This window comes from Antechinus flavipes, chromosome 6 (genome assembly GCF_016432865.1).
Source record: "Antechinus flavipes isolate AdamAnt ecotype Samford, QLD, Australia chromosome 6, AdamAnt_v2, whole genome shotgun sequence".
In the NCBI taxonomy this organism is placed as follows: domain Eukaryota; kingdom Metazoa; phylum Chordata; class Mammalia; order Dasyuromorphia; family Dasyuridae; genus Antechinus; species Antechinus flavipes.
The window spans coordinates 180266708-180503323 of record NC_067403.1 but is presented as its reverse complement, the minus strand read 5'-3'; the positions used below and the strand labels follow the sequence as shown (position 1 = coordinate 180503323).

The following is a 236616-nucleotide window of genomic DNA, read 5'->3' as shown; positions in this document are numbered from 1 at the left end:
CCTTATTACATATTAGTACAGCAAAACAATCATTTACTCTTCCCTAAAGGATTGGTCATCCCACTCTCCATGGTGATTTTTTTTGTCTCTTCTTCAAGCCTCCCACAAGACCCCCTTCATTCCCCACTTCCCCATAGCTGAAGAGCTCACCTCATACTTCACCAAAAAGATTGAGATCAGAGTTTCATCTTCTCACATCACTCAGATTTTTTCTTCTACTCTTCTTTCAACCTTGACTTGCAGGAAAGAGTTGGTCCTCTTACTTGACAAAGCAAAGCCCTCTACACGCACTCTTGATTTTAACCTTTCCTTCTTTTTAATAAGATGCTCTCATGATTACCCTACTCTCTGGCTGATCTTCACCCCTTCACAAATTCTAAGATTTAGACACTGGCCTATTGACAATTTCTCACACATGACACTTTCCTATTCCTATGCCTTTGCATTGTGTTCTCATGTTTGTAATATTCTGCTCCTTCTGCCTCTTAATTTCCCTTCAAATTTCAATTCAAATCCCACATGAAGCCTTTTTCAGACAACTCCCTTTCCTTCCTCCCCAAATTCAAGTATTTCCCCTATGAAGCCAGGGTATCACCTTTCAGTTACCCTGTTAATATCTTGTATGTGTTTTTCACATTCCTCCCCTCCTCTTAAAACATAAGATTCTGAGAACAAATGCTGTTGTTTATATTCCCAGCACGTAGAACAGTGGGGGGCACATAGTAATTGCTTAACAAATGCTTGTTGACTGACTGAATGGATTTCAGGTGTGGAAGGAAGGAACTTAATTTTCCTACTCTCATCCCCTTGATGCTATCTCCTCAAAAGTGTCAATGACAGCTTAGAATATAAGCAAATGAGTGTTGGTGATGTGTGCTTGACTAATATGCTTGAGAAGAGTCCTCAGGCCCTTAGCAACCTTCTGTTGTTAGGCTAGTTCCTTCCCAGAGTTCAAGTATTGAGGAGTCATCCTAAGAAATGAATGTTTCCAGCCTTGCTAGCTTCCTTGTGAGTTACTGGAAGAGATGCCATTTGAGTCAATTATTAGAGGATGAGTAGAATTGAACAGGCAACGAAGGGGAGGGAAAATATTCTAGTTATAGAGAATGGGATGAACAAAGGCTTGGACTTGAAAGAAAATAAACGTGCATTTTGTGGGGAGAAGGTATGTTGGTATACAATATGCAAAAGGGCAACGTGTCTGTTTCATTTGTTCTTTCATTCAACAAATGTATTGAACATTCACACCATGTAAGACACCATTTGTTTCTTTGTCAATGAAGTCAGAATGAAAGAAATTTGGCCGCTTTTATTTTCTTTTTTAAAAAATATGGTACATGTTTACTTGGTGACGATAGCATACTCTAATAGTGTAAGAGATGTATGCAAAACAAAGTGACTTTTGCTTCTTTTCTTTTGGTGAGATTGAACATCTCATGGGGTCAGTCAATGGATGCAGGAGAGGGAATCCAGCAGTAACTTTATAGTTGATGGGCAAAAAAAATCAAAACCAAAAACCAACTGCTTTGGAAGTGCTTTGAATCATGCTCGCCAGAATGACTTTCAAGCTCTTTTGAAGATTCTCTTGGCTTCCACACCTTGGTATGTATAGGTCTGAAAGTTAATAACATGGAAATGACTCTTGTTAAAATTTAGATTTTAACAACTAAGGGGAAGTGAATGAGGGGGGATCAATCCTGATCAAAATTTTTAAAAATAAAGTAATAGCAAATACTCTTCCTATTTGGTGGTAGAAGCTCATATAGAAAAGAGAGATATTCATTTCTTAGATTTACTTTTTATACTCATTCATTTTATGTACATATATTCAATTTGCATCATTGTAATAAATATCTGCATTCCAAAGTACCTTGATAAAGAAAGTAAAAAAGAAACAAGCACTTATTAAGCACCTACCATATGGCAGGCAACATGCTAGGCACTTTATAATTATTGTCTTGTTTGAGGTAGGTGCTAGTATTAGACCCGTTTCATGGCTGAGGAAACTGAATCAGGCAGACGTTAAGAGATTTGCCCAGTGTTATACAATTAGTAGGTACTGATTCCAAGGAATGAACAAGGTTTCAACAGGAATTCATTAACTCATGCTTATTATATGTGAAGTCATCATCTCAATTGAATACTGGATGACTTCAAGCATCTTTGTCTTTGTCAGGATGGCCATCTTTCGATGAGCTCAGATCACATTAATTAAGGGTTCTAAAGAATTGTCATGGCTGAAATATTCATCCCTTTGCAATCAACTCTAAAATCAACCTCCCTGACTCAAGCTGGTTGATCCTCAAATGATTAGAGCAGAGTCATTGCCATATGCAAAGACTTTTCACAGTTGGCAGAACCTGCCTGAGCTTGGCCCTCACTGACAGGGCCCTCAAGAGCACAGGGTTCCTGGACCTTCTCTGAGGTATCAGAGAAGATTTTTTTTTTACCATGTAATCATAAATAATGATAACACGATTCAGTAGGCATATGCTTCAAGATTTTCTAGTTGTTAAGACTTCTTTATTCTTTCTAGAATATCCTATGATTTTAAAATAAACTTACCTGGACTAGTTCATCCCCAACAATTTCTCTGACAGCGTTCAGTTCATTTCCATTATCCACGCGTTTGAATCTGCCAACAAGCTTGTTTCCTTCCAAGTTCCAAGATCCCTGCACATAAAACAAAATGCATTTGGGACATTTTAGAAAACAGCAAACTTTGCTTATTCCAAAAATTAAGACAGCCACTTATTTCCCCTACCCATAGATTGTCATTATGAGATTAATCAATTAATCAACAAGGATTTATTAAGTACATGTTATGTGCTAAACTTTGGAAATACAAGTACAAAGAATAAAATAATTCCTATTCCCACAACCAATATATGCATATGTATGTATATACATACAAACCTATATTAATTCACACATGTGTGTATATATATTATACATACTATAATGCATATATGTACATACACATATGCATCAGTACAAATAAGTTGATAAATACAAATAAATACAAAGTAAATAGATGAAAAGTAGATGGAAAGAGGATACTAGAAACAGGGGGAATCTGGAAATGCTTTGTGCAGAAGATGGTGGCTGAGCTAAGCCTTTAATAATAATAATAATAATAATAACTAACATTTATATAGTGTTTTAAGGTTTGCAAAGCACTTACAAATACTATCTTATTTGATTCCTCTAACAACCCTGAGAAGAAGGTGGTATTATTGTTATTCCCATTATATATAGATGAGGAAACACAGAATCACACAATTAGTTAAGTGTCTGAATCCAGATTTGAACTCAGGTCTTATTGATGCCAGGTCCATGGCTCTCGTCAGTGTACCACTCAGCTAAAAAAAGAGAGGGACTTTATAAGCAGAAGTAAGGAGGGAATGCATTCCTTTTATTTAGTTGAGAGGTATGCACGTGCAAAGTAGAGTGTTCTGGGTAAGGAATAGCAAGAAGATCAGTTTACTGCATCACAGAGCATGGGAAAGGGAACAATACTTAAGGACGGTGGAAAAAATAGATGGAGGCCAAAGTGTATGAGGCTTTAGAAACTAGACAGAGGAGTTTCTATTTTATTCCTGCTTCAGCCACTTAGCATCATCATTGATACTAGTTTTTCACTGCCAATGTTCATATTTATATTACAGTAATTTTCTTTCCCAAGTAAAATAATGGAATGGCAAGGTGAATTTCCTGGAAAATGAAAACAGAATTCTTTTCACGTATTCCTGTGAGATAAACAGTGGCATGTCCTGGAAAGAACACTGAACTGAAAATCAGGAGACCTGGGTTTGAATCTCTAAGGACACTGCTCTGTGTCCTTAGATGTGCCCCTTTCCTGCTCAATAAAATAAGGTCAACCTTCATGATTTTGCCAAGTATAGAAGTCTAGGCTTCAAATAAAAGCTGTAAGGTTCCTGACAAGATGCAAGTTGATGCTTCCCCCTAAGTTTCTCAATTCTTTAATGGGTGGGAGTCTCTGAATGGCATAATTTGATGGTGTTTCCAAGAGAAGACATCCAAGAGGCAAATTAACCAAAAGAGAATACTCAAAATAGAAACAGTCATTATGAGGAATTTTTTTTTTTTAAATGCAATCAGCAGCAAAGAATAAAGTTCCACAGTACTAGTTGTTTGTTAATTACAAACAAATATTTGACTTGATAGAGACAAACTTGAATTCTCCTCCAAATGAGGGTGGTTATACCTTGATAGTTATAACAAAAAGGGGAACAAAGAAATGGGATTCCTTGTAGCAGAGGGTGAGTCTTCTAAGTGCTGCTGCTTGTCAGGGTACATGTTGTATTCCCTCAGTAGAATGCATGCGGTTTGAGGGTAGGGTTTGACATTTTTCTCTGTATCTCTGGTGCTTTACGTAGTACCTGGCACACAGTAGGCACTCAACAAATGTGCATTGAATTGAAGGAGATAAGTGTTAATTTAGTGGGTTTCAAAAGTAATTAAATTCCAAAAGATCATTGAGGGCAACATGACCACGAATCCCAAGATGGCTAGAGGATAGGAAAAGTATTACTAAATTAGAGTATATTTTAGGAACAAATGACCTTGGCTTCCATCCTTTTTGTATCATAAATCTCCTGTTTTCTTAAAATACAATGGAGTCAAAATAAATGCTTGTTAATTGAAACAAGTTAAAATTTAAAAACAGTGAATGAAAGGAGAGTAATTCATAATAGGCCTGGATAGGTTGGAGCCGATTGTGAAGAATTTTAAAAGGAAAATAGAAGAGTTTATGGGAATTAGTTTTATGTGGTATAGAAAAAAGGGTGTGTTTTCAGGAACAAACTACTTACATTGAGTTCTGTTCCATCAGCCAGGCTGTATGAAAAGTTGACTCCAAATTCAAACTCAATATCTACAGTTCGGAATGTGCTGGATTCATGGACAGTCATCTTATTTCCTGTTTGGGTAATTGTTATCTTCAAGTTGTCATGGGCTGCAAGCTTTCTTTTGACCATGTTGATGCCTGTGAAATAAAAAACATGACAGCTTTCAAATGAAAGTTCCTTAGATCTTCATCCTGTCAGACTTTCTTTGTGAGGTAAGACATTTAACAGGAGAATAAACACAATAATTTCTAAGAAGCCTCATATGGTACCTCATTGTGTATGAGTGTGTGTGTGTAAAGAGAGAGAGAGAAAGAAAGAGAGAGAGAGAGAGAGAAAACGGGAACAGACTACAGAGACCATAGAGACAGACATAGAGAGAGACAGACAGACAGAAAGGCAGGCAGGCAGGCAGAGACACAGATAAGAGGAGGGAAGGAAAGGAAAGGGTAAGAGAAAGGGGAAGAGGGAGAAACAGAGAGACAGAGACAGAGAAAGATAGAGAGAGGGGGAGAGGAGAGAAATGTGATCTAGGAGTGGATACTTGGCTGTTCAACTATCTTTTCTGTCCTCCACCAGGTTCTGATAGGCTCAATTATTTATAGCTGGAAAGAATCTCAGAAGCCATCAAATCCAGCCTCTTCATTTTACCAACAAAGAAACTAAGGCACACAAAAATCAAGGGCTTGCCCAAGGTCACAACTAAAAAGTTATAAAGGCAGAATTTGAGTCCTCTTCCTAACTTTAAAAGCAGTACTCATCTATTCAATAATGTGAAATTAATTCACTTCTAGCAGGCACCAGACTAAGTACTTCACAAATATCTTATTTGATATTCACAACAATTCTGAGAGGTAGGTACTGTTATTATCCTCATTTTACAGATTTAAAAAAAAAAAAAACAATTGAGTTAGGGAGAGAGGTAGAAACTTGACCAAAGTCACACAGTTACTAAATGTTTGAAGCCATTTCTGAACTCAGTTTTTCCCAACTTCAGATTCAGCACTCCTTTCACTGAGCCACCAGATGTGTTCAAAGAACACAGAGAATAGTGTGATTTGTCTGCTTGTACAGATTATATGGTGATATGATACATGGAGACAAAGCTCGTAATTAACACGTAAAACAATTAACAGAATAATCCAAGAAGTTTTCATTCCCTGATCCCCCTTCTAGGTGAGAGAACATTTCATTCTTCCTAATATAAGACTGATTGAATTGCGTCTCATTCCTTGAATGAGATACATTATTAGGACAAAGCTTCTGAACAGGGTGCTGATATCTGGGTGCTGAGCCTCATGGCTCATTCTTGCTCCCTCGCTGATCCTGGATCACCAAACCCAAGTTCCATTACTCTGGTGCCCTATCTGAAGGATCACCTTTGCCCTTAAACAATGGAATGGCACCTGCCAGTCTTTTTGTTGTTTTACCATTCTTACTTTTCCCACTTGATACATCCTTCATCAGATAGTCCTCTGAGTTGCCCTCCAAGCAACACAATCAATTCTTTTTGCCTCAGGTGAAAATAATTCCTAGTAATGGCTCTGCTCTAATGTGTTTTTACTCCCCTCTCTCCTTTTTCTTCATCAACAATAGAATCCCCCCCCCCCAAAAAAAAAAATCACAGGTTTGTAGAGATAACTAAAAATCCAATCAGTAAGAAATTAGAGGAGAGACTTCCCTTTCAACCTGTTTCCTCTTTGTAAACTGCACAGGCTGGATGAAATAATCTTTAAGATCCTTTGCAGTTTTAAAATAATGATCATTTCCTCTCTCTTTTCTTTTTTCCTTTTCCCTTTTCTTCCTGCTTTCTTTCCATCCCTCCTTCTCTTTCCATCCTTCCTGCCTCTCTGATTTCTTCCTGACAGTATTTTCTTCTCCTGCCAACTGTTACCATAATCTACTAATACTTGTTTCTTTTTTTTTTTTCCTTTCTTTTTTTGGTGAGACAAGTTAAGTGACTTGCCAAGGGTCACACAGCTAGGGACTGTTAAGTGTCTGAGGTCAAATTTGAACTCAGGTCCTGCTGACTGCAGGGCTGGTGCTCTATCCATCGCGCCACCTAGCTGCCCCTTACTACCACCTGTCTCTAAATAATTGATGGAATTTGGTAAATGAGACAGGAAGGGTTGGGACTAGCAGCAGTTCTGAAAATAAATAACTAGCCAGCAAAACCTACCCTTCTGAAGAAATCAGCAGAGAATTATAAAGATTAAAGCTTGACACCATCTTCAGGTGACTTGGAAACAAATAATAAATAGCACAAGAAAACCCAGAAGAATGAATAGCATGAACAGGCTGAATATCTCACAGATTTCTAGAAAATTCATCTGACCCTCCTAGGTTGGGAAAGGATTTGCTGCTAAAAAATATACTTACCCATTTTTTCCATGAACTGGTCATAGTTCTCATTGCGGTCCACCTTCCAAGTCCCGTCAAATGCCATGTTTCTAAGGGTTCTTTCCTTCCTTGACCAGAAATACAAGATTGGGTTTCAAGGAGCATTTATTCTTTTGCTTATCTGGGAATCAATTTGTACAATGATGTGGCTGTCTAAAGTTCACTGAACTACATCAAAGATAAGCTTTGGGGTGGTGCCTTCTTTTAACATATCCCCCAAAATGGTCTCCTGAAACTTCACTCATTTGCAACACAGGAGAATATATATTTCTAATAGAAAACCAGAGATCTATTTATTTCAGAAATTCACATGTTTGGAGAATATATTATAAGTGTGTGTGTGTGTGTGTGTGTGTGTGTGTGTGTGTGTGTGTACTGGTTTCTAGAACCACTTCCTCTTTTTCTACAGCCTCCAATCCAAAATGAGACTGATAATATCCAAGCCTTATTGGAATAATCTTTTCTGATTGCTTGGGGACAAATGCTTTGGTTTTTGAGATACTTTGGGAGAAACCAGAGTGTTTTATCATTGGATTTGGAAACAAGAAAACTTGGGTTGCACTCCTATCTCAGGCATTTGTTAACTGCGTCATCCTGAGCAAGTGTCTCAACCTATTTGGCCCTGCTTCTTCCTCTGTAAAATGGGTGGGTTGGTATAAATTTTCTTTATCTCTAAATCTATGCTCCTGTGCTTCATTGAGGCAAGTATCTGAGGGAAGGACACTGACATTTTTATTCCCCATACATGAAATTAATGTTAGTGATGGTTCCCTTGGAGATGGAAGTGGTCAGAGTGAACATTCCCTCATCAAATTTGTGTGAGGCTTTGGTCAACCAAAGTTAGAACCAAAGGAATAACTTGAAGGAGGTCTTTGGTCTGGTACTGAATCACACATACTATGATGGATGGAGGCTTGTGCCTCCAACTGGGTGTGGAGACCCCAAGAGGCATTGTTCTTTATTGTACCCAATGATGCCCCAGGCCTTACTGGTTCTGGGCTTCCAGAGAATGGTTGTCTTGGCAAAACATCATGGTAATGGAAAGAACGTGCTTGGAGTCAGAGATCCTGGGTTCAAATGTGACTTCTGACAGTTATTGCCTCTGTGACCATGCATAAACATGGACCATAACATATAACCATAAACATAAAACATACACTTATGTGTACGCATGTGTTTCTGGTAATTTGGTGTGGCACTGGGTCAGAGCTCACAGTGATATTTCCAAATAAAATCCTAATTGAAAAAAAAATCCTCTTTACAACTCAGTTTCCTCATCTGTAAAACAAAAGATTTGGACAAGATGGCCCTGATAACTCAAAATCAATGATCCTATGAGCTCAGGTCAGTCATTTAACTACTTAGAGTCTGATTTTCTTCATCTGTAAAATAAAAGGGTTCCTGCCCATTCTAAAGAGGAAGATCCTCTTTGGGTTACAAAATAATGTCTTGTATAAGAGGTATATTTTTCTGCCTTCCGCTGTAGCCAAGCAAGGTTAGAACTTTGTGTGGGAATTCAGTATAAATCGGATAAACTTGAAAAGGAGAAGGTCATTGGCCTTTCCATTCTTTATGTCCCTCCCCAAGGTAATTAACTTGTAAAACAAGTCTTTACTGACAGAGGATTGTATACTCAGCAGTCCCAGAAAAGGCAAAGATCTTTGCATTTACTAAATGCAGTCATTTGCTCTAATGTATTTCTACTGGGTGGTGATCAGGACTTTATTGTGCCAACATGTCACTCGGGCAAAGGTTTTAGGGATGGTATATCACCATGGCATCCCTGCATCCTGACAAGGCCTCTAGAGAAGGGCAAAAGGAGCAGATTATCTATGGGCCAATGGAGCATGATTTTGGGGTTGGGTTTCAAAAGCTGGATAGCAATTCATGATTTGGAAAAGCTTCGTTAATTTGAGGCATTTGGGTCAAATGTCTTTATTTTGAAGGGAATTCCCTAAGTTTGGAGCTTCCCTTCTATCAAGCTTGCTTCTATACCTTCATGGATTTGCAATTTCACTGGTTTAGACATTCCTTTCTTCTGGTACATTTTGCAATTCCATCCTGTAAGCCTTCTCATCCCCTGTGATTCTTGTCTATGTCTTTTCTTAAATATTCTATAGATATCGTGTACTCTAGAGGAAATAGCATCAATCTTGGCATTATGAGTAACCTAGGAGTAAATATGGCACTGTCCCTTAGAAGCCATACTTACCCTCTTTGAAAAATTGTTTAATTGGCAAAAGAAGGGTCCTGGAATCATAGATTTAGAATATCTAGAGCTCTGGAGGTCATTGAAACCAATTGCTTCACTCTATGAGTGACTTACCTAGAGTCACAAAGCTAGAAAGTGTCTAAAATGGGATTTGTACTTAAATCTTGCAGAGTTGAAACCCAAGGCCCTATTCATTATGCCATACCATCTCTTTTTCTTCTAAACAGCAATTAAGAAGTCCTATTTGTGGCCAGTAATATTATTCACAAGTCTCGGTTCCTTCTGGACTTTGGTGTGCTGACAAAATAGTTAAAGGAAGCTGGACTTGGAATAAGTAGATTGATTTGATTCTTGACTCTGAGAAGCTATGCAGTATAATAGTAAGGTGGTAACCCAGAGTTAGAAAGAACAGGGCTTAACTCCCACTTCAGATACTTAAAAATTTATGACCCTGGACAAGTCACTTTTCTAAGCTTCAGTTCCTTCATTAGTAAATATGAGGGGCTCAGATGTGATGATCTCCAAGATGCCTTCCAACTCTAATTCTATGACTCTTATTTTATAAATTTAGCAACTGAGTCTGAGTCACTTATCTCAGGTCACATAACTAATAAGCTTCAAAATCAGGATCCAAATTTTGGTCCCTTGACTTTGACTTAGGCACTCTATCCACCTTACCAAGCAGTTGATAATGTCTGTAATACATGCTTCACAAAGTTGCTGTATGTGTCATTTGAAACAATACACATGAAGTACTTTGCAGCCTCGAAAAGCTTTACAAAATGCCAGCTGTGAGTAAAGAATGGCTCTATCCAATATCATGAAAGGCTTCCTCCAGGCTTTTTAATGTTTTGTGGAGATCAGAACAACTCGTGGACCTCTGTGAAGGGACAGAGCTCTGAGTACCTGGGCTGAAATCTCTCCTTAACTATTTATTGCCTTTGTAACTTTGGATAAGTCACTATGTCCTAAGGCCTCAGTGCCTCATTTGTGAAATTAGGGGGTTGTACTTGATAGCCCTTTTCCATTCGGGATCTAGAATCCTCTGTTCTCTCAGTCTTGATATGTATGTAACCAGGGGCTCCAGCTCATTTGCATAAGGTGCTCCTCACTGATGGACACTGATAGCTCAGTGGTCCAGGACAGCATGAAGGATGGAATTGGTGAGATGTTGGAAGAAGAAAGATCCTTATTCTTCTGGCTTCCAGATTCAAGAGAGAAGGAATGAGCTTTGAGATTCTCCTTAGGGAGGGGTCTCTGAAGGAGAGAAAGACTGGTAAGAAGCCAACACGCAGAGGAGCTCAGGAATGGAGCATCAAGTAATCAATCTCCAACAAGGAGGACAGTTTCATGCAAATGCGCTTGAGTTCCTGCTTACAGAAAATTTTTAAAAATTTCCTTTTCCGAACATACATGTTTTTATTTATTTATTTTTTTTGGTACTATTTTGACCAAACACAGAAGTTCATTAAGTGCCTACGATGTGCCTGGCGTAGAGTCAGACTTTGGGGATGCAGAAACCACATTGAACCATCAATTCTTCTAGGGATCTTATATTCTCCTAGAGCAATATGGGTGGTAGATATGACAAATATACAGATAATTATGATCCAATGTAGAAAGTGATAGAGAAGGAGATCTGAACCAGGTATATTAGGAAGATTTGAGGGAGAACAAAACACTCTCATCTGGGAGGAGAAGATCTGGAAAGGCTTCACAGAGGAGGTGACTCCCGATCTGAGCTTTAAATCTTCATTTAAGGATTCTGGAAGGCTGAAGTGAGAAGGGAGTATATTTGATCATCCATGCCAATTCACAGAAGCAATTTGGGGAACAATTAGCATTTGGCTGAATTATTAAATACAGGAAAAGAAAGTTTAATATGTTGTAAGATTGGAAAGGTAGGCTGGGGCCTATGATGGAGAGCTTCAAACGTTAGGCCAGTTTGTATTTTTATCTAAAGGTCAATATGAGTCAATGTAATGGAGTAGATAAAACTGGTCTCAAAGTTTGTCTGTCAAAAGTCAGCCAATAAGCATTTATTGTGGGCCAATTACTGTTGTAAGCATTAATGATACAAAGAAAGCAAAAACTCTGTCCCTAACTTCAAGGAGCTCACATTTTCATGGGGGAGACCAGTAAGACTTGGGATAAGGTCTTATACATACCCCTTACATACCTGGGCTATTTTATTTAAACTCTTAATGCTCTAGACATCCCCCAGAGAAGGGAATGATCTTGTAGTATGGAACAGGAAGGATCCTGAATTGGGAGAGGTGGTTGCAAAATAGGGAGATGGTCTTTATTTTCCAGAAACTGAAGCACAAAGTGATGAGAAAAGGGTGAATGGCTTTCTGATCTTTCCTCTTTTCCCATGACTATTAGAGTTTAATTCAGATTTTCTGTCTGTGGAAGAAATCTGGAGAACTTGGAAATTTCTAACCGACTCCATCATCTCAGAATACTTAATTCAGAGATTCTTTATAGACTCATTCTGTGACCTCCATTTGTCTCTACGCTTTATCTTTTGGACTTTGAATGGGTAGCTGTTCTCAATGCCCCTCCCTGCCTGGCGTATCTTTAGCATTATCAATTTAGAACTGAGGGGAACTGGTCCAATGACTTCCTGTATAGGAGAGATTAGGGTAGTTGAAATAACTTTCACAAAGTAGAAAGTGTTCTTTTCACTATTCCACAATAGTAATATGCAGATTAATGACAATAGCTTCTTCATAATCTGACTCATGATTTTTTATTTTATTTTATTTAATAATAACTTTATATTGACAGAATCCATGCCAGGGTAATTTTTTTTTTTTTTACAACATTATCCCTTGCACTCATTTCTGTTCCGATTTTTCCCCTCCCTCCTTCCACCCCCTCCCCTAGATGGCAAGCAATCCTATATATGTTAGATATGTTGCAGTATATCCTAGATACAATATATGTTTGCAGAACCGAACAGTTCTCTTGTTGCACAGGGAGAATTGGATTCAGAAGGTAAAAATAACCCAGGAAGAAAAACAAAGATGCAGATAGTTCACATTCGTTTCCCAGTGTTCTTTCTTTGGGTGTAGCTGCTTCTGTCCATCATTTATCAACTGAAACTCAGTTAGGTCTCTTTGTCAAAGAAATCCACTTCCATCAGAACACATCCTCATACAATATCATTGTCGAAGTGTATAATGATCTCCTGGTTCTGCTCATTTCACTTAGCATCAGTTCATGTATGTCTTGCCAGTCCTCTCTGTATTCATCCTGCTGGTCATTCCTTACAGAACAATAATATTCCATAACATTCATATACCACAATTTACTCAGCCATTCTCCAATTGATGGGCATCCATTCATTTTCCAGCTTCTAGCCACTACAAACAGGGCTGGCACAAACATTTTGGCACATACAGGTCCCTTTCCTTTCTTTAGTATCTCTTTGGGATATAAGCCCAGTAGTAGCACTACTGGATCAAAGGGTATGCACAATTTGATAACTTTTTGGGCATAATTCCAGATTGCTCTCCAGAATGGTTGGATTCATTCACAATTCCACCAACAATGCATCAGTGTCCCCGTTTTCCCACATCTCCTCCAACATTCATCATTATTTTTTCTTGTCATCTTAGCCAACCTGACAGGTGTGTAGTGGTATCTCAGAGTTGACTCATGATTTATGTTGCAGTAATGGATGGGATAGGGGCAAACACAAACATTTTGCAAATGATAACTAGACTGGACCAGCCTTTAATCTGTGAATGGCCGGAGCCAAACAGAGCAGGCTAGAGACAGAAGGGTCAGAAGTCAAATAGAATTTATTTCAAAGTGTGAGAAATGGCTTGTTGTAAAGATCAAATGAGATATTTGTAAGGTGATTAGCACAGTGTCTGACATGTAGCAGGCACTATCTTCTTGATGCACAGTCTCACGGGCCTAAACTAGTCACTTCCCTACAGATCTGTAGCTTCAGGCTTCAACCCCTGAGTGGTCCCATTGGCTTCAATGAGGGTTGGACTCAGCCTGGGCTTCTGGGGCACTGAGGTTGTCCTGGCTTTGTTCTGATTGCCCTGTTCTTTCTCCTGCTGATAAGTCTCAAGTAGCCTCAAATGGCTTTGACTTCAGGATCTTTCTTCTTACATAGAACTTTCTGGGATGGAGGAGCTCAGGGCATTTTTCCCTTAGTTCTGTTTCTTTTCACAATTCTTCTTCAAAGTTAATAGGTGTTCCTTGGCTTATAATAACAGCTAGCATTTATAATGTGCCTATTCTGTGCTAGGTACAACCACAACCAGGTCCCTGGGATCCTCTGTTGTAGATCTCCTGCCTTATTGAAACTGAATCATTAACAGCTTTGAATCTTTGAATCTGGTCATCTAAACAGTTCTGAATCCATCAGACTACATCATCATTAAATTTGTACCTGCATCTTCTCTGCAAAAATAGCTTGAGATATTCTTATAAACATTGTTTTGTAAAATCTAAGTAAGCTTTCCAAGTAAGTTATATTCCTAATACCCTTCTCATTTACTAATTCAGTAATCCTGCCAAAAGAGCTGTTAGCTGGCACAGTAGATGGAGTGCTGGGCCTGGAGTCAGGAAGACTCATCTTCCTGAGTTCAGATTTAACTTCACCAGACACTTACTAGCTGCGTGACCTTAAGCAAATCATTTAACTCCATTTGCCTCATTTTCCTCCTCTATAAAATGAGCTGGAGAAGGACATGGCAAACCACTCCAGTATCTTTGCCAAGAAAACCCTAAATGGTATCCAAAGAGTTGGACATAACTAAACAAAATGTGCCAGGCATTTTGCTGAGCACATGGGGATACAAAAGAAGGTAAAATTCAATAACTGACCTCAAGAAACTCAAGATATGCTCATAGCCTAGCACTCCTATTCAATTTCAAAAGCAATAATTTTATCTAACTGAATATTAATCTACTAAACATTAAATGTAAAGGAATTGCCGGATATCAACTTATCCTAAGGCCTTTTTATCTGAGCTCACCAAGTGCAAAATGAAAAGATAAGAATAGCTCCTATTCATTTAGTGCTTAAGGGCTGCACATAATATCACATCGCTTTTGCTCATTTTATTCTCACCCAGAATTCCCTCCAGGAAATCTCCAAAGATAACTTGCTTATAGCTTATGCCTAAGCTTTTGTAGAGGAAGGTAAGAGGCTCCCCAGATCCCATAAAGTCAATCATATCTGGTTACAAGGTACCACATGAAGTATAGCATTTAGGACAATCATCTCATTTGCTCCTTGCCTTTCTTTGCTAATGGGGTTTACTGTTGCTTTTTCACAGGAGAAACTAACCTGCCCACTTGACATCAACCAACTCAACCCAGCTGCCATGGAAATGTGCTGATGCATTTTGCAACTGTCAGAGACTTGCAGACTCAGCTCAGAAGTAGTTAACTTGAAAGTTCTGTGGCTAGGTTCAGAGTTGGCCCAGAGACAGAAAGGTGCAGTATTCACTGAAGAGATAATTCCCTCTTACAAGTGACCTTTGAAAGCCAGGCCAAGTTCCTCAGTTGAATGGGTCATTTCAGATTACATTTGCTCCCAAGTAGTCTCTCTGCTCTATACAGTAGAGGACTGATATCCTTCTATTAGAAAAATGACCTGGGGTCTTAAACTCAAATATAATAGTTTCTCCAATAACCTGGACTGGAAGAAGATCGATTAATATTTTCAAAAGGGATTGAACACGATGGTAACCCTTTTTTTTAGGATTTTGTATCTTATTGTTTGGAAGTAAAATAATATCTCTGGCAGGCAGTTGTGGGTTGGTTCTATCCCATTTGAGTCTATAAAAAGGAGGCAGTCACTGAGTCCAGCCCTTGTGCTCTTTTCTGATCTGAGATCCCAAGATCCCAAGAGACCAGATGAGATGCATTCATAAAGACTTCCCTTGACTCCCAGGAACTATTAATGAGTGTCTTGGAGAAACCCACATGGAATTTGAATATTGCCTTTACCCATGAGATCTGAGAAGAGTGTTCCTGGTGTCCAAGTATTGTGATTCAAATTTCTAGGGACAGAAGGAAAGCTTCTAGAGAGAAGTCATACCTACTCTTGAAGAGGGAGGACAGTCCTATTAACCATCATTCTACCCAGAAAGGCAGACTTCCATGAGCAGAGCCCATCTTTTGGAAGATGGAAGGAGGAGGTGGCAACCAAGCAGAATCTTAATCAAAGACAAAGATGAGAAAGGTGTGCAATTCAGGGATACAGGATGACTTTTACATCAGGTGTTGCCTAGCAAGTGGTTTGCTGTGAAGAGGGCATAGGACATGTGGTGGGGGAGCTAAATGATGGAAGTATGGTCCATGAGAAGAGTTTTGGAATAGGAATCAGAAAATTGGATTTCAAATTCTGGGTGTCTTTTACTATTTGGATGATTTTGATCAAGTTGCATAACCACTTTGAGTACCTTCATTTCCTCATGTATAAAATGAGGAAGTTGGGGTGGATGATCTCAGGGATCCCTTCCAGTTCTAAATCTAAGAGTCCACAATCCTATCAGATAAGTGTTGGAAAGACATGTAAATGGATACAGCTTGTAGAGTCTCTTATCCAAGTCTGAGAAGACTCGTTTAGCTTTTTATCAAAAATAAATTATTAACAAACTGAATTGTCTAATTATGCCATCATTGATAGGAGATTATTAATCTACCTACTAAGCTGTGCCAAAGAAATATGTTCCAAAGATTACACAGGGATCCCTGGACTACAAGAAATACATTTCAATCATAAAAGGGTACTCAGTATCTTTCTGTATGGGGTGAAAAACCCCAGATTCACAAAGTCCCAGCTTGGGGATTGGAAGGGACATTTCATTCAACCCTCTGGTTTTATAGAGGAGAAAACAGTCCAAGAGGTCTAGAATCACACAGAGCCAAGAACAAACTCATGTTCTCTCTCACTCCATCAAGTCTAGTTTTGTGAATGACAAAATTAGTCTCTCTCTGAAAGTAGAGAACAGGGACTATTCTGGTGAAGGCCATCCGTGGAACAATTAATATGTTTTTTTAATCCCTATGGATATCTTCACAGGGTATATCTTTAAGATGTGAAATTAATAGGTTGAAAAATAAGGTCCATTAGGATCTCAGGGAATGTTTCTAAGACTCTATCCTTTGGTTCATGGGAGACAATTGAGTTTCAGATGAATAGAGAGACAGTGATACTCTAAAATTAGAATCCCCAATCTCTGCTCCAAGACTGTTCTTCTATTCCAGTCTCGTGGTTCAAATCTCAGCAGCAGATAAGGTCAGAGACCACAGGGTGAGTTCCGGGCTGAGTCCCCTTGATCTCTACCCTCATTGGGAGATATTTCTTCCCTTACTTAGCTCCATTAGAGGCCCCTTGGCTCTGTCTCCTGCTGCTGAATGTGCCACAAACCTGGAATACTTTCAATCTGATAAAGCTGCCAGTTCAATTCAATCAGCACAGTCAATAACCTCCAGGAAATCTTAACCTTGTCGATTTTTTTTTTTTACCCTCCTGGGCAGCCTTCTCTAATGGTCACCAAGATAATCTCTACATCTGGTGAGTTTCACCTGCCCAAAGCATACTGTAAGGAGGGCTCTACTACAGGGAGAGGACAGGGTTCTAATCATCCCATCCTTCTTTCCCATATTTGCTGGATTTTTCCTTCAGCTCAACTATGATGTGAGATACAGACCATCTCATCTTATCTCAACTTGACATTCTACCTAATTAGTTTAGGTTCAGTGTTTGGATGAAATGAGGCACTAAGAAATCATTAAACATTTAAAAATCGAGGTTTACTTTGCCCTAGCACAGGAAGGACATGCAACAAAGATACAGTAACAGGTTCTCTGGACATGGCCCTCCTCATCTCTATTTGGATAGTAGGGAATAAGGGTATGGTGACTTATTTGGTCTTAGGCATTCACCAAGTCTCAGAATGCCCAGAGCGCATGGCAGTGGCTTTTTATGCTCCCTAAACACCTAGGAAATTGTGCCAGGGAAACTAGTCAGAACAGCTTTGTTTTCTTTTAGGTAAAGCCTCTCCAGATTGTGGGTGGGAAAAAAAGTTGCATCAGGGGCCTGGAAAGTTGCTTTGCTGATCTTATCACAAGATTTCACCATAACTGCTGTCTCCAAAGTTACCAATGATTTCTTAATTGCCAAATTGAATGCCTTTTTCTCAATTCTTGTCTTTGATCTCTCTGAAGTCTATCACACTGTTTATCACCCTCTCCTTAATACTCTCTAGTCTCTAGGTTTTCTTGACACCACCTTCTCCTTGTTCTCTTCTTACCTGTCTGACCTCTTCTCCTGAGTCTCTTTTGGTGGTATTTCTTCCAGGATATGCCTGCTAATATTGGGTATCCCATAGGGCTCTGTCCTAGGTCCTCTTCTCTTTTCCCTCCACACTATTTCATTTGGGGATCTCATCAGTTTTTATTAAATTGCCATCTCTACATTGATGATTTTCAAATCTATTTATGCAACCTTAATTTCTCTGATGACCTCCATCACTAACTGCCAATCTTGAGCTGGATGTCTCATAGGTATTTTAAACTTGACTCATTATTTTTTTCCTCAAAACCCTCACCTCTCCCTATCTTTTCTATTATTACTTCTATTTACTTTTATTATTCCTATCCATTGCAATTCAATCCTGAATTTTGTCTTGCCATTGGGCTTTGATGACTTTAGAAGAGAGTGTGAAGCTAACAACTTAGTGCAACTCTTTCTCATTTGAATCCAATTCATTCATGAGTAAGACATCACTCCATAATGTCATTAGTTCTTTTCAAAACAAAGAAAGAAGAACAACTGTATGACTACTAAGACCATCAGGATTCTGAAGCAACACATCTTTTTTCTCCATCAGGATTGGAAGCATGTGGTTACTACTTAGTCCCTTCCAGATGGATATTCTTTTCTAGGTTTCTCGTCTCCTATGCTTGTACCTCAAAGACTCTACCTGGTGCCAATCTTTTCATCAGGAATGCTTGAAAGACCTCTATTAAAGGTTAATCCCCTTTCTCCTCCCCCTCACCCCCAATAGGATTATCCTTAGTTACCTAAAGTTGCAATTTAGTTACCTAAACTCCTTTTTCTTTATAGCCAATCTGTCACCAATTTGTATTGATTCTATTTTTGTCTCTTAAATTCTCCCTTCTATTTGCTGAAATTGCTACTTCACTGGTGCAGGCCCCCATCATCTCATGACTAGATTATTGTAGTAGCTTTCTGCTTGGTTTCTCTGCCAAATCTTTATTCTAGGTTATCTTTCACTAAGCTGTCAGATTGCTCTTCCTAAGGCTCAGGTCTGACCAGGTCACCTCCACCATTCCTCCATTCAATAAACTTCTGCAGTTTCCTTTTATTTCAAGATCACCTATGAAACTGTCTTACATTCAAAGGCCTTCATAATCTCCTTGCCAACATACTCCAGTAGCACTGGACTCTCACATAACACATTCAATCTCCTGGCTTCAGGCATTTCCACTGACTAGCTATTGTGCCTGGAGTGGTCTTCATCCTCATCTTTTATCCTAGTTTCCTTCAAATTCCAGCTAAAATCCCATCCTCTGTAGAAGTCTTTCCCAATCCTCCATAATACTATTGTCTTTCCTCTATTGATTATTGAGCAGGGACTGACTTTTACTATTTTTTTGTATTCCTGAAGCTTCTATCCATTTTTTTCTTATTGGAAGAGAGGCTTCATAGTGTTGGGAAAACCTAGACCCTACCCTAGCTAAAGGTTGTCAGATGATCATAGAATCATAGGTTTGGGTTGGGAAGGAACATGGGAAGTCACATGGGCCAACTCCATATTTTAGAGATGAGAAATTGAAGCCAAGAGAATGATTAAATGATTAGCCCCATGGATAAATAAACCAGTGAGTGACTGAGATAGTTCCATCCCAATCTTCCAGACTCCAAGAGCAGCATTCTGTCTACTCTGTTAGATTGTCTCTAGTGGTAAAGAAAAGCCAGACTTAGAAACAAAGGTAGAGTCAGGGAGAGCAGCAAAGAAGCTGATACAGATCGGAATTATGTACCTTTTTCTCTATCACTTTCTTAACCCTACACAGTTAACAAAATCATATATCCAACTTTAATTTGTAGTTTGCTGATTTCTGAGGGTAAATGCTCACGCTAAAAAATTAACAACAGACTCTTGGTATGATCTGGCTCCAGCACACCTATAATTATAGCTCAGCAGATCAGGATCCATAATGAAAATAGGTACCAACCTTTTTCTCATCCCAACCTGCTCTGCATCTAGGTTTAATGTGGGTGGCTATTAGCAAAGAGAAAATACTTTAGAGATGATGGGTTGGTCTAATGCCTTCTCTCTTTCCTTTTTTAGCCCACAATCTAGCAGATTCAGCTTGCCTTTTTTCAACTACTGTCAACATTTGTTTTTTCACATAGGTCAATCACCTCCAGGAATGGGCTGGAACTGATGGGAAGGATGAGTATAGAAGTTGATGGCTCTTGAATATGCTGAAGTCTTTCCAGATAAGAGAAACAATCCACCCACACGATTATGATCATACTTCTGCCATCAGATTAAAAAATGCAATCTAAACAAACTCTCTTTAGTTCTAAGTTTACCCAACTATTTATTCATTTTCAAACAAAGCCTTAGAGCCTCTTAGCTGGACTGGCTGGATAATAACCCCTTACCTGGCCTCCCTGTTTGAGTGTCTTCCTCCTTCTAATAATCCATCCTCCAGTTTTGAGTCTTTCCCCCTGCCTCTTAAAAAGCTGAAAAATTGATTTTCCTAAAACACAAATTTATTATTCAGTTGTGCCTGGCTTCATTACTCATTTGGAGTGTTCTTGGTAAATATACTGAAGTGATCTGCCCTTTCCTTCTCCAGCTCATTTTATAGATGGGGAAACTGAGGCAAACAGGGTTAAGTGACTTGGCCAGGTTCAAGAGCAAACGTCTGAGACAAGATTTGAACTCAGGTTTTCTTGATTCTATGCCTGGTACTCTATATACTGCTATTTTTGTTTGTGCTATTTCCTTAGTCAAAACTCTTCTGTGGCTCTCTATAGCATTTGGGGAAAAAAAATATCTCTAGCTTTTCACTTAAAGACCTCCACAGAGATCAGTTAAGAATTATTAAACTCAAAAACATTCTAGTCAGCAGAAAATGAACATCTTAGATTACAAAGTAGATAGCCTTACTCAAATGGGGTTTTTTTTGGGGGGGAAATACCCTGAAAAAATATAATATTATGGAACTAACAAAACTATTAATTCCCTTTTTTATTAAAGCTTTTTATTTACAAAACATATGCATGGATAATTTTTCAACAATGACCCTTGCAAAACCTTCTGTTCCAAATTTTCCCCTCCTCCCCACACCCTCCCCTAGATGGCAGGTAGACCAATACATGTTAAATATGTTAAAATATATGCTAAATCCAATATATGTATACATATTCATATAGTTATCTTACTGCACAAGAAAAATTGGATCAAGAAGGGGAAGAAAAAAACCAGAGGAAGAAAACAAAATGCAAGCAAACAACAACAGAAAGAGTGAAAATGCTATGTTGTAGTTCACACTCAGTTCTCACAGCACTCTCTCTAGATAGAGACAATTCCCTTCATTCCTGAACAATTGGAACTGGTTTGAATCATCTCATTGTTGGAGAGAGCACATACATCAGAATTGATCATGGTATAGTCTTGTTGTTGCCGTGAATAATGATCTCCTGGTCCTGCTCATTTCTCTCAGCATCAGTTCATGTAAGTCTCTCCAGGCCTTTCTGAAATCATCCTGCTAGTTGTTTCTTACAGAACAATAATATTCTTTTTTTTTTGTTTTGTTTTTTTTGTTTTTTTTTTTAATTTTTATTTAATAATTACTTTATATTGACACTCGTTTCTGTTCCGATTTTTTTTCCCTCCCTCCCTCCACCCCCTCCCCTAGATGGCATGCAGTCCTTTATATAGAACAATAATATTCCATAACATTCATAAACCATAAATTTATTCAGCCATTCTCCAACTGATGGGCATCCACTTATTTTCCAGTTTCTTGACACTATGAAAAGGGCCACCACAAACATTTTTGCACATTTTGCACCCTCCTTAAGATCTTTTTGGGATATAAACCCAATAGAAACACTGCTGGGTCAAAGGGTATGCACAGTTTGATAACTTTTTGAGCATAGTTCCAAATTGCTCTCCAGAATGGTTGGATCTGTTCACAGTTCCACCAACAATGTATCATTGTCCCAATTTTCCCACATCCCCTCCAACATTCATCATTATCTTTTCTTTTTACCCTAGCCAATCTAACAGGTGTGTAGTGGTATCTCAGAGTTGTCTTAATTTGCATTTCTCTGATCGATAGTGATTTGGAGCACCTTTTCATATGACTAGAAATAGTTTCAATTTCTTCATCTGAAAATTGTCTATTCATATCCTTTGACATTTATCAATTGGAGAATTACTTAATTTCTTGTAAATTTGAGTTCAATTCTCTATATAATGAGGCCTTTATCAGAATATTTGAATGTAAAAATGTTTTTCCAGTTTATTGCTTCCATTATAATCTTGTCTGCATTAGTTTTTTGTATAAAAACTTTTTAAGTTAATATAATCAAAATTGTCTATTTTGTGATCGATAACGATCTCTAGTTCTTCTTGGGTCATAAATTTCTTCCTCCTCCACAGATCTGAGAGATAAACTATCCTATGTTCTTCTAATTTAAAACTTATTAATTCAATGGAGAAATAAGATGAAATAGATTCTAGCTATTCCAATAACACAAGAAATAGAAGAAAAGTGAAAAGATTGAAAAATGAAAGAGACAATGAGTTACTAAATTGACCTGGAAAACAGGATGAGTATAGACAATTTAAGAATCATTAAATTCCTTTACAATCAAGATTAAAAACAAACAAACAGATTGGCAGGAAAAACAGTGAGTAATTTTAATTGTGAATGTGAATGGGATGAACTCTTTCATAAAACAAAAGTAGCAGACTGGATTAAAAACCTACAAGTTTACAAGAAACACATTTAAAGCAGAGTAATACATACAGAGCAATCTGGAAATCTTCAAAGAAAACCACTTAGATCTATTAAAAGAAGAGGATAAAGTAGGAAGAGAAAGAATTAGTCAACTCTTGGATGAAAATCCAAAGTGACAATAACCCAGGAATGTCATAATCAAAATCCAGAGTTTCAAGGTCAAAAGGGGAAAAAAAAAAGCTGTTAAATAGTCATATAAGATTCAAGTATCAAGGAATAACTCTCATAGGTTTAAGGGCATCAGTCCTTTGCTCTTCAGTGACACCTAATGGTTACAATAACATGTTCAGTCATTCAGTTGTGTCCAATTGTGACCCAGTGGACCAATTGTGAATGGAATTTACTTGGAAAAGATACTGGAGTGGTTTGCCATTTCCTTCTACAATACAATAATATGCCATAGGCAAAATTAATGGATGAATGATGAACCAATTTTTTTTTGGTAAAAAATAATAATCCAACAGGGGAAAAGTAATCTGTCATAGAATGGAGAACTTTCAAGCATTGCTGATGAAAATAATAGAACTGGGTAGTCTTTGAGGCACCAATATAGGAAATAAGAGAAAGTTAGAAAGAAATATGTATCTGGAAGAGCATTAATAACCAATGCTTCCATCCTATTGGGGAAAGAGACAAGTGTTGCTTCAGATTCCAGTGTTTTAGGGTTCATATTGTTGTTGTTCATTGTTCATTTTGAAGAGAACCAATGACATCATGGCATGATGTCTTGACTGGTGAATTGGATTTAAATGAAGCAGAGTTGAACTAAATTTTTAGCCTCAGTTTTTCTTCCAGATTCATTGAAGTCCGGTGGCCATAAAAAAGTCAGGACAATTGGCAAGGGTCAGGATGCAGTGGATGATCTTGGTATCTTAGATTTCCAACCAGTCTCTGCTCCAATGCCTATGTTAGTCTCTTTCATAGCTGTTGGAACATGTTCTCATCCATCCATTCTCCCTGGGGGAAGTCTTAGCATGCTTGAGTAGACACTCTTCCCCAACTTGCTGACAGATTTGTGTTACCTTCAACTTGGTTTAACCCATCTGCCAACATAGTTTTACTGAGTGTGTGGCTGCTATGCATATTACAGCTTCTTGGAACCACAGGTGAGAATTGGGTAAATCAAGTGGACCCAAAAGGTGGATAAGTAGCCCTGAAAAGGGCTTGGCAAGCACTCACATTAGAGATGCTAGATCTTCCTAAACATTTGATACACAAAGTTAAGAAGGATATAAAAATTCATATAGGATTAAACATAACATACCACATTAGTAAGGAAAACAATATAAGCCATAAAATTATAGTAACAGATTCAGGAAAATATTTTGACAAAAGACAATACCCATTTATGTAACTAACCAGAGTAAATGGACTTTTCTTTAATAAGATAGACATCAAATATCTGAAATGAAGCATTAGTATTATCTGAGCAATAAAGAGACACTAGAAACCTTTCCAATAAGATTAGGGGGAAAGCAAGGAGGTACATTATTATCACCATTATTTGATACAGCCCCAGAAAAGTAGCTATTCCAATAAGACAAGATAAAGAAATTGAAGGAATATGCATAGCAAAGAAGGAACAACATTATTACTTTTTGTAAACGGTATGATGATTTATTTAGGGAACAAATCAGAAGAGATAGAAAACAAAATGCTCTTCAACTACACTACTACAGTGTATAAAGTTTCTGAGAGTCCACCTTACAAAGTCACCTCAATTCTACTTCAAAATGCTCTTTATAGAAATTATGGAAGGCAAATAATTGGTGAAATATTAATAGATTATGCTGTTATATAATAAAAGGAAAAACAGTGCTGAAATTAATTTATAGACTTAATGCTATAATAATAAAATTATTAAAATGTTACCTGATGCTCAGCTAGGGTGGTATAAACCTACAATTCCTGCTTTTGGGGTAGGCCAAGCTAATTTAACAAAAATGACAATACTACCTAAATTAATCTACTTATTTAGTGCCATACCAATCTAACTGCCAAGAAATTACTTCACGGAGCTAATAAAAATAATAACAAAATTCATCTGGAAGAACAAAAGGTCAAGAATTTCAAGGAAATTAATGGGAAAAATGCAAATGAAGATGGCCTAACTGTCCCAGACCTAAAACTATATTATAAAGCAGAGGTCATCAAAACCATTTGGTACTGAATAAGAAATAGAGTTATTGATCAGTGGAATAGATTAGGTTCACAGGACAAAATACTCAATCAGTATAATATTCTAGTGTTTGACAAACCCAAAGACCCCAGCTTTTGGGATAAGAATTCATTATTTGACAAAGACTGCTGGGAAATTTAGAAATAAGTATAGCAGAAACTAGGCATTGACCAACACCTAATACCTTATACTAAGATAAGGTCTAAATGGGTTCATAATTTAGATATAAAGAGTGATATTATAAGCTTAGTTAACCTCTCAGATATATGGTAAAGAAAGGAACTTGTGGCCAAAAAAGAATTGAAGTTCACTATTGAACACCAAATTGATAATTTAGATTATATTAAGTTAAAAAGTTTTTGAACTAACAAAATGATTGCAGTAAAGATAAGAAGGGAAGCAACAAACTGGGAAAATGTTTTTTACATTCAAAAGTTCTGATAATAGGTCTCATTTCTAAAATATATAGAGAATTGACTCAAATTTATAAGAAATCAAGCCATTTTTCCAATTGATAAAGGGTGAAAGAATATGAACAAACAATTTTCAGATGAAAAAATTAAAACTATTTCTAGTCATATGAAAAGGTGCTCTAAATCATTATGGATCAGAGAAATGCAACTTAAGACAACTTTGAATGCCATTACATACCTCTTAGAATGACTAAGATGATAGGAAAAGATAGTGATGAATGTTGGAGGAGATATGGGAAAACTGGACACATACATTATTGGTGGAGTTGTGAACTGATCTAACCATTCTGGAGAGAATTTGGACCTATGTCCAAAGGGCTGTCAAACTGTGCATACCCTTTGAAACAGCAGTATTTCAATTGGGCTTATATCCCAAAGAGATCTTAAGGAGGGTAAGGGACCTACATATGCAAAAATTTTTGTGGTTAAAAAAAAATATTTTTTTTTGTGGTAGCCCTTTTTGTAGTGGCAAGGAATTGGTAACTGAATGGATGCCCATCAGTTGGAGAATGGCTAAATAAGTTATGCTATGTGAATGTTATAGAATAATGTTGTTCTATATATTGTATCTAGGATATACTGCAACATATCTAACATATATAGGACTGCTTGCCATCTAGGGGAGGGGGTGGAGGGAGAGAGGAGAAAAATCAGAACAGAAGCGAGTGCAAGGGATAATGTAAAAAAATTACCCTGGCATGGATTCTGTCAATATAAAGTTATTATAAAATAAAATAAAATAGAATTCAAAAAAAAAAAAAAGAATAATGTTGTTCTATAAGATATCAGCAGGATGATTTCAGAGAAGCCTGGAGAGATTTACATGAACTGATGCTGAGTCAAATGAGCAGGACCAGGAGATCATTATGTACTTCAACAACAATACTATATGATGATCAATTCTGATGGACAATGAGATGGTTCAGGCCAGTTCCAATGGCTTGTAATAGAGAGCCATCTGCATCCAAAGAGAGGATTGTAGGAACTGAGTGTAGATCACAATATAGTATTTTTACTCTTTTTATTGTTGTTTTCTTGCATTTTGTTTTCTTTCTCATATTTTTCCTTTGTGATCTGATTTTTCTTATGCAGCATGATAATTATGGAAATATGTATAGAAGAATTACACATGTTTAACATATATTGGATTACTTGATGTGTTGGGGGTGGGGGAAGGGAGGGGAAAATTTGGAACTCAAGGTTTTGCAAGGGTTAATGTTGAAAATTATCCATGCATATATTTTGAAAATAAAAAGCTTTAATTAAAAAAAGTATAAACCCACGCAAAGTGGGTGTGATAGGGAGACTGAGTCACAAAAAGAGACCATTTTATAGAGTCAGACAAAATAATAACAGAATTAATACAAAGGGGCAAAAGACCAGAGATTTCAAGTAAAATAAGGCTTCCAATAAAGTAGGAATGAAGAGGGGCTGGCAGCAGTAGATGTCAAAGTTTATTACCAAAAAAAAAAAAAAAAAAAAAAAAAAAGATCAAAACCATTTGATAACTTTTAAAAGCCACAAAAGCTTTTCAGTGGAACTGATCAGATAAAAAGAATAGGTACAGAAGCCAGCTGCACTCAAATATTGTAACTAAAATTTTGACTTAGTCCAACCATTATGGAAAGTTATTTGAAATTTTGCAAATTATTAAAATGTCCATCACTTTTGATATAGAAATTTGCCCTGTTAAGCATGTAGCTCAAAGAGGTTGATGATAAAAACAAGGCCACATCATATAAGTTGTATCTGCATTTTTTTTTTTTTTTTGGTTATAGTAACAAAAGAGATGTCCATTTCTTAAGGAATGGCTAAACAAGTTGTGGTATATTAATCGAGTAGCTTATTACTGAATTGTAAGAAACAAGAAATGATGAATAAAGGAAAAGGTGAACTGATACAAAGTAAATTCAGCAGAACTAAGACAACACATGATATCCACAATGAACAAAATAGAATAAAAATAAATAACAACAAAACAGTCAAAATGGAATGCTGTGAAATTTAAATGACCAATCATGGATGACTTAAAGGAAAGTCATGGAATTGCCCCTTCCCTCCTCCCTTGTAAATTCACCCCATCTAGAGTGGTAATAACAATATTCAGATTAGGGGATAAAGAGGGTCAAATAGAGTCTAACTAATCCATTCTAGAGAGTCAAAGGGAATGGATATTGGCCTTGGTCCAAGTCTCAATCCAAGAACGAGGTTAGAAATATGAGTCAACAGAAGTAAACATAGAAGACTGCTGGACTGATTGCTTAAAATGCAGGTTTGGCCATACTTCTCTACTACTTAGTATATTCCATTGGTCCCTTATCTCCTCCAGAATTTTATATAAGTACTTATATTTAGCATTTAAAGTGCCTTGCAACTTTACCCCATCTTCTCTATCCACCTTTATTATACATTATATACTTCTTTTCCCACATATTTCAAGCCAGTCAAAAACCTGCTGTTTCTTACATGATACTCTATGTCCGTATGTTTTTATGACCTTTCATGCCTAGAATTCATTGATATATATATTATTATTATGTAATTAATGCAATTATATATCATAAATATAATGCAATAGAATTATTAATATATGATCACAATGTAATAATTATAATATTTATCTTTATTGTTTTATTCCAGAATCTCTAGTTTCTTGCAAGAGTCTGCTCAAATATCTCCTTTGACATGAAGCCTTGGATTTCTCCCAGCTGCTAGCACAAATTTTCCCCCAGTTCCCCTGCTTCTATTATATATGCCACTATTTATATGTACTTGTTTTCCTCTTTTCACTAGATTATAAAACTAAGATTAATTCAGTTCCCATATATGTCCATATCTCCTTTCTTTCCTGATTCTTCCCTTTGTGATTATCTTTCATCTTCTTTGTATGCTACATTCATTTAGCCTATTGGAACATGAATGAAGTTCTTGGGGTAAGGGATATTTTTGACTTTTTTAATATTCCCAGCACTTCACAGGATGCCCAGCTAAGAGCTTAATAAATGTTTTTGACTGGATGACTTTTGTCTTGATATTCCCAAAACCTAATATAGTGACTAGTAAATAGTAGGAACTTAATGTTTGTCAATTAAAGGAGAATTGAGAGACTGTCACTTATCCTCTCTGGGACTCAATTTTCTCATCCATAAAACAACGCTTAAATTCTTTCTAAGGTAACTGCTAGGATTTATTTTTCAGTCTGTTTTAGCTGATATTTTCTAAGGATTTTCTTTTCTTTTCTTTTCTTTTATTTCTTTTTCTTTTATTTATATGTGTTCCCACATTTTGCTCAATCATTCTCCAGTTGACAGATATTCACTTTGTTTCCTGTTTTGGGCTACCACAAGAACTATTGCTATTAATATTTGGGCATGTTTAGGCCATTTTATTTTTGGTATCCTTGAAGTATATATTCTGGGTCAAAATGTACAAACAATTTACAAAATTTTTTTGAATAACTTCAAATTGCTTTCTAAAGGAGTTTCTTTGCCTGTGTTCTCAAAGCCCTAACAGCAATGACAACTTTGAGCATTTATCATCTCTGCCAATATAATAGAGGAGGTAAAGCTCTAAAGTTGTCTTAATTTTCATCCTTTAATGATTTGTTTTTTTTTTTTGCTTTAAAAAGAATGTATTTATTTATTTAAAACAAATACAAAACAGAACAAGAAACTTAAATACAAAATAAAAGAGGAAAAAAATAGAAAAAAATTCTTTTTCATGTGCACAGCAGAACATGAGGATCCAAAATATGAAACAATACATTTCTATTTCAAGAAAGCATATATAATAAATATTAACATTGTATTCTGAACTGTCCAGTTTTTCTTCCCTTTCTTATAGGGTATCCTTTTCCTCTGCTGTGTACTTTTTAACTTTATTCTTTTTTTTTCCTTCCCACCCCTCGCCCCAAAGCAGGCTACAGTTAAGTGCAAATGGATCACTTTTTCATGATTTTTGACAATTCTCCCCTCCTCTTCTCTTACTTCCTTCTTTTCTTTCATCTTCCTCTTGCTCTCCTTCTCTCTCTGCCACTCCTCTGAGTGGGCATATATATTTGTTATATATCTGGGTATTATATTTTTTGGCCATTTAAAAATATATCTTAGATATTTGTTGCAAAAATGTCTGCTTTGTTTTGTTTTTGCAACAACTATTTATTTGTGCAACGGCCCTGCAAGAAGCGTTAGGCAAATGGTCATACCTGATTAAGGTTCTAGTACCCTCTAGTGGGCAATCTTATCTCTTCAACAGTAATATTTTTTTTTCTTTATTTTTTTGAACTGGAAAACCATCGTGGACTTAAAGTAGAATAAAAGGACAGAAAAAGAACTTGAAGATCACAGGATGCTGAGATTTAGAACTAATCGAGACTTAGAAGTTTCTTTACAAATGAAGAAACCAAAGTCCAGGATATTCCATGACAAAGGTAAAATTTGTACTCAGGTCCTAAGGGCAGTGCATTATGGTAACTTTTTCATGACCTGGTCCTTGGCCCAGACTGCAAGAGCAATACAGCTAAGATTCAAGTTTCCAATTTGAACCTACCCTTTGGCATAATTGGTAGTATCCAAATGTTTGCTTCTTGAGGCTTATTATATGAAGGGCCCAATCAAGTCTCTTAAACATTTAGAGTATTAGTTCTATGAAATGGATATACTTCATAGTGGCATTGAGTGAACAGAACTTTTTATATCTTAAAATACTAAAGGAACATGAATGATCATTGCTGTTTCCTGTAGCATCATTAAGTCAGAGCATATTCAATTAAATCAACCAAGTTGATCGACTCATCTTTCTAAAATGTCTTCCAAGTAAATATAATTTGAGTTTTGATTGTCCAAATATGAAAAGACTTTGATATCCTGCAAGTGCACATGTATGTGTATGTTGCAAAACATTGTATGTTAAAACTAATTGATAGAGATTGGGTGACAAAAGAGTACTGGCCCTAATTGAAAGTGAAAATATATTTATCAAATGCATGACAATCACTACATTTTCATCTGACATCAAGAGAAGAATGTTTAGTTTGAAGCCACAAGACCTTGGAATGAAGACACAGTAGAGATAATAAAGCATTGATTCTAGGAGACAGGAAGAGCTGAGTTCAATTTTTGCCTCAGACTCATAACTCTGGGATGGACCATAAGGAATTCACATAACCTCTCTCAGTCTTATTTCTGCTTCCAAAAAATAGGGAGGAGAATATCACCTATCTTCTCGGATTGTTGTGAGAATCAACCAAGACAATATATGGAAAGTCTTTGCAAACATTTATATGTTATATGTTAACTATTATAATCATTAGTCATTGCTTGAATTTGTGCAGGTTTCTTGGTCTCTTGGTCTTTTATGAAATGGGTTCTTTGAACTAGATGATTTCTCAGGCTCCTTTGAATTTGAAAGCTTATAATAATGCCAGTTATCTGGAACAGAGAGAATCTGAAGGAGTTAACAGCCATTTCCCCTTCCCCACGACCAGCCAGTTCCAGGCATCATAATGATCACACAAAAGTGAAATTTTAATTGTTCCTCATCCTTTTTTATTTTTCAAAGAATGAAAAACAGTACAAAGAATACAATGAGGAGGTAAGTGGCAAGTGAACAGTATGGACTCCCATGGAAAACCCCCGTAGGGGTTTTTTCTTTCACCAGTTGGTTGGAGAACAGTCCAACTCAACAGGGCCTTACATTTAAGTTTGTCATATAAGAAAATTGTCTGAAACAGGGAGTAGGGGATGAGAGAAGGTGTGGGAAAAGATATTAACATTCAAAAAACCTTTCAAACTATTTGAAAGTTAAACATAATATACACAGTACCCTTCCCTCCCACATCCTAGTACAAAAATAGTGTCCAGAAACTATATATTTGTTCCAATACTTTGAAAAAGTATAAGAATACAAAGAAATACTAACAGTGGCTAGTGATGCTTCATTGTGATTTTTAAAAAATTAAACTATTATGTAATTTATTTTTAAAAAGTATTTACACTTTCAGCTACATTCATTAAAACATGTATACACAGGCTTTTGGTAGGTGTAGGAAGGGAGAGGGTGAGCTCAATGCTATCTTCCTTTCTTTATATGGCAGAGCAAAAGGAGTGTGGGAAGGTGCTTACTTAATACAAGCCAAAAATTTAACAGCTTAGGATGTGATTTTGACTTCCAAGTGTATGATTCCAAAGAGCCACAATCTAGTTTGTATAAGGGAAAAAACAAATGTCTCTGCATAGTGGGATGTTGCACAGGCCTCCCTGACTTATCGGTCTTTGACCCCAGGGGATGATGAGGTTGATGACTCAGCAACCCATTTCCAGGCTCGTCCTAAGTTCTATATCAGGAAAGGTCTCATGGAACCTCATAGCATGCACTTAACAAATGCCTGGGAGCAGTGATGGGAGCAGAGAGAATATTATCTGTCCTAGATTCTACTGAAAGTCATCAAAGTTAGGAACAGATAAGTCTCCAGAGGTGTCCTTTGTTCACCAGAAAGTGCTCTCTTTTTCCTTCTCTCCCTGTACCCATTCAAAGCACTTGACCAATTGCAGAAGAGGATAGCCATCCCATTGCTTCAGCATCCTATTTCAGCCATGCAGGAAAAAAAAAAGCCAACCGCAGCATTGCTGGCAAATATTACAGTAATTCGTATATCACTAGCAAGAGCAGAAAGGAGGGGAGTGTGTTAAAAGTGGAAAAATCAAATCTTGTGAAAAGCACTGAGCTGTGAACAAAGAGACAAGTCCAAGGCCTCCAGCTCCTGCACTATACACTTCAAGTGAGCAGTGGAAAGTTATGGCAATTTCCTACTCTCCCTCCCACCTACCCATGCCTACCCTTGCTCAGATATTTTTGGTACTTGCTTTTGTTTTACTTCTAAGGGGAGATCACCGGTGGTGACCACATCACCATTATCCTTAAGAATTAAAAAAAAAAATTCATCCTTACCAAATATCTATAATGGAAATATGGAAAAGGTATTTTCATCTTTGCAAAGACTAGACAGTTCAAAGGGATATAAGAAAATCTGCATTAGACCAATGTTCTATATCCAGTTTTGGGGAGAAATATGGCAAATGCTTTTCCATGCTGCTGAATTCAAAGACATCAAGTGTATGGGTTCCCAAGAATCCTTAATTCCATTTACAAAATCTCTTAGTTCCCTCAGGCACAAAGAGATTCAATGATCTGCACAAATCCTCAACAAGAAAGAAAATACCAGTTCTATGAAAATACTAAAAGTCTGTGGAAAAATCTTATGAAAATGCCAGGCCATTTTACCAGAGAGTAACAACATATTACTCTCAGCTTTTGCATCTGTTATTCTTGCTACCACATAACAAAAACTACTTAGAATGTGTGCTTTATTTCATTTTTTAGGAAAAACATTGAGGTCACAGGTAAAAGGTGCAACAGAAAACCTGGACAAGAATTGTAGTTGAAAAGGCAGAAGAGGTTGTGGCCCCATAGGATAGCAAAAACACACATGATGATGAAATCACAGAGCTTTAAGGATCAAAGTAGTCAAAACTAAAAATGACCTTTTGTTGTCTATATAGGGAAGAGAATAGGAAATAGGCATTTGTCTTAGCAGCTAAAATTTGTGCCCGTTTCTACACAGATTGCATGAGTCTGCTATTGGATGCTGTTCAAAGGGTCAACTTAGGTAAGGTCAACACAAAGTTGGCTGTGTGTTTAGGGGTGAATTTTGGGTTCTAATATCCCCTCAATTATAAACAAGTTAAGATCTACTTCACAGCGGGAGTTTGTCTGCATAGAGGAAATCAGAGCTCCTTAATGTGATGAAGTATGGTGGAGTGTGCTGGCCATAGAATCAATAAGACCTGGGTTAGAATTCTGCCTCAGACATCCACTGTGACCCTGAGTAAAACTCAAACTTTCTGGGTCTCAGTTTCCTTATCTGTAAAGTGAGGGGTTGGGCTGAATAATCTCTGAAGTACTTTCCAGCTCTAATTTTAGGATACTAACTAGCCAGCTAGATGTCCCTATTTTGAACAACAATCGAGAACATTAACTTTAAAATTTGCTTGGCACATAAACTACTTCAATGGAAAGGAGTCAGGGGAGTCTTTCAACTTCTGCATGAATTGTGGTCTCCAACGGATAAACCTCAGTTGGAAGAGTATTTTTCCTAACCTCTGGGACTCAAAAGTGGGAAAACAGCATTAGAAAATCTCTGAATACAAGCTAAATGTATCTTCATTTCACTAATAATCCACAAAACATCTTTTAAAAAATCATTTTTTGTTTAGATGAAAAGAGTCTAAACCAATGAAAAATGACAATAACTCAAGTTATGGAAAAGGGTATCAATACAGATTCTGAAGGCTATAGGGGTATGTGAAAGCTAGGGTATGTGATGTGGCTTTTCCCCTAAATTCATGTGATATTTAAAGGATGCCAGAGTCTATCTAGTCCAGCTCTATCATTTTATAGTGGAGCAAACTGAGATTCAGTATCCAAGGTCAGAGATGATGCCCACTTTGGGGAGATGAGCTAGCAGACCTAAGTAACTAGTTTGAATGGTAATCTGAATCATTTACAAGTTCTGTCTTGAAGGAACAAGGGTCACAATTCTTATCTCTACAAAATGCCATAAAGATCAACCACTGTACGTCAGTAGTAAATCCTCTGGTAAGTAGCTGGGAGTTTATCAGAGTATTTTATACCCCGACACAGAACCAACTATGATTATTAAGGGGGTACTTAAGAAAATATTGGCTTTTGCCAAAATCATGAGGAATTTGTATCTATACATCACATATGCATAAGATCATGTTACCTGAAGTATTTCAAAAACTAAATTTCATCTTGAACTTTATGTAGATACCTATATGAAATAGCCATGAGCCATGTTTGTGGGAAAGAGTGTTTGTGTACTATATTATTATTGATGCTGGTGTGGCAAGGTAGGCTGCTAAGGGCCAGATGTAAAGTCAGAAAGAGTTCTGCCTCTGACACATGCTGGTTGTGTGACTTTGGACAAGTCATTTAACTTTGAAGCAGTCCCAGGAAATTGCCTAAGAGTGTCAGTTATAGATGAATTAGCAATCTACTTTAGGAGAAAGAAGTTCTACACTAGAAATTCTCAGGTCTGGACAAAAAGCAACCAAACAAAAAACACTCTTCTAAGCTTTTCTGACTAAGGGTGATGGGAACTATGGAAAAAGACATTGATATGGTTGGTTGGGGAACTCCAGGCCTCCTCCTTTCTACTTTCCAACTTTGCTTCATTCTGCATGCCTGCTTTACTAAGGCACACTTGGGCTCATTTAAAAGCAGCTTGATGGCACACACATAGAATGGGAACTGTCTATAATCCTACCAAGGAAGTTTATTTATACATACAAAGTTCTGTGGGAGAAAGATGGCCGCCAAGTAACATGTCTGAAGAAATAAGGAGAAGTGCATCATTTCTATGAGGGTAGGGTTGGGCCAATCTGAGCCCCTGGAGCAATTTCCCTATGTTCACTGAACCATAGACTAAAGCAACTTACTTCCACATAACTCAGGGTTTTGTTTATGGCTAGGAGATTCCAAGGTCCCCTCTGCTATTTCCCTTTGACCCTCAATAGCATCACGTTATGAGTAGCCAAAAGAGATCATGATGACCTTTTGATACTTATCAAAGTACAAGGATTGTTGTGTTCTCTTAGCTGCATTAATGATTAAAGTCTTGTCTTAAAGAAACCTTCTGGGATTCCTCAGTGAAAGTAGGAAGGAATAGTTGCTTTTCTTCCTTACCCACAGTTGCCCTTTACTCAGGACAATGTTGGATTCCTTTTATCTTGAATTCATCGTTTCATTTTGAAACTTAAGTTACTGAAATGAATTTTTAAAAGAAGCAATCTGTAAGAATATTTTTAAAGAAGGAAGGTGATTTTTGCAGTCCCTAGTGGAAGGGAGGAACTTCCTGAAGCTTATCTAAATATTTTTCTCTCAGACATCTACAATGCAATCTTTCTCATCACAAAACTGACTAGACTGTGACACTGGATAAGTCACCTGCTCCATACTTCAATTTTCTTATCTGTAAAATGCAAGGGCTGATTGTACTTAATGCCCTCTATGGTCCCTAACTCTGGATCTATGGACTCAGATTCGAATTCCTCTTCTGATGCTTACTACCTGTGTGACCTCAGAAAAGTTACTTACTTAGCCTCCCTGGGTCCCACTTATCCTATCTGTAAAATGCGAAGTATCTGAGGTCCCTTTATTCTCTAGAATTATAGTCCTATGGACCTAGTAAAAATCTTGCCTTTGATGTGTACTACTTGTGTGATCTTGGACAAGTCATTTAGATTTGGGGGCCCGTGACCTTATCTTTAAAAGGAGAGGGTTGGATTAGATAACCTCTGAGATCCCACCCAGCTCTAACAAAAGGATCATTATGTGTCTTCTGTGCTCACCCCCACTATAAATTACATGTACGTCACACATTTCCCAATACTGTAGAATTCTGAAAGTTGTTGAGTCGACACGATTGTGATCTGCGAAGGCATCGGTGATAAACATGCCTTCCAAATCCCCACAGGCCAGCCCTGTCCAAAGTCAGGCTCGGACAACAGCCTTCTCTCCTCTGTATTCTCAAACACTGAGGAATGGACTGTTGATCCTGGCTCCCCTAGGAAGAGGGAGAAGCTGCCAAGCATTCTTGAAGAACTGGTCATTCAGCCACAGCAAAAACAACCAGGGACACAGATGGACAAGGCCAGGGCCAAAAGTTTCCCGGAGCCTCCCCAGACCTCCCTCAGCAGAACCTGAGCACTGAGAGCAGTTTTCTGCCAACTGTGGCTACGGTGGGCAAAGCGGGCCGCCTCACTTCAGTGGTATAAAGACATATCCAGACGATATACACCAGTCCCCTAAAAACACGTCACACTATGCCCTTCAAAGTTGTGCAAAAATAAAACCAAACGTTAAAAAAAATACAGCAGTGGCAAAACATATACCCAACTCATACAGTGTCTATGAAAACTACGTATCACAAAATAGGACATCTTCTGTGTAAACGTAAACTCTGCGTGCTCAGTCTGTCAAAGGCCCCTCAGTTCAGCTTGGGTTGGCTGCTCTCCCCATTGATCAGGTTCTTCTCCTGCTGCTCGGCCAGGGCCTGCCATTTCTGTCTGTTCTTTCTACAGCCATCTAGCAGAGGGAAGCAGGCCTCTGAGACGTGTACCAGGGCCTAAGGAGAGAAGGAGAAATCAGATGTTGGAAGGAGGCGGCCAGAGAAGAAAGCTCTTGCCCCCAAGCCTTGGTTCAGAGGCTGCAGCCCCTACTCAGTGATTTGTGAAAAGAACTCATGAGGAACTCATCAGAAGTTAAGTGGATACATACGAACATCATCGAGCTTGGAAAAGCCTGGGAAGCAGCCTGCATTGAGAACGGGGAATTGGGCTTTGAGTCAGGAAGACCTGAGATGCTGCTTATTAGCTGTATGACCCTGGACAAGAATTTACTTGTCTGTACTGATTTGTCAAATGAGGGTACTCGATATCCTCGAAGGTTCTTTTAGCTAAAATTTTATGATTCTGGGACAAAAAAACCTCTTTATTGATAAAAACATGAAGAATGCCCCTGTTTCTCCCTCTATCTCTCTCTCCCTCTACCCCGTCTCTGTCTTTTCCCCTTCTCACTCTTTCACTCCCTTTTTCCCTTTCTCTCTCTCCCTCCCCATCTCTTCCTTCCTCCCTCCTTTCTCTGTCTGTCTCTTTCTCTCCCCCCTCTATCTGTCCCTCTGTCTCTCTCTGCCACTTTCTCTCCCTCTTTCTTTCTCTCTCTCATATGCATGCATGCATATAGACATTACACACACATACACATACGGTATATTTACATATACACATGTGTACACACCCACCCATCCACACAATACACACACACACACTGATCCTGCTAAAGAAATGATATCTCTGTTCTGTATAGGTGCTACTCTGGGAAGCTCATTGTCCAGCTGATCCCAGAGAGATCTCAGGGAAATAGGGGCCTGTAATTCCAGAATGGGGGATATTCTGTGCTTCATGACTGGTGCTGCTTGAGTTGGAGGTGAGAAAACTTGCTTGAGAACCATAAGAAAAAGTGAGCTATTCTAGCGACAGAGTAGCCTGGCCCAAGTTGCATTTAGGGAGGAAGTATGAATTGAGGAAGATTTTGGTGGTTGTAGGTAGGACTTGTAGAAGGAAGAGAGAAGAGATGGAGGGAGAAGCGGGGAAAGAGAAAAAAATACAGAGAAGCTTGAGAAAGGAGGGGAGGGTAAAAAAAAAGGAGAGAAGAGAGAAAAATGGGGAAGGAGGAAGAGATAAGAGAAGGAAAGAGAGAGGGAGAAAGGGGGAAAGGAGAGGAGAGGAGGAGGGAGCGTGTGAGTGTGTGAGTATGTGAGTATGTGTGTGTGTGTGTGTGTGTGTGTGTGTGTGTGTGTGTGTGTGTATGAATACCAATTATGGAAGTCCCTGGATATGCAGAAGCATTAGGCAGGAGAGAAGCAATCCCCTCATCCTTTTCTCTTATATAAAACAGATCAGCTGCAATAGTGGACTTCAGAAGCTTCCTCATTTCTGCTTTGCAAAGAGAATGTCTGGGTCCAGGGAAGGACACCAGATGCATGCAGGTGGAGGAACATGGGATCACAGATTTAGAGGCAGAAGAAATCTTGGAAGTCATGAAATACAACTGCTTCATTTTACAGATAAAGAAATTGAGGGGGCAGCTAGGTGGCACAGTGGGTAGAGCACCACCTAAAATCAAGAGGATCTGAGTTCAAATCTGACCTCAGATACTTAACACTTCCTAGCTGTGTGACCCTGGGCAAGTCATTTAACCCCAATTGCCTCAGGGAAAAAAAAAGAAAAAAGAAATTGAGGACTTTGAGCAGAGAAGTGATTTGTCACACACTTAATAAGTATTTAAGGCAGAATTAGAACCCAGGGCCTTCCATCTGTAAGTTCCCTCCCTTACCCACTATATATCATGCTGACATAGCTTCTGACCAGTAGCTATTTGCAAGACTCAAAAGCTCTAGCCTGGCACCCAATGCTGGAAGATCAGATCAGAAGAAACAACTAAGTTAAAGTTGGCCCAGGAGGTTGAATTAGAACCCAGGGCTCCAAAAGCAGTGCTTTTTCTATTACTGTGTATTTTTTTTTAACAATGAAACTTCCATAGTAAGAATTCACTGCCTTCTTTAGTTCATGGCTACAGTGACTATGATGATCAGTAACTCCCTTCTCCCCTTTTATTATATTTTCTTTTGCCTTTTTTCTTTCACCAAAGAATTAAAAAAATAGGTAAATGGGAATACTATAGATTGAATACCACCTTCCCATGATACTCATTGATTCATGGCATGGGGAAATTTTCTGGGACCCTGCCTATCAGGCATGAGGATGGAAATTAGAAAGGGAAAAGGTACGAACAAACGCCAGGGGGAGCTGTGTGGATGCAATAGAACTGAGAGTATTGGGGAGAGGGGAACTGAAGATGTTGGGATGTCTTTGAGCAAACTTCTGCCGGAGAGCTTAGCAGCACAGGGGCAGAGAGAAAGGCTGAGAAGGAGGAAAGAAGAGGAACTCTGCTTCTTACTGCTTTCTGGCTTTGGGCTAGGTACCTGGCTTGTTCTTCAGAGCCTTATCTTCTGCAGTAATATGGGGTCAGGGAGGAAAGGAGGATTTGGGAGGGATTAGTGGAAACAACACTAAATGAATTCTAAAGGGTTCTTCCAATGTGGGAAACTTTGGTTGTTTTGACTTTCGCCGCATTATGCCCCTTTCTCTTCTCTGTGTGCTGGCTTCTTTATCAAACACTAATAGTCATGACTGGAAAAGGCCATTGGCCTGAGAAAGACAAGGGATTGGATCCTAGTCTTAGACAAGTTATTTAACCTCTTCACTTTGTTTTCCCTGTTTTTAAAGCGAGGCAGTCAGTTTAACTGTTGTGGGACATTTGGGAGATGTCCATCTTTCTCCTTGGCCCTCCATCTCCTTATCAAATAGAGTTGAGCCAGATAGTCTAAGATCACCCCGACAGCTTTAGATTTTTATGGTCAATTAAGAATTATAATTATAGGAAATATATCTTTCTTAATATGTACACAGAGAAGTTATTTCATTTGTTTCAAAGATACCCTATTTATAACACACTTAACCCAAGAATTACTAAAATGAGTATCTTAGAATAAAAAGACACATTTGTGCATATACATTTTTATGTGTTCACATGTACACCCAACAAGCACATTCATGCTCATATATGAACATAATATACATGTGTAAATATATATATATCCATTCTGTTTTTTACTAATTTCTACTTTTGCATGTATGTATGTGCATGTGCACTTGTGCACATGTGTATATATGGTTCAGGGAGTTTAACACTAGGAGGTCCTACATGGAAGACCAAAAACAGTTGATTCCCCGGAACCTTCTGATTAACAGTGATGGGAAATGGATGTGTGTGTGTGTGCATATGTGTATATGTACACACTATCAAAATTAACAGCAGTAATGAGTAAAAGGCAAGTAAGCCTGTCTCATGACTGGATTAATTCAGCATAAAAGGGAGTATATAGTCTTAGTACTAGAAATAAACAGCAGTGATGAGTAAAAAGCAAGTAAGCTTGTCTCATGACCAGATAAAAGGGAATATATAATCTTAGTCCAAGAAATTAACTTCTAATTCTAATTTCCAACCTAACTTAAGTATGTCCAGCTGTGAGATGGTATGAAAAGCTTACTGGATTTGGGACCAGTAGTTGAATCCCAGACCTTACATACTTGAAAATGTAGTAGTAATTCTCACTTTACATTTGGGTGTCTAGAGTCCAATAATGTGCCTGACGAATTACTCAAAATTAGCCACACTTAGAATTCTTTATGCACTGTGCACCATTGAACATTGCATTAACAAATTGTTACTCTGGGGAAATCACTTGACTTCTCAAAGCCTCAGCTTTCCTACTATAAAATGGGATTGATGATACTTGCACCTCATAGAGCTAAAGATCTGGTTTTAAATCCCAGCAGCAGCAGCAGCCCCATTATATCACCATCATCATCATCAGCAGCAGCAGCATCCATCACCATCATCACTACCACCATCATTACCACCCCCTCATTATCTTCTCCTCATCCCTCATCATCACCATCATCATCATGGCCAATATTCATAAAGCATTTGAAGGTTTTCAAAATGCTTGGCGCATATCACCATTTTACTGGATCCTATTTGATGAATAGATGTTGTTCTAGTGGTCAACTGGTTAAACCACTAGTGAGCAAAATCAGCCTGGGTCCGAACCAGCATAGGCCCATGGACAAAGTCTGAAAGTCCTCATGGAGGCCCAGGGGAAGCAGTGAAAGCTGAGCTCAGTTTCTTGTCCAACCCATGGGGTGGGTGAGAGATGTGGCCACATTCTAGAGATAAAAGATTGGCTGGCTGGGAATTAGGAAGAAAAAGATGAAAAGGTAGAGTTCTAGCCTCCTTCAAGAAATGAAGGAAAAAGGGAACTGGGCTTCTCAAGAACTAATGATGTCTCTATGAAACCAACTTCTGTCCAGTGATGAGGGCCTGGATCACATAGATGCAGGATAATGGCTACAGAATGAGATTAAAGGGTAATTAAGGTGGGGTAACTAGAAGTGATAACTGAGTGATATTTAGGGAGGAACAACATCCCACAATCTTCATGAGGATAGCAGGGAAGGCATGTGGGGCCCAAGGAAAAGCTGGAAGAAGGCTATGTTGAAGTTGAGCCCCATGGCTACATGGGAAGTCACTCAATGTATTAAGTCCCCTCAGTGTCACTATCTCTCTGAGGCATGTGGTAGAGAGGTGAGAGCCAGAAAAAGTCTTGGGATTAAAATCTGATTCTAGGCATACCAACTCAAGCCTTCCCAATTTCAGTTTCCTCATCGATAAAATGGGAAGGAAAGAAGTACTTATGAAGCATCTATGAGCCAGCTATTGTGTTAAGTGCTTTACAAATGGAAGCTCATTTGAGCCTCAAAACTGCTCTGGAAGGTAGGTGCTATTATGACCTTCACTTTACAGATGAAACTGTGACAAAGGTGAAATGATTTACCCAAGTTCACACAACTAGTAAGTGCCTAAAGTAGGATGTGAACTTAGATATCCCCTAATTTTGGGTCTAATACTCCATTATGCCACCTAGCTGCCTCAGGTTAATGAATAAGTTAACAATCTCAGTCCTAGTCAGCATTTTTAATGTGAGGGATAGTGTGTCTTAGTGGACAGAGTTCCGGATCATGAAAATGTGGGTTTTAATTCTGCTTCTGACACCTCCTGGGAGGGTAACTCAGGATAAATCACTTAGCTTGTCTAGTTCTCCATTTTCATATCTGTAAAATGGGTAGTTAGTTCTATTAACTGTAGCACTGACCTCACAGATGTTTAAATGAGCTTTATACAACATGTATATGTACACTCATATATGCATATACACGTAAATATATAGCACTATTTTGATTTTAAAATATAATTTGTCAGGCATGATAATAATATCAACAATTATCACAATATAAAGTATTAGTGCAATATATTATAATATTATATAACAATAAATAATTATCATAATGCAATATTAAGTAATAATAATTAAATACAATAAGAATTGTTCTGCTTTTTTATGAATACCTCATAGAGTTGCAAGCATATGGCATCTATGAATCCAACTTGCATACTTGGGATTTTATTTTTCTTCTCTCTGTTCATCAGATCCTGAAAACAAACCAAGACAAATCTGCCTTTATTTAAAGACAGTGTAAGAGGAGGGATTAAAGAAGTTGAACAGGCTATCTGAGCAGAGCTGCCCCCAACCAAACAAGCTCTAGCCTTCTTTTCTGTTTAATCCCACAAAGAACTGCCTGTGTTCTGTATCTGACAATAGGCATGATAATGAATGGAAAACATTTATTAAGCACTTACTGTATGTTAAGTGCTGGATACAAATGCAAAATGCAAGATGGTCCCTGCCCCCAAATTGTTTACATTCGAATGGAGGAAAAATGATGATGAAAATTAGATTTTCTTGGTCTAATTCCAAAAGGATACAGATCAAGGACAGCTTGGGACCCTTTGATCCATCTGAGGCCTCCCTACTTACTGTGGGCTCGATGTTCAACTCCTTTCGCTCTCTGTCTCCTTGGTCAAAAAATTCTGCAGCTACCAGCTCTGCTATCTGAAATAGACACCAGAGATCTCAAAGAGACTTATTGGGCTAGAATTTGTTTAAAAAAAATCTTTCAACATTCAATCCATTTGAGTTTCTCAATCGCAATGATAAAATGCCAGCTAAGCAGTAATGAGCAAAAACAAAACAAAACAAAACAAAATCTAATTATTTATCAAGAAAAGCAATGTGGCCTTGTGGATAGAGCACTGGATTTGGAATAAGGAATATATTCATTAAAATCCTGTCGCAAGTGATTTGGGACTAAGCTCAAAAAGTTATCAAACTGTGCATACCCTTTGATCCAGCAGTGTTACTATTGGGCTTATATCTCAAAGAGATCTTAAAGAAGGGAAAGGGGCCTGTATGTGCCAAAATGTTTGTGGCAGCCCTGTATGTAGTGGCCAGAAACTGGAAGCTGAGTGGATGCCCATCAATTGGAGAATGGCTGAATAAATTATGATATATGAATATTATGGAATATTATTGTTCTGTAAGAAATGACCAACAGGATGATTTCAGAAAGGCCTGAAGAGACTTACACGAACTGATGCTGAGTGAAATGAGCAGGACCAGGAGATCATTATATACTTCAACAACAACACTATATGATGACCATTTCTGATGGACCTGGCCATCCTCAGCAATGAGATGAACCAAATCAGTTCCAGTAGAGCAGTAATGAACTGAACCAGCTACACCCAGCGAAAGAACTCTGGGAGATGACTAAGAACCATTACATAGAATTCCCAATCCCTATATTTTTGCCTGCCTGCATTTTGGATATCCTTCACAGGCTACTTGTACACTATTTCAAAGTCTGATTCTTTTTGTACAGCAAAATAACTGTATGGACATGTATACATATATTGTATTTTGACTTATACTTTAACATATTTAACATGTATTGGTCAATTTGCCACCTGGGGCAGAAGGTAGGGGGAAGGAGAGAAAAAATTGGAACAAAAGGTTTTGCAAATATCAATGTTGAAAAATTACCCATGCATATATCTTGTAAATTAAAAGCTATATAATAAAAATAAAAATAAAATAAAATCCTGTCTCAGGTATTTGCTAGCTCTGTGACTCTGGTCAAGTTCACTTAACCACTCTGTGCCTCAGTTTCCTTATCTGTAAAATGCGAGTGATAATAGTGCCCACCAGGCTTGTTATGAGGACAAAGTTAAGGGTTAGCTATGCATCAAAGCAGCCACAATAGTGTGGAAATGAGTGAGCTTCCCCAACCAATCAGAAGGTGAGGAGCTATGTATGCTGAACACCTGAGAGCAGTGGGACATGGGTTTCTTTACTTCCGTAGGGCTGTATGGGATAGGTCAGAGTAGTAACATGACCTCAAGTCTCCACAGAGAAACAACCTTAAGTAAATGTAAATAGCAAAAGAAGTTTTCCATGGAAAAACTTGATTGTCACTTTGGCTTATGCTGGCATTTTGCCTTCTTTGTTCTGTTTTGGCCTGAGGTTGGGGTGGGGATTCGCAGTGTTGCTCTGTCCTGCGGCTGCCCAGGACAACTGACCTCTAGCGAATATATTCCTCCTTCCCCCCTGCAATTAACTTAATCAACCCTAATAAAACCTATTAATAATCAAGCTTGTATGAGACCCTTTTTCTTTGGTAGGTCAGTACTCTCCCAGAGGATACACCAGCCTTCAATTGTCATAAATATGGCAGAACAGATCTGCCCCCTTACATCTGGTGTAGTGGACAGAAGGGTCAACCTCCTTACACAGGCTTTCCATGAAATTTATTATTAGGTGGCACAGGAATTTTAAGCTGGGGAATATGGTGCACGGCCAACGATTCTTTGTAAATATCATTAAAAATAGCCAGCCAGATCTTCCACACAGACCTCAGCCAGCTCTGAAATAGAATGTATTGTTAGGATGGCTGTCTAATCCATCAAGTTTATACAAATCTGTGACATACCCGCTGTTGAACAGGCCACGGCTTGGTTATTGCAGAGAGATCACAGGCCGTCATCAGCATTGCTCTAGAGGGGGCAGAAAGACAAACACCAAACTCCTTTTGGTTACTCTTCGAGGAAGGTGGCGTTCCCCAAAGCCCTTCTCTGGCCCCTCATCAGAGAGGACTCTGCTGGCAAAGTGCAGGCCCTGCTCATGCTGGAAAGGCCTTTTGTGACATTGGAGTCAGAGTCAGAGGACCGGGTTTCAATCCCTACAATTGCTTATTTTCTGAAGGACCCTGGGCATGGCACAGCTTGGGAAGACACTGATTTAGTTTCCTCAGCTATAAAATGAGACTCAATAATCTCTGAGTTCCTCTCCAGCTTTCAAGCTATAATCCTATGATTTTATGCACAGATCCTGCATGGACTTTTATTTGATGACCAGTATAGCTAAGGTTAAGGAGGCTCATGGTTGCATTGGCCATAACTTAATGAATTTTTCAACCCCAGCAATGGTTAAAGACTCTCCCAAGTCATTGAAGGATTCTGATCTTTACCTAGGGAAGGCAACACCTTCACAATATGTCTTCCTCTATTTCAATTCCTTGGGAATTTATGATTTTTTCAATGTAGGTATATTTTCCATTGAAACACACTGTCTCATGAACTCTTGGAGATTAAGACAGTAAAGATTTGGAAGCCAGCTTTCTGGGGATGGCCTTTTAAAATTTATCCAGGGTGGTATGTGATAGCTGACCAGGGTTCTTACTGTATTGGGAGGAAGCTACTAAGTATAACTTTTGAGAGTCCAAGGTGCCTCCATTAGGATTTAGGGGAAGAAAGTAGACCTACCATAGACTAGGATTTAGTATGATGTTTGGTACCTAGGAGGTGCTTAGTAAACACTGACTGACTGACTGACAGTTACAAATACCAAGAGAATTCAGCCTGAGAGGGCGTGCAGAGGGTAGTGGCTCAAATGCTGCATTTAAAGTTAAGAAGACCTGGGTTCAAACTTTGTCTCAGACACTAAGTGTGAATGCTGTAGCCAGACAAGGAAGGTCACATTCTACTGAATCAAAGGTCAGTCTCTTCCCTCGACTTTTCTCCTCCCCCTAAAATAACAGATGTAAAGGGTTAAGTAGTACAATGGCTAGCACATTGACTTTGGAGAGAATCAGAACAACCTGAGGTTGGATCCTGCCTTAGATATTTCCTAACTATGTGATCCTGGGGCAGTCAACTACCCTCTATGGGCCTTTCCTCACTAAAAAAAAATTTGATCCTGGATTTAATGGCCTCCAAAATTCAGTTAGCACTTTATGTATCAAACTTTAAGATGGTGAAGTATTTTAATGAATAAAATCTTTTACATATCTTTGTTTAGTAAAGCAATAATAAGAGTGATGTCCATATGACCTTATTGGCTACTGGATTGTTGTTGTTTTGGTCAATGGTCTGACTCAGTGCTTATCTATCAAGAAAAGAAAAGACTTTTCAGTACTAAACTAAAATGAAGTGGTGGCTTCTTCAGCCTAGTATAGAGGGATAAAGCCACTCTGCTTATTAGTGATGATATAATCATCAGAGAATGGTTCCTGGAGGACTGATTTCTCAATTTTCACTTGAGGTCTGTCTGGCTCTTGACAAAACAAACAACATGCTAGAAAATTTCTTGTACAATATTCTCTCTTGACAAAGAGAGCGATAGAGATAGAGATTGATAGAGAAATAGAGAGACAGAGAGAATATTGTACATAATATAAAAGTGCCTTTAAAATTTGAAGAATTAGTGTCTTAGGCCTTTGTATGCTGAAGTTTAGTTGTATATACAACTGAAATTCTTTTCTCTGTCTCTTTGTATCTAAAATTTTAGAACAAAAATTTCAGCATTTATACACAGACACACATATATATAATATACATATTTTTAGCATATTGTTTGTCTTGTCAATTCAAGCTCCTTTAGATGGGAAATTTCAGTATTTATAAGATATTATAAGCATATATACCCATATGTGTATATATTTTTTGGCACATTCTCTGCCTTGTTAGAATTTTAGCTCCTTGAGGAGAGGGTCTGTCTTTTTGTCTTTCTTTGTATCTTCATGCTTAGCATAGAGCCTATCTTAAACTAAATGGTTAATAAATATTTTCTGAGTGACTGACTGACTGATTTTCTAGTCTCCCAGTTTGCAACCTCAGCATTATTCACATTTATTTCAACAACACAATGGAGACATGGTTATCTAGCCTCTGCTTGTAGAACTCTGGCAGGCCAAATTTTCCTATCTCCTAATCCCCATAAATATATAGTAATTTGGGAAAGATCTAATTATTAGGAAGTTTTCTTTATTTCTTTATTAATTTATTCATTCATTTCTTAAATTTATTTAATTATTTATGAAATACACCATTCTGTCTCTTACTATCTGAAATTTTAGATGGGAATTTTCAGGATTTCCTTTCCTAAGAAGGAGACATGGAACAGGCAGGCACAGGGCACTATTTTTTTTACATTTTAAAAGCACTTCCTGAATGAAAAGGCAAGTGTGTTGATGGGGGCTCTTGAAGCTCTCTTACAGACCTATTGGTTCCAGCTTTTGATTTCTGAATAGGTTGGAGGGCTGTACTTACTGTGCTGCACTAGCCATCACATCAGTGATGTGAGATGGCAGTTACTAATTGTAGGGACAAACTCATACCTTCAAGAATGCTACAATGACTTACAAAAATAACTCCTTGTGCTGAGGATCTTCAAAGTTGAATTGTTTCTTTCTTATAAGTTCAAAAAATTCTCCTCTTCTCCTACAAAATAAAAGAACATATTTCATTGGTCTCAGAGTCTCAGCCTAAACTCTTTGCTCAGAAAGATTTATTTAATGAAATAAATAAAATTTGATAAATTAAATAAAATAAAATTTAATAAAATGGTAAAAACTGGTCATTTCATGTTCTTGAAGTTAGGTGCAATTAATCTGTCATTAAGTATGACTCTTAAGCTAGGGAGATGACTAGAGACATGAAAACATGAATATTTTCAAGGAAAATGTTTCCCAAGGGGAAATACCTTCATAGGGTCATTGGCTCACATATCAGAGCAGTAAACAATTTCTAAACACATACAGGCCTCTCTTGAGCCACCCAAGACAGCATCTCCAGATCCTGTCACACACCTAGATTTACAGGACTATAGATTTGGTACTGAAAGGAATCTCAGAGCCTGCCCAGTCCACATGCTTCACTTTTCACATGAGGAATCAAAATCCAAGATCAGGCAACTGGCAAGAGGCAGGATTCAATTTCAGGTTCTCCAACAGGGAGTTTCCGCTACCCCTAGCATCCTAGAATTAAAATAATAAGTAAAATCTTATATAATTAAGAACCCAAATGGGTAATTTCTAACATTTATGTCTTATTGCCAGCTGAGGAAAGTGTACATTTTATTTATATGTCTAAATGCCAGGATTCAATAAGCGCTAATTCAATAGGTAGACTATAGACTAGAAAGAATGAACCGTCTCCAGTCAGAGGCCCAGGGTGCAAATTCCAATTCTCCTTCGTATTGCCTGTGTGACCATGAATAAGATCTTTCATCTCTTTGGGCCTCAGTTTTCTCTTCAGTTAAAATGAAAAGTTTATGTAAAATAATCTTTAATGTCTATTTCCTTATGATCCTTAAGGTATCTTTCTGCTCTAAATACCATGAGCCTAAGAGAGAGGGATCAAAGTGGGAAACAATGGTGTGGGGCAATTTTATGCAGAGGGAGTAGTTTTATTGCTAAGTTGTAATTTATATAAAATACTCTACATGGTATTTTCTTAATAAATCAGAATACCCAATTAACCAGAAGACTCTCTTCTCCAGGGTTTTAGATAAATAGGAATGTTTTCTGAGTAACCACAGATGTATTTCAAGTTCTACAGTTGGTGGTTGCTTTCTAGCAGGAAACATGGACAGCTGCCATAAAGCAATGTCTTGATTCACATGAATATTACTGTTCTCTAGAAATGATCAGCAGACTGACTTCAAAAAGGCCTGGAGAGATTTACAGGAACTGATGCTAAGTGAAGTGTGTAGAACCATGAGAACATTGTACACATCAACAAGAAGATTATGTGATGATCAACTGTGATGGACTTGGCGCTTTTCAACGCCACATAATCTTTTCAACAACGAGATGATTTAGGCCAATTCTAAGAGATTTGTGATGGAGAGAGCCAACTGCATCCAGAGAAAGAGGATTTTGGAACTGAATGTAGATGAAAGCATTTTTCACCTTTTTATTGTTGCTGTTTGCTTGCTTGTTTTTTTTTTCCCTTTCTCATTTTTTTCTCTTTTTGATCTGATTTTTCTTGTACAGCATGATTAATGTGAAAATATATTTAGAAGAATTGTACAAGTTTAACCTATATCAGATTGCTTGCTGTCTAAGGGAGGGGAGAAGTGGGGAGGAAAGGAGAAAAATTTAGAACACAAGGTTTTGCAAAAATGAATATTGGAAACTATTTTTGTATATATTTTGAAAAAAAAAAGCTATTAATATAAAAAAAATGAAACAGAGGATAAACGAGACCCATGATTTCACAGCACAGGAAATCCCAAGATGAGAACACTCCTTTTGCCATTGCCCTTCTTTGTATCCTTGAGAATTAGAGAGCTGCACCCTACTGAGAGGGTGAGGCTCAAAGTCATAGCCACAAGTGCCAGAAGTTGTACTTGAACCTAGATGTCCTGATCTCAAAACTTACTCTCTATCCACTACATGAGGCTTCCTATTTTATAAGAAATAACAGAATAAAACACCTTTTTTTATTTCCTAAAGAAACAAATGCTAAGACAATTCTCTGTAATGGGCAGCTAGGTGGTGCTGATGTGGCCAGAACACTGGGCTTGTAATTAGAAAGACTCATCTTCATGACTCAAATCTGGCCTCAGACACTAGCTGTGTGACATTGGGCAAGTCATTTCACTCTTTTGCCTTAGTTTTCTCATCTGTAAAATGAACTGGAGAAGGAAATGACAAACCACTCTCGTATCTTTGCCAAGAAAATCTCAAATGGGTTCATGAATAGTCGGATGTGACTGAAAAAAGAATAAATAACAAATTCCCACTAAACACTATATAAACTAAAAAGCCACACTCTTCCCTTCCCAGAGACACAAGTCTATAGCTTTAAAGTCAAATACTTCTGGAATTTCAGTCTTTCATGATCATCAGAGACAAGTATGAGGGTGATAGACAAAACTCATATGTCATCACAGCCCCTCATTTTTTCTAGCAGTTTCCACTGTTTTCTCTTCCCAACATTTCCCAGGGCTTATGACCAGAAGCCACTGTTTTTCAGATGGTTTTGAAAGACAGTTTTAATAAATAGTAAAATCTTCAGATTTTGAGAAAAATCCCCTGATTCCAAGCTTGGGACTCTTTGTGTTGTACACATAAAAAAGAAACTGTCTATTTATTTTATTCTTAGGTATGAATGTGTAACACTCGATAGCTACAGAGACTGCATTGGGGATTAGACCTGTGGTTCATGGGTATAAGGAAATTACAGAATAGAATACCTCCTCTACCAATGCAGGGCAGCATCTCTATAACTAATTCTAGGGAGCTGGTAAGGTATACTAAGAGTTAAGTTACTTGCCCAGATTTGTATAGCCAGTATAGGCCAGAGGCCAAGCATGAATTCTGCTCTCTAGGTTCTATGCCATGCTGCTTCTCTAATATCTGAAATACATGAGAATATGCTATCATTTTTAGTTTTAAATAAAGCCAAAGAAAGAATATTGTTTTCCTAAATTACATAATTCTGTATATTATTAAATCCTAAGATTCTCTGTTCTGTTCAACAAATTCCCAAGATGATATTCTAAATAATTTACCTAGTTCCAAATGTTCCCAAAAGAATACTGTTAGTCCCAAAGTAGTCTCTTTTCACTTACTTGATATACAGTGCCAAGTCAGTAGCTAAAATTGCCTGCTTGATCATTTTCAGCGTGGCCTTGTATTCATCAATGGACAGGCCACTGAGAATCTGGTTGCCCTTGACAAAGAGAAACACAGCGTTAAGATCTGGAGTCATAGTGAAAGAACATTAATATCTGTCAGCCAGTCAATTAACTGGCATTTATTGATTACTACCTAAAGCACAGTGTATGTTCTTAATCCATAAATCTGGTAATTGCAGTGAGGCCCAAAGAATGGGGAATGTGTCCCAAGGCTTGGAGCAAAAAAGGTTTCCTGCTTTGATTGGGTAAACACCTATGATTCTAAGAGTAGAGGGACTTGATGGGATCTGGGGACCAACTACAGGGACTGTGCTGTGAGGTCTGTAGAGCAAATAGGTTTAGGATTAAAAAAGGCCACTGACATGCTACACTTATGGCATGGGCCTCTAGATGTCTGGCAGAGGCAGGGAAATGAGCTACCTGGAGATTTTGGGGATGTATCAGCAGCTTGTAAGTTCTTCAGGTTTTTGGCCAGAAAGAACATAGCCTGCCAGTATAGGCCTGATAAACTGTTATCTATCATCTTGTTCACGGAGTGGACTAGCTAATTTCAGAGGGCTCTCCATAGTGTGGTTTAGAAGACAAGGCACTGGATTTGGAGTCAGAAAGCCCTAAGTCAAATCCTGTACAGACACTTAAAAATTCTGTGACTCTAGACATGCCAGTTAGCATCTCAGATCCAGTTTCCTGCTCTGCAAAATGAGGGGATTGAATTCTGACCTTTCAGAAACTCTAAAACACTGATTCTATAGTCATTAGGATGACTGCAGAAAGAGAAACACTGACAGACATTTTGTTGGATATTCCCTTTTTAAGGACTCTGCTCTAAGGTCCTGAGCGCAAGACTGGAGACTGTTTCTGGAAATGCCATTTTAAAAAGGACCTCAGCTATGTTTTAGCTCACTTTACCTCAATTCTCTATGGCAGGGATCCTCAAACTTTTTAAGTAGGGGGCCAGTTCACTGTCCCTCAGACTGTTGGAGGGCTGGACTACAGTAAAAACAAAAACTTTGTTTTGTGGGCTTTTAAATAAAGAAACTTCATAGCCCTGGGTGAGGGGGTTAAATGTCCTCAGCTGCCCACAGGCCGTAGTTTGAGGACCCCTGCTCTATGGCATTCTTTTCTTTTCTTATACTATTGCCCATCCTCTCCCCCAGTTTTACAGTTCCACTTTATAGGTGTCTTCCTTCCATTAGAATTGTAAGCTTCTTGAGGACAGGAACTGTCTTACTTGCTTGTATTTGTATTTCTAACAAGTAACATAGTCCCTGGCATGTATGTATAATGCTCACTCATTTTATATTCTGTGTATCTATCCACATATCTCTCCACTTCTCTAACCACATTACCCTGTTAACACATTCTTCTCTCTCCAAATCTCTATGTTCATCCTCCTCTTCCTCCTTTTCTCTTATCCTCGTCCACTTTTTCTTTTTCCTTTTCCTCTTTATTCTCCTCCTTTCCTCTTCCTCCTCTTCTTCCTCCTCTTTCTTTTTTTCCCTTCCCCTTTTCCTCCTCCTCCTCCTCCTTCTGTCTCTCCCCCTCCCTCCAGGTTAAAGAGAAGTTGAAATCTGCATGGATGAAAGAGGAATCCACACTGATGAAATCAAGGGCTCTTGAAATATAATTTTCACTGCTAAAACTCTGATGGAAGTTTTTGACCTAAAATAATTAAAAAGCTATTCTCAGTTTCAAGAAGACATGAGATTCTTTCAGTGTTACATAGTAGTCAATGATCCTCATTAAGTCTCCTTACTTCTCAGTGACCTCAGGTAGCTCTCTATAAAAAGTCAGAATGACTTCATATTAACATTGGCAAGGGAATGCCCTACGTGAGGGAAATCCATGGCTCAGCTAGGGAAAAAAATGCTTCTGTTGGATCTGTGATCTCATTGATGTTGGCACTGCCACTATTAATACTAATTGCAACCCATTCTGTGTGACTCTGGTCCATGGTTGTGTGAGGTACAATACCTAATGCACTGAGTGTCATCCTTTAATTGTCTTGACATTGGGTGCATATCATGGAGGCTGTCTTTATGTAGGCTGCCTAGAGGTGCTTTCTTGAGGGACTGGTTCACTTTTTTCCCCTAGTCTCATACACACATTTCTGATTATATCCATTAGAATGGAATACACAGGTTCTATAGAATTGAACTCTTATTAAAAGATGACAAATTTAGGAAAATGACACTTCATTTTTGCTAGCATTAAACAATCAATCAACAAGTATTCATTCCTCATTTCTAGATGCTGGGCACTATAAATGCTGTTCCAAAATAAACAAGTAGCCAGTGGGCAAAAGACCCCTTCTTTTTGCTCTTCCTCACTATCTCCATGTCCAGTATAAATACTGAATATTCTCACAGAACCAAATAGCTGGTGCTATGGTGGAACTGGAGAGTGGAGGAAGACTTGCAGAAATTAGACCAAACTGCCTCTATGGACCATGATGGGAGTTCCTAGGTGGGTTCTTTGCTTTATAACATCAATTTATAGAATCAAAAATTTATATGTAGAAAGGGATCTCCAAGGTATGAAGAACAACCCCCTGTTTGTAAAAGATGAGACCCAGGTAACAGGCCACAAATCACACAAGTAATAAATAACAAGGCTGGCATTTGAACTGAGGTCCTCAGACTCTTTCTGGGGCAACCTATTGCCTCTACAGGTCATGAACCATTTAAGGAGACAGCAGGGAGTAAGGATGGAGGGAAGGGATACACTCTATTCTATGCTTTTCTTAGGGTAGAAATAGAGATTGTATCCATGATTTCATTGACATAGGGAACTTCCAGACAAAAGTTAAGAAAACTCTCTCCACCAGTACAGATCTGGACCTTCTCTGCAATGTAGACTCTTAAAAGAGTGACCTAAAGCATTAAGAGATTAAGTGACTTGCCCACAGTCACCTGGCTGGCAAATGTCAGCTAAAGAGGAAGACTTGCACCAAAGACTTCCTGACTTTTAGGCCAGCTCTCTATCCACCATACACTGCTTTCTATTCTTATCCTAAAATGACAATAAACTCCCTGTCCTCTTTTCTTTAATAATTAACTTCAATCTATAGCCAAAAAAGGGATAAAGCTTTTTAATGGGTAGGAATTGTAACTGTTTTATTTTTCAAGACATCATCTTTGTCTAGAAAGGAACAAACAGTTTAATGGACAGCAGACTGCCAAGAGCAAAGCTGGGGCTGTTAAATAAGCACAGTTCAGAGGACCCAGGATTCCGAGCTAGGAGTCACTATCACTAAGTCTATCCCTACTTTGTTGGGGGTGTTCACTATATGAGATGGTCCAGATGACAATTTCAGCTTGGGCCCTGTTTAAGCAAGTTTGGGAGCACCCAGAAGTCAGCCACACTGAGGAACTTTCAAACAACTTGAATTTTCCTTCCTTACCCAAAAAGGAATAAAGTCTGCTTAAGAATTTATGATGCTGGGAATCGATCCAAAATCTAAAAATAAGACTCTAACAACCAAGTTTTTTTTTTTTTTAATCATGCAACTACAAGTTAGATACTTACTGGGCTGTTAAGGATCATGAGACATTGGTCGAAATGATGGTGTTCCATTATGGAGTGGCAGTAAAGCTGAGCAAGAGGGTGTTCGCTTCTGTGTCGTGTTCCAGTGGATGAAGGAAGAGAAAGGTCATTTAGTCAGTCAAGTAGTATTTTTCTACTGCTTACTCTACACCACACACTGTTCTAGGTAGGCACTGGGGATACAACAATAATGAAACATTGATAAAACATGTAGTCACCTAAGAGACACCTGTGTTCCTCTGAAGAGAGATGACTTGCCTGTTTTTTCAAGCCCTTCTCTCTCATTTTTGTGGGGGAGGAAAAGAGAGGGAGCCTGCCTGACTGAATAAACCAAATGATTACATCTGACAAGGGGAAGAGTGCAAGGCTGACCCAACTGGGTCAACTACTTTGTTAAGATTAACCATTTGATTGGTTTCTGCTGTGATTAAAAATAGCACATATATGAAGAATTCCCCATGGCATGACAAGCAGGGGGCAAAGAACAGTGAAAACCTCTATAAATCAAAGCTAAAGAACAAATTATGAAAAAATGAGACTAGCAGAGTTGTAAAGGGCTTCCAAAGCCAGTTAGTCTAGCCCATCTTTGGACAAGGATCCCCTCTCTGATGATCCCCCCAAAGGAGTCTCCTGGCTTCTTCCTGGTATCTTAAAGATCTCTACCTCTCACATGAAGACCATGCTCAGGAACAAGATCACAGATCTGAGGCCTTATAATCCAACTCCTTCATTTTACAGATGAGAAAATTGAGACACAAACTGGTTAAATGACTTGCCCAAGATCCTACAATAAGTGCCTAAAGCTGGTTTTGAATCGAGGTCTTTCCTGACTCTAAGTTCAGAGTTCTGTCCTTTATTCACATGCCTCTCAAAAAGTTATTTATTCTAATGCCTTTATTTTATAGATAAGGAAACTGAGTCCCAGAAGGGATATATAAAATGAAGAGACTGAACCCAATGGCTCCTAAGGTCCCTTCAGAACCTTATCTACATCAATACCTTATGTGATTAATTTTCCCTGTGAATTAGTCCTTTTCTGTGTAGATCTAGATAGCTAAATTAAAAGAGAGAATAGAAGCTGGAGAGTAGGGATCCTCTGCTGCCACATTTGACTCATGAAGAGAAGGTGTAGTTCCATTGGGACACGTGTGACTGAAGGCAGCACACATGCTGATGGAGTTATAGATATGATCAAGAACTCAAGGATGAACATTAAATTCAATTTTATATAACGTTACAGGAAATGAAGGATAATCTAAATAAGTGATTTTTAAGAAGATACAACTTTCCAGGGGAAGGATCCACCAACTAACTGGCACTCTTTCAATTGCTCAGAATGCTTGACTCGGGAAAACTTGGGTTCAAATCTTCCTCGGCCATTTAGTAGCTCTGTGGCCTTTGACAGATAAAATGCTTTGTGCCTCAGTTTCCACATATGTAAAATGAAGAGACTGAACCCAATGGCCCCTAAGGTCCCTTCAGAATCTTATCTACATCAATACCTTATGTGATTAATTTTCCCTGTGAATTAGCCCTTTTCTGTGTAGATCTAGATAGCTAAATTAAGAGAGAGTAGAAGCTGGAGAGGGTAGACTTGGCTTGATGTTTAAAACAAACTAATAAACGTTCTAATCATTGATACTAATCCAAAGTGAAATACCTCAGCAGGCAATGAGGTTCCCATCACTAAAATTATTCAAGTAGAAAATGAATCACCACTTACTAGAAACGGATTATGTGAGCGTGTGTATGTTTATATGTGTGTGGGTGTATGTGTATGCATGTATGTGTGTATTCATTCCTGTTTAAGTATGGATTGGAATAGATATATTCTGAGGTTCTTCCTGTTTTAAACTTCAAAAATTTCTATTCTATAAGAGAGGACTGGTGTTATTACCCCCATTTCAAAGATGGGGTAACCAAGGCTCTGAAAAGGGAAATGACTTGTCCAAATTCTCACAACTAGTAAATAAAAGAACAAGGCTTCAACTTAGATCTTCTGGCTATAATTCTAGGAATTCTATAATAATGATGCTGACGGTGACACAGTAAGCCTTTATTTAGAACTTTTAAGATTTTCAAAGTGCTTTACAAATACTATCTCATTTAATCCTCATAACAACTCTGGGAGGTGAATGCTATTATTATCTCCATTTTACAGATGAAGAAACTGAGGTAGAGGGAAGGTAGGTGATGTAGTCCAGGGTCACACAACCACTAAGTGTCTGAGGCTGATTTGAACTTGGGTCTTCTTGATTCTAAGTCTAGTAATCTATTGACTGTGACACCAAGCTGTCTCAGTTCTTCTACCTTAGGATTTAGGACTTTCCTGTAGAAGCATTTTGTAGCTTGGAGGAGCTACATCATAAATCATATATAATCATATAAATCATAAATCCTATGATTTATAAATGACATGCTAACTAAATAACATCAAACAGGAGGCTTATATGCCCATTCCTTTCAGGCCTGAGAAGTGAATCCCCAGCAAAAAGCTTGTTTCTTCTTTAAAAAGAAGAAAGATTTCTAAAATTCTCTCTCTGTGTCTCTGCCTATCTCTGAATCTGTCTCTTTCTGTGTTTGTTGCATAAATCAGTGGGAAGAGACTTTAGAGACTATTTGCTCTAACTTTACAACTGAAATGGGTTAGCCCTCCTTTCCAGCACACCTATCAAGTGTCCAGGATGTCGATTTAAAGATGTCCAGTAAGGGGAGATTTCTCTGTCTCTCAAGGCAGGACACTCTACTTTGGGACAGCTCTTATTAATGAAAAGCTTTTCCCAAGCTGATACTTGTATTTATAACTCCCTCACTTCCCTCCTGGTCTTGCCCTCTAGGGTGAAGCAGAAGCCATCTAATCTCTCCTTCAAATGACAATTATTCAAATATTTAAAAATGGCTATCTGTCCCTGAGTCTTCTCATCTACAGGTCAATCCGCCTTTATTTCTTCACCTGCTTCTCATCTGGCATAAACTAGAGACCTCCAGCATCCTGGATACGATGCCAAGTCACTGTCAACTTTATAAAAATCCTTCCTACAACAGAATTGAACCCATTATTCTCCACACATGTGGTCAGTATACTGGGTTTTAGTATTCATGTTAAGAGCCATGTTTCCATTTTTAAAATTTGACAGATTTAATCCAAAAAACATTCAGAGAGTTTTCATTATATATGGAATCTTGGATTAGGGCTGAGACACAAGGATGATGTACAAAACCTCAGGGAGAGGGAAATCATCTAAATCTGTCCTGGAGCTCTAGGCCTAGAATCAGGAAGAGTTGATTTCAAATCCAGTCTCTGACACACATTAGTGATGTGGTCCTGGTTAAACCATTTAATCTCTGTCTGCCTCAACCTCCTCAACTGTAAAATGGGGATTATAACTGCACTTTCCTCCCAGCATTGTTGTGATGAAAAAAAAAAAGAGGCAAATTTTATAAAGTACCTAAGACAGTACCTGAGACATAGTAGATGCTTAAAAAATACTTGACTTTCTTCTTTCCTTCTCAAAACAATCACCACCCAGCCAAAAACAAAAAATGGGTAAGTTAGATCTTCCCAGGGAGTTGAGAAACAGAAAAGGCAAAGGATGGATGAGGAATAGGGAATTTGTTGGAGGTGGATTGGGTTTCAGCACCTCAAGCTAGCATCCAACTGGGACTTTTTACAAGTCATACTCAGGGCTGTTTCTCATTAAGCAAAATCCAGTCTGTATGACATGACAAATGAATGTAAATTATGCTTGGAACCTTTTCTTACCTTCTAAAAATACTGATTTATGAGGCAAATCAGAGGCTGAGAAGTACTGTGAATTTCCTCTTTACAAAAATACTTAGTATAAGGATGTGCTCTTGCAGCCTGAGACTTTTCTTCCTCTTTACTCAGAGCATGTGGGATAAATCTGATCTCTAGGAATGAAATTTCACCTCCTTCACCCCCACCCCCACCCTCACCCCAGTGAGATCCAAACATAATGGTCCCCTTTCTTAGTCTCAGTTTTATTTTAGCAGGTTTATTCATAGACATTATGAAATACATCAGGGGCTAGGTGGAATTCTGATCAATTCATGATCAACTAACTTCAGAGAACTGAGGATAAAAATGATTTCCCTCTCTCTGAGCAGGAAAAAACCATAGATTTAGGAATGGAAGGGCCATTAAGTCATTGAGTGCAATAATCTAATTTTATAGATGAGGAAAGAGAAGACTATTGAAGTTTTCAGGCAACATCCCAGCTTAGGTCCTTTAACTCTAAAATCCAGCACTCCTTCCTCTATTCTATATTGCTTTTATTATGGATTATAGATCTTGAATGATCAAGCTAGGCCAATAGGTCAATTTGTTTCATTTAACTATATTGCTTCTGAAGGCCAGGATGTGGAGAGAAGAGTTATTGAAAGTAATAGTGGTATTAAAGAGTGTCAATTCAACATCAATATTAGGGAAAAAAGAAATTGGAGCAAAATTAAAAATTCCATTTGTATAAGACCTGAATGCTAAAGGTCACATCATAAAAAAAAAAGAGAGAGAGAGAAGAAAATTAACTAGACCTGGACAGAGAAAGATCTTAACCAAACAAGAGATGGGGAAGTCATAAAAGAAAAAACAGAGAGGACTGATTACACAGAACTGAAAGGCTTTTTGAACTGACAAAATCAATGCACCTAGGATAATAAGAGAAGCTGTTGACTAGGAAAAATCTTTGCATGAAATATCACTGATAAAGAAGTCTGAGGTCCACAATACATTGAGAATTACCAAATAGAGTGAACACAATATAGCACAAATATATAAAGCCAAGAGTCATGCCCCACTAGACAAATGGTTAAAAAGTATGAATAGTTTTCAAAAGAAGAATTGGAAAGAATTGGAACCCATTAAAAGATAATTGTGAGGTTTTGTTTTGCACCAAGAAAACAGACAAAGATGATGACATATGGGAAGAGCCAATACAAGAGAGGCTAAAGAAACATAGGTACACTAATACACCACTAGTAGGCAGCTGGAATCAAGTGGGAAGGAAGGTGGCCTATGAGAACCATATTTCATAGTATACTACAAAATGGTAATCATTAAAACAATTTGGTACTGTTTTCTTAAAAGAGAAGTCAACCAGTACAACAAATTAGGTAGACAGCATAGAGAATCAAATGAACACATAAATATAATTTTAACAAACCCAAAGAGCCCACTTACTAGGGTAAAGACTCAATATTTGACAAAAAACTGCTGGGAAAACTTGAGAATAGTTTGATAAAAATTAGGTATAGGCCAACATCTCCTTTCATATAACAAAATAAATGCTAAGTGGATACAAGACATAGAAAAGGATATCTTAAGAAAATTAAAAGAAGGAAGAAATCACATTTCATATCTATGGATGGGGAAGAATTCATGAGCAAACAAATGATAGAAAGGATCACAGAGACAAATTGGATAATTTTATTATATAATTAAATTATTTTGCACAAATTAAACTTTATGCAGTTGAAATTCCAAAGAAAACAGGTGACAGGGAAAATAAATCTTTTTAGTCATTTTGTCTCATAAAGATCTTACATTCTAAAATATGAGGAACTTGATTCAAATTCATAAATCTAAGAACCACTCTTCAATAGGTAAATGATCAAAAGATATAAATAAGCAGTTTTCAAAAGACGAAGTCTAAGGTAATACCAAGGCATTAATAACCATAAGAAAAAAATCCTCCAAATCATTAAGAACAGAAATACAAAATAAAGTGTCTACCCCACACTTGTTAACTTGCATAGATGATAAAGGAGGGAAATGAAAGTGAGCTCAGTGCAGTGAATAGTAAATAGAAGGTGCTTCATAAACGTTAACTGGTTGACTGACTGTTGGAAGGGGGTATAATAAAAATCATTTTATAACTATACCTAAAAAATGTACCTCAACAGCACATTATATTTGACCTAAATCACTACTAGGCCTACATCCTAAATAGATGAAAAAAAGAGGAAAAACCAAAAACCAAAAAAAAAAAAAAACATTTATAGCATCTCCTTTTTGTAGTAGTCAAAAAGTGGAAAGGAAATTTTGATGGGGTAGGGAAGCACCAATTGAGAAAGGGCTAAAAAAGCATGGTTTCTGAATGAAATGGAATATTATTGTGCCAAAAGAAAAATGAAGTGGATAAGTTCAGATTACAATGGGAAAAACTCTTATGAATAACAGAATGATTTCCATGATGACAAGAAGATTGTAAAGAAAATCATCTTTCAAACATGTTAGAACTCTAATCGAGCATTGATAAACCATGATTCCAAAGGACTAAAGATGAAACAGTCCACTCATATCCTCCTGTCATCAAGGTGATGATGAACTTGAAATGTAGAATAAGACTCATATTTTTCAGCACGATCAACTTGACTTTGTTTTGCTGAACTATGTATATTTATTATGAGGATTTTTCTTTCTTTCTTTTTAACAAATTGTTCTGGGAGAGAGGCAGTGAGAAGAACATATAATAAATGCTTATGAAAATAAATAAACTTTTATTTAAAGCAGCAAAGGCCTATCTACATCTTGCTGTCTGTCCTCCTGCCAAATCTTTACAATGCAGCTCTGTTTCTTTTCCCATTCCAATATGTCTTTTATTTGTGTTCTCTAAGAACACTGCTTTGACTACAAGTTTTTCTTCTCCCTCTATGTAAATCTCCATAGTTGTGCTTGGAAGCCTAAATCCATGCAGGTCCACTCTTTCTTAGCTTCTTCTTCCCCTTCACTAAGCTTCCACCATATCCCACTGAATTCTTTTTCCATTGTGGCAGACTCCCCTTTATTCTACTTCTCACCTCCAAGAGAGATACCATTTTTATAGAGCTTTATGAAGCCCTATGAGGCAAGTGGTGGAATTATTATTCCCATTTTATAGTTGAGAAAACTGTGATTCAGAGAGATTAAAAGGAATTGTCCAGATTCACATTGTTACATGTCAGAAGTAGGATTCAAACTCAGGTCTTTTCTTTACCCTGCAAGAAAAACATTTTTTCTTTGTTCCAGGGTACTTCCCATTCTCTTTCCTAACTCCCATAGCAGTTATAAATATAATAATTCTGCACTTTAGTGTGTGTATGTGTGTGTGTGTGTGTGTGTGTGTAGCAAGATTCAAACTCAGTTCTTTTTTTTTTTTTTTTTGATTGCAAGAAAGACACTTTTCTTTTGATCCAGGACACTTTTCATTTTCTTTCCTAACTCTTACAGTAATAATTTGATGTGTGTGGGGGGGGGGGGGGGAGAGGAGGAGAAAGGAAGAGAGAAAGAGAAAAAGAGAGAGAGACTTATTACTTAAACACACATGCACACATTCTTGGTCAGTTCTTGTCATATACACTAATTCCATCTAGCACACCAGAAGTGCCCACTTAGGTGGGTAGGACCTCCAAATCAGGAAGTCCTGGGTTCAAATCCCCACTTTGACACTTACTAGCTGTATGACTCTGGGAAAGTCACTTGGCTCTTATAAAGTCTAGTTTTATCCTCTGCCAAACAGGGATGATAAGATCAAAAGGAAAAGCAAAAACAAAACCAAAATCACTAGCTCATTAAAAACAACAACAACAACAACAACAACAAAGTTTGAAGGTTTGCTGATCATCACAACAATCTGAGAGGGTGGTATTATTATTCCCATTTTACAGATGAGAAAACTGTAGCTCAAATGAGTTAAGTGATTTGCCCTTAATCATGTAACTATCCAGGAAGATAAGGCAGGGTGAGAAGCCAGAGTTTCTGGACTCTAAGACTTCCCACTTTATGTATGAAATAATATATAGAAAAGGTTTTGCAAACCTTAAAGTTGTATACAAAGGTCAGCTGTTCTCATCATCATCTTTGTCCCTTTTGCTGCTTTATTCCTAGACTTTTTGGGAGGGGCCATAGCCCACCTTGCACAGTATAGATTCAAGAGACCTCCAGCCTCTAATGGAGGGAGACAGAGTGGGGCTAGATCTGTGAACGAACTAGTTTAGCCAACTCCTTGGAGAACAAATTGCTTCTCGACAATGCAGTTCAGCAGATTCTCTGAATCTTAAAGAGTTTTAGAGAGTTGACTAGAGCAGATGTTTCCCAAGTCAAAGTGTAGCTTTGACCATATTAAAATGTAATAGGAAAATGTTTAACAAAATAATTTTTAAAAAATACAAGATAGTGTTATATTGGGATTTCCTAAGTCAATATGAGGTCCATTATGTGAATTTGGCCTAGGACACTGAGAGATTAAGTGATTTTCCAAGGATCACACAGTCTGTATATATGGGAAATGGGGTTTGAACCAGGTTGTTCTAGTTCTGAGTCTGGTTCTCATCCATTATGTCAAAAAGCCTCTTATTCTAACCTAAAATATTAAGACAGAGGTTGAGAATAACCAGAGCCTCCTAACTACACAAAAAGCTGGAGTCTAAGTGACATGGAAACTTTTCTTTGGTGTCAGAAGGACCTTGTTAACTTTTTCCCACTGGAAAATCATCCTTCATCCTTTTGCTCACAGGTTCTGCTTCTTAAAAATCAAAACCCCTTAAAATCAAGGTAATCTCTTACAAACTATCTCTTCCCACCATTGCAGGAAAAAAATGGGCAAAAGACTACCTCCAATATGTGTCCCTGTTAAGAAGAAAACCTCCCTAAACTCAAACTCTACTTTATGATGGATAATATTTTGTTTTCTCTATCAAGTCTGATGAAAAATGCACTAGAACGCTCAATATTTATTGAATGGCTTACACAATAATACCATAAAGCAATGATCTTTGAAATACTTAAGAACTCTGATAATACACTGACCAAGTGTGACTCTAATGGAATGGAAATGAAGCATACTAACCATCTCCTTACAGAGAGCTGATGGAACCAAGGGTATGGAATTGAGGCAGACAGTTTTGAACCTGGTCAATGTGGGAATTTGCTTTGCCTATTTTTTTTTTAATGGGGTTAAAGAGTAGGTGGGACAAAACGATTTTTGTCAATAAAAGAAAGTCAAATTTAAAAATATTTATTGAGAATATCTGACACTAAATTTTGACTCCTTAGTATTGTAAGCAGATCAGGTAAGAGACTAAAAATGGGCCAGCTCTAACCATGTCATTCTCCCATTCAAGGATCTTTGGTGGATTCCCATTGTCCTTAGGACCAAATAAATTTTTTTTTTATTTTAGAAAGCAAAGCCCTTCAGTCTAACTCTAGAATTTTCTACATTTAGTTCACATCCCACTATTCTTCCAGATTCTCATTCAATTGCTGGTCTCCGTGACTTTGTACAGGCTGTCTAGAATACCTGAAGTGCTCTCTTCCTCCTCTTCCTCTCCATCTCTGCCTCTTAGAATCTTTAATTTCTTTAAAGATACACTTAGCATAATCAGGAGAGCATTGTCACAGTAATAGCAAGATTGTGTGATGATCAACTATGAAAAACTTAGCAATGATTCAAGACAATTCCAGTAGACTGGGGATGGAAAATGCCATCTGCAACCAGAGAAAGAATTATGGAAACAATGCAAATCAAGGTATGGTATTTTCACTTTTTTTCCTTGTGGATTTCCCTTTTTGTTCTGATTTTTCTTGTACAACATGACTAATATGGAAATAAGTTTAAAATGATTGTAAATGTATAACTTATAACAGATTGCTTGCTGTCTTGGGAAGGAAAAAATAGGGAGAGAAGGAGAAAAATTAAGGACTCAAAATCTTACAAAATTGAATGTTGAAAAGTATATGTAATTGGAAAAATAAAATACTATTAAATGAGAAAAATAAAAAAAATAAAAAGAATGGGAAAAAAAGATATGCTAAGGTATCTCCCATGACAAGAATTTCTAAGTTCCTCAGTAGCAGGTAGAATTTTTGAGGGCAGGACCATCTTCATTCATTTCTTTTTATCTACAATGCCTCGCACAAAGTAAGTGCTAAAAAAAAAAAGTTAACTGAAATGAATTTCTAAAGTTTGAATTCTGTTTCTATACACTTAATCCTTATGTTAACCCTTTTTTTTATAAGTTCCTAGAAAGTTCTATTTTATTTAAAAAATACATAGATTGTAGGTTGTTTTTCACCCATTTTTTCTCTGTTTTTGAAGAGGACCAATGGCATCACGACATGATATTTTGGCTTTTGTATGAATTGGATGTGAGGCAGAGTTGCACAAGTTATCAACATCACTTTCTTTATGAGAGTCATCAAAGTCTAGTGGCAAGGCAAAAGTCAAGATGAACAGTGATGGATGCAGTCGATGACCTTGGTATCTTTGGTGTCTGACCAAGCCCTAAGCACTCCACAGTGTCTGCTTCAGCCACCTTCACAGTCAGTGGAACCCAATGGAACCAACTAGAACCAAATGTTCTCATCTGCCCATTCAGCTGAGGGAAGTCTTCACATGCTTGGGGGTAGACATCCCCTTACTCACTGACAGGTCGGAAACTTGTCATTTATCCTCAATCTGATTTAGTCTGTCTACCAAAATAGTTTTACTGGGGTGTGGCTGCTGCTCATGCTATATCTTCTTAAAGTTACAAATGAGAGCTTTTTCCTAAAAGTCTATTCATATATAGGAGATCCTGATCTTAGTATTATTCCTTTATCACCAAGTTAAGTCAATAAATATTTTTAAAGTGCCTACTATGTGCCAGCCACTGTGCTAAGCATAACAGACGCAAGCTCTCAAGGAGCTCATGATCTACTTGGGTGGGGGAGACAATATGCAAACAATTATGCATAAGCCAGATAAAATACAGAAAAAGTTGAAGATGAAATTACAAAGAAGGCACTAGCATTAAGAGGGTTGGGAAAGGCTTGTAGAAGATGGAATTGGAATTGAGATTGCCAGGAAAGCCAGGGAAAAAGAAGAGAGGGAAAAGGAAAGGAGGAGAAAGAGGGGAAGGGGGAAAATAAGGGAGAGGGAGAAAGGAAGGACAGGGAAGAGAAAGAGGGAAGGGAGAGGAGATAGGGAAAGAAACAGGGAGAGGGAGAAAGGGGAAAGAAGAAAGAAAAGAGGGGGAGCAGAGAGGGAGTGCCAGCCCATTCCAGGCATAGCAAACATGCCCATACAAGCACCTACTATGTGTCAGGCACTGTCACTATTTTATCTTCACAATAAGCCTGGGAAGTAAGTGCAATTTTCATCCCTATTTTACAATTGAAGAAACTGAGGCAGTCAGTGGTTAAGTGACTTGCCCAAGATCATCCAACTAGTTAAATATTAGAGGAAAGATTGAATTAAAGTCTTCTTAACTCTAGGCCCAGGGCTCAGTCCATTGTACACCCAGTTGCCCTCATGTACACCAAAAAGAGAACCATCCCTGGAAAATTTTGCGTCCCTCCCCCTCATCCCATGACTTGTCTAACCACAAGGATTTAGAAAGACGAAGGAAATCCCTGGAAATGCTCGAGGATTTAAAAAAAGGAAAGAAAGGTCACGGCAGAGCTAAAACTGCCTGCTTTCCAGTGGACATGGATCCAGGATTCTGCATTATTGTCTTTTTTCCCAGGACATTTTCTGAAGTGGAGATGACGTCTAACCAGATGTTTTCTGAGACATGTATTTTTAAATAAACAGAGCCAAAAAAAAAATAATTGAATGATGCTAGTCTATGGCCAATTGAATGATCTTTGGCAATGGCAGGCTGGGGAGTTAAACTGATAATCCCATGTTTAATACTATTGAATCCTTTTGGGTGAGGAATGCCCCTCTTTCTGTTAGATCTTAGTGTCTGGTAAGGGTTCACATATATTTGTCAGGCTGATAAAAGTAAGGATAGCAGTGACCCCAAAGAATATGCTTTTGTTCTACAGATCTATCATCTCACATATGCCCGATGCCTACCACGCACACACTTTTTAGGTACCTCCTCCTAGTTTCTTTGTTACTAAATGTGATAACATAGATCCTCAATTAAACCCAAGGAAGCACCTGGAGCCAAGAAGGCATCAGAAGGCAGCTTGGACAAAACAACAGACTCTTAGGCAGCTAAATCTCAATCTTTACCATTTTTTAATAGTGTGATGCTTTTTATTATGACTAGGTCAGGCCAGGACACTGTTTATAATTTATTTAGATATTGAAACATTTATTTATTTAGACATGTATAAAACTGTTTAGGTAACGAGGCTGGATCTACAGTGATAGCTGTCATTTCCTTAAGATAGCAATTTTATATAATCACATTTGTCTGTCTAAATAAAACTGCTCTAAAATATAAAATTTGATCACTAAAATTTAGATTTTTTTAAAAAAAAATTAGAGCTAACACAAAACCAACATGTTATTGATCTCAGTTCAAGTATTCAAAATAAACATTGGTAGTGAAGGATAAAGAGGACTGATTTCTCATTTGCCCATGAAAGCACTCCTTTTGCAGGCACTAGTGGGTTATACTCATAAGAATACTTCTGAATCTGTTCCAGGTGAGAATGTCATTTTCTCTTGATTTGTCTTAAAGCTATGGTAAAACAACACTATCAAATGATCATAAAACATTTTGAAGTTCACTTAGCCCTTTTCATTAAGCACTGTATTTGAGCCTCACTACAATCTTAATAGGAAGAGATTATTTATATTTTATAAATGAAGAAACCAAGGTTCAAAGTAGGTTGCCTATGGCCAGAGGACAGTTTCTAGGAGAGTGAGGTAGGATTTGAATCTAGTTTTTTCTAAGTTTCTAACCTAACATTCAATCTATTAAGAGGCACACTGTTTCTTAGATAACTTGTTAGTTATTTCAAGAGGGGAAAAACATAGATCTAATAATGGTTCCATTTAATTGGGCAGGAAAAACAGCTTGACATAAAGTTAGCATTTGTTAAATGTTGACTATATGCCAAGCAGAGTGCTAAGTAAGCACTCTCAAAAAACACACGCTCAAAAAAAGCAATTTCTGCCCTCTAGGAGCTTACTTATTTTCAAAGGGTGGGAAGAGAATATATGGATCACAGTGCTGGACTTGGATTCCAATCTTCCTCTGAAAGTGCCTCACTGTGTGACCTTAGGCAAATCATTAAACTTCTGAGACTCAGTTTCCTCATGTAAAATGGGGATAGCAATAGCACCTACTGAATTAGTCAATATGACAAAAAAGGAGATATATTTTGGAGATATGGGGAAATTGAGGCACTAATGCACTGTTGGTGGTACTGTGAACTGATCCAATCAATCTGAAGAACAATTTGGAACTATGCCCAAAGGGTAACCAAACTGTGTGTACCCTTTGATACCACTACTAGGTCTGCATCTCAAATAGATCATAAAAAGGGAAAAGGAGTCATATGTGCAAAAATATATTTATATATAGCAGCCCTTTTTGTGGTGGCAAAATATTGGAAATTGAGGGGATGCCTATCAATTGGAGAATGGCTAAACAAGCTGTGGCATATGAATGTAATGGAATGTTATTGTGCAACAAGAAATGCTGACTGGGTAGATTTTATTTTATTTTTATTTTTAAAAAATTTTTATTTAATAATTACTTTATATTGACAGAATCCATGCCAGGGTAATTTTTTTTTTTTACAACATTATCCCTTGCACTCGTTTCTATTCCGATTTTTTTCCCCTCCCTCCCTCCACCCCCTCCCCTAGATGGCAAGCAGTCCTTTATATGTTGGATATGTTGCAGTATATCCTAGATACAAAATATGTTTGCAGAACCGAACAGTTCTCTTGTTGCATAGGGAGAATTGGATTCAGAAGGTATAAATAACCCGGGAAGAAAAACAAAAATGCAGATAGTTCACATTCGTTTCTGACTGGGTAGGTTTTAGAAAAACCTGGAAAGACTTGTATAAATTGAGGCAAAACGAAATGAGTAGAACAGAAAAACATTGTATATAGTATCAGCAACATTGTAAAATGATCATCTATGAGAAACTCTTCTCAGCCACACAGTGATCCAAGACAAGTATAAAAGATTCATAAAGGAAAATACAATCTATATCCAGATAAAAAAAATGGTGGGCTCAGAATGTAGATCAAAGCATTTTTTTATTTACTTTATTCTTTCTTGTGTTGTTTTTTTTCCTTTTAATCTGTTTCTTTTTTCACAAGTGTGACTAATATGGAATCACATTTTACATGACAGCACATATGTAAACTGTATCAAATTGCCTACCATTTTTGGAAGCAGAGAAGGAAACAAATTTGGAATTCAAAATCTTGTAAAAATAAAAAATGAACTAAAAGTCTTGACATGCAACTAGGGAAAAAATAAAATACTATTTAAAAACAAACAGAAACAATAATACCTACTGCATAGAGCTGTTCAGAGGATCAGAGGAGCTAACAAATGGAGAGTATTTCACAAATGTTACATTAAAGTCATACATAGATTAGATAATGCTAATATTATTTTCCCTAATATTACTTTATTGTTAATAGCAGTGGGACAAAGCAATCAACAGGCATTTATTAAGTTTGTACTTTGTAGACATTTCATTTGATATCAAAAGGATGTATATCCCCATATAAAACAATCCTTAGGAAAGTCAGCTAACTTTGCTCAGCCTCAGTCTTCTCATATGTAAAATGGAAATACCACTAGCTCTGGTATCTACTTGACAGGATTGTTCTTGGGATTAAATTAAACAATAAATTATTATTAAATCAATACATTAAAAATTAATAATAAAATAATTAATAAAATAATAAAGTAACAAAAATCAATAAATAATATGACATTAATAGATTAAAATTAAACAAATTAATTAATCAAATCAAATGAGGTAATTAAAGTTCCTCACAAGCTTTAGAGGACCATAAAAACATCAGTTATGATCACCTTATTCTTCTCTATTTGATAGGGTTATTATTATCATTACTATTCCCAAATAATATAATAATTATAATAAACAATACATATAGCATATTAAGGTTTCCAAGGCACTTTACCCATATTATCCCTCTTGATCTCACAATTACCCAGTAAGAAAAGTACCATTCACATTTTACATATTAAAAAAAAATAAGATTCTGTAGAAAGGGTAACTTGTCCATTATTACACAGATAGTAGAGATAGGATTTGAATCCAAGACTTTTTGACTCCAAGGCTAGCACTCTATTATAACCTGCTGCCTTATTAGATCGAAGCCTTAGGTTCTGATCACAGCTGTGCCCCAGGACACTCTGGGCCTCAATTCCTTCATTTGAAAGGAAATTGGACTCCATGGTTTTCAAATGATGCCAAGGATGGAAAAATCTTGATATTTCATGTAAAACAAGTTAGATTGAAGACAAGGATGGTATTTTTATTCACTGTATCCCCAAGCACAGTGCCTGGCACATAGTAGGGGCTTAATAAATTGTTTATAGGATGGATGAAAACAAATATCAAATATTTTCTATGACTTTAAAAAAAAGAAGGTCCAGAGATAGCTAGGTGATACAGTGGATAGAGCACCAGCCCTCAAGTCAGGAGGACCTGAGTTCAAATCTGGTCTCAGACACTTAATATTTCCTAGTTGTGTGACCCTGGGCAAGTCACTTAAACCCAATTGCCTCGGGGGAAAAAAAAGAAGAGCCCTCTATCATTTGACCCTAAAGCATCAGGTCTGCCCTCTGCCCTCTGCCCTCTGAAAACTTGCTTACCTTTGTATATAAGAGTTGTTTACTCCTCTATGATCCAAATCATGACTCAGAGCAGCGATGAGCAGGGCCAAGATCTCCAGATCGGTCAGTTGGTTCTTTGAATATAAGAAGACACCACAGAGGAAACAACATGAATGCTGGCACATTGGGCAGAGAATCTTATCGGATCTCATTGAGTTTTGTGAGTAGGTGTAGATACATTTTTGAAAACCTGAGCCCCAAATCTGAGCTACATGCCTCTCGTTTTGGCTCCTGGGCACCTCAATATAGCTGGAACATCATAAAACATACTTCAGGCTGAAATGAACTGGACACAACTCAGTTACATGGACAGCTTAGATTACAAATGGCCTTTATTGAAAATTATTAACTAAAATCCCTAGGAATATCTGTCTAGTTCCTTCCAAACACCATGATGTTGGCATTTTAGCAATCAGCCTGGCTTCTACCAACTAGTTGCAGGTGAGACATATCTAAAACACTTGAAATTACTGGGCTTTGTCTCCCTGCTCAGACACCCTGCCTCCAAACCTCACAGTAGTAAGACAATAGACTCATTTGAACATTACTTGAACAAGTCATTAATGGGGAAGAAAATCTGATTACCAAAAAGGATAACATGAAGGAAAACAATATAGTTTTATGTAATCTTTTTTTTTTTTTTAAGATTTTCTTCTATTAGGAAGGATGATGGAGAACTGATGATCTTCTCTTCGATTCTTTTCAGAGCTCTTAACTAGCATGAAAGAGATTTTACACAATAAAAATATCATCATAAACTCTTGGATTTAAAGCTAGAGGAGATCGCATATGTTCTCTATTTACAGGAGAGGGAAATCCAAATTTTAGCTTTTGGAATTTTACCCTCCCCCCTTAATAAACCTTGAATAGCTTAAAAATGCCCCAAGTCATTTGGAACATTTTGTAAAACTTTGGCTAGAAGCTAGAAAAGGAAAACTATCGCTGAGACATTTTATTCCAGTGTTTTGAAAACAATCTCTCTGGTAAAATCTAGTGAAAAAAAAAGTGAAAAGTAGAAGCCTATGAAACCAGAAATAGGGAATAACTTTTTAGACTTTTAACAAAACATATGCACATATATGCATACACACATATGTACATAAATATGTACATGAATATATGGAATAGACACATGTTATATATGAATATATATGTATATATGTGTGTGTGTATGTATATATTTTTTCCATATAAAATCTATTTAGACGTATCTGGTATAGCTCTTAAAAAAAGCTAAACTCTTGCACGACATAAGGAGTAGTTGGGCTACTCAATTCCTGTGACGTTAGACCCAAGGACCATTTAGGTTTCAGCCTGGGAAGTAACTAGTCTGGAAACACCTCTGCTATTTATTCTTTTTTTTTTTTAAATAACTTTTTATTGACAGTCTGCTATTTATTTTTGTAAAGTTTTCTGATCAGCCATCATCTGCCCCTTTGACTAATCAGCATGATTTTTAACCTCTTTCTATTCAATAATATTTATAATGTTCAATTTGTTTTTAATCCAAAAGGATTAAAACAAGTTTTCTATAGGAAATCAACAAGATATCATCTTTGGGAATCAAAGACTAATAGAATTTAGAGCTCAAAAGGATTTTTGTGAACACAGGTAATGAGGTCCCTGTATGTGACATGTTGCACATTATAAAATGCCATGCCTGGGCATAAGTGAGTGATACTATCAGTGCGGCATGACATATTATCTCCTGAATGGTGGTAGGGACACCTGCTCTTCTCTGGGTTGGCTTACTCCCTTGCACCCTCACTCTGATAGGTCTAGATTCCCAGAGATAGAATACTACCATATGGTTATACTAAAACTCCCCCAGATGGTTACAATCAAACTCTCATAGAGTCCCCAGGATAATCCCATTGAGAATACCATTGGGAAATCTACTCCCCCTCTTCTCCCCACTCTAACTCTTGAGCTCCATGCATGGATTTCCCATGAATACAACCAGTCACTTAAATCTATCTACCTGGTATATGATACTTATACAACAGTCACTCACAATACTGACAACTCTATTTTTTAACTTTTTGATCCTAGGCATTTCTATCTTGCCCAGCATGGAGGTGCAGCTGCTACTCATGGACCAAGCTCATGGCTCGATGACAGCAAAGCTTTGACTTGCTCTGTTTCTGATCCGGGCCAGTCTAATTGTCCTTTCACAGACTGGTGGCTCCCTGCAACAAAATATTCATCTGGAACAGCAGCAGTATCTTAAATCTTTTAATGGTTGATTCAAATCTCCTCCTTTATACAGAGATACTTTTACATTTGTTCTGTATGTGAGAGCCTTAAAGAGAAACAATGTCCTTTATGTAGAGAAGAGACCTTGGAAGTTATTCAGTCTAACCCTCTCACTTTACAGATGAGGAAACTAAGGCACACATTTATTTCTTTATAGATTTTTTTAAAGAGCCTGAATAATACAGTGATCATTATCATTTCCTTAAGATAACTATTCTTTGTAACAATATCTATCTATATAAATTGTCTACAATACAAAATTTGACTTTAAAACTTAAGCCTTTTAATCAAAGCTGTGATAAAATCAACAAGTAGTTTGTTTTCAATTCAGAAACTCATCCAGGATCACACAGTTCTTAAATGGCAGAACCAATATTTGATCATCTCCCAGCACTCTCATTTTATAGTAGAAGACACTGAAGCTCAGAAAGAGAAGGGACTTGTCAAAAGTTACACACTTTCTTGGTAATGGTACTAGGGCAGGGTCCCTGACCCCATGTAGGTTGAGAAAAAAGGAAGGGAAATATGAAACTTTTTCTTATTTACACCATTAAAGCTGTTCTCTCTTGCCAAGGAGATAGAGTGCTGACCTTGGAGTCAGGAAGACATGTATTCAAATCTGACTTCAGACACTTACTAGCTATGTGACCCTGGATAAGTCACTTAATCCTATTTTCCTCAGTTTCCTCATCTGCAAAATGAGTTGGAGCAGGAAATGGAAAATCACTTCAGTATGTCTGCCAAGAAAACCCCAAATGGGGTCACAAAAAGTCAGACAAGACTGAAAACAACTAAATAGCAACAATAGTCAGTTATCATACTGCAGAATATACATGATAAGGTTACAAGTTAAAAGTTCCCTTTTTGAAAGATCGTTTACATGATGTATAGACTTAATTGGCCTGTGATCTGCACTTTGGGAGAGCATACCTAAATGAAAGGGATGAAATCAGAGAATGTAGAAATAAAGATAATCTTTACAGAACAAAAGGACAGCTATAATGAGATTAAATGCTGCTGTTTTGTTCTTCCTTCAACAATAATGAGAACTTAAGAGAATCACAGCACCTCAAGTTTGAAAGGGATCTCTATGGTACCTAGTCCAACCTGCATATAAAAAATAATCATTTTTATAACATACTCAAATGTGCATAACAAACATCTGTTTAAAGATGTCCATGGAATGGGAGGCTATCACCTCCAATTCCGGTTTTGCAGAGCTCTAATTTTTAGGGCACGTAGGTGCTACAGTGGATCTATTATAGCCCTTTGCTTGGAGTCAGTAAGAGCCGAGGGCAAATCCAGTCTCAGCCACTTACTAACTGGGTGATCCTGAACAAGTCACTTACTTTGCTTCAGTTAATTCTGTCATAAAATTAGGTGGAGGCAGAAACAGCAAACTTCTAGAGTATCTTTGCTAGGAAAACTCCAAATGGGTCCTAAAGAATCATACATGACTTAAATGACTGAACAACAACTGTTAAGGGGTTTTCCAGACATCAAATGTATATTTTTCTCTCAAAACATCCCTGTTCTGGAGCAAGTCTGATATCTCCTTCCAATGTCAATCTTTCAAGTCCCCGAAGAAGGTGATCACATTCCCCAAGTCTTCTCCAAACTAAGCAGTTTCTTCAACTGATCCTCCTAAGGCATGACTTTGAGAGCTTTTTAATCTTGGAATATAAAATGAACTAAATTAAATAAACCATATTTTCAGTGTTGGTTTTAAAAGCAAGGCAGAAGTATGAACTTGAACAATGAAAGAAAGGAGTGGGCACCTACCTGAATTCTACCCGACTTTAATGCAGCAAACATGCACTGGGCCGTGTTAAAGGCATGCCGCCAATTGTGGTAGGCTACGTTCTTTCGATAATTCTTTTTGATGCTTAGGATCCACCTGCAAAGAACCTTGAAAGCAAACAGTATAATTTAGTTCCATGTACAATTTGAATTCCGATTGCTTCATTCTGTCTGACTCTCTTTTTGTGTCTTTCTGAGTCTATCTTTTTTTCTCCTTCCCTGCAGCCTACTTCCTTCGAGATATATATGTGACCATGTAATCTTGTACAAATAATAAAAGCACATTCAGAAGCCCTCAGCAATATCCAAGAAGAGGGTAAGCCATCAAAGCTCTATCCACCTTATTCATTTGATACCACTGGGGAGGTGTTTATATGTAGAATTTGGAAAAGAGCTCGTCAGGAGGATAATGCTAGGTAGAATGTTACTGCCACTATGGGGTTCAAAATTGTCCAGTCAACAGTTACAGAAACAAAAGCAGAATTCTGAGCCAATAGCACTTTATTAAAAGGTTTATGGCCCCATCTAATGAAGTGACCTCAGATATTCCTCATGATCAGACATATCCCTGTCTCCAGGACTTTAGTTTTATATTGCTTGATACTCAGAGACACAGAAAAGGCAAAGTAAAATAGAGTCTCACTAGATGATAGACTTTGCTCTTGACCCTCCTGAAGGGCCAGAAATGATGCATCAGCATCAGTCATAGGTTGGGCAGGCCAAGGATCTGCTGCTTAAGTAGTCATAAGATGGGCACATCCTCATGTTGGGCAAGAGAGGGTAGTCTGGAGGTACAAAATAAATTGAGGGACATCCTATCCATTCTGGGTTTGGTTATGGTGATTAAAGATTAAAGATTAAGAGGTAGGAGATCTAGTGTCCTGCCAGTCTCTCACATTGACTGTGGTCCTACAGGCCAAAAGATTGAGATTAAGTCTAATCATCATTCTCATGTCCAGGCAAGTAAACTTTATAACAGATTATTGAATGTAGGTTTATAGTTTAAAGTTTGGGGTCTATTTGTTATAAAAAAGAATCTGTCTTATTTAATTATAGATGTAAAATATGTAATAGTTGGCTAGATTGACTGAATATATATATTAATAGATAAGTATAATAATAATTACTACCCCTATAAAAATCTCATTAAATTGAATAATAAAACAGGGATACATAAATCATTACTCTCACCACCACCATGGGTTCTAGGTCTCTGTCTGTCTTTCTTTGCTCTCAAGCTGCTGCTAATGATGTGGTGTCATGGACAAAGCAGTCCTCTTACTCCCTGGGTAAACTCGAGCAAGTCTGTCTCTAGTTTTCCTTAGTTTCCTAGGATTTTAGATTTAGAGCAAGGTAGGCATTCAGTGGCAGAGTAAGTGACTTAACTTAGGTTACACAGTAGAACAGTCAGGATCTGATAATCTAGTTCAACTCCATTTGTTTTTAAAAAAGGGAAACTAAGATGTGCAAATATGTTTTGTCCAAGATCACATGGGTAAACAGAGGAAGAGCCAAGACTTGAAAAGGCTCTCTAATTCCAAATTCATTGCTCTTTCTCTTGAATTCTATTTCTTCCACATGGTAAGGAGATTGGAGCTAATGATCTCTGGCCAAAGTTGAAACTCAATATTTTTGTGAAACATTGTACTGTATACATCCATCAGAGTTATTACCAGTTTACAATGAAAAGATTTTATTCTTGTGCAAAATAAACTCTCAAAGACTCTATTTAAAAATCATTTTTGAAGATGGAAAATAAAATCTGTTCAAAGTCTCATAACTTGGGTCTATTTCAACCCTTACATGGTGTTCTCTATAAAATTTCCAGAGTTACTGAGCTCAATCTTGGTTATTCTGTTAATGGTGCCTTCAAAGGCTTGTTTGTTTCTTTGGATTGATGTGATGTCATATTCTCTGTGAAGTGAGGATATAAAGAGTGTTCCTTTTTATGTGTCAGGTGCTCCAAAGACCCAGGACACATACTGCTACACTGTGGGATGTGAAAAGACAAACCTTCCAGAGTTTCAAGGAAAAAAGCTATTCCTTGGACAATGTTCAACCCAGTGAAGATGATGACAGAAGGAGGCCCATGGGGCCGCTCTCCCTCTATCTATGGCATGGGAAGCCAGATGTTTCTTATGGTCCAAGATTCCCAATTCCCAATAGGTCCCATTGGCATCATTCCCCCTTTGAAATCATTTCATCACCTCTGCTAATGAGAGAACAAACAATAAGACCACACTGGCTCTTGATCCTTTAAAGACTGGAAGATTGAAGATGCAGACTCTGGGAGTACTTTCCAAACCTACCCTATGAAGATGGTTTTTGTAGTAGGTTAGATCCTCAATCAGAGATTCTTAACATTGTGTGTGTGTGTGTGTGTGTGTGTCCCAGACATCTTGGATATTCTGGTGAAGTCCATGAACCACTTTCCAGAATGTTTTTAAATATATGAAATAAAATATGTAAGATTGCAATCTATTTTGAAGTGTATGGGTCAAAATATTAAAAAAAAATCATACACCACAAGCTAAGAATCCCTCTATATTGAGTATCACTTTATGTGTTAGATTGTTAATTCCATTTTCCAGAAGAAAGCATTCCTGGAAGAAAAGAGATCTTTATGGATAAGAAAGGTTAAGATATATTTTCTTGAGAGGACTTTAAGCTGAGGCTGGGAACTTTGTTTGAAGGGTTTGAAAAGGAAAAAAATAGCCTAGTACAGCACACTGTGTGATGTTCTAGAAATTTCTTGTTCCAAAAGAAAGAAGCACAGGAAATAAATTCAATGACCTAGAGACTGATTTATGGACTCAAACATTTACAGCAATCTGCAACTACCTTGAAGTACATGTGATATTGGAGAGTGCTCAAAATGACATTTAGAAGCCAAAGGTCTATCAGACTTCTTTCTTTTCTTTCCATGACAGAATTTTTGGCCACGGCAACCAAAGAAATAAAAATGCAAAATGATCTTCAGTCCTGTCTGGCCCCCTTCTGCTTTTACAATGATGATATCAGAGCAGGGGAACTGGCAGGTGCTAAGAATCCCATAGTGAGAAAGTAGTATGACTTAGAATCAGGAAGACTTGGGGTTCCCACATCTGTATGAAAAACAAGGGGAGCAAACTAGATTGCCTCGGTCCCATGAAGCTCTAGATCTATGATCCAATAAACTATAGCCCTTGATGTGAGCTCTTCAGTCATACTAAGGGATGAACTAAAATTATCAATGTTGATATTTTCATTATGAGTGAAACTATAATATGAAAGAAGCTACAGTTCTTTTTCTGTAAACATGCAAAGAAAGGAGGTGATGGAGTTGCTTTGATCCAAGTCATCAAGACTTTCATGGACCAATAGTGATTTTGCTTTGAAGTATTCATGATGGATGAAGGCAAAGAGATTCTCACAACTCCAGGAGATAGAGTTATTATTATCTCCATTTTACAGTTGAGAAAACTGAGACAAACAGAAGCTAAGAGACTTGTCCAAAGTCACACAGTTAATAAGTCTGACTTTAGGTTCCCTAGATGTAGGCATTGTATTAAGCTTTGGAAGTACCAAAACCCAAATGAAAACAAACAAAAACCCCTTAAGAGTAGGGATATCCAAGGAAGGGAGTTTTATTTTGGGGAGGTGGAACCAAGAGAGAATGTTGTCATGGCTACTCAGAGCATCAAAGAGATAAGGCTGATCAACTGGGAGGTCAGAAGCAGAATGAAGCATTCATGAAAAAATATAAGAAGTGGCTTAAGGAGAAAAGAAAGAAGGAAAAAGACGTGTAAAAACCAAGGGGAATGATATCCTGGATCAGCAGGTTGAAATTTAGAAGAACATTAGATTAGAAAGCAGAATTACAGGGTCATTTCAGGCAAACATTGGGGAGGGGAAAAGTCTTCAGGGTTACAAGACTTTTTTTTCTTTACTACTAATGTAAAAGAAAGGCAGATTTTGGAAATAGACGAGGCTAAAAGGATGGAATCTAAGGAAAAGATTTTGATTTCTGAACCATAGTGAGAAATATGAGAATGATGGATTCTTGGATGGAGATGGATTGGGAACATATTTAACAAAGGCCAGCAAATTTAATATACTTAACAAAGGACAGTAAAAATTGGTTAAGTTGAATACTCACAGATCCAAGCTGAAATTGGAGATAATTGTTGAAAATAGCTTGCATACATTCACAAAATCAAATATCGTACAGAATATGATCCTGATGAAGACATCATTATCCTTACATTCATCTGAGTTTCACAACTCATTGTATCCCTAACTCCATTCTTCCCCCAAAATCCTATCAGTTCATTGAGTTTTATTATTTCAACCTCTACAATATTTCTCATAAATTTAACCTTTTCTCTACTTACATAGTCACCATGTTAGTGCAGGCTCCCATCACCTCTCATCTGGACAATTAACTAACTCCTAATTACTCTTCATGATTGTCTGTAAGCCAAACCTATTCATCCTTCACTCAAGTGCCCTACTCAATAAATTCCAATTTAGACAAATCAGGTATCCCATTACCTCTCAGATTCAATAAAAACTGGCATTTAAAGCCTCCATGCAGAATTCATGATAAAGAGGACAAAATATAACCATCATTGACTGTGTGCCCTAGGGAGAAGAACAGATTTCAAAGGGTTCAAAGAAAAAAGAGGTAGGATTCAATGATTTAATATTTTTCAGGGTTGGCTCAAGAGGCATAAAAACTCTGATGGGCACAGAAATGGTTTGGATAAGGAGGAAAGAAAGGGAGAATGTTATAAAAAGAGAGAGACTGATATAGCTAACCATCAGGCAGCTCAGATTTTTTAAAAAGATATATGTTTGGAAGGTAGAAAGAGGTCAGGTAATAGAAGATGGATGGCATGGCCCTGGAGGAATAATGACAGAAGAGGAAAAGCTGGAGTGAGCTGATGGCAATGAGGCAAATTTTAAAATAACAACAACAACAATAACATTAGAGTAAGGGAAAAGGGAAAAACAGATAAAAGCTGTGGTTCAAGGTAATAAAAAATAATAATGGAGATGAGTCTAATAAAAAAAGGCTCTCCTATAAGTTATTGAGATGTTGGCATGTTATACAGAATGAAAGAGATGATATCCAGTCACTAAGCATTTATTAAGCACCTATTGTATGTCAATAGATCCCTTTACTCTGTTCTGGTCAAACAATATCTGGGGTATTGTAGAAGGGCACGGAGGGGTGGGGCCAACATTATAACTGTCTTCAAAAATGTGAAGGGGTGGACTGGTTCTCTTTGGTTCTAGAGGGTTGAACCAGGAACTAAAAGTAGGAGTTATTTAGAAGTGGGTTTACGACTGACATCAGAGGAAAAAAAACAAAAACATTTTTTTCTAACAATAGGCAACCCAAAATTATGATAGTAACAATAATTCCTAGCATTTATGCAAGGCAGCTAGGTGTATAGTAGATAAAGAACTAGGCTTGGAATCAGGAAGACATCTTCCTGAGTTCAGATCTAGTCTCAGATACTTACTGTGTGACTTAGGTAATTCATTTAACCCTGTTTGTCTCAGTTTCCTCATCTGTAAAATGAGTTGAAGGAAATGACAAACCATTCCAGTATCTCTGCTGAGAAAACTCTATATGAAGTTAATGAAGAGTCGGACATGACTGAAATGACTGAGCAGCAGTCACATCTTAAGTGAATCCAAGAGCTCTTCCTTCAGTAGGACGATTGTAGGGTGGCTTTTTGAAGATATGGTAGCCAGAGGAACAAGAGAAGACACTAAATACCCAAGATTCTATATGTGAATAGAGAAAATGGGAAAGAATTAATTCTGCTTGTTTTGGTTCAGTTGATGGAAAGCTGTGGAGATAGGAAGGTAAGAAAGAAGACTTGAGGGAGTCTAAGGACCAAGCAGAAGAACTGAGGCTTGAAAAACAAAGTTAGTGGTAAATCTTAAGTTCTGGGGTAGGATCAAGCTAAATTTTAGAATCTAATGAATGAGATAAGTTATTGCTATTCTACTATGTTAATAACCAATTATTAAGTTGGAATCTAGGCTTTTCTTCTTAATTTTCTCACCAAGAACCAGCTCCAATTAAAGTCTGAAGGACTTATCCCTCAAGTAATATGTTCTTCAATCCTGAGTAGGATTCCACCCAACTAGGAGAATTAAATTCTGTTTAGATTATAAACAGAATCCAGTTTGGGGCAAGTCCTTATCCTAGAAAGAAGCCCCTGTCCTTTACCTCTACCTCCACTAGAGTTTAAGGTGACCCAGTTCATGGAAGAGAAAACCAACCAGAGTGGTCTAAGTGAGATGGATTTTCCCATCCAGATTGCTGGAGACTCCTGAGTTTCATGATCAAAGCATTTTCTCAGCAAGAGGAGCTGAGGCTTTTTAGCCCGTCTCCTCATTAAATTTCTACCAATCATAGCTGATTTTCATTTGTCAAAGGAATTCCCTTCCAGAAAGGTTATTTAAAGCTTTCAGGGTCTACACTGGGCATCTTTATTTACTGAGGGAAACCAGTAACCATCAATTTATTTATTGCTGCTTATTAACAAATTGATTATTGATTATCCTGAAACCCTTAAGTCTTGGGATTTTCATTTGTTTTACTTTGTAATGATATTGGTAACAGTGTGAGGAATAGTCCAGAACAGAGAGACAGAAGAAAAACCAAGTTGGCAGGATAGAAAATAGCACAGAACAATAGTTCAGACTAGAAATGATGAGGGCAAAAGATATTTAGGTGCTTATATAAATAGGAAAAAAAGGTCAATGAATTTGATATTATGGAGAAAAACTGAATTAAAGGAGAAGCCAGAATGACAATCGATTCCAAAACACATTGAAAATTGTCCAGACACAAAAGTGTGAAATGATTTTTATAGGAATTAGGAAAATATGATTCTAGGGATCACACAGATTGAGAGCTGAGAAGGGTCTTGACATTGAACTAATTCTAACTCTTCATTTTGCAGATGAGAAAACTGAGGCTTGGATGAGTAACATGATTTACCTTTGTTCATATAGCTTGTCAGTAGCAGAGTCAAGATTTGAACTCAGGACTTCTGATACCTAATATGGCACTCTTTCCACTATATCCCTTTGCCTCTGGTATATGTTGTAATGTTAAGAAGTGAAATGAATGTTTTGGATAAATAAATATATAAATTAAGCACCGTGAACGCCTTCCCTCTGCTCCTCATAGTGGTGAAGCCCTTTCCAGAATTCCAATATTAGAAATGACCTTATATATTATCTGGTCTAGATATGGCTGATGAAACAAGGCTTAGATAGTTTAAATAAGTAAAAATCCAGCAATTATTTAGGAGAACAAAGACCAGAACCTGAGTTTTCTAGCACTTGGTCTAATTCTAGCTCTTCCTCTGTCACAGAATCAATGATCCATCTCAAAATGAAGTATAAAGACATTTCTCCTCAACTATACAATATCTCATGATGGCCAGAGGTTATGATCCTGGACTCTCAAAAGGTCAAACTTAGAGGGCCAAGCTCTGGCTCATTCTACCAAACTGCAAAGCCAAGAGTCCAGGGCTAGGGATGGACTATGTCCCCATGGGAAGGTTATCATCTGCTTGCAATGCATCAAAGTTTTTGGTTATAACAACTCACAAATACCATCCACTGAGTCAGGGAAAGGTTGCAACCTGAATCCGAGAAGAGAATGCACACATTGATGGACTTTACAGATGCTTAAATCATGTAGGATGAGGTTAGAACCTCATGAGACAATATTAAAAATGTTTTAAACCACTGGCATTTTGGAAGTGATTAATAGGTATGGAATGATCTGAAGGAATAGTTCTGGATGGACTTAAATTAATAAGCTTATACAATGCAAATAATCTACCATGATTGAAGAGGATCAGTGATGAAGCATTTTACTACTTCTAGCAGAAGCGAGTGACTCAGGGAGCAAAAGGATGCACATTTTTAGAAATTATCAATGAGGGAATTTGTTTTGTTTGACTATACATATTTGTTACAAAGGTTTTGTTTTCTTTCTTTTTCTTTTTCTTTTTTTTCTGGGAGGGAGCAGGAAGGAGAGAAAATAAACGCTTGCTATTCTAAAATAAAATAAAATTCAAAGTTTAAACAAATAACTCCTAAGATCATAAACATAGAGCAGGAAGAGATCTCAGTGACCATACGGTCCAATTTCCTCACTTTATGGATGAGGAAATTCAGGCAATTCAGGCCCAGGGAAGCAGCAAAGATGAAATATGAATCCAGAACCTCTAACTTGATTTATTTATTTGAAGACTGGATCATAGCTCAGAACTCCCTAGCATCAGGAGATCTGCCAGCTTCAACCTCCTCCAGAGCAGGGACTACAGATGTGTGCCATAATGTCCAGAGTTCTTTGACTTTATGTTCAATGTTTTCATTGTATTACTCACAGAAGAGAAACAGGCTAAATCTAGGAAGATTACTACTAGTATTGAAATTGCAGAAAGGTTTTAAAGCATTCCCGCTGAATAATTTGCAGCTGAGTGGAAGAATTCACATAGGTTGTGGTCAAAGGACAGATTGCTCCATTCCAGAAGGTCCCTACTAATGGTAGTCTTCTGTGGACCTACATCTGATCTAAGAACATGCATTTTGCTGAGTTCCCCAAACAGGCATTGGGTGGCACTGGTTTACCATCTAATTACATTCTGGGGAGGTACCAAAGCTAAGCATTGGGGCTGGTGAAGCCAGGTCATCATGCTGTCCAAATTATCTTTGTTTTTACAAATTCAGTTTTATGCAGGACAAAAATAGCCTCTGAATCATTCATGTTGAATAAAGCCCTCCCTTCCCCTTTTCTCTTACCTCGTGTTTCATCTGGAAATTCTGCACGAGGTTGAGGTCAGTGAACATTCGAATTGTGCAGAGAGCTGTATCCAAATCAGAGAGCTCAAAGTCACTGAAGGAGAAGTCCATTATCTTGAGAGTTTGGGCGGATGGTATCATGGCGGCCTTAATGGGATAAGGCGAGAGGAGGCAGGCAAAGAAAAAACAAAAACAAAACAAACAAAACAAAAAAACAGCAGTTAGCAGTCACAGCTGCTGCCTTTTAGGAAGGTTCTCTGCTCTGTTGGCAAAACCAATACTTTCATTCCACCCCTCTCGAATATTTTAAGTGGTTTCAAGTTGCTTAGTAAAGAATTCTTCTCTTTCATTTGTGTCCCCAAACATCTGCTCTTCCCTCACTCCTGGGGGTATGGAGCCACTTACAAAGATGAGGGAGGATGGATGCTTTGTAGCATGTCATTGAGCAAAATAATCTCCAGCTAAGTGGTACAGTGGATAAAGTACCAGTTCTGGAGTCAAGAGGATTCAAATTCAAATATGGCCTCAGACATTTACTAACTGTGTGAGTCTGGACCAAGTCACCTAATACTATTTGCCTCAATTTCCTCATTTGTAAAGTGAGCTGAAGAATGAAATGGCAAACCAGTTCAGTATCTTATTTTATAGTAGCATCCTACTGGATTCTAGACTTAGGAAAAAAGCTGTGTTCAAGTCCTATTTCCTGTAATAACTACTTGTTGTTCCCAGGATAGTTACCTAGCCTTGCTGGGTCCCTTCCAGCTCCAAATCTTTTAGCCAAAAATAAAAAAGTAAAAAAAAAATCCAAATCTTTTAGTCAACCTCTTCTCCTTGTCAGAAGGTCATTATTATACCAATCCACCTTTCCATGGAGCTTTGAGAGGTGACATGTGGATTGAAGGCTGGTCTTGAAGCCTGAAAGACCTGCAGTCAAAACCTGTCTGTGATATATGGGCTTGGTGATTTAACTTCCTATTACCCCAGGATAGTTCTATAAGATTTCAGTTTCAAATAAGTTACTGATCTGTGCTGTTGGAAGGAGCCAGCACATGGGAATTTCCTAACACCAGTGAAATCACAAAGCCCAGTTTAAAAAAAGTTTCCAATGCATTTTTCTAATAACAACTCTATAAGGTAGCACGATTGTTATTCTCATTTTGCAAATGAAAAAACTGAGGCTAAAGAGTTCATGATGACTGTATTGTTGTTGGTTGTTTTTCAGTCGTATCTGATTTTTCATGACCCCATTTGGAGTTTTCTTGGCAAAGATACTGGAGTTGTTTGCTATTTCCTTCTCCAGCTTAGTTTACAGAAGAGGAAATTGAGGCAGACAGGATGAAGTGACTTGTCCAGGATCACACAGCTAGTAAGTATCTGAGCTTGGAGTTGAACTTGGGAAGATGAGTCTTCCTGACTCCAGGTTTGGCACTCTGTTCACTGTGACTGCAGAGAATATAGGGATTCGAGGCTAGATTCCCACTAGGGTCTCCTGATCCTAAGTCCAGCATTCTAGTCATTAGCTCATGCTGCCTCTTGGATAAGTATGTGTAAGGAGGCAAAAATGAGTCCATACCTGAGGCCCAAGCAAGGAAAGCATTTGCTTAAGGTTATAAAAATTATAAAGGAGTTAGAACAATGCCTTAAACTCAAATAACTCTGGCTCTCATTGACTGATCAACAAGTTTCAGGCCAAACTGCATTTGGTCACTGTTTAGACCCTATTTTGTCTAGAATTTCTGAGAGTCTCTCCCTGCAAAATATTTTTGAATATGTAAAAGAGGCCATTCTTTGTCTGATTTCTTACTTAGCTTTAATCATTGAATGGGTGCTGCCTCAATCAACTATTAAAAGTCTGCTGAAGACCTTAGCCTAAAAAGGCCAAGGTCTCCCATTGCATCCAGGGCTATCTCCAGTTGAACTGATCTGTATCTTGACCCAGATGGCTCTGTAGGACAAAGTGAAGCTGGTGGCTTTGCACAGTGCTATCTCACTTAAATTCAATTCACTTGCATGTCATGATACCATGGGAATGAAGGACAAACAACAACATACACACACTCTACAAACTATATCTACATGTTTATAAATCTTTTAAGTTATATAGAAATGTAAGCTCTTATGACCATTGTAGAACCCTAAATCTCACAGATGGATCTGATAAATGTGATGTCACTTCACTGATCAAAATTCTTTAATAGCCCCCACTTGTCTCAAGGATAAATGACAAATGGTACCTAATGTCCTCCATAGTCTGGCTCCTACATTTTTTGTCCTCTACAAGCAGACATTTACATATCTACTCTTTCTTATGATCTCACTTCCTGAACTCTTCATTTTAAACTACCTGTCAGCCAGTAAAACCATCCATGTCTTATCTCTTCATCTTTGCTCAGCTGGATCCTAATGGCTGGATTGTCTAGTAGAATGTAAGCTCCTTGAGAGAAGGGCCCATTAGTTAATTGTTGTTCTTGTATCCCCAGCAGAGCACAATAACTTGCATGTAACCAGCATTTGCTGAATCAAAATGGGATATGTTCTCTAACACCTGTATTCCTAGCTTCCTGCAAGCAGCTCAGGTATCAAGTCCTACAAGCCCTTCCTTCTGAAAGATCTTAGCCATAAATATCTCCCTCTTGAAACTGCTTGGTATAATTTGGCGCACGTGCGCGCGCACACACACACACACACACACACACATCAACACAATGTAATGCCTTAAGGACAAAGATGGACTCTTTTTTGGTTTTGTATCAAGTACTGGGCACATCACACAGACAGTTAAGAAATAAGTTTGCTAAACTGAATTTGAATGGGCCTTGAAGCTTTAAAGTTCAATTAAATAAGCATTTATAAAACACTTACTATGTGTGGGTACTGTGCTATGAGCCACAGACACACATATAGGAAATGAATCAATTTCTCTCTTCAAGGAACTTCTTTTGGAAGAAAATATGGGATATCTGGATGTAGAATGGATAGTGTACCGCCCTGAAGTCAAGAGGACCTCAGTTCGAATGTGGCATCAGACACTTATTACTAAACAGATGGGGGCCAAGAAGGGGAGTGTGTATGTATGTCTAAATCTTTTCCTTAAGTGTTATTATTATTGGATTTGTTTGTTTCTGTGAGGCAAGTGGGATTGTGACTTACCCAGGATCACACAGCTAATAAATGTTAAGAAGGGACAGAAGGAAGAAAGGAAGAAGGGAGAGAAGAAGAGAGGGTGAGAGAGAGAGACACACACACACACACACACAGACACACACACATAGTGAGAGAGAGAAAGAGAGAGAAGAAGGAAGGAAGGAAGAAAAAAGGAAGGAAGGAAAGAGGGAAGGGAAGAAAAAGGGAAGGAAGGACAAGGAGGGAAGGAGGAAAGAAAGAAAGTAAACTCATATGTATAGACATACACATAGATAAATGCCCAGATACATGCAAAGAATAAGAAAGAGGGCCATTAATGAGTGAGGGCACCAGAACTTGGGAGAAAAGCTTCATGGGGAAGCGGGCACTTTAGCTGTTTTTTGAAGAAAGGAAGGGACTCTGAGGCAGAAGTGAGGAGGGATTCAGGGAAATCTAAGATCTCTTCCAGCTTTAAGCTCTGAGTTTGTAACCTGGGAGTTATTAAAACACTTGAAGACAAATCATATCCTGCATCCTTCTAAGCTAAACATCCCTGGTGTTACATGGAAGGACTGCTTACATTTTCCAGGTAGAAAGAGTGATATATTTGGAAAGAGCCTTGGACTTGGTTCCAGGAGACCCAGAGTGAGCCTGCCATTTGTTTCCTGTGCCATGAATCTTTCTTAGAAGGCTTACAATAAATAGCCAGGTCCTGAGGCTGTGCATGACTCCAGTGCTTTGGTTTTCTGCAAGCAGATCATCATCTGTGACAATCTTCTCTCCAGGACCCACTTAAGCTATTCTTTGGCAGCTGCTCATCTTGCACTGACATGTGCTTTGCCTTATTCTCTCGTTCAGTGTGATTTCCCAAGAGAAATGCTTCAGATCACACAATGGTATTTAGATCCTTCTACATTCTCATCTTACACCAAAATATTCCAGTCATTCAAAAGTTACTAGGAATAAGTTTGAGACTTCCTAATTCCTGTGATAAGTGATGAAATCATAGATTTAGGCCTGGAGGGACCCTCAAAAGACTTCTAGTTATTAGGACAATCTGGTGGCAGAGTGGATAAAGTAGTAGGTTTGGAGACAGGAAGGCCTAAATTCAAGCTTGACCCCAGAAATTTACTAAATGTAAAAGTCACTTGACTTATGTTTGCCTTTTATTATTATCTGTAAAACAGATTTCCCAGGATTGTTGTGAGGATCAAATGTGCTAATATATATTTAAAAAAAATGGGGGCGGGGTAATATTTGTAAAGAATTTAGCTCAGTGCCTGATATATCAGTGCTATATAAATGTTAGCTGTTGTCGTCATCATCATCATCATCATCATCATCATCTCATTTACAGATTTACAGGTCCAGGAAGTTAAATGTCTTCCACAAAGTCATGCAGGTAATGAGAAGGAAAGGCAAGATTTGAACTCAGCTCTTCTGACTTCAGAACTAGTGTGCTTACACAGAGATGTTAGAAACACAGGCAAAGCATACTGAAGTTACAAAGTCACCCCAAAATCTGGGAAATTCAAAACTCCTTCCTTCCTTCCTTCATTCAATTCAACTTTTCCTTTAATTGCTTACAGTCTGTACAAGGTGATATATGGAGGCTATATGACCTAAAAGAAAGTCAGTCCCTACCCTCAAGGAGCTTGCATTCTATTGGGAAGCTATAATATTTCACATGGAATCCTGAAGCTCAAAGGGATATCAGGGGCTTCCAGTCCAATGTCTTCTCCCTATCGATGAGCAAACTGAGGCCCAAGGAAGGGAAAGGATTTATCCAAGATGACTCAGGCAGAAGTAGCAGTCAAAATCAGATCATCTGATTCCAGGGCCTATGTCGCTTTCACCATACCATGTTGCCTTTTTTTGGTGATTTTTTCCCTCATCCTCTATTTCTCCAGTGAAACTTTGGTGAATAAAAACCAGCTTTCTACAATCAGTGTGACAAACATTAAGTGCAAAGCAGTGCCAGGAGCTGGAGCTGGGGATATAGTTATCCATGAAAAGACCTCTTTGCTAGAGAAGTTTATATCTTAGAAGAAACTTCCCACTTACAAACTTGAATGCTAAACTGACCTGACCTAATTTGACTTCCATCTAACTTTAAAAAAACTACCTTTTACCCTGCCCCTTCATCAGCCCATTTCTTGTTCTAGAAAATGACCTAAGAAAAGCTGAGACTTCCCCCCTACAGAGTTGGGGAGGTGGGCCTGCGCAGCATCATTTATAGGAGAAGGGATGCACGATGACAGTGGCAATCATGGGATCATAGAGTCAAATAATAACACTGATTCCTAGCATTTATGGAACACTGTGGAGTTTGTACAACGCTTTCTATATGTTATATTGTTTGATCCTGCTAACAACCCTGGGAGAAGATGCTATTGCATGTGTAATTATTTAACAGGTGAAACCCAAGGCATGGTGAGGGGATATACCAAAGGTCTTACAGGGAATAACTGTCACAGAAGGGATTTGAACCCAGACCTTCAGATTCCATGATGAGAAACAAAGATTCAAATCCTAGCTCTATCACTGATTTGGTCACTGCCTCAGACTTCATTCAAGTGCTAAGTTCTATAAGCTTCAATTTCTTCTTTTTTCAAGTAAGGGAAAGAAATCAGATGATTAACAAATCTAGTTCTAGTGAAGTACATGTGGCCTGTGTCTGCCTCCTTTATCTGCCTTGTCACCTATGGACAATTTTCCCTTACCCCAAGAGATACTCAGAGTTACCTCTCCCCAGGGTAAGGGGTGAGGGAGATAAGTGTTAATTAGTTACCCATCTTCTTGGAACCCTGTTAAATCTTGATGTTAAACTCCATCAAGTTTGCTCCATCAAGTAAACTCCATATTGTTGATTTGCCTTCCAATAGCTTCTTGTTGCCATGACCATTTACTCTGAGGAAATATTGATTTAAAGATGACCTCAGAGATCATCAAAACCAACTCCTTCATTTAAAGTGAAGTAAATAGAGGTATGGACAGATGAAGGGATTTGCCCAAAGTGTTATCTATGGGCAGTCAATCACAGAATTTGAATCCAGATCTGCTGACTTCAGGTCTATCAAGTCTTTTCACAGAACCATAACGATCCTCTTGGAGGTATTACATGTTTGAGGGGATGTTTGCTAATGATACAGATTCATCTTGCAGAAAAAATAGCATCTCTTTCATGCTCATGACTCCAAGAACTGCAAACAGCCTTAGAAGGCCCGACATTAATGGAAAATAATGCAACACTGTGGTTAGGTAAATAAAAGAAAGAGACTCATTCCATTTGGTCATTTAAAATTCCCGAGTCTCTTATTTTGGATGTGTGGTTCACATAAAGTCTATATTTAGTAGCCGATCTCTGGTAATCTCAGGAGGAAATAGAGAAATTTGATTACAGGGTTATTCCATTGGTCTAACCCTCCAATCTTTATACAAGCAAAATCCATCTTGTTAACAGTGGGGCTTAGCTTGCCTTCAGCTGGTGGCTTGAGTCCCAGCAACCATAACAAAGGCTATGGAAACCTGTAAGCAACTCCCCGAGGGCCCACAGAAATATGATCAGGAGAAGGCCCCTGACTCAGAAAGTTATCCAGGCAAGTAAATTGAATTAATAAAGAAGGACAGCTCCTGAACTTTGTCCTGTGTGAAATGTCAAATTCTTCCATTTACCCATTGGCATTTTACAAGAGAGCACATTATACCAATGCTTGGTGCCCAGTTGATGCAGATATGAAAAGGAAAACCATAATTCAAGTTGTCTTAATGATTCTTCTATTTCACTGGTCATCAAGATGCTTCACAGAATTTTTTTGATTAAATTATCAAAATCATTAAAATAATGGTAATATCAATATTCAGGGGGCAGAGTAAAGAAAGTCATTAAAAAAGTGTGACATTTTCTCCCCCATAAAAAAGACCTTGAGTTTAGATGACCATAGAAGATGTGGAAGAGACTTCAGAGAGCATTTGGTTTAATCTGTTCATTTTACAGATAAGGAAACTGAGGTTCAGAAAGGTTAAGTTAATCAAGGTAGGAATTGGTAGGAAACACCAATAGCAAGATCTGAACCCAGTTCCTCTGGTTCTAGAGAAAGTATTCTTTCTTTGGCATTGCACAATGGAAATTTCCCCTATTAGACTGAGATTTTTTTTTTTTTTTTTTTTTTGCTTTTCTTTGCATCCTCAGTACTTAGTGTGTTGCTTGGCAGATTGCAGGTGCTTAATAAATGCTTATTGAAAGAGCAACTGACAATAGTGTGAATTTATGAGAAGATATGGCCATCAGTGAGAGTGTACATCTTTTGAGGTACTAAAATACAATTAAAGGTATTTTATGGCATGTGATGTTCCTTTAAGGAATAGTTTTTCAGTGAAATTGCATCTTTTTGAAAAGGAAGTGGGAGATTTTAGCCATTTTCAGTATGAGCTCTTTAGAACCAAACTGTTTCACTCAATCCCCAATGCCCCTCTAGTACCCAAATCTGGTTACACGATCCTCTGAATGACTCTATAGTTTTTTTTTTTTTAATTTTATGTGAGTGGAGGGTGTCATACACTTTTACCCTTCTCCTGAATATTGATATTATTATTTTTTAACTTAACTATTGTTATTTTAATTATCTTAGGATTTTAGATTTTTTTCCACAAGAAATGTTTTCACTGAAAAAACTATTCTTTGAGCTCAGTTTGAATACATCTGTCTCTAAGACATAGCATGAATAAGCTAGGTTCAGATTCTGCCTCTGACATTAACTGAGCCTGTGATTCTTCAAGTCACAATTCCTCTGAGCTTGGAACAACTTTCTCAGTTACACATAGGATTGGTGCTTTAGTGGCAGAAGGTCCTACTCCACTGAAATACTAAGTCCTCAAGGAACAAAAAGAACAAATAAATCCAATCTCTGGATGTGTGCTGGGGGCTGACTGCATTATTAGAAGGTACAAGCAGAATGGAGACCTGGTCTTTCAGAAAAAAACTTCTAAAGTAAATGTAGAAAAAATTGGAAGAAGAAAACAATTCAAAGGTCACAATGCAAGGAAAATCCTAGGCTTAAACAGCTGAGTTGGAAGGGACTGTAGAGATTAAGTAGTCTAACCTCTTCCTTTTACAGATGAGGAAACTAAGGCCCATCCAGATGAAGTGACTTCCTCAAGATCACACAGGCACAGATCTGGGATTCAAACTCAGGTCCTCTTATTCCAAATTCAAGGTTCTTTCCATTTTTTTAATATATTACATAAATGAACAAAAATCTGTAATCCCAGGAAGGTACTTTCTATTAATAATGACTTATGTAATCTTATGTCTTCCTCTAAATTTCTAATAATATGAAAAATTTAAGATCATAGATTTAGAGTTGGAAGGCATCTTATAGAAGTCATTTAATTCCCATATTATATTATACATTCCCATATTATATAGTTGAGGAAACTGTGATCATGAGATCATAGACCATGAGGTGAAAGAGACCTCAGAGACCAGCTGAAAGTCCCTTTATTTCACAGAGGAAAATGCTGAGGCCTGGAGATGAGTATAGAGGAGCAGCACCTTACAAGTGGATTGCCCAGAGTTACACAAGTTAAGTGTCTGACTTCAGGGCTGGGCTCTTTCCTCTGGAGATTAACAATCCATTTTCTTAGACCAATTTTTATTAGGAATTCTCTTTCACTATTTCTTTCCCCAATTTCTTTGGTTTTCAGTATGGTGATCCATAGACCTTATCTAAAATCTGATCTTTGGTCCAAGTTTCCACCAGTAATAAAAAAAACTCCACCAAGAGCATAGGTCAATGAGGTGAAGGACCTGATACCTTTCTACCCTGCCTCCTTTTTTTCCCCTCTTCCTTTTTTTAGGGGGTATGGGAGGATTGGGAGTGGAGGTAGGAGGAGGGGGAAAGGAGGAAGAGAGGAAGATTCCATGTAAAACTCATCAAAAAGAAGTAAGGAATTAGGTTCTTCTGATGTGTGTCATTATTAAGTAACAACATTGGATTTCTATGTCAAATTTTCCAATTTACACGAATTTATTTGGTTCTTTGCATATCTGTTGATGTTCCACAACGACCCTCTGAGGTGGGTGGTGCCTGTTCTACCATCCCCATTTCACAGATGAAGGAAATAAGGCTGGGGTTCACAATAGTTACCCTGCTAGGACAGCCTTGATCCTCCTCTCTTTCTATCACTTAATTGGTCTCTTTGGCTTCCAGCACCCCTTACAGTTCTCAGTTTCTGGTCCAATAATAAGGAACCCAGAATTCTTTCCACCATCCCAGATTTGTTTCTAAAATGAGAGTTAGATAAATTTTAACATTTAACATGTATTGGATTACCTGCCATCTAGGGGAAGGAATAGAGAGAAGGAGGAGAAAATTTGGAACGCAAGTTTTGCAAGGGTCAATGCTGAAAAATTACCCATGTACATGTTTTGTAAATGAAAAGCTTTAACAAAAAAAGAATTTAGATGCTGAGATAATTATATAAACATGTATACATATATTGGATTTAACATATATTTTTTTACCATGTTTAACATATATTGGATTACTTGCCACCTAGGGGAGAGAGTAGGAGTAAGGGAGAGGGGATTAGAACACAAGGTTTTGCAAAGGTTAATGTTAAAAAAATTATCCAGTATATATTTTGAAAATAAAAAGCTTTAATAAAAAAAATTAAAAAATAAAAAGAAGAGAGAAAAAGGATTCATCATTTTCAATCCAAATATACTAACATATGCCCAATACTACAAATGAGAGGTTCAACCTATATATAATTTAATAGGCCTTTAAGGTAGAAGACAACTTAGAACATTTGGAGATAGCACAGGCATTAATGTTGATGACAGTGTCTGCTGATGTAGAAAGCAGACTCTAAGGAGACCAGCCACCATTTGTCCTGACAGTTGATGACATGGATTTCTTAACAAATTTGGATTGGGAGCATCTTAAGAGCAGGAACTGTTTTGCCTGTAATTGTATTTCCAATGCTTAGCACAATGCATAGTACAAAGAAGGTACTTATGCAATGTTTATGACTGACACAGATTAACTGGCTTGCCAGTTAGCTCTCTACAAAAAGTTTGTTGGTATTGTTCATTCATGTCTGACTCTTTGTGACCCCCTTTTTTGGGATTTTCTTGGCAAAGATTCTGGAGTGTTTGCCATTTCCTTTTCCAGCTCATTTTACAGATGAGGAAACTGAGGTTAACAAGGATTAAATGACTTGCCCAGGATCACATGGCTAGTAAGTGTCTGATGCTGGATTTGAACTTAGGTTTTCCTTCCTTCAGGCTTTAATACATTTTGCTACCTGTCTAAAAAAAATAGAGGTAAACAATTTGCATGAAAAATTCAAGGGTCTTGAGTTCCTTTTGTTTTTACCTCAGACATTAACTAATTGTATAAGGTAGTCCAGCTGTCTGAATTTCAATTTCCATCTCTACAGGACAGGAAATAAGATTTTTTTTTAAAGGCTTAGAGGAAAAATGGGGTAGAGTGGGATACTAAGCTCACTTAGGGAGTGGTCAATCAAGGTTAAGAAAATATTCTCCAGCCATCAGTTTTCCTGGCTATTAAAATCCCACTGGGGACTGGAATATAGGGGAAGGAAAAGGGGATGAGTCCAGAATATAGCAACCAAGGGGAGGAAGCTGAGGGAATCTGGGTCAGTACTGATGGTATCCTTTAAAGTTCAGTGTCCTAGGGAAGGCCCTGGTATCCTACCATAGGTACATGATTATTTGGGAAATGGAGTTAAGCCAACCTACAGTCTGTATTCCTTCGGGGGGCTTTTGTAAATTCCATATGAGATAATACACACAAAGCACATTACAAAACTCAAAGCATAATAGAGTAAGCTATTATTATTAATGGGGCATGGACAAATAAGAATTTGCTTTAAATTAGATTTCTGACCTATTAGAACATATATCAAAGTAATAATAACAATAATGTTTTTGTATAGTACTTTAAAAGGAAGCTCCAAATCCAACCTCAGACACTGAGTAGCTGTGTGAACCTGAGCAAGACATTTAACCTGTTTGGTTTAATTCACTGGAAAAGGAAATGGTCATTACTCTACTATCTGCCAAGAAAACCCCACAGACAGAATTGGCATGCTATGGTCCATGGGGTCATTAGGAGCTAGCCAAGACTGAATTACAAATAGTATTGTAAGTTTTGCTAAGTGCTTTACATATTTTCTCATTTAATCCTTACCAAAAAACTCATGATGCTATTGTAATCCCCATTTTACACATGAGGAAACTGAGGACAAAAAAGATTAAGTGTCTCACCCAAAATCACATAACTAGTCACAGCTGTGATAGGATTTGAGCTCAAGTCTTCCTGAATGAAATCGATGCATTCCACTGATATACCAACCAACACTCATTTTACCTTATATATGAGGAATATAATTATCATCATTGTTATTGTCACATCAGCATTTACACAGTGATTTATGGCTTGCAAAACTCTTTACAAATGCTGCCTCCTCTTTTCCCTCACAACAGTCTTGTCAAGTAGGTGCTATTATTACCCCCATTTTACAGATGAGAAAACTGTGAGGGAGGCAGAGGTTAAGTGACTTCAGGGTTATCCCAATTTTGGATTGGTATAATCCCAATCCTACCTTTTACAGGAATCCTTTCCCAAACCCTTTTCATTCCATTAATGATTTCCTATGTATCCTGTTTACATTTTGTTTGTAGAGTTGTCTTTTCTGTGAGATTTTGAGCTCCTTGAGGGAGGCTGACTTTTGCCTTTCTTTGTATGCTCATTGCTTAGCCAAATTGAATCCATTCTCTCTGGCTCCAAATCCAACCTTTCCTCCATGGCTCTTAGGGAAAAGATTTAAGAGTTTACTGGAGGTTAAATGGCTTGCCCACGTCACCACGCTCTTGTCTGTCATTAGAGGTGGGACATGAACCCTGACCTTTCTTCATTCAATCCCAATTTATCTGCTATATCTCCGAGCTTTCTCAATAATAGCAGAAACAAGTTTCCCTTTGTACAGGGTGCCCCAAAGGTCTTAGCTGTAATAGCTTTTAGCTATACTAAAGACTTTTGAGACTCCCTATATATAGCAAAGTTCATTTTATAAAGGTTTTTATTTCCCAAAATTGTTTCAGGTCTAGAGATACCACCCCCATTTGACAATGAGGACACTGAGGCTCAGAAAGAGTATAGTGCTAGTATCTTTTCTATCTTGTTAAAAACTACATGGAGAAGTGAAAGTGAAATCATCAGGTTTTTTTTTTTTAAAGGACTTTTCTACTTCCAAAGGAACATGATCTAATAGTTTAAGCGAGCTCTTGGAAGTAGAATTCATTCTACTTATTAGTTTTGATTGCCTTAAAAGAACATGAAGCCGTCTTTAACCTTGCTCTCACCCTGGAAGAAAGCTAAAAAGAACAATGTACTTCTGAAAGCTTCAGATACTCCTGGCCATGGGATATGCATGTGTTCCAAGTGTGAATTTCAATTCCTCACTCATTATAAACACCAAGTGGTGGAATTGGAGCCAGGAAACTTCGTATTTCAATCCCATTTCCCACAGATACTAGCTGTGTGACCCTGGGCAAGTCATTTAAACTCTCTGAGCCTCAGTTTTCTTCTCTTTAAAATGAGGCAGTTGGACTTGGCATCTGAGGTGCCTTATAGCTTTAAATCTATGGATCTACAAACTATCAACCTAACATTAGTCACAGATTCCACTGATACAAAGGAAAGTCTTGCCCTACAGTGAGTGAAGGAATGAAAAAGCTTTTAGTAAATACTAACTAAGGCCAAGCAATAAGCTAAGATCTGAAGTTAAAAACAGAAAAGCAAGACAAATTCTTTTGTGATTTCAGAAGCCCACATCCTAATGGGGGCAGGCATCATACATACGAGGATTCAGTTACAAGTCAATTGGAAAGGTCCAGTGGTCCTTAAGGTGCAAGGTAAAACAGAAAATAATATTTATTGGTGCCATTTCCATTGATTAAACCATTATGTTTTGGATGTTAAAACTCTTTGACAATACCAATGATTTTGGTGGTGAAAACTGTGGAGGTTGAGTAGGCAGAGGACAAAGTACCTGTGGAAACAGTTGTTATTGGCATTTCTGCAAGAACTGCTTCACTGGATGATGGCTTCAAAGGCCAAGATGTTGGTGGGGTGAGTGACCTGGGGATTGTTTTCATCCTAGGCTTCCTTGACTATGGGTGGAAGTCAAATTGAGTCAATAAGCATTGGTTGTACTAATGGGAGTACAGATCCTTCTCTATAAGGATCATATTCCTTTATAGTATCTGAAGGACGAGAGTATGCTCAAAAAGGTTTGGTGTCTGTCTCCATCAAGGAGAGGACTCAGTGGCAATACCAGTCTAACCTACATCTGAATGGGAATGACCTTTCCAGAATCATGGACAGTTATCATCCCTTGACAACCCTTCTCTTGAAACAAGAGAGATTAACAAACCCCTTTTGTCTCACTTAGGTCTAGCAAACAGCAAGACAACTGGGGTGCTTACAGGGAGATCAGGGATTTACCAAGGCAGATCTGAATGCCATCATGCTTTAAGAGACCATCACTGATATACAGGGGGAAAAATCATTACTAGGTGGCTACTTCTCAGAATGAGCCCCTTCAAACAAACCAAGTTGGTCTTTGGGTCAAATACAAAGACCATCATCAGGCCCAAAGGTATAGCCTTTTCAGAATGGGAAGATTTACTTAAACTTATCTTTGGGGACACCTTTTAAAATACTTCCAAACCACCAAGAGGCACTTGAATTTTAGAAAACATTCTAAATTCTTCTAGTGTCTTAGAAGACACTAATTTCTGCCCCCTGTAAGAATGAAGTAGGAAACACTAATGTTTAAATCCAAACTTCAAAAATTAATCCCAGATAGAATAATTTGATTTGTTGCCATTTCGAATGTAGCCATTCAGTCGATTTTGTGATGTTGTGATTTTATATGTAATTGAGACAGTAAAATTGTAACGTAAGACAAATGACTCATCCAGGATCATTCCTTTACCTATGATGTCTTAAAAAGCATCCCCAGATAATCAAAATAATTATCCTGTTAACTCAGAGGAGATGCACTGGTACAACGAAGTACTGGGAGATGGAAACTGGGAGAATTCTGATAAATCTCTAAAACTCTAAAACTTCTCTATTGAAGTTCTAATAGAGATCAACAGAGACCAGAGGAGACCACTACCTTGTTGATGGGGCATCAGAAACAATGTGTATATTCCCTACCAACATTAAACACAATTTCTCAATTTACTACTTTTCACGCTATGAAATGTTCAAAGTCCCAGACAGGAATAGCATTTTGAGAATACACACTCCACTGCTCAAACCTTCCTTTCTCTTTTGCTTGTTCTTCATCTATGATGATCCTATGTTCTTTTTCTCCTCAAGGTTCATTTCATTGTTTCTCCTTCTAGGAAACTCTAATCTTTTATGTTGTACAACTGGCGGCAATTTTTCCACATCAATTCTGAAAAATGTGACACAAAGAAACAATTTTCTCTGTGTTCACTATTTTTAATTCAAGATTTTGGCTCCTCCTATAAACTATGGATACTGTTACTGCATCTTTAAGAAGGAACAGAATCTTGAGAAAGAAACAATTTTATTGTCTTCTGGAAAGTTTACTTCTGTGGTTTGAAAAAGACTAAGGTATAGAGATTAAGGACTAACAAAACTTTCTTCAGACTGAAAGTTCATTTATTTTTGAGGAGGATTTAAAAAATGTTTTCTGACAACTGAATTTAACCTTAATGATGTGAAGATTTCCTACAGATAATTCTTTGTGAGATTCTAACTGACATACTGTGAGTGTACAAAAGTAGCACTGTTGTTTACAGAGTTGAAGAGAAGTCAACAGTTGTTGATTGGAAGTGACTGTTCTTTATGGAAATATTGAACATTATTATATAATTAAATTAAATATTATTAATATTGATGTTTAAACTTATTAGACAAGGGATTTTGAGAAAGAGAGAAAATGAAAAGAAGTTTTCCCTTTTATTTTTCAAACTGGGGTGGGAAAGATTGTGCCTTTCCACTAATTTAGGAGGAAATATCAGGCTCTATCTCTTGAACTATCTTAAAACCTCAGAGTAAAAATTAAGGCAAGGAATCAAACAAGCTGAAGTGTGGGAATTTAGTTATGACCACAATACATTCACAGCTATACTTGGAATAGTTACCACTAAAACTGACACTACAATCATTATTTTGAAATTGTTTTTTCCTTGTGTTAAGCTTTTGCTTTGTGAATGATTAGTCTATAATAGCTTAGTGCCAGTCTTATTTCTTGTAGGAATTCCTAGAGTTCTTCAGTTAAATAAAATTATTTCTCCTGAAAAAATATACTTACTTTTACTGGATGGGTAATTCTGAAATTGGTTTCCCTAGATTCCTTAGTATATAATATTATAGACTCTTCTATTTTTTTTCTTAGATGAAAAATCATGATAGATTTCTGGTTGTTGATTTTTATTTTGTTTTTTAAATAAAATATATCACATTTTTCTTCCTGGCTTCTTGCAATATCCTCTCTCTGTTGATGACATTTTGGAGTCTAATAACAGAACAACTGTGTGAGTTAAACTTGATATTCATCTCTTTTAGCAGCTTATGAATTGCATGGATTTGTTATGGATACTTTAGAGAATCTTCATACATGATTTTGGGAAACAAAAACATTTTTCCTTTAAAATTTTCTAGAGCAAAATAATCTTCAGATTTTCTATGTATTTTCTTTACTTCTATTACATTCATCGAACCTTACAGTTGTGTTGATTTTAAAATGTGAACTTATTGGTTCCATTGCCACCTGCCTATTTATCTTCCATGAACACAATTCTATTCCTCAGAGACACAACTATTTTATCACGATCTGCTAACAAACAATTCAAGCTGCTGAGTCTCCTGGTTGTCCTTTTGTGTTCTTCCCTTACAATTTTCATCTCCATAGATTCAAGAGCTCCTTTAATTCTTTTAATGAGCTTGTTGCTAGTGTTGAAATGTAGTAAATGTATTTTCCTTTCTGGAGTCCTTGATAATATTATTTTCTTATATTCTTTTTTATCTCCTCTTCAGTTTTCACCCTTTATAATAATTAATCACACTAGGGCTTTTTGGTTTTGTCTCTCCATTTTTAAAGTCATTTTTTTTTTACCAAGAGGAAATTTTTGTTTTCCATGAAGATTTTCTGGATTGTCATTTTCCAGTGTCCTATTTATTGCTATTTTTGACATGATAAATGGGAACTGGGCTCTCTTTTATTCTCTTCCTTTCTTATCTAATAGCAGAAGTAAGACCTGGTGAGTTGAAGTGACTTACACAAGTGATAAATAGGAAAAGCAAGATTCAAAACTTAGATACTCTGATTTTTAATTGGTCTAACTTTGCCTCAAGTCAGTCTGTCTCTGTCCCTATTCTGTTCCTCTGTCTTTCTGTCTTTATCTCTGTTTCTGTTTCCTTCTGTCTGTCTCTCCTTCTGTTCTTACTCCAAATCATATTCATATTTCACTCAGTTCACAAAGCCAGTTTTCTAAAACACAGATCTGACAACCACATCCTTTTCTTACTCAGTAAGCTCCAATAACTCCTTATTATCCTAAAGATAAAAATAGATATATTCTGTTTGGCATTTAAGGCTCTTCATATTCCATGTGCTTCCTATCTGTACAGTTCTCTTATGTTTCACTCCCCTTAATTTTACATTCCAGCTATAATGGCTTGCTTGCTGTTCCTCATGCATAGAACAACTCATCATCCAGTCCCTGTGCATTTGTATGGGCTCTCTCCCAAACCTGGAATGCTCTTTCACCTCCTCTCTGGCCCTTCTTTTGCTTGGCTTTCTTCAAGACAGAATGCTAATCCCATCTTTTGTAGAAGGCCTTTCCCAGCCTGCTAATGTCTTCCTTTTTGAGGATACCTTCTATTTTCTCTATGTGTGCTTAGGTGGCTAGAGAATGGCTAGAGTGACAAGCCTGAACTCAGGAAGACTCATCTTCCTGTGTTCAAATCTGATCTCATTCACTTACTGGCTGTGGTGACCCTGAACATTTAATTCTGTTAGCCTTACTTGCCTCTCCTACAAAATGAATTGGAGAAGGAAATGGCAAAGTACTCCAGCATCTTTGCCAAGAAAACCACAAATGGGGTCATAAAGAGTTGGACACAACTTAAACAAATGTAATACAATCATTGTTCCTCTGATTAACTTTCCTTATTAGCCCACTACTTAAATATTTTCTAAACTTGCTATAGTTTTATAGTAAGGTAGTGCATATTACTTTTGAGCCCACATATTTAGAAAAGTGTATTAATGTATAAATTGAAAATATGAATTTCAGCTTTTTACAAAATTAACTTACTGTTAATGACTGAAGCTCTCTGGTTTCCTCTTCTGCTGCAGAAGCATGATATGATAGAACCTATACAGTGTAAACAAAAAAAAAAAAAAAAAGCAAAAAAAAAAAAAGATACTACATAAGTGAGATGCATATGTATTTATAGATTATAAATTCCACTTCTAAATTTGAATCCCATCAAAATGTCACTGGACAGTTAATTAGACAGTTTCAGGGACTTTTCAATGTGCATATAAGTTTAGTTGGCTTTTTCAGGTAAGAAAAAAGAATCCCAGGCATTAAATTTCTTTTTTTTTCCCCAGAAATGGAAAAGTTTGTTCCTTTCATGTTTAAAGAAAACTCTCCCTCAAGTTTCTAATTTTGATATTGTTGACATAAGAGCTACAGTGTTTAGACATAAGACAAGAAGAAAGTATCTATTGGTTGAAATTTGGCCAGTGATTTTTTTTTTGGTTCATTTTTTCTAATACAAAATCTAAACACGCACATATCTATCTTTTAATCATTTTTAGCTGTAAATTATGAGAAAAACAGAAAAGGGGAAAATTATTAGCTTTATTTTTTGATTAGACAAGAGCTATTTTTATACATGTCTGGTTCTTCTGTTCTGCTCCTTTATTGCCCTATGTCTCGTTTCTTCATCTGTAAAATGAAAGGATCAGACCAGAAAGCCTCTGACATCCTATGAACCTTTCAACTGCTAAAAGGCCGTCTGTGGAAACTCAAAACTTACTGAGACATAAATTCAGAGACTCCTCAAAGTTATGACTCACGCTGGTGCTTCTCAGGCTAAATGATAGCCTGTATCACAGGTGGCTAGAAGGTGCAGTGGATAGAGCATTGCACTTGGAATCAGGTAGAACATCAGATAAACTGCGTGACTCTGGGTAAGTCACTGCTTCAATTTCCTCATCTACAAAATAGACATAATAGTAATATCTACCTCCCAAAGTTGTCATGAAGATAAAATGATAATATTTGTAAAGGGCGCTGTAACCCTTAAGGGGGTATGTGATAGTAGCCAACATTTTTATGGTACTTAACATGTATCAGGCACTGTGCTCAGCATTTGATCTTCACAATGATGGGAGGTAGGTGCTGTTATTACCCCCATTTTACATATGAAGAAACTGAGACCAATAGAGATTAAATAATTTGCTCTTAAGTATCTGAAATCAGATTTGAATTTGGGTCCTCCTGACTCCAGGCCTGGTGCTCCATCCACTGTACCATCTAGCTGCCCCAAATATAATAGATATAAATTCTAGGTAATCTTATTTTTTCTCCCACAGGCCATAGCAGGGACTTTAATTTCCTATTGATCAAAGTGGAAGTATTTCATTGTAATATGGGTATGACATATGGGTCTCTCAAGCTGGCTAGAGCTGGGATTTCATTGATATAGGGAACTTCTGGATGAGAAAACTTCCTGTGCAAAGGAAAAGGCAGGGTGACACCAATTCTGCAATTTTAAATCTTGGCGAACAGGCCAGAACATTGAGGTGTGTGACTTATTTAAAGGCAAAGAACCAGGCTGAGGGGGAACTGAACCTGGGTGTTCCTGGCTCTACTATGTGGATCCATTATGTGCCAACTGCTTCTCATTCCGATATAAAGAGGACTATAAAGAACAGTTGCAATGTAATAATACTACTAACAAATAAAAATATGCTGGGCAAGTTCACAAAGAAAAGGAGTTGCCTTGCAGTTAATTTCGAATCAAAGTGTGGATTAATAATGAGCGTATTCAGTAACAAACTAGAGAATGTGAATTCTTACACTGGCTGGGTCTGATCAGAGTCTTCTACATTCATTAAAATCTGGCTCAAATGCTGCCTTCTCCACGAATCCTCTCAGACCCTCCCTTCAGTTCATAAGTAATGTCCTTGACACTCACAAAGCATATTGTTCCCCACTTCATAATAGTACTAATCACTGAATACTGTGCTTTGTTGCTGTTGCATAATTTCAGTCACGGCTGACTTTTCATGTCCTCATTTGGGGTTTTCTTGGCAAAGCTATTGGAGTGATTTGCCATTCCCCTCTACAGCTCATTTTTAGAGATGAGGAAATGAAGCAAACAGGGTGAAGTGACTTGCCTAGGATGGCACAGTTTTCTTGGCAAAGATACTGGAAAGGTTTGCCATTTCCTTCTCCAGCTCATTTTGAGAGATGAGGAAACTGAGGCAAACAGGGTTAAGTGACTTGCCCAGGATCACAACTAAGAAGTGTCTGAGAGAGAATTTGAACTTATGAAGATGAATATTTCTAATTCTAAGCCTAGTGTTCTATTCACTGAGCTACTCCTACTGTGGTTTAGTGTTTTCTAATTACATAGGTTTGTACTCACATTCCTACTAGACTAAATACATGTGGGCTGAGTTCCCTGCTTTGTCTCTAGCTATTGGATCACCCAGAGTAAATACTCAATAATTGTCTGTTGAATAAGTTAGACCCTTTACCCCTGCCTAATCTGCAAACAATAATGATAACAGCAAGCTCCTTGGGGATTTCAGAATACCTTATCCACAGCATCTCCTTTGAGCCTTACAGCATCCCAATGAAAGAGTAACTTTACTCGTATTAATTGTTTTCATTTTACAAATGAGGCAACTGACACCAATGAGAGTAAGTGACTTGACCAGGATCCCATAGCTAGGACATATCAAAAGTAGAATTTGAACCCAGGTCTTCACATCTAGCTCATTGTCTACTTTATCATGTGACTTCTAAAGTGAAGAAATTGAAAGACAAACAACTTTGAAAGACTTAAGAATGCAGATCATTCAAACCATGATTCCAAAGGATTCATAGTGAAACCTGCTGGCCAATTTCTTTTATAACCTAGTATCTAGTCCCCTCATTATCATGGTGGTCTTTTTCTGGGCACACTCTAATGAGTTACAGCTCTTCTAACTGCCTCCAGACTTGGCCATCTACCCTCCTTGGTGATAACTCTACAATGAGACCAACTCAATGACTGATGAGTCCTGACCTGGAACCTTTATTGTTAAATGTTCACTCTCCACTACCAACTCATTGGCCAGCCTCCTTCACACTTCACTGCCTGGCCCCTGGGGAAAACATTCTGTCCAAACTCATTCCTCAGTCATTAAGGTACTCCCACCCCATTATACTTTCCTCACCCCAGTGATTCTGAGCCCCCATCTATTACTGCACATCCCTGTTCCTGGTCCTATAACTCTTACAATCCCAATGACTGCCCCACCCCCAATGTCAGATTCTGTGCTACCTCTCCTTCTACTGTGTTCTTTGAAATTCCTATTCCAAAGTTAAGCTTGCTTTCTTAAGATTTCATCTAACTTTCCTTTCTTATGCTCTCTATATCCTGGCTCCCTCCCATTCAGTAAACTGCAGTGGCTTTCTATTATCTCCAGAACCAAATTGATTATTCTCTGTTTGTTTGATGTTAAAATCCCTTCATAAGTTAGCTGTCTCCTACCTTTTCAGATTTCTTGTACCTTGTTCTACTTCACACACTCTTGTGATTTATTTATCACACAAGACATTCCATTTCCTAATTCCAAGCATTTTCAGAGGCTCCCCACCACCCTTCCTGGAAGTTTCTCCTACTTCTCTTTTCCCTCCTAGTTTTCCTAGGTTCCTTCAAGTCTCAGCTAAATCCCACCTTTTGTAAGAGGCTTTTCCTGGCCTTCCTTTTATGATCAGTGTCTTCCTTCTCAGATTACTTCTGGTATATCTTCTTTGTAAATAATCATTTTCAGTGTGAGTTCCTTAAGAATATGGGCTGTGTTTGTCTTTCTTTGTATTCCTAGAACTTGAAAGAGTGCTTGGCCCAGAGGAGATATTTAATACATGCTTGTTCATGTAATTTCACAGAATGTGGTAGTCAGAACAAAGTCTAGTAATGTTCAAAGCAGGAGCAGGACACTCACTCTTTGTTATTCTAGACTCTGTACTTCTCCTAATTAATTGTTTGAATGCTCCTTTCTAGAGCTAAAGATTTTGTACTTCAAAGGGTCATCTATGGAGCAAATAATAAAAATATGAATGAAATCGGGAAGCAGCAATGGTAGAAAGATGGTCTTGTGGTCAGGAGGGAGGTCTGTGTTCAAGTCACACCTCTGACTTTTACTGGTCATGTGATCCTAAGGAAATCACTTGAGGTCTCAGGGCTCAGGGCTTTAGATAACTCTCAAGAACTGAACAGAAAGTGCAACCTGCTTGGGAAAATGAACTTTCTTCACCATAGAATCTCCTTTCTAATGAAATCAAAGCTTTTGTCTTAATCCCTAAAATACAATTAAAATCATATTTATAGGATTAAAGTTCTCAATGCCAACTAGAGAAATTTTGAGTCTTGGCTGGTTTCCATTGACAAAATGAGGAAGGACAAAAGGTTTTCAATGTCAGCACTATCCTATTTTAGAAACAACTGTCCTCAATGATCTATTTCCCCAACAAACTGTTTATTTCTCTTGGGTCTGGACTTAATATTCTATTACAACATGAGTGCCTCTGGGAAGACTTTCATTTCAAGGGGTAGTAAAATAAAATTGACACCACAATTAAGCAATATTCCCTGCATCTTTTCATCTTGTGAGAACAACTCAGCCCCAGTGTTCAGCTTGCTCCTCATCCAGGTAAGTGGTAGTTGAATCTTTAGGTTCATATCCATTCCACAGATATGATAATAGACATATGAAAAACTGAAAACTTAAAAAAAAAACTATATCAATTAACCTCTCCATTACATTAGATTTTTAATTAAGACTCATTTTAAAAAGAGAAGAATCACTTTCAGATAATATATTCAGGACATGGCCTACAAGATGAAGGGCAATTGAACAGTCTATATAGAATAAATGGGGATAGTCAAATGGCACAGCAGACAAAGTGTCTGAATTGGCACCAGGAAGACTCATCTTCATGAGTTCAAATCTGGTCTCAGGCACGTACTGGCTGAGTGACCTTGGGCAAGTCACTTAACCCTATTTGCCTCAGTTTCCTCATTTATTAAGCAAGCTGGAAAAAGAAATGACAAACCCATTCTGATATTTTTTGCCAAGAAAACTCTAAATGGAGTCACAAAAAGTCCAAAATGACTGAAAAATAACTATCCTCATATTGTTGTAAATTTGGACATTCATTTATCTACATAACAGAGCATGCTGGCCTGCTTGTTCAGGAATGCATCAAGGGACATTATCGGCTAAGAAAAAGAAAACCTTCATCAAGATTTTAAAAAATTAACAAGTCTTTTTTTTCATTCTGCTATTCTAATATCTATGACAACTCATTTTTCATGTCTTATGAAATAAGAAAAACAGAGAGGAGCACAGAAAGTCTGGAGCCAAAGGACTTGGATTCAAATCCCACATCCTCCAAATCAAGACCTTCTTCCTTTAAGAATCTCAATTTTTCTAATCTATAAAATAATCTGTAAACATAGCTGTAAAATAATCTGTAAATCAAAAATAATAAATTAAGAATCCTGCCCACCTCATGAGATTGGTTTGGAACTCAAATGAAAGAGTGGCTATGACAAAGCTCCAGCATCCTAGAGATGGCATCCTAGAGGGACAGCACTGAGTCTATCTGTGTCTTCTGAAAAGGCAGTGTGTCACAGTGGAAAGAGGACTAGATTTATAACTAGAAGCCCTGATAACCTAGCTCTGTTTCTTATTCTTCCAGTGGCCTTGGCAAACCACTTCATTTCCTGGACCTCAGTTTCCTCTTCTGTAAATAAGGAATCAGAACCAAATATTCTTTAAATCCCATTCCAGCTCCTCAAGGACCAACTGGGGCTGACTTTTCTGGTATATCCACTACAAAGACAGACTGAGGTCACCCAAAAATTCTATTATTAATGTGTTAGTATTATTGATATGGAAGTTTTAATGGCTAAAGGCTAGACCTTGACCAAGTCATTTAAATTTTGCCCGTCTCAGTGAGCAGTGAATTTCCTAGGTCTTATCCATTCAGTAATAGATGGTCCACTATCTGCATAGATAGGAGTTCATATGTAAGGAGGACCCCTTGCAGAAAAAATCAATAGCTCTTCAAATATTCCCTTGTAAGTCCTAGGAGTGGAACTCTGAGAAAGCCCAACCAGGCAATCTAGAGATGAGATGAGTGAGTCCCACCATTTGCAAGCTCACCTCCAAAGTCACCATCTGCTTAGCCATGGCTCTCTCTACTGCTTCATACATCTGGGTATTCTGGATTCCTAATCCACAAAAGATGACAAAAGCTTCCAGAAACTGCTCGTCATTTCTGTTGAAAGGTTTGAATTTGCTGGAATTCTCTTCCATCTTATTAACAAGCTGGCAAACCCCTATAAAAGTTAGAGAAGTTGGGTGAATGTCACTGTTAATATTAAGTTGATTAATAATAGCAACAATGAGCAGTGGGGGGAATATTAGGTTGGGTATCAGGAAGATGAAGGCTCAGACCCTGCCTCTGTCACTAACTAGCTGCATTGCTATGAGCATACGATATATATTTATCTTTCTGAGCTTTAGGAAGTTCTTGAAGATGAAGAGCTATAGGTGGGCTGAAATCTGAGCAGGTGGAGGTAGATTTTTATGAATTCAGTTTTATTTGATTTTTGGTTCTGAATTATTTCCCTGCCATCTCCCTTCCATTTACTATTGAGAAGGCAAATAAAACAAAACCAATTACAAATACACACAATTACATATATTAAAGTAAAAAAATTATTATGGGGGGAAGGGAGGGAACTAAGGAGGGAGAAAAGGAGATAGAAAAAAAGAAGAGAGAGGAAGAGAAAAAGGAAGGAAATAAGAAGAAAAGGGAAGAAGATAAAAGAGGAAAAAATTTGCCTCAAAATGTAGTCTTTTATCTCTCTCTTTTTAAAATTTTAATTTAATTTTATTTAATAATAACTTTGTATTGACAGAATCCATGCCAGGGTAATTTTTTACAACATTATCCCTTGCACTTGTTTATGTTTCGATTTTTCCCCTCCCTCTCTCCACCCCCCCCCCAAGATGGCAAGCAGTCCTATATATGTTAAATATGTTGCTTATCTCTCTATCTAGCAGTGAATAGCATGTTTCATTATGAGACTTTTAAAATTGTGTTTGGTCGTTATATTGAACAGAATTCATAAGTTTTTAAAGTTGGCTGTCTTTATAATACTGATGCTACTGTACAAATTATTCTCCTAGCTCTATTCATTTCTCTCTGCATCAGCTCATACAAATCTTCCCAGGTTTCTTTGAAACTATCTCTTTCATCATTGCTTATAGTACAATGGCATTCCTTTACATTCATAAACCATTCCCCAGTTCAGCCATTCCACAATTTATGGGCACCCTTTGGCTTCCAATTCTTTGCCACCACAAAAGGAGCCGCTATAAATATTTTTCTACATATGGATCCCTTTCCTCTCTCTTTGAAAAATGGAGGTAGTTTTCACCTGGGGAGTTCAAACACAGACTAAGCAAACCCTTGATGCTCTAAAACAGACTGTTAACTATTGTTGTTATCATGAAGTCCTACATTTTTTCTCTACAAAGATTCAAAGTCTCTCAACAAGCAATTGTTATTGGGGTATACTTGTATAAAAATAAACAAATCAGAGACTAAAATTTAGAATATAACAGCTTCCACCTGGTCCTAAATTGCAGTCTGATTCTATAGAAAATCTTAAAGTATGCCTTTCTTCTTGATATAGAAATAAATTCTGGACCACTAAAGTCCCTAAAGATAATCTGTTCTTTCAAGACTAATTAAAATTTGTCTATTTTCCAAGAGAAGAATTCTGAAGCATGTCAGAAGAGAGGAACATGAAGCTTGCCCTTGACTACTTAGAGCTTATGTCAAACAGAAAATCACAACTATGATAGACCAGTATGGCGTTCTTCATAACCCTACAGTTCAAAGTTAGACCTAAGAGTTCCACAGAAACATACCAAGTACACACAATTTTTATTGTTGCCAATATGTAACACTTAAGGTAGGACAGTTAGGGGGCACAGCGGATAGAGTACCTATCCTGGAGTCAGGAAGATTCGCCTTCCCAAGTTCAAATCTGGCCTCAGACACTTCCTAGCTGTGTGACCCTGGGCAAATCACTTAATCTTGTTTATCTCAGTTTCCTCAACTGTAAAATGAGCTGAAAAAGGACATGGCAAATCACTGCAGTATCTTTGCCAAGAAAATCATGGAAGAGTTAGATATGACTGAACAACAACAAATACTAAAGAAAGTTTAAGTAGCAGCTAAGTCTGACAGCTTTAGAAGGCCATAAGGCAAACAGCTCACTACAAAGAGGAAAAAAAAATATTCATTTCCCAGGGATTAGAGGCTGTACAATAGTCCAGGATCATGCAGAGCATCTTGGGAGAGAATGGTCTAAATTATCTTATCTATTAAAAAAGGATACAAAGACTCTTCAGGGCCTCTGTCAGCATCTTTAAAATAACTATTAAGCATTATCCTGTCTCCCATGTTTTTCCCATGAATCCAGAAGATCAGAGCAAGAGGGTACTTCAGAAGTCATTAAGGCTAGCTCTGTCCCTGAATACACATGTCTTCTACTTCAATCCCAATAAACAGTCATCCAGCTTTTACTTGAATTCCATGCCCCTGCCCCACTTTATTGCCCATTCCACTCTTCTGACCAATTTCCTTTCTCCCTCCCTTTCTCCCTCCCTCCTCCTTTCCCTCTCTCTTCTCTCCCGTCTCCCTTTCTTCCTTCCTTCCTTCCTTCTTTTTCTTTTTGTATCAAACAAACATATGGACCCCTTATCAACATATGCAAATTTCTTAGATAAATACAATAAAATACATAGAATATTAAAGGAAACCAATTACAGTGGAATACATTGAAACAGAATCCAATGCAGTAATATTCCATTAATATCCTCTTTCATTATAACTGTCTTGAAATTTAGGATGCCAAACCTGAAAACTATTGATTAAGCTCAGTGAAAACCATTCAGTGTTTGACCAGTAAAAAAGCAAGAGCTTGTTGTTAGCAGGGGAAAGGGAAATTAAAAAGGAGGGAAGAAAGGAGGGAGAAAATAAGAATTTACATAGTACTTCTTTGCCAGGCACCATGCTAACTGTTCTTTAAAAATAAATCAACAAACAAATATCATCCCATTTGATCCTCACAACCACCTTGGGAGATAGATCCAGTTATAATCCTGATTTAAGGGGAAACTGAGGCAAAGAGGACTTGCTTAAGATAACAAGGAAACATTTGAGGCCATATTTGAACTCAGGCCTTCTTAAATCCAGGCTAAGCTGTTCCAATGTATAACCACCATTTTCTACAAAGCCTAAATAGTAAGACAATGGTTAGAAATTTTATCCTTCTTCCTATGTTCTATATATGGCACACTGCTATCTCACCAAAAAAGAAGAAAGTTGCTTTAGATGCTCTGCATAAAGCCACATATCCTAAGTCTAAGAGCTAGAAGACAACTAGAACACATGTAGCAAGACCTTATCTTCCAGGTGATGGAAGAGAGGTCAAGAAAAGTGAAGATGAATATTTTGCAGGCCAATTTTAAACTATTAGAGCTATATGAAAGAACACTCTAAATCAATAAGAGAAATGAAAATCAACATAAGCCTGAGGTTTCAGCTGACACCCTACAAGTTGGCAAAGATAACAAAAACTGAAATAGTTGTTGGAGAGGCTGGAAAAAGGCAGGCACAGTAATGCACTGTTGATGAACTGTGAATTAGTCCAACCATTCTGGAAAATATCACTACTCTTTGAGCCAGAGATTTGATTGCTAGACTCTTACCACAGCACAGAAAAAGTTAAAAATAAAGGCTTCCTCTTCACCAAAACAATAATCATAGCAGCACTTGTCTCAAAGCGATGAACTAGAAGCCAAATAGATACTCATTGATAGAAGAATGTTATAAATAAATACATAAATGCAATGGTATATTACTATGCTGTCAAAATGATAAATATAGCAATTATAGAGAAACACTGTAAGAGCTAATGCTAAATGAAATAAGAAGAACCAGGAAAACTACCTTATACAATGACTAGATGAGAGTTAATGGAAAAAAACAACAATAAAGCCACTGACACTGAAAACTACAAAATCACAGTGGTAAGAAGCTTGGATATCCTTTGTCTTCTCCACTCAATCGTCAGTTTCTTTGTAGAGATGGAAATGTGGAACATTGTATATGCTATAATTTTTCAATATACTAATTCTGCTGAATTTCTGGGTCCTTCTCTTCACTTAAATTATTTTTTTTTATTATAAGGGATGATTCTCTGGAAGATGGTGAAAGAAGATGGATATATTAGGAAATATGGGTGATGAACAAAAGAGCTATGAATAAACCTTTATTTTATTTTTTAAAAAAGAGGAGTCAAAACTGAGTCATTGTGGTTGGGCCTAATTAAATAACTCTCTAATCACAGGAGTAAGAATGTTGTACAAGATAGAACACTAACTTACTAAACCCGTTGGATAGCTAAGTGTCACAATAGTTAGAGTATCAGGCTGGGAGTCAGGAATATTTATCTTCTCAAGTACAAATCTGGCCTAAGACTAATTTGTGACCCTGATCAAGTGACTTACTGCTGTTTGCCTCCATTTCATCATCTATAAAATAAGCCAAAGAAGGAAATGGTATTCCAACATGCTTGCCAAGGAAATCCCAAATAGGGTCATGAACAGTCAGACATGACTGAAAAAAATAATAACCTGAATCCCTGTCATTTTGAAAAAAAAATCAGTTTTTAAAATTAAATTATTTAATCCTTGTGGACAGCCTTCAAGGTTCCTCATATGTGAAATGAGTAGGTTGGATTAAAAAAATTTCTTAGCATCTTTCTACCTTTAAAATTCAACAGTTCAGTGTCATCACACAGGACATAACAGGATTTAAGAAATTCAGCATTCACTAACTTATCAGTAAAAGTAAAATTAGGCTATCCATCCTTCTTTCCCAGGGACAATACAGTGGCTCAAATGCTTCCTATCACCCTCCAGAGAAGTGCCAGTCCTCTGCATAAAGTCTCTTTAATAAAGTTTGCTTATGCTCAACATCATCTTAAGAGGAACTGAAAAAACCAAGAATCTTCAGTTTTCTGGCCCAAACAGTCAGAGAAATCCTGAGCTTCAAAATCTCTATCAAGACACAACATTTCTGCTCTTTCTGTCTAAGAGATCTTTTTCAGTTCATTGTAAGACTGGAGCCTGCTTTGATGAGTATGATGACTCAAGGTCAGATGGGTGGCAAAAAAGATTTTCCAGAGCCAAAGGGATTCAGTTCTGCAGAATTTCCATTTTAAAACAACAATAATAACAACTATTTGTTGTTTAAAAAATTCAATTGCCTTGGGTCACCCCAGCTCCAGAATTTTGTGACATCATTTGGCATTTGTTCACCTTTAATTGGAATGAGGTCAGTTCCTTCTGTTTCATAATTTTATAGAAGAAATCAATCCACTGGGTATTCATGCACACTAGCCTATTACAGGAAATAAATATAATGTGAATCTGACCAGAGCAAAAAGGAAATTATAGGACAGTTTTTTTTTTTTAAAGAATTGAACCTTTGGTTTCCCAAGAAGAGACATGGTACTTTTTAAGAAACACTGGAAACAAAAAAAAAATTCATTATTTCTTAGGTCAAACCGTATCAAACCAGAAGCAATGGGAATTAAGAGAAGGTGTCAGCTCAGAGAAAGACAAAATTTATTATCAATAAGGAAAAATTTCCTAATATTGTGAAGCTAGACAGAGTTGGTAGGAGGAAGATAAATAAGGATGGTGAATGGTCCTAAATTGGTCCCACAAAATGGTCCCATAAGAGAATCAGTTGAAAAAAAGGAATGTTTTCAAGTACTTGAAGAATATTTTTATGTGGAAGAGGGATTAACCTGGTTCTGACTGTTTATTGAGGGCAGAACCAGAAGCAATGGGTAGAAATTATTCTTTAAAAACTTTCCAAACTAACAGAGCTGTCCTTGAGTGGTTGGATTTCCCTAAAAGTCAATGGATTCTCCATTGTTGGAGGTTGCAAAGCTGAGGCTGAATCATCTCTTTTGTTGGGCATGTTATAATGGTGACTAACATGAGCTATTGAGTGGATGCAGCCTCTTAGATCCTTTCCACCTGATATTCTAATGCTCAGTGTCCTTGTACTCACCCATGCCCGGGACACTAGTATGACATTGTATGGAATAGACATCTAATTAGCAATAGCTAAAGTTACCATGTTCCACGGAGCCATGAAGAGTTAGACATGACTGAACCAAATTATCAGAAGAAGACAATTAATATTTGTATGAGCTAATAATAGGTAAAGTGGAATTCAAACATTCCTGAAGTGTAATGGGAAAACAAAGGGACCAGAACATAGTTCTAAAATGGAATTGAAGAAGGGCAGCTCTGTTATAAGCTTATTGTGCTCTGTTTTGAAATGGGCATCAAAGAGTCACGTAAAAGAGCATGAGATTCGAGGTCAGAGGACTTTAATTAATATCTGGATCTAACTGTTGTGTGTTAGACAAGTCATCTCCCTTCTCTGGGCCTCAGAGACTTACTGCATAAGGCATTGGGCAACATGATCTCCTGCTTCATATCCCAGCTTTAAATGTCATCTCTATTGACTCTGACCCACTCCTCAGTTTAGCTAAGCTGCTAAAAGTACAGGTACAACATTCATCTGCAAACTGGAATTTTCCTTCACAATGAATCTAGAGGCATAGATGATTAAAAGTTCTACACCCTCAGGTATTAGCTAGATTTGGGGACTAGGAATATCAGGGAGAAGAAAGAATGAGGATTAGAAAATGTGGCTTAGGGTTTATATAGAAGTGAGCTAGAAACCATTTTCTCTCATCTTCATATTTTGTAACCACAGCATAAGGAAACTAGCATGTAGGAAATAGAGCAAAGAATGGAAGAAGGCAGGAAAAGCAAAGATGAGACAAACAGAGGAAGTGAATGTGAAATTGGATGGAGATTTCATGGTAATGGGTGAGAATACTGCATCACTCAGCATCTTAGCATCTGGCATGGTGCACATAGTAGGCCCCTAGTAAATGCTTCTGGGTTGATTGATACAAGGAGAAGGTCCTTTATAATTTCACTCAGATGAAGCATTAATGAACAGGCACTTGGGGTATGAACCAGCTATCCTAATGGGTACTTTCACCATTATTCCATAGAGTGAAAGACTCAATCAGAAAATTCTTGTTGAAACCTAGCCTCAGAGACTTATTAACTGTGAGATCCAATTAACCTCTTTAACCTCTGTTTGCCTCAGTTTACTCAACTGTAAAATGGGGAAAATAATAGCAATCTAGTTCCCAGGGTTATTATGAGGATAAAATAAGATAATATTTATGAAGCGCTGTTAATCTTTAAATTCTATATAAATGCCAGATTATTATTGTCATTGTTATTGTTATATCTGTTAATGATGAAAAGAATATGAGAAAGGGAGAAGAAAAGTACAGAAAAGCCCTGCCACTCAATTTTTCTGCCATCAATTCCACGGAAACTCCATGTTAGAATTATATGCTAAAGTCCACCTGGCACATGCAAGAGATACCAACAAGTAATGGGAAAAGTGTTGCATGTAGAATTAAGAACACACATTTGTTTCACTCCTTTATCTTACATTTATTATGTGGAAATAAGGGACTTAAGCTGAACTTCAATATCTGCAGAAATGCTGCCATAATACTTAAAGATTCTTAACAACAGGGTGGTTAGGAAGAGCAAATGAAATGTTATATGTAGAACAAAAGTTTTAAACCCTATGTAAAAGTTATTGTTCAGTTATTTTCAGTCATGTCTCATTGTTACTTCATTTGGGATTTTTTTTGGCAAAGATACTTTTCTATCTCAAGCTCAATTTACAGATAGGGAAACTAAAGCAAACAGGGTTAAGTGACTTGTCGAGGGTCACACAGCTTGTAAGTATCTGAACTCAGGAACATGTCTTCCTGACTACAGGCCCAGCACTTTACCTAGTTGCCCACATAAAGGTGATCTATTATTAAATAATTATTTCTCTTTTTCTTGTCTTTTCAAATGGTGATCAGATAGCAATTATCTTGACACAGCAATTATTCTTTAAATTTAATGTTCTGCTGAGTGTGGAGCATAACACAGGATTTTCACTCTTTTGTGGCTATTTGCTTGAATTTTGTTTTCTTTCTCATTTATTTCCTTTTTGATCTTATTTTTTCTTGTGCAACATGATATTTGTGACAATATGTATAGAAGAATTAAACATGTTTAACATATATTGTATTATTTGCCAGCTAAGGGAGGAAGTGGGGAAAAAGGAGGGAAAAAATTTGGAACATAAGGTTTTGCAAGAGTAAATGTTGAAAATTATCCATGCATATGTTTTGAAAATCAAAAGCTTTCATAAAAATTAAATTTAATGTTCTGTGGACTATTACATAAGTGCATAAAACAATAGGGGGGAGTAACTGTTTATTATTAGGTCACATAAAAATGACATGCTATGAAAGAGTTGTAGATCTACAAGTATGTTTACCAGGGAGTTTGAATTCCTGGTTAAATGGATTAACACTTACAGTATCATAAATTTAAAACTGGAAAAGACATTAGGGATCATCTGGTCTAATAGCTTCATCTTTTTGTTGTTTGCCCTTTGTTTTCAAAGAGACCATGACAGGAGGGAGGTAATCCATGACATATATAAGCAAGGGAGGGCTCACTCTCTCTTCCAGTCACCTGGGTCCAGTGGTGAGATAGAGATAAAAATGACTGGTGATCCCCAGATAAAGTGGGAGACCTTGGCCTTTCTAAAATAATGTCTTTTCCAGGTCTCAGTTTGTCTAAGGCAACACCCATTCAGTGATTAAGGCTAGATAAGAAATGAAGCAAAGAATGGCCTTTTTTATCTGGTTAAAAAAGAAAAAAGGAAAGTTTCTTTGGTCTAAGATCCTCATTTTACAAATAAGGAAACTGAAGCCTCAAAGATCACAAGACTAGTAACTGGTAGAATCCAGATTCAATTTCAGGTTTTTAGCTCACCAAACTGTTTTTTTTTTCCCCATCAGACCACACTGCTTCTTATATCATAGCCCCAAAAGACCACTTCAGAAACGTTTTGTTTGTTTGTTTATTTTAAATCACATATGTGAACTATAGGTGGTATTCTGAGGAGGAAGATTCCTTTTTTAAATACAGAAAAAGATCTCATTCTTTCAGTGTTACATACGGTAAAGCTTAACTTATTTGTTAAAGACCTAGATGATTTCCAGGAGTAGCTTCTCTGGTCATTTTAGTCATTTGGCTGAGTCACAAATAGATAGAAGCTTTCTGCTTCTTTTCCACAGTTTGTCCCCAAATCCCAATTACTCTTAAAAAGTGACTAGACAAAATGAGGCATTGTATATATTTTCTCCACCACTCAAAATGTAATGTTAATTAACTCCTGCTTGAATGAAATGACATAAGATATTGAATACTTTCCAAACAGCTAATAAACACTAACTTTGCTAACAAGAGAAATACTAACTTTTTTCTCTTATGACCCTGTAATTTTGCTTAAGAAATTTTTACATGACCTGGAGTACATATTAAACATTAATTTAATAAATGTAAGATTAGGCTTCAAAAGCTCTAAAAGTTTTACCTCAGCTTGGTGATACAGCAGACAGATAACTGGACCTAAAGTTAGGAAGAGATGAGTTCAAATCCAGCCTCAGATACTTAGCTGTGGGATCCCCGAACAAATCACTCAACCTTTTGTGACCTTAGTTTCCTCATTTGTAATATGGAGCTATAAACATTACCCACCTCACAGAGCTACTAATAAAATAATGTATGTAATATAAGTACATTTTGTAAACCTCAGATTGAAGGAAGTTAACTGACTTTCTCAGGATCACAAAAAAAGTAGGAGGAGTTGGGATTTTTATCCTAGTTGATGGCTGCAGACTCCATGTTCTTTTCCTGAGGGCTTCTTAAATCTTCCTAATTAGTTTTTCTTTCTTATGCATTTACCAGGAGGAATGGATTGGATCCTTGGGAACTTGAGTTTACTGAGAAAAATTGGTATTAAGACAATTTCTGAGGCAGATATTATTTATTCACTAATTTGCAGTGGCTTCCCTCTCTGGGACTATATTCTTTCACACAAGAGTTTCCCCTAAGTAAAATTAACACAGTATTCATATGGAATGAATGCCTTTAAAAATAACTCCAAGCTTTCTTTTGGAAGACTGCCAATCAGAAAATTAGAAGTAATAGTCTATATTCAGGGCAGCTCAGTGGTACTGCAATGGATAGAGCATCGGGCCTGGAGTCAGGAAGACTTCTTTTCAGGAGTTCAAACCTGGCTTCAGACACTTACTAGCTGTGTGACCCTGTTATCTTCTTCTCCAGCTCATTTTACAGATGAGGAAACTGAGGCAAACAGGGTTGAATGACTTGTCCAGGGTCACACAGCTGGTGTGAGGGCTTCTCAACCTTCCTTGTCTTCCTGACAAGTTATATGACTGAGGGCAAATCACTTAACCCATGTGAGATTCAGTTTTCTCATCTGTAAAATGGGAATAATAATACCGATCTCTCAGATTGTTAGGATAATCAGCACTTAGCAAAGAAAATCTCAAATAAGGTTACAAAGAATCAGACATGACTGAAACTAATACACAACAAAATCTATATTCAAGGGATATTTTTTATATTGCATTCTTTTTTTTAAAGAATATTACAAATTTTCGATAATTTAATTCAGATAGAGCATTGGTTTTGGAACCATGAAGATTTGAGCCTAGGTAAGTCACTTGACCTCCAGATGTTCCAGCTATCTCTAACATTAGAAGTGGCAGTCAGTACTAACCTGCAGAGGCAAGGGACTGTCCTTAGAATGGAAGTTATTTTTTCCCCCAATGAAGAAAATTCTAGATCCCCTATCTCTTTCTCTCCACATAAAGACTGTGTCATGAAGCTAATATACTCTCTAACTCAGTCTTTAAAAAATGTTCTCTATTTCACTGGCTTTGAGTCTCTTTGTTTTTTGTTTTTGTTTTTAAAGGCTTAAAGAGAAGATTCTACCAGTGTTCATAAAGGGTATTTCTTCATACAGGAGAGTTCCCTATGTTAGGATTTCTTAAAAACTTTTTTCTCTTATGACCCTGTAATTTTGCTCAAGAAATTTTTACAGGAGTAAATAAGCATATAAAATAGGCATACAAATCTAGCACTTACTGATAATAAATCATAATTTCGTGACCTCCACATTCAATTATAAGATTTCCCATGGGGTCACGAACCACAGTTTAAGAAGCTATATAGCAAGGAAAAAGACTCTGTAAGACATATCACATCCTTCCAGTGCAGAAATATCACTGGTTTGGAATTGCAAGGATCATCTAATCCTATTCATTTTATAAAAGAAGGAACTGAGGCACAAAGAGTTTTTGAGATTTTTCAATGTTTTTAACTAATATTAGAATCAGTTTCTCTACTTGTTTAAATGATTACATTCATCATAGAAATGAGTTCTAGGCAGTACTCCCCTGTTTGGTTCCAGAGGGCAAGTATTCAGAGAAATCAGTAGAACTTACAGGGGAGATATTAACAAAATTTCTATGAAACAGAAAAAAGAAGTGTCCTAGTACTGTCATGAAATTTCTTCTCTCTGTATCTCTTTCTCTCTCTGTGATGCTTAGTCTGCCCCTTAGTCTATCATAATAGAATTAATCTACAACCCATCTATATCTTAATAGATGTCTTTTAAATTTTAATACATTTAAATATATTTTTATATAAAACTTTCATTTCTGCATTTACCCCTACCAAGCAAATCATCACATATATGCAAAAATAAGAAGGGGGGTGGGGAAGAATTCAGCAATTCTGGGAGAGAGATGGGAAGAGTCAGAGTTCTATGATGAGTAGAAGAGGAGGGTCAGAGTACAGGTAGTACTATTTCAACATTTCTCAGAAGACTCTAAGACTTACTGACTCAAGTGTGACCCCTAAGAAGAGTCAAAGAGAATCCATCTCCCTACCCTTTCTATGGAGGCTGGCAGACTATGGGTGTGGAAGAATGGATATAATGACAGTACTGGATCAGTTACTTTTGCTAAATTCTTTTTTTTCCCTTTTCTTATTTTGGGATGGCCCAATGGGTAGGGATAAACGTAGAAATGAAAGTTACGTTAAAAGAACCAGGTCACTACATGACTTTCCAGCTATTTCCAGTCACACCACACTAGCATATATATAAACATGTGCTCATGTGTGCGCACACACACACGCATACACACACTCTTCCCCCACCCCAACTAGAAGTCCCTTTTCTTTCTCTATTAGAATGCAAACTTCTTGAGGGCAAAAATTATCTTTTTTAAAAAATATATATAATAAGTACTTAAATGCTCATTCATTTATCCATTTATTCATTCATGAGAGCAAATATCTGAACCTAGATTTGGGGACTGTAAGTCCCACATTCTATCCACTAATCCTGCTTGTAATACGACAGACAACAGATACAAGCATAGGGTGGGCTGCACTAAGATGAAGGAAAGAAGTTTTTCCTGGTACTAAAACCTCACTACTTCAAGAATCGCATGAGGTTTTGGAGATGGGACTGCTTCTCCCTTCTATGAGCCAATCCTGAGTTGACATGGCTGAAAAATTCATTGCTGGGACACCAACATGGTGAAGAATATTTCTGAAGTTAGCTGAGCTTGTTCTCAGACTAGACACCCAGATAGTGGTCATGAGTCTGGCTCTGGAGGGTCTGCCAGGGCCACCTACATGGCATGATGAAGAGGGAAGTCAGTAGACTCTGACACAGATCAGATCAAGATTTATGCTGTAAGAGAAGGAACAGGGGGTGAGTACAAAAGGCATTACCTATCACTTTGTTCTTCTTTCCATTTTTTATAGGTGTGCAAAGCAAACTTCTAATGGGCTGGTGTAAGTTTCCTGTGTTTTCATTCTATTGAAAAAACACACATACACACACAGACACAGACAAGATGGTAACAGACCAGAGAAATCAAGTCAATAATTAGTGTCTGTAAAAGTATTTATGTCCCCTGACATTTTCCACTTTTATCACCTCAGGATCCCATTAAGACACAGAAAACGTACAAATGACTGAATGGCCCATTGATGAATATGCACTGAGAAATCCTATCACACTGAGTTTTTATAGCAGAATGACACCTGCTAGTCCATTTCATTTTTGCATGTTGAACAAGTTCTGAATAATGGATTATTAATAGCATCCACCCATGTGCACTATTTAATACTGGCTTAGCCTTATACATACTCCTTGGAAACATCAAATACGGAAGAAAAACTGTCAGAGAGAGTAGGAATCCCAGGGGGGCCTGCATTTTCATTATCTGGCCACACTACAGGGGTGGTCGGTTTTCTTTACTATTCACCTGGTTTACAGTGACATAACTGACCCAGACCACTGTGTTTTCCCTGACTTGTTAAGCAGCAAGCAGTCAGCCCAATTCTGTTCTTGAACAGAATATCTGTGGCTCCTAGGTGATGGATAATGGGAGATGTCATGCTCTATTGTGATGTATTTTTGATATGAGGTCTAATAACATATGTTATGAATTCAGTCTTTAAAGTTAATCAATACATGGCACAGATATACCAAAAAGCAAAAGGGTTCATGTGGGGTTAAGGGCAGAAGAATATTAAAGAATTAATCACAGTTTGTGGCCTGGAGTGGAAATCTGGATAGGGGCAGCAAGGTGATGCAGTAGATAGAGCACTGGGCCTTCAGCCAGGAAAATGTGAATTCAAATCCAGCTTGAGACAATTACTAGCTGTATGATCCTGGACAAGTCACTTTACCTCTCTCTGGGTCATTTACCTCAAGTGTAAAACAGGGATAATAATAAGCACTTATGTCACAGAGCTTGAAATGGTCAATTGTAAAATGCTTTTCTAAGCACATGGTAGGTGTTTAATAAATGCTTATTTTCTTCCTTCTTCTGTATGTTTTTTTCATCTTTCCCTCATTTTAATTAAAAATTGGCTGACACATTCCAGGCAGACAAGCATGACCCTCCTTGCTTAGCTCAGGGAATTCACTGATCACAAACCTCATGCTAAAATCTTTCTGTGGCAGCCAGTTCATTGTAACAATAAGAAAAGAAATATGGGCTGTATAAGAAACATTCTCATGTTACTTTAAGACTAAATTCCATTTACTTACTGTCCAGGGAAATCTCTTGTCCTTATAGACATCAGGGATATTAAGAGGTTCCATGGTGTCTCTGACATAGCGAGCATACATGTAGTTGATTCTATTCATATCTCCATCCCTACTAAGAAACAACAAAAAAAATTTTCTTTACCATGATGAAATGTTGGAGACAAATTTAAACCACTGCCAAAGGCTTATAACCATTTGAAAGAATGCACTAAGACAATAATAATAATAATAATAATAATAATAACAATAATAGAAATACACATTAAAATACCTTGGACTCTCCCCTCTCATCTAGTAAATGGACCAAGATGACAAAAGAATGGAAATAATCAATGCTGGAGGGGCTGTAGAAAGATGGGCATATCAAAACACAGCAGGTGAAGCTGTAAATTGGTCCAACCATTCTAGAACACCAATTACCTAAATGTTTAGGTCATCTGACTTAGAGAGCCTCTTCTTCAAGGAAGGTCAGGGGTCATTTGACTCAGTGAATCTTTTATTTAAGGATGGTCAGGGATTCTTTGACATCTCCAATGTATTTAACGCTATTGACACCTTCCTGCATATTCTCTCTTCTCTGGGTTTTCCTGAGACCAATCTCTTCTGGTTACCTATGACCTATCTGACAGCTCCTTATCATGCAGCATCCTTTGCTGGCTCATCATCCATCATTCCCCTTAATTGTCAGTATTCCTCAGAGTTCTTTTAGGTCCTCTTCTCTTTCTGTACTCTCTTGGTAACTTTGTCAGCTCATATAATTTTAAACTATCATTTCTATGCAAATGACTCAGATTTAAAAATCCAGACCCTGGTCTTTTCCTTGAACTTTATTCCTGTATCACCAATTGCCTATTTGACATTTCAAACTGGATTTCCCTGAAGTATTTAAACTTACTCTGTCTAAAACAGACCTCATTATCTTTCCCCACAAACTCTCCCCTCTTCCAAACTTCCTCAGTTCTGTCAAAAGCACCACTTATCCTCCCAATTTCCCAGGTTCCTAACTTCATTATTACTATGAATACTCCACTCTCCCTCACCCCACATATTTTAGCAGTTGCCAAATTCACTTGTTTCTATCTCTACAATAAATCTCTCTCTTACATCCTATCCCTTTTCTTCATTCACTTAGCTATCATATTAGTTTGGGCCCTCATTGTTTTGTTTTTTTTTTTTGCTAGATTATTACAATAGCCTCCTAATTGGTCTCCCTGCCTCATCTATCACTCTAGACCACACAACAATCTTCTTTTAGTGAAGATCTCACCACACGATTCCCCCACTTATTAGTTTCTGTGACTCAGACAGATTGGTCTTCTCTCTATTCCTCATACATGATACTCATCTTCTATGCTATGCCTTTGCATAGCTTAGAATGCACTCTCTCTTTCCACATGCTTAGAATGCACTTCAACTTTGCCTCATAAAGTTCCTCTCTTCCTTGAAGAACCGGTAAAGTATCAGCTCCTGAAGAAATCCTTTCCTGATTCCCATCCTCCCAAACTATCATGCATTTAGATATATGCTCCTTCCTTCCTTCCTTTTTTCCTTCCCTTCCTCCCTCCCTCCCTCCTTCTTTCTCTTCCTTCCTCCCTTCCCCCTCTTCCTCACTCCCTCCCTTCCTCCTCCTATCTATTTCTTTTCTTTTGCCATTAGAATGTAAGTTCTTTGGGAGAGAAGATGGTTTCATTTTTTTGGTATTTGTATCCCTTGCACACAGTAGGCACTTAATTATTATGTGTTGACTGATATATACTGATATATACCAATCCACTTCAAACAGCACTTTAGTGGTAGCAAAGAACTAGAAAAATATAGATAACCATGGATTGGGGAATGGCTAAAGAAACTGTGTTACACAATATAATGGATTACAACGGGGCTCTAATAAATAATGAAGAGGAAGCATGGGAAGTTTTATATGAACTAATCTAAAGTGCAACAAACAAACCCACAGAAATAACATACATAGTGACAACAAGTTAAGTGAAAACATTAAAAAATAATAACCATCACCAAACAACCCAAACTAAATGCTCTGAAATTATAATGAAGAAAATTGGCCCCAAAGAAGAGACAGACGCAAGCCCTGCCCTCTTCAATTCTCTTGCCATTTTGCAGAAGATGTAGAAAATTATCTCTAATGTCAGATGTGTTCAATTAGGTGTTTTTGTTGAGGTGTATTTTTTCTGCTGGCTTTTAAAAAATTCTCTGTTATAAAGAATGACTCCTTTAAAAAGGGCAGAGAGAGGTGTATATTGAGAAGACAAAAGTTACTAGTAAAAATGTATTTTTAAAAAATTAAACCATTGTCTCAGCCCTAGAAAAGACATGTTATCAGTGACTTGATGCACTGTGTACATACTCAGAATAACTGTACTCTTAAAGATGTCTTATGAATTTGGCAAAACACTATGTATCCTGGTAATAATTTCAGTCACAATTATGGGCTAGTTCAAGATCAGAGATTTAAACAGGAAGGAACTTACAGGTACCCTAATCAAGCTTCAGCATTTTACAGGTAAGGAAACAGAAGCCATAGAGTTTAAATGATTGTCCAAGGGCATTCAGAAAGTGAGTGAAGAAATAGCATCTGAAGCCAGGTATTCTGTGTTCATAATGCTAAAGAGTATGCTGGCATTTTGCCAAAGGCACCAAGTTACCTCCCATTCCTTTTCACACCAAATCTTGATGGACAGGTTTGTGTATTTGTGTGTATGTGTGTGTGTGTGTGTGTGTGTGTGTGTGTGTGTGTGTGCATGTGCATGTGCATTCTGGAAGAAGCACTTCCTCTGGAATCAGAGGACCTGAGCTCATACGATCACAAACCATAGATTAGGAAGTGGTAGGGTCATTAGCTCAGCAATATGTGTACCAAGAATTATCAGAAGAATCCTTAGAGGCCATGATTTTAAGCCCTTTTCTCTATAATTGAAAAAAATAGGACCTAGAAGCTTAAGGTTGAATGTGAATTCATTGTTGACCCCAATTCTGGTACTCTACTATTCCACTTAGTTTTCCATCCCTGAGAATTACTATCTTGGACCACTTGGTTTCCTTAGGCCTCAGTTTCCTCAACTATAAAATGAGAGGCTCAGATTAGATGACATCTAATTTGAGGTCTTCTCTAGTTCTAGACTTATCATTTCATGACTGTTCTTTAATCAGATATAAGAATGACCAAGGAAAATCTCTCAGTTCAAATTACTTAACTTGATTCTCTGAATGCCAAAAAAAAATGAAATCAGTTTTCCTAGGACTGGGGGAAAATAAGAGAGCAGAGTTAGAAGCATTTTTTAACAAGCATTGAAGCTCTTCCCTTCTTTGGTTGAGTCTACATGGTCCCCTTTACTTTTTTGGCTATCTTTTTCTTGCTTTGATCTCTGATTTTTGCTTCTACTTTTGAGGCAACTAGGTGGTTCAATAAATAGTACATCCAGCATAGAGTTAAGACTTGAGTTCAAAATCTGGCCCCAGACATTTAGGAGCTGCACGACTGCAGGCAAGTCATTTAACCCTATTTACCTCAGTTTCCTCATTTGTAAAATGAAGTGAAGAAGTCAATGGGAAACCATGTTAATATTTCTCTTTCAAGAAAATTCCAAGTGAGGAAAAGTCAGACACAACTGAACAATAACAACTAGGGTATATTGCTTTGAAATTAAAAAAAAAAGTAATTTAGGTTTCATCTTAAGCTTAGATCAAAAAAGCTTTAACTTCTTAATCTTTTTCATCTCTTTACTCATAATCTGATGTCGGCAAACTCTTAAGCATTAGTGCTTTAACCTAATATAATGTGATGCAGGCCTTCTGAATGAAAAGATCCATTGTTCCCTGGAGATTGTCAGGGTTGAAGTGAAAAGAATGACTGGCCCAGATCCGGATCTACTTGTGGAAAGTTACTCAAACTTTACAAACATGATCAGGAAAGAGAAGGTACAGCTGTGATGGTTAAATCTTGGGAAATGCTGACTTTTGAGGCATGAGAAATAGTGGTAGGGAAATTTTAAAAGTAAATAAATATATTTCCACATAGACATAATGGGCCAACAACTTGCAATATTCAATCTGCTTCTCCCTCTGTTTCCAAACTGTGTCCAAAGGTCACTTGTTTCTTTCCTCCTCACTTTTCCCTGAATCTTTCAATTAATGCATTTGAGCCCACGTAGACTTGAATCCATCAAGAATCTATTTTATGGCTGGTAAAATGAAATACTGAGTGAGTATGATGAACTACACTAAAAAAATCTTACTAATCAGACATCATGAGATAATATGGTGTCATGGTATGAATACTGGATTAGTAATCAAGTAACCTGGACTCTGGTCATTATTCTGACAATTTGTAGCCAAGTGAGGTTGGGCTGCAAACTTATCCACAGTCTGAGCCACAGTTTATTTAACTATAAAATGGAAGCAATATCTACTTGAACTCTTTCCTGAGGTTGTGGTAAGGATGTAGTAACAACCCTGTGAAGATAAGTGCCATTGTTATCCTCATTTTACAAATGAGGAAACTGAGGCAAAGATGAAGTGACTTACCCTGGTAATAAGTGTCTGAGGCTGAATTTGAATTCAAGTTTTCTTGTTTCTAGGCCCAGTACTCTAACTACTGAGCTCCTAGCTATGATCGCGTGGAGTAGAATCAGGAAGTGTCCATGGTATTCCAGAAGAATTCTGACTCCCCCACTGAGACCAGGAAGTTGAGCAATATGAAAGAAAGAATAACTAGCCTTCAAAATGTGAATTGGGACATTGTATCCTGTGAGGATATAGCAAAAGCCAGAAAATGGACAGAACAAGAAAAGAAGTTTGTTGATTATAGACTGAGTATGTCAGAGGGCACAGTAGAAGAGGCAGAAAGATCATTCAGTGGAGAGGTCGAGTTGAGGTAGATGGGAATGGGAGAACATAAAGTGGGGGCTGGGAAAGAGAGTGTGTTCTTCAATTGGAGGTTTTGTATCATTTCCAAGTGAGGAGAGTTAGAAGGAATAGGAGTCCTCTAAATATTAAGGAAGGAGTCCAGACAGAAGATCCATGAATCAAAAGCAGACCAAAGATGAAGTGATATGATCAATAGGTTTTAAGTCTCTCCTGGGTCCAAGACCTTGAGTTTTCAGCCCAATCCTCAGATTTTCTAAACTTGTAACAGGTGATGTTGTTTGTCTCAGAGATATCCAGAAACTCGACCTAGTGGAATCATGCCTTGGGACCCAGATTGTGAAGGTTAGAGGGATGAGAGAAGAATGGAAGGAAATGAGGATAGGCAGTTTTTTCTAGAAGTGTGGTTGATAAATGCAAGAGAACTATAGGATGATGAAAGTGTGAGAGGGATGACAGGTCTAGTGAGGGATTTGTTAAGGATGGAGAAAGCTTGGCATGTTTGAAGACAGTAGGTAAGGAACCAGTAGATCTTAGATTATAGAGAAAGAAATGTTTAAGGAGACCATTTAATGGAAGATCCAGGATCAAGGGCACAGATAGAGGGGACTGACCTTGGAAAGGAGAAGAGCCACCTCCCTCTCAGAGACAGAAGGAATAGAGGGGAGAGAAGATGGTGTTAATAAGGTGATATAAGATGGAGAAAGGGAGAAGAGAACACAAAATAGGAGCCAACATCCTCAGCTGATAAGGTAGGAAGGTGACGGTGTAAGAGCCTTGACCAGAGAAGAGGTAAAGAAACACTCCTGTGGGAAGTGGGGTAGAGGATCAATTAGGGAAGTACAAAAGGCTAGTCTTTGTGACAGTCATTAATCAACTAGGAATTTGAACCCAAGTTTTTGTTTTGATTTTATAAAATGAGTTTGGAATTCTACTACTAGTATTGAAAAGTAGACACCTTTTCACTGGCCCAATGAAAGATGGTCATGTTCTCCTTTTATCTAGTCAATTTCTTTTCCCCTTGTATATCCCCATATCTCTTGTGACAGAACCAACCAATGAAATGAAAAGATGCTTTGGGTTTGCCCTCAGTGAAGGAGCTCTGAACCCATTTTTCCCAAGGTCACAACTACAAAATCAGGGAGATTTGATAATGATCAATGGCATTACAAATAGCATTTGTGACCCATTAAAGTATGTGAGAAGTAGGAAAGATCACTACCATCATCATGATGAATTCTTTTGAAATATGACTTTGGATTTTTCTGAAGGTAGCTCCAGTACATCTCTCACTTCCAGTTCTTTGTATAGACCATTTTCCAGGCCAGGAGTGTACTCCCTCTTGGAATTCCTAGTTCCCTTCAAAACACTATCCAGATGTTTTCCCCACTTAAAATGATTTCATAATTACTTATCTCTCTAGATGTCACCGCCTGTCTCCCCTAGTTGAATATAAGTCCTGTAAGGGAAGTGGGTTTGCGGTTTTTAAATGTTTTGTCTATCTCCAGTGCTTTGCACACAGTAGGTGCTTAATAAGTGTTTGTGGCTTTGAACTGAATTTTTCCAAGGTGAATCTTGCCAGTAGAGGGCACTGTTACACAAAGCCTTGTGGCCTTTCTGTGCTCACTCAAAGGCTAGGGACCTAGACCATTGTGTTAGATCAACAAAAGGTACTATACACAAAACATGATTGTCTCACGTTGGAAGATAGGTTCAAGCATTCTGTTTACAATCCCATGTATGATTTCCTTCTCATGTGAATTCTGCTGGGTAGATACTATAATGGCCCAGTGTTAATGCTAAAAACCTGTGCTCAAAATTGGAGCCAGGGACTGAAGAATAAATTATTATCTATTATTCATTATCTCTAATCTAAACAAAATTTAGATTAGACATAGTGCTCGAATACCCAAATGGCCCATTGCAGCACTGAACTTGCTGATAGGAAGGCTTAAGTTGAAATCCTTCTTCCTACTCTTACCAGATATGTAACTATAAGCAAATCATTCCACCTTTCTCAATCTCAATTTCTTCATTGTAAAATGGGGATCATAATAGCAATTACATCTTCTTTGGAGTTGTGTTGAAGGACTAAATAAGAAACTACATGCAAAGTGCTTTGCAAACTTTAAAGTATAATATAAATACAAACTATCAGGATCAAATGCTAATTTAAAAAATCAGTAGATCAGGAAAATATCTTGGACTTTTTTTTTTTTTGGTTCAGACTGTGATTTCATTCTTTTGAGGAATGCCTAATGTGAAAACTTTCTCTACTAGTGACAATGGGCCAACTTGATCCTAACCCATGTGGTTCTTACAAAGCTAACTGTGCTGTAGGAAGGAATCAAATCCAAGTCCTCCTGATCCTAAGGCTAATTTATAGTGTGTGTGTGTGTATTGTAGAAACACACATACAATATCATTCTGATTTGCCATGTGAAAATATTCCTAAAATAACAAGGATGGGTTTATGGACTGCACCTATGCTTTCATAGGCATACAGAATTTCTGAATGACGAAAGCCCATCTATCAATTCAGGTTGGTGCCTCCTCTACAACTTCAAGTCTTTAAGAATTATCTAGAGAACTAAATAAAAGATAAAAATAATAAAACAGAGCCTTTAAAAGTGTAACCCATGTAGGGCAGATAGGGCCAGGAACCATTTATAGTTCTGATATAGTCACAATAGCTCTGAAAACATCAGGTTCACAGCACAGATGGAGATGGTGTCAATGTTGTCACCATTTCCCCTACAGGTCTTAGTTGTCTGTATCAAGGCCATGAAGAGGTCATCAGCCTCTTGTGGACAACCTTTCTTGAGGTTTAAATTGACACTATCAGTTGATATGGCTATCTGCTTCACTAGCACACCTGCCAAAACCTTCTTTTATCAATAAGGAAATGATATCAAATTTGAGTTTTAGAGATCACTGATTAGAAGCTACCTCTCTTCTTCTGTGAAGGAGGGAGGAAGACTCTCCATCATCACCTTAATTTAGGAATTCAAGATTACTACCAAATCAGCTAAATTTCTGTTCACCATGATTACTGTATAAAGTCAATCTTAGTTCCCCAAATGATTAAAAAAGCAACATCCCTTCCAATTACTTCATCCCTTGGTCCCCTAGAGTCTTCCTAGGAAGTAGTTGTCCCAACAATCCCTGAACCAAAAAATGCATGCTAATTAATGGGGACCTAGACTATTTCTCAGGAGTTGTATAGAATCATGTGAGGAAACAAAAATCTCAAGGCTGGGACAAATCTGCATAGAAGATGGAATAATGAAGGGTAGGAGAGGGTTAATTGTGACTATGTCTAAAAGGAATCCTTATGAGGTTAATCTTCCTGAAAAGCAAATCCAAAAAACTTTGATCTTTCCCTCTCTTTAAGATAGTGCTGACTTATCAAAGACCCAGCATCTATGAGAAGTCATCCAACCTTAGTATGGAGTTGAGATGATTATGTTGCTTTAAAAAGCTATTCCAAAGTTTAATGATACTAGCCTAATATAGAAGATAGAAAATTCAGTGGATATGATAGTGGTAAGCCAAATTCCAGACATTGTTCACAATAAAATAGGTCCCCTGTTTGGAGGCAATAATATGGGGATGCTTTTCCTGGGCTCTAATGGAAACTGTCATGGTAGCAGACTTAACCTACCCATGCAATGCTATGTCCTAAGTATCACCTGCAGTGAAGGCTATTGCCTGTGTAATCATTGCAATGCCACAAATATAGGGCCAAAATGCACCGATACCATCACAAATGCCTTGATGAAAAGCATGGTTTAGCTGAAATATGGTTGTAATGCACTTGAAGTAGCAATCAGTAGCCAGTCAAAGGGATTTAGGTACATCCCCAGTTTATGGGCTTGCTCTGAAGGAACATGCGTCTTCAGATGGCAGGTTGCTGATCTCTTGTAAGGTTAAACGTATTATTAAACATTGTGATCTGCTAGAGGATTGAGGTTAATTGATTTGTTTTCATGGATGTAATGGCTATGTATGCCAATATATTATGTCTTATGTACTATATGAGTACTATGAAGTAAAGATATGCATGTATTACATATTTTCTAGTACTTCTAATATTTATATTTATGATGTTTAATTAATATGTATATCCTTATATGATAGAGAATAATAAATGTATACTCTATATGCATAAATGTTTATAATACATAATATGTAAATTACATGTTTATATGCTAGAGGAATATATATGAATGCTCTCTATACACATATATCTTATAATATTGATTGAATGTAATGGTTTTGCCCTGAGAAAGGGAATAGAGTAAATAGAATCCATTTGGCAATCAGAGGAAGTCAAATATCATGTGGGGCCTTTCAAAGGCAAATGTTTTGACTGGCATAAGGAATTTTCCTGAATAGCCTAAAGCTCCATCTTGGGGCACTAAAGAACTGTTGGTAGAGTTGTGAAATGATCCACCCATTGTGGAAAACAATTTGGAACTATGTCTAAAAGTAAAACTGTGCATGCCCTTTGATCTAGCAATACCACTACTAGTTTTATAACCCAAAGAGATTTTTTAAAAAGAGAGAAAGGATCTCTTTCTACAAGGGTATTTATAACAATTCTTTTTGTGGTAGCTAAGAATTAGAAACAAAGGGGATATCAATAAACTGGAAAATGGCTGAACAAGTTGTGGTATATGATTGTGATGATATACCATTGTGCTATAAGACAGAGCTTCTTAATCTTTTTCCACTTGTGCCCCTTTTTTTTCTTGAGAAAGTTTTATACTTCTTCAGATATATAAATTAGGTATACAAATCAAATAATTACTGATGATAAATCATAATTTCCCAGTCCTCACACTCAGTTATAGGAACCCATACAAAGTTATGACCCACAGATTAAGAAGCTTTGTTGTAAGAAATTATGAACAAAACTATTTCAGAAAAATCTCAAAAGATTTACAGAAACTGATGCAGAATATAGTGAGCCGAAGCAACAGAATACTGTGCAAAATAATAGTAATACTGTACAATGAACAACTATGAAAGATTTAATTATTCTTAACAATACAGCAATCTAAAACAATTTCAAAGAACTTATGATGAAAAATGCTATCTGCCTCCAGAGAAACAGCTAATGGCATCTGAACACAGACAGATCTTCTTTTTTTCCTTCTTTTCTCCCTTCCTTCCTTCCTCCCTCCCTCTCTCTCTCTCTTCCTCTTTTCCTTCTTCCCTCCCTTCCTTCCTCTCTATCTCTCTTTCTTGCCTTTTGTTTTGGTTCAAGTTTTCTTCCATAAAAATGTTAATTTGGAAATATGTTTTACATGTATAACTAAAATCAGATTACTTACCATGTCAGGTATAGTGGAAGGGAGAGAGGGATGGAAGAAGGACATTTGAAACTCAAAATTTTAAAAAATGTTTTAAATTGTTTTTACATATAATTAAGGAAAAATAATTTTAAAAAGAAGTAACTATATAATCATTAGTTAAAGGGATGATATGATTCATTGCAATATAATCCTCATGACCAAATAGATGATGGACCCAATATCCAGTGGCTGATGTTCTCATAAGAGCCTTCCTCATTCTGTTTTTTTAGTTCAGCAAACTGATATACCCTACAAAAACCTGGAAACAGTAGGAGGCATCAATTGCCTAAACTAGAAAGGAAATATCTTCACTCCTCTCTCCTATTCCTAGAAATTGTTATTCTTTAATATTAACTAGTTAGATTAGTTCAAACTCTTTGAAGGGATGCTCTTTGTGAAAGTTATTCACAACAACAAGTTTTAGAAGTCAATATAAGCACCCATGTAGACACTGACATGCAGGAACTCACAATTTCCCTTATCAACCACCACATCCAAGAGCCAAAGAAAGGATTGTCTACCCACTTCAACCTCATGAAGATGGGTTTAACTTGCTGGTTTTCTGGCCCTTCAAAAGACTAGCCCAGATGTCAAAATAAGTGTAGCAACTCCTGAAAAGGAGTTAACTCTTAGGAAAAAGTAGCAACTCCTAACACATGAAGGGTTTGACCTATGAATGTATAAATTTAAAAACTCTTCTACAAATCTCTCTATTTTACAATGAATATCTAAGTCAGATACTTGCCCCAAATCACAGTCAGGCTATATCAAAAGCTGGGACTTGAACTCAGTTCTCTCTGGTTTCAAGCCCAATGCTCTATCCATGGTGCTGAACTGGATGCTCATAAAATTTCAGGGATCTGGAAGAGGAGCTCAGGAAAATCAAAAGAATAGTGGAGCACCTGCAGGGGAGGGGGTAGTTTTGCAGCTATGTGTTTGGACAATATATTACAGATCTAATTATAAAGCAGCTAGTGGAAAGTACAGGGGGTTGTGAAGAACCCTGAAATAGGAATCAGCAATATAAGCCTTGGTTCTCCCATTAGCTATGTGACACTGAGCAAATCCTTTCCTTCTCTGAGTGCCTGCTGCTCAATTATACAATGGATATAGTAGTACTTACAACTGCCTCCTTCACAGGATTGCCGTGAAATTTAGAGATGACATGGAAAATACCTTGAAAATGGTCTACTATAAAGTCTACTACTATTATTTCCAAAAGTACTGGCTAATTCAAATATGCTTAAATTAGAGAATTTCTATTCCCCAGGTAAATTCTTTACTGTCTGAATTATTAAGAAAACAATAACAACATGGGTTTACAAAACACTTTATATAATGATCTCACACAACCATGTTCTTTTTTGTGTATAAGAAAAATGAAGTTGAGGAAAATTAAGTAATTGGACAAGGGACACACAGCTAGTTAGTATCTAAGACAAGATTTGCATCCAGGATCTTCATGGCTCTCAAGTTTAGAACTCTTAGTCTCTAATCCACAATGTTTATTCAAAAGTCTTTTAATACATATTGACCTTAACTTGGATACTGAATTGTCTTAGATATTGAATGTCTTCTTAGATGTTTTGAGAGAGGGAAAAAACATTCATTTCATGAAGCTTACTAAGAAAATCATATTAAAAAAAGCAAAAAACAAAATCTCAGTAGATGTGTTCCTAGGAGATCACATATAAATTTCAAATCTTGGGTATATAAGCTTTGAAAAAAGGACCCGAAGCATAAAGTAGTCTGTGATATTTGGGGCTTTGTTTCTCATTTCATTCTGTCCTTATGAAGCCCTGAGCTAAGAAGACCTTTATGCTTTTTAATTTTCACATTCCTGTGAACCCACATCATCAATAGCATCAGGCCAAAAAGCATTAGGCCTCATACTGAAGCATAATTTTTTCCCAAAATCTTCTATAAACCAACTAACTAATAAAAAAAAATTGTAAAAAAAAAAAAAGCATTTCGTAAGTGCCTATTAGTACCAAGTAGGGCTGCTATGAGAGGCAGTAGCTAGAGTGCTGGGCCTATAGTCAGAAAGACTCCTCTTATTGAATTCAAATCTGGCTGCAGACACTAACTAGCTGTGCAACCTCAGACTAATGACTCAACCTTGTTTGCCTCAGTTTCCTCAAAATGAAGAAATGTAAAATGAACTGAAGAAGGAGATGGCAAACCATTCCGATATCTTTGCAAAGAAAATCCCAAATGGGGTCATGAAAAGTTGACCACCACTTGAAAAATGACTGAAAAACAAAGCATATGACACTAATTCCTTTAGGAATAATAATGATGATAATAATAGCATTTATATAGCACTTTAAGATTTAAAAAGTGCTTTATAAATATTAACTTATCTTGACAACAACTCTGAGAGATAGGTGCTATCATTATCTCTAAAACCAGGGAGGAAATATTTTTAAACCTACCTCTCATCCCGAGGATCTTCTATTCTTTAACATTAATTATACTGGACTGGGTTCAGATATGATTTTATACATGAAGAATATGAGGCTGAGTTGGATAAGATGACTGTCTTTTGTAACTTATTTAAAGTAGGATATGATTCATCTTCTATGATCACCACAAGCTTCTTTGAGAAAATTCTAATAGTGGGGAAGATGATGGGAACATATGCCTTTCTGTTATCCCATGGTTTTAATTTCTGCTAAGTCAGCATTTTGAAAACTCTTCATTTCATGTATTGGGAGAATATTAGTAGTTGGTCTGGTGATGTGTATCATATAGATTATTCTTAAATTTTTAAGAATTTGGACAGTTGTGGATTATTGTTGTTTATGATAATGCCCTGGCTCCAGAATGGTTTATTTCTTGAACTCTCAAAGATGTTTTAGAATTTTCATTGTTGATACAGGGACTGGTCTTCTTTTATTTTATGAAGGGCAGTGAGCTCCTGTCTGATGATTATAACCACCTTATATCAAATGGCTCCTATTTGCAGCATTGTAGAACCTACACCCTCAATCAATAAGCCTAAAGTTCTTTAAAGATAATCTTTCTGTAATTTCTGGGGGATAATGAATGGAACCTGAATTATTATCATCATTTAATTAATTAATTAATTTATTTATTATAGCTTTTTATTTACAAGATATATGCATGGATAATTTTTCAGCATTAACCCCTGAAAAATCTTCTGTTCCAACTTTTCCCCTCTTTCCCCCCACCCCCTCCCTTAGATGGCAGGTAGACCAATACATGTTAAATATGTTACTTATCATTATTTTATCATCATTTTATAAATAGATTTTAATGACAGCCTTTGTTTGTCAGAACCTCATTGCCATATTGTTGGTTAGATCCTTATGGATATCAATGATGCAAGAACCTTTTGATTTCAGTTTTGGATCTCGGCCATTTCACAGACCCCACCCAGAGATAAAACCACCTTGGACTATACTGTACAAATTTGGTGCCATATATCTATTGTATGCCTTTACTATTGCTTTCTACAGAAAGGTATGTTTGCTCGAAGAGTATTTCTGTAAATGTTTTACCTATTTATCTTGTGCTCTCACAACATACATCAATACTCTTCCTCCTTCATGAGGAGGAAATATTCATCTTTTCATGGCTGTGTTAGAATGTTGAGCCCTGTTTTACAATTAGGGTACACTGGTTTTTTGTTTGATGATCTCATTGGCTTTCATGGGTTCAATTACCATCTCTAAGTAGACAATTCCTATATTTATAAAATTGTAGTTATGTATGATCAACTTACCTTTTAGAAAGCATTCAACTTAATGTTGCATAGGCATTTCAATCTCAACATACTCACAATATTATAATTATCCATTATGATAATAAACTCATTACTCAGCCCTTTCCCCTTACTCTCAACTGAATTTTCTTATTAAGGTTAAAGCCAATAACATCCTCTCAGTTACTCCAGTCCATAACTTTGATGTTATCCTTAACTCTTTTCTCTAGTCACATCCCATAGTCAATTTATTGCCAAAAAAATCTCTTAGGTGTCTGCAACTACCCCTCCCTATAGCCTATTTCAGCCCCCATCACCTCTTACCTGGACTGCAAAACTCCTTAGTGCACATCTTGCTGTAATCCAACTCAAGTTCCTCTCAGCTGTGATTTTTTCAAATATATATATCTGACCAGCCAATTCTTTTCCTCCTAATTAATTCCAGATCTATCTACTCAATGAGTTCAAGGACCAAATGGATACTTCTCTGATATTTAAAGTTCTCTGAAATCTAATCCATTCTTATCTTTCTAGTCCTCTTAGATTTCCTCTCTCCTACCTGCTCAATGGTCCAGGAAAAATGGCTAACTTGCTATTCCTCACGTCCCCCAGCCTTTACATTTTCTGTCCACTATGCATGGTATAATCTTTACTATCTCTTTTGTCTTTTAGTATCTTTGGCTTTCTTCAAGATTTGATGCAAATCCTATTCTCTACAGAAGTCCTTTACAGGTCTTCCTTATTGCTAATGCCTATCCCCTATAGATTATCTTTCATCTGTTCATTTGTATGTTCTAAGCTATTTGTATGTTTTCTCCCAATGAGAATTCATTTTCATTCAGAATAGGGGCTGGGGTTTTTTGTTTTGTTTTGTTTTTGGCCATTTCTATATCTATGGTGTTTAGTTCAGTGCTGGTTTAATGTTTGTTGACTTAACTAATTGGACATGTACTATTGTTGTCCATTTTATCATGTAAAAAGTATATTCTAAGACTCCCACTGCATAAGTATTAATTGTTCTAAATATGTTGCTTTTATTAAACTTTGGCTTTAGGGGGGTCAGTCAGTCTCTTACACTCAACATTTTATTTCTCTGTGAGAAGCTTATGATAAATGTGTCATGAATGGAGGAAACCCTGGTTTTCTTTTTGACCTTCAAAGTTTTCAATTTCTGTGTTTTCTTGACCCACATTAAGAAATTTATAATTAAAGAATTCAAATGATATTGTAATATCAAAACATAAGCATCTGAAGCCAGATTTGAACTTGAGACCCACCTTCCAGTACAAAAATCTATTCTCTATGCCACCAGGTTGCCTCACCTCTCTGCAGATAATACTTATATTTATAAATACAACCCTAGTCTCTCTTCTGGGAGAGAAAACTTCCATCAGATGAAATAGTTCTTTCAATATACTTTCCAGAAGAACCCTAAACTTGGTGTCATTTATACACATTATACAATGAATATAGTGTTTTGGTGTGACTCCCTCTCTGATCTTAAAGTCATACTCAGTTCTATTCAACATGTATAATAATGGATTTTGCTACAGGTAGAATAAGAGCAAACTTAATTGTTCTTCACATCCAAATGCTAGTGATTTATTTTAATTAGAAAAAAAAACAACAGTATAGTCCATGTGAGCATCCAATACTTTCATGCTTTTCACTATTCTTGGATCTATTGTATACATCTGTAGTATGTGATTGAGGCATGAGTGGGGAACTGATTCAAAGGCTTTCTAATAATAAAAGTGGTATGAGTGTTACAGCACTTTGGGATGACTTGGTCAATAATCACTGAATGACAATAATTTGCTTTTTATACCCCTAAAACTCTGAGGTTTTCAATAATAGAATTTTTTGTGTTTACAGATTTTTTTTGGAACAATACAAGCTAAGAATGCTCTGTAATTAAATATACAAACACATAATTAGAACAATACAGGCCCATACTTGGAGGAGTCCCTAGTGTCCTACTCTTTCAGTAATAAGAAGGACAAACTCAGGCTTACATCAGAAAAGAAGCTGGAAAATGTTTTGCCAGTAATTCAATATCTTCTGTGAGAAGCTATAACCAATAATTACAGATATTTCTCTACATTTACTGCCTTCCAATTTTTCAGAGAAAAGTTTCAGTTACCCTCCCATTCCCCCACATCATTCATTATATTAATGAGGCAAAGACTTGCTGTTGACCATCTGATCTAATTTCTGTTTTGTTGTATTTATTTTAAATCACTATCATCTTGTTTTTATCATTTTCAAGACAGGATCCTGAGACAAGTATCTTTATTCCATTAAAAAAATAATACAAGGCTATTACAAGGTAGATAAAATAATTTCTTTTTGTAGTTGAATAAATGCATTAAGAAGTAAGCTCATCCTCTATAGGCTCATGAAAAGCAGTCTTGGTACAATAAAAGTAGAAAATAGGGCCATGAGAATGTTTACTTACTTCACCCTGTTCCCAAACCTCCCAAGAGATTTGGTTTCTCCTGGATTTTGAGTGACTGATTATCTTTTAATGCCTTTCAATCCAAGTAGGTAAGGAATTATGAGCATTTGAGATAGGGACATCTATTAAGGCGTTTTTTTTTAATTTTTATGAACTAGTGTTGTCTGTGGTTATGTCTATGATAATTGAATTGGCTGACAAGTTTAGGAGTTTGTGATGTCTATATTGAAGGGAAAACAACATCTGTCAGTCCGTGAAATTTATATGACCAAGTCATGACTTGCTGATAGTAGCTTCTAAATTTTTATAGCAGCTAAGGCATAGATAGTGGATAAAGTGCTGGATCTGAAGTCAGGAAGACTCATCTTCCTGAGTTCAAATCTGGCATCAGACACTTGCTAGCTGTGACCCTGAATAAGTCATTTGTCCCTGTTTGCTTCAGTTTTCTTATTTGAAAATGAATTGGAGAAGAAAATGGCAAACCATTCCAGTATCTTTGCCAAGAAAACCCCAAATGGAGTCACGAGAATCAAGACATGACTGAAAAAATGATTGAACCACCACAACAAATTTTTTGTAAACAATCAACAACAAATCCTTACTGTGTGCTGAGCACTAGGAATATAGGAATGAATTATATTATAATGGGGAGAGCCTGAAATGAAGTGTGACACAGTTGCCACAATTTCCTCACCTAATTTGAATTGATCATCAATTCATTTTGTCTCCGTTTTTGAAACTTCTTTTGTTCTTATGATCTGATATTTACAGGTTTAATATTTTACATAGTAAGTCTATAATACAGCAAAACCATATGAGACAGATTTGATGCTATGATTATCTCCATTTTACAGATGAAGAAAGAGAGGCTTAAGAAGAGAGATTTGTCCAGGACAAACCATTTCTAAGTGTCTGCTGGATTCAAATCCATCTGGATTCATCAGGCATTCCAAGCCTCTTTGATCTTTTGGTCCCCAGCCTTACATCACAATGGGTCCCAAAACAAATGATTTGAAAAATCCAGTGTGGGGAGAAAAAGAGAAAAGCTCAGTATAGTACTTCATGTAGAGATAGTTCTTGAAATGAAACTGTTCACAAAATAAACAAATGTACTACTTAACCAGTATTTTCATATGATCAAAAGAAATTTAGAAACTTTTTTTACCTTGTTAAAGCATCTGCTGATTTTTCCAAATCCTCAAACTCCATGTGAAACACCCTAGAAAATGAATCCTGAAAATACAATAATGGTATCATGGATGGTACTACATATCTTCCAGTATGATGAAAACCAAACTAGTAAAACATTTGAGTCACTTCTGTCTTAAAATATATCATAGGCAATTTATTGAACTTTCCTTTCTTTTTAGATTAATTTGACTTGACATTTATCCACTAGCACATCCCCAGTTTATCTCCCATTGCTGATGGCCGGAAATCATATGATGATACTAGCCAAACAGGTCCACCAGAGAGTCCTGAAATTTCTTCTATTATTATTCAATCCCTCTTTACAATTCCAAGTTCGTCCTTCATTAATCTCTCCCCCCCTTTTGTTATAGCAATTGAATTTTTTATTGTCTCTCAGATGATCTAATATGTGCTTGCTCTGAACAGTCTCTTCCTATTTCTAAAGCTTCAGTTGTTAATTTTTCACTTGCCAATTGTCACTTCAGAAATGGAAATATGTTCCAATTATAATATTATGGTTGATCATGGCAGTAGACTTTACTCTTCAAAATTAAGAAAAATGAAGTGAGACATAAAAACATATGACAGAAGGAACATTCTAATGGTAACTCCTCAAGAGACCTTAGACAAAAGCATACTATCATGTCAAGAAATTGTTAAGGTGAACTAAAATGATATTGAGATATTCTAAAAGTGTGAGTCCAACCATAATAAGCATGGATACTTATTAAATGGTGGCCATAGGCTATTAGTGTATTCTGATGGATGTCTTGGAAGCAAACAACACCATAATCACTCCTCATTCAAGCACACAGAGAGCTTTAAAAGTGATGAAAATAGAAAGTCATTTTATAGGACAAATGGTATGGCCAAATTTTCTTGTATAATTTCATTTGATGAACATGGGTTTCATTCCACTAATGCCAATTTTTGAATGTCTAGCACTCACCCATTCATCCTATGCAGGAAAATTAGGGATAGGCTCGAGACTTATCCCTAATATCATGATGACTTGATTTCAATGATAACAGGGTATTTCTAGATGAGGAAACTCCTTCAACCAATGCAGGCTGACCTCTCTACAACTTTATGTCTTAGAGAGCTGCCTCAATCACTGAAATGTTCAGAGACTTCCAGAATCACCCAGGCAGTATATGACAAGATATGGGAACCTGAAGCCACAACTGCAAGGACTGCTCTCTAAATACTATGAAATACTGCCTGTCTCAAGATAAACAGAAATATATGATGATAATTTTGAGATATGATGATACTTTTCCCCCCATTTTTTTTTCTTCATTTAATTTCATGGTAATACCTTTTGAATCATCAAAGAAAATGTGATGTGAGATTAACACTAAATGCAGTTAAGAATGACTTTCATAGAAATAAGCCCCATACGAATGGTCTTCAATCTACAAAAATTCCCAGCTGATAAATGGCCATGCCAGCAGACACACAAGCTCTAGAAGATTCTGCCAACTGCAGACACTTCAAGTTATAGTATAGACCTTATAATATATGACTTTATCAGGATAATGGTGACATTTGGAAGACATCTTAAATATGGTAGTCTTCCAAATATAATATTCCATGACTTTGAGATCTAGGAATTAATGAGGGTCTATGTCAGGAGCCTATAGGAACAGGAGGATAGAGACAGAATAAGACAAAGACAAAAAAACCTCCTATAACTATCTATAAAGTTTGCTTAATATTCAAATGAAGGAGAGTAAACTTCTCTTTTCTTCTCCTTCCTTCCTGACTATACTATCACTCATCACTAGTTAAGTAGGCTTTTATGAACTGGTATGGATATCAAATAACCATTATCACTATCAAAGGAAAAGATTTATTTAGTTCCAGACAACTGATTTACAGCATAACTTAACATCCTAAACCAATGGCTTTTGGCACATAGCCTAGCCATGCTTTTTGAGCATTCTCTCTCTCCTCTTTCTCCTCCCTCTACTCCCTCTCCTCTCCCCTCTCTCTTCTCTCTCTTCCCTCTCCTCTCTCTCGTCTCTCTCCTCCCTCTCCTCCCTCTTCTCTCTCTCTTCTGTTTCTCTCTCTCTGTTCCCCCCCCCCCCCGCTCCGTCTCCCTCTTTGTCTCTTGCTCTCACTCTCACTCTGTCCCACTTCCCTTCCCTCTTCTCTTCTTCCAGTTTACACTAAAGGTTCTACTTTTTTCCACTTTTACTTACCAAGACTGTCAAGTCCTTCATTCAATTCCAATTCACCATACCACTGCCATATATATTTCACATTAGGGTATATTGAAAGGGGGTTACTTGCAGATGGGGATGTATGGAGGAAAAACAAAAAGAAAGTCAATAGTGGTACTCACTGAGCAATCTTCATCCACTATAAAGATTGTGCATTTCTGCACTTGCATGAAAGCAATGATGGTAGCTGCAATCTTCTTTAGAATCACTTCCAAGGACTGCTGTTCTTCAAAGATTAAGCTGGCAAGGTCCAGTAGTACCTAGGCAAAGATGAGGCATCACCCTGGGATCAGAGAATGACCACAGAGCCCCCCAAAGCACTCATGAATACTGCACTCCGTCCTGAGGAGACCATATGGTTTCATCGCAATTTGCAGTAAGGACTGTATCTCCAACTGCTACACTGATATTTGAAATGAGGAAAAGAGACAATGGAGAGATAGTGTGTACAGTGGACAAAGAGCTGCCCTTGGGGCTGGAAATATCTGAATTCAAATCTTATCTGTGATGCATACTGACTCTTTGATCCTAAATAAGTGACTTAACCTGTTTGTGCTCAGGGAAAACTTTTCAGGAGATAAATTTTCAGAGAAGGTGATGATCTGCACTGGTAGAACTCTCCTGGGAGCTCCCAATACCAATTTAATCAAAGGTTTGGCCCCTTGCTCTATTCTCAAAAGACAATAGCAATAATACACATTTGCCAATTGGTAGAGACAATGTCAGATATTCAGAAATGTAGGGAATCATCATCCAAATAAAATGATTTCACTGCTAGTCATTGTTTTGAAATAAGAAGCCAATTAAACAGCATTTATTAAGTGCTTACTATATGTTAAATGTGGGATATCAAGTTTGAGAATCTCACTCACAATTATACTTCTAATATTTAAAAGCTGCATAATCTTATTCAGGATCTTTCCCTTCTCTGGCCCTTAATTTCCCCCAGTGGGGGATGAGGGGCTTATATTAGTGGTACTAAAGGACCTCTTAGCTCTACATTTATAACTTTATGGAGATTGCTCATTAGCTAATGACTTTCAAAAGGTCCCTTTGTGTTTTCTTTCTCAATTCAAGAATTCAGTTAAAATAAACTTAATTGTGATAGGTCAAAAAAGCTCAAGATTGCTAGACATAAAAGGACAAGCATAGCCAAAGAAGTTATTCCTTTCTTTCAAGGTAACTCAATTAGGATATGCTCAAGATATCTGCTTGGGAATATTAGGAGAGACAAGCTAGGAAATAACAAAATGCTTCTAGAATCCATATTCCTGTATTATGCCAACAAATATATGATGAACCTCTATTCTGTGCAAGAAACAATGAAGAAGGACTAAACAAAACCCCTACTTTCATGGAGCACTTTCAATCTATTAGGAAGAGAAAACATACCACATACATGCATGCATAAGCATAACTGTAAAGTAAGATAGAAAGTAAAAGTAGATCAGCAGTAAGTCTAAATCAGAACATCCTAGGAATGCAGAAAAGGGAGAGTTTATTTCTAAGTAAAAGTCAGAGAAAGGTGCTTAGCAAATTTCTCGCAAAATAAATATTTATTCCTCTAAAATACATAAAGGTAGAAACAATTGTGTGTGTGTGTGTGTGTGTGTGTGTGTGTGTGTGTGTATTCCCTGAGGCAATTGGGATTAAGTGACTTGCTCAGGGTCACACAGCTAGGAAGTATTATATATGTCTGAGACCAGATTTGAACTCAGGTCCTCCTGATTTCAGGACTGGTGCTCTATACACTGTGTCACCTAACTGCCCCTAGAAGCAATTATCTTTAAAAAAAATTCCTTTTTTTGAAATATTGTTCCTGATTCTAGATTAGAATATGTCACTTATTCAGTTGGCATGAATTCATTGTTGGGATTTTGTCCTGGCAAAGAGCAAAGCCTATCCCTATCTTTACATGCTGGGCAATGCCTATCCATGTCATCTCATTGGGCTCCCCAATGCTCTGGAGTCTCTCCTTCATCCATTCTGTGTATAACATTATAATACTCATGGTTTGCATCTTATACTTCCTTATCCTCACCATCAGCAGCTTGTTGGAATTTTTACAAACTGTTAAGTCATTAGAGTTGATAGAGACAATAATTATCTAATTTAGCATGGTTCAGTATCACTGATCTGATCTTACAAGGAGATATTTTGGGCCAGAACCTGAAACAAGGTACTAAGTAGAACTAATTGATACAATGCTCGTGTTCACACCTTTACTCATTGGAGTTCACAAGTATGGGAGCTTCACAAAGTAAACTTTGTAACTTTGTGAATTCACACTTTCCTTAGGTGTACCTCCCCAAGGAGGAGTCAACCTTTGGGAGATCATATATAAAGAGTATTTTAGCTTTGGGTGAGTTAGTTACTTTGGGTTAGAGAGAGTTACTTTGGAACATTGACTGGGGTTGGAGAGGAGCACTCTGGGAGGAAGCCCACAAGCCCTCTCTCCGAGGCAAGAGAGATTCATTCCATTTTTTGCTTGGCTGGCTGGAGGCTGAAGGAAGCAGAGGCAGAAGCAAAGGACAATCTGCAAGAGCTCTTGGAACCAAGCAGAGAGATAGACCTCAACTAACCGGGCTATTTTGGAAGGAGAAAATAAACGTTTGCATTTTTACCAGCTGGCTGCATTTTGGGTGATTATTACTCTTAACTGAAACTAAGGCTGCCTCCAGAAAATTCCCTGAGAAACCTTCTCCCAGAGAGAACCTTTATATTATTTTATTTTATTTTTTATTTTTTTTAAATAACTTTTTATTGATAGAACCCATGCCAGGGTAATTTTTTACAGCATTATCCCTTGCATTCACTTCTGTTTCAATTTTTCCCCTTCCTCCCTCCACTCCCTCCCCTAGGTGGCAAGTAGTCCTTTACATGTTGAATAGGTTACAGTATATCCTAGATACAATATATGTGTGCAGAACCGAACAGTTTTCTTGTTGCACAGGGAGAATTGAATTCAGAAGGCAGAAATAACCCAGGAAGAAAAACAAAAATGCAAGCAGTTTATATTCATTTCCCAGTATTCCTTCTTTGGGTGTAGCTGCTTCTGTCCATCCTTGATCAATTGAAACTGAATTAGCTCTCTTTATTGAAGAGATCCACTTCCAATAGAATACATCCTCAAACAGTATCGTTGTTGAGGTATATAATGATCTCCTAGTTCTGCTCATTTTACTTAGCATCAGTTCATGTAAGTCTCGCCAGTCCTCTCTGTATTCATCCCGCTGGTCATTCCTTACAGAACAATAATATTCATAACATTCATATACCACAATTTACTCAACAATTCTCCAATTGATGGGCATCCTTTCATTTTCCAGTTTCTAGCCACTACAAACGGCTGCCACAAACATTTTGGCACATACAGGTCCCTTTCCTTTCTTTAGTATCTCTTTGTGGTATAAGTATATTATTTTAAAAGAAGAAAATCACCACAGCAGCTCACATTATTTCCAAATATATATTGCATAGCTGATATCCTTCATAGTATTTTTTACACATAAGTAGATCATCATTGGAAATGTACTGTAAGCTACTTATATTACCCACAATCTCATGTTTGCCCATTGGATGACTTGTAACTTTAGAGAATATGGTTTTCCTAAGTCTGGTATTTTAAAAACAATAGGGTTTTGTTTCAAGAATCAGGTTGGGATTATTGAAAGCACTGAGATATTTCCTAATGTAATCCAGTTTAATACCTATTCCTGTTTTATTCTGGATATTGCTTAGCACCTACTGAAAATACCAGTCCTGATCCCATGCAGTCTTACACTAACCAATGTAAATTGTCCATCTAATAGAAAATCTGGACAATTATCATCCATTTAGTCTTTCTTAGATAGGTAGATAGGTCAATATCTTTTGAATAACTCTATATCTCACTAAGGAAGACTTAAAATGTTCTGGAACATCATGAAATTAGCAACATGTCATATTCTAACAGAAGCATCTCAAAGACCTCTACATTTTTTTGACAGGGGTGTGTTTGTGTGTGATCCCTTTTACCTCTGTACTCTGTGTAGGACATCCTACATCATTGTGGTCAAATACCTTGCCAAGCATCTATCTATCTCCTCTTTTATTTTTCAATTGATTTTAATAACCAAAAAGTGGTTGCAGAAAATTTGTTCTATGGTTATATTTAAAATGGAATTTTTATGATCTTAAAACATGCATTAGAGACTTCTTGTCAAAGGAAATTCTTCAAGGCTATGATTTACTCTACAGTTTGCTTTTTTGTATGACAAAACAGGACATACAGTAAGATATTTCTTCTATCCGGCCATAACCTCTTTTCTTTCCTCTCCTCTTTCCCTCTATCTTTGTTTACCTAGGCCGTTACCTATGATCTTATCTTCCTTTAAAGTCTTGACTCAATAGTGAGACAGTTCAATGTCATCCTGTCTTCCAGCTTTCAGTGTTTTGGCCTATCAGAAGATTTTTTTTTTTGTCATTGAATTGTTTCAGTTGTGTCTGACTTTTGTGACCCCATTTGAGGTTTTTTGTGGCAAAGGCACCAAAGTGGTTTGTTATTTCATTCTCCAATTCATTTTACAGATGAGGAACTGGGGCAAACAGGGTCACATAGCTAGTAAATAGTTGAGACTGAATTTGAACTCATGAAGATAAGTAAGTCTTCCTGATTTCAAGCCCAGTGCTCTATACACTGTCTTACATAACTGCCTAGCAGAAGATTACAGGATTGTAGATTTAGAGCTGGAAGAAATTGGAAAAGTTATGTCCCTCAATCAACATTTCCTCTGACTACCATTTCCCTACATATGTTGTTATCCTCTATTTGAATATAAGCTCTTTGAAGGCAAGAATTCTCTTAACTGTTTATATTTATATCTACAGGGCTTTATACAATACTTGGCACATAGTAAGCTTCAAATCCATGCATCCATGCATGAATGCATGCATCCACACCTCTATCCAGGCATCCATCCACACATCTATCCATCCATTCATGCATTCACCCATCCATCTATCCATGTATCCATCTATCTATCCATACATCTACCCATACATTCATACATACATCCACCTATGTATCTATTCATCTTTCCATGCATGTATCCATATATCCATCCATCCATCCATCCATGTATCCATTCTTTCATCTTTTGAACTCTGTGTATTATGTGATATTATTGACTATTTTCTTTCCTCTTAGAGAATTTCTCACTTGGCATTCATGATACTGTTATTTCCTGGTTTTTCTCCTATTTGCGTGGTCATTCTTTCTTAGTCTCCTTTGCAGGATCATCGTTATCCTTAACTTTCACAATCATTTCCTAGACATATTGCCTATACTCTGGTTATTATGTTTCTGTCCTTGGGTCTCTTGGGCTCTAACTAGTGAGGTTTTATCCTCTCTGGATCAAACTTCCATGTGATTTCCTGGCTATCTCCTCACCATGAAGTTTACATTCCAGCCATTACTGCCATTTTCTTCCACCCCATAATGGAAGTACTCTACCCTTTGATCATCCAGGTATGTTAGGTAAGTTTTGGTTTTATCTTACTTGGAGCCAGGCCTCCATGTTATGTCCCATCCAGACCACAGCACTGTTTAACAAACTACCTATAGGGCATTTTGCTCCTATGAAGACTATCTTGCTTTCTTACCCTTGTATGCTTGGAGTTTAGCATATAGTAAGTGCTTAATAAATAATTCATCTACCTACCTTCAAGGGATGAGAATACTCCCAATGGGCTGTCCACTTTTCTTTTTTCTCTATAATATCTCTTATCTCATCACCTCTTATAGATTCAATTACCATCTCTATGCAGAAGAAATCAAAATCCATATAATCAACCTCAGTCTCTCTCTTGACCTCCAGACTTGCATCAGCAACTGTCTTTTGGATATTTCAAAGTGGATGTCTTATATTTGTTCTACACTCACTATGTCCAAAATAGAACTCATTATCTTTCCCACAAAACCTATCCTTCTAAACTTCCCTATTTTGTCATTTCACTATGCTTTCAGTTACTCAAGTTCAAAACCCAGAAGCCTTCATTCCTCAATCTAATCAGTTGTCATGTGGTCAATAGTTCCCTCACAACATATTTTGCATCTGTCTTCTCTCCAGATGCCCAAAGCACTTCATCATCAACTCTTGCCTGAACACAAGTGCCTCCTAATTGGTCTTCCAGTTTATACAAGACACTTCCTGCCAAGTTGGTATTCTCAATATACGTTTTAAAAATGAATTTTTATTATTATCATTTTTTAAATAACACCTGCATGTCCCCTATTGACTTCCTCCTTCTAAATGAGTCATATTTTATAATAAAGAATACAAAAAAGAAAAAAAAAGAAAAACGCCCAAACTAAAAGCCTGGCATTATACACAATGCTCCATATCTGGGGACTCTCACTTCTGCAAAGGGGCTAGGACTGTTGTCTCACTTTCTTTCACTGGGGCCAAGCTCAGCCATTATCATTTGGCCACACATGTTTTGATTGTTTTCAGGTGTTTTTCCCTTCTATTTTAATTGCTTCAATCACCATGTCTATTGCTTTCATGGTTCTGCTGACTCCAATTTGTTACCCCTAAAGTACAGGTCTGATGAAGAGTCTCTCCAGCTCCAGGAGCCGTTGGGCTCTTTTTCTCCTCTTATACTCATGGGAGAAAATGAACAAATCCCTTAAATGAATCACCCTGTCTCATAAAAGATGGCTTTTCAGTATTCATCTTCAGAAACACTATAGGAGAACATCATCATTGACTAGCTTCTTTCTAGTTCTTTCAATCTGGCAAAGTGTTTTAGATAAATTGGTTCACTTAATCCTCACAGCAACTGTGTGAGTTATATCACAGAAATTCCAATCTCCATTTTACAGATAAAGAGAGGCCTAGGGAGATTAAAGTGACTGATCCAGGATCATACAACTAGTAAGTGCCTGAAGTGGTATTTGAATTCATAGCTTTCTAACTCCAGGGTTAGCTCTATCTGCTATGCCAGATTGTGTTTCTATGAATACAAAAATCCATTATTTGTTCCCAACACTAAATGTGTTGTATAACTACCTATGTTTCTTTATAAAATTTGCCCTTTGATTCTTTTTCACTTTTTCTGGTTATACTAAGAATAAAACATCGCTTGGGTGTTAATCTTTATTATAGTCTAGGGTCTAATTGCATATAAATGTTTTCTTAACAGAAAGGAGTCTTAGGATGTCTAAGGATGTAGTTGGATATTCAACTATCTGATATTCAGAAGGATCACACATTCACTCATTCATTTCATAAATATTTATCAGATTCTCACTTTGTGTCAGGAGTTGTGCTAAGCACTGGTGATACAATAGATAGTTTCTGTTCTCAAAGAGCTTCCAATCTAAAGGGGATCAGGTTAAGTAAGAGATAATATATTCCAGAAAACTAAGAAGAATAAGAATAGGATTCGTGAGAAGGAAGATGCATTTTGAGCTGTGGTACTGCCTTCAATAGAAAATATAAAAGTTCAAAGAAATATCAAAGTTCAAAAGAAAAATAAAAATTCAGAAGTATAAAATATTCAGAAATATAAAAGTTCAAAGGATGGGTTTTGGAATGTATAAAAGATGTTCCATATTGAACATTCTGAGTCTGAGATGAAGAAAGGGCATATGGCAGGAAGTGACCATTGGGGAGTTCATGATGAAGGATTGGGAGAGAGGAATAGTGCCTTTGGAAATCATGTATATGGGGAAGGTAATTGAAATCACAAGAATAGATCACAAAAAAGAAGGGAAATGGAAGAGAAACAGAGAAGGGAGGAAGAGAGGGGAAGAGGAAGAGAAGAAGAAATGGAAGGAGAGAAGGAAAGGAGGGGAAGTGAGAGAATCAGAGTGAGACAGACAGACACACATACACACAAAGACAAAGACATAGTGACAGAGATAGAGAGACTAAGAGAGACATTGACACACAGAAGTGAAAAGGGATAAAGAGGGAAGAAGGGAGGAAAATTATTGACACCAGGATAGAGTCTTAGGGATTCGATGCTATTGGAAGGGGGTAATTAGGATTTAGTAATAGGAAAAGAGGAGAAACCAGAGTTCAAGAGTTCTATATTGAGGGAAAAGAGACTATCAGGGAGGATTAAATAGGGAATAGAGTCAAAAAAGCACCAGAGAAGTCAAGGAGGATACAATTTTTAAGAAGTCAATGGATTTAGCAATTAAGAAATTAGTAATATAAACAATGTTAGAAGGGTTGTGGAAAGATAGGCACTCTAATGTATCATAGGAACTGTGGGTCAATCAATTCATTCTAGAAAACAAAATCACCCAAATGTCCATATTCCTTGTCTCAGAGAGATCTCTTTCAAAGAAATACAAGACCAGGAAGTCTATCATCCAAAGAAAGGGCTCATCTTTCTTGATATTGCACTTGATACTCTTGACTACCCTCCTCTCAGTTTTCATGATATTGCTCTCTTGGTTCTCCTCCCACCTATCTGACCATTCCTTTTCAGTCTCCTTTGCTAGATCATCATTTATTATGTTTAATTGTGGGTATTCCCCAAAGTTCTGTTTTAGGTTTTCTTCTCTTTTCCTTCTTTTTAATCTCATTAGATGTTATGCTGCATATTTATTATTTCTATTTAGATGATTCACAGATTCGCAGATCTATCATCTATCTACCTATCTATCTATCTATCTATCTATCTATCTATCTATCTATCTATCTATGTATCTATCTAGTTCCCCAGTAACTTCCCTTAGCACCAGTCCTACACTATCAACTGTCTATTGGGACATTTCAAAGTGGATATCCTAGAGACATCTTAAATCCAGAATGTTCAAAACTGAATGCATTTTCTTTTTCCTGCAAAATTCTCCTCTCTTCCAAACGGAAGGCACGACCATCCTTCTAGACTCCCGAGTTAGTAACCTTGGCATTATTCTCAAATGTTGACTGTCCTATTTCCTTATCCCATATATTCAATTAGTTAGAACATTTGCTGTTTCTATACTCACAACATCTCTCATCTCCAATTCCTTCTCTGCACTCACAAAATTACCATCTTATTTCAGGACCTAATCACCTTTTGTCTAGGTTATCACAGTAGCTTCCTAATTTGTCTCCCTGTCTCTTCTCACACCATACCAGTCCATCCTCTTCACACAGCTACCAAAATAATTTTCCAAGCTCAGAACTGACTATGCCATTCTGCAAAACCAACTCTACCTATTCCTATTTCCTATAGCATAAAATATAAACTTTTCTATTTAGTTTTAAAAGTCCTACCTACCTTGGCCCTGGGATAATGTTGGTTATGGAAAAATGGACATACCTTTAGTTGTGCTGGACATTACTGGTTGTATTTATTTACTGCTCGAGGGGACCTCATTGGCCATCTAGTTCAAACTTTTTATTCTAAAATTGAGGAAACTTACTCATCCAGAGACACACAGACAAAGGTCAGAATTTAAAGGTCAGGATTTAAATCCAGATCTTCCTGACTGGAAGTCTGGTGAGCTATTTATCACATCATCCTGCTTTTCTAATGTAACCTCTAAGTTCCTTTTTAGTTCTGTGTTCTATGCCTAGATCTGGTAGCTATCGATGAGAATGCTGAATTAGTGAAAATGTCATGTTCCATAACCATGTCTAAACTTCATCTTCTCATAATCTTTTAATTATACACAACAGTCTTACCTGGTTCCGTTTGTTTTCTAGGAGTGACGTCTCATACAACTGAGCATTGTGGAGAACAATTCCACAGAATGCCAGGTAAGCAGCAAAATCCTGAAAAGACAGAAGACAATGACAAAGAGGATATTGAAATAGACACCAAGATTTTTCATCCCTTTTGAATAACAGAACTATTAGAGATAGGTGTTTGCTTTCAATCACTTCTCATTAGAATCCCATGCAAAATAAAACATTACTCTTAGTAGAATTTAAAAGTACCATTAAGTACTTAGGGATACACAGGATAGCCCTACAATCATTTGAACCTGTGGCAATTTTCAACATAGAATCCACAGTAATACTCATTTGAAGATCTAGTACTTATATAACTTTACTAATGTCATCTTAGATACCATGGTGAAAGTACCATCTTCATTACTACATTTTAACATTGATTAAGTGAAAAGGGAAATAGGATTTTTACATAAGGGAGCATGGACTCATTACCAGAGCTTATGTGGACAAAAAATGGAGCACAGATTTCCACTGAGGGGTAGTAGTTATTGCAAAATAGAACGTGAGCCTAATCTCAAAGACCTGGGTTAGAGTCCCATCTCTGACACAAATTTGTAGTGGGACTTAATCAAGTCACTTTAATTCTAAGGGCCCCAGACAATGCTCTAAGCTGCAGAGAAGTTACTGCCTAGCATAGGATGAGGGAGCTTCCTCCTCCAGGAATTCCTAATATCAATAAAATTCTAAGTTCCATCTCTGTTCCTGGCCACAGATAAACTATTAGATACCCTAGAGACCCAGAGAAGATTAGTTTATGTTCTGGCCTCTTTAATCTTCTGACAGTGACATCATGGATAGCAGCCAAGATGTGCTCTGACAAACACCCTTCAGATCACTGTTAGACAAAGTTCAGGGCTAGCTGAGCTATTACTGACTCAGAAAGAGTGTGTGTGTGTGTGTGTGTGTGTGTGTGTGCGCGCGCGCGTGGGCTCTCAGATAGGGAGAAAAAGTGTTCTGAATTGATTCTCTCTACATTTGGAGGAAATGAGCAATAAAAAAGAGCTTGACTGCTGTTCTTTCCAATGCTACATTCCAAGTCCTGAGCCTAGATTCACACCTTGGCGCCCCAATGTCTGTGTAAAAGGTTTATATAACAGTCTTAAAGCTACTTCACCATTGAGGCAATTCCAAACTTTCGTCCCAGCCCTAAATTTGGAGTGGATCTTACAGGAATTTTTATTCGGAGGCCTAATTTCTTTTCACCAGTGATGAAAGCTAAATAACATCGTTAAAAGACCATAATCAGTCCTTTATGTAGTCTTAGCACTTATAGGAGCCACCATTTTGATAGTTTTGAAAATGACGTGGGACTTCAAATAAGGAACCAGTGTATTAGTGCTCAAGCAATGACATAGATACTGTCCGTTCAGATCATCTTATGTCTACAACCCACAAAAAGGCAAACCATGCATCAACTTTGACTCCCCTCCCTCCAGCCCCATCATTCCAAGCCTAGCACTGACTCTAGCTGTCTAGCTAATTGCCTCCAATGAGAAGAAAACTCATCCATAAATGGTGTGAAAATAAATATAATGTCCATGTTGATACCTTTTCATCTTTTTCTGTGAATGTGCCACCATTTTCGGATTTCTTGTTGATAGCCTGAGCCACACCAACAACCTGATGGAAGAAAAGAAAAGATATAATTGCCACTTTTCTCAGTCATTTCATCTTATTTTTTAAACTTTAGCCAGAGGAATTAGTGATGAGAACTCTTTTGGCTCTTTTAAAAGTAACTTTTGAAATTAATTTCTTAGGGCTTTTTGCAACATTTAAGCTCAGAACTGAGCCTAATCCTAGAGGCCTAAACATAGTGCTTCTTTTACAATGATTACAAATTTCTTGATTTCATGACATCAAAAGATCTGTGATGTCACTGGTGTTGGCACTCCCATGACCAACACATGAAGCAGCCCTGCTACCTATTGCCTGATTACCTTGGGAGATGCTAAAACCAACCTCTTTCCACTCCATAAAAAATCCCCCGGCAGTCAGCCTCCTTGGTGCTGAGTCCTTCTGGCCTCAGCTACAGTTGGTTTTGGTTGTCTTGACTGCAATGATTAATTTGGCAGGATCAGCCTAAGTTTGTGTTGGTTCATATTGCTGGCATAGTCTTCAAGAGCCTTAAGGCCCCTCCAAACTCTGACAGGTAACCTAGAATAGAGATCGGGGAGAAGATGCCAAGCAATCCAATGCTAACTAAAAGGGTTTTTCTTAATGAGTCAAAAGGACAAATTGATGATTTTTCTCATATTAGAAAATGAAGTGACACAAAAGATAAAATAGACATTTCATGTTGGGTTTTAAATTCAACATTCACAAAGGGATAAACTGTCCTTAACTGAAAATGAAGCAAAAACTAACAACTGATTCTCAGTTATATTGGAAGAAGTTCTATTATCCTGAAATATGGTCATTTCTTATCTTTTTTTAAATTTCTTTTTATTTTTAAAAATGTTTATGTTCAATTCACAATTATCTCCCTTCTCTGTCACTGAGAAGCCAAGAAATATAATAGATACACATTATGAATATGAAGTCATGCAAACCATTCTTAATGTCTATAGAAGGAAGGGCCGGGAGGAGGGGAAGGGCCGGGGGGGGGTCAGCAAAAAAATCCTCAATATTGCTATCTGAATCATATTTTAATTACTAGGATCACTGGACCTGGAGTTGGGAAGCTGTTGTTGAGCTGTATCTGACTTTTCAGGACTCTTTTTGGGGTTTTCTTGCCAACTTTACTAGAATGGTTTACCATTTCTTTCTTTAGCTCACTTTACAGATGAGGAAATAGACTAACATGGTTAAAAGTGATTTGCCTAGATTTCAACTCAGAAAGATGAATCCTCCTGATTCCAAGCCCAGTACTATAATCTACTTTACCATGAATACTTAAGTACAAATCATGCTCCAAGCACTTAATATTTAGGCAAATCACTGTATCTTTTCAGACTGGGTTTCTGCATCTGTAAAATGGGGATTAATAATAGCACCTACTTTCAGAGGTCTTTGCAAACCCAAAATTACTTAAGAAACTTAGCCATTTTTATTTTGCATTTCTTTTCCTCTTCTTCTTCCTCCTAATGTTCCCAGAAAACTTAACATGAAACATTTTACATATACCTGGTCCTTAAAGCAATGGGATAGTAGCAGTATTTTTGTCCTCATTATTGAGAAAGCAGAGCTTTTTTTTTTTTTTAGCAGACGTGGAAAGGAAAGGAAGGGTATAAGCATTTATATAGCACCTATTTAACGCCAGGCCTTGTGGTAAGAGCTTTACAAATATTATCTTTTGCTCCTCACATAACCCTAGGAAAATGGTGCTATGATTATTCTCATTTACAGATGAAGAAACTGGGGCTAATAACTTAGATGAGCCACCCAAGCTCTCATAGCTAATTGGTACTCAACAAAAGGATTAGAATTCTTATCATTATCTTTGGCAGACAATATTTGCTGGTGTATTATATGATATCTAAAATTTGTTTTGAGGAAAAGATACTTTTGCAAAAAAAAATGCCATTACTGATTTATATTCCTCACCTTTATTTCAATCTGACTGGGTCTGCATTTGATTTTGAGTTTTTGTTTTGCTTTATTTTATTTTACTTTGAGGGAGAACAGGACAGATAAACTTGCGTCGGAAAATGATACATAAACTTTTGCAAATTAAGAGTATCAGTATATCTTACTCTCATCACACAGCTTCACACCTAATGATCACTTACAGGGCTCTAAGAATTTACTGAATGTCTACTATTATTAAAACTACAAAGAATACAAAGAAAGGAAATCTGATACATGATCACCAAGATCACTGATTTGCTTTTCATATTGATTCCCATTGCCTTTTTGTGATCTGTATTTCCTACTGTCTCCATTTCTATGTCACTTACAATAGGAAAATGAGCTGTGACTTCCTCCTAAATGGACCTGAGATTTGATACTTGGACACTGTGAAAGAGCCATATGGACGCTTTCCACTAATGCACATGGGAACTCCTCTTGCCTTCTGTTATTGTTATTCAGTCATTCAGTCATGTCTGACTCGTTGTGACCCCACAGACCATAGCATGCCAGGCTTTTCTATGCTTCACTATCTCCTGAAGTTTATCCAAGTTCATATTTGTTGTTTCTATGACACTATCTTATCCATCTCATTCTCTACATCTTTTTTTTTCTTTTGCCTTCAATCTTTCCCAACATTAGGGTCTTTTCCAATAATTCCTATCTTCTCATTATGGGGCCAAAATATGTAAGCTTAAATTTTACTATTTGACCTTTCAGTACTGTCTGAATAAATTTCTTTAACTATTGGCTGTCTTTATTTCCTTGCTGTCCAAGGGACTCAATATTCAAGTGCTGATTCTGTAATGCCCAGCTTTCCTTATACTCCAACTCTTACACCCATACAATACCACCATAAAAACTTTAGCTCTGACTACATAAGACCTGTCAGCAAAGTAATGCCTCTTCTTTTTAGTATACTGATCAAGTTTGTCATAGCTTCCCTTCCAAAAATCAAGTGTCTTTTAATTTCATGGCAGCATCTACCATATGCAGTGATCTTTGAGTCCATGAATATAAAATCTGATACTATTTCCATTTCTTTTTCTATTTGATAGGAAGTGATAGGACCAATTGCCAAAATGTTAGTGTTTTTATATTAAACTTCAAGTCAGTTTTCACACTTTCCTCTTTTTCTTCATTAACAGATTTCTTAATTCTTCTTCACTTCCTTGCCATCAAAGTGATATTGTCTGCATTAATATTTCTACCAGCAACTTTAATTCTGGCTTTGCATTTGTCTAGGCATTTTGCATTATTTACTCTGCATATAAATTAAATAAATAAGGTGACAATATACAGTCTACTTAGACTCCTTTCCCAATCTTAAACCAATCATCTGTTCCATGTTTGTTTCTAATTATTACTTCTTGATCCACATATAGATTCTTCAGGAGACAAATAAAATGAACTAATATTCCCATCTCTTGGGGCACTCATCATCTTTTGTTGTGATACACATAGTCAGAGATTTTAGTGTAGCTCAATGAAGCAGAAATAGATGTTTTTCTGGACCTCCATGCTTTCTCCAGAATCCAGTAAACATTGACATTTTGGTCTCTATTTCTTCTGCCTCTTCAAAAACTAATCTGCACTTCTGGTAATTCTTGGTTTACATATTGCTGAAGCATAGCTTGCAGTCTAATCTTGCTAGCATGTGAAATAAATACAACTGTCCAGTCATTTGAACATCCCTTCTTCTTTAGTACTGGGACTTTAACTGATCTTTTCCAATCCAGTGGCCACTTTCATTTTTCCAAATTTGCTGGCATACCAAATACAACACTTAATAACACTGTATTTTAGGGTTTTAAATAGCTCAAGTGGAATTCCATCACCTCCACTAGCCTATGGTTATCACATGCTTCCTAAGGCCCACTTGATTTTATTCTCCAGGATAAGGCTCTGGAGCAGTAACCATACAGTTATGATGATAAGATTTTTCTTGTATAGTTCTTCTTTGTATTCTTCCCACCTCTTCTCAATCTCTCCTACTTCTATTTCTTGCCTTCTAATCTATTCTCATCCACATTTTCCCCAAAACCTTTCATAGGATGATTACCTAATACTAAGGTATGTTTGGGTTGCTAATGGATCATCTGTGGGTAAAGTGCCATTTGATGATTCTGTCCAATGGGGCACAAAATAACCAAGTGACTGGAAGCATCAGATTACTATGGACTTGCCTGTTCATCATCCCTGTTATTCCAATTCTTCTTCTAACCCTTGTTATACCTATTATTCAACCTGATGATGATCTCCTATCCTTTGCCCCAATATTCTTCTAGACCATCTCTCCTGTCACTCTGGCTACACTCTCTAGGCGCTGTGGGTGTCCTACAAGGCTCTATTATAGGCATTCCCCACCCCCACTCCTCTCTCATTGGTTCCCATAGGTTCAGTTTCCTATTCTATTTTTTCCCTATTTATTCCTATCCTAATTTTTATCAATAATATCCATATATATCTATCTCTAGTTTCCCCCTGAGCTTCAGTCCCAAGTTGCTAACTTCCTATTGAACATTTCAAATTGGATACTCCAAAGCCATTTCAAAGTCAACGGATCCAAAACAAAACTCGTTATTCTCTACCTCACCCATCTTCTCCCACCAAAGCCAGTTTCTTCAGAACTTACCATTGAGGTATCAATATCTTCATAGTCACCTAAATTTGTGATGTTGCTGCTATCCTTGACTTCTCACTCTTACCCGAAGCATCTATCTGTACTTATATATTCTATACACACATATTAGTGTTATATATATGCACATATATCATGTGAACATATGATATATATTCTCATATATCATATACATTCATATACATACATATATGCACACATATATAAATATACACATATATATACATACATTTATAATAAATGCCAAATATTACCAAGATCTCTGCATTCACATTCTTAATAGTAGTTCAGCTCTTTATCATCTCTTGCCTATGTTATTACAGCAGTCTCCTATTTAATCTCTTGCCTCAAGTCTTCCCCATTTTAAACCATCCTCCACACAGCTGCCAAAGTGATTTTCTTAAAACCCAGGACTGACCAGGTCAGCACCTAGCCTCACCCCATTCAATGCACTCTAGGGGCTGCAATTACTTCTAGATTTAATATATACTGTTCTGTCTGATCTTATTAAAAAGGAGAAATGTAAGCAAAAAAACAACCCCAAAGTTTCACCTTGTACAAAGCAAACAGATAAAGATGAGAATAGCTAATGTTAAAGGGATCAGGGAAAGACAGACACACCAATGAATGTATTGTTGGCAAAACTATGAATTAGTTTCTCTCCATCCTGGAAAAATTGGAATTATGCAATGAAAGTAACTCAAATGTCTTGCCTCAAATTTTATCTGCAAGGAGATCACTGATAGAAAGGCAGGTTCCTTATATATCAGAGAATTTACAGTCTCACTTTTTGTAGTAACCAAGAACTAGAAACAAAATAGATGTCCAATGAACAGTGAATAGCTAAAGAAATTGTGGGAAAGGAATATAATGGAATAATATTGTGTTGTTAAGAAATGGTGAATATTATGAACATAGAGAAACATGAAAAGACATACATGAACTGATGTAAAGTGATATCAGCAGAGCCAACAAAACAATGTGCATAGTGATTACAACAATGGAAATGTAAAGAACAATGGCAAACAACTAAAAAAAAATGAATATTTGGAATTAAGAAAGAATATGCTCAGCCCCAGAGAAAAGACAGGAGTAGAACTCTGAAAAAAAGTCAGATTTTTTTTTCAGTGGGTATTGGAGTTTTGCTGAATTTATATCTCTCTTCTTCCTTTCTTCTCTCTTCATCCCTTTGCTGGTTCCACAGCACATTAGGGACAGATTTCCAAATGCCATTAGCAAATTGTTTCAGGTATTGGGAAGTCTGATCAATCAATCAAACTACATTTATTAAATACCCATTAAGTAGCTAACTAAGTGTTGGAGGAGTTTGCTTTGGGATGCTAGGATGTAGAGACTTTGAATAGTGTATGTTCTAGACCAAAATAAATCACTTATAATCTCAACTGGAAAAGACACCAAGTTTTTCCCTATGGAGGTTTATCATTCTTGATCTGGTCCATAATAGCAAAGTAGCTAGGTAGTCCATTGAATAAAGCACTGGACCTGGAGACAGGAAGACTTGAGTTTAAATCTGGCCTTGGACACTTATGAGCCATGTGACCCAGGCAAGTCACTTAACCTGTTTGCCTTGGAGGCAGTTAGTGGATAGAACAGGATGACCCGAGTTCAAATGTGGCCTCATATATGTATACTTAATAGCTATGTGACCCTGGCCAAGTCACATTATCTCAGCTTCAATTTCCTTACCTGTAAAATGGGAATAATTATACTATTTACTGCATAGGACTGCTGTGAAGATAAAATGAGATAATACCTATAAAGTGCTTTGCAAAACTACTATCAGTAGTAGTAATAGTAAGGACAGAAACAGGAACCTGACTTGTGATTTCACTGGCAAAGAGATCTCCCACAGATGAGGAAACTTCCTCTAACAGTGCTGGCTGGTACCTTCTCTGAAACTTTTACAATCTCAGAGACTTTCCTAGAGTGTCAGTAGAAAATATCAGAGAGGACTTGAGAGGACAGAGAGGACTCTTCTGGGTTCTGACCTATTTTCTTCCTCTTTACCACACTGATTTTAGGAGTCCCAAAAATGCCTTTTTGAGGGGTTTACACTTTTTAGAAAAATGGAAAACCCATTCTTGACAGTTAGAAGATAAAGTTCTATTAATGTGATTATGCATCACCATTTCTCTCTGGCTAAACTGGCTACTGTCCCATGTAGCAGAAGGTGTGTCTCCCCCTCCCTACTGGTCAAAAGGCAACCAACTGTGAACGCTCATTCATGTGTATGTACATAGAAAAGATCCCCCCCTTCTTCTCTAAACCACATGATTCCCTCCCCATTGGGTTTTTGATGTTTTTGGGGTGGGCACATGAGGCATTCTCATGCCAAGTTACTTGCTAATGGATACAGGATGCTGTAATTGGTTCTCATCACAGCTGGCTGTAATGAGTCATCCTGACCCCATCCTACATCTCCGCAGCTGCCCCAGAAACTAAAGATATGTCACATCAGCCACTATAATACTCAACATTCATTGCTGGATATGGAGAGATTCAGGACATGGATGCTGGGAGAGAAGGTCTGGATTGTCTATGCATTCTGCTCATCAATAATGCTTACTTCCTATTGATTAAAATACAAATGCCTCTATATGACATTTAGAAACTTCCAATCTGGCTCCAACATGCCTTTTCCAAATGATTTTGCATTATCCACCCTCTTGCATCTATTCCGCCTATAGGTTGGCTTATTTGCTATTCCAAATCACAAGCTTTTGCACAAGCCTGTCCCTTGCCCATGATATCCCATTCCTCATTTCCTCCTCCCAGCTGCTATGGATAAGGATAATTATGAATCAACAGGGAATAGGTCTGTGATGTCATTTGTATCTGGAATTCTTAGCCAAAGAAACTCCCTCTACCAAAGAGCTTTGGCACCATCTCAACAATTTCTATCGTGGAGAGGTGCCCTGGACAGACTAGACCAGGGCCTACAGTCTGAGCATATGACAGATTATGGATGTAAGCTCAGCCTTTCTGTTTCTTTTTTTCCTTAGTAAATTTATTTATTTTTAATATTCATTGCTTTATGAATCATGTTGGGAGAGAAAAATCAGAGCAAAAGGGAAAAACCATAGGAAATCAAAAAAAAAAACAGAAAAAAGAAGTGAACATAGCATATGTTGATTCACATTCAGTTTCCTTAGTTGTTTTTTTCTGGATACAGATGGCATTTTTTGTCCAAAGTCTATTGGGACTGCTTTGGATCACTGAACCATTGAGAAGAACCAAGTCTTTCATAGTTGATCATCGCACTTTCCTGCTGTTATTATATGCAATGTATTTCTAGTTCTGCTTGTTTCACTCAGCATCAGTTCATAAAAATCTCTCCAGGTCTTTCTGAAAATCAGCTTGTTCATCATTTTTTTTTTTACAACAATAGTATTTTATTATCTTCATATACCACAACTTGTTCAGCCATTCTCCAATTGATGGATACCTACTCATTTTCCAATTCTTTGCTACCATGAAAAGAGTTACTACAAACATATGGGTCCTTTTCCTTCCTTTATGATTTCCTTGAGATACAGACCCAGTAATGGCACTGCAGGATTAAAGGGTATGCACAGTTTTATGATCTTTGACAGTAATACCAAATTGCTCTCCAGAATGGTTGGATTATTTCACAACTCCACCAACAATGTATTAGTATGCTAATTTTCTCACATCCCCTCTAACATTTATCATTATCTTAGCCAATCTGAGAGGTGTGAGGTGGGACTTCAGCATTGTTTTAATTTGCATTTCTCTAATCAATAGAGATTTAGAGAATATAACTATAGATGACTTTAATTTCATCATCTGAAAATTGTCCCTTCATATCCTTTGACCATTTATCGATTGGGGAATGACTTGAATTCTTATAAATTTGACACAGTTCTTCATATGTATTAGAAATGAGATCTTTAACAGAAACACTGACTGGAAAGATTTTTTCCCAGCTTTGTACTTCCCTTTTAATTTTGTTTCTGTTGGGTTTTTTGGTGTAAAATCTTTTTAATTTAATGTAATCAAAGTAGCTCATTTCCTGGCTATTATGTTTCTAAAGCTGTCTCTCTCTCCACTATAACACACTGCTTTGAAATGAGCCAAGCCCTTTACTACATGATCACATTTTCACTTTACAACAACTCCATGAAGAAGATGCAACAGGTAATAACATCACTCAGTCAACAAGCATTTATTAGATACTTACCATATATGCCAGGAACTATGCTGAGTGCTGGGAATACAAAGAAAGGCAAAAACATAGTTTCTGGTTTCAAGGTAGTATTAAGTTATAATTATTCCTGTTTTACAGATGAGAAAATTGATGTTAATCAAAAGAAAACCGACAATAATGTAGAATGACAAATGTGAAAATATATTTATAATAGAATTGTACATGTTTAACATATGTTGGATTATTTTGGAGAAAAATTTGGAACACAAGGTTTTGCAAGGGTGACTATTGAAAACTATCTTTGTATGTATTTTGAAAATAAAAAGCTACTATTAAAAAAGAAAGAAGAACTATATTTTCATTCTGTCTTTCTATCCCTGGATCCTTATACACTATAGACATGCTTATTGAATGGGACTCTCACCAGCCAGGAACAGAGTCAGAGCATGCACTGCAATATGCAAATACTACTAAATAAATCCAGCACTGGCCACATGGCTAACCTAAATACAATAGTTCATTTACTAGGAATAGGAACATGCCAATATGCTTAGAGGCTCAGGGACAACTAATTCTAGTTCAATACTTCTTCAAAGACCTTTGAAGAACACTGACAAGACAAACAGCTTTGTAAGACTTTGGAATGCAGATAAATGTAATGAAGATCTACCATTTCAGAGAATTCTAGATGAAACCTGTTCCCCATTCCCCTGTCAGAAGAGTGATGGACTTGAGATGAAGAAAGAGACATACATTTTTTGGACATGATTAACACAAGGATTTTTTTTTTTTTGACAACACATATTAAAGAGTTGTTTTTTTTTCTTTTTCCAATGGGAAAGAAAGAAAATAAATGCTATTCATGTAAAATTTAAATTAAGAACAAAATGAAATTATTTCAAACAGTAGAAAACCTAAAAAAAACCATTTACTTTATAATGCATTCTACATATTCTGTATTATTTTTATATTATTATTTTTGGCTTAGGATGTTGCTGATTTCCCTTTCCCCTGCCAGCATGATGTAGAGATAAGGAGGAACAACATCAAAGAATATGGCTTTGTATTGCTCAAGACCACAAATGTGTCACTTCTGCTGTCTAACTAACTGTACTAACTATCTCAGTGTCCTAATCTATAAAAGGAGGTGGTTAGGTTGGATGATTTGTACATTAAAATTCCCGATGCCTGTTAGATGGAATCCTCAGTGACTAGGCCCAATGCAAATTCATGTTCTTTACTGATGCCATTACTCTGGTTTCATAATTCTTTTATTTGTTTGTTTTGCTTTCTCCTGAATCCTCTTCTTAACATCCATCCTCAATAGATGACTTTATTTTCTACTTTATGGCAGAGATGGAAATCTTCTCCAAAGATCAATACCCAGACTGTCTTTGCTATTTTCATACATCATCAATGTCCTCCCTGGCCTTTGGTCTTAGAAAAAAAGTCCTGTTCTCACTTTCTAAGGATAACGTCTTTATCTATGCCATTGATTTTTGAGAAAAAGGGGAGTAACCAGGATGAGGAAGGGCTGTATATAAGTTGGACTAGCTGGGGTCTCTAAGATGCTAAAATTCTGAGATCTCATCTTCCTCCTTTTTTCAAGCCATTGTCTTGGGATTTTTTCCCCTTTCTACTTTTTCAGTCTTCTTTCATCTTATACTACCTTCCTTCCTGTAGCTATGTCCTTTGCCATCCCATGACACTGACCTCCTGGCATTTCCTCACAGAGAATGCTCTACCTCCTAAGTATTTTCACTGGTTGTCTCCTCACACCAGAATATTCTCTTCCTCATTTCTGCTTCCAACTAAAATGTCATTGTTCCCTGAAAGCCTTTCCTAAGCCCTCTTAAGTCTAGTGTCTTCACACTGCAGGTTGTTTTCAATTTATCCTGAATGTAACTTGTCTGTAGGGCATTGTTTGCATGCCATCTCCCCCAATAGATGGTTCTTGAGAGAAGGGACTATCTTTTCCATTTCTTTTTAACTCTAGTGTTTAGAACAATGTCTGGAACATAGTAAATGCTTGACCAATGTGTAATGACTAACTTTTTCTTGTATATTCTTGTTACCTTAGGAGCAGAATACTTAGGTAAGAGAAGGCTTCAAGGATCTTGCAACATGGGAAGAAATCTGCTCATTGGTGGATAACCAGCTGGTATTCATATACTGGGGCCCACAGATGGTGTTCTTCAAATGGGGAAGGAGAACGTACTGAGAAAAAATGTTGCATGTGGAAATGGAGAGAATATGCGGTCCAAAGAAAAAATATTGACGATAGGGACAGAATGCTAACCAATTAGAATGGCATATACCAGTGATTGACTTTTATTTTCCACATTTTAAAAATAATAATATGTTTACCTGAAATCATTAATCCCAAGGGACTTACAGCATAGCAAGTTTGCTATTCAACCCCTTTCAAAATAAATAACAATTTGCTTAAGACATTTTCATTTGAAATAGCTGCAAAATTATGATAAAAGGTCTATTATGTTTTTTTTAGGTCCAGGAGCATTTTATTATATTTTGACATTTAAAAAAATTCTATGTGTCATCAGTTCAGTATAAAATGAGCCCTATTATAGGAAAAATTCGGGGCAGGACTCCAATCTTTAAAAAGAAGCATGATCACGACCAGGTACAATTCTAAAGAAACAGTGATGGAATGTGTGTGTGTGAGAGAGAAAGAGAGAGAGAGAGAGAGAGAGAGAGAGAGAGAGAGAGAGAGAGAGAGAGAGAGAGACTTCTTAAGTGAGAGATGAATGGAGGAAGACATTTTCAGAAACAGCATGGAAATTTGTTTGGCTTTATTATTTGTGTTAGTTATGCAGACTTTGTTTTTGTTTTCCTTATTTTTTCCCCGGTGGAACAGGGAGGTAGAAGGTGAGAAAGGATAGGGATTGGGGTTGAGAAAGAAAGAAAGAAGGGAGGAATGAAGGAAGGAAGGGAGGAAAGAAGGAAGGAAAGAAAGAAGGAAGGAAAGTAAAAGAAAGGAAATAAAGAAGAAAGGAAAGGAAAGGAAATGAAGGAAGGAAAAGAAACAAGGAGGAAAGAAGGGAGAGAGGAAGGAAGGTTTGTAAAGTGGTTAGCATAATGCCTTGCACATAGTAAGTGCTTAATAAATGCTGTCCCTTTCTCCTCCTTGCACAAATCACTAAACCTCTCTGAATCTCAGATTTTTCACCTGTAAAATGGGGATAATAACAAATGATTTCAAGGGTTTTTATGAAAAACAAATGAAATAATATATCATAAACCTTTATAAACTAGATATAGAAAGGTTAGCCATGATTAACAATAGTATTACTAAATATTGGTATTACCATTAATATCAATTTGGATACCCATCACAACAATACTGATTCCTCTTCCCCATCACAATCCTTCAAATATTTGGAGACAGCCATCAGGAGTCCCCTTGAATCTCTTCTCCCATCTGAACATCACCCTTTCCTTCAATCCAGCCTCATAGTGGGCTAATTTTGACTCAATCAAATTATCTCTGGGATTTCTTTTAACTCTGGGATAGTTGGGGGGAGGCGTGCTTAATTTGGAGTCATTATACTAGGATTTGAATTTTGGCTTTGCCATTCACTTTAGGTAAATCACTCCAATAATAAAGATGCTGATGCTGATGATGTCTAGAATGCATATAACAATTTAATGGATCCTTACAATAACTTTATTAGGTAGATATCATTAATTTCACATTTTATAGAGCACACTTAGGTTGGGAGGATATGAAGTGACTTGTCCAGGTTCCCATACAAATATGAAATAGGATTTGAATTCAGGTCTTCCTGAGTGCAAGTCCAAGCCCTTTTGGTCATGCTACCTAGCTGCCTATGAGACTCACCTCTTTGAGAAGTTTAGATGAAATGGTTTCTGGGATCTCTTCCAGTTTTGAACTGTATGATTTAAATCTATAGGAGAGATGTTAATTTTGATTACATTCCTCCCAGATTATTAAGAGTCCTTCCTAAATGGAAGAATTAAGACCCATCTCTTCCTAGTCCTGACCATGCTGCTTCTCCTGACCTAGTTTAATATCACATTGGCTCTTGGAGGGCTGCTGACTCCTGTTGAGATAACTAAATTCTCAAGAATCTTCTTCAGTGAACTGACAGCTAGCCACACTTAGCCCTATTTTGTTCTTGGCTGGCTAATCTCACATAACAACTAAGCCCTAAAAACTATCTCCAGGGATGATAGAGTGTTAAACCTGGAGTTCGGAAGACCCATCTTCCTGAATTCAAATCTGGTCCCAGCCATTTACCATCTCTGTGACCTTGGACAAGTCACTTAACCTGTTTGCCTCAGTTTCCTCATCTGTCAAATGAGCTGGAGAAAGAAACAGCCAACTAATATTTCTGACCCCAAATGGGTCAGAACAGACTGAAATGGCTCAATTACCACAACAGCATTTGTATGATTACAAAGAAAGTGGGTTGGTCAGGAGATAAAACTACTGTGCCAGTATCCTCCAAAAATGAACATACCAAGAAAAAATATCAAGATATTGTACAGAGTGGAAAGGGGTACATGGGAATGAGAATTTTTTAAAGACACAAATTATGTGTCCGGCACTGTATCAAGTTTATAAACACTATCCCATTTGATAACAATTCTGAGAGTTGTATTCTATTATAAATCCCCATTTTACAATTGAAGAAACTGAGGCAAGTAGCATCTAAATGATTTGCCCAGAGTCATAGAGCTAATAAGTGTAGTTAGAATGCCTAATTTGCAATCAGGAAGATCTTCAAATCTTGTCTTAGATACTTTCCAAGGGAACAAATTGAGCTGAGTCAATCAGCCTCAGTAGGCCTTAATTTCCTCATCTATAAAATGATGGGATTTAATTTGATGATCTTAAAGATCCCTTTAAGTTCTAAATCTATGATCCTATAGGAAAACCGGGCCAAGAGTTGTACTTTCTGGATAGACGTGAATGGGTTGTACTGTGCCTCACTGGAGGGAATAACTATACCTGGGGAAATCACAGAATCCACAGGAGTCTAAGTGCTTCAGGCCTATTCTCTCATCTGCCTCCCTCCCAACCCCCACCACAAAGTAAGGATGAGTTTGTCAAAGTATACAATTGCTTTCACAATTGTACCGTGCTACAGTTCTAAGCTGAACTTCTTCATAATAACTGTAATTTACATCTAGCCAACAGAAAACAGGTGTTTTCAGTCATCTCAGCCTTCGGCCGGGTGTCCCAGCTCTGTGTGGTGGGGAATGTGCACAGAGCTTCCATTGTTCCTTGAAGCCCTCTCCTCCTCCTTCTTCGAAAAGGATTATACAAGATTGCCTTGCTCTCTGAGTGACAATGAAAGGCCCCAAACAAGAACCAGTTTCAGGGTCACTGCAGAAGAGTCTCTATGAAAAAGAATAATTTTAAAAAAAAACACCCAAGCATTCATCTCTGACATTTTCATAAACTAAGCTATACTTTAAGGGCATTCAGTGTTTTAGAAATAGGTCACCTGAATCCACAGGAAGAAAACTGAAAATCATGGCATTTCCTTCCCAAAATATGAATCTAATCTGGCAAGAGAAATAGCCCAGCTGTGAAAAAAGAACTTGCTCCTCCACCCAAGTTCTAAAAGAAATCAGTCATCGAGTTTAGTTCAAAATGAGGCAGTTCTGGAATCTCAGAGTTGGGGACCAGTTGGTCCAACCAGTTTGTGAACAGGAATCCCCTTCTATAACACCACAGAATAAGCAGTTATTTAGTTTGTGCTAAAAAAAATCTCCAACATGTGAGGATTCAATGCCTCCTGAGGACACCATTTCTCACTGGGGAAGTTTTAATTGTTGGGATTTTTTTAAATCTAACTGGCTACCTACTCCATCTACTCATTCTCTTAGATCTACTCTTGAACAATGAATGGATCAAGGAAACCCTTATGCTCTTCCTTTAAATGCTTTTATATGAGTAGCACATAAAAGCTAGGATGAAAAAAAAAATCCCTGAATAATTTCCCTTTATTCCCAGTTTTGCTAGTGTTACTGAATGGTGTGGGGATTTAGTCTGTACCCTTGGACCAAATGCCTCTTCCTGGCACTGCTGCCCTATGGTGTCAATTCATTAGAATTTAAGTTCTGAATACAGAATTAAGAACTTAAAGGGGTCTTTAAGATCATCAAATTAAATCCCATCATTTTACATATGAGGAAATTAAGGCCTACCGAGGCTGACTCAGCTCAATTTGTTCACTTGGAAATACAGAATTAAGTTCTGTATTCCCAGAACTAAGCATAGAATTTGACACATAATAAACACTTGTTCATTTATTCATTCATTTTGCAACCTTCACACCATACCATTGCTCCTACCCTGAATTTCTAACCTGGAACTCCATTTCCTGCTTCAGGGCCCATACACCTAAGCGGTGACAGCTCATCACATAACCTGAACTGTTTGTATCCATCCCACCACAGACCTTTGTGAGTCAGAAGACTGGGGAAACAGAGGAGGTGTGAGTTCACCTCTCACATTTTTACATCACCAGTTGTGCGCAAAGAAACTATGGTGCAGACCTGGGACAGCTAGGGTTAAATTTGCCTCCAGGAAGACCTTGCTGTGGGCTTTTTGGGCTGAAAAAATATAAAAGAAGTTTTTCTGACTTTGGGGGGAGTTTCTTAGATTCCCTCTTTGTGAACATCATTCATTTGCTTTTCTCTTTTACATTTTTTGTCACCTTGAGAACCATATTTTTGGGGGAAAGGAAGATGGGGTATTTGAATATATTGTAATAGAATGATCTGTTTGTTTAAACCGTTGGGTTCTGAATGACCCACATTACCAGATGTGGAATGGTGTCCAAGTCTCCACATCCTATCTTTTAGACATCTTCGTGACAAACCAACAAATCTCTCCCTTATCCAGCCTTTGTTACTACATTCCCTCCTTACTCTAAGAGTAATAATTAAATCATCACTGCCATACTTGCAAAAGACATCTTAATTATTTGCATGAAAGCCCTAATCCCCTTTCCAGTCTCTTAAATGAGGCCATATCTCCTTCCTCTGATCACCTCTCCCCTACATGCAAAGTCTTGACCTATTATAAAGCCCTGGGTTGGCAAGGGCCATACTGTCTTGTCTCCAGCCCTTAGCTGTACCTAGCACACTTATGTAGTAAATGTTTCAATGTCTTTATATTTCCTTCCTTCCTTTTTTTCTTCCTTCTTCCCTCCCTCCCTTTCTCACCTTCCCTCCCTCTTCCTTCCTTCCTTCCTTCCTTCCTTCCTTCCTTCCTTCCTTCCTTCCTTCCTTCCTTCCTTCCTTCCTTCCTTCCTTCCTTCCTTCCTTCTTTTCTTTCCTTCCTTTCCTTCCTCCCTCCCTCCCCCTCTCTTTCTTTCCTTCCTTCCTTTTCTTTTTGTATCAGGTAAACATATGGAAAATCTCTGTAGTCCATCAGATATTGGGTCATAATATTCATCACAACTATGCAGAAAAGTTTTCTCAGGGCAGCAATTTTGAACTATGGTCCACCCAAGTCTCTTATTCGTGCATACTCTCCAAATCAGCAGTAACACTACAATTTGGTCCATATTCAAAACAAAGGAAAGAATATGTATACCTCAAAATTATAGCTCCTCCTGTAGTGGCAAAGATCTGTAAATTAAGGAGGCACTTATGTAATAGCTGGAGAATGACAGAACAAGTAATGTTATATTAATGTAATGTTATACTCTTGTGCTATAAGAAATGATGAAGGGGATGGTTTTCAGAGAAATCTGGGAAGACTTGTATGAACGGAAGCAAAATAAATGACAGAACAAGGAGACAGAACCACCACATTGTAAATGCAAACAACTTTGAAAAACTTAAGTACTGATCAATACAACGAATAGCCATTATTTCAGAGGTCCTGATGATGAAGCATACTACTCTCTTCCAGATAGGTGATGGATTCATAATGAGCCACAGATATTTTAAAACATGTCCAATTCAGGAATTTCTTTTGCTTTACTACTCTCTATCTCTCTGTCTCTCTGTCTCTGTCTCCCTCTATTTCTCTCTCTCTTTCTCTGTTTGTCTGTTTCTATCTCTGTCTCTCTCTTCACAAATACATACAGGAGGGGAAGAGAAAATAAATTATTAATTAAAAATATTTTTTTTCATAAAAATAGAGGAAAGAGGTTGCATCTGTTGGTAATTTTGAAGTGTAAAACTTCCTTTAATGTTGCATCCAGAAATATCTCTGTTTCTCTCTAATCTTTTAGGTCCCTCTGAGATATAGCTTGGACTGCTTAGCTTGGTAAACAGTGGAAAAACTTCATTAAATAATTTTGAGTACAGACCAGCTGGCTCTACTCTGGAGTGGACATAACTATCATTAAGACATTTAGGATTAGATTCTCATAGATTTAGGGTTGAAAGGGATCTCAGAAGTCATGTAAATCAAACTTCAAATTTTATAGAAGAGTTAAATAAGGCCACAGGGCAGCTAGATGGCATTGCTGTGGACAGAGTACCTGAGTTCAAATTGAGCCTCAGATACTTACTAGTTGTGTGACCCTGGGCAAGTCACTTCACCTTGTTTGCCTCAATTTCCTCATCTATAAAATAAGCTAGAGAAGGAAATAGCAAACTACTTTAGTATCTTTGCCAAGAAAACCTCATTTGGTCATGAAGAAACAGATATAACTAAAAATGACTGAACATAATAACTGAGGCCCAGAGAGAGTGCCTTGCTTAGGACATGTTTACAGGTAGTGTGTAGAAGTGAAATCTGAACCCAGGTTCTGTGCAACACAATTTCCATGTATGATTCTGATTTGAAAACCCCTATAAGAATCAAAAATCTGTTTCTATTCCCAATGACAAGTTAGTGCAAGCTAACTTGATGGATTCTTTCTTCATCCCATTTCTGACACAAGATTGCTGAATGCTGGGGCTCAATGGCACCTTAGAAGTCTGGTCCAATCCTTCATTTTACAGACAAAGAAACTGGACCCCAGGAAAGAGAAAGTGATTTGTCAAATATTACTTAGTAAGTAGGATGGATGAGGCTTTAACTTCAAATTCAAGACCCTAACTACTCTGATGCCCTGTTATGATGATGGAGTGAGTAAAGTTGCGTTAAGTCAAACAACAGCTACTCAATAAATTCTCCCTCTTTTTAAGAAAAGTTGAAAGAAAGAATCTTCTTTGTCTTTGTCATGATCCATTACCAAGAAAATACAAGAGGGATATGCCTAGAGGATTCACATCCTAAACAGATAAAAAAAAACAAACCCCAAAATAGGCACAGTGCCAGATTCTGGCACTGGAAAATGACAAAGTATTGATGTCAAAGTAGGAATTGGTCTTGCTATTTGCAACTCTAAAATTACTTTGTTACCATTACATTGGTCAAATTAGTAGGGTTTTTTTTTTTAAGTGACATATGTCTTGAATAGAGGAATAGTGGAGAGGACATTAATTTTAGAGTCAGAGAGCCTGGTTAAAATTATCTCTAGCACATATTACTTACATGACTTCATGTGAGTCACTTAACCTCTTGGTACCTCAGTTTCTCCATCTGTATTAAGATGACCAAGCTGGAAAGCCTCCAGTAATGGCTACATGTCAGTCATGTAGAAGTATTCCCCCTTGATCAAATACTCTTCAACCACCTACCTATCACAAGACCACAAAATACAAAACCAACTCTGCTGGTTGCTTATCAGGGAGTGTCCTTCCATTCCCCTATGGCCCTACTCACAGTTCTTATAACTTCCTAAACCAAAGTGCCCCTTTCTGGCTATTTCTTCCCTTTGGGAGTTTGTTTCTCCTCTTAGAAGATATGCTCCTTGAGGACAGAAGCTATATTTAATTTTTTCTTGACTAAAGTATGAACTTCTCTGTTGTACAGACTTTTTATTTGTACCCAAAGTACTTAGCACAATTTGTGGCACAAAGAAATCACTTAATAAATGCTTTTTAAATTTATTCATTCCAGGATTGCAGTGTTTTGCATTGGCAACACCTAGCACAGTGCCTTAATCAGTAGGTCCTTAATTAATACTTATTGAATGGGGATGGATAACTATATTGAATCTACTCAGCTACATTTTGTTTCTTTCTATCTCTCTCTGACTTTCACTCTCTCTCTCACACACACACACCCCTCATACACCCCACATGCCACAAATGTATGTCTAAAATTAGTCACAATTTCAAACTTTGGAGAAAAAATGATCTACCAGGTCTATTTTCCTTTTCATTTTAAATCCAGTGAAACCAGCTGAGAAATCAGAGGAATGTCCACAGAAAAGGATTCTTTTCTAAGTGACTGCATGTAGACTACATTCGGTTTGGATGAAATTAGGTTGGCTGGGGGAAATAAATAGCAGAGCCTTAAATCATTTCCTTAGCCAAGGTGATAACTAACAGTACCAAGAATAAATACACAAAATGATAGCAGATCTAATTATAAAGACTCTCTATGTCCCTGCTTTGTTAGTGCAGTGTAGTTATTTTTCTATATTTTGACAAAATGAGAAAAAATATCCTGTGCTTCATGAAGCAAAGCCATCAGGAAACACCTCAGAGCGACAGCTCACCTCATCCCTATGGTTCTTGATCGGCATACAAAGAATACTTTGGGTCTTGTAGCCTGTGATTTGGTCCACTTCCGCATTGAACCTTGGATCCTATGAAGAAAAAATAAATTGAATTAAATAACTTGCTGGTACAAAGATGGATTTCCTCTTCTGGGGTTTATGAGATTAAAAGAACTTAACCTCCTTCATTAACATGACTAACGATTCTGGCACTGGAAAATGCATCAAAACCTGTCAATTGATGTCTTCTTTAACAAGAAGAGACTTAAGAATTATTTTTCAATGATTTGAGAAATATAAGCAGTCATGGACAGAAACAAATGCTGACAAATATAATTTGGAAAAGTCTGAATTCATTCACCCAACCGGTTCCAGGCCCAAGGACTATTTTCAGTTTCATGCAAAATTTGGCAGTATCCAGCTGCTAGCCTTCTCAATCCACATTTACAGCTAACACTCCCCACTTTTAATGCTTGGATCCACACGCAGGAAAGAGGCAGTGTGGGGTAGTAGAAATCACACTAGCACAGTGAAGACCTGGTTTCAAATTCCATTTCTGTTGCTCATTGCCTATAGGACTTTGGGCAAGACATGTCCTCTGTGTGGTACCTTGGTTTCCTCATTGATAAAATAAAGGGTTTGGCCTCTGAGGATCCTTCCAGAGCTTTCCACAATTAAATACAAGTACATACATCCCTCTGGCAGCTTCACTTTCCCTCAGTGAATGTTTAAATCTCTCTTTACACTTAACTAGGGACTAACCATGTACAAGGATTTTGTCTCCTAATTCTTGTCTTCCCTCCCCAAAGAGTTTCGGAAGAGACAAAGAACAAGGTGAATTCTTAGGAGTCTTTGCTGAGAGACTTGACCATAGCAGAGAAGTCACATGACCAGAAGGAGGCTCTGTTCTATCATCACATGAAAATTCAAATATTCATTCATTTTTCAATGAGTATTCATTCAATGCCTAATAAGTGCCAGGTACTGGGGAGGATACCAAGTCAAAAGGGAAGTATTCCCTTTCCCCAAAGAACTAATAATTCAATGGACAGAAGATTTTAGCTGGGGTCCTTGAAGTTGTTTAATATTTTCATAACAGTATTTCATTATAATAACTAATTTCCTTTGAAATCCTTTGAATTTTATTCATATAATTAGAAATATGATTCTGAGGAGTCCACAGGCTTTGCTAGCCATCCCAAGGGGTTCAGGACATAGAAAAGGTTAAGAATCCCTAAACTAGAAAAATATTATATATATATTAAGATAATCAAGTTCACTGTCTATCCCCTTTCATAAATTTAGTGGGTTCTCCCCTTCAAAGAACACTCTTGAAAAGCTATAAACATTCTCTGATACTAAAGGATCATAGGTAGAGAACTATGAGGGACTTTAAAGATCAGCTAGTTCAACTTCCTTTTTACAGCATAGGAAACTGAGGCCCAGGAAGTTACATGATTTGATGGGTCGCAACTAGAAGAGCTGGGATTTGAACATTGTATTTCCAATCCATTTCTCTTTTTACTGTGCATCTAATGACCTGGAAATGTTCTGGTAATTCTTTTGGAACTGCCTTCAGAGCTCACTCTTTTGAACACAAATGCCTGATACTTTCTATTCTACTTTTTTTTTTTTTTTCATAGGAGTCATCAACATGAGAGGCAGTATAACATAGTGATTATAGGGCTAGACTTGAAGTCAGAAGCCCAAGGTTCAAATTCTCAGATAACATTTGCTAATTATATGACTCTGGGCAAATCACTTAATTTTTGTGTGCCTCAGTTCCCCATCTGAAAAATTAGGGGGTTGAATTCAATCACCACTAAGATCACTTCTGCATCTAGATCTATGATACTGTGTATGACATTGGACAAATCACTTATTTTCTCATTGTCTGAATTTCCCCATCTGTAAAAGGAAAGGGTTGGAATCATTGACCTCTAAGCTCCTTTTCAGAGCTAGATCTATGATTCTATGTGATATTGGACAAGTTACTTAGCCTCTCTGTGCCTTAGTTTCCCCAACTGTAAAATGAAGGAATCAGCCTCAATGGTCCCTGTCTACTCTAAATGTACAAATCTGTAAAGAGTAGTATCTAAGTCCTCCAATCTCTCACTACTCATTTCTCCATTGTCTCTTTAGGTATCTGTTTTTGATTTTTCAGAGATCATGCTTTTTCATGATTTATATATTTCATTCGTGTTACTTTATTGTCATGTCTTATAGAACTATTAGAATTCTATTTTCTATTTTGATTTTTTGTATTTTGATTGAATTTTTCTATTTTATTTTTTATTTTTGTTTTTTATTGTATTTTAATATTGAATATTCCTCCAGTAAGGTTCTACATAGTTCTCCATTATGAAGTTCTAGGGCTCAACTGCCCTGGGTTCTCAGAAGCCATGCCAAGAACCCAGTGATGGACTATACAGCTGTCATCCCAGAATCATCAGGGCTAATTTGGAGAAGTCCATTTCCAAGTGGCTCCTGGGTGATAAACCATTTACTAGTTACTAAGTCCTAGAAGAAAAGAGATCATCATTGATAAAAGGAGTACCTATTTATATGGGGTGAAGGCCCTTTAAGTATGGAAAGACTATATCCAAATCTCAAGCACCCTTTAAGTACAGAAGTATCTTAAGGATGAACAGGTTAAATTTCTGCGTTTCTGACTGTAGTATCTAGTGTAAAATGATTCCCATGTTGCAAATTGGGGGGGGGGGCGACACATTGGGGAAAATTTAATAATAATACTAATAGCTGACATTTCTATTACACTTTACAGATATATCTCATTTTAGCCTAACAATGACCCTGCATGTAGGTACTTAAATAGTACCTTTTACAGATGAGGGATCTGAAGCTGAGAGAATAATAAGCAATTTGCAGAATGTCCCAAAACTTGTCAGTGAGAAAAGCAAGATTTGAACCCAGCTTTATCTGGCTAGTCCTCCATCCACTATGACACATTACCTTTCCATATATACAAAGGCTTTCTTTAAATAGATGGAATTTTCAAGAGTTCTCTGATGAGAAAACATGGTGCCATGGATAAGGTACTAGACTGAAAGTCAAGAAGACAAGTTCAAATTCCACAATTACCACTTAGTAGCTGTATGATCCTGGCACTTAATATATACATGTTGGCTGATTTCATCTCTTTGTCTCTTGGGCTCCTCATCTATAAAATGATGGGACTGGATATGATGCCTTCTAAGGTTCCTCCAGTTCTAGAACTGTGATCACATTTGGAAAGTAAGAGGGAAATTCTTAATAAAGAAATTCCACTTGAAAAAAGTTCCTACACACTGAACCATATCCTCTATTTCCTCTCTCCATTACTCTTTTCTTGAGGACATGCTTTCCCATAGTTCATACATACACACACACACACACCCATCCTCTGGAATAATACTGGTGTCAAATTTCATAGGAGAAATGAATTTGGGGGGATGAGTTTTTTCACGAAACAATTCGAAACCTTATACCAGCTTTATGGATTCAACACCAATAGGCACCTACACATCCTGATTTTCTTTAGATACTTTTTGTATGAAATTCTCAAATTAAGATATCAGAATTTTTACTATAATTCAGCTGAACTGCAAGTCACAATGTTCAAGAAAATCACTAATTACCATTATGCCATCTATTTTTCAATCTATCATGTATAGTAACTACCTGCAATCTTTACCAGATTTGGCTTTTTAAGGACAAGAAAGATCTCAACATTCAATGGTTTGTTATGTTAATCATTTAGATTTTCCCATCAGACAATTTATGGTCTCTGCCACTTCCTGGTTCCCAAACCCCCAAAGACATTTATTTGTGTTTAAGTTCCAAGCATGGAAGAAAAATGTTTATAGGATCACGAGATCAAAACATTTTTAGAGCTTGAAGGGAACTCCAATGTCATGTTATTCAACCCCCTTAACTTTACCCAAGAGCCAGAAAGGCTTAGGGAGGTAGTGTCTCTCTCAAGGTCAGATCAGTAATGAGGAACTGAACTAGGATTTCTGATTTGAAATTCTGTGAGGTAGTGGGGGTGGAGGAGTAGTGGGAAGAGAGAGAGAAAGAAGAGAGAGAGAGAGAGAGAGAGAGAGAGAGAGAGAGAGAGAGAGAGAGAAAGAGAGAGAGAGAGAAAGAGAGTATTTATAACATATTTCTCTTTCACTTGAGCATGGGTACTGTTTAGGTCAACTTAGGATTTGCTTAGAAGCTGTTCATATAAACTACTCAAAACAACACTAATGAATCATTTCCACATTCCTTTTTAACACTGTAAGTTGATGGAAGCCATCCAGCTGGGTTTCAAATCATTGCCAGACTGTATAGTACATCCATGGTATGGTAGCAGCAGACATCTACTGAGGACACAGCCTGTGTGTTTTCCTCCAAGTTTGACTATTTATTTTATATTTAAGAATGTGTATGTGTATTCATATATATATGTGTGTATGTGTATATAGATATATAAGTGAATGTACAAAGAACAAAGTTGTTGAATACGGGGATAAAAACTACAACATACACAGGAAAACAAACAAAAAGTCCCCGGTCTCAAAGAGCTCACAGTCATATGTGTGTGTGTGTGTGTGTGTGTGTGTGTGTGTGTGTGTGTGTGCACCCTTCTGTCCTCTTAAAACCTCCTTTAAAGCCAGCTCCCAGGCTAGGTTCTACCATACCCTTGAGTGATAATGATGAGGTTTAGATTTTGGGGTTCTCTTTAGTAGAGAACCAAATGATAAGGTCTAAATTTAGGGAACCAAAATGAGATTAGGGTTTCTGGTGGTCAGGGAGTTAAATGATAAGGTCTAGTGGCAGGTTTGGCTCTTTTATAATAGGAGCTTTGGCTACAAGCTGAAGGGAACTCGTGGGTGGAGTCCCAAGTTGGCTCAACTACTCGCTGGGTTTCAGTTTGACCTGGAATTCAATGAGTTTCTTCAATTCAATAGGATTGGAATTCCTTTTGCTAGATAACAAGAATGAAACTGTCTTGTTTGCTTTCCCTCAAGCGGGGGTCCCTCACTGAGGCAGAGTTGAAAGAGATTTTCTCCTTTAAGGATTTTTAGAGTTTTGGGGTCCCTTCTTCAATAACTTTATTCCCTCATCTCTTTTCAGTTTTTATCTGTGTACTATCTTCCCATAGGCAGTTAGGTGGATAAGAATGCCATAACAGACTCTTCCTGAGTTCAAATTTGGCCTCAGACAGGTATTAGCTGTGTGACCCTGAGAAAGTCACTTAACTCCACCTCAGTTTCCTCATCTGTAAAATGAGCTGGAGAAGGTAATGGCAAACCACTTTATAATCTCTGCCAAAATAATCCCAAATAGGATCGGGAAAAGTTAGACACAAATGAATAACAACATACATAGCCTAGACAGTCCTCTCCCATTAGATTATAAACTCTTTAAAGGCAGGGGGCTGACTTTCTTTTTCTTAATTGCTCCCTAGTACTTTACACAATACCTGGCACATAATAGATATTTAACAAATGTTTACAGACTGACCACACATACACACACACACCCAAAATCTTAGTGTGATTTTTAAACTATTATAGCTTTAATTTACTTGTCTTGTTTTTTACATGGTCCTTTTAAAATATAATTCTCCCATCCTACTACCTACTAAATGAACCCTCCCCATAACAAAAAAAAAAAAAAAAAAAGTAGCTGTAAGTTCAACAGTGACCACTGAAAGCTTATGCAGCATTATGTACTCATGCTCCCTGACTCAAGAGGAGATATAACATTAATAATGAGAATGATGATATAATGATAATAACAATAATACAAATAATGATACTGGTATGATAATAATAATACTAATAATGGCAATAATATCTACCTCACAAGGTTGTTGTAACTACCAAAGCAGAGACTGCCTTTATACTATGTTTAGCAAAATGCCTGGCACATAATAGGTGCTAAACAAATTTTTATTGACTGATTGACTAAATCACAGTGCCTTTCATGGCAACCATTGCCACATATATATTGTTTCTCCTTTTAGAATGTAAGATCCCTGAGAATGTGAGATCCCTTTTAGAATGTAAGATCAGTAACTGGCCTTATTCTTGTCTTCATGTCCTTAGAGTTTAATACCATGTATTCAGCACAGAGTAAACATTCAATAATTTTTTTTCAAATTCATTCACGTTTTTTTCCTATAAGAATTACCCCAGTGCCATACCACTGTACGCTATACTCAGATCCTGCTCTGGGGTCCTACCTTCCTATTTAAAGAAAGCTCACTATATTTATTCTGACCTGGACTCATTCCATAACTTTCCAATCATCTTTACTTATTTCATTAATTACTAAGTACTTTCTCTAGTACCTCCAAAGTTTATTTCCTACATCACCATTCCCATAGCCTTCACCCTGGTGTGAAACTTCATGACTTCTCACTTAGACTGTTGTCATAATCTCTTAAATTATCTCCCCATCCCCAAACCATCCTACTCATGTGGTTGCCAAATTGACCTTTCTGACCAGAATAGTCTGATTACATCCTCTGATCAATGTAAAAATTTGAAAACCAACTCAAACAACAACAACAACAACAACAATCCCAAACTCCTAAAGTTGGCATTTGACATCCTGGTCCCAATGTAGTTCTCCAGACTCACCCAATAACTACTTCATTTTGCTTCAGAAAGACAGGTTCTTTATTGCAACCATCCTCCAGACCATTTGTGTAGCCTATGCCTTAAGTTTCCTTTCCTTCCTCCACTTCAACTACTGAAAATTCTTCTCACCTTTCAAAGTACAAATCAAATGACCCTTCTTTCTGAAGACTTCTCTGTACTCAAGCCAAACAGGAGTGACCTCTCAACCTTGTCTTTGAACTATTGGAGTATCTGGTATCTCTTAGCCATTTTTGCATTCTACTCCATATTATGTTTACTTGCATGGATGTCTCAGAGAGACAGCATACTGTAGTGGATAGTGAGCCATCCTTGAAAACAAGAAGCCCTGAGTTTGAATCTGATCTCCAACTTATCCTGGCTATGTGACTTTGGACAAGTCATTTGATCTCCTAGTGCCCTAAATTACTCTACAATGATACAGAATGCAGAGAATATGCTGACTTGTCTTAGGGGATAGAGTTTTGAAAACTCTGAGGTCTAATCCCTATCTTACTATCCCCTGTTAGACTATTAGTTCCTTTAAGGCAGGACCCATGTCACATAAATCTTGGTATTTTTCTCAGAGCCCAGTGCTTTGCACATAATATATCCTCAGTATACCTCTAGCCAAAACCTAGTATTCTCATCACCTTTCCACAACTATGGGCACTGTATCTCCAGTAATTTCTACATGGTCCAAAGTACCTTACATTGTTGTATCCCATTCATATTAAGAATTAGTTGGTACAGTTCATAGAATTCTGGACTTGGATTCAGAAAGATCTGAGTTCAACCTTAGACAGATTCTGCTTTGTTTCATTCTTTGTTTTGTTTTCTTTTGTTTTGTTTTCTTTCTTTCTTTCTTTCTTTTTTTTTTTGTTTAAGGCAACTGGAGTTGACTTGCCCAGGGTCATACAGCTAGTATTAAGTGTCTGAAGCCAAATTTGAACTCAAATTCTCCTGATTTTGGGGTTCCTTTAGCAAAATATAAAGAAAGAAAAGTATCTGTCCCTCTCCAATACTTTCTGTGTGAGCCTTTCTCTAAGTCTCAATTTCCTCATCTGAGGATAAAGTAAGGAATAAATGAGATAAAAATAGGACTGGTGACCTCTCAGAGTCATTGTGAGGATTAAATGAGATAATATTTGTCAAGTGCTTACTTAGCAAACCTTCAAGTGCTATATAAATGATAGCTATTACCATTATTATTAATTATTTTTGTTGTTCTTATTATTATAATTATTATTCCTAAATGAGGAAAAGGCATACTTTCTACTATAAATTTTTAAATGCTGACTCTTAACAATCTTGGTTGGGAGGCATGAGATGTTCATGGTTCAATAATTTAAAAACCATTCCTACAAACAAACAATTCCAAGGTTAATTAGAAACCTATTCAGAAACCTATGGCAAGGTTAGAAGCCCTTTGTGCAGTTAAAAATTTTCTGCTGAAGGCAGAGTAAAAAAACCATTATCTAATTCTATAATGTAAACAATATACTAATTACATGCAAACAGATAAAGAATGAGGATATCAAAGCCAAGAAGCCCTGTGCCAAGTCTAGTTGGCAAATCATCACTTCACTGGCACGCAGGAGTTTACAGAACAATAAGCATGTTCAGACTGTTCCCTGATAGGAATGTCTAATGGTCACATCCCACAATGCATCCATAATGTCACAAATGCAAAATCACTTCATCAAGGTCCCATGGCAAATAGAATCACATTGGAAAGAGCGGTTTCTAACTGGACCACCATGAACTTATTTTTTTCTTCTTTAATATAGTTATGCCTTCATTTCAATAAAATTATTTTCCTTAGTTTATCAACAATTTATGGTGTTTACTATGTGCCAGGAACTGTGCTAACCACTATAAATAATACATTTACAAGTAAATCGTTTTTGCTGTCAAGAAGCTTTATTCTAATGGGGGAAGATTTTTTTTGGGGGGGAAAGGAGGTAATCTTGTATATTTTATTTCATATATTTTAAAATTTAAAGGAAAATAATGGGCACAGTGAATAAAATACTAGATGGGAATCAAGCATACTTAATTTCAAATTCAGCCTCAGCCACTTACTAGCTGTGTAACCCTAGACAAATTACTTCACCTCTGCCTCATCTGCAAAATGGGAATCATAATAACACCTACCAAATAGAGCTGCTGTGGGGATTAAATAATATAATATTTGTAAAGTACCTTGCAAAACTTAAAGCACTATATTAAGAAATTAAAGCTTGAAAACAGTATTCTAGAAAGGGAACCATAGACTTTATCAGACTACCAAAGAGATCCATGATACCAAAGATATTTAGAATGGCTGGTGTAACTGACAGAGCACTGGGCCTAAGGTCAGGAAAAACTGGGTTCAAATTCAAATTCAAATCAAAATGTCAAATCAGACATTTACTAGCTATGTGACATCTGGGCCTTAGTAATTTAATCTATAAAATGAAGGGGATTGGATTTGATGACCTCCCTTTAAATCACTCTATGATCCTTTAGCTTTAATTCTCTGCATGCTTCTATTTGTCTCTGTTAGGCTGGACTTATTAAAAAACAACCAACCAACCAACCAAACAAACAAACAAACAAAACAAATCACAGAATCACAGAACATAGAGCTAAAAGGGACTTCAAAAATCATGCAGTCTAAATCTGTTATGTTTAAAATTGAATTTGTTTATGTATTCACTGATATTCTGGCCTCTCAGAAACCTTTCCCATTGAACCAAAAAAGAAAAAAAAAAAAAGAAAGAAAGAAAAAAGAAAATGCTCATCATAAACACAAGTCCAGCAAAACAAAGTCCACATTGGCCGTAAGCAAAAAAGGTCTGTTTGTCTCTGCAATTTTAGCTCCTTCCCTCTCTGGCAGGAGATGAGTGATATGTTTTCTTCAATCTTCTGGACTCATGGTTCATCACTGCATTGATCACAGTTCTTAAGTCTTTCACAATTGATTGTTGTTACAATATTGCTATTACAGTGTACACTGTTCCCCTGATTCTGCTTACTTCACTTTGCATTAATTCATAGAAGTCTTTCCAGGTTTCTCTGAAACCATCCCCTTCATTACAACTAGAGCCCAAAGTCTTTGCTAAAAAGTGAACTGAAGGGAGATGATGTTCTCAAGAGCAGACTGCAAGAATCCATTAAGGCCAACAAAGGACAATTCTGGTTATACTGCCATGGCACTCCTTCCAACAAATTGTCCTTGAAACGAATTTTAGTTCTTTCTCTGCATCTTTCCTAACTAAAGAATATCAGTGACCATCAACATATCTGTTCCATTTTCCTTGGACACTAACACATAAATGAATTATTGCCACACAAATGGCCTCCAAACTTTTACCACTAGTACACTGCTCTCAGTAAAACATTTCTAAGCATACAACAACATGTGTATTTACTATTTTGCAATTATACACATTGACTGTTGTACTAATAACTGCATATATCATAAATCTTAGACAAAAATTTTACAAGAGGAAATAAAAATGAAACATAATCAATAAAGAGCTATGAGAGTTTATTGCCTAGGGGACTGACACTGTCAGACCAGTGCTTTAGAAAAATCACTTTGATTAACTATGTGAAGGATGAATCAGAGATTGAGATGCAGGGAGATTTATGAGGAGGTTATTTCAATACTCTATGTAATAGCTCATGAGGGCTTGAACTAGGGTGAAGTCTGAGTACAAAGAAGGGAACAGTTGTAAGAGATGCTATGGAGGTCTCAAAATACTAAGATTTGGCAACTGGACGTCTAGGAGAGGAAGGAATGGGAACCTGGAAGTTTCTTGAATGGAAATTCAAGGAATGGAAGTTACTTGAAGACTAGAGGCACTAACAGTAATAAGCAGGTTGGAACAGGAGAATGTTTGGAAGAAAAGAAAATATGTAATGAGATCAGCCCTGTAGATCATAAACCATCTCTATTTACTGATTATGAGTTACACTCTCTCCCCACCTACTAATGTATGAGGGGAGTGCAACTGTTACTGAATTGTTCACCACACTAGGGCACAGAACCAGTCCATCTGCAGTGAAATGACCTGGGGGATAGTAGTATCAAGGGGAGATGTAGTTATGTTGGAGACAAACTCCTCAGCTAGCCACTTTGAAAAAGAGTAGGATGTGACTAATCTTCCTATCTCTTGATTGGCTCATGCCCCAACCCTTGAGCTCAAGCCATGAAAAACACCGTCTTACAGGATAAAACTCTATTTTAAAAAATAGTCATCATTGACTATTAACCCTATTGAAGAAGAAAGTGTTTGGTGAAAAGCCAAGTAAGATTTGAAGCAGAAATATTCTCATTAATAGATCTGACCTGACTCTTCTTCCTTTTCATCTTTAAACAGTCCTATCAGCCTAACTGTTTCATGAACTCAATTGTACCTTTACTCGGTCATCTTGGCTCCACCCTCAATCTTCCATTTCCCCCCTTAGCATTTGCAGAAGCTGGTCTCCATATTTCCCCTCTGAGTCTCAAAATTCAAATCCTTCAAAACTCAGTCCAGGTGCCAACTCTTTCACAAATCCTTTCCTAATCACTCCAAGTCTTAGGACTTAACTCCCTCCTCAATTTTTTTGGTACTGTATTTATTTGCCTTCCCCTTCTCCCCTGTGTGATATCTTGCTGGCACCTAGGACACAGACATCCACAGAGTGGGTGTTGAATGGAATTTGTTGAATGAAATAGAATACAGAATGATTTCTCCACTTCCCCCATCCATCCTAGATAGACATTCATTACCTCATAGGCATCTTTGATGTTCAACGGCTGCCCCAGAGCTGCCACATGACCCACAATTCCCTTGTTCCACTCCAACCGGATACAGCTATTGGAAGCTTCTTCCAGAGTGGAGCCTTCTGCAACATCAAACAGGCGACTGATGAGGAATTTGTCATTGGAGCTGTCCTCACAGACCAGAAAAAGGGAATAGCGATCAGCAGAGATCAGCCCATGGATGTGTAAGAAGATTTTGTGACAAAGCGCTGTGACATCCAAGTGACTAGAAATATCTTTCACAAGCTCCAAGAGCCTTGAACACTGATCTCCTGTATCAGCACCAAACCTGGGAGGCTGCAGAGGCATCTGTTCCTTCTTTTCTGATTCACAAAGGAAGCTCACAGTTCCTTCAGCGTCCTTGACAACAATGGGCCGGAGTGGTCTGTCAAACTCTGAGGCTGAGATCTTCCTGGTGGGAGTGCCAGGGGCAGCAGTGGTCTCAGAATGGGGACTCTGTTGAGTAGGACAAGAGCAGGACTCTGTATGACCTCTGACTCCTTCCTTACAGACTGGGATATGATGAATTCTCTCAGCAAACCATGCATTGACCATTTCTCTGCAAAATGAAATAGGGAAAAAATTCAATATTTCAAAGAAAGGAAAAGAAAGAACTTAACTCACATTTAGAATACTGATCAGAGAACAGTTAAGTATTTGATTTATTAGAAAAAATCCAATCAATCCTTAAACATTTAGAAGGCTCTATGAGCCAGGCACCGAACAATGTGCCAGAGATATAAAGAAAGGGAAACACAGTCACCAGTATAACTCAGGGGATTTCTCTAATGCAAAAAGGAGTACATATTTGGTCCAATTAGCATTTCAATAATATTAACTCTCAATTATCCATACGATGATTATTTAATTATAACCCAGAAAACATCTTGGCTGCCTCCTCTACAATCATTTGGTTTTTGCTCGCGGAATAAAAATGAAATTTTAATATTAACCTAAGGAAAATGTGATTAACAAGGCAAATCTAGTAGGGTTAAGCCTAAGGATTTATTTCAAAATGAAATTTCAATGACTTTTCTAAAAGATGTCTGATGTTTTAGATTATCTGTTAGAGCCTTTAAGGTAGGGTAGGGAGAGGTGAGACCATCATAAGGAAATAGAACACCCATCAAATTGCAAATGAAGAAAAATGTATATGCAGTAATTATATATATTTCAAATATATTCTTCTGTCAAACAATCATAAAAAGGTGTGGATACAAATCAAAGATGATTTCTTAAATAACCAGGACTCGTCAATTTTTGTTCCTTCAAAATAGCTATGGACACATATCCCATTAAAACTGCCACTACCCAGACTCCTTCTACCTTTTTTTCTTTTTTACATCACAGTCAATTTATAAGACCTAAAAGAACATTCTTTTTCCCCCCTGAGGCAATTGGGGTTAAGTGACTTGCCTAGGGTCACACAGCTAGGAAGAAAACATTCTTTTAGTTAATAATCACAGCTCATTTTTCATCTGGCTTGATCATCCACCTTAGTTCAGAATGTCTTTTGTTTATTTCTAAAAATCAAATCTTGCCTCAAAGGAACAAAGTAGAAAGTCACCATTGGGGACATTCCAGGGAATGTGTCAAACTTAAAAATATATTCAATTTCATTTTATTGTCAGTTCTAAATTCATTCCTTCTCACCTTCCCCTACTCCATCCAGTGAGAAAGCAAGAAAAATATAGCCTATCACATAGAAATACACACACACACACACACACACACATATATGTATAAACACATATAATACACAAACACAAATATAGTTAAATAAAACAAATTCTAGCAGTAGCCATGTCTATATAACAGATATGTGTGTGTGGGAATACACATACTTCAATCAGTACTGAGTTCAGGAATTTTTTATTTGGAAGTGGCTAGCATGTTGCATCATGCTGGAATTATGGTTAATTCTACTGTCTTGGTGATGGTTACTAAGTCTTTCACAATTGAATAACTTTAAAATATTGTTATAGTACAAAGTGTTCTCTTGGTTTTGCTCATTTTACTTTGTATCACTTCATACAGGCCTACCCAGGTTTTTCCAAAACCATTACCTTCATCCTATTTTACAATACAATACAATACAATACATTCATACATAACAACTTGTTCTGCCATTTCTCAGTTGGTAAGTATTCTGATAGTTTCCATTTCTTTACCACCATGAAAAAAGCTTGCACTTTTTCCTGGGGAAAAAAATTGAATTGAAGGAGTGGTGAAGTAGTACTATATGTCAAGTACATATACATGTATGAAAATGAGTGAATTAACATATTTTTCAAAGAATGTATTAAGTACTCACTATGTGTCAAGCACTGCACTAAGCCCTAAAGATAAAGATACAAAAGTTAAGATTTCCTTGCCTTCAAGGAGCTTGTAATGTAATAGAAGAAACATCATTTTTTTTTTGGAAGTGGAATGGTGACTTAGGAAGGTATTTTGGTTTGGCAAATTACAAGGCAAGTGGAGCCCAAGAGAAGTAGAATGATATGCATTTAAAAAGAGCAAATACGTTATTGTTTGTCAGTTCAGAATTGAGAAAGGAAGGTGTATGAAGCAATGACATGTGGAGAAGATTTGAGAAAGGGAGGAAGACTAAGAGGAAGAATGAAAGGAAGGAAAAAGGAAGAGAAAAAAGAAAGGAAGAAAGGGAGAGAGGGAAGAAGAAAGGGAAGGAGAGAAAGAGACAGAAAAAGAGACATACAGAGACAGACATACAAAGACAGAGAGAGAGAGAGAGAGAGAGAGAGAGAGAGAGAGAGAGAGAGAGAGAGAGAGAGAGAGAGAGAGAGAGATGATAACATTGAAATAGTGTACTATATAGGCTGCTTGACCAAAAGGAGATATGACTTATCATCAAATTAGAAAAAGATAAAAGATATATCATTAACAGAGAACTCCAGCTCTAAAGACATTTTTAAAAGCCCTATCAAGCTAAAAGCAAGACACCAGATAAAAGTCTTAACTTCCATCTCCTAATAATGTGAAACCAGGGGGAAATGCTCTTCTGACTTCCACAAGTTAATAGAATCACAGATTCAGAGTTGAAAGGAACAAGCCCTGGGAAGTGAAGTGGATATAACTGGAATAGTGAAAAAAAAGATGCCATATCATCTTAAAATATGTAATAACTAAGAATAGGAATGCTGGACATATCCCAAACACATGAACTTAAACTGACAGCATACATATTTTTCATAGTTTCTATAAGCACCTGATATAAGCATATATTCTGAGACATCAAAAAGAAATATAGGGCAAAAAGTATTGGAAGTGTTAAACATGATATTGTAACAATATCAATGAGGGGAAAATGGTAAAAAGTAGAGGAAGAACAACTGAAGAGACTAATGTGACTGCAAACGGAATTCCAATAAGAGTACACTTTAAATCGTCATTTACAACATATGTCATAAGGGCCATATAAACAAGGATAAATATGGCAGGTGACCTAAAGTTTATAGATGACAGTGTTGTCTGACTCCTTTGATCTTCTCCATCAGGAAAATGACATTCAAAGTAGAAAAGTAGATCTAAGAGAACTGGGAAGGAACTTAAACCCAAGATAGATAAGACTCAAAAAGAGACTATACCTAGTTGCTTTAAATGAATCCAACTCTCTAATCTGAGAATTATATCACCAAGGACTAAAACAATTTGGTATGATGGTTAAGCCATTGTCAACAATCTTTAACTGCACAAAATAGAAGAGAAAGCTAGACTCAAAAACAGACAAGATGATACTCTGATCTTGACAAGAGAAAGAAAGGTATAAACTAGGGGTCCTCAAACTACAGCCCGTGGGCCAGATATGGCAGCTGAGGATGTTTATCCCCCTCACCCAGGACTATGAAGTTTCTTTATTTAAAGGCCCACAAAACAAAGGCTTTGTTTTGACTATAGTCCGGCCTTCCAACAGTTTGAGGAACAGTGAACTGGCCCCCTGATTAAAAAGTTTGAGGACCCCAGGATAACCATAGATATGATAAGCATTTCAATCTACGCAAAAAGTTGCAAATATTTATTAAATAAATGAATGGCTTATAAGCACTTAAAAGAAAATGGGTGGTCTTAGGCTTACACTCCAATGGGAGTAAGGAGAGAAGTACCCATATGTATAAAAATATATGTAGCTGGTTTTTTTTGCAGTCACTGGAATTGGAAACTAAGGGAGTACCCATTAATTATGAAATGAGTGAACAAATTATAGTATATGAATTTACTGAAATACCATACTGGAATTTAACCTTTATTTTCTTTCCTACTCACTTTCCCTTTCCCCATTTGAGAAAGAAGGAAAACTAAACCATTATAATATCTACACTCAAGTAAAACACATTCTCACACTGGCCATGTATAAAAGTCTATCTTATTTTTCATGCTTAAATCTGTAACCCCTCTGCTCAGAGCTTGGGTAGTGTACTTTATCAACTGTCCTTTGAAATTATGGTTGGTCAATCTGTTATCAGTTCACAAGTCTTATTTTATTTGTGTTGTTCTTTTTTTTTTTTTTTTTAACAGCACTGTTATTATTTTATAAGTAGTACTCCTAGTTCTGCTCACTTCTCTTTGCATCAATTCACACATTTTTCCCCAAGCTTCTTTGAAACTCTATCATTCCTTGTTTCTTATGGCCCAAGCCTGATATTCAGTATGTGAATCTAAGTTGTCTGATTTGAAGTGTTATGATCTTCCTTCTTCAACATAGTGAATATTCCTGTTAAATATTTTTTAATCAATGACCCAAATGACATAATTATGAGATCTGGAAAAGACACAGATGCAAAAGAGCTAATTGGTTCTTTGGATAACAGAATAAGGAACCTCAAAGATGCTAATGAGTTGGAAAGATGGACTATGATAAAGGGGAAAAGAAGGTAAAAAAAACATTCATTAAATGTCTATTGTGTATCAGGTACGACACAAAACACTTTTTTAAAAATTATATCATTTGATATTCACAACAACCCTGAGAGGTAGGGTCTATTATTATCCTCATTTTGCAGTAGAAGAAAGTGAGAAAAACAGAGATAGAAGATAAAATATATTTAAAAAAACATAAAATGTATTAAAAATAAAGTCATAAATTACTCAGGGAATTTTTTTTATTTGACAAAAACTTTAAAGCAGTCAGGCAAAAATTAGGCTTATATCAAACCTTATATCATATTCCACAATCCATTCTAAACTGATATATGACCATAATATTAAAGATTACACTATACAGAAATTGAAAGAGAAATAGATCACATAACTTTCACAGTTTTGAGTGGGAGATATATTTTTAACCAAACAAGAGTCAGAGATAATAACAAAAGGTAAAATAGATAACTTTGATTACTTGGTATCCAAGATAAGTAAACAATTAAGTATATTTAAAACTAATAGCTATTATACAATAGATAAGTGGTCAAAGGATATAAACAAACAATTCTCAAGACTAATAAAGTATTCATAACCACATGAAAGAATGCTCTACAATCACTATAAAAAATACAAATCAAAACAATGCTGAGGTTCTACTTTAAAGTACGAAAATTGGCAAAGATGATAAAAAAGGCAACAACTAATGTTGGAGGAATTATGAAATGATAGGCATACTAACACATTGTTGGTGCTGCTATAAAATGGCACAGCCATTTTGGAAAGCAATTTGGAAATATGTGACTAAAATGTCCATTTTTTTTTTTAACCAGAGACTCCATTACTGAACTCATATTCCAAGGAAGTACTGATAAGAAGAAAGTCTCCATATACAACAAAATATTTCTTCCTTCATTTTTTTGACAGCAAAGAATTGGAAACAAAGTGGGTATCTATCGATTAGGGAATGGCTTAAACAAATGTAGTACATGAATGTAATGGAATATTAAAATTAAGATAAATTATAAGAAATTATATGCATGATGAGTACAGAGAAGTATGGAAAGACTGATCATGAACTGATGCAGAGTAAGCCAGGCAGAGTCAAGAAAATAATATATACAATGCTAACAATGTAAATGAAAAGAACAACCACATACCAAAAAAAATTAAAAATGAATATAAGAAAATTATAAGAATCATGTAGAACTTGAATGAACAGAGATAAGAAGAAACTTCCAATTTAACTTTATACAGAGGTGGGAAGTCCACAGGTGTTTCATATTGCACATATTTTCAAACTTCTTCAATGTAAATATCAGTTGGGCTGCTTTTTTTTCTCAAAATACTATTTGCTTTATGGAATGATTGGGACAGAAAATATTGTGCTATAAGAAATAACAAGGGGATGGGTTCAGAAAAACCTGGGAAGACTTATATGAGTTGATGTAAAGTGAAGTGAGCAGAACCAGGAGAAAATGTATTATAGTAATAGCAATATTGGAATGATGCCCAACTGTGAAACACTTAGTTATTTTGTATACAATGATCTACAATTCTCATGAGAGACTCATGATGAAAAATGCTATTCACATCCAAAGAGAGAACTGATGAACTTTAAGTGCAGATGGAAAATATATTTTTCCCACTTAATTTTTCTTGCATTTTTTTTATAACATAGCTAATATAGAAATAAGTTTCTCATGTTTTGGGGCAGCTAGGTAGAGCAGTGGATAGAGTTCTGGGCCTGGACTCAAGAAGACTCATCTTCTTGCATTCAAATCTGGCCTTATATACTAGTTACATGACCCTGGATAAGTGATTTAATCCTGTTTGCCTCAGTTTCCCATTTGTCAAATAAACCAGAGACGGAAATGACAAATACAATATCTTAAAAAAAAAAAAAAAAACCAAGTCAGATACCACTGAAATGCCTGAACAAAGAATTTGCATATATATGCAAATGTATGTGAATATTATATTGTTTGCATATATGCATATCATCAATATATTATCATATATTACATTGCTTGCATTCCCCATGTTTGGGGGAAGGACTGGAAGGAGGAAAAGAATTTGGATCTAAAATATTTATAAAATTAATAAAAATACTCTTTTTTAAAAAGCAAGAAAAAATAAAGTCTTGTACTTTAGTACATATATAGAAAAAGTTACACTGCAACTGCTGAAAAGATGACATAAAGATTTGAGGTCCTACATCTCTAACATGAATCAATCAATATGCTAAGGTTACCTAGTCCAGTCTTAGCCTGTATTAATACAAAGGCCTGCAGGGAACAGGAAAGAAGAGTTCTGGTACTATCCTCAGGTAGATTACACCTGCAGCACTACATTACTTGTGAGAACTTATTTCAAAGAGGTATTAGTAAAGTGAGACCCATATTAGAGCCATGCATCCAGAAAGAAGCAACAAAATCATTCCACATGATGAAAGGTTTAAAGAACTGAGAATATTAATCATGTACAAGAGGTGGAGCAGGCATAATTACTACCTCTAACTATTGGAAGCTTGTCATCTAGAAGAAAAAATATCTATATTTTATAGTATAGCAGTATAGTATATAGTATAGTATACTATATAGTATAGTATATTTTATAGTATCTATATATATAGTATACTATATTTTATAGTAGCTATATATAGTATAGTATATTTTATAGTGTATATATATATATATATATAGTATATGGGCAGAATAAAAACTAGTCAATAAATCAATCAACCAGTAGGGAGATACAATGGATAGAGTGTTGGGCATGGAATCAGGAAGACTTACATTTCTGAGTTGAAATCTGGTTTCAAATAATTACTACTTTTGTGACCCTAGACAAGTCACACATTTGCCTCAGCTTCCTCATCTGTAAAGTGAGCTGGAGAAGGAACCAGCAAACCATTCCAGTATCTCAAAAAACTCCAAATGGAGTCATGAAGACTAAGACACGATTGAAACTGAACAACAAAGCATTTCTAATGCTATGGCTAATGTACTCCATGATTAAAGATCTAAAACAACAATAAAACAACAGCAATGGAAGTGCCTGACTTTAAGAAGCTGGCATTCTAACAAAAGAAAAAAATATAATACATGAAACATATACAAAGGAAGAGAGTGGAAACAGAAGAACCAGATATATACATAAAGCATCATTGTAATGATAAATTCTGAAAGACTTAGCAACTCTGACCAACACAAGGATCCACTACAATTCCAGAGAACTCAATGGAATATGCTATCCACCTAATAGACTCAGAGTGAAGATTTGTTTTTGTATTTTTTTCCCTTTTTTTGGGGGGGTGGGAGGAGACAGGATTAAAGCAGGAATTTGTTTTATAAGAGAAACAAGAGCTAGATTTATAGATTTAAGATTTTATAGATTTCTGTAAAGAAATGATAATTCAACCCATGGAAACCTTAATTATATCCAAGTAACAAAATTAGGCAAAGTCGAGCATAAGAAATGTAATTATTAGTCCCCCAAAATATGCTTCACATTCATATAGTCATATTAAGTGGATATTCCTTTCCTTTGTTGTTCTATAGCTAATTATTGAGACACATATTCCTTGCCTCATCTTCCCCATTTATAAAATGAGGGGACTAGACCAGATGACCTCTATAACTCTTTCCAAGTCAAAACCTATACCACTATTTTCCTGTGAAGATCAAAAATATTTCCAAAGACAGAAGAAAGGGTACAGACTATAAATCATTCCTGTCACCATTATGGGGGTGATGGCTAAGAGAGAGGTTACCAAATGAAAAAGGCAAACTTGAGAAATAAACTTCAAACCACATCCATGCAGCCCAATATCCAGCCCAAGGAATCAGTAACAAGGTCAACCCAAATCCCTCACCCTCCACAAGTATGCCCACTCCATATGGTAAGTCTTTAATTTGAATTCCTTTCACCCACAACATGGAGTATGTAGAAGCCAGTTATAAGGGTCAAAAAATTCACTTTGCATTAAAAAGTATCTTCGGAAAAAAGAAAACAAACAAATAAAAATATGTATCATAGAACTACCAAATTTTGGCACAACCCATATATTCATGGGTTCATAGATCTTGAGATAGTAGGGATTCTAAAGGATATTTAGCAAACCATATCCCCTCCATTTCACCTTACAGATGAAGTAGTTAAGGTACTTATCCAGTTCATTAAGCTGATAAGTCTTATAAAGGAGTTTTCTGATGCCCTCCAGACCAGTCCACCTTTCAATGGGTCACTCTGTCTCTCCATTTTGTCCTTGACCAACAATGGAGGAAATGTTCACTTATCTAAAGTCCCATTTCAAAGCTCTTTTCTCATGAGAACTTGGAAGGTTGGCTGCATATGTATTCTTTAGAACCCAAGAAAGTCAGAAAAGTATCTGGGACAAATTCATTTGAAGGTCAGATAGTTTCAGCATGCAAAGATAATACAACTGAGGGTGTCCTTTTGCCAAGGCAGTTTTGTAGGGAAAGCCAGTCTCATGCTTCAGCCAGACCGTGAGGTGAAAGCCCAGGGACAGCTGATGTGGCACAGATAAAGCCCAGAATCTTATAATAATGATATATGGGAGGGAAGCTCTGTTTGTTCCATGATAGCACATTATGACTTTAAAGTCATAGTATTATATTATTATTATTATTATTCCCATTTTAAATATTGGGAAAATTGAGATTCAAAAAATCTCACCCAGGATACAGCTAATATATGCAAAGGCTTAAAATCCAGACTCCTCCAATCTCCAGACTCTAAATCCAATATTCTTTCCACTATGTAAAGATTCTTTTAGTGCTCAAAATCACTTATTAGTACTCATTTGTCTAAGCACATGTTGTTTCCCCCCAATAGAATGTAATCTTCCTGAGGGCAGGCACTGTTGGGAGTTTGGCCACTATGTCCCTGGACCTTAGCAACATTTCTGCTAGTTTTTTGTTGATGTGAATTTCAGTGTATGTAAATTCTCACGTAGGGCAATTTTGCAAGGTCCTTTGGATCACCGAGGAGTTCTTAACACCATTTTAGTGACAGTGTATACTTGATTTTCTGAACCTTGATTGCCATAAGAGTTCTTCATTAAATCAAATTCTAATTTTTCTTTATTCAAAAAAATATACTTCCCCTCCACAAATGCATTCTTCAGCTTTTCACACCAATTTCCATCTCTCCCTCAACTTCTCCTTCCCCCTTTTAAAAATCTCATCCTTTTCTTTTTCTTTTCCATACAGGTTTCTCCCAAGGAAACTAGAAGAAGAAAGGGGGGAAGTCAATCTCCTAAGAATAAATGTAAGAATTTACTAATAACTAGATAGGGATAGGAGACAGAACCTGGGATTTTATTAGTAAAGTGAGGAAATTTCATCTGCCAATGAGGGTTGTCAGCACCTTCCCTTTGGTTTATATGCTAGAGAACGGCCTAAACCAGGGAAAGGTTAAGTGACCGGGCCAGGATCACACAGTCAACATGTGTCAGAGGCCAGACCTGAACCCAGGTCTTCCTGATTTGATATCAGCTCTCAGCCACTCCAGAAGTCTACCTCTCTAACTAGTCAAAAACAATGGATTGCTTCTTTTTTAAAAATAGATTTTTCCAATTAATAATCTTTTATTTGTCTTTCCAAATCTAACCTCTTCTTCATTAATAGTATTCAAGCAGTCTAGATTCAAGCTTCTTACACTGTGATGCATGACCTATACTGGATCTCATAACTGAATGTGGGGGGATGAGAAATTATGACTCATTATCAGTAAATGTTTGATTTGTATACTTATTTTATATACCTATATATGCAGGGTCACATAAAAATTTCTCTGGCAAAAAGGAATTAAACATGGAAAAAGTTTAAGAAGTCCAGTCTAGACAGTAATACATTGTTGGTGGAATTGTGAATACATCCAGCCATTCTGGAAAGCAATTTGGAACTATGCTCAAAAAGCTATCAAATTATATATACCATTTGACCCAGCAGTGTTACTACTGGGCTTATATCCCAAAGAGATTTTTAAAAAGGGAAAGGAACCTGTATGTGCAAGAATATTCGAGGCAGCCCTCTTTGTAGTGGCCAGCACCTGGAAACTGAGTGGATGCCCATCAATTGAAGAATGGCTGAATAAACTGTGGTATATGAATATTATGGAATATTATTGTTCTGTAAGAAATGACCAACAGGATGATTTCAGAAAGGCCTGGAAAGACTTACATGAACTGATGCTGAGTGAAATGAGCAGGACCAGGAGATCATTATTTACTTGAACAACAATACTATATGATGATCAATTCTGATGGACCTGGCCCACTGAGATGAACTAAATCAGTTCCAATAGAGTAGTAATGAACTGTACCAGCTACACCCAGGGAAAAAACTCTGGGAGATGACTATGAATCACTACATAGAATTCCCAATCCCTCTATTTTTGCCCACCTGCATTTTTTATTTCCTTCACAAGCTAACTGTATACTACTTCAAAGTCTGATTCTTTTTATACAGCAAAATAACTGTTTGGACATGTATACATATATTATATTTAACTTATACTTTAACATATTTAACATATATTAGTCAACCTGCCATCTTGGGGGAAGGGGTGGGGGGAAGGAGGGGAAAAGTTGGAACAAAAGGATTTGCAACTGTCATTGCTGAAAAATTACCTATGCATATATTTGTAAATAAAAAGCTATAAAAAAAATTTTAAAAAAAGAAGCCCAGTCTAGACAAGCATCAATTAGCTGTCATAGACAGGAGTCATCATCCTGTATTTCAGGTAAGGGCAGGACTAAATGATATTTACACCATCCGCTAATGCAGAGATTCTAAAGTATACAAACTAACAGAAGAGCCTTGTAATTCCATAGGATAGAGACTGATTGGTCTGCTCTAACAATCTCATTTCTCCATGACACTGTAAGAGAAAGCAGTGAGATTTAGGAGTTAAATATCAAGGTTCTTCAACCAATTATCTGAATATTTAAATATATAAAGGATGTTAAATCAGAGTGACTTTGTATCTTACCTGCCACTTCTGTAAAATGGGTATGCTACCATCTAACTTAGGGTATCTAGAATCAGCCAATGCCAAATATGAAAAAGAAAAAAGAAAAGAAAAAAATGAAATGACATTGAAAATGGGAAAACAAGACAGTAATAATGGAAAAAACCCTGGACCAGAAATGTCCTTAATTATTTGTGTGACCTTTAGCTGAGTTTTTCAGGATTCCCTTGTGCATCAACCAGGATGGTTGAACCATATTAAATGATCTCAATGGTTCCTGTCAGGTCTAAAATCCCATGACTTCTAGATGACTACTTAATTGAATCCATGACCCAGGAGCTTTGTCAAATGGCCATATCCACTGAGCTATTCATGGTATCAGGTTGAACAAGACTGAAAAAAGTTGGACCCAGCAAGGGCTCATCTTCCTTTCCTTCCTATTTCATTCTTTGTCCCAATTATTCTTTGATGGAAATAGGTATCTCATAAGGAGCTGCACTAAAAAAAAAGGAACAAAGAATAGATTCATAAGCCAGTTAGAACAGCCCTGTTATTCCACTCAAATGGAGTCAAGCCATAGGCAGAGACTGAGGGACAAAGGCAAGTCCAAGGTACATTTTGGGTGAACAGTTCTGTTCAAAGACCCTTCCATCTTACAGAGTCTTTAATTCACAATTTTTTTGTTCAAAAGAATTTGCTTCTGTCATGAGGTTCATGAAAAGCATATGTTTGAACAAAACTAAACCAGACTAGAAACTAGTGACACACAGACAAGCCTTGGACATTGCTCCAACTAACAGTAAATTAGAAAACTTCCATTTTAATCTAAAGACATTAATTCTTGGGCACTTAGATGGTACAACAAATCTTCTAGAAAACCAGATAAGAATTTACCTTTTTATTGGGCTTTTCAATGTGTATAGGCATTTTTATGAAACTAACTTGTAAACTAAGTAATTATTACCTCTATTTTAGAGATAAGAAAACTGAGATTCTGAGAGTTTAACACATTGTACACAGTGCCATAACTAAGACATGCGATTCTAAATTTTGACTCTGAAATCAGTAGTATTCCCAGGGATTTCCCACCTTCATCAATTCTCCCTTTCTTTATTAAACTTAAATGACTGTGGAAACTTGGTGTAGTGGATAGGACACTGGACACAGGACTTAAGAATTGTGGGTTCATAAAATAAAGTTTAAAAAGTAGAAGACATGGGGCCAAATTCTGCCCCAAGATATTTACTATACTAGCTCTGGGCAAATCACATGACCTCTCTGAGACTCAGTTTCCTCATCTGTAAAATGTGAGAGCTGGACTTGATACACCCTGAAGTCCCTGCTGAATCCAAATCTCTGATTCTATGATTGTTTAAAAAAAGAGGAGAGGAAGATAGTATACCTCAGAACCAGAAGGCTGGCCTTAGAATCAGGAAGGCTTTGAATTATGTTCTTCTCCTAAAATATACTACCTATGTGGTCCTGGAAACAGATAACCTCTTAGAATTACAGGAAATCGAGATGATAAATTGAAAAGGTATTAACTACATTGATGGAAGGAGTTCCCTATAATAATGAAAGTTAAGTCTAGACCAAGACAATAACAAAAACAACCAAAATCCCGAATAAAAAACTTAGATTCTGGAAATTTAAAACAAATATTTAAGTGAGAGAAATATAATATTTGTGGAAATTTCATGATCTTTTACGTCTTGTCCAATAAACACTCCCTTCATTCCCTGTGCTAGACCTTTCTATTGGTCATTCCCCATGGTACAGCCAGGTGGTGCAGTGGTTAGAGTATAGGGCCTGGATTCTGAAAGACTCAGCTTTATGAATTCAGATCTGGCTTCTGACACTTGGTAACTGTGTGTGATCCTGGGCAAGCCACTTAACCCTATTTGCCCCAATTTCTCATCTGTAAAATGATCTGGAGAAGAAAATGGTAAATTTACTACTCCATTAGCTTTGCTAAGAAAATCTCCAAAATGGAATCATAAAAAGTGAAATCATGAAAATGGAATCAGCTGAGTGAGGATAAAATTCCTTACTGTAAACAAGATTTAAATTTAACAGTGAAATCCAAAAGAAGCATTTTTTTTTGCCTTTTAACCAGCATTAGATGGGATTGAAGATGTTATGGTCTGCATAGCAAAGCCAATGACAACTTAATAGAAAAAGCAGCATCATTAGGAATAAAATTTAGCCTACTCTGATTCATCTTTAGACATCCTTATAGCCCTCAAGAGGCTGAATTCCTGGGATGATGTTAAACCATTGACAACATATACCACAAGGAACTGGGAGGAACATACAGTCCCAGTACTGGCATATATGTTCATGACTGAGCAAGCACCAACATTTCCAGTATCAGGAACCCTTCAGGTTTTAATAGTAGGGGAATGAGTTTGGAGGAAAAAACATAAAATTTATGAGTGATTTGGAGGACCAATGGAATCCTCGGAGAAAAGTTGCATACAGAACAAGTTCCAGCCATTTTCAGCAACTATGTACTTTAAAAAGGCATGTACTCAAGAAATTATTAGCTTCCATATTCTGAAACTATAGTCTGGCATGAACTCTTGATCTGTAAGCTTGCAAGTCTGGTATGTAAAAAAAAAGCCACCAGCATGTTACTAAATACTAGAAGTCCTTTGTTTCTAGGAGTAATGCTTATATAGAAATTATTCTTACTACTGTAGCTCATGAGCTCCTACTAGTATGCTTCCAATTTACATGAAATCAAATGCCATTATACTGCTAACTCTAGACAAAACAGGAGATTTTTTGCCACAATTGCTACTTAGCCTTAATCATAAAATGGGTGTGGCCTCAGTCAAACTGACACCCATTGAAGATCTTAGCTTAAGAAAGTCAAGGTCTCTCACTGCATCCAGGACCACTGCAGTCATTCTGATCTATATCTGGCCATTGGACCCATGTGGCTCTGGAGGGGAAAATGAGGCAGCTGATCTTCTGTAGCCCTCCCACACTTAAATCCAATTCACTTCCATATCATGGCATCACCTCCGAGGTTTCGTGGCTCTCTTCAAAAACAAAAGCCAAACAATCTGTGTAACTCTTAAACATAAAACATTTACTTAATATTTATTACAAAGGCAGAAAAACATACTCATCAAAATACAAAAGCAAGAATAATAATAACATTTACTCAACAGATGGCAAAAGCAGGAATGATCAAGCATGATAATTAACCTACAAACTTGGGTCACACTATTCCATCAACACTGGAAAGCATGGATACACACTTAGAGAAATCCAGCAGGGAGTATACCTCCCTATAAGTGAAGAAATCTTTGTACCTGGGCAATTCAAAACAGAACTTCAGGCTTTGATATCTTTGATCCATTTAGGAATGACCTATACTACTTAAAGCTGCTGATCTGCTACCTGCTCTTCCCTGTTTTCCTATTGGCCAAAGCTTGTCCTGCTCTGCTCTTCAGTAAAGGGAGTAGCAATGAGCTCTTTTCATTGATGGCTATCCTCAACAGAGTGTTTTGAGAAAAAGTGATAGTTCTCATGAGCCAACAAATTCCCAAACTCCTCATATCCACAAACACCAAAGGATTCTGCCTTGTCCAATCAACTCTAAGCTTCTTCTTATAGCAAAGAAGGACTCCCAGCAAAACAAATGCAAAGCTTGTCTTCCTGCTCTGTTTCTCCTTATCAAGTCAGAAAAGTCAGTGGAGATCAAAACAGGCAACTCTAAGATGTTTGTTCCTTCTCAGGCTTCAGATCACTAGAGCAATTAGTTCAAGTGGTTCTGAACAAAGCTTCTAATGCCTCAAACAGGAGCCTTACATCTCCATCTCAAGAAATCTATTTTTCTGTCATCTATGAACCCATCAGCATTTACACAAACTTTGCAGTTATTTGATCCATAATTGCCAATTACAAACTTCAGAACTCTAAAAACAGCCCATAGCAAATGAGTGGTCAGACCACAATGCCCTGGGGCAACTGTTAGAGCTTGCATTGCATTCATCTAAGGGAAAGATAGTTTTTTCTCTAGTCCTTAGAACAAGTCTGCTTGTATCTCCTCAATATTTTACTTGAGGACTTGTTTATTTACATATGGATTTTTTTCTCTTGTTCTTTCTCTGCCTCTCTCAACCAAACTGTTGATATACAAAAGAAATAGTACAGAATACACACACACACACACACACACACACACACACACACACACACACGGATAAAGGATAAAGGGCCTGAAGTATGTACATGTTTTTGTCCTTAAAATAAAATGGGAAGAACACCCTTGGAAGCATTTGAAATTGATTTAGTTATGACAAGAAGTATTAAATTACACAAACTCAATTTAATCTAGCAATTGAACTTTTCAATGAAATTTAAACACAAGTTTGGTCCTTTCAGAAAGCCTTTCACCCCCAATTTTGCAAATGCTTTATCATCTTTGCTTGGGAGATAATTGGGATCCATCAAAGGTTTGTTTTTTTGTTGTTTTTTTTTTTTTTTTTTTTGTTGTTGTTGTTGTTGTTAGCAGATTAAACTGACCTGGTCAGTGGGAAAAACAAATGATTCTGGCAGCAGTATGAAAGATGAATTGAAGTGGTACCAGAAGAGAGGAGAGATGTTGGTTGGGAGGTGATAGAGTTATTCAGAGGATGATACCTTGGATATAAGCACCTCATGCATTCATCACTATATCTATACCATAGCTAGCATAATGCCTTATACATAATGAACAACTGTACAATGTTAGACTGAATCATTAAAAAATATGTATACCAAAAAAAAAATCACTGTACTGTATGTGTTTTTTGATCTAGAGATTTTACTACTAGGATATGACTTCTTAGGTTAAAAAACAAAAGAAACAAATAAACCAAGAAATATCCCATATGTACCAGAATATTTTTGTGACAGAAGATTTTTTTTAAAATTGTCCATCAATTGTGAAGAGCTGGACAAGCTTTAATTGTAATTGTAATTGTAATTGTAATCAACATGGGACAATTTATACAGATTGATGCAGTATGATACCACATATGCAATATCTACAATAATGTAGACAAAGTATTCTGTTTTCTTTGGACAGAATGCCTGAATAAGCAAACTCCCTCCATAAATGCAGGCTGGCAACCTTTATACTAGAAGGTTGTTTTCAGAAAACACTTAGGGTACTTAGAAGTTAAGTGATTTGCTCAGAATCATACAACCTATAATGTGTTAAGAGGTAGGACCTGAATCCAAGTCTTCCTGCTGACAAAGCCAACTCATTACATCACCCCTCAATGTAGATCTTCACTAGGAACAAGAAAATTGAGCTGAATGCAATGCAAGTTAATGATCAATTCTAGTTTCAGAGAAAAAAGGAAACAACAGCAACAATATTTATTGTTTATATTTATATAACAATTGGTTGGCAAAGTATTTTATATACATTATTTTATTTGATTCTCAGAACAGATCTGAGAAGTAGGTGCTATTATGATCCTTATTTTACAAATGGAGAAACTAAAACGAAAAGCAGTTAAGTGACTTGTTGAGGGTTTGTGTGCTTATTAAGTATCTGAGACCAGTCAAGTCTTCCTGGATCCAGGTTCATCCCCCAATGCATTGCCTCACCTAGTTATCTTAATGTTCCTCCCTTCTTTCACTGGATAAGTAGATAGACAATAGTTCACTGGCTAAGGAAGATGGAAAAAGAGAAATATATCTAGAAATAAGAAAGAACGATGGAAGAAAGGAAGAGGAAGGAGAGGAAGGAAGGAAGAAATGAAGGAAAAAAGGAACAAAAAAAGAATCAAAGGAAAAGAATATGCACAAGACTCAGAAATTCTTATCAATAAGGGTTCTTTACTTTTTTGTGTGCAATGGACCCTTTTGGGAGATCTATGGAGCCCTTCTCAGAAGAATGCATTTAAGCAATCATCAAAACCATTTGATTCTGGCTAATTAAAAGCGTATTTGATCAGTGGGATAGGTTAGTTCACAAGACACAACAGTCAATGATGACAGTAATCTAGTGTTTGATAAACCCAAAGACTCGAGCTTCTGAGATAAGAACTCATTATTTTACAATAATTGCTGGGAAATTTGGAAATTATTATGGCAGAAACTAGGCATCGACTAACATCTACCACCCTATACCAAGATAAAGTTGAATCAGGCTTCATGAGTTAGACACAAAGAGTGATACTAGAAGCAACTTAGGAGAACAAGGGATAGTTTAACTCTCAGATCTGTGAAGAAGGAAGGAATTTATGGTCAAAGAAGAACTAGAGAACATTATGAAATGCAAAGTGGATAATTTTGATTATATCAAATTTAAAAGTTTTTGTAGAAACAAAACCAATGCAGCAAAAATTAGAAGGGAAGCAGAAAACTGGGGGAAATTTTTTTACATCTAAAGGCTCTGATAAAGGCCTCATTTCTAAAATATATAAAGAATTGATTCAAATTTATAAGAAAAGAAGCCATTCTCCAACTCATAAATGGTCAAAAGATATGAACAGATAATGTTCAGATAAAGAAATTAAAGCCATTTCTGGTCTGATGAAAAAAATGCTCTAAATTACTATTGGTTAAAGAAATGAAATTAAGACAATTCTGAGGTATCATTACATACCTCTCAGCTTAGCTAAAATGACAGGAAACACAATGATAAATGTCGGTGGGGATGTGGGAAAACTGGGACACTAACGTATTGTAAGTAGAGTTGTGAAATGATCAATTATTCTGGAGAGCAATTTGAAACTATACCCAAAGGGCTATCAGACTGAGAAACCCTTTGATCCAGCAGTGTCTCTACTGGGCCTTTATCCCAAAAAGATCATAAAAAAGGGAAAAGGACCCACATGTGTAAAAATGCTTGTAGCAGCTCTTTTTGTAGTAGAAAGGAACTGAAAACTGAGTGGATGCCCATGAGTTGAGGAATGGCTGAATAAGTTATGGTATATGAATGTAATGGAATATTATTATTCTATGAAATGATAAACAGAATGATTTCAGAGAGGTCTGAGAGACTTATATGAACTGATGCTAAGAGAAGTGAGTAGATGCAACCTATTTAACATGTAAAGGACTACTTGCCATGTGGGGGAAGGGATGGAGGGAGAGAGGGGGAAAATCAGAACAGAAGTGAGTCCAAGGGATAATGCTGTAAAAAATTACCCTGGCATGGGTTCTGTCAATAAAAAGTTATATAAAAAAAAGAGAGAAGTGAGTAGAACCAAGAAAACATTGTACACAGCCACAAGATTATGTGATGATTAACTCTAATGGCCCTGACTCTTTTCAACAATGATATGATTCAGGACAGTTCCAATAGACTTGTAATGGAGAGAGTCATATGCATCCAGAAAGAGGACTGTAGGGATTGAGTGTGTATCACAACATAATGATTTCACCTTTTGTTGCTGTTGTTGTTTAATTGCTTTTTTCATTCTCATTTTTTCCCTTTTTGATCTGATTTTTCTTGTGCAACATGATAGATGTAGAAATGTGATTAGAAGAATTATACATGTTTATCCTATATTGGATTACTTGCTATCTAGGGAAGGGGAGAAGGGGGAAGGAAAAGAGAAAAACAAGGTTTTTGAAGGGTGAATATTGAAAACTATCTTTGCATGTATTTTGAAAATAAAAAGCTGTTATTAATGTTTAAAAAATAAAATGTATAATAAAAACAAAAACAAAAAAGAGAATGCATTTAAATAATATATTTACATAAAGTTCAGTTAGATGTTATTAATAAAAATGTATTTTCTTTCTATCAAGATTTATATATTCCCTGAAATCTACTATAGGTTGTAAGACCTAAACTAAGAACATCTATATTAGAGGAACTTCATTTTGATTCGCATGAATCTATAAGGGGTAGGAGAGTGACTATCAGGCTTGAACTTATAGACTCCTAGATTCAGATCCTGCCTGTCACCAATTGAGAGATCATCAACAAGTCACTGAACTTGACCCTCAATGTCCTATATATAAAATGGGGATGATAATATCCAGAGTACTCATTTCACCGGCTGTTGTAAAGGTTAAATGAGATAATGGGCGGAAAGTACTTTGTAAATTTTAATCCCTAGATAGATACCAACTACTAATATAGTAGGAGAGATAATGAAGATATAGCCATTGAATCATCCAAAGAAATAATCACATCTCCTGTGTTTCCAACTCTCTGCAAAATGTTATTTTGCTTTTATTTAATCTATTGTTCTTGTTCATCAGTCATATGACTTAATAACTAACCCCAGATCAGACCTGATACCAAATTGCCTTTTCTGAAAAAGGACAAGCGGCTCATTTATAAAGAAAAAGGAAACCATTTTTAATGAGAGGGAAAAAAGTCATTCCAGAATTAAGTATTCTGCATGAACACAAGCTTAAGGTAGTGACCTTGGCTTCAAGAAGCAGGGTAGATAAGTTGGGGTGACTCACATTATTTGTAGAATTTGATTTGAGTTTACCACCCATCTGCAAAACAGTTAAAATAATAATATTAATTTTGCAAAGTACTGTCACAAAAATATTAATGAAACGTAGACATAATCACTCACGAACAATACTGGAAAAATGAACATGTCTCCCCCAAAAGGAAGAAAAAGATTTTACAGAATTAAGAGGTTAAAAAGCTAGTGAAATGCTTTTGGAACAAATAAGAGTAAAATCTGAAAACAGATACACATCATTGAATTTGTCTAATGTAACCCAAACCAGTTTATCTCTGGATACAGTCTATAAAGTTGCTACAATCAATAGTGAAATTAAAGATCTCCATGGGCAACAGCAACATGAACTTGGCTAATAATATATCAACAACAGTAAAAGTGAGTTTAAAAGTATCAAACCAATGTCTGAATCATGTAAGGTTTTTTTTTTCTCTTATGGAAACAAAGTGATTCTAGGATGGCAATTCAGAACCAGGTCATGACTAATTTTTAAAATAATTTTAAAATTATTTAAAAAAGCATATAATTCAAGAATCCATATTGAGTGATCAGTACAGAATATAAAAAAGCAGTATTAGATAGAAACTGTGCAACAAATCACTGCAACCTATGCAAATTTAGTTCATACCTAATACTAAACAAGTCAAGACTTGTGGTAGCTAAAACTATACATCAAAAACTCACTATTTTTTTTCATAGACTGACAAATTTCTGTACTATACTACAGTCCTCAAACTGTCAAACTCCTAGACTTCTAGCATACTCAGTTCCTGGAGAACTCAAGTAATAAACTATACTGGATGAAAATATGATCACAGACCAAACTGTTGCCCACAATTGTGTATGCACAGTATTAGTCCACAAAAATAATTTAAAAACCCACTTCCAATAGAGGTCACTACCAAATATTCATATTATCAGAGATGCATAGAATGAAAAGCTTTCAAAATATGAAGACTTAGCTAAAAAACAAACAAACAAACACTACCACAATTATGTGGGAACAGTATGCTATACTTTCTGTTCCTGGTATTGATCTTGTACAAGGTGTTTACTTTAGCCTACTGCTAGTCTAAAGATGAATTTATATTCTAATACTTTGTTTTGACTATAGAAGGCAGTTAGTTCATCCACCCTCATGGCAGGCCCCAGAATCTTAACTCTATAGGAAATACAAAAGGATTGTGATTTGTCCCAAAACTGTTTTTGTCTGATTGCTATCAAGAATGAAATAATACCAATGATCATAATAGAAACAAAGCAAGGATAATAATATATTCATCACATTAGCCAAGGACTTCACAATATTTTTTCAATAGTATTCTCAGCCTTAAGTCATACTATACACATTACAGAACAGTGTTAGATAGGCACTTATATTTTAGAAAACAAAACCCAAAAATTTTCCTTAAGGTGAGTTCATAGGAATACTGTAAAACTGAAAAACAATGTGAAAAGGAATGTGAAGAAGAAAACACTGAACCTAAATTCATTGAAAGTCTTTATTCAATGAAAACTATCAGAAATTTGATCAAAGAAATAGATCCCTTAGTATCATTAAAGCCTTAAATGATGTTGAAAAAGAGGTAGATACACTTGGCTTGAAATTCCAAAAAAGCTCTTTGTTAAATTTTATAGAATGGCCCAACAAATAGAGCAATTACATGACAATGGAGTGATTTTTAAATGCAGATATTTTCAATAGCTATCAAGAAGGAGCACCTTCTTCCAGAGGATTTGAGACAAAATAACAACACAGTGGAAGTGACTTGGGAGAGCTGTTGAGGAGCTATGGAAAGGCACTGTGAGCTTACATCAATATCTACTTGGAATGTTCAGTAGAAAAGTCAAATGAAGTACTGTCCCTTTAAAGATAAAAAAGGAACATCAGGAAAATAATTTAGGAAATAAAAGGCTATGAGAAATTCTACTTTTCTTTAATTAATGACTAGAAGTAATATCAAAAGGTAAGGAAATACAGGGGATCAAAATGGAACAAAAGCAAAATAAAGAAGTTAATATCAATCAAAATTTTAGTTCTGAAGAATAAAAAAAAAGAGGCAAAAGGGAAACTTTGCACAGGATATGGAACATCTTTCTGATTTAAAGAAGTGTTAAGAAAATAAAAAAAACTTATGCTGAATTAAATGAAACAGAAAGCTCAGACACTGTTGATGTAACAGAGAGAACAATTATATCCCAGGAAATGGTTATCTAAACTTTACAGAACTCAAAACAGTGGGGCTGGATAAGATCAGTCATTATTGGATCAAATGCTTCATAGTGCATAAATTACTAGAGAAGCACTTTGCCAAGTTTGTCTCAGAAACAAGTCTCTCATTCTATCTTTTCAATTTGTTTTAGCAGAAAGCATCACAAATCTATTACTAAAGGATGAGAATGCCAGTAATCTCTGCAAACATAGGCTCAGTTAAAAATTTGAAAATACAGAGGATGCCAATCAATTAGGGAGTTACTGAACAAGAATGGTATATTGTGGTGATAGAATACTATTGCACCATAAGGAATGATGATAGGAATGATTCAGAAAAATCTGGGAAGACTTACATGAAGTAATACAAAATAAAGTGAGTAGAACCAAGAGAACATTGTACACAGTGTAATATAACAATGATCAATAGTGATTATGTATAAATACATATATATGAAGATATATAAATAAAACAATGTTCATCAGATATAATAATGATCAATAATGATCAACTTAGGTATTGTAACATGATCCACGATAATTTCAAAGAATGCATGATGAAAAATGCTATCTATCTTCAGAAAAAGAATTGATAAACTCTGAGACTGAAACAAGTTTTTTTTTCACTTTTTTCTATTTTTTTGTCTTAAAAAAAACCAATATGGCTAATATGAAAATATGTTTTGCATGTCTTCACATGTATAATGGGTATACTATATTACTTTAAAAATGGGTAGGGAAGGAGTACAAGAGAGGGAGAGAATTTGGAACTTATTTTTTTAAGAAATAAAAAAGAGTAAAAGAAAAACAAAAATGGCTTTATTACATGTTTGTGTAATTTTCAAAAACTATCCACAATTTGTATTAAAAACAAGTCAAATAACTTTAAAAATATTGGCAGACCGAGATGAGTGATGCCAGTTCCAATGATTTTGTGATAAAGAGAACCATCTAGACCCAGAGAGAGGACTGTGGGAACTGAATGTGGATCACAACATAACAGTCTCACTCTTTTTGTTGTTGTTCATTTGCATTTTGTTTTCTTACTCATTAACTTTCTTTTTTTTTTTTTATCTGATTTTTTTTTTTTGTACAGCAAGAGAATTATATAAATGTGTTTGTACATATTGGATTTAACATATACTGGATTGTTTGCCATCTAGTGGAGGGGGTAAGGGAAAGGAGGAGAAAATCCAAAACACAAGGCTATGCAAACATCAATGTTTTCAAATTACTGTGTATGTTTTGAAAATAAAAAAAAAAAAACTTTAAAAATTAAAAAAAAAGTTGGCAGAGGAGAAAAACAGGGCTGTGTGAAAAAGTGTCATGAGAGTAATAGATAACTTATTATTATTGACCAAGCTGTCCCAAAGTACAGTATTATACATATTGTTTTTTTGTTAATAACCACAAATCTGGCAATTAGGTGGTGCATAGGGTCTGGAGTAAGGAAGGTCTGAGTTCAATGCCACAGATATTTTATCTGGGCAAATCACTTCATCTCTGTTGCCTACAAACCACCATTCAGTGGTTTCTTTCAGTCTTCAATATCATCATTCCTCATGCTCAGTGGCAGACATGCTCTATTATTTTACTGAAGAAACTGAGATAATATGATCTGGGTTCTTTCTCCCTACTCCAAATCCCTACTTCCCACCATCACCACCACCAAGTCTTTTTTCCTTCAGTTATTTCTTCAGGAAAAGGTAACTTCCTTTGGGTGCTAGATCCTACCTCTCTCATACTTCTCTGGAACTCATCTATTGGTCATATTCTCATTTATTTAAATTGTCTTCCTCTCTTGGCTCTCTGCTCTCCTAGGTTGCCAAATCTAGTGTTTTCTCAGTATTCATTCTATTTCACCTTTGCAGCTTTCAATAATGCTGCTGAGCAATTTCCACTAGATAATGTATCCTTCTTGGGTTTCCCTGACTTTGCATTCCCCAAGTCCTGCTTCCTTCTGTTTGATCCTGTCCCTGGAAGCATGTATATTTCTTCAAGGCTTTTTCTGGGTTCATTTCCTCACCATACTATCTCAATGAATTCTTCAACTACCATGAGTTTAATGATCATCTCTAAGCAAATAACATGCAAATCTATATAACTAATCCCAGAATCTCCTTTAAGTTCCAATCTCATATTCAAATACTTGCTGAGTTTCTCCATTTTTTCATAGCTAGAAAGAACTTTAGAAACCATTGAGACCAATCTCCTCATTTTAGAGATGAAGCGACTGAGACTCAAAGAGATTAAATGAATTACTTCAGTGTCTGAAATGGATCTAAACCCAGGTCTTCACAATTCCAAAGATAGTTATAAATCTATTACATCAGCATTTCAAACATAGCATATCCCAAAATGAACTCCACCATCTCCCCAACCATTCCTACTCTGCTACCCATACAACTTTCCACTTCTCCTAGTCACCCAAGTTCAAAACCTCAGAATCAGACTTGACTCCTCCAAGTCAAAAACCTCACCAGGTCCAGTGAGTTATGAATAGGTAACTGATCAAGATATGTTATTTAACACTATAACCCTCCCTTTTAATCCAATGAAATCTATTTTACCCTATTTCCTCTCACCTAAAATATTACAATAAATTCTTCTCTGGTTCTCTTTGTTTCCAATCTCTTCTTGTTCCAATCCATACTTATCATAGCAACTAATATAATCTTCCCAAGGGAAAAAAATACCCATGTCACTCTTTTGCTTAAAAAAAATCATCAGTAGCCCCCTATTGTCTGTGAAATAATAATAATTTAAAAATTCACTCCTTTACCTGATATTTAAAGTTCTTCAAAACTATGCCAGAAGGGCTAAAAAACTGTGCATACCTTTACATTCAGCAATACCACTACTAGACCTATATCCCAAAGAGATCATAAAAAAGGGAATAGGGACCTATATGTACATGAAAAGCAGCTCTTTTTTGTGGTGGCAAATAATTGGAAATTTAGAAGAGATTCATCGCGGGGGGAATGGCTGAACAAGTTGTCATATATGAATGTAATGGAATATTATTGTGCTATAAGAAATGAGCAGGCAGATTTCAGAAAAACCTAGAAAGACTTATAGAAACTGATGCTAAATGAATCGAGCAGAATCAGGAGAACATCACATATAGCAACTGCAACAATGGGCAAAGATCAATTATAAGAGACTTAGTACTCCTCTGTAATGCATTGTTCTAAGACAATTCTAAGCTACTCATAATGGAAAATGCCATCTATATCCAGAGAAAGAACTGATGGAGTCTGAATGGAGGATGAAATATACTATTTTCGTGTTTTTTTGTTTTGTTTTGTTTTTTCTTTCCCATGGTTTTCCTCTTTTCTTCTGAATCTTCTTTCACAACATGGCTAATGTGAAACTATATTTAACTTGATTGTACATGTATAACCTATATCAGACTGCTGTCTTGGGGAAGGAAGACAGAAGGGAAGGAAGGGAAAAATTTGAGGTCAAAATCTTACAATGATGAATGCTGAAAACTATCTTTAATGTAATTGGGAAAAAAATTCTAGTAAATAAAAAATATATTCAAAACATAAAAAGAAATAAAATAAAGTCCTCCAAAATCTGGCTTCAACTTACTTTCCCAAGTTCAATTAACAGTATTTCTTTTTAACCAATGAAATTTCCAGCCAAATTTGTCTCCCAAATTCATCCTTTCTTACTTCCCTTTCCCAGCTTTTACAAACTGTTTCCACATGCCTGAAAATACTCCCTTTGTTATTTCTATCTATCAGTATCCTAATCTTTCACAGTTCAGCTCCAGAACCCCTTCCATAGAAATCTTTTCCTGATTCCCTTAGATGTAACTGCTCTGTCCCTTTTCAAACTGCCTTATGTTGATTTATCTGTGTCCACGTCCTATATTCCCAGTAAGCTCCAATAGAGAGGAGGGGTTTTCCAAATTTCATTTTTGTTGCCCCAAGACAAGATCTGGAACTTCCAGATTCAAAAGGTGTGAACAAGAGGATTGTTCATCATATCCTAGAACAAAATCGAGGAGAACTCATTGAATCTTAAAAGGGAGGATTTCAGGATCACAAAAATAAACCCTATACATCCTAGTTAAGTAGCAAACAACAGAATTCATTATTTTAAAGGAGAGAGGATGGCTAGAGGCTGAAAACAGAAATAGCTTAAAACAGATTTAGATGACTCCATGGAGTACAGCTCTGTAATTAGCTTATGGAGGGAAACTAGGATGCTCAGGAACTAGCTGCCAAGGTTAGTAACACCCTTCCTTCATAGGCCCCTCACTACCACTGTTGGGCAGCACAGTGGGCCTGACCCAGAACAGGGACTCTGCTAGTCAGACTATATTTAGCTGGTACTTTCAAGCGTTCCTTCACAGGCCCCCTGTCCCACTGTCAGAGGCACACTGGGTCTGACCCAGAACAAGAACCCAGCTTTTCAGACTATATTTAGTCAGTATTTTCAAGTCTTCTCCAGTTGGAAAAACATATCAAATTTATAATGACTAAGAAGTGATTTACAATGAAGGATACAGATTATTGCCTTTCCTTCAGCAAATAAGATAATATATGGAAAGTACTCTGCAAACCCTAAAGCATTATTTAAACCATAGCTATTATTATGATACTCACTCTTATAGACTAGATTTCAGAACTAAACGAAACCTTAGAAATTTTCTTAGCATAGTGCCTGGCACATAGTAGGTTCTTAATACACATTTATTGAATTGAACTGAATTAAATTACTTAATCTAACCCATATTTTATTTGACAGATGGAGAATGGAGAAGCAGAATTGAGACACTGACTTAACTAGTAAGCAGCCTTTCCATGATTAGGAACTGGACTTAGGTTTTCTGCTTCCAAAATCAGGGTTTTTTCCATTAGAAGAGGAGATCCTTGTCTTGCGTCTAAAATTTGACTAATAAGCAGGATAGAGTACTCCATATATCCTGAAGTACAGAGCAAGGATTTTTTAAAAATCCTTTCTTTAAAGAAAAGCACCAGGTGATAATATCTCAATATTTACCATAAAGACACATATCTCATCAGATCTTAAGGAAATCAATCATTGTCTTATTTCTACGCACCTTATCCCTGTGACTAGGGAAAGGAGTGTGTGTGTGTGTGTGTGTGTGTGTGTGTGTGTGAGAGAGAGAGAGAGAGAGAGAGAGAGAGAGAGAGAGAGAGAGAGAGAGAGAGAGACAGACAGAGACTCTCTGACAGTGTGGTTAAAACCTATGGACCACTCCTCAAAATAAAGGCTTTAAATGCATAAAATAAAATGCAACTGATTACAAAGGAAAACAGTTTTTCCCAACCAATACCATGATTCTGAAAAGTAAAGAATAACTCCCCGAAGAGACTTGCTTAATAACAGATTTAAGGAGTGGACTTGGTATGGACAGTCCCAAGTAAGGAAATACCTTCAACCAAGGTACCTCTTCACTTTGGAGTCTTAAAAAGTGCCTAAAATAATCACAGCTAGCATTTAGAAGATTCTCAAAAGTTTGCATAGTACTATATACACATTAGTTCATTTGATCCTCTTACAATCCTGGCACTCTTTTGATCCCTATTTTATAGTTAAGGAAACTGAGGAAGATGGAGGTTATAGATTTGCCCAAAGATCAAATAGCCAGTAAATGTCTCAGGCTGGATCTGAATTCAGTTATCCCTGATTCGAGCCCAGCACTTTTAAATATTTTTCTAACTAGTTGCCTTGATAAAAGGTGAAGTACCTTACCCATAGTCAAAAACCAGCCAATATATGGGGGTGCTGAAGAGGGGAAGAAACATTGAATTCACATCTTCTTGGCTTACTAGCTTTCTATGCATGACTACCACACTTTTTCTGACATGTTTCATAATAATAATAATAATAGCTAGCATACATAGACCTCTAAGGTTTGCAAAGTATTTAAAATATAATATCTAATTTTCCCCTCACAGGTGCTATTTTATCTCCATTTTAGAGATGAGGAAACTGAGGCACAGAAAAATAAATTATTTCAGTGACCAGGTTCACAAAGCTATTAAGTGTCTGAAGCAGGATTTAAAGGGTAATAGGAAAAAGTCAAAAGTCAAATTCTGCATAAAAACTGAATGCATAGCTTCAGCTCACAAAGTTAATTCTGCTTAATATTTTTAAGGAACCCAAGAGTAACAAACACAGACCTTTAAAGACCTTGATCACTTCTTAAATACAAAGCAAAAAAGGGAATTTTTTTTAAAATTTTGTGCTAGTGTCCTTTCAGGATTACTACTACATACAAACTATGTTAGTGTTTGTCAGGGTATTTGTTTGACATGTATGTCTGAAATGCAGCTTGTTTGAATTGCTGTAATATCTGATACACCAAAGAGATCTCCCAATTAAGGTGAAGATCCACATATATACAGAGCAATCCATCCAAAAGAAAGGGAAAAGAGATAGCTGGAAATAATTCAGGCAAAGCTCACTATCAAGGACATGATGGATATGGGAGTCTGTTTTTTCTACTGTGAGTCTACCTCTCAGACACCTTTTGGTTTATGATATTAAAACTGAACAACTAACATCACCAAAACCGAATTGGTTACAATACTAGTTAACTAGAAAACACATGTTGGTGATGGCCAATTTCACTGCAAGATCTTATTAACAGTCAGTGACTCAACAAAATGTTTCCTTGTAGAACCTCAGATTTGCAAGGGAGCTCTGAAGGTATCAGGTTCATCCTATCCTTGGACAAGAAGCATGTTTATAGGGACACTGATACATTGTTGGTGGAATTGTGAACATATCCAGCCATTCTGGAGAGCAATTTGGAACTATGCTCAAAAAGTTATCAAGCTGTGCATACCCTTTGATCCAGCAGTGTTTCTACTGGGCTTATACCCCAAAGAGATACTAAAGAAAGGAAAGGGACCTGTATGTGCCAAAATGTTTGTGGCAGCCCTGTTTATAGTGGCTAGAAGCTGGAAAATGAAAGGATGTCCATCAATTGGAGAATGGTTGAGTAAATTGTGGTATATGAACGTTATGGAATATTATTGTTCTGTAAGGAACGACCAGCAGGATGAATACAGAGAGGACTGGCGAGACTTACATGAACTGATGCTGAGTGAAATGAGCAGAACCAGGAGATCATTATATACCTCAACAATGATACTGTTTGAGGATGTATTCTGATGGAAGTGGACCTCTTTGATAAAGAGAGCCTTAATTGATCAAAGATAGATAGAAGCAGCTACACCCAGAGAAAGAACACTGGAAATGAATATAAATTGCTTGCATTTATGTTTTTCCTCCCAGGTTATTTATACCTTCTGAATTCAATTCTCCCTGTGCAACAAGAAAACTGTTTGGTTCTGCACACATATATTGTATCTAGGATATACTGCAACCCATTCAACATGAAAAGGACTCTTGCCATCTGGGGGAAGGGGTGGAGGGAGGGAGGGGAAAAATCGGAACAGAAATGAATGCAAGGGATAATGCTGTAAAAAATTATCCTGGCATGCATTCTATTAATAAAAAATTATTTAAAAAAAGAAGCATGTTTATAACATATATATTAAATATAACATATATGTTACAGATACACATGTATGTGCATAAACATATGTGTATACACATACACACTCTGTATTATATTCACGTCTGCTGAAAGCCCTCCAGCAAGGAGGAAACAACTACTTCTCCAGCTCTTCTACTTTTGGAATGGCTCTAATTGTGAAGAATTATTTCTTTATACTTAGATTAAAATGATTCTAACTTCCCATTCACTGATCCTCTTACCCTCTGGGATAAATAGGATAAATCTATTTCCTGCTTTTTGCCCATTTTGATATGACAATTTTAGCAAAACCTAAAGTGAGAAGTACCTCAGATCATCTAGTCCAAGCTTCTTCATTTTACAGATAAGGAAACTGAGAATCAGGGAGGTCATGTGACTAGAACTCAAGTCTTTTAACTTCATAGCAAATTATCTTTCCATTGCTTCCTAAATCTACTCCTAAATCTATGTGATGTTAGCTGTTCAGTTTTAATATCCTAAACAAAACAGTTTTAATATCTGAGAGGTAGACTCACAGTGGAAAAAACAGACTCCCATAATCTATCATGTCCTTGATAATGAGCTTTCTCTGAATTATTTCCAGCTATCTCTTTTCCCTTTCTTTTGGATGGATTGCTCTGTATGATGTGTGGACCTTCACCTTATTTTTATTTTTTATTTTTTATTTTTTGCTGGAAGATGTCTTTGGTGTATCAGATATTACAGCAATTCAAACATTTAGTTCTTTCAACCAATATTTTCAAGAATGCTGAAATTCCTGGTACCTTTCGTCAGACATTTTCCATCTTCCTAAAACATGGCAGATAGACATGGACAAAATTTTCCTAATATGAACTGACCAGAGCACCTACCCATTCATTCAATGAGTACTCATTTAAATGCCTACTATGTACCAGGCGATGAGCTAGGATCACAAAGACAAAAAAAATAAAATCATTCTCTGTCCTCAAAGAACTTAGGAAAAAACAACATGTACACAGAAAATAAAATACAAGATATTTTTCTGGGGGAAGATTACTAGTAACTAGGAGGACCTGGCTAAGTTTTCTTATCCAGTAGGAGGTGACATTTGGATTGACCTTTAAAGGAAGTAATGTATATTTTGATATAGAAGTGAGGAGAAAGGATATCCTGAGCATCATGTGCAAATGCAGTGTTAGAAATGGATTATTACATAGGGAGAACAGCAAGGCATTAATTTAGTAGGAATGCAAAGTGGATAAAGGAAAATTAGGTTGAAGCCAGATTGTGATGGCTTTTAAAGGTCCTCAAAGAAAGGTTTGTATTTTAGTCTAGAAACTAAAAAACCCTCTAGAGGAAGGCAATAACAATGGGGGAAGACCCATGTCAACTACTCTCTAGTCCTCATATTATACTGGATTTGGGGAGAGGAGTTTTGTCAAATGACACAAACTATGGCAACATCATTTGCAAAATTCCCCATATATCTTTTTCATATGAATTGTTTCCTAGTGTCTCTGTCTCTCTCTGTCTCTCTGTCTCTGTCTCTGTCTCTCTCTCTCTCTCTCACACACACACACATTTGATTCTATATCTACCAATCCTGCTCTGATGATCTTTCATCTGGTATGCTGATCCCCTAATGACCACATCAAAGGAATGATTTTAAATATTACAATTACTAAGACTTGAAATAAATAAGATATATTAATAAACAAGATATAATAAATTAATAATTATTAAAATTATATAATCATAGTAGATAATTATATTAAAGTTGACTTAACATATAAATAAATAAGATATAATAAATGAATAATTAAAGTTATACAATTATAACAGATAATTATATAATATATAATAATTGACAATATATTAAGTAAATAAGATATAAAGGAAGTTGGACACAAGATTTCATTGATGGAGAGCATGCAGTAAGATTTCCTCTAGTAATATAGGCTGGCACCTTCTTTTGAATGTATTCTTAGAGATTTGCCTAGTACAGAGAAGTCAAACATGGCCCACAATAGTCCTGAGGACAGCCAGAACCCTGAAAAGTGAAATGTGCAAGTTGAAGTTTAAATACTTTGGTCCCATACTGAGAGGACAGGATTCATTGGGAAATGAGACAGCTAGATGGCATGGTGAATAGAATATAGGCTCTGGAGTGAAGAAGATATAAGTTCAAATCTGACCTCAGACAGTCACTATTTGTGTGACTCTAGGCAAATCATTTAACCCTAACTGGCTTGCCAATAATAAATAATAATAATATTAAAATAAAAGTAAGAAGGATGTTTAAAAAAAGGGAAAAGACCTTGATGTTGGCAAAGATTGAAGGCAAAAGGAGAAGGGGATGGCAGAGGATGAGGTGCATTGATAGTGTCATGGTAACAACAAACATGATCTTGGGACAGCGTTCAAGACCTAGAAGAGAATAGATATGCTATGATCCATGGTGTCATAAAGAGTTAGGCAGCCAGAATCAGATGAAAATTTTTAAAAAATTAACAAAACAAAAATACATGCAAAAATATTAACATGTGGTTTTCTTGTCAGTATGCAACCTGAGGATTTTTGTTTAATGGCTCCCTATTTCTATCCTTACTAATTATGGGACCCTGGACAAGTCACTTACAATCTCAGCCCTCATACTTAGTCAGGAAAGAACACATTGCAAGAGAACAAAAGCCAAGATTATAGAGGCAACACTAATAATGGCACAGTGATGAGAATACGGAGCGTGATGTCCAAAAGATCAGTGGTCAAATTCTGCAGCTATTTGCTGTAGGATGCTGAATAGGTTACCTATCCCCTAAGAGCCATTTCAGCTCTCAATTTAGGAACCTAAAAAATACTTGCATGAAAGTTAGCGTTGTGTTGTATTAATGACCACACAGAGAAATCTGGGAGCTTCCTGAAAAAAAAAAAAGGCAGGTGATCTGGTCTTTCAAAGTTCCTTTGCAGCTCTGATCTAGAGCTAAAAGCTGGTAGGTATTTAGGAGGCAAAGGGAGCAGGGAAGATGGACAGTGAAAGCCATAAAGAACATTAGGCTGAGCTAAAGAATTAGAAAGCCCACAGAATGTTAGGAGACAAAGAAAACCCCAGAGACATGTCAAGAGTCAAAATGAGGACTTCTTGAGTCTTAGACAAACTTATTTGGGAGTAAGAGGAGCTTAGAAACCTGATGCAAGCTAATACTTCCTGTCTTGAGCTTTGAAGTCAAAGAGCCTAGATTCAAAACCTTCCTCTGATGCTTTACTACTCTGTGTCCTTGGCCAAATTAGTTAATATTTCCAGGCCTTAGTTTTCCCATATATAAAACGAATAAAGGTGCACCAGATGATTTTTGAGGTGTTTCTAGTGCAGATCTATGATCCATAAGCCTAGTACAGTCTGACTGTGAAGCTATCTGGTCTATGCTCCACAAAGAAAAGAATTATTACAAAGGGAGCCTAGAGGTGTTGACTTGTATGGATATACTGCAGGATGGCAGTGTAGCATGACACAGAAAAGTCTTAAGAAAAAATAAGGGGTCTGAAGTTACTATAGGGAAGAAGGGATGCCAGTATCTTGGGTCAAAGCTCCAGTTCTCTCATTTTAGTTATGGCTCTGGCACTGATTGAGAATGAATGAATAAGTGAACATATATTTATTAAGTGTTAACTATTTGCCAAGGACTGTTCTGAACCTAGAGATAAAAATAAAAAGCTCTCAAAAAGTTCACACTCTAATTAAAGGGTGGGAAGGGAAAAATACATAAAGAAATTCTAGCTACAAGGCTGAAATAGAAAAACCCATAGTCCTTATGGTGCAGATAAAAAGACCCAGGGGCCCCTCCAAATTGCATCAGTAGATTAGGTGGCAGTTCTAGAAGTCGGAAGAATGTAAAAGCAAAGCAGATGGTAAGGTATAGTTGTCCTCCATCACACCGTAAGGAACAGAGTAGGTGATTCCTATCTCTCTAAACCTCATGAGCAGTCAAGCAGCCCTGATGGATTCTAGGTAGCCCTCGCTAGAGAAATAGAAAAGAATACCCTCAGTAGTGGGTTCTGGGATTGTGGAGGTAGGGAAAGAAGGGGAAAAGAGAGAAGGTAGCAAATAGCCTTCAGTTGTAGGACAGGAGCCATTAGCTTCTAGATCACCTTGATTTCTAGACAAAAGCAACTGAATGTTATTTAGTGTATAATAGGAGATCATTGAAGATTTTAAAGCAGGAGTGCTCTGATCAGCTCTATACTAGATGATTAAGTGAAAAAGCATATGTTGTCCCATATGTCAAGACTTGTGCTAAGTGAATATATACAGGGAAAAAAAAGCATATGTTAAGTTCCATATGTCAAGGCTTGTGCCAAGTGGATATATACAGAGAAAAAAAAAAAGATAGCTCCTGCTCTCAAGGAGCTCACTCAAGGAGAGGATAACACATGTAGGCTAGTTGGATTGCAGGGTAGGTGGCAAGACCCAGACATCCATAAGATACACAAAAATTGTCTGATCCTATAATACTTTATGATTGATTTTGAGACATGGAAGACATGGCACAGGAGTGCCTAGCATGGCATGCCCACATCAAAAAGGCACTGTACTCTATGAGTGATGTAGAATTGCAATACCTCCAAAAAAGTGAAATGTACAAATTTAGAGATGTCTCCACTCCAAATTTTCTTTTTGGACATGGAGGACAACACCACATCATCATATACTGCCTTGAGCTCTGTTACAAAATACCAGTTGCAAAACATTTTTCCCACATTATCACAAAAACATACCAGAGAGTTTAAGAAAGGTCCTAAGGGAAATAGGAGCAAACACATAGCTGTACAAACTGGAGGAAATGGTCACTACATTACAGAGGAGGTCAGTCTTTCTGTAATGAACACAAGATCCAAAGACCGAACATTGGATAGACAATGGGGGCTCAAGGGAGGCAGGAAATACCCTCTCACAAATGACTATATCCAATTCTGAGTCAAATCAATCTAACCAATTACATGGGACCACCTATTGGAAAAGCCAGTCCCCTTACCTCCAAAGAACTTTTCTCTGAACATTAGCTGGAGAACCTTGTGAACATAAATGCCATGTTAGGAAAATTTCAGTCCAAGTCCCAACTCTCCTTCTCTTAATCCCTTATATCAAACATTTATTTGAGGTGGTTGCATAATAAAATAAAGTATCTTCCATCTGGATTTGGTAGTCATTGTCTTGATTCGTTGAGACTTTTGCTACTCTAACTGGGAGTCAGTATGGCTGAATGGATAAGATGACAGGTTTGGAGACTGGAAAACCAGGGATCCAATGTCACTTCTGTTGTTCACTTACTATATAACTATAGGAAGGTGCCTCACCTCCTCTGAGCCTCATTTTTCTTATTTATAATCTAAGGTTACTGAAACATATAGACCCAACCTCATAGCTAATATTATGACATATAAGTATTTTGCAAAACTTACATCACTATAAAAATTTGTTATGATGAACGTGTTTTTATACATACTCCAATAGAGAATCAATCTAAAACTAATCTCAATTGAGACTAATCTCAAGTTTTTCAGATATACTCCTATAGAAAATCAATCTAAAACTCATTTCAAGTTGGGACTAAATATTTAAGTTGCTAATGAGGTGATAACATTACTGATTGAAAAAAAAAAACACAGCTTACATTTCTATAGTACTTTAAGGGCTGGGGAACATTTTAATCATGCTATTTCATTTAATCATTACTGTAACCCTGTGAGGTGGGTGCTATTATTAATTCTCATATTACAGCTGAGAATACAGAATCAGAGACTAAATGACCCTTTTAAGGTCATACAGCTAACAAATATTAGAGAGTAGATTCAAATGGAGGTTCTCCTGATTCTGACCTCACAGTTTTTCCTGCTATATACCATGTTGCTTCTCTAAGAGAAAGAAAAAAATAAAAACAAAAAGCAAAAACCCTTTGATCAGTCAAGTCAACAAGCACTTATTAAACAGCTACTATATGCTGGGCACTATGCCAAATGCTAAAGATTCACAGAAAAGAAAAAAAATAGCTCTGTTTTCAAGGAGTTCAGAGTCTAATGCCAACAACTATATCCAAATAGACCATATATAGAATAAGATGGAGCTAATTTACAGCAGCTGCTCTGGGTGTAACAGTCTAGAATAAAGGAACTGACTCCAAGTTTTTTGGTTCAAAAGTACGGAAGGGCAGGTAGGTACTGTTCAATTATATACAGATATATATATAACACACACACACACACACACACACACACACACACACACACACACACACACAAAGATAGCAATTATTCCACAAATGCAGTAAGTTGACAAATAATGTGAAACCAGGATAGAAAGCAGAAGTATTTGGTCCACTGTCAGTGGTTTCTATGAACCACAAGATTTAGAGCATGAATAAGAGCTCAAGGCAGAGTATGATGTTATAGTGTTGTCCTTAGAGATTTATTAGGTTCAATGTCTTCAGTTTACAAAGAAGGAAATAAAAAAAAAAAGAATTAAGTGGACCATCAAGTCCAGCTGACTTCTGAATCCAGGTCTGGGGACTCTGAGTTTAGGGCTCATTAGCAAAATGTACTTTACAAATAATTTGTAGGGAAATTATTTATATGAAAAGGTTAATTCATCAACTTAATAGGAGAATAACAAAAATTCAGAGTGAATAGAACCTGCTGCCTGTTTTATATCTATAGCTAGTACTTTCTAAATTAGTATCTTGGAAATAAAAACTCTATGGATAATAAAAGACAGCTTGATGGTGGGGCCACAGTGGGTAAAGTGCTGAGCCTAGAGTCAGGAAGACCAGACCCATCTTCATGAATTCAAACTCAGCCTCAGTTACTTCCTAGCTTCATGGGCAAGTCACTTAACCCTATATGCCTCGTTTTCTTCCTCTGTCAAATGAGCTGGAGAAGGAAAGGGCAAATCATTCCAATGTCTTTGTCAAGAAAACCCCAAATGAGATCATGAGTCCAACATGCCTGAAGTGACTCAACAAGAACAAAAGATATTAGAAGCAAGAAAAATGATTAAAAAAAAGAAAAATTTTAAAATGACATTTGGGATCAAAGACCTCTCTCCCTCTCTGCTTCCATCCAACAAATTCAGTTTATCTTTGTGATACTAAGTAGACACAGTGTTGTACAGAAACAAAAATCACTCGCTCTGGGAACAGAGAAACTCAGGTCCTGAGGGTGGGGGAAACATACTTTCTCAGCTGTCAAATTCTGAGCAAACCTCTTCTCTCTAGACCTCAGTTTCCTCATTTAAAAAATGAGGGAATTGAATTAGTTGGTCTCTGAAGCCCCTTTCAACTTTAAATCCCTGCTCCTGTGATGTTAAGTATAAAGTTAATTATGGAAAACTACTCAGGAGTATAAAACCACCTATTGTTCCTGGACTTTGATCCCAACTGCCATAAAAACTTAATATCAGTTGATACAACAAAGAGACATTTGATTTTTGCCTGGCACAATACAAAGCAATTTTTAAATATCAGAGAGACACCTGCAATTGTTAGGAAAAATTGGGGGGGGAGTTATATTCACATCCCAACTGCATGTTATCTCAAAGATCAAAAGTTAATATTATTTTAGGATGCTGCTGAAAACAATAGCCTATTTTCTAAATATCAGAATCAAGAAGGTTTACATTGGGAATGCAAAGACACAATGATCTGTAGGGGTCTGAACTGTACAGGGAACCTGAGACAATCCTCCAAAGAATCTGGGCAATCCATTTCCTGAGATGGTGCAGAAGGCATGAAAATAGCTCTCCACACATTCCAATCAGTTTGTTGAAAATTAATTACCAGAATGCTGATCATTTATATTATTAACTTAACTGATGCAATCAAATGCCTGATGAAGTGGTGAAGGATCTTAGCTGTCACCAACCCTCCCCACCTCAAATCTTTTTTTAGTGCTGAGGAGGTCCTGGCATTGTTTTCTTCTTAATTAAAGTTAAATCCTACGGAAGCTAAGAACCAAGTACCTCTTCAATCAAATTTGACCTTTCAATGAGTTACAAAGAACACTGACAGCTCCCCATCCATCTTTAGGAGGGCTATTGCCTCATTCACTGCTAATAATTGCTCATTCCATATGGGTGGATTTAAACCAAGTCTCAGACTATCCAGCAGAATGAGATACCAAAACATTTACTGAAACTAAACAGTTTAGGACTGAAAAACATCACTGCCTGAATTCAGATTCATAGAACATGAATTAGAATCTTGACAATTACTTAGCACTCTATGTGACTCCAGGTAAGTCAAATCACTTTTAAAAGCTTGGTTTTGGGGCAGGTAAATGATATAGTGGATGGTGCACCAGATTTGGAATCAGTCAGACTCATTAAGTTCAAATCCAGCCTTAGACATTTACCAGCTATGTGATCCTGGGCAAGTCACTTAAATACTATTTGCCTCAGTTTCCTTATTGTAAAATTGAGCTGGAGAAAAAAAAAAAAGCAAACCACTCCAGTGTCTCTGCCACAATCTCTCTCCCGTTGGAGAGAGGGGGATATCAGAATCCCACATGAAGAATTGAACACTACTGAATGAAAACAAATTTTGGTTTCCTTATATGTAAAATGAAAGAGCTGGTTTGCCTAGATGAATTTTAAGATTCCTCCCAAACCTAGAATTAGGATGCAAAATAAACCAAGGAGAGGCATGTGACTTAGCTGATGAAAAGCCAGGTCTGGGAGTCAGAAAGACCTAAATGAAGCACTGATTGGGTCACTTACTTTCAGAGACCCAGGTGAAACTCTAAAACAAAATTAGAAGAGAGAAGTTGAACTGTATTGGTGGAGGAACTGCCCAACACAAAATCACTAAGAAGCAAGATCCATCAACAGGTTTGTTTAGTGAGGCAGATGATCTAACTGAATAAGTTTTTTTTTCTTTTTTTTAAAATTTTCCAAGCCAAAACATGTTCATTTGTACCTTCTTTTATTATTTTTTGGAAGAAAACATCAAGGAGAAAAGAAAGCGGTGATCCCAAGTTTTAGCTAGTAGTTAAAATAAAATCAAAATCAAACTATCAAGAACTTTTAATGCAGTGATTTTTGTGGCCTAGATTTTGATTCTCATGCTTCTGAGATTTCCCCAGTGTCCGAGGTCCCATCTGGAATCACCTAGTTATAATCACTTTTAACATTGCCTCCCACTCACCCTCCCACTATGTGAAAAGACTCAACTTCCTACCCAAACCGGTTTGGAAGCCTTTGCAGGCCGCTCCCAACCAGCTGGACAATGTACAATCCCAAAAGGGAGAGCTTGTATTTCTTGGCCACTTTGGAGATTAAAGGCCTGCTATCCTCTGGCTAAACATGGGACCAATTTCCGGTTCTCATAAGGCAGAAATCCACATCCTTCTGAAAAGTGAGATAACTAGGCTCTGCCATCCCCTTGGAGTCAGGAATTGTGTTAAGGCTGTCTCTGAGCAAAGAGCTTTTATGGGCTCTGGTTCCTCTCTAACCTGGGATAAGGGGGCAGGGTCTGAGCAAAGCAGAAACCCTGAAAATGACATTGCAAAGAGGATTAGGACTTCATCATTCCCATGTTTTGCTATAGTTACTAGGTTTCAAAAGATTCCCGACATGCTCTGAAAGTGAAATGCCTCATCAAAATAATCCCTAAACCATTTCATGGGGATGAAGAGTCTCTGAAGGGAGAGGATGCCAAATTACTACCATCAGAACCCAGGGAGCAAGTGAGATATTTTCATTATTATAGCATGAAAGGATCTTTGAGTTTTCAACTGCAACAAGAGCTTTGCTTAGGAGGGCTTCCAGAAACAAACAAAAACACTCCCAGAAAAGCTATTTGAAAAAAGAGAGAGAGAGAGAAATCTAGTTACAAGAAATTAGCATCTCTCTAATACAAAAATTATGGGGAAAGGAAAAAGGTGACAGTCAGATAGGTGTGACAAGAGGGAGCACAGCTAATGCTATTGCCTCTTTAGAGTTTCATCCAAACCCATTCTCTTTAAAATACCCTCCCTATTTAAGAGCTAGCATAGCAGTGGTTCTCAAGTCTTTGGTCTATAGGCAGTGGAATGTGGAAGCAGCAGGATAGAAATTTGGAAGAAAAAATTAATCAAAAGAGATTAATGAGGTTCTCTCAAATTTGATAACTGGAAGAGACCTTGGAGACAATATCTATTCTAGGACCTTTTTGACATATGTCTGTGAGATGGATCCCTTCGGCAGCCTGGTGAAGCATATAGATTCTTGTCTCAGAATAATGGTTTAAATGAATAAAACAAAATACATAGGATTACAAAAGAAAACAAAGTACTGGAATAGATTTATCAAAATATTGAAAAACCAAATTCATAGATCTGAAATTTCGAATTGATTCGCTCCACAAGATTAAAAACAAACAAACAAACAAAAAACCCTCTCTATAACATCACCAGCAAGAGACTGGTGTAGCCCATGCTTAAAAATCTCTAATGATAGGTAATTCACTTTCTCCAAGAAGTCCATCCAAATTTTGGAAGCTCTAATTGTTAGAAAGTTCTTCCTTACATCAAAGCTAATTTCCCTTCTCTGGAACTGTTCTCTTCTCACACATTGGGGTCTGCATCTCAAGACGCAGATCACCCCCATCCAGATCTTCTACCCCGAAAATGGTACCGGTCTGGTCACCTCTCTAGTCCCCTCGTTCCAGGGTGGATGAGCTTTAAATATAGAAATGGGAGGGGGGTGGAGGGAAGAAGTCCACCTACTCTAACGCTGTATACGATCTTTTTCATAAGACCGGTACACAAACACAATAAAAATCATTCCCCGCTTCGTCTTGGGCTCAGTACTTTTAGCAGGTCAATTCCCGCCCGCCCGTCTTCCAGTCCGCTGCCGGTACCCAAGTTTTCCACTCCCTACCTTGCCCCCTCCCCCACTCTGGGATGGGGCCGCCGGGTCAGAAGGATGACAATACCTCGTTTTGTCTCCGAAAGGCAGCATAGCCGAGGCTCAGAGGGGAGACCATGCGGCCCCGTTCTAACACCCTGGAGCTCCCGCGTGCGCCCGAGCTGGCCCCCGACTGGGCCGCCAAGATAGGCACTTCGGAAGAGGTGAGACTAGGCGAGGCGAGCAGCTGCTGCCCAGCCAGGTGATGCTGGGACACGCCCTTGAACTGCCGAAGCTCCTACGACGCGATGCGAGGACACTGCCCCCTAGCGGGGAGCGCTCAGCACAGCAGCACCCCACTAGGAAGACTAGTCTATATCCCCCCCTCTGCCTCCCCAAGTCTGTGGACCGCTCCGAGTCCAAGCACACTCACGCAACAGTCCCTGGCGTGGCCCTCAGGCCAACTCTTTACTGGCTTTCTTAGCAGCTTGCGCTGCGGACTTCTGTGACTTAGACGACAGACTAACTGACGGCCAGCCTTCTCTAGGAGTCTGAACTGCGCGCTTCTGCAAGGAGCGAGGCGCAAACACCCGGTGTCCGTGCTCAGTCCGAGTCTGCTGCTGCCCAAGCTTCCTCCCGTCCCACTTCGAACTGAGAGGAACAACTAACTGTAGGGGCCCTTGGGGAAACAGCACCGTCTCCCCCCACCCTTTCCCCGCCCTTCCCACCCCTCCCCGCTCCTCTTGCAGCTGTGGCGATTCTTCTCAAACAGTTAGACGGCACACACTCACACTTACACACTTACACACACACACACATACACACACTCACACACTTACACACACACACACACACACACACACACACACACACACACACACACACTCACGCTCAAGCTCAAGCTCAAGCTCCACCCCTGCTGGGCTAGGCTGTGCGAAGCTGAAACAGACTAGTGAAGATGGACAGCATGCCCAGCTTCGCTCTTTCTCGGTCTCTTTTTTTCCTGGACTGAGGCTGGTGCTCTCAGGCCTGGCTGGCTCCCTCCTGTCCAGTACAGATGGACCGGACCCGGCCTGGCGCGCTCAGTTAGCCAGAGCTGTTCCAGACCCGCCATTTGCTCGGGGTCTCCTCCCAGCCCAGCCCAGCTCCGCCTCTGCCCCCGGCCCCGCCCCCGCTGTTCTTCTCCCCCTCCTCTGTCCCTCTTGTGTACCAGGCAGCGGGGGCCTCCTAGAGAGCCCAGCGCTGACCCAGGCCAGGCCAGAGTCCCAGAGAAAGGCTCAGCGGCCTTTAGGTGCATCTCCTCAAAACTCCTAAAGGAGTAAAAACAATAGAAGATCAGAAAAGTCGGTGGCGGTAGTGTCATGGTCAGGCAGCCGGCGTGAGATTGCATTCAGGGAGATTCCAGGCTCCAGCCCCCCACCCAATTCCAAGCGCGCACGCACACACACCACACACCCCTTTCGGGATATTCCCGGGGAAAAACTCGGACTGAACTGACCCTTTCTTCCAGGCTCCAAGGAGAGAAAACTGTCGGGGTTCGTCCTGAGGTTAAGGGCAAAGTAGGAAGGCAGAAGGAAAGCGAGAGCGTGGACCCGGAAAGCAGTAAAAATCTTTGCTTCGGGAATCTCCTGCCAGGATGCAGACTTAAGAGTCTGCGCCCCGACTGGATCGGCAGCCAGACGGTAATTCTCGCGGGGCCGAAGCTCGGGAAAGGCTCCCAGAGATCTCCAAGATCCCATTCCCTCCTGCAATCCAAGGTTGTGGGAGTTAGAGTTGGGAAGGGATCTTAGAGGTCATTTGGTTCCAAACCCTTGTTTTGTGGGCTTTTGTTCTCCAAGCTTTAGGAGAGGTGCTAGGGTAACTCTTGGGCCAGGAGCAGGGACAAACGGGGGAAAGAGGAAAACAGCCGCGGACCCCTCAACTCTCAAGCTCCCTGGTGCGAGGTGTGCTGATACTTTTCTTACCTTGTGGCTTTCCGCACAAAGTAGGAGGAAGTAAAGTCGTAGTGGTCGTCCAGCCACGCTTCCACCCAGGCAGTGTCCCGGGGCTCCCCGGGCTGCAGCCGCAGTTGCCGCTGCCGCCGCTGCCGCTGTTGCTGTTGCTGCTGCTGCTGTTGCTGCTGCTGCTGTTGCTGCTGCTGCTGCTGCTGCCGCTGCCGCTGCCGCTGCCGCCGCCGCCGGCGCCGCCCCCGTGGGCTCGGGCTCGGGCAGTCCCGCTCCATGGTCCCACGGTTCTGCCCCCGCCCCGGGGCCGCTACTCGTTGGAGGCGCTCGGGGCCCTCCTCCCTTCCCCCCCACGGGGGCCCGCCCTCGCGGAATCCGGTGCCCGAGCGCTCCGGATCCTCCTAGCTGGCCCGGCTGGCCGGAGGGACAGAGGGCTGTAGGCGGGAGCACAGCAGTGGCCTCCCCGGCCCCTCCCCGGGCGCGCCACCGGCTCTCCAGGTGTGGCAGGCTAGGGAAGAACCCGCGCTACACTGAAACCAACAGAAGACTGAGGATCTGGGCACTTTGGGGAGCGGTGCCTTTCTCGCCTCCCTGTGTCCCTGGGGCGTGGGTGCTCAGACGCGGGCAGGCTCGGCCACCGGGGTGCGCTGCGAGCCAAGTGGAGTCAGAAGAGGCCAGAACGCGGGGTTGTTGTGGTGGGATGGCAGGTTTCTGTGCCTAGCTGGAATCGGAAAAACCGGAAAAGTCTTCTCTTTGATGGAGGTTCCCGACCAAGATTAGAAGGGAGGCTTCACACCTGGAGTCTCAAGAAATGGAGGATCTTGTGCGACTTCCCCATAGTGGCCTGGAGAAAACAATAAAAGCATCCTTCCTTCTTAATTGTGACTCACTGAGGTCTAGGGGTCTGTCCACCGCAGCTAGCCATGGAGTGCTTGCGAGTATTCCAGTGCTTGACACCGTGTTTGCCACACAGTGTGCGCTATAAACCTTTACTGACCAATGACTCTTCAGAGATCTCTATTTCTCCTGATGACCAGGAGCGTGAAGATAAGTTTTCTTTTCCCCTTCTCATGCCAAAATTTGAGAGCCAGGTTCCTTTCCATCTCTAGATTCAATATTTATGAATGTCTTATAACCTAGTTTCTATCTATACCTAAAGGATCACACATTTTATTTTGCCTAGTTAATGAATATTCATTAATTGTTCTGTTGAAACTTTGAACAAATTAATTCCCCTCTCTGAACCTCAGTGTCCTTCTCTGTAAAATAAAAGGATGGGACTGGATGGTCTCTAAAGTCTCTTTCATCTCTTCCAGTCTCTTTGTGTTTGTGAGGTTATAAATTAAGTTGATGGTTTCAACTTAAAGCTGTAGTAAATAAAGAAATCTACTTGTCTCTATCTCTAGTCTGCTATTTTACACTACTTTATCTCTTGCAATCTGGCTCCAGCGTCAACTGTAACTGCTCTCTCCAAGGTGACATCTCTGAAAAGCTTAATCTGAGACCATTTTTCAGTTCTCATCTGTCCTCCTCTACAGTGTGTGACACTATTGACCACCCTCTCTTTCCAGACAACTTCTCCTTCCCAAGTTTTCAAAATACTGCTTTCTTTTGCTCTCCCCCTCCTCCATCTAACTGCTTCCCTGTGTTCTTTACTGGATCATTTATGAGTTGGTGAATCCCAGGACTCTGCTTTTTTTTTTTTTTTTTTTTTTCCCTCCCTCTATATTGTTTCAGTAGTGTTAATGAGCGGTACCTCTTTTCAGGTGTCTTCCAAATCCATAAATCCAAGCCTAGTCTGTCTCTTAAACTCAAACTCTGTATTGAACACTTCCAAATAGACATGTCATAGATTATCTCAAATTCAACATGTCCAAAACAGACTCACTTTTGAATTTTTTCTATTTCTTTTGAGGGCACCATCATCCTAGCTACTTAGATTTTCAATCTCAGTCAATTTGAAGTCTTTCCTTCTCCTAACTATTCTTAGTTAGTTACTTAATCCTTCTGATTCTATCTCCACTTCAGTCCTCTTCTCTCTACTCACACAGTTGTCACTCTGATTCAGGCCCTTATCTCCTTTCACTTGGATTCTTGTGCCAGCCTCCTAACTGATTTCCTGCCACATTGGCCTCCCTCCAGATCTTAGCCTGTACCTTTATCCTAGGTTTCCAATCAGTCTTTGTTTCCATTAGGTGTTACCTCCTCCTTATTGGTGATTGCCTGGTTCCAAGGAACTCCACTGAGTTTTGTAAATGTTATTCTCTATTTTTCCAATCTTAATATTTTAAAAAACACTCTGAAACTTTTTGCTGAAACCATTATAGCTAACTGATGTTGTAAAGCTTAGTTTAAAGATGATCTTCTCAAGACAAAAGGTCAATTCAAATGAGTGAAAGATGACACAACTTGGGGACTTAGGTCATTGGTCAAAGGATTTATACATTTCCCAAGAAACAGAATAGGAAGGTTGGTTTTAGTTGTCTATTCCAAAGTATGTCTGGGCACTCCAACTGTATTTTGCCGCAATTCAATTCTTTATGGCCCATTTAGTCTGGAGGTTGTATGCTCCAAGAGGTGTCTGATAGTTATTGGTTGTGACACACTTAACAGTGATTTCAGCAGCTGCCTTTATTTGAACATACTTTAGATGATTCGAGAGATCAATAATTCACTTGCTGTACCTCCAGATGGCCTGAGCTCGCTTAAGAACCCTGTCCTTGGAGGAATCCCCTCAGGCCTTTTTGGGGTATCTTCTATTTAAATCATGCCTCATGTTCACTGCCCCTGAAATAGGTACTATATTCCCAGTCTCTGTCTCCTTTTCTGTAACAAAGTTTTCATGAATTATATTAAATGAATTTACCCTAATCCTTTTTCATTTGATTTTTGTATTGTGCAATGGAAAGAAATTAAAGTAATTAATCTAGGTGAAGTAATGATTTGGAGCTAATATAGTATAGTGAAAAGAGCCCTAATTCTGGGAAGAGAGAACTTGAATTCAAAACCTGTCTCTAATGCTTATGGTCTGTGACCTTAGGACTTCACTTTTTTAGGCCTCAATTTCCTCAACTCCAAAAAGAGGGAGGGGGGCAGAGAGGTTTGGACTAGATGGCCTCTAAGGATCTTTCCAAAGTCTACATTTTTGTTCATTTGTTTCAATCATGTCCAACTCTTTGTGACCTTATTTGGGGTTTTCTTGGAAAAAAATGCAGGAATAGTTTGCCATTTCCTTCTCCAGCCTAATTTACAAATGAGGAAATGGAGGCAAATAGGGTAAAGTTACCTCTGAGACCAGATTTCAATTTAGACATTCTTTACTCTAGACCCATCTCTCTGTGCACTGAACCCCTATCTGCCCTCAAGTCTAAATCTAGGATCTTTTAATTCATCCCCAATAAGATTTCTTGATTCTTTACCATTGGAATTATTGTAAAGAAAGAGCTTCTCAGGATCCTGCAGCCATGTCCTGCCAAGGAGTCCATGCTAAGAAGCTAAGTGGTGCCACATTGAATGTGGAAAGAACTATTTTTTCTTTTGACTTGTTTGTCTCCACCAGTTAAATGATTTAGACAGATTCCTAATCTTCATTTTGTGTCATGTGTCCTACTGTGTGTCTCTCCTATCCCAAAGTAAGAGATGTCCAGAGAATGGCGTGGGCAAAGGACAATATTGTGGGGTTCTTGCAATTTGTTACAGTTAGGAACTGTAGAACATACAATTTCTATATTTTAATAATTTGTTGATTATATGATCTCATGGGTCTGGATATTCTATCAGTCCAGCCTATCTTCTGCAGAGCCTTTCTAGTATTCCCAATTATGAAAATCTTTCCCTCCAAATTTGCCTTCTATCTATCCTCTTTATATCTTGACTGCACCAACAAAATTCAATACTGTGATAGAAACAATATCCTAACCCCCAGCTTCTAGGCTCATTGAAAATCATCTTCAAATTTCTCAATCTAAACGAGACTTGATTGATGTAAAGACTAAGTATCTGGGCTATTGGCATCGATTCTGGATCATAGATATATAAAATGTTCACAAGCAGCTCCGGATGTTCCTGGCAGTTGAGTAGACAGAGCAGAAACAGGGAATTTGCTTGGCTGAGCTCAGGGCACATCTATGTGGACCATCCTTTCCCTGCTATGTCCAAGCAAATCTTTTGTTAACTGATGAATGACCTACAAGTGTCTCTTTTCATTCCAGGATCAAACACATTACCTAACATCAACGAACTTATATACATACAAATATAACATACATATACATATGTGTATATATATACATACATGTAAGTATATGTATATGTAAATACTGTAAAATATGTAAATACATGTAAGTACTGTAGCATATATATGTATATACTAAGTATACAAACTATACATATACATACATTATGTGTGTTTGCTTTTTGATTGCTTCATTGATTCTTTTCTCTTTCATTCCTTCTCCATCTCCATCCATGTATCTTCTAAGGAGGATTATCCAATGTGCTGGAGGCCTTTCTTGGACCTTCTAACATTTGGCTGATGACAGAGCAGCAAAACTTGAGTTTTTGTCTTCCTTGTTGTCTTGTAACTTTTGGCACTGTTAGTATACCCCACCAACTTTCCTTTCTTAACTTCTGTGTGTCTGCTATTTTCTGGTTTTCCTTTGCTCTATATGAACACTTCATCTCTGGCTTTTTGCTAGATCATGAGCAGATCATGCCCTTACTTAAATCTTAAGACTCTATCCTGGATCTTATATTCACTCTTAGAGGTTTCACCAACTTCCAGAAGTGAGGTCATGATTTCATCAGAGAAAACTTCCAAGTCTACATATCCAGCCTTCATCTCTTCCCTGAACTTCAGGTAAGTATTATCCATTGCTCACAGAACAGCTCCACTTGCTTGTTCCTTAAGGCAATGAAGTGCAATAGTACATGAGCTCTGGATTCAAAATACATGGATTCAAGCACAACCTCTGACCAGGAGCAAGGCATTTACTTCCCGTCTCTTAGCTTTCTTATCCATTACATAAAGGGTTGGAATAGATAGCCTCAACTTTCCCATCTGCTTCTAGAGTTATAATGCTATGGATCCCATGACTTTCTCACTACTTCTTTCTAGAATCATTATGTTCCTTCCAAGTTCAATTCAATGCCATTTTCTCTGATTCTTTCAGATAGTAGTTCTGGAATGATGTTGTTTAGTTAAAAAGTTTGTTGATAAAAATTTTTACTCAGTCCCCAAGTCTTCCTTGAATAGACTATTTAAGCCTTCTGTCAATGTGAAAGCTCTCAAGTGAGTTTGCATTTTTCTTCTGTGTACACATGAAAGTAAATTCATTGAGGCACAGGGCTAGATATTGGATCAAGATAACTTGAGATTCAGATTTCACCTTAGTGACTACTAGCTATGTGATCATTGGACAAGTCATTTAACATCTGTAAACCTCAGTTTTCATCTGTAAAGCCTTAGTTTTATTCTGTAAAGTGAAGCATTAACTGATGTTATACTATAGGATAATTCTCATCTATGGCCCCAAGAACTAATAGCTTGTGCAGTGGCCACAACCTAGTAAATCATCTCACTACCCAAGCTAAATCAGACTGAGAATAGTTGACATGCTTCAAACCTGTTGCTGAGTTATGGGGGATGCCAACCCCAAATATGTGAAAACTTTTTTGGGTGGAATGACTAAAGGCGAACAGTTTGTTCCAATGGCCATGAAGGTGGCTTGAAGAGAGCTCTGTGATAGAGCTAGATTAGACATCAAAGATACCAAGGTCATCCACTTCATCCTGGGCCATCAACAGATATCCTGAATTTTGTCCTGCCACTAGACTTCAATGCCTTAGAGAAAAAGAGTGAGGCTGAGGACTTTGTGAAACTCTGCCTCATTTAAATCCAATTCATATGCAAGTCATTCCATCACTCTTCATCCATTTTATCTACCAACTCAATATCATTATATCATTACAGAATATAAACTATTATTATTACTGAAAACTAGGACTTTTATTTCTTTTCTTTTTCATCTTTTTATTCAAAGTACCTAGCACAGCTCTAGACACTGAGTTTTTCTATTATGTTGCCTATCATACTTGCTACGTGGCTGGCTACTGAAAGCTGCTTACTAGCACTGAACCTTTCATCTGTGCCCTAATTCCTTCACTTACATAAATGTGTTCTTTATACATTCTTAAACACAAGGGAGTACTCAGTTTAATCCAGTTGTTTGAAACAGGGAAGAAGAGACAAGAAGCTTAAAATTCAAGATAAAGTGGTAAAACTATGACTTTGCATTAAATCCCAATACTAAAATCAGATTAACAACTTGAGAAGCAACTAAAAAAAGCAAATAAAAAGTATTTGTTTTATACTAAGTTTAAATCTTCCAACCATATCTCTTGAATCCTGTTGTGGGTGTGAATTGTAAAAGAAGAAAAAAAGTCTACACAAATGTGGACTAGGTATAAATAGTATCTATCTCCAAAATGATGATGCTTTTGGCAGAGGTGGCAGAATCACTCCATCATATGTTGGATCTGGAATCAGGAAGACTGGAAGTCAACTCCAATCTAATAGACTACCTACATGACCTTGTGCAAATCAGCTATATTTGCCATGTCTCCACTTCTATAACTACAAAATGAAGCACTTGGATTTGATGACCTTTACTTACCAGTTGCAATCTCTGATCTTATGATATTCATTTACTAATTTGAGGTTTCCAAAATGTTTTATATCCCTAATTCCTTTTGTTATTTTTTTTTTATTCCTCTTACCATCTTCTAGTCAGTCATCTTACTTGCCTGAATCAGAAAACATGCCCTGGAGGACTTTACCATTTTAGACTATATAACTCCCATCTGGAGTCCTTGGGCCCTCACTGATGACTTCCTTGTGTGGGTAGCTCTGTGTAGTCTTGATTCTTCAACTATGATTCACTTTTCTCTCTGCTTCTTTTTACTGGCCGTCTATGTAATCCTTCCCACCTTCCACTTCTGAAACCATATTCAAATCAATATTACTTCTTATGAAGTAGGTTCTACTTGTTGTTCATGCTTTTTCAGTCATATCTAATTCTTCATGATCCTATTTGGAGTTTTCTTGGCAAAGACATCAGAGTGGTTTGCATTTCCTTCTGCAATTCATTTTATAGATGAGGCAAACAGGATTATGTGATATGTCCAGGATCACACAACTAGTAAGTGTCTCAGGACAGATTTCAACCCAAGAAAATGAGTCTTCCTGACTTGAGACTTGGAGTGTGTAGAATGCCTAGTTACCTAGTTACCCCATTTTACAGATTAGAAAATTGAGTTCAGAAAGAAAAAGTAAAATTACTTAAGCCTATGATCATCCAGATCTTACCTTCTTACCTTATCCTGTGTTATTTTCATTATAGCATTCAGCTATAGAATTCAGCATTCTCATCCTCAAAATGATGACTTGAATAATGCTATACAGTACAAAATTTGTGATAAAATATTGTGCTCAATCTCTAAGTTTTTCTTAAATAAGCTCTGAGAGCTCTCTGTCAATATGAAAGCATTCAATATTTTAGAACAGACTTCTGTTAAATTTTAATTTTAAGATATATATGTATATATATATCTTTTGAATTTTTTTATTTTCAGCTTTAAATTCTGTCTCTCTGTGTGTGTCTGTCTCTGTATGTCTCTGTCTCTCTCTGTCTCTCTGTTTCTCTCTGTATGTCTGTCTCTGTTTCTCTCTCTCTCTTTCTCTGTGTCTCAGTCTCTCTCTGTAGTTCCTCCCCAATTCAATGAGAAGGCAAGAAATCTGATACCCATGAGCCATGGTACTGACCTCATTGTTGTATGCTTGTGAAATCTAGACAATATATCAGCGCCATGCCAGGAAACTGAATCTCTTCCATTCAAATTCTGTTGCAGAGAGAGCAACTCCATTGGACTGGCCACATTGTTTGAATGCCAAAGGTATATTTGCCTAAAATATATTTTACAGAAAAGTCATACAAGGGAAATGCTCACATAGTGGACAAAATAAATGAGAGAAGGACATTCAAGATTTCTCTAAAGAACTTTAGAATCCATCGTGTGGCATGGAATATAGTGGCAAAATTTGTTGATAAAATATTGTGTTAAATCTCTGCATTTTCCTTGAATAAGCTCTGAGAACTCTGTCAATATGAAAGCACTCAATATTTTAGAACAGGCTTCTATTCGAGTATTGTGTGCCTGCATCAAGAAAGGCACTATGCTCTATGAGTAAAGTAGAATTCCAGAAAAAAAATTGGGATTCACAAATTTGGAGACAACTTAATTCCAAATGTTCATATAGACTATTTGTGCCCAACCTGTTATAGAGTTTCTGAGATCGTATTGGTTTAAAAGTTCAAAGTTCAAAGTGGTGATTGTGATTAGTTAACTTCCTGAGCTGTCATGAAACTGGGTAGCCATTACTTACCCTCATTTTTGTGGTCCTGATTTGTTAAGAAAGACAAATCCAAAAATGGACAAGCCAAAGGAATAGGCTAAGAAAAAAGTCACAGCCAAAATTGAATCATAGTGACAACTAATTGAAAGCCCTACCTGCACAGCACTATATTGCTACTAAAAATGTATAAGCAGAGAAAATAGACTGAATATGTCACAAAGATGATAGACATCAGCCTGAGTGCTTGCATTATTGGTATCCTGAAGTTTTAGGAGAATTTTTTAAAAAAACATCCAGTATATTGGGTGGACCTCTTGTGATAAACTTGTGAGATGGACATAGAAAAGAATTGCATGGGAGGGCAGGCCTTTATAGATTGCAATCTGCATAGATGAGAATATATCTAATCAATAAGATCACAGATCTATCAGAACATTAGAGAGTATGATGTGGCAAGTCATCAGGATGCAATTTAATTCTATAAATCTTTATTGTAATCCTGTGTGCAAGGTGTGAAGAATTAAAAATTCTTAAGGGCAATAAAGAAACACCTCATTTGTGAGGATATGCATTGCAAATGAGGAATTATGATGAAGCAGAGTAAAAGACGTCACTAAAGAAACACGTGAATGAAAAAGAAGGGCTGACCTCAAGGGGAAAAAAAGTGACAGATAACAGATGGTGGTCCATGTCCTACACTGGTGTCTTTGAAATGTCAAGAGATAGCATGGAGGTGTTCCAGGACCTTGGACAGCTTATGGAAGGGATGTGGACAACAATTGATGGGGGAGGATAGAAAGGCATGAATAGGGTTTGATTTGCTTTATGGGAGAGAATGTCCACATTGATGAAATCACAGATTTGTTTGTATGGCTCAAGAGAATGTAAACTGCCTAAGGGCAGGAATTAATTTCTTTTTGGTCATTACATTCCCATTACTTGGCTGTGTCCAACAAACAGTAAACTATAAATCCTTGTTGATTTGAAGATAATTTCTCTTTCCAAAATAATACATGAGATTACCTAACTAGCTGGTACCATGGTTTTACATGAATAATGGGTATCATATTTCTTGCCCTCTCATTGAATGGAGGAAGAACTACGGAGAAAGAGAGAGAGAGAGAAAGAGAAAAAGAGAGAGAGAGAGAAACAGAGAGAGAGAGAGAGAGAGAGAGAGAGAGAGAGAGAGAGAGAGAGAGAGAAGAAGAGGGAGAGAGAGAGAGAAAAAGAGAGAGAGAGACAGAGAGAGACAGAGACAGAGACATCTTACACTGACTGACAGACTTGACCAAGAAATTAAGTTAGTAGAAACTGAACCACAGAGGATAAGGGATAGATTTTCTTCCCTGAAATGATAGATAAAAATTGTAACATTTTAGAGATGAGGAAATTTTAGAGATGAGGACCCAGGGCAGTAAGTGATTTACCATACAAAGTCGAAGCAAGAGTAAATGAACTTACATTGAAAAAGGAAGGATTTGGGAAGTGACAAGAAAAACAACTAAAAAAAATGAAAAACATAATTGGAGAAACAAAAAAGAGAGTAAACTTTTCTTTGAAATGCTTTGAAAGTTGAACTAGTTGATGATAATCCAAATAAATGACCTTCTCCTATTTTGACATTTCTCCTACGATGGAGATTGGATAGAAGGGAAGATTAAGTAGTGTGATTTTTCATCATTAAATAGCCATTGCCCACAGAAATCTGAAACTCTATAAGACACCAGTTATATTATGATCATACAGACTGCTAGAGAGAAAAGTGAGCAGAGTGAAGGGAATGCTGGTATCAAACTCAAGTAAAAACAGGGTCACTAAACCATACTTGAGAATTCCTTCTGGCAACGTGTTGATTTAGAAAACTGAATATTAACATCATCTAGGTTTTATTGCATTTTTATTTATTTTGTCAAATACTTCTCAATTACATTTTAATCAGATTCAAAAATCATTCTGGAGTGTTATGGCTCCCATGTAGCTTTAGGCTTTGCAGCTGATATCTTTGATCTATCCAGTAACAAACCCATTGTAAAGACAGAAATATTCAAAAGACTTGAAAATTCTGATCAACACAATAACCAACCTCAATCCCAGTGGATTAGTGAAAGATGTTCCTATTTTTATAAAAGATGGCGGGGAGGGTATAATTTGTTTCCCTCCTCATCTGTGCATATTTGTGATGAGAGTTTTCTTTTTCTTTTCCAATGGGGAAGGGAGAGTGGGAGGGAAAGAAAATATATTTTTCTTTATTGAAAAAAATGAAGCTGAAAGAGAGAGAGAGAGAGAAAGAGAGAGAGAGAGAGAGAAGACAAAGAGACACAGAGAGAGATACACAGACACACACAGACACACAGACACACACAGAGAAAAGGAGGGGAGAGAGGCAGAGAGAAACAGAGACAGAGACAGAGAGACAGAGAAAGATAGAAAGACAAAGACACAGAGACAGAGAGACAGAGTAGTCATTGCTCTTCAGTTTTAAAATGAAATACATACTCTCTCCTAATCTCTAGAGCAAATAATGAGTACAGTTCACAATGACTAAAAATAAACTAATTAGTTGGAAAAGAAATTTCAAGGAGAGAAATTAAAGATAATAATTTTCCAGACAATGGCATCAAGGTGTGACACATTTAACTAAAAGTTCTAGTTTAAAATTAGGTCATTTTAAATAGAATTCTCTTAAAATTGGGAAAAATAGTAGAACCATAAACTTTATCTTTAAAAAAAATTACTGAAAATCTGGATTATGTAGAATATTCAAATTGAGCATTTATTTTTCAGTGTCTTCAGAAGACCCTAATTTCCCCTTTGTGTAAGGTAAATATCTAGGTAAAAGTCATCACAAAACCTCATCTGGACTGGACCTCAGGGGCTCTTTTGTCCAGTGCTCTCACCTTAGAGAAGAGAAAACTGAGTCTTGAAGAATCTTGCTTACTTGCCAAACAAATATCACAAGTAGAAAGTGTGGCCTCTAAATGTAAATCTAGGTCTTCAGGCCCCTTGATCTCACTTTTGATGGGTTTCATTGAACTAAATTGAAAACTTAATTTTTTTTTCCTTTGGGTTGTTTTTTTTTTTTTTTTTTTTGAGTGGGGGATTGTTGTTTGAATAACTTTGTTTGATTTTGCAGATTCACTCTGAGTCTTGTGAGCACTTAAAAAAAAAAAAAAGCAACCTTACATCAATAAACAGGACTCCAGCTTATCCAGCTTCCTGTTTCTCAACAGATCAGGCTCAAAATGCACCCAATTTACAAGGGAAGATATTGTACTTGAAAAATCCAGCAAGAGATACAGGCAAGTTCA

At 37.2% G+C, this 236616-nt stretch overlaps 2 protein-coding genes across 4 annotated transcripts; both read right to left on the bottom strand.

Annotated features, from left to right (window-relative positions):
- Positions 1 to 1289: 1289 nt before the first annotated feature.
- FABP2 (fatty acid binding protein 2) lies at positions 1290 to 7363 on the bottom strand. Its single transcript, XM_051965038.1, has 4 exons — positions 7248 to 7363; positions 4836 to 5008; positions 2566 to 2673; positions 1290 to 1614 (listed from the first exon to the last, which is right to left on the bottom strand). Exons 1-4 carry the CDS (start codon positions 7312 to 7314, stop codon positions 1564 to 1566), a joined length of 399 nt encoding a protein of 132 aa, XP_051820998.1. The 5' UTR covers positions 7315 to 7363; the 3' UTR covers positions 1290 to 1563.
- A 23345-nt stretch (positions 7364 to 30708) lies between these two features.
- On the bottom strand, positions 30709 to 225116 carry PDE5A (phosphodiesterase 5A). Of its 3 annotated transcripts, none has more exons than XM_051966434.1 (21): positions 224917 to 225116; positions 182004 to 182595; positions 170607 to 170696; positions 151190 to 151261; positions 149591 to 149680; positions 140042 to 140179; positions 137669 to 137736; positions 120078 to 120189; positions 118748 to 118832; positions 106028 to 106203; positions 99888 to 99947; positions 82370 to 82516; positions 73526 to 73651; positions 69467 to 69561; positions 53858 to 53945; positions 50264 to 50364; positions 47047 to 47124; positions 44337 to 44400; positions 42326 to 42400; positions 41857 to 41940; positions 30709 to 36391 (listed from the first exon to the last, which is right to left on the bottom strand). In XM_051966434.1, the coding sequence occupies exons 2-21, from the start codon at positions 182589 to 182591 to the stop codon at positions 36254 to 36256; spliced, it is 2475 nt and encodes an 824-aa protein (XP_051822394.1). In that variant the 5' UTR covers positions 182592 to 182595; positions 224917 to 225116; the 3' UTR covers positions 30709 to 36253. The 3 variants fall into 3 exon arrangements, with proteins under 3 accessions (XP_051822394.1, XP_051822395.1, XP_051822396.1); XM_051966435.1 differs by having other exon boundaries at positions 120078 to 120186; XM_051966436.1 differs by lacking the exon at positions 224917 to 225116 and adding an exon at positions 223041 to 223732.
- Between the last annotated feature and the right edge of the window lie 11500 nt (positions 225117 to 236616).

Excerpts from the sequence above, each read along its gene's own strand:
- FABP2 (XM_051965038.1), bottom strand. The coding sequence starts at position 7,314 with ATGGCATTTGACGGGACTTGGAAGGTGGACCGCAATGAGAACTATGAC. Across the intron at positions 2,674-4,835 it reads CTGATGGAACAGAACTCAAT|GGATCTTGGAACTTGGAAGG; the intron begins GTAAGTAGTTTG and ends TTTTATGTGCAG. Across the intron at positions 1,615-2,565 it reads TTGGGGATGAACTAGTCCAG|ACCTATACATACCAAGGTGT; the intron begins GTAAGTTTATTT and ends ATTAACTTTCAG.
- PDE5A (XM_051966436.1), bottom strand. The coding sequence starts at position 223,066 with ATGCTGCCTTTCGGAGACAAAACGAG. Across the intron at positions 73,652-82,369 it reads ATTTCCAGATGAAACACGAG|GTTCTTTGCAGGTGGATCCT; the intron begins GTAAGAGAAAAG and ends TTTGCTTTCAAG. Across the intron at positions 41,941-42,325 it reads AGTTGAACATCGAGCCCACA|GATCTGATGAACAGAGAGAA; the intron begins GTAAGTAGGGAG and ends GTTTGTTTTCAG.